This window comes from Giraffa tippelskirchi, chromosome 9, assembly GCF_054371585.1.
Source record: "Giraffa tippelskirchi isolate mGirTip1 chromosome 9, T2T-mGirTip1v1.2.pri, whole genome shotgun sequence".
Taxonomy (NCBI): Eukaryota; Metazoa; Chordata; class Mammalia; order Artiodactyla; family Giraffidae; genus Giraffa; species Giraffa tippelskirchi.
This window is the reverse complement of record NC_137283.1, coordinates 158,908,673-159,197,030: the sequence shown is the minus strand read 5'-3', so window position 1 is coordinate 159,197,030 and position 288,358 is coordinate 158,908,673. Positions and strand designations below refer to the sequence as shown.

The following is a 288,358-nucleotide window of genomic DNA, read 5'->3' as shown; positions in this document are numbered from 1 at the left end:
CTGGGAGGCAGGTGGATCCCTCACTCCATTCACACCATCTCACTCCACATCCGCTCCATGCTCACCCCTGACACTCAGGGTCTCTGTTCACATTCACAGAGCAGGACTCCACTGTGTGCTTTTCCTGTTACATCCCTTTTACTCCTCAGAACCACGCTAACAGGATCCATCATCCTTTACGGATGGGGAAACGGAGACTTGGAAAGGTTAACATCACTCATCCAAACGCCCCGCGAGTTTAAGTGGCTTATGGGAAATTCAGACCGTGTCTGCCCTTCTGGACCATCTGCAGGCAGGAGTCCTTGTCCTCCACAGGGATACTGGCCTTGAATTTTCTTTTGTCCTCTTCCCGTGACTTTTATCTGAGTGCAAGATACATCTCCTTTCTGTGCTAGGGTTTGGTTTTTGTTCTGTCTGTTTTTAATAAAACCATCTTATGCTTTCTATGCCAATCTCTATATAATACTTTTGACATGGGGGTCCTATAGGGGTTTTTTAACTAAAGAAATTTCAGAAGTCATATAGTCTAATTTCCTTATTTTGCAGTCAAGTAATTAAGAACCAAGAAGATCAAGTAACTCATCTAAAATGAGTTCACTCATTTTATAACACCAGTAGGTCCAGGAGCCAGGCTGAAACATGTTGCTAAACACTGACTCAAGCTAATTGTTAAAGTTGTCATTTCATATATTATTCTTTTGGCTACAAGTATTGTATAGCCTAGAAATTTAAAAGAAAATCTTTACCTTTTGATATCAAAATTAAAGGGATTTGTGTAAATATAAAACCTATTCAGTCTTCACTCAAATAACAATATCAGTTAAATATTTTATAGTAAAGAATGGAAGATTTTGTTGCAAAAACTGAGATTTTTTTTTCTTTTACCTTTGTTAGCACTGGAAAAATAAAATGATCTAATAATTGTAAATGATAATTGAAGAATAAAATGATCTAATAATTCTAAATTCATTATGCTTATTTGGGGGTGGGAGATAACTGGTCAAACTCATGTAAGCCCTCTGAGTTAACAGTATCTTGCCAATGTCAGTTTTTGGGTTTGGAAAATATACCATGATTATGTAGGAGATGATTATTAAGGAAACTGGCTGAAGGATAGATAGAATCTGTACTATTTTTCAACTTCTTCTGAGTCTTAAACTGTTTCCAAAAAATTTATTTAAGAAACAAAAGTAATGTTATATTGATTGCTATGACAACCATCTCTGGAAAGCATGTGCCCCAAAGACCATGACCTTGAGCTCCTCCCTTCAAGGGCAAGATAGTCCCTGCAGTCCAAGTCCAGCCCCACCCCCTGGCCCAGCTCCATCTTCAGCCTCGCAGTTGCACGGAGGCGGCTCTTGGAACCAGCTTCAGAACTCAGGGGCTTCGGGAAAGCTTTACGGCTGGGCTGAGAGTCGATGAGGACACACTCCTGGGATCCAGGAAACCAACTTACAAGGGTCCTCTCAGAGCCTCCCCCCACCTATAAACCGGAGATTGTGTGCCTGCCGTTTGAGTGTGTCCTTGGGGTTAGTACTGAGGACAAGTGAAACTGACGCCACAAGCTGTGGAATTCATCTGCCTCAAAATAAGCATTTCTCTTTAGATGGGCCAAAAAAAAAAAGTTTTTGCTAATACAGTGATCGATCCTATTTCGCCAAAATCTGATGAGAAGGCTATGACCTTCTTCACAGTAGGATTTGTGTTTCTTCTGCTCTTTGATACTTTGGTCACTGGTGTTAGTGATCTTTCTTCAAAATACTTGCTGTCTTTGCTTAAGACATACCCATGGCCCATGGGGTTTTGTGTGCACACTCCATAACACACCTAAAGACATGCCATAACACACCTAAGGACACTCCATAGCACACCTAAAAAGACTCCATAACACACCTAAGGACACTCTATAACACACCTAAAGACTCACCGGGACAATTTATAAGAACTGACTCACTGCACGTCACCAGCCTGTGCTTGCAAAGGCGGCCGCTTCAAGACCCCCGTGTGCGTCTATCCACAACTCCAGCCTCGCTCTGCGCCCTGTCGCTCAAGGCTTCTCCCACTCGAGCCTTTCTGGGAATGCGCAGGACTGCCTATTAGGGGTGCTCACATGCCATTTGGATAGTTGTCAGCCTTTCTCCTTATACCTTCCAAGAATCTCTAGGATGATGGTTGGGGGCCAGGGAGGAGGCGGGGGGCGGGCAGGTCTTACATGCACTGTGGAATTGCATCTTATTCAAGGGCTAAGTTCTCAATCAGCCCACAGAGAAAAGAGGATATGGCCCCAAATGTCACTTGCAAGTCTCAGTGGTCCAGAACCAGAATGGATCGTGGTTTCTCTGGGCAGAGACTGGATGAAGTGATGGGCGTGCTCTAGAGGAGCATCTTGTTGGAAACTGTTTGATGAGAATGGTGCTGTGTACTCAGGGAGGCTTGCTGATGGTGGTGAAGAGCAAGTCACCCTCCTGGGGGGCCTGTGTCAGCTGAGTGGAGGGGCAAGGGGGCTGGACGCAGCTTCCCATCACCCTCAGTCCTCAAGATTCCATTCCTCCGCACCTTCGGGTCTGCGTGTGTCTGACCTCCAAATACAGCCAGGGTTCAAGCTCTTTCCCACAGGGTTCTCGGGCTACAGTCACATTAGAAGACATGCCCGGGCATTTGCCTCTAAATAATTTTTCTCTGTGTCCAAAGCACAGAGGCAAAGTGCGGTGGTCAGTCGGTCCTCACCTGAATCTCAGCTCCAGACCAGCCAGCCTGCCTGGCACATGCTAACCCCGAACCACCCTTGGGATCTTCCATGACCCATCCCCCTGTCTCCTACCCCCTCCCAAGTTACGCTCCTCTTTCCAGTTATCTTCATCGACCCCCTCAAATCCATGCCAGTTCCTACTTTTATACTTAACTGTCTTCTCACACTGAAATGCTGTCTCATACGACTATCTTCTGCTTCCACCACATCTAATACCTACGTGTACGTTTATATTCAGATTCCTATCTATCTGCATGTCTTTTATGACAACAGAGCTAGCTCTGTAGCAAGGTGGTAAGTGGCCTGCAAGCTGCTCTGTATTTCCACCTCTGTCATTGATTTGCTGTGTGGCTTAGACACATCACTTACCCCTGCTGAGTCTCAGTGTCCTCATTAGGAAAATGAGGATAAATAGCAGTATTAAACCCACAGGATTGTATGGGAAAATAAATGAGACACTGTAAGTTGATTGCCTAGTACAGCACTGGACGAGAAGAATTCCATCGATGTTGGTGGTGGTGGTTTAGTTACCAAGTCGTGTCCAGTGCTTTGCGACCCCATGGACTCTAGCCCGCCAGGCTCCTCTGTCCATGAGATTCTCCAGGCAAGAATACTGGAGTGGGTTGCCGTTTCCTCCTCCAGGGGATCTTCCTGACCCAGGGATCAAACCCACGTCTCCTGCATTAACAGGCAGATTCTTTACTGCTGAGCCACCAGGGAAGCCCCGACAGTGTTAACTATTTTCAGAATTCTTTCCAAGGGGCACTCCATGCCTGTTCCTGCCTCTTTCCCAAACTCTCCTTGTTCCCCTTCACTCCTAAGTACTGATGCCCATGTCAAATCACTTTGCGCTCAATAACACCCCACTTAGCAGGAGATACTCTTTTCCAGTTGCGTCATACAAGTTATTACCATCTTCTTAGCCTTCTTATTGCCACCCAGGACTGCGCCGTTTATTTCTCTCATGTGTATTTCTCAGTGTAATTTTTCTAAGTCGTCTGCAATATCCTTCGGCTCTCTGAGTCATTTTAGGGAAGCTCAGTGACTCATCTGGTGATCAGTGTCGAATATTCATATCTTCTGAGCCTCTTTTTTCTTAATGCTTTGGTTTAAAGATACCTTCCCCCACATACAAGTGGAAAAATGATTTAGGTGCTCTGTGGCTTCCAGAAACTATTCTTTCCTGCTCATCCAAGAGCAAGAAAGCCATGAGCTCACCTTATCAAAATGGGCCCAGGCGCCTGACGCAGTTGCTAATTATTGCTCCACTGACGTTTTCTGATGTGCTTCTGATGTACTTGTCATGAGCTGGTGATGCCAGCACAACAAGTTTACAAAGGAAACTTGGCAGGGAAATGGGTAACTTACGCCTTCTTGCCCTTGCGGGTATTATATAGACACAATCTAAAAGATCCTCGGGTCGTGTTGTTGGCAAACACTTATTCCATTTTATTTACCAGATACAGTTCTTTCCACTCGGCTATCTCAGGACTGTGAAATCTCCATTAGGAACATCAAACAATGTTTTGCAGTTGTGATGTCCGAAGTTATTAGCACAATCCTCACCCAGACACGAAATGATGCAAATACCCGAGAATCATCATTTCTAGGCATTATTTTTCAGTTTTCAGATGGCAAGTCCCTTCTTCAAAGTACTAATTAATCCAGATATTTAGAGAATTTGGCTTGGAAAAAAAAATGTGAAATTGAGCTTGTAAATACCAGCTCTGCAATAGGATTTGAGATCACTATTATCCTTTTGGGAAAAGCAGCTTACTGAATGTGAGTAGCAGCACCAGTTTCAGATGTCGCGTGAATGAACTGCGGGCTGGTGCTCTGTGCTTACACTGCAGCAGTCCCTTAAACTAGCCAAAGTGCTATCAGAGAAAGAAATATCATTTCCTTCTGTACAAGCCCAGACATAGAAGTCAACTAGGCGGATGGGTTTCTTTTCATGAAGTATCTTTTCACTTTTAAACAAAAAGTTTGCACTTCAGTTTAAGATGTAGGTAGAGATACACCCTAAGTTTCTGTGAAAATCATAAAATCTTCAGGTTGGAAGCTCACCATCCAGATCATGTTGAAAATTAGTATTGCTTTTTCCCTTAAGGAGCCTGGAGTGAAGCCTGAAAGGAAGCAAGACCCAACTCTAACTCACTTACATTTCAATTAAGAAATCAAAATAGTAACTTTTGTATGTCTATATTCTGGTTAGGAAGAACAAAAATATTTCTTAGAAAAAACACGAAATCTCATAAGATAGACGGAATCTTTCAGATAGTCAGAGATTTTCTTAATTAAGAGAAAATCATTAATTTCTAAAACATGTCATCAACTCAAAATAACTGCTTACTTGGAAAACAGATGTTGCAAAAACTACCATATGCCACTTTGTCTGCAAAAGATGGCCCCAAAAGTCACTTCACATGCTTAGTTGCTCAGTGATGTGCAACTGTTCGCGACCTCATATGCTGTAGCCTGCCTTTGTGGGCTCCTTTATCCATGGGATTCTCCAGGCAACAATACTGGAGTGGGTTGCCATGCCCTCCTCCAGGGGATCTTCCCAACCCAGGGATCAAACCCAGGTATCCCTCATTGCAGGCAGCTTCTTTACCATCTGGGTCACCAGGGAAGCCCCCCAAAAGTCACTGACTGCCTAGGAATCAAATAGGATTCCAGTGTCATTCATTACTAAAATAACCTCACTGTGGGTAAATTGAAAGACTGCACAGGCCAACTTTAAGAAATGTTAAAGCTTCCAAGTGTCACATGAGGAGAGAAAGGGTTCAAATAAGTTTGGGAAGTCTTGACAACCAAATTAAATGTTTTTCTGTTAAACTTCTCAAAGTCCTTAAGCTGCATGATATATCCACCAAAGGAGAATGGTTTGCACTGCATCCAGAACTGACTGTGACCTTGAAATCCTTTTCTGCCAGAACATCTTGAAATACTGGCATTTCTTGGTGCTGTATTCTGGGAAACAGGCAACTCAGCAAAGCACTGTATGAGTCTACGACAGTATCCTGTGGGTAAATGAGAGGAGTGGGGTGGCCTGGACACGGATAATGTGATTTGGTGGTTTGTTATGAGCTGGAGGACTGAACCGAAAAAGTGTAATGAGGAAGCAGTTCCAGGAAGTTGCATTGAGCCCTGTCTTCTTCATTGTCATTCAAGCATGCATTCATTCATTCAGTTCCTGCAATGGCACCAGTTCCAGAAGTGCAGAGATCAATAAAACACTGTCCCTGCCTTTAAGGAGCTTACTGTCTAGGGAGAGACTATGAAAACACGTCAGAGGGGTCAGGCTGGAACACTGGAGACACAAGTTCTGTCTGAGAGTCAGACAGAACCAAAGGGCATTCCAGAGTGAAGAGGATGAGTGTACGCAGGTCAAGGAAGCCACATGTCACGGTTCAAAAGCTGCAAGACTTCTACAGAATTAAAAGAATTCCTCTGAAGGTGAGGGTGCGTAATGGAGGAAAGATGCTTCAAAGATAGGAGACTAGAAGCAAGGTAGCCGTTCGGGAGGTGTTTTCTCTGCCTTTTCTCACAGGAGAGAAAGGGAGCAGCTCCATAAGGTGGGACAGTGGGGACGGAAGGGCCTGATGGATAGGAGGGATGTGGAGGAGGCAGCAGGTCCACACTGGGGGCGAGGAGGAGGCACAGAGCAGAAGTGGAATCCACGGTGCCCCCGGGTCCTTGCTTACACGTTTGTCATGCAAACAGCCTTCCTAATTAATCTATTACAGGAGGCACTGCCAAAAATCTTGAACCAGTATGGTCAAGGTCATAAAAAATGGAATTTCCACCCCAGAAGTGTTGGATGATGGATTACCCCCTTGAATATCTGAGCACGGGCTTCTCCAGTACCTAGTGAAAAGGCTCACTGATTTCCGTCTGTGATAAGCACAGCCTCAAAGTCCTGAAATAATTAAAATTATTTCCAAAATCCACCTTGGAAATGAATTCTAAATGGAGGTGGGAGAGAGGAAGAGAAAACTGGATGGAACTAGGTGGAACCAACTCCATTACTCTGACCCTTTGCTAAATAAGTGTAAAAGCACCCCCCAGCTTCAAGATGACCCAGAATTTTCCGTGAGTGCTGGTGACATGCGCTGCTACTTGCCACAGATATTAAAGTTCATGGTACCTTCCATGTGACATCGGGGCAGTGATACATCACCAACATAGCGGTTCCTGGAGAAGAAGCATTGCTCTCTTCCATCTTTTAATTACCCTGCTCTTCCCTGTCTCCACGGATTTATGACCCCAGCCCAGGCATGGCACAGAGGCACCCTGGTGCTCCCAAAGGTGACTTTATGAAATGAGGGCCCTCGTGTCTAAGTACATAAAACCAGGGTGTCTGACACTGCACCCTTCCGAGAACTCTGGAGCTCATGATAAGTGGTGCTTTCTCAGGCACCTGATACCCTGGGCTGGAGAAAGGACCACAAGGACTTGCCTAGCTGTCCTACCCTCTCTGTCATCCCTCTTCATTGGCCCCAAATTCTACCTCAAAATACACCTCCTTGTTGGATTATTTTATTTAAAAAAATTAATTAAAAATAAAAAAAAGATTCAGAAGGGAATGTGGGAAAACAACAATCTTCCTATGAACCTCCCATGTCCCTGGGGCCACTTCCCAGAGCTAGTAGATTTTTAATGATTTCCATCCTCAGGACTTCCCGGAGCTGACTGTTGTTTAATGATTTCCATTTTCAGTCTTATGGGCTATTACTTCCATTCCTTTCTTTCTTTTTTTTTTTCAACTGCCTTTTTTCATTTTGGCCATGCTGCGCACCTTAGGGTATCTCAGTTGTCTGAGTAGAGGTTGAACCTGGGCTGTGACAGTGAAAGCATGCAGTCTCAACTGCCGGACCACCAAGGAAATCCCTCCACTTCTCATTTAGCAGTTCTTGATAGGATCTACTGACTCTTCTACAAAAATAAGCACTCCTATCCCTTTTTGTTGTTGTTCAGTCGCTAAGTCATGTCAGACTCTTGTGACCCCATGGACAGCAGTACACCAGGCTTCTCGGTCCTACACTATCTTCCAGAGTTTGCTCAAACTCATGTCCATTGAGTTGGTGATGCCATCCAATCATCTCATCCTCTGTCATCCCCTTCTCCTACCATCAATCTTCCCCAGCATCAGGGTCTTTTCCAATGAGTCGGCTCTTCGCATCAGGTGGCCAAAGAGCTTCCCATAATCCTCTACATATTTTATGATAATAGAACAAATTTTAGTTCTTATTTTTAAAAATGAAGCTATTAATCCTTTGTTTCTTATTCTAAAACCTTAGAAAGTATCTCCTGACGCAAGCATATAAGAATCCTGGCATCCTTTATCCTTCATTTTCCACCCTTCTTACTTCCCTTTGTCAAAGTTGATAAGACCTCCAGGATGCTGACATTGAAAAGGATCTTTCCTAAGTCGTGTAATAAATTCCTCAGAAACCTGGCATCTCCCCTCACAGTTCATTGTTAATCAAGTCTTCCTAGTGTTGGCTGCTAGCATTCAAAATATTGAGAATGCTCACATTATACCACATACCTTCAGTTATTGTTATTTCAATGTTCAACTTTCGTATTGATTCGTTTTGAGGCACAGTCATGAATAAAACATCAGAAAGTTCTTAGCTGCCTCCTGACTAGAACTGAAAGTGACATAAAAGGAACATGTCAGGACAAAGAATTAATCTCAAAAACATACAAGCAACTCCTGCAGCTCAATTCCAGAAAAATAAACGACCCAATCAAAAAAATGGGCTAAAGAACTAAACAGACACTTCTCCAAAGAAGACATACAGATGGCTAACAAACACATGAAAAGATGCTCAACATCACTCATTATCAGTTCAGTTCAGTTCAGTTCAGTCGCTCAGTCGTGTCCGATTCTTTGCGACCCCATGAATCGCAGCACGCCAGGCCTCCCCGTCCATCACCAACTCCCAGAGTTTACCCGAACCCATGTCCATCGAGTCGGTGATGCCATCCAACCATCTCATCCTCTGTCATCCCCTTCTCCTCCTGCCCCCAATCCTACCCAGCATTAAGGTCTTTTCCAATGAGTCAACTCTTCACATGAGGTGGCCAAAGTATTGGAGTTGCAGCTTCAACATCAGTCCTTCCAATGAACACCTAGGACTGATCTCCTTTAGGATGGACTGGTTGGATCTCCTTGCAGTCCAAGGGACTCTCAAGAGTCTTCTCCAACACCACAGTTCAAAAGCATCAACTCTTCAGCGCTCAGCTTTCTTCACCGTCCAACTCTCACATCCATACATGACCACTGGAAAAACCATAGCCTTGACTAGACAGACCTTTGTTGGCAAAGTAATGTCTCTGCTTTTCAATATGCTATCTAGGTTGGTCATAACCTTCCTTCCAAGAAGCAAGCATCTTTTAATTTCATGGCTGCAATCACTCATTATCAGAGAAATGCAAATCAAAACCACAATGAGGTACCATTTCACACCAGTCAGAATGGCTGCTATCCAAAAGTCTACAAGCAATAAATGCTGGAGAGGGTGCAGAGAAAAGGGAACCCTCTTACACTGTTGGTGGGAATGCAAACTAGTACAGCCACTATGGAGAACAGTGTGGAGATTCCTTAAAAAACTGGAAATAGAACTGCCATATGACCCAGCAATCCCACTGCTGGGCATATACACTGAGGAAACCAGAATTGAAAGAGACGCGTGTACCCCAATGTTCATCGCAGCACTGTTTACAATAGCCAGGACATGGAAGCAACCTAGATGCCCATCAGCAGATGAATGGATAAGGAAGCTGTGGTACATATACACAATGGAATATTACTCAGCCATTAAAAAGAATACATTTGAATCAGTTCTAATGAAGTGGATGAAACTGTAGCCCATTATACAGAGTGAAGTAAGCCAGAAAGAAAAACACCAATACAGTATGCTGCTGCTGCTGCTGCTAAGTCACTTCAGTTGTGTCCGACTCTGTGCGACCCCATGGAGGCAGCCCACCAGGCTCCCCCATCCCTGGGATTCTCCAGGCAAGGACATTGGAGTGGGTTGCCATTTCCTTCTCCAATGCATGAAAGGGAAAAGTGAAAGTGAAGTCGCTCAGTCGTGTCCGACTTTTTGCGACCCCATGGACTGTAGCCTACCAGGCTCCTCCATCCATGGGATTTTCCAGGCAAGAGTACTGGAGTGGGGTGCCATTGCCTTCTCCGCCAATACAGTATACTAATGCATATATATGGAATTTGAAAGATGGTAACGATAACCCTATATGCAAGACAGAAAAAGAGACACAGATGCATAGAACAGTTTTTTGGACTCTGTGGGAGAAGGTGAGGGTGGGACAATCTGGGAGAATAGCATTGAAACATGTATATTATCATATGTGAAACAGAATGCCAGTCCAGGTTTGATGCATGAGACAAGTGCTCAGGGCTGGTGCAATGGGATGACCCAGAGGAATGGGATGGGGAGGGATGTTGGGAGGGGGGTTCAGGGTGGAGAACACATGTAAGCCCATGGCTGACTCATGTCAATGTATGGCAAAAACCACTACAATATTGTAAAGTAATTAGCCTCCAACTAAAATAAATAAATTAATCAAAAAAAAAAAAAAAAGGAAGATGTCAACTTAAAAAAACTGCGCAACATGAAAGTTGTGAGTCAAATTTTATTTGGAGCAAAATGAGGACTATAGCCTGGGAGACAGCATTTCAGATAGTTCTGAGAAACAGCTCCAAAGAACTAAGTGGGGTGGGGTTGGGTCGGTGGTCAGTATAAATGTGATTTTGATGAAGGGAGACTACATGCAATCAAGCACATATTTTTTGCAGAAGATTGCTGCTAGTCACGAGGAGCAGTCATCACCATGAAGGATTTTCACACTTTTCTAGATATAAGGAGATACACGGATCAGGCTCATGAAATCAACTCCCGAAAATATCTATCTGAAGACCTCTCCTGCCAGTTTCCCAGAGCACGGAGTGCCTCATTTCTGCTCTCCACCCTGAACTCCTTTCAGGAAGGTATTGGAAACCAGCAGGTGCTGCAGCACATGATTTAATCCTCATAGAAGATGGCAAGGGCCAATTGGTAGTTGGCAAAGAAGTGGAGAGTGTAGGCTAAACTGTACAGACCCAGTTCCTGTAACCGTGTGTATCCATTTCCTGCGGCTATAGTGACATGCATGCATGCTAAGTCACTTCAGTAGTGTCTGACTCTTTGCGACCCTCTGACTATAACCCGCCAGGCTCCTCTGTTCATGGGATTCCCTAGGCAAGAACACTGGAGTGGGTTGCCATGCCCTCCTCCAGGAGATCTTCCTGAGCCAGGGATGGAACCTGATGGAACCTGCGTCTCTTATGTCTCCTGCATTGGCAGGCATGTTCTTTACTACTAGTGCTGCCTGGGAAGCCCAGCTACTGTGACAAATTACCACAAATTGAGTGGCCCCAAACAATACGAATTTATTCTCCAGTGGTTCTGGGGACCAGAAGTCCAAAATCCGGTTGTGGGCAGGGCTGTGCTCTCTCCTGAGGCTCTAGGGGAGAATGTGTTCCTTACCTCTTCCATCTTCTGTCTTTCATCCTCAGGCATCCCTTGGCTTGTGGCAGCATCACTCTGACCTCTGCTTCTGTCTCCTCTGCTCTCTTTCTGTCTTCCATGTGTCTCTTGTAAGGAGACTTGTCATCCATCAGATTTAGGGACCATCCAGATAAACCAGGATGATCACATCTCAAGATTCTTTCCTTAATTACTTCTATAAAGACCTTTCTTCCGAATAAGGTCACATTCACAACTTCCAGGGCCTAGGACACATCTTTTGGGGACAGGAGGGTGATTCAACCTACTACACTGTACCTAGAAAAACAAGTTTTGATATAACAATGAAGGAAGCATCCTTTCCCCTCTTTTGTTCTCTAAAAATAGGCCAGAGAACTTAACCTTCTCATGACAAACTCGGGGTTTCTTGCCCAAACCAGGGCTCAGCTGAGCCATTGTTCTTGATTTTCTGTGTTTAGAAATTTTTTTGAGGTTGAGGCTTGCAAAGAGGCTGTGTGCATGGAGAATGGCCTCATGGAATTCTACTTTCTTGGACCTGGGGGAGATTCTTGAAGGATTTGCAGGGGCTAGAGGGAGGGTTGATTAAAAGAAACTCTGACACTACACTTTGACACAGGTTTCATTTGAGGTCTATTTTTTTTTTTTTTTAATTTTTACTGTGCTGGGTCTTTGTTGCTATGCAGGCTTTTCTCTAGTTGTGGTGAGCAGGGGCTACTTTCCAGCTGCGGTGCGCAGGCTCCGCACTGTGGTGGCTTCTCTTGTTGTAGAGCATGGGCTCTGGGGCCTGCAGGCTCAGTAGTTGCAGCCCCCAGGTTCTAGAACACAGGCTGAGTCGTTGTGGCTCGTGGGCTCAGTTGCTCTGTGGCATGTGAGATCGTCCTGGGTCAGGGATCAAACCTACGTCTCCTGCATTGGCAGGAGGATTCTTTACCACTGAGCCACCAGGGAAGTCTGTTGAGATATATTCTGTTTCTAATGTTACTTTTTTTTTAATGAAAATTGATGTCTTCCATCTTGGCAGAGTCTCTTAAATGAGCCCACATGCTGTTTTTGGCATGAGGGTACAGACTGAAGGCCTCACCAAACTTTGGAAGCGAATGACATCATTTGGCATTTCCAGCTAAACTGAGGGCTCTCAGGCCATGTAGCCTACCTGCTAAGTCAGGCCCCCAGTGCTGCCTTGCCCACCCCAAAGGCTTCCCCCAAGCCCAGGGGCTTCCCCCCACCCGAGGCTCACCCTCACCCTGGGAACCTAGCCTGCAGACTGGTGCCGCTCTGGCTCAGCGGGCGTTTCCCCATCACCTTTGCTGGCACCCTCGTGAGCAGGGGCCTCTGTTCATCCTCCTGCTGCCCACTCTGCACTAGGAGCAGACGGCTGGCCCTGGGCTCTAGGGTGGAGGGAGGGCGAGGGTGGCCTCTGTGTCGCTGTGGGTAGTCTGGATCACAAGGTTTCTGCTCAGAGTTTCTGAGTCTTTCCAAGTGGGGGTCCTTTAGCCTTTGGTCGGCCCCTGTCTTCCTGGGGCTCCAAATCTCAGGGCTCCATCTATAACCCTGGTGTTGGTCACTTCTTCCTGCCCCTTTGGTGGTGGTTTAGTCCCTAAGTCGTGTCTGGCTCTTGCGACCTGGTGGACTGTAGCCCACCAGGTTCCTCTGTCCATGGGATTCTCCAGGTAAAAGCACTGAAGTGGGTTGCCATTTCCTTCTCCAGGGGATCTTCTCAACCTGGGAATCGAACCCGGGTCTCCTGAATTGTAGGCAGATTCATTACCAACTGACCTCCTGCCCCTTTAGAAGTCACTGAAACACTCTCTCACAATCCATCTGCCGCGGCCCCATAAACTCCACAAGTAGGAATCCCTTCAGGGCTCTGCTGGGCCCTCCTGCCCGATTGAGGATTGGGAGGTCCATGCCCTGCCTCCCGGCCACACCTGGGAGCCTGAGTCAAGGTCCCAAACCAGTCCTTCTCCCTGTTTTTAAAAATGTTAAGCCTGAGATCGTTTCCTCTTTTTCCCTTTCCAGCTCCAGGAAGATTAGCAGGTTGTTTTCTCCCGATAGCCTTTCCGCTTCCATGTGGGCCTGCATTTCTCATTTCTCACTGGGAATATAACTCCCAAAATACCCTGAGAAAGATTGTTTTTGCAGTATTACCAACCTGCATGGGAAGAGGGTTAATTATAAATTCCACAATTGGAGATTCCTAGGCCCATGTGGTGAAGCAGGATGATCTTGACCTTCAGTTAAGGATATCAGTTACTTTATCATTTATTGTGATTTTTAAAAACCTCATTAAAAACTTCCCTGGTGGTCCAGTGGGAAGATGCTGTACTTCTAATGCAGGGGGGCTGGGTTCCATCCCTGGTCAGGAGACTAGATCCCACATGCCACAACTGAAAAATCTCCCATGCCACAACAAAGATAGAGGATTCCTAATGCTTCAACTAAAGCTCAGCAAAGTCAAATAAATAAATTTTTAGATAAAAAGAAATTTAAAAAATTAAAAATGCATTAAAAATTAATATGCATAGATAGTCTATACATACATAAAGAGTTCCCAAGGAGATACTGGAATGCTTGACCTAAAGTTCTGTTTTTCCTTTTCTTTTTCTCATTTCCTATACAAGCAACAGACATGAAGCTGATGGTAGAAAGGGTGGGCTCAGGCCTTGGAGCGGATTGGATTCCCGAGGTGGTACAGATGTACCCTAGACAACAGTCATATTAGTTTTCTATTGCTTCAGTAATATATACCACAAACAGAATGACTAAAGACCCACCTATTAGGTCACAGTGTCTGTGGGCCAGAAATCTGGGCACAGTGTGATTCAATCGACTTCTCTGCTTAGGGTATCATCGGTGAATGTCAAGGAGTTGGCTGACCTGGGACCTTATCTGGAGAATTCAATTCTGGGCTCATCTGGGTTGTTGGCCAAATTCAGTCCCCTGGGGTTGTAGGACTGAGGTCCCTGTTTCCTTGCTGACTGTCAGCTGAGAGTCGTTCTCAGCTTCCTGAGGCTGCCCACGTTTCTGGGCTCAGGGCCTTCCATCTTCAAAGCCAGAAATGGTGCCTCGACTCCTTCTTTCGCTTGGAATCTCTCTTCCTTCCCCTTCTGCCTTCTTCTGCTGCTTCTAAAGGACTCATGTGGTTATACTGGGCCCAACTGGTAATGCAGGATAATCTTATCTAAAAGTCAAGTGATTTCTTAACTTCATTGCACCAGCAAAGTCCTTTCAAAGTCCTTATCTAGATTAATGTCAGATCAAACATCCAGGGGATAGAAAGCTTGGGGTATCTTTACCATAGCAACACTGAACCTGAAGACTTCCTGGATTTCTGGCACAGCAACCTTACAGCTCTGTCTTAATCACACCACCTGGGTCCATTGTTTTGTTTGCTGGTTTTGATGGGTTACAAGGAATTAAAATTAAATTTTAATTAATTAAATTTAAATTAAATTGAATTGAAGTAACTAAATCAAAACCTTTTTTCTATTTGGAAAAGGCAGAGGAACTAGAGATCAAATTGCCAATATCTGTTGGATCATAGAAGAAGCAAGAGAATTCCAGAAAAACATCTGCTTCATTGACTATGCTAAAGCCTTTGACTGTGTGGCTCATAAGAAACTGTGGGAAATTCTTGAAGAGATGGGGATACCTTACCTACCTCCTGAGAAATCTGTATGCAATTCAAGAAGCAACAGTTAGAATTGGACATGAAACAATGGACTAGTTTCAAATTGGGAAAGGAGTATATCAAGGCTGTATTTTGTCACTCAGCTTATTTAACTTTTATGCAGAGTACATCACAAGAAATGCTTGGATGAAACACAAGCAGGAATCAAGTTTGCTGGGAGAAACGTCAATAACCTCAGATATGCAGATGATACCACCCTTCTGGCAGAAAGTGAAGGGGAACTAGAGAGCCTCTTCATGAAAGTGAAAGAGGAGAGTAAAAAAGCTAGCTTAAAACTCAGCATTCAGAAAACTAAGATCATGGCATCTGGTCACATCACTTCATGGCAAATAGATGGGGAAACAGTGGAAACAGTGACAGACTTTATTTTTGGGGGCTCCAAAATCACTGCAGATGGTGACTGTAGTCATGAAATTAAAAGATGCTTGCTCCTTGGAAGAAAAGCTATGACCAACCTAGACAGCATATTAAAAAGCAGAGACATTACTTTGCCAACAAAGATCCATATAGTCAAAGCTATGCTTTTTCCAGTAGTCATGTGTGGTTGTGAGAATTGGACCACAAGGAAGGCTGAGCGCCGAAGAATTGATGCTATTGAACTGTGGTGTTGGAGAAGACTCTTGAGAGTCGCTTGGACTGCAAGGAGATCAAACCAGTCAATCCTAAAGGAAATCAGTCCTGAATATTCATTGGAAGAACTGATGCTGAAGCTGAAGCTCCAACACTTTGGCCACCTGATGCAAAGAGCTGACTCGTTAGAAAAGATCCTGATGCTTTGAAAGAGGGCATCACGGACTCAACGGACTTGAGTTTGAGCAAGCTCCAGGAGATGGTGAAGGACAGGGAAGCCTGGCAAGCTGCACGGGGTTGCAAAGAGTCGGACACAACTGAGCGACTGAAAAACAACAACACATCATAAAATTGTTGGCTACAAATCCCAGATTATTATTGGTGTAAAATAATGGAAACCAACTCAGAGATTATTGGTTCTACGTAATAGATTATTTTGTTTATAAAAACAGAAAGTCACTGAAATTAGCTGGAGCTGAAAGGAGACTTTAACAGAAAAAAGAGGAGCAGCTCATAGAAGTGGAGGCCAAAGGCAGGTAAAATAGGGGCCAAATACAAGATTAGAACTGAACACTGTAAAGCCTGGAACTGGACGTTGTAAGCTATCAGCCACCAGAGCATCTACTCATCCTGTCTCTCCTCCTCGAAGATGCAGAGCTCCTGCTAATCGTTGTCTGTCTGCCCAACCTTCTCTCACTTTTCACAGACCTGCTTTGTTTACTTCTTGATCTGCAGAGCAAATGTGTCTGCCTAATCTCTAAGGCCTAGTAAACCAAGAAATCAAAGAAAGCTTGCTATCTCCGAGTTCTAATTTTGAATTCACAGAAAAGAGAATCTGAGTCGTCAGTCGGGTATCCATACCTGGTTCAGTTATCTGTGGTCAAGTGGACAGGGCAGCAAGAGGATGTATGTGACCCGTAAGCGGGGAAGGAAGGTGGCGGGGTCACTAATAAAAGCATGCTCCTGGTTGGCTGCACTCTTTAATCCCCGTCATCCTCTGCAAGAAGGTCAAAGTGTGTGCAGCTGCCTGAGGCCAAGGCCTGTTTGTGGGACAGGGCAAGGCCTCTCATGTTGGCTCAGAGGCAATTATGGAAATTTGGGACTGCTTCCTCTACACAACACACCATTCTCTGCACTTTCCCTGAGCGCGCAGACAACCCGTGGAGGGAGAGATGTCTTAATTCTGGATCTGCGAGGACCTTCCCTCTTCCACCTTTCCCCAGCCCCCTTGGATCTTTAAGTCACTTCTTTCTTTCCTAGCCCCCAAGGCCTCCCCTTTTTTTGTGTGGCCTCCTGTGTGGGTGGACACTTTTTCTCTCTCCATTCCGCTCTGCTGCTAGAAAGGGATGTGAGGTGTAGACTGCTGAGGCTGAGACAGAGGAGAAAACACCCCCCCCCCCACAGCTCCACCTCCAGGAGTGGTGGTGGTTTAGTGGGTCAGTCGTGTTCGACTCTTGTGACTCCATGGGCTGTAGCCACCAGTCTCCTCTGTCCATGGGATTTCCCAGGCAGGAATGCTAGAGTGGGTGGCCATTTCCTTCTTCAAGGGATCTTCCCAACCCAGGGATCAAACCTCCGTCTCCTGCATTGCAGGTGGATTCTTTACTGACTAAAGCATCTGCAAACAAGTCGGATCCCCAGAGCTGTGGAGATCAGCTTGCCATCAGCACATCTCCTCTACTTTACCAGGTTCAAAGATTGTCCATCTCCTTTCTGACTTGGAGTTGCAAAAAGGCCCCTCTCTTATAAAAAAAAATGTATTTACTTGGCTGCACTGGGTCTTCGTTGCAGCACATGGGAACTTCAGTCTTCATTGTGGCTTGTGGGATCTTTAGATGAGGCACGTGAACTCTTAGTTGCAGCATGTGGGATCCAGTTTCCTGGCCAGGTATCAAACCTGGGGCCCCTGCATTGGAAGAGGGGCATCTTAGCCACTGAACCACCAAGGAAGTCCCACTCTTCTCTTATTTTAAAGTGTACAAGGTGCCAGGCTCCGAAAAGACTAGAGAGAGGAAGGCAAACTCATCTCTTCACTGGTATAATAATGAAACCCTGCCTAAGTAGACAGGGCAGGAAAGAACTCAAAAGAAAATGCCCCGGGAGCTGAGAGGTCAGGGGCAGGATGAGCAGTTGGGGAGAGGACAAGGGTGTTTCCTGGGGAGGGAAGCTGGGTGATGAATCTCCCACCAGGGCACACAGGCTCGTAGGAGTTGGAAGGAGTCGGTGAGGCTGGACTCTGGAGTAGAAGGGGAGCTTTCTTTCAGGAGGAGACCATGGAGGCAGTGGGACTGTAGGGACCACCCCAGGCTTTGGAGCCAGGTTCAGGATTTTGGCCTTTGCCTTAAGGACAATGGGGAACCATCCAATGCTTTTAATTGGGGGAGTAAGAAGATCCTCCAGTTTTCATTTGGAAAAGATCATAGCAGCTACTATTACTGCATGGACAGGAGAGGGCCAATCATGGAAGAAGGGAAAACAATTAGGAGGTTGTTTCAGGAGTCCTGGTGAGACAGGTTCTAGCTGGAGAGACTTAGAGATGGATATGGACACGATAGATGACCCCAGGGATACTGCAACAAACAGTAGCCGGTGCTGGTAGGTGAGTTGGGGAAAGAGAGGAAGGCATAAAGATGGCTCCTGGTCTTCTGGTTTGTGGAACTAGGTGCAGGGTGATGCTAATAACTGAGACAGCAGATTTGTAGGGAAAGACAATAAATTTGGTGTTAGACATTGTTGTGGGGTAGACTGTGTCTCCTAATTCATATGTTGGAGCCTTAACTCCCAGCACCTCAGATTGTGATTGTGTCTGGAGACAGGGCCTTTAAAGAGGTAAATAAGATAAAATGAAACCATATAAGTGGACCCTAACCCAGCATGACTAGTGTCCTTATAAGAGGAGGAGATTAGGACACAGACACACACAGAGGAAGGACCATGGGAGGACACAGAGAGAAGGCGCCCATCTACATACCAAGGAGAGAGGTCTCAAAAGAAACCATTCATGTCAATGTATGGCAAAAACTATTACAATATTGTAAAGTAATTAGCCCCCAACTAAAATAAATAAATTTATAAAAAAAAAAAAAAGAAACCATTCCTGCCAACACCTTGATCTCAGATGTCTTGTTGTTGTTCAGTTGCTCAGTTGTGTCTGACTCTTTGTGACCCCATGGACAGCAGCACACCAGGCTTCCCTATCCTTCACCATCTCCCAGAGTTTGCTCAAACTCATGTCCATTGAATCAGTGGTGCCATCCAACCATCTCATCCTCTGTCATCCCCTTCTCCTCCTGCCTTCAATCTTTCCCAGCATCAGGGTCTTTGCCAATGAGTCAACTCTTCACATCAGGTGGCCTAAGTATTGGAGCTTCAGCTTTAGCATCAGTCCTTCCAATGAATATTCAGGGTTGATTTCCTTTAAGATTGACTCCTTTGATCTCCTTGCAGTCCAAGGAACTCTTGAAAGTCTTTTCCAACACCACAGTTCAAAAGCATCAATTCTTTGGCCCTCAGCCTTCTTTATGGTCCAACTAAGGGAAAATAAATTTGTTTAAACCATGCAGTCTGTGGTAGTTTGTTGTAGCAGGTGTAGCTGACTGATACAGACATGTTGTGTTTAGGTGCCTTTGAGACATCCTACTGGAGATGTAAAATAGGCAGTCAAGATGGTCTGGAGCTCTAAGTCAAAGGCTAGGCTGGGGAAGTTTGAGGCATTTACTTACAGACGCTAATTGAAGTCACAGACAATGATGAGATTACAAGGAACAAAGTGTTAGGTGCAAAAAGAAAGAGCCTAGAATTGAGGAACTCTCACGTATAATGTCTCGGAGAAGGCACTGGCAACCCACTCCAGTACTCTTGCCTGGAAAATCCCGTGGACAGCGGAGCCTGGTAGGCTACAGTCCATGGGGTCGCTAAGAGTCAGACACGACTGAGCGACTTCACTTTCACTTCTCACTTTCATGCACTGGAGAAGGAAATGGCAACCCACTCCAGTGTTCTTGCCTGGAGAATCCCAGGGGCGGGGGAGCCTGTTGGGCTGACGTCTATGGGGTCACACAGAGTCGGACACGACTGACACGACTTAGCAGCAGCACGTATAATGTCTGGGTGGAGAGGAAAGAGCCTCAAAAGAAACCCGTAAATGAAGGATGAAACCCAGGAGTCGTAGTGTCTGAGAATCCAAAATAAGACAGTGTTTTCAGAAGAAAAACGTGCTCAAGAGTGCTCAAAAGTGCTGAAAGGTCATATAAGACAAGGTCTGGAAACTGTCCATTAGAGTGGGTGACATGGATGTCATCATAGCTATTGATAGAGAGAGAGAAAGAAGTAAAACTGAATGGCAGAGGATTTTATTTTAAGATGAAACACTCGAACATGTTTAATGTTAAGAGAAAAGATACAGTTCAAGGAAAAGACTGAACATAAACCAAACCTGGAAAAGAAGGAAGGTGGATTGACAGTTCCTAAGAGGACTAGAGAGGTTGGAATCTACAACACAGAAGGACTCAGGGTTGGGAGATCTTCACTCTTGATTTTATGGGATTATTAGGAAAATCTCCTTTTTCTGCCTTAGCCTACCAGCTTCTCTATTTGGGGACCAATCTTTGATTTCCAAGTGCTTCATTAATCAAGGGAGGCCCTGTAGAGCTAGGAAGTCTTCCTACAAAGTAAATCCTCCAAGCACAGAAACAGTGGTCATTGTGTTCATAATAAATCTACTGAGTGTTGGGTACTTTGGTAAGTGCCAGGCAAGCTTAAAAGTTGTGTCACACATTGATAACCCCGCGAAGGAGCGCAAAGGTTGGAAGAGGAAGTAAGGAATGTGTACAAATAACCATTGTATGAAAGTGAAATTGTTAAGTTCTGTGTGACACATTTGGCCACAGCCCTAGAAGGAAGACAAACAAAAGAACTAATATAGAGTAAAGGAGACCAGAAATGCAATAACTAAGGACAGGGCATAGTCCTGGGCTGAAAAAATAGCTGTGAAGGACATCATCGCAGCAATTGATGACACTGGAATAAAGACTTTGGGCTAGATAGTAGTATAGCATCAGTGTTGAATGTTCTGACTTTGATAATTGCACCATGGTTATATATAAGAAAATGTCCTTGTTCATAGGAAATACATGCAGAAGTATTTAAGGGACAGGAGGCAGCATGTCTCCAACTTCTTTCCAAATGGTTCATAAACAGTGTGTGGGGCAGAGGAGGAGAGAAAATAAGGCAAAATATAAATAATTGGTAAATCTGAGAAATGATACACCGGACTTTTTGTTATTCTTACAACTTTTCTGTACGTGTAAGATTATATGAAAATAAAACATACACAAAATTACTGTAAGTATCGAGTGAAAGAAGTCTAATCTTCGAATTGAAGACAATAGAAATAGTGCGGTTTTGCTGGGTGACATTTGGGTTCCCTGAGAAGAAGAAAATTGGGGGAAAAAGCATCAGTGAAATTTTGGAGGCTGGGAATCTCCAGGATGAATTTGGAGAATGGAGAGTATTCTAATGGACATAGAGAAAACAGAGGTGAAAAGAAATAATCGGTTTCAGAGCAAGAAGTTCTTGGGATGCCAGGGTCATGGTGGAAGACTGCTCCTGAGGGCCAGCAGCACGTGAGGAGCACAGTGGAGGCAGGACGGAGGAGGGCTGGGTAGGTCGGGGCAGGGCAACAGCTCAGACGAGATAATGAAGACCCTGGCAAAGGGGGCTGTGGGCAGAGGGGAGGGCATGAGTATGGCTGATGTTAGGAGTTTAACGGGGCAGTTTAACAGGAAGCAGAGAGACTGCATCTCCAAGGAAGGAGAAAATTCCACCCCAGCGTCTGTCATTCTGTCCCCCTTTTCACCAGCTCTATTTTTCTTCATTAATCTAACCAAAGTTTTGAACACTTTGCTTCCCTGATGGCTCAGACGGTAAAGAATCTGCCTGCAATGCAGGACACCTGGGTTCGATCCCTGGGTCAAGAAGATCCCCTGGAGAAGGGAACAGCAACCCACTTCAGTACTCTGGCCTGGAGAATTCCATGGACAGAGGAGTTGATGGGCTACAGTCCATGGGGTCGCAAAGAGTTAGACACAACTGAGCAACTAATACTTATTAGAGTCTTCAAAGAATTTGTTTTAGCGAGGTTGATCATCTCTATTACATACATGTTTTATATTTAATTAATATGTTGCTTTTAAGTTTATTGAAGAATTATAAATTTATGTGAATCTATCAATGGCTTCTAATAAATGCAGTAAATGAATGAAAAATTAAAATTTTCAGTGAGTTCTAACAACTGGAGTAATGACCACATCCCCAGTCTCTTCTGCAGAAATGTACAGCCATGGACCCAGTTCTGTCCAAGGAGATGCTAGTTGATTGGGTAGGACCTCAGGAAGTCTCCTTGAAAGAGAGTTGATGTGCCTTTCTTCCTTCTTTTCTTCTTCTTGCTGTCTGGAGTGCAGACACGGGTGATAGCAACTGGGAAGATGAAATGATCATCTATGGATAATGGATTTTTGTCAAGGGTGCCAAGAGCTTTCAGTGGAGAAAAGACTAGCCTTTCAGCAAATGATGCTGGAACAACTGAATGGTCACATGCAAAAGCATAACTTTGGATCTTATTTCATATCATATACAAAATTTAACTCAAAATGAATCAAAGACCTAAACATGAGAGCTAGGCTATAACTTTCTCAGAAGAAACATAGGTGTAAGTCTTAGTGACCTGACACTGGATGACCTGACAGGGATGAACCTGTAAAACTTTATGCTAAGTGACAGAAGCCAGATACAGAAAGCCACATTTTGTAAAATTCCAAATATATGAAATGTTCAGAACAGGCACATTTGTAGAGACAGAAAGTAAATTAGTGGCTTCCAGGGAATGGGAGGATGAGGGAATTGAGAGGTATATGGTTTCTTTAGGGGATGACGGCAATATTCTGGAATTGGACAGTGGGTGATTGTTGCACAACATTTTGAATACACTAAAAGCCACTGAATTGCAGACTTGAACGTCATTATGATGGTGAGTTTATCTCAAACAAATTAAAAATATATTTGGAGGATCATTGAACCTGTTGACCCCATTCCACGAGACCTGGTCATATTCTTTCCCGTAAGGGAAACAAGAGTGCAGCCTTGGGGCAGGGTCCTAGTTCCACCTCAACGGATACACATGGCAATGTCTTTAAGCTCTTCAAGATGTCAGAATTCTTCATACAAGAGAAAGACCACTTGAGGCAACATTCAAGGAACTAGAGAAGCTCATCAAAGTTACCTGGGACCAGATTAGAGGTAGCTCAGCTAGTAAAGAATCTGCCTGCAGTGCAGAAGACCCCGGTTGATTCCTGGATCAGGAAGATCTTCTGGAGAAGGGATGGGCTACCCACTCCAATATTCATGAGCTTCCCTGGTGACTCAGATGGTAAAGAATCCACCTGCAATGCAGGAGACCTGGGTTCCATTCCTGGGTTGGGAAGATCCGCTGGAGGAGGGCATGGCAACCCTCACCAGAATTCTGGCCGGGCAAATCCCCATGGGCAAAGGAGCCTGGTGGGTGACAACCCAGCAGTTGCAAGGAGTGAGACACAACAAAGTCTGCAAAGTCAACTAAGTCTGTATGAGCAACTAAGCACATACCCACAGGCCCTGCACACACACTAATCTTATCAGCAATCCCACCCTTGAACCATCGCTATAAAGCTCCTCATCAAATCCTCCTGGGTTGGGACACATCATTTTTAAAGAGCAAGATCCCTCTGTGTCCCCCACTGCCTGGCAAACCTATAAGGCTATTCTTTTGTACTTCACCGAAAACTACCCAAAACCGTGTCTCTGAGATTTGATTAGGCACTGCACTTGTGCACAGAGGTCAAGCTTTCAGCATCAAAGCCAAGACACAACCAAGCTGAAGAGCAGAAGGAAGGATTCATTGCCTGTAGCAAGTGAGGAGAACAATAAGATCTTTCCCAAAGCAGTGTCTCTCTGAACAGCAAAATTGGGAAAGTTTTAAGCTAAGGGTACGTGCATATCCATAAATTGTCTTAGGCAGTTGACAAAGCTTCAGTTAACGGAAGTCATGAGCATCAGAAAAGGTCAGTATCATCATCCACAAGGACCCAGTTGACCTGGTGGCTGAGCACTTCAGGTTACCCTTCATCATTGAAATAGAACTGGGACACTTTACAACTGATATATTATCTTTGCTATTGTTACTTCTCCTGCCTGATGACGATTGTATTTTTTTACATTGGTTTGTTCCCTGAAGATCATTAATCGCTGAGACCTGTTCAAAGACATGCATTATGGCCATGCTTAGACCCCAAAATGGCTTGGGTCAAAAATGACTTCTCTTATGTCAAGAAAGCCATGCTTGGTTCTCTTTCTCCACAGATCCCCTACCATCTCTGCTTACACACACATCTTTTTTTATTTTCAGAGATCTTGCCAATGTGATCTGTTAACTGAAGAACCCATGGAAATTAACATATGCTGTGATTAGTCCTAGAGTTCAGCTTCTCTGTCTGTTAAGTGGGTCAGTTAAATCACAGTACTGGTCCATGACAGCTTTTGCTGATTTGTGTCAAAATGGGGAAGGGATGTGAGAAAAATGCCATTCAACTTTAGAAAAGCTACCTTTGTTCGATGTCTAAATCCTGAGATGATTCCAACAATTTCTGGTAGCTACCTCTTCCTTTTACGAGTCAGACTAATAGAAGATTATTTTATTCTTGTTTCTTTGGTTCATTTTTTTTTTTGAGTATCTTGCTGGCTACACTATGCCAGTCTTCATAGTTCTGAATTTTATTTTCCTGTTTTGTGATGTACAATCAACTGGAACCAACAGACCAGCAGATTTCTTGCTCAAGTCCACCATTCTTATTTTCAAAATGTCTGTGTGTATCTAGCTTAGCAAGAGAAGCATTTTTACCATGACCGTAGCTTCTCAGTCTTTCTCTTGTCCCCCAAACCCCAGGCCCACTCTTCCTCACACTCACTGCTCCTCCAAGGCACCAGATGAGCTAATCCCTGCCTGGAAAACCTCTCCCATTTCAGGTCAGGCTCCTCCCTTCCCTCTAAATTCAGGACTTGCCTATTTCACAAACCTTTCCTGAATCACTCCACTCTGTTCCAGTCACCGTAATCTAAGTGATTACAGTCTGATACCATGAATGCAGAGAAATAATTCCAATGCATGTTAGAAAGTCTAGACTGTTGAATGTGTGTTTTCATTTTTCTCATCAGAAAAATCTCTCCTACCTAATACTTGTAACTTCCTTCCCAAGGTTAATACATCAGAGCATTTAGGACTGGAATGCTCTCTGGAAGAAAAGTTATGACAAAACTAGACAGCATATTAAAAAGCAGAGATATCACTTAGTTCACAAAGGTCCATCTAGTCAAAGCTGTGGATGGGAGAGTTGGACCATAAAGAAGGCTGAGTGCCTTGAAAGAATTGGTACTTTCCAACTGTGGTGCTGGAGAAGACTCTTGAGAGTCCCTCGGACAGCAAGGAGTTCAAATCAGTCCATCCTGAAGGAAATCAATCCTGAATATTCATTGGAAGGAATGATGCTGAAGCTGAAACCCCAACACTTTGGCCACCTCATGAGAAGAAAGGACTCATTGGAAAAGACCCTGATGCTGGGAAAGATTGAAGATGGGAAGAGAAGGGGATGACAGAGAATGAGATGGTTGGACAGCATCACTGACTCAATGGACATGAGTTTGAGCAAACTCCGGGAGATTGGGAAGCATTCTCAGCAGCTAAGGCCTGCGGCAGTCCCTGGGGTCACCAAGAGTCAGACACGACTTAGTGACTAAACAACAGGACTGGAAGAAGTCTTGGAGGTAAGTGACTTGCCCAAGGTCACAAAGCTGGTTCCAGGAAGCACAGCCTCCTTCCTCTTCCTGCCAGGGTTGTTGACATTAGGCATACCACTATCCCATCACACATTCCTGGGAAAACCTCCACTGGCTTTAATACCAACTTAACCCTTCCTGGCTGACTTCAGAATCTAACCAGGAGATGCTTAGCACTCAGGTAAGAGTTCTCTTAGAGACTGTCTACCAAGTATAGCAATTTCTTAGAAATCACTCCACCTAGAATTAATCAACCCTCTCTGAGCCAGCCATTTCTAAGGCAGATTCTTGGCTGGGACCTTGAAATCACCATTCTCCCAATGTTGCAGTAGCTAATGGCCTGCCTTACAGACAGAATAGAACTTTGACAACTAGTAACTTCAGAAACTATATTAATCCATTTGAGCACAGTTACTTTGAACCACAGTGCACATAATTCTCACTGTAAGCATCTTATTCATTAATACACTCTGACTTCCCCACCAAACATGGATTTTATTTTAGTTAGTTCAATTTGAGGTAAAGTGCAACTTTATTTAGACTGTAAAATACTGATCCCCCAAAAAATGGCTTTCAGAGATTACTTTTTTTTTTTGGTGGTTGTCTAACTTCCCCCCCCCCAATAGATATCAGCTTTAATGCTTAATTTAGTAACTCTTTCAAAGGAAAGACCTCAAATATGCCCGAGAGACTCTGTCTCAGCAGGTTGAGTGGGTCTCAGCTCTCCTCATCTATTGCTGGAAGGGTGTGGTCAGCAGCTGGTCAGATGCTGGGAACTCAGCTACCATCCTCACAGCACAGGGAAGGCAGAACCCAGCCAGGAGACTGCTCATGACCCCTTTTCCTCCAGTCACAAGTCCAGATTCTGTGCGTTTCCACCAGCCGTGTTCATCAGGTGCTCCACCCCCACTTGAGAGCTTGCTGAGTCAAACTTTTAAGTTAAATCCTTACGTGAGTGCTCAGTCGCTTCAGTCATGTCCGACTCTTTGCAACCCCATGGACTGTAGCACACCAGGCTGCTCTGTCCATGGGCTTCTCCAGGCAAGAATACTGGAGTGGGTTACCATGCCCTCCTCCAGAGAATCTTCCCAACCTGGGGATCGAACTCGCCTGTGCCTGGGTCTCCTGCATTGCAGTCAGATTCTTTACACACTGAGCCACCTGGGAAGCCCAGCTAAATCCTTATGAGCCCACAGACATGGGGGTTACTCAGCTGGCCAACATTTAGTCACCCTGTGCCTTGACGGGAAGAGAAAACACAAAGGAAACCTCCTCCCCTCTTCCCGAGGGTGCAATATCGCTCACCCCACCCACGTGATGGGAAAGCTTGATTGGATGACTTTGCAAATACCGAAACTAGGAGGAGGATTTTGCTTGAGCTCTCACATTCCCTGAAGAGCCCCAGGATGGTGTGAAGGAGTGCCAGGAGATGAGGCCCTTGTGATGTCCAAAAACAATGGAACAAAGCCGCTCCTCCTCTCCGCGCCCACCAGCCGGGCTCCATCCATGAACACCGTGCTCTGTCCCCTAGGGAGACTCCATCTGATAGGAACAGCAGGAAACCCCAAGCCCTCTCCCCAGCCTGAGATCAGATGCTGAGACGTGTGATAGGTTTCTGGCACTAAGAGCTGCAGGGACTTGACAAACACGAGGTGCCAGGCACCTGGCTGGTTGTTCCGAGGGCAGGAGATAAGTGTGGCTGTAGCGGCCGGGGAAGGCTTCACACCGCAGGCAGAAGCCGGTCCTTGAAAGGTGGCTTTTCTGCAGGAGAAAGGCTTTCGAGGGGTGACAGAGAGAGAGCACAAGGCAGGACAGAGTCTGCTGCGTTTGGGGGGCTGGGAGGAACCTGGCCGGCAGGGTGAGATACAGGAGGAGGTGGGGGCCCTGGATCCCCAGTGGAGAGTGTGTGCTCTGTGCACACTCCTGCTCACCTGTTTCCTCCGTGGGACATGCCCTGCCTCTCCTCTGCCCGGCTGGCACCTGCCTGATCTCGGAAACTAGGGTCACTCCCCTGGGAAGCCCTCACTGCCCTCCCTGACCTCCTCTGTGTCTGAGCAGCCTGTCCTGTGTCACCAGGGCCCTCAGTGCAGGGAGTGATAAGGACTGGCTTTCTGGTCAACCTCCCCAGTGGGCAGTGAGCAGTGCCAGGCTGCACCCCAGTGCCCAGCAGAGAGTCAGCTTTCAAGTCTGCAGAACATGGAGCTGGGTGAGGAGGGAAGGGTGAGGGAAGTCTGACAGCTGGTTCAGTAGACCCTTGATGGGGACCCACAGGATTGAAAGGGAGTTTCTTGGCTGGCATGGCTACTGGAGAACATGACACCATCTCCCAGCTTATGCGACTGCAGTCAGGCTCAGCTGAAACTCACCGGGGCTCAAGGGCTACCTAGGATGTCAGATACCACTTAGCACCTTGGTTTCCCACGGGAAGAAACAAACATTCAGCTTCTCAGCCACAATCAAGTAATTAAATTTAATTATTTAATATATGTAATTATACATATTTATACAAAGATATAATTTAAAATATTAATAAATTTAAAATTATTAGTAAATTTAAAATTATTTAATAAAATTTTATTCTAAATTTATTTATTTAATAAATTTAATAAATTCTGCTTCAATGGTTTTATGTATTAAAATGTTTAAAGAATAGCATATGTCAACTAATAAATGCAAAGTATTTTAAGCAGAAATGGTACATAGCACACTATTACTTTAGTTTCTGGGCACTTAAACTTGTGCTATAAGCAAACAAGGGGAAAAGCTTACCTAAATGAAGTACAGTAAATGTGTATTTAAAAAAAAAACCCTCATTTCCTGTCTCAAGTGACATCCCCTAACATTTTATTCTCTAAGGAACCATAGTACTTTTTTTTCTTGAGTTATTTGAGTATGTTTTTCACTGCTGTCTGAAGATTTTGTAATTGAGTAGCAGTGAATATACACAATGATTTAACTACAGACCGTGAACAGCTGATTGTGTAAAACTGCTTAATAAAACTTGTTTTTCAAATACAAAAAAAAAAAAGTCAGATATAATTAAAACCTTTACCTTTGACCCAGTAATCTCACCCCTGGGAATCTGTCCCACTGAAATAAAAGTAAAACCCAGTGCATATACAAGGATGTTTACTGCAGCTTTGTTTGTGACAGCAAAATATCAAAGAAGGAAATGGCAACCCACTCCAGTATTCTTGCCTGGAAAATCCCGTGGACAGAGGAGCCTGGCTGGCTACAGTTTATGGGTTCACAAAGAGTTGGACACAACTGAGTGACTGAGCAACCCAGCAACCGAGCATATACCCCGAGAAAACCATAATTTGAAAAGACACATGGACCCCTATGTTCATCATGGCACTGTTTACAACTGCCAGAATATGGAAGCAACCTACATGTCCATAGAGAGGTGAATGGATAAAAAAGATGTGATACAAATATACAGTGGAATATTACTTAGCCATAAAGAGGAATGAATCTGAGTCCATTGAATTGAGGTTGATAAACCTAGAGCCTGTAACATAGAGTGAAGTAAGTCACAAAGAGAAAAATACCATATATTAACACATACACATGGAATCTAGATGCGTATATATGGAATCTAGAAAAATGGTACGGACTAATCTATCTGTAGGGCAGGAATAGAGACACAGATGTAGAAAGCAGACTTGTGACACATCGGGGAACAGAGAGGGTGGGGCGAGTTGAGAGAGCAGCGCTGACGTGTACACACGACCGTGTGTGAAACAGATAGCTGGTGGGAAGCTGCTGTTTAGCAAAGGGGGCTCAGCCTGGCGCTCTGTGACAACCTAGAGGGCTGGGATGGTGAGGGGAGGTGAGGAGGCTCAAAAGGGAGGGAATATATGTACACATATGGCTGATTCACGTTGTACGGCAGAAATCAACAGAACGTCGTATTAAAAAAAATAAAATTAAAAATTAAATTATTAAAATTGAAAACAGATAAAGATTTTTGCTGTATGGCTCAGGAAACTCAAACAGGGACTCCAATTAAAAATAAATAAAGGTATTTGCTGTATGGCTCAGGAAACTCAAACAGGGACTCTGTATCAACCTAGAGGGGTGGGATGGGGCAGGAGGTGGGAGGGAGGTTCAAAAGGGAGGGGATAGATGTATACCTATGCCTGATTCATGTTGAGGTTTGACAGAAAACAACAAAATCCTTTAAAGCAATTATCCTTCAACAAAAATAAATAAATAAAGAATCAAAAATAAATAAAGGTAAATTTTAAAAAGTTGAAACAAACGGACGCCAGTGAGGGGCCCGTGGACTGATATAACACACTCATGGTGCAAGGCAGAATGCCCACCTTCACAAAGAGACGTGGAGTGATTTGCCAGGGGTCCTGCCCATGAGGGTAGCAGAGGTGGTCCTCCCTTCCCTCACCCCTTCTCTTCTTTTCCAGAACAACTCAGCTACTTCATGCGCAGGGCAGGCAGCCATACCCAGGCTGCCGGGGCTGGTTAGGGTGAGGAGGGGGCCTTGCTGGCCAAGTCAGGTTCCGAGCAGAGTGTGGACGGTGAGGTGTACGATGAGGCCCAGGGGCGGGACAGGGCCTGGGGAGTGAGGGGGGTGGTGGCTTACGGGGGCTGCCCAACAAGGGGTGTTGGAGGCCCCGTGTGGAAAGGAGGGTCCATAGAGGGGGCCTGGCTTGGGGCTCAGAGCCCCAAAGGGTGAGGCAAGAAGTCCAGGACTGAGGGGACCTCTGCCCAGGGAACAGCCCAGGCAGCTCACTGTCAGAGATGGGAGGTTCTGATAAGGACAATTCGAACTTGAGTAAACCCTGTGGCGTTAAATGGAAGTGTGTGAATTCACGGTTGTCAGTAAACCTAAGTATAATTCGGATGTGTGATGTATAGATGCATGCGTACATGTGTGTGAATATGTGTGTGTGTGTGTGTGTTCAGTCACTCAGTTGTATTCCACTCTTTGCAACCCCGTGGCCTGTAACCCACCAGCCTCCTCTCTCCATGGAATTTTCCAGGCAAGAATACTAGAGTGGGTTGCCATTTCCTATGCCAGGGGATCTTCCTGACCCAGGGAATTGTCTCTTGCATCTCTGCATTTACCACTGCACCACCTACACAGGTGTATATAAATATATATGTGTGTGCATATGTGAGTACATAGACAGATATATGTTTATATCTATATGGACGTCTCTGGTGGTTCAGTTGACATAGAATATGCCTGCAATGCCGGAGACCTGGGTTCCATCCCTGGGTTGGGAAGATCTCCTGCAGAAGGGAATGGCTACCCACTCCAGTCCTCTTGCCTGGAGAATTCCATGGATAAAGGAGCCTGGTGGGCTATAGTCCATGCGGTCCAAAGAGTTGGATACAACTGAGTGACTAACACATTCATTTTTCATATGTCTATATAATCTCTAACTCTGTTAACTGGGAGCCAGGCCCCCCATAGTGATGAGTTCTTCACTTCTGGGGGTCCAATTTAGAAGGCCAAGATCAAGGCGTGGACAGGGTCGGTTTCACTCTGATGGAAATGTGGTGTTGGAGAAGACTCTTGAGAGTCCCTTGGACTAGAAAGAGAAGAAACCAGTCAATCCTAAAGGGAATCAGCCCTGAATATTCACTGGAAGGACTGATGCTATAGCTGAAGCTCCAATACTTTGGCCACCTCATGCGAAGAGCTGACTCATTGGAAAAGACCCTGATGCTGGGAAAGATTGAAGGCAGGAGGAGAAGCGGGTAACAGAGAATGAGATGGTTGGATGGCATCACCGACTCAATGGACATGAGTTAGAGCAAGCTCTGGGAGTTGGTGAAGGACAGGGAAGCCTGGTGTGCTGCGGTCCATGAGGTCTCAAAGAGTCAGACATGACTGAGTGACTGAACTGCCCTGAACTGAACCTCCCCTGGGTCCTCCCTCAGTGGTCTTCCCTCAGTGCACATGTGTGCGTATCCCTGGAGCCTTTGTCCAAATTTCCTCTTCTCTGGTCACACTGGATTAGGGACCACCCAAACAGCCTCATTTTAGCTTAATTCCTTCTCTACAGGCTCCATCTCTAAACAGTCACATTCTGAGGGACTAAGGGTTAAGAACTGGGAGGGACATGATCCAGCCTGTATCAGTGTAAATATATGTGTGTACACATATGTATGTGTATGTATGTGTGTGCATATATGTTTATGGATGTATATGTAAAAGCCTTGACTGATCACCCCGTGTCGTCCCAGTTGTAGCAAACATCCGCTATGACTCGTTCTGGACTTCTTGTTGAAGGACTTTTGGTGACTTTTGCTCTTTAAAAAAATATTTTTATAGGATTGTGTTTCCTGAGTTCTCTTAACTCCCTAAGCAACAGCAATTCTGTTGCTTCATTTTAGGTTAACCCAGTTTAGGGAAATGACGTGGGTTCGGATAATCCTCTTTGATGACAGGATGTTGATGAAACGTCATATACAGTCCTCTTCCACTGGGGTCAAATGATCAGAGATCAAACTGGCTTCTCATGACAGTGCCACTTCTCAGAAAGTGTCTACATTTGTCCCTATGGTTTATCTTATATGGCTCTCTGTGGCCTCGTCAAGACATTTCATTCCCCTCTCCTCAGCTTAATTTTCTTTCCCCTATGCTGTTTGGTTTCAGCTAATTCAGTCTGTGCATTTGGAATTGTCTTCTCCCATAAAAGAAAGTCCCAGATACCCATATTGAATGGACAGTCCAACACGACCTCAAGAAAGAGAAGACACACCATCTCCAATGCCTGATTTAGAAAAAGAAGAGTGTGTGTGCTCTTTGGAACACTCGTTGCACATTTGCTGCTGTGGTTTCTCAATTTCTGTGTGGTCAGGCCCACAGAGATGTGGGAAGTGTTTTGCTTGCTCTTGAAATGCCTCGAATAAACCTTCAGATCTCTTCTTTTTCTAATCGCTCTAAATAAGCTGCCAAACCATGAAGTAGCCCTGCATGGTCTGCTAGATGGAGCAAGCTGTCCAGTTACATATTGTTGTGGTTGTTATTTAGTCACTAAGTCATGTCTGACTCTTTGAGACCCCCAAGGACTGTAGCCCACCGGGCTCCTCTGTCCATGGGATTTCCCAGGCAAGAATACTGGAGTGGGTTGCCATTTCCTTCTCCAGGGGATCTTCCTGAACCAGGGGTCAAACTCGCGTCACATGTCTTCTGCACTGGCAGGCAAGTTCTTTACCACTAGCACCACCTGGGAAGCCCCAGTTACATGCTTATATCAGTCCTCAAATCGAACACTGAGGTTACAAGACATTGAACAGCAAGGATGATGGATTCTGAGAGTTTAGCCTCTGTCGGGGGTGCAGAGCTCACTGCCTTGGGTTTGTCCCACTCCACTGGTCACTCGCTGGGTGACCTCACTCGTCTGCCTTCCCACTGTCTGCCTTCCCATGGACGAGGGCACTCCTCATCTGTCCTCACTGGATGGCCAGCTAGGTTCCAGGTCACATTTGAGTGTGCCCCATAAGTGGTAGAGCTCCGTGTATATGGAAGCTACGAGGCAGCATGGGTGTAGCAGAGATGCGAGGTTAGCTGGGAGGTGGGAGACCTGGGTAAGATGTCTCCCTCGAAAGTTCCCTCGGATCACCCACTGGGAAAACAGAGGTCCAAGAGCCAAGCCCACAGCTGGCTAGTCACAGCTGGACCACTCCGGGGCATTTTCCCAGAACACTTTATGACCATGTTTCAGGGAGTAAGATGGCTGTCTCCCTGGGGATGCTGCTCTCTGGGGTGGGATCAGGGGAGCAGAGCCCACCTACCCTGGGAGTTTGGGAGCCCACAGATGCTTCCAGAGTCACCCAGCCCCCAGCCTCTCCCTGGGAGTCTTCCTCCTCACAAGATCCAAACCTGAGTGGCCAGCCATGGGTGCTGGCTTCTCCTGGCTTCGATCAGGTAGGTGAGGTCTCTGCAGACACCACCAGGTGGAGTCCACGACTCAGTCTCCCTCAGGGAGAGGCTTGCTCCAGAGCTCTGCCCCCGAGCTGAGTGCCATCTCCCTGCCAAGTGTGATTCTCTCACTCAAGCACGCTCCAGAAAGCAGGGGCAGGGAGCCCTGTCCCACTGGCCCATCAGCACCAATCCAAGTGTGCAAAGCTACGGTAGCCAGCAGGGCACTGTCCTCACCAGCTTCCAGGGGACAGGGCAGGAGCCGTGAATTTCGTCAATGTCCTTCTCATGCTGGGGATTTGCTCAATCCATCATTCAGGCTTTGACTGAGACCTGTCCTCTTCCCAGAGCAGTGCTGGGGACTGAGCTACAGATAAGACACCGGTTTCGCCCTCAGGCTATACACAGTCTAGTGAGAGATGAGCACGCAGAGGCAGGGCACTGAATACATACTTGATTTTTATGCAAATATAAGATCATACTTTGCATACCCCTCCCTCTTAGTATGAAATAGTGACCTACTCACTAAAAAAAAAAATTAGAGGTTACAAACTGTAGCTATAGAATAATCCATTCTAACGGACCTAAATGAAGATTTGATCCTTGACCTTGATCCTTTGAGGCCAAGGTCTTTGATCATCCATGAGACAAATTAATAAAGTTTTAAAACTTGTAGGTAGAAGGGCTGAATACTGGTTGTGACTAAAAAATCACACTTCGAGTTCTTTTTTCTCATTGGAAAGCATTCCCTTCTCCCCCGCTCTACAGTTGAAGCCAGTGATGGCACAGGAGACCATACATCTGTGTAACTTTACAGGGCATTTGTATGTTTGATGCTTATGTAGGAAATCCATCACCAGGACACTAACTCCACCTTGGAGGGCTGAGGGCTTGCTCTGCTACCCAAAAAAGAAACAGAAAGTCTCCTGGTAAGAGTCTATGCCTCAGGGTTCCTACTGTCTCTGTCCCCTTTTGGCTATCCCAGCAACCACTTCTTCCAGGAAGTCTTCCTGGGTCATCGTACTTATATAACCCTTCAGGGCCTTGTGACATGCATGCACCTGGTTTATATGTGCCATGGGTGTTCAAAATCATATGAGTGATAAGAGCAGAGATTCTAGGTGTTCTGGAATATCCCATTCTTGGTGTTTTGATATATCCCATTATTTTTTGCCTCTTTATAACTTCACGATACATACAAAGGCTACTATACGCATTATAATATACTCCTCTCAAACTACTCTGTGTAATTCATATCCAGCACAGTTCTTGATGCTTGTGGGTGAAAACAGCAAAGGCTGTCATTGAAGTGAGTCTCTCCCAACCTGCCCTCCACACTTAGATGATGAACCCCCTACCCCGATGCTGAGACCTTCTGCATCCTTTGTAACTCGAAGTCTTGGACACACAACTAACTCACTCTGCATTTGTTGAATAAGTTCATGAGTGTTTTTTATGAAGCTGAAGATATGGTCCCCATCCCCTTTTATGTGAGCTTTGGAGATGATGCTGCAAAAAATGGGTTGTCCTCAGCCGTCTGGGGAACTTGGCTGCACTTGACCTTAGTATTAGGCTCGTTTCTTCCCCACCCAGGAATTGCTCTCAGGGGGCTTTCGAGCCATGACAAAAGCAAAGATGGGGAGGAAGAGCGGCAGGATTATTCCAGGCTGGTGGCAAATGATGAGAAAGGTCTGTATCATCTGCCTCTGATCTCAGGGTTTGCTTCAGCCACTTTGCAAGGCTGGCTCCTCCAGGAGATTTGGATAAGGGCCCATCTTCCAAGGCAAATAAATGGGATGTGCTTACAGAGTTCTTTAAAGCATTTTTTGGTGGCTTTAAGCATACAAGTTCCCACCAGGGTCCATCTGCATGGAGCTGCTCTGAGTTCCAGGCACCCCCTGAGTCCCCCTACACACACTGGACTCTAGAGCAGCAGGTCACCTCTGGGAGGTTCATGGTTTGTTTGCATTGTCCATTCAGACCCCCTGCAATGCGGCCAGTACAAGGGCTCCCCCACCACTTGCTGTGTGCTTAGAAACCAGCTTCGAAAAACAGCCCAGAGGAGCAGGCGGAACCTTCTTTTCTGCCTCTGCTCTGATACAAAATGTGCCATTTTATACAAAAGGGGGCAATGCTGATAGCCTTAATGGGGAAAATTACAGGTAATGAAAGTGCCATGTTACCAGAATACTGAAATTGATGATTGCTCCTTATAATATGATCACTAATGTTTCTTTCCCCTCTCTGCCAGCCTTTAACATCACAGCACTGACAGAGCAGACATTGTTTTATTCTCTGTAAGTGAAAGAATTAGATTGATTATACCTAAAGATTTGCTCATCTCTAAGGATTTTCTAGAATTTTATAACAAAAGACATCACATAGTGAGGATATTCTAGAAGTCTAGGGTTAGTATTCTCTCCACCTCAGCATTTCATAGAGCTTCCTGGTATTCATTAAACAGAATTATAATCAAGAGAATATTAGAGTTTCAAGTAACCTATTGATTCAAAAAAATGCAAAACCCACTGAAAACTACAAGATATATTTAAAGGAGACTGATGGAAAATGTAGAGACAGCAATATCTTTTCTACCAACCAGCAAAAATCAGTTATAAAGTCCAGTGTTCCCACCCACAATAGTAATAATAACAAAAGGAAATAACGAGGGAAATCTTATTTAAAATACACAGGGAATATACGTCTATCTTACTAAATATTTACATATTTACCAAATGACATAATTAGGTCATATAAATTGACAGAGAAAATATTTCTGATTGGTAAGATTGAGGAGATTGAAATATTATAAAAACAGCAGTTCTTCTCCCAAAGAATTGAGATGTTCTATTTGATCTCAAAGAAAATTTTAATGGTTCTTCTGTAAACCATTAAAGAAGTATAAACAGAAAAATAAGCATAAGAGAACTAAGAATCCATCAATAAATCTTAGTACCTATAAGAAACTATATATTTTATACAAGTGGCCTCACAAATAAATGGTGATGGGTATTTTTTAAAGTAATAGCGCTGGCAAAATTTTTTGACATTTTGGAAAAAAATGTTTGGCTTCTTATCTCACATCCCTAATAAATTTCATAGGAATTAAATAATGATACAGGGAAAATAACCCCATAAAACTACATGTTAAAACTTTATGCCCTCTCATAATGCAAGTAAAGGTATAAAAGTAATGGGAGAAGTAAAAGAAAACAAAATCTAAAATTTGAACACCTTTGTAAGTTAAAACTCTTTAAGATAAAAAGGCCAAAAATAAGCTGGGAAAGAATTGTTGGCACAAATGTCCAGCTTCCTAAAATGTACTGGCTTAACCTTGGCTCTCCCTTCCAAGGGAGAACAGGCTATTTCTGTGTTGGTGTGGGTTGTCCTGTCCTTATTCCTGCTTTGAAGACTCCCATCCATCCATCAGAGACATGCTAGCACCTCGTGTGGAAATTCCACCATTTACTTTCTGAACATCTATGGAAAACATCTAAATATTTCCATGCTTAAGAAACTCATCATGGGAGGTATATTCTTAGAAGGGCTTTACTTCAGATTTCGATTTTAAAGCTGGAAGAGTGACAGCCGCATTAAGAGAAATCTGTTCGTAAAATCCTCAGAAAGACAAAAACTGCAATTTGAAGGAGTGAACTTCTCCAAATTTCCAGCGGATACTTGACGGGAGCAAAGAGCTTCACTGGGAAGGGATATGACTCCCTTGATAGAATAAGAAGTCCTTGAATGCACATTAGTGATAGGAAGATAAGTGAGGGCAGGATTCTCTCACTTCGTCAGTACCTGGCAGGTATGGCTTACCTAGCAAACAAAATCTATCGATTATTCATCTGTTCAGCTCCAATATAAAACTAGGATCAATTTTCCTTACAGCAAATATTTACTAGATGTGCACAATATATTAATAAAATCATAGCCACAGGCATACATACTTGTTAGGAGGAAATAAATCTAGTTAATTTGCAACCTCTGCTTCTGATCAAGATGGAGTAACAGAAACCAGACTTACCTTCCTGCCTGACACAATCGTACAAACCCACTGAAATGTATCAAACAGCTGTTTTCAAGGCACTGGACATCAGGCAATGAAGAACAGTACTCCTAAAGGCTGGGGAATAGACAAAGTGAGCTCTCTGATGACCCCAGCTTACTGCCATGAGAGAGTTTCCAGGCCACAGTTCGGGGACTATGAACCCAGGTGGTGCCCAGTGGACCTCCATAGTCAACAGAGCTCTATTGAATTAACAGAGCTGAGAGTGCAGGCAAATGGGGTGCCTAGAGTTTGCAGAATTAAAGACCAGGGAGGAAAGTTGCAAGGAGAGAGAATTCCTTAGATCTATGGAAGGGCTCCCTCAAGAACTGAGCAGAGTACTGCTAGGCAGGGCCTCCCCTGATGGTTCAGTGGGTATAGAATCTGCCTGCCAAGCAGGAGAGGAGGGTTCGATCCCTGGGTTGGGAAGATCCCCTGGAGAAGGAGATGGCAACCTACTTTAGTATTCTTGCCCAGGAAATCCCATAGACAGAGGTGCCTGGTGTGCTGCAGTCCGTGGGGTCCCAAAGAGTTGAACACGACTTAGAGACCAAACAGCATCAATGGCAGGCAGATGACATGAGGAACCTGCAAGGCTGGGCAAAGACCTGTCTGAGAGGATGAGCTACTCACACAGGGCCAGGAAAAGTGGCCTGTCCCCACAGCAAGACAGGAAAGCATTACAATGTGTGGGTTGTTGGGTGGGGCACTCAAAGTCATGTTTTGTCCGTAAGGTGGAATAATTCACCTGAGACTAAATGCTGCTCTGTTTCAACTAAATTCTTAAAAGCAAGACCCAAAATGATCAAACTTTTTCCAAATAACTTAACTGCATCTCCAAAACAAAGCTCAAGAATATGTAGATGTAGAAAAATATTCAGCACCAAAGTAAAATTCATCAAGCATAGGAAGAAACAAGAAAATAATTACAAGGAGAAAAATCAACCAACCAAAACCAACACAGAACTGATTAAATGTTAGAATTAGCAAACAAGGACATAAAACAGTTACAATTGTAGAACTGTATTCTGGATGTTCAAGAAGTATCATAACTGTATAACTGTGTGCTAGGTGTCCAAATCAAACATCTAGAGATGAAAACTACAAACTTCAGATAAAAATTTTTAACTGCAGATAAAAATGTTATTTTTAACTACAAATAGTTTCTATAAGGAGAAGGCAATGACACCCCACTCCAGTACTCTTGCCTGGAAAATACCATGGACAGAGAAGCCTGGTAGGCTACAGTCCATGGGGTCGCTAAGAGTCGGACACGACTGAGCGACTTCACATTCACTTTTCTGCTGAGAGGCAGCCCACGAGATCCCACCTGTGACAGAGTCATGAGGAAGAGGACTGATTTGAGCACAGCTTCTCAGCACTCAGGGATTCTCGGAAGGCTGCCTCAGCACTCACCTTGAAGATGATATCTGTCTTTCTGATGTTTGCTATAATAAACCTCTTCTTATTTTCTGTGACTTAGGCAAAAGGCTTTTCCTGATTCTCTTCTAAAATAGATCATTTCTAAAACCTTAATCAACAAGGCCCCTAAACGGTAGCACCCTAATAAAATTATCTAAGATATAGGGTATACTAATCTAAATTCCTCTTGCTAGCATATTGGTTTGTTTAATAAATGTACCTGTGCCTTTGGAGCTAATGTGCATGGCTGCTCCTTTACAACAAAACAGCATTGAGAGCTTCCACACAAAAAGCCCCAATGGGCACAGAACCCTTTGTAGGAAAGAAAGGCTTATTAGGAAATATAAGAGATATTGCTTTATGAAACTGTTACTTAGTCTATATTTACTCACTATGTTTTTGCTCTTAACGTATTTAGCCTATATAATGAAAGCATAATAGTTAGAGATTTTTATAAATAGAAGTTTAGCTTTAATACAAATAATAAGACGATTGTTAATTCAGCTGGTGATTTTGCTAAGCACTGACCTTGGCGCTTTCAGCTTGCTGTGCCATGACTTTATGGGACCACATTTTTCTCTGTTAGGCTCAAGGCATAAGATAGAGTACAAAAAACAGGTTTTACCTTGAAACTCTTGAGTTTATGAATTCTTTCTTTGTCATAATCTGCTGTGCCTGTATTCTTTAAAAAAATGTAACCCTGTGGTGGGAATGCAAACTAGTACAGCCACTATGGAGAACAGTGTGGAGATTCCTTAAAAAACTGGGAATAGAACTGCCATATGATCCAGCAATCCCACTGCTGGGCATACACACCAAAGAAACCAGAATTGAAAGAGACGAGTGTACCCCAATGTTCATCGCAGCACTGTTTACAATAGCCAGGACATGGAAGCAACCTAGATGTCCATCAGCAGACGAATGGATAAGGAAGCTGTGGTACATATACACAATGGAATATTACTCAGCCATTAAAAAAAATACATTTGAATTGGTTCTACTGAGATGGATGAAACTGGAGCCCATTATACAGAGTGAAGTAAGCCAGAAAGAAAAACAACAATACAGTATACTAATGCATATATATGGAATTTGAAAGATGGTAACGATAACCCTATATGCGAGACAGAATAAGAGACACAGATGCATAGAACAATTTTACGGACTCTGAGGGAGAAGGTGAGGGTGGGACGTTCTGGGAGAATAGCATTGAAACATGTATATTATCATATGTGAAACAGAACACCATTCCATGTTCGATGCATGAGACAAAGGCTCAGGGCCGGGGCAATGGGATGACCCAGAGGGATGGGATGGGGAGGGAGGTGGGTGGGGGGGTCCAGGAAGGGGAACACATGTAAACTCATGGCTGATTCATGTCAATGTATGGCAAAAACTATTACAATATTGTAAAGTAATTAGCCCCCAACTAAAATAAATAAATTTATTAAAAAAAAAAAAAAAGAAAAAAAAAATGTAACCCTGGTGCTTTCTGTGCCTGATGCCAAAGTGTCCTGGCTGATCAACCCTTATCAATAAAAGAGTCCCCAGATGCTAGCAGTCCTCCAGGCCAGAAGATGATGTAAACAACTTTAAACTTTTGGTAACTAAAAACACAAACAGTGTCCTGGTTCCGATAAGGGTCAAAAACTGCTGACCCATTGATTTGATTTGGCATGACTTTACACTTTACATTTGTCTCTATGTACAACTGAAAATATAAAAGCTGTCCTGAAAACAATAAAGTCAGGAAACACTTGGAGGCGCTCAGACTCGCTGTGTCTTCTCATTCGCATCGCCGACGCCGTCCTTCCTGAGGGAACCCCTGGACCAGCTGGAGCAGGACTCCCGCACTTTTCCCTTTCCTGCATTGGAGAAGGTAATGGCAACCCACTCCAGTATCCTTGCCTGGAGAATCCCAGGGACGGCGGAGCCTGGTGGGCTGCCGTCTGTGGGGTCGCACAGAGTCGGACACGACTGAAGCGACTTAGCAGCAGCAGCAGCAGCAGTTCCTATAAAGAAAGCTGAGTGCCAAAGAATTGATGCTTTTGAACTGTGATGTTGGAGATGACTTTTGAGAGTCCCTGGGACTGCAAGGAGATCCAACCAGTCTATCCTAAAGGAAATCAGTTCTGAATATTCATTGGAAGGACTGATGCTGAAGCTAAAACTCCAATACTTTGGCCACCTGATGTGAAGAACTGACTTATTTGAAAAAACCCTGATGCTGGGAAAGACTGAAGGCAGGAGAAGAAGGGAACGACAGAGGATGAGATGGTTGGATGGCATCACTGGCTCAATGGACATGAGTTTGAGTAAGCTCTGGGAGTTGGTGATGGACTGGGAAGCCTGGTGTGCTGCAGTCCATGGGGTCGCAATGACTGAACGACTGGATTGAACTAAACTACAGATAAAAATATACTGGATATGATTAACAACAAATTAGACATTGCAGAATAAAAGATAGTGACTTGGAAAATAGAGCAATAAAAACTATCCAAAATAAAATATCAAAAAAAAGAACTTAAAAAGATGACAAAATCATCAGCAAACTTTTGGACAACTTCAAATGATCTAATATATTTGTATTTAGAGTCCCTGAAGAAAAGCATAGAGGGATACGCCAGGAAAACTATTTAAAGAAGTAATGGGGGTTGGCCTGGTGGCTCAGTGGTGAAGAATCCACTGCCAATGCAAGGGACACAGTTTCGATCCCTGGTCTGGGAAGATCCCACATGCTGCAGAGCAGCTAAGCCCTTGCTCCACAGCTACTGGAGCCCACGCGCTCTCGAGCCTGTGGGCTTCAACAAGAAAAGCCACCACAATGAGAAGCCCACACACCACTATCAGAGAGTAGCCCTTGCTCACCGCAACTAGAGAAGAGCTTGTGCAGCAACAAAGACCCAGCAGAGCCAAAAATAAATTTAAAAAAATTTATAAAAAAGAAATAAACAATGAAAATGTCCCAAATTTGGTGAAAAATGTAAACTCATGGGGGTGGCAGAGGATGAAACGGTTAGATAACATCACTGAGTCAATGGACATGAGTCTGAGCAAACTCCGGGACATGGTGAACGACAGGGAAGCCTGGCGTGCTGCCGTCCATGGGGTTGCAAAGAGACAGACATGACTTAGCAACTGAATAACAACAGCACCATAAACCCATATATCCAAAATGTTTATCTAACCCCGAGCTCAAAAAGATCACACCAAATTCAGTTCAGTTCAGTCACACTTCGTCATTAAATTTCACAAGTCACTGACGAAGAAAAAAAATCAGAAAAGCAGCTGAGAAAAAGAAGACATAATATATAGAGAGGAACAAAGATAAAGATAACAGATTTTGTTTTGGAAACTGCAAGCGTCATATTGTACATACTTATGCTATATGGAAGTCATATACTACCACTTGAAGTATGTACGCTATAAACTCTAAAGCGATCACTAAAGAGCAAGACAAAAATTTTAGCTAATAAGTCAATAAAAGGGACTAGATGGAATACTAACAAGCAATTAATGGAAAAGAAGGGTGAATGGAGGAAAAGTGGAACAAAAAGCAAATGGGATAAATAGCAAGATGCTAGATAAATATAGTCATATAAATTATCACATTAAATGTAAATTATCTAAAAAGTGAAAGTGGTAGTGGCTTAGTCGTGTCCAACTCTTTGCAACCCCATGAACTATAGCCCACCAAGCTCCTCTGTCCATGAAATGCTCAGCTAAAAGAGTTTAAAGTTTCAGCTTGTCAGAGGGCATAAACAAAGCAAAATCCAATTAAATGCTGCTTATTAGAAACACACTTTTTATATAAACAATCAAATAAGTTAAAAGGAAAAAGATTGGTGATTTGCTAACCCTAGTTAAAAAAAAATCTGAAGCGGATATTAATACCAAAGTAAGTTATAGAGCATATATATACTACCAGAGACGAAAGGGTTATTTCAGTAAGATAAAGAGCTAACTTATCAAGACGACAATCCTAAAAGTTTATATATCTAACAACAGAACTTCCAAAAAAAATGAAGCAAAAAATGATACATGCGGAACAAAACATTTAAAAAACCTACAGTAAATGAGATTTAAATACTACTTTCTCAATAACTGATCAAACGAGTAGCAACTAAATTATATCATTTAAGAACTATATCCTTTCATTATGAACAGCAGTAGCAACCAACTGACCTAGTTGTCATTTATTGAAAACTCTATCCACTCTACCCAGAAATAGCAAACTACACATTCCTGTCAAGTGTATACAAAGCATTTATCAAGAGAGTCACATTCTGTACCATAAAATCTATCTTGGTAAATCTACAAGCAAATAACACAAAGTACCTTCTCTGACCACAATGAAATTAAGTTACAAATCAATAACAGAAAGAGCATTGGAAAATCCCCAAAATATTTAGAAACTAAATAACACATTTCTAAATAATCCATGAATCAATGAAAAAGAAACTGAAAGGAAGATTAGGAATTATTTTGAACTGAATGAAAATGAAAGCACAATAGTTCAAATTCATGCGGCGACACCAAAGTTGTATTTCTGGGAAAATTTATAGCATTAAAATGCCTGTATTTAAAAGGACATAAGGTCTCGAATCAATAACCTCAGATTTGGGGACTTCCCTGGTGGTCCAGTGGCTAAGAATCTGCCTTCCAATGCAGGAGATGTGGGTTCAGTCCCTGGTCTAGGAACTAAGATCCCGCATACTGTTCAGTGTGGCCAAAAGATCAAAATAAATAAATGAAATGAATACAAGGGAGAAGGCTTTTAAAAAAAAGAGTTGTTCAGTCGCTAAGTCATGGGAAGAGTATTCCCTTCACCCCCCCAAAAAAAGATTACATCGTACACTTCAGTTGGTTTTCCAGCCAAGGCAAGGTCCTGCAAGAGGTGCCAGAGAGCAGGAGGTAGGTGAAACTGTGTGTGAGTGTAGGGTACAGGGACAGGGGAGACCCCGAGGATCTTATCTCAGAGCAAGAAAGAGCACCATGCTGATTTATGTTGACGTATTGCAGAAACCAGCACAATACTGTAAAGCAATTATCCTCTGATTGTGTGTGCTCAGTAGCTCAGTCGTGTCTGACTCTGCAGCCCCATGAGCTGCAGCCACCGGGCTCTTCTGCCCATGGAATTTTCCAAGTAAAAATACTGGAACAGGTTGCCATTTCCTGCTCCAGGGGATCTTCCTGACCCAGGAATTGAACCCGTGTCTCTTGTACCCCCTGCATTGGCAGCCAGATTCTTTACCACTAGCACCACCTGGGAAGGCCTTATCTTTTGATTAAAAATAAATAAATGCTTAAAAAATAATTGAAAAAAGAGAAAGAGCCATGGAGGAGGAATGGGACCCCTTTGTTTGCCACATTGGAAACAGTAGATTGTAAAGGGCCTGGGGAAGTAGGGAAACCAGGTAGAGGTAGGTACCTTTCCACAATTAGGCCAGGATAGCGGCAGGGAAGATGCTGAGAAGAGTCCACCTCTGTGTATTTTACAAGCAAGAGATGATGGGTTACCTGTGTGTGCAAGAGAAATAGGGGTCAGGACTGACATTAAGTTTTGGGCCTGAACAACAGGAAAAATGGACTTGCATTAACCCACAGTTCAGGGGTCTTAACTTGCACGTGTTTAGTCGCTCAGTCGTGTCCCATTCTTTGCGACCCCATACACTGTAGCCCACCAGGCTCTTCTGTCCAAGGGATTTTCCAGGCAAGAATGCTGCAGTGGGTTGCCATGCCCTTCTGCAGGGGATCTACACCAAAAAAGATGTCCTTTTCATCATAGGGGACTGGAATGCAAAAGTAGGAAGTCAAGAGATAACTGGAGTAACAGGCAAGTTTGGCCTTGGAGTACAGAATGAAGCAGGGCAAAGGCTAACAGAGTTTTGCCAAGAGAATGCACTGGCCATAGCAAACACCCTCTTCCAGCAACACAAGAGATGACTCTACACATGAACATCACCAGATGGTCAATACCAAAACCAGATTGATTATATTCTTTGCAGACAAATATAGCGAAGCTTTATACAGTCAGCAAAACAAGACCAGGAGCTGACTGTGACTCAGATCATCAGCTTCTAATTGTAAAAGAAAGTAGGGAAAACCACTAGGCCATCCAGGTATGACCTCAATCAAATTCCTTATGATTATACAGTGGAGGTGACAAATAAATTCAAGGGACTAGATCTGGGAGAAAGAGTGCCTGAAGAACTACGGATGGAGGTTCATGACATTGCACAGGAGGTGGTGATTAAAACCATCCCCAAGAAAAAGAAATGCAAGAAGGCAAAGTGGTTGTCTGAGGAGACCTTACAAATAATTGAGAAAAGAAGAGGGGAAAGGCAAAGGAGAAAGATATACCCAACTGAATGCAGAGTTTCAGAGAATAGCAAGGAAAGATAAGAAAGCCTTCTTAAGTGAACAATGCAAAGAAATAGAGGAAAACAACAGAATGGGAAAGACTAGAGACCTCTTCAAGAAAATCAGAGATAACAAGGGAACATTCCATGCAAAGATGGGCACAATATAGGACAGAAATGGCAAGGGCCTAACAAAAGAAGAAGAGACTAAGAAGAGGTGGCAAGAATACACAGAACTGTACAAAAAAAAGGTCTTACACCTGGATAACCACGATAGTGTGTTCACTCACCTAGAGCCAGACATCCTGGAATGTGAAGTTAAGTGGGCCTTAGGAAGCATCACTGCAAATAAAGCTAGTGGAGGTGATGGAATTTCAGCTGAGCTATTTCTAATCCTAAAAGATGACACTGTGAAAGTGCTACACTCTATATGCCAGCAAATTTGGAAAACCCAGCAGTGGCCACAGGACTGGAAAAGGTCAATTTTCATTCCAATTCCAAAGAAGGGCAATGCCAAAGAATGTTTAAACTACCGCACAATTGCACTCATTTCACATGCTAGCAAAGTAATGCTCAAAATCTTTCAAACTAGGCTTCAACAATATGTGAACCTAGAAATTCCAGATGTACAAGTTGGATTTAGAGAAAGCAGAGGAACCAGAGATCAAATTGCCAACAAATTGCCAACATTAAAACAAGGGAATTAAAAAAAAAAAATCTATGTCTGCTTCATTGACTACACTAAAGCCTTTGACTGTGTGGATCACAATAAACTTGAAAATTCTTAAAGAGATGGGAATACCAGACCACCTTAACTGTCTCCTGAGAAACCTGTATGCAGGTCAAGAAGCAACAGTTACAACTGGACATGGAACACTGGACTGGTTCAAAATTAGGAAAGGAGTACGTCAAGGCAGTATATTGTCACCCTGCTTATTTAATTTATATGTAGAGTACATCATGTGAAATGCCAGGCTGGCTGAAGCACCAGCTAGAATCAAGATTGGAGAAATATCAACAATCTCAGATATGCAGATGATATCACACTAATGGCAGAAAGTGAAGAGGAGCTAAACAGCCTCTTGATGAGGGTGGAAAAGGAGAGGGAAAAAGCTGGCTTAAAACTCAACATTCAAGAGCTAAGATCATGATATCCAGTCCCATCACTTCATGGCAAATAGACAGGGAAAAAGTGGAAATGGTGACAGATTTCATTTTCTTGGGGTCCAGAATCACTTGAGATGTTAAATGCCCCCATGAAATTAAAAGATGCTTGCTCCTTGGAAGAAAAGCCATGACAAACCTAGACAGCGTATTAAAAAGCAGAGACATCACTTTGCCAACAAAGATCTGTATGTCAAAGCTATAGGTTTTCCAGTAGTCATGTATGGATGTGAGAGTTGGACCATAAATAAGGCTGAGCACTGAAGAATTGATGCTTTCAAACTGTGGAGAAAACTCTTGAGAGTCCCTTGGACAGCAAAGAGATCAAACCAGTCAATCCTAAGGGAAATCAACCCTGAATATTCATTGGAAGAACTGACGGTGAAGCTGAAGCTCCAATACTTTGGCCACCTGACGCAACTCATTGGAAAAGACCCTCATGCTGGGAAAGACTGAGGACAAGAGGAGAAGGGAGCGACAGAAGATGAGATGGTTGGATGGCATCACTGACGCAATGGGCATGAGATAGAACAAACTCAGGGAGATGATGAAGGACAGGGAAGCCTGGCCTGCTGCAGTCCATGAGGTCACAGAGAGTCAGACACTTAGTGACTAAGCAACAACAAGGAAATCAAAGAAAAAGAATTTGCTAGAGAAAAAATTTGAAAACAAGCACCTCTTTTCTGATTAATAACAGAGAGAGTCTGGCCTTAGCTACAGCTAAAATGGATCCAGTTTGGGCAAAGACACTGCTTTCCGGGGAATATACTTGGAGAAGATCTGCATTTGTATAATTTCATGTTCATTCATTCATGGCTGCTGCTACCCATGTAAAACTGATAAGCAGAGCTATAGGGAAAAGTAAGCTGGACCATCTCTGGGTCCTGAAAAGAGCAGCTAAGAGAGGCAGCGTCAGGGTGGGCGAGCAGCCTTCGCGGGAGAAACTGTCTGAGCGGCAAAGAGCTTGGTCAGGGGCTACAGAGCAGCTGATCACCATGTAGGCAGAGCTGGAGGCAGCTCTCTGTAAGGTGCGGAAGGAAAAGAGGTGCAGGAGCAAACTCCGTGCCTGTCAAGAATGAGTAAGAGATGATGAGTTTTGCTGTCCACCTGCTCCTCCCCCAGCTCCCGAGCTACTTGCTGCTATTGTTGTTTAGTGGCTAAGTCCTGTCCAACTCTTTGTGACCCCAGGAATTGTAGCCCCCCAGGCTCCTCTGTCCATGGGATTTCCCAGACAAGAATACTGGAGTGGGTTGCCATTTCCTTCTCCAAGGGATCTTCCTGATCCTGGGATGGAACCCTGGTATCTTGCATTGGCAGGCAGATTCTTTACCACTGAGCCATCAAGGAAGCCCATGAGCTACTTACCCAAACTTATCAAACTGTCGGAGGATGAATGGACTCCAGATCTTTAGACCCACCTTGGTCAGTGCTCTTTTGGCTATGTTGTACTGCCACATCCGACGCTGTGCTCTGTTTAAATAGGGACCAGGAAAGAGTTCTTGCCCACTTGGACTTAATCACTGCATGACTTGAGTTCACAATGCAGAAGATGTATCAATGGTAATTCAGGGGAAAGAGACCAGTGGTCTGCGGGGCCTCCAGACATCCTGACCCTGCGGCACCGACCTGATTTTTTTCCCACCCCCAGTTTCCAATCTGACTGGATATTTCTAGGTTCTGCACAAAGCCAGGTTAAAATTTGTCATCTGGTCCCATGATGTCATCTGGTCCCAATCGGGAAACATAGCTGCCCGCCCTGACTGGCAGGGTGGTAGCGTAAGTAGGTAGGGGTGCTGAGTGCTTGGGTGGCGTCAGCAGCATTCCTGAGCCATCTCGCAGAGCTGCGGGCATTTCAACAACGAGCACGAAGCAGCACCTGCTGTGGCCGCTGGCACCGGCTGTCAGCAAGGATCTGCCCCATCAGATGGCCAGCAGTGAATTTCGTCACCGGCACACTGACATAAATTGGAGTTGGGCTTGCATGTCACTGGCGATTTGCTGGCTCGGGTGGTCTTTTCCAACCGCGGGCTGCTAGACTTCAAAGACAATGGCTCTGCAGTGTCAGAATCTAAGTCAGGCCTATGTCACTAGATGCCCAGTGACCCCAAGCAACCTGTGAGCAAGGGAGCGTCTCACTAACCAGGAAGTGTTGGGTCACGGTGGTACAGCCCCCAGGGAAGGGCACTCTGCGGCCTGGTTGCTCTCACCTTCCACCGTCTCTCTTACTTAAATGTCAACGTGGTGAATAAAAGGCCAACAATAGGACTGCAGGGTTTCAAAGTGTGAATAATTGTTTTTTTTTTTTTTCTCCAGGTGTCAGAATATACTGACCAGAAAGAAAGATCCCAGATAAAATCGGATGTTTTCATGAGTGAACTTTAACTTTGCATACATCACATCCAGTTATCATACGAACAAAAGCTGTGGACGGATTTATTTACCTTTTGGCAAGCGTTCCGTCACCCAATAACCGACACTGTGGAAAACAACCAAGGGCACGGTCCTCTGGGCCTGGCTGGAGGCATTTATTTTTTTCACAAGTGAAGGAGATGGAGAGAGAATCCGATACTTTCTCAAAAAAAAGAAAATGTGAGCTTGGAAAGAACTCTTCGGTCACTTAGAGTGAACTCAATGAGTATCATTGAAATTTCACAAAAATCCTGGTTGTGTAGTATGTTGGAGACAACTCAAACAGTACAAGCTTGCCAAGCCCGAGTTTGTCAATAGAAGCTACATTATGTTGAGGGTCTGAGCCCGGGCCTCTGCTGCAAATCGGACTGAGCAGTTAACTAATACCAGCCTGGAGGCCGCATTGCAGCTTCTGGGAAAAGTACCTGAGAAGAGGTGGCAGGAGACCAGGGATGCTCTTGCAGGAACTGCCTCTAATTACCTGTGTTGGGTGACATCGTTCACTCTCTGGGCCTCCACTTCTCATCTCTGAGAGAAAGGATGTGGACCACGAGGTCTCACCCAGGACATTTAGCAACATCTGGGTCATTTGGTCATGACTCGGAGTGGGGGGCGTGTTGCTGGCATCCAAGTGAGTAGAGACCAGGGATGCTGCTGAGTGAGGAAGATGGTCTCAGCTGGATCAGACTAGGGTTCCAACAAGGTAATATACAGGTCAGGGCTTCCCTGGTGGCTCAGTGGTAAAGAATCTGCCTGGCATTGCAGGAGACTCGGATACAATCCCTGGGTCAGGAAGACCCCTAGAGGAGGGCATGGCAACCCACTCCAGTACTCTTGCCTGGAGAATCCCGTGAACAGAGGAGCCTAGTGAGCTACAGTCCATGGGGTCGCAAAGACTCATCAGACATGACTTAGTGACTAAACAACAACAATATACAGTTCAAGCATCCTATGGGTCTATAGACAGTTTGCTTTTTTCCCTCTATTTCAGATCCCTTATTTTCAAATTGCCCCAGATTATTTACCTTCAATATAAGTAATAATTTTCAAATATTACAAATAATATGTGGATTAATAGCACTTTTTAATATTTAAAAAAAAAACAAAAGAATAAAGCCACCTAAATCATTGGAAACAGCCTCCTAACAAATATTTATGATGGCAGTTGGCAGTGATTCCAAGTCTTCTGGGGTATAATCTACATCCCAGTAGTAAAATTAATCTTTTGAGAAACTGCCTTAGTAGCTGTTTGGATGATGTTTGCTGAATAAATGATTCATCAAATAATATCTTTGGTGTTGAAAGAAAAATGAAGCTTGTGAAAGTCCTAGACTGTGGGAACTGGCGAGGCATGGACTTCCATGTGTGATTGTGATTGTTGGGCCCAGGAGCAGCTTTTTAAAATAAAATTAAGCCAGAAACCTTTTTCCCAGAAAGTGCTCTATCACATCCATCTTTTCCAATTGAGTCTTTGTTTAGAAGAACATGCATTTTCTTCACTGACCCTCACCCTCCCCTTAAAGCTGGAGTCAGATGCCCCCCACTTGGTGCTTCTATAGAATCCTATGCAACATTGAACTTCTTGTCTTTTAATATAAATGTTTTGTTTGTCTGTCTGGCCCTCTGGACTCTAAGTTCCCTGAACTAAAAGCCTGTGTCTTGTTCATTTCTCATCCTCAGCCCCTAGCCGTGTAGGTATACAGTAGGCACAACATAAATATTAGTTGACGCTGGTCAATATGGCAGACTTACAGATCTCATCTGCTGTGCTCTTCACATGGGAAAATGCTGGAGAGAACTGTTGTTGGATGGAGAGCCAAGCTCCAGAGGAACAGAAGGATCTCCCTAGAGGCTAGAGTCATAGAAGGAACTCAAAATCAGAGAGGTGGTTCTTGAGTTTCGACATGAGTTGCAAAGAGAGTGCCATAAATCCCTTGGCCCTGCGGTCTAACACTAAAGAAGAACAGAAGTCATGGATTCCAGCCCTGTAGGTGATGAGCAGCTGAAACTGAGTTCCCCAAACCAAGCTAAGGGTTAGAAAACTGACTTCCAGAAACACATACACAAAAAAGAAGTCCAAAACATATTTTTGTTTATTTACTTTTACACTTTTTTTTAAATTGAAGTATAGTTGCATTACAATGTTGAGTTAATTTCAGGTTTATAGCAAAGTGTGTTAGTTATACATATATATGCATATATACATATATCCATTTAAAAGATATTTTTAAATGAGTAGGTTTTAAAAGTTTGAAGTATGGCAAGGAAGTAGTTGAATGTGTAGTGTTAGAATACAAAATTACATTGAGGAAAAAATAAATAAATGAGATTGAAAAAGCACCAAATAGAAATTTAGCCATTAAAGTAAAATGCTATAGACAAATTACTGTCACTTGCTAGAGGCCATAGATTATAAGATACATGCTGATACCAGAGGTTAAAATAGAGGAAAAATATGTATATTAGAACCTATGAAAAAATTACTTGTTTGAATGAGTGAAGTAGGAAGGAGTCATCTCCCATGACTTCAGAGTTTCTAACTTGATTAAAAGAAAGATGGTATCTATTATAAATACAAAATACAAGAGAAAGAATAAGATTGATAGAGGAAAGGATTCCTCCTCACATTTGTGTAACTTGTGTGGCAGAAGCAAGAAGAATCTTGCAAGAAGGGGGAAGGACCCAGCTATCTAGTCTGAGACCTGGAGTCTATTCTTGAAGCCATCCACATTTTAACACTCTTATTACTAGGCCACTTTTTCTCTGAGGGTAAACACATCTCCAGGTTTCTCAATTACTGTATGATCCTTGAATTAATCCTTGAATTGCGTGTATTTCTTACTACTGTGCACATACTAGATGATTCAGAACAGTTTGATTTTAGGATAATCTTCACTTGATCCAATCATTGAGATGAACATTTTCATTTCCTCAAGTTTTTTTCTGTGTTATTGGATTGTCTCATTTGGAGATATTTAACATATTATCTGGGCTTCCCTGATGACTCAGATAGTAAAGAATCCACCTCCAATGTAGGCAATCTGAGTTCGATCCTTGGGTTGAGAAGGTCCCCTGGAGGAGGGCATAGCAACCCACTCCACTTTTCTTGCCTGGAGAATCCCTATGGACAGAAAAGCCTGGCAGGCTACAGTCCATGGGCTCACAAAGAGTCAGACACGACTGAGTGATTCTGCACAGCGCAGCACATAGACAAATTAAACTGCAGGGTAAGTGAAAAGTGAAAGTGAAGTCATGTCCGACTCTTTGCGACCCCATGGATTGTAGCCTACCAGGCTTCTCTGTCCATGGGATTTTCCAGGCAAGAGTACTGGAGTGGGTTACCAATTCCTTCTCCAGGGGATCTTCCCAATCCAGGGATCGAACCCAGGTCTCTCGCATTGTAGGCAGACGCTTTTACCATCTGAGGCCCCAGGGAAGTCAGCAGAGGATCAATGCATATGGGAATATAACACAAGCCTCAACATAGAGAAAGTGAGAGATGGAAAACAGGCAGAAATTAAAAGAAATGGAGGAAGGAATGAAAAACCTCAACTTTTTTTTTGAGAATTCCACTTGAGAGAGAGTCAAGAGAATGGAGTAGAAATATATTTGAAGGGAAAATAGAGAATTTTCTAGAAGAATTCCTACCAGACATCTCCCCTCACATTGGCAGAACTGTTGCTCTCTGATCCGCTAGGTAAGCCTGATTGCTGATGTCACTGTTACTCCTATCTCAAAGACCCAGTCTAGGAGATTCCAGAAGAGAGTGGCCCACAGGCAAATTCTCTCTGCTCTTGAGGCCACACCCCCAAACATGATATCATGTCTTATCATCCCATCACATTGCTATGTCTCCAATCATACCTGGTTTGGTTTCTTTTCAGAGAGTAGTTAAAGCTTCTTCTGACAAATCACTAGCTTGTGAGAGATGGAACTTACAAACAGTAATGACCAGGTTGGGTGTAAAGATAGAACTTCTGCAGCCATCAGTCTAGAAAGCCAAACAATAGCCTTCAGCAATTGCTTTGCCAACAAAGGTCCATATATTCAAAGCTATGGTTTTTCCAGTAGTCACATATGGATGTGAGAGTTGGACCATAAAGAAGGCTGAGGGCCAAAGAATTCACGCTTTCAAATTGTGAAGCTGAGGAAGACTCTTGAGAGTCCCTTGGACAGCAAGGAGATCAAACCAGTCAATCCTAAAGGAAATCAACCCTGAATATTCATTAGAAGGACTGATGCTGAAGCTGGAGCTCCAATACTTTGGCTACCTGGTGTGAAGAGTTGACTCACTTGAAGAGACCCTGATGCTGGCAAAGAGTGAAGGCAGAAGGAGAAGGGGGTGACAGAGGATGAGATGGCTCGATGGCATCATCAACTCAATGGACATGAGTTTGAGCAAACTCTGGGAGATGGTGAAGGACAGGGAAGTCTGGCGTGCTGTAGCCCATGGGGTCACAAAGAGTTGGACATGACTGAGCGACTGAACAACAATTGAACCAAAATGGCCAGGACTTGATTAATAAGTGACAGCATCTCTAATTTTTGCCCTGGCTTCCAATTTAAGATCCACCATAGAAAACAAGGGGCTTCCCTTGTGGCTCAGCTGGTAAAGAATCCACCGGCAACATGGGAAACCTGGGTTCAACCCCTGGGTTGGGAAGATCCCCTGGAGAAGAGAAAGGCTACCCACTCCAGTATTCTGGCCTGGAGAATTCCATGGACTATAGTCCAGGGGGTTGCAAAGAGTCAGACACAACTGAGCGACTTTCACTTCTATAGAAAACAAAATATGCACCTGTAACCAGTCACAGGGATGCTCTGCTTCCGGTCATCCGCCTCCAGCTTTCCCATGCCCCCAGCCTCTGTCAGGACACACCTGGAGCCATGCCTTTCTCCACTAAGAAGCCCCCACCACTCCTCTGCATACCCTGGAGTCTCTGCCAGAATGCAAGTGGTGGGGGCCGACTCCATTGCTACAGAAGCTCTGAATAGAGAGCCTTTGCTTGTCCTCACTTGGGCTTCCCAGAGGGTGCAGTGGTAAAGAATCCACCTGCCAATGCAGGAGATGTGGGTTTGATCCCTGGGTTGGCAAGATTCCCTGAAGGAGGAAATGGCAACCCACTCCAGCATTCTTGCCTGGGAAATCCCATGGACCGAGAAGCCTGGCAGGCTACAGTCCATAGGGTTGCAAAGATTTGGACAGGACTGAGCTACTGAGTATGCACACACACTTGTCCTTAATTGCATGGTTTTTGTTCATTTCCACACTTGCTTATTTTAGCTTTTACACATATGAATTTTTTCCCTCTAAAATTGAATTATTTCACCCTCTCAAATTAATATGAAGAAAATATGTAAATTTTTCAATATAATTCTTGGTTATAGACAATTTTCTTCACACTGCATTCTTTTCTTGCTTGCCCTGGGTACATGAATTTGGCTTGTAGGTCCACCAACTTACTTCTAGTCCTATGAAAACCATGACCTGCCTGTTATTTCTATTCCTAAACCGGAGAAACCTAAATTCTGAGACTCTATCTTGAGGAAATCTCAGCTATAAACAAGACATCTTGATCACTTGCCATCATCTCTCGTTTCAACCAGAAGTCGACAGGCCTTTCCTTCAACTTCTAAATGAAGTTGTCTTTCTGGGAAGGTGAAGAATTTCTAAGGAATTAATTCTGTTGCTCATATACTTGACATTTTTTCTGTTTATTAAATGAGAGTGGTAATACAAAGAAATGAAAAGCTAGTAGGTGACCCGGGAACCACACACCTCACACAGCCCAGCTTGGATCTACCTGTATTAAAGTGGGAGAATAAGAGAAAGACAGGAGAGTTTGTATGTATTTTTGCTGTGACTCATTGGAAAAGACCCTGATGCTAGGAAAGACTGAAGGCAAAAGGAGTAGGGGGCAGCAGAGGATGAGATGGTTAGATAGTATCACTGACTCAATGGACATGAACTTGAGCAAACTCTGGGAGATAGTGAAGGACAGAGGAGCCTGGGGTCCTACAGTCCATGGAGTCACAAAGAGTTGGATACGACTCAGCGACTGAACAGAAACAACACGCTGTGATGATACAGCTGTATTGATAGCACACTAAGCATTGTGAGGGTCTTTCTCTGTGCGTGGCACAGAAGATTTTGGATTTACCACTAGCAAATCATCGAGTCCTTTAACTATGACGTTAAAGGCTCCCTAAAAGTTTAGTCTGCTCCCCATAGATGGGGACGTCTAGGTGGTGTCAGCCTGACCTCCCCTCCCTGCCGCCGCACCAGTGTGAAACTCCTATCATCATTCCACCTAGTGAATTTGGTGTCTGTTGAAGACTGATGCCCAGATTCAAAAAAATCATTACAAAGTAATTGATTTTTTAAGATACTCGCATTTCAATCCATTTCCGTTGTTATTCTCTTTGGTGGCCAAATTGTCCTGTGTTAGGCCAGTATGGGAGCAGCTTCAGGGGCCTCGTTGCCCTTTCAGCATGACCAGCGGTCTGTATTTCCTGACCTGGCAGGACGTCCCAATGCCTCATCTGAATTTACTCCCCCTAATCTGGAATCAGTGGTTTTTCTCCCAAGGAGATGCTCCTCCCTTTCATCTGCTGCACCCTGGCCCTGAGCCGAAGTCCCAGAAAAGTTAAGATGTCCTGGCCCTTTCTCTTTAACCAGAACTCTTTGAACCTCGGGCATGACACTTCCAGCGGCAAAGTTCAGCTTTGCTGTGAAATACAAGCTCTGTTTCTGACACCTTTTTTTTTAATTGGCTTAGGATTAATTGATATTAGCATGATTTATTCCCTCTGAGCCTGGCACACACATCTGGGTAGAAATCCCTGCCTAAGAAGCAGATGAAGAGGATTAACAGGCAGCATTGCCCTCAGTGCTCTGGATAAACAGGCTGGAGAAATAATAACTTGGTGGGGTGAGGAGGAAATTGATCACTAATCCAACCCTTAAGAACAAAAAATAAAAGCTGAGAATAATGGAAATGAAAAGCTTAAAGATTCTTCTCTTCTCATTCTCCAGGGGCATCCAAGTAAAAATAAAGGATGTCCCTTCCGGCCAGCCCAGATTCATGCCCTCTTTGAAGAGAGCAGTCCATTCTTAGCTGACTCAGTCCGGGAGTTTAGTTAAGAGCCCACGAAAGTTCGATCATATCTGGACATTAGTAAGGCATGTGTTTTGGCAAACAATACCACGTGAAGGCTGAGCTGCCTGATCAGAGAGCCTCAGGCCTGTCTGAGCCTCAGGTTCAACGTGTCACAGAAGCCAAAGGCCAAAACCGGATTCTCTGCACTGTTAACAAATAACACAGCTTTGAAAACAACTGGTGTCCATGAGAAAGACTGTCTGTGAGATTAACTATTGGGGTGTTTTAAAAATTACTTTTCCCTACAGCTCTTTAAAGGAAGCCCGAGAAGTCAGCCAGGCTGCCTTGTGGTTTGGTGTCAGGCAGCTGTCTTGTGGTTTAACACTCAGGGTCCAGGCTTTGTGTAGCCCCCAGAGCTGCACCCCCACCCTAGGTGCGGAAGCTGAACTAAGAGGAAAGCGAAGGTGCTGCAGGCAGTAGGGACCCCCGAAACCTCAGTCACCTCCTCGCTCTTGCCTCTCCTAAGAAGGCACCCTGATCTGATGGCCAGTCTGAGCCCACCTTCCTGGAATTGAAGGGAATAAGCACAGGGCATCATTTTTTGGGGGTAAACATACCCAAAAAAGATAAACAAAATCAGAGATTTCCTCAACGCAGGAAGCCCAAGGAGAGTACCCGTCAGCCCTCCCTTGGCAGGAGGGTTGATGGAGGAGTTGCCCATCTGCTGGGGTAGGCCACCCCTGCTTGAGCAGGCAGCAGCACCCAGCTCTCCAGCACCCCAGGGACCCCACCCAGAGTGGTGTGCAGGCCTCGGACTCCACAAGTTAAGGGAAGAGAGAAACCAGAGTTCACGTTAGGGCTGTTCCCAGGAGTAAGGAGAATAGAATCCCTGCTACCAGGGACCCGGGATGTTTACTCTGGAAAAGAGAATATTCTGAGGTCAAAGAAAGCCTTCTTCCAATACGGGAAGTTCTGCGTAAGAAAGTTTTAACCTAACCTTTCCCCAAAGGAAAGAACAATGTCCAAGCATGTGGAAGGTTCTGGAAGATGACTCCTGATGCTGGATGAGGAAGATCTTTCCAGCAGTTGGTAACACCCAACCACGTGGTGGGCTCACCTGTAGATGAGGGGAACCAAGCAGGACAAAGAAACATTTCTGAGGAACTGATGTGTCAGACGGCGCTGTTCCGATGTCCTCTCAGGTCCTGATTTCCAGAGGGCCTGAAAGTGAAAGTGTTAGTCGCTCCGTCATGTCCAGTTCTTGGTGACCCCATGGACTGTAGCCCACCAGGCTCCTCTGTCTGTGGGATTCTCCAGGCAAGAATACGGGAGTGGGTAGCCGTTCCCTTCTCCAGGGGATTTTTGAGACCCAGGGATCGAACCCGGGTCTCCTGAATTGCAGGTGGATTCTGTATCGGCTGAGCCACCAGGGAAGCCCCCTGGATCAGGGTTGGTCTCCTATCATGTCTGCAGGTGGGCAGCCGGGCAGTGAGGAGGGGCGAGGCGCATGCAGGATGGGGTGGGGACAGTGGGGAGGGGGAAGGCGGGAGGGAGGGGTGAAGCACGTCTTGTGGGTGAGGCTGATGGCAGAGGCCATGGCGCTGGGGGGTCCCGAGTGGTCCCGCTCATGAGCTCTCTGACTCAGGCATAGTGACCAGCTTACAGGTTAGGAACCAGCCCAGAGACACGGGTGCTTGAGGGCAAGGGTGGGCATGGTCTGGAAGCGTGGACTCCCCTTCCGGGTCCTGCCTGGTCTGGTGCCATTACCCCTGCTCTTCACCTGGAGAATGCACAGCCCTCATCACCTTGAGACGACCTGCTTCCCATCTTCCTGGTCTCGGCTGGGCTCCAACTTACCTAGGGGGCACCACTGGCAGGAGGCCGCATGGCCCTTTTTCTCTCTATCAGGGGTCTACTGCCCACACGCTGGCTTGTCCCTGGGTAGGGCTCACACTCCTAAGTGCCCACGGCGCTCTGGTGGGGAGAGCTCAGAAGTCAGCCTGGGCGCACTTGGCCTTCCTGGGAGCTGTCAGAAAACAGCATCTGGGGACGTTGTTTATTTACATTACGAAGGAACTTCATAAAAGATCGAGAAATACTTTTGACACTCATGACAACGAATCATCTGATTATACGGATTAAGTGATCGTTCAGCATGGGATCGTATTAGCCTCGTGCCCCACTCCTGGGTGTGTAGGCACCCCCACAAAGGAATCGGTGGGTGCACAAGAGACTCAGGCGGTGAGTGGGGAGTTGCCCCATACCCTGTTCCCTCCCTCACCGTGTGTCTCCTGCTCAGGGCCTGTGTGGCTTTGCCATAGGGTCTGTCTGTCACCCCAGAGGATGGGTTTTATGGTGGCCGTGCTGTGGGCTTTGCTCCTGTGCCAGTCCTTCGATGGAAAAGTGTCAAATGACCAAGCTGTAAGTGATCTGAGGTCTTGCCTTCTCCTTATCTGGTCATTTACTGTAGGTAATTCACAACGAGTTTCAACATCTTTTCTCCGTGGCAAACAACGGTCTTTGGGCCTCTCACCTGGTGCCCTCTGGCTCATGGCATGAAGATCTGGTCTCTTGAAGTGGACTGTGTCAAACAGTCAAGTCCAGGGTGCAGGGGTTTGTACAGTTTCCTAGTCAGAGGCAGTCAGGACCACCTCTGGGTCTCTGGGAGTGGAGTCGAGTTTCAGGACCCTGGTCACTTTTGAATTCACCCATTCTCATGTTACTGGGCTTCCCTTGTTGTTCAGCTGGTAAAGAATCCGCCTGCAATGTGGGAGACCTAGGTTTGATCCCTGGGTTGGAAAGATCCCCTGGAGAAGGGAAAGGCTACACACTCCAGAATTGTGGCCTGGAGAATCCCATGGACAGTATAGTCCATAGGGTCGCAAAGAGTTGGATACGACTGAGTGACTTTCACTTCACTTCATGTCACTTCCAGCCAATGACAGAAGGCAGGGGAGATGTGGGGACAACCTTGCCTTGGGTCTGACTCATCCTTAATTGACTGGTTGACACTTAGGAAGTCTGTAAACTGCTCTGATCCTCAGTGTCTTCTTCTGTAAATCAGGGGGACTCACGTCCCCCCTGTGGAAACGATCTCCTTATTGCAGGAAAGACTTGGCTCCTCAGAGGCTGCCTGGAGCAGAGCACACACTCAGCACACTCGAGTGTCCTTCTTTCCTCCCCTCCTCCCCATCACGCTCTCTGCCACCTTCCAGTCCTCCTCTGGTTTCCGCCATCAGCACCTGGGGTGAGAAAAGAAGCTGGACGTGGAGGAGTAAGACCAAAGCCCCAGCTGGGCATGCTGGGCTCCTGGGAGAAACCATAGGCCTCTCTGGTCTCCCTGAGTCACCCTCGGCAATGCACAAACCTCGACTGTAGGATGGAGGGGTCCCCTCGGGGAAGTGGAGTCTTGTTCTGGTGGTTCTGGAGGCGAGAACCAGGCTAGCAGGGAGAGAACGTGTGGACAGGCATAGCGAAGATGGATCTGCTCATCAGTAGCGAGTGTCGGGCAGTGAGGTGGCAGCCTCCAAGGTCCACTGGCTGTGTGCTGAGGATCCTGTCAAGAGAGTCACAAGTTTAACAGCGGCGAGACGAAGCGACCGCCGGTCCCCGCTAGCTGTTCTCAGCTGGGGAACCACGTCCAGGGTGCTCAGCACCCTTGTTCAGAGGACAAGGTCACACTGCAGAACCGCAGACAGCAACTCTTAAAGCAGTACTTCATCTCATGGAGTTCTGCGATTATTTAACAGACCATGAGATCTGGGGCTAGCAGAAGACTACTTAAAAGAAAAGAGGAAGATGTCCATCGCGGCCATGATGAAGCTCCAAGTTCTCCCAGGGATTTAGAGAGAGCAGGCTTGCGTCGGGGCTTTGCATGGCGCTGGGCTGGGACCACTGGTATTTCTGGCCTGTTGCTTCTCCAGCACCCAGTCTGGGCCCATGTCACTCTCTGGGCCCAGAGGTGCCCGCCGGGTCTGCCTTCTCTCCAGCGTGCAGTGTGTCCTGGTGATTTTTTTATACGGATTGTTCAGGGTTTTTTTGTTGTGCTCAGTGGGAAGAAGAAGGCCATCTACTGCATTTTCCTGGAAATGGAAGTTCAAGGCATGTTTTTCTTGCTCAATACCACCTTATCTTTCTGCTGGTCGGCATCATTTTTCTGCCTTTTATGTTATTCATGGTTTTTTCATCTTTATTTGAAAAATCTCTCCGCCTCTGGAGATCTCCCGAGCAAAGAACTGGAACTCGTCTCCAGATTCAGGCAACTGACTGTGGCCTCATCTCCCTGGAAATCCTTCCCGTCATCTATTATCCAAGACAGATGCAGGATGAGCCATGGCCTCGCGGGGCTGGCGCTTTCAGTTCATGACAGTTTATTACCTCCGAAGCTGAGATCACGCACCACAGTCCACTCTTGCCCTTGGCCAGTTCGGGTACAGCCAGCAACTCAATCCAAGTCTCACTTGTTCTGTTTTCTTTTCTCCTTTGAATGGGCTTCCCTGGTGGCTCAGTGATAAAGAATCCACCTGCCAATGCAGGAGACATGGGTTCCATTCCTGGATCAGGAAAATCCCCTGGAGGAGGAAATGGCAACCCACTCCAGTACTCTTGCCTGGAAAAGTCCATGGACAGAGGAGGCCGGCAGGCTACCGTCCATGGGGTCCCAAAAGAGTCGGACAAGATTGAGTGACTGAGCATATCAATAGTCAGCGGGTAGAACTGCGTGCATCAGCTTTGTACTACAACTTTGTGCCAGAAATACTCCACCAGTTCTTGGTTCTATAGAGTCTGAATCCACTCACTTAAACAGGGGTCAGTGATGGCAGGAGCCCCACTCCCAGCCTGTCACCATCAAACAGAGCCCCTCCAGGAGCCCAACAGGACCCAGAGGAGGTAGACAGGGACCCCACAGTCACCCTAGTTCTTGCTTTGTTTTTACAAAAAAAAAATTAATTTTTGCAGTTGCTTTGAGGAGAAGGATTTCTATGAGTCACTGCTTTTAGACCCATGCTGTTCTAGCCACAGGAAAACAGACCCTAACAGAAGAAAAAGAAGAAAGTAAACAAGATTAGATTTCTGGTGTTGTAATAGGCAGATATATCAAGAAGCCACCTTCCTAAAGTGGCAGCTGCCCACCTCGGTGAGGATCCTTCCACCCTCACCCAGGAAAGATGTTTGCGTGCTTCCCTTGCCATTGGATGCAGCCAATGCCATCCTTAAGAGTACCCCCACACCAGTCACAGGCAGAAATAACAAATAAGACAAAAAGGCAGCAGAACAAGACCACCCCTGCCTGTGTCTCCACTTGACCTACACGTGGAGAGGACATATTATTCTTTCCTCACAATCGGGTCAAGCAGTTGCAGGGTTCAAAGGCAAGAATGTCAAATTGTCCTTCTTGAAAGAGCAGAGTGGGGAAATCCGGGAAAATCAAGACAAGCTGCCCCAGCAGGTGCGAGTATACGGGGTGTGGCTGGTTGCGGGAGTCCAGCGATCGAGTTCACCGACCCCCCGAACCCAGACAAGAACTCTGGCCGAGACTGTGATTCACACCGCACCCGAGGAGCACGGCCAAAATCCAGTTCTTTTCCCTGCAACACATTAGCGAAAAGGTCGGCTGTGTGGGTGAGATATGCATCTATTAATTTCCTGGACGCTCGGTTTACTAAGAGAAAGATTAACAGGGCTGTGATACGTGGAAGCGCTCGGATTTCTCCCTGTGGGGGACATAAGAAGGATCATTTGTGGGGCCGGGTGAGGGAGCGACCCACATACACGGGAGGGATGCGATAGTAAACACAGCATCTCGCCCTGGGATTCTTCGGGGGAGCAGCAGGGTTCAGGGGCCAGGGAAGCACCTGGCTGGGAGTTGGTCCCACCAGCAGAGGTCTGGACCAGAGGCTGGTCCCCTTTCTAAAGGACACTCACCCTTTGACTTTTGGTCAGGGTTTTGCTGAGCTGGCTGCAGCCTCGCTCAGTGCCGACGGAGCAGCGCAGGAAAGAACGTCGGGATCTCTCTGCCCGGAATCATGCCGACAGTGGACGACATCCTAGAGCACATAGGGGAATTCAACTTTTTCCAGAAACAAACGTTTTTCCTCTTCTGTCTGCTCTCGGCCGCCTTCACCCCCATCTACGTGGGCATCGTCTTCCTGGGCTTCACCCCGGACCACCGCTGCCGGAGCCCCGGGGTGGCGGAGCTGAGCCAGCGATGCGGCTGGAGCCTGGCCGAGGAGCTCAACTACACGGTGCCAGGCCTGGGGCCCGAGGGCCAGTGCCTCCGCTACGAGGTGGACTGGAACCAGAGCGCCCTCGGCTGCCTGGACCCGCTGGCCGGCCTGGCCACCAACGGCAGCCCCCTGCCCCTGGGCCCCTGCGAGCAGGGCTGGGTGTACGACACGCCCGGCTCCTCCATCGTGACCGAGGTAGGTGACCGTGGGACTTAAACGAGATGGAGAAAACAAACAGTGCTGCTTTCCTTAAGGAAGAACCTGGGGAAGCCCAGACGTGGAGTCAAAGATCTCATAAAATCCTCCTTTCCAACAAAAACATACAGCCTCTTACTTGTCTAGAGTGTGAGTTAGTTGAAACTTGAAATTATGACCATAATGATTTTAGTGTATGCAAGTCTCAGTATAAGAAATAAGCAAGAAAATATCAGAATTCCTGGAAATAATGCCAGGAAAGGGGAAATTTCCAAGCCTCAGGCTGAATTTCTGGAAGCCGTACCCACCATCTGCTCTCATACAGATGGACAGACAGCTGACAGCTCATAGAACTCACCTGATTAGTGCCTCACTGTGATACAATGTAGTTTTCTCTGAATGCTTACTTTTCTTCTCTTTAGTTTGTTCAAAGTGTATATGTCAAACCATTTGGGATTGGAGCTTTTGCTGTGGTACTATTAGTTTATTAAAAACCACACTTGACATTCCTACACTTGTCCTTCCCTGGTGGCTCAGAGGGTAGAGAATCTGCCTGCAGTGCAGGAGACCCGGGTTCGATTCCTAGTTTGGGAAGATCCCTTGGAGAAGGAAATGGCAACCCATGCCAGTATTCTTGCTTAGAGGATTCCATGAACAGAGGAGACTGGCAGGTTACAGTCCATGGAGTCGCAAAAAGTTGGACACAACTGACCAACTAACACTAACACACACACAGTTGACATACATCTGATCGTGAGGCCTCTTTTCCATAAAAAAGTAAAAAAACGGAGGCTTGCTGTTTAAAAAAAAATTTCTTTGGAGTAGAGCCAATTTACAATATTGTGTTAGTTTCAAGTGTGCAGCGAAGTAAATCACCTATATATACACATACATTCACTCTTCAGATTCTTTTCGCACGTAGACTATTACATAATATTGAGTAGAGTTCCCTGTGCTCTATAGTAGGTCCCTATTAGTTATCTGTTTTATATACAATAGTGAGACTTGATTTTATTGGAGGCAAAGTAAAATAGGGGGACAAGATTATTCTACAAAGAAAGCCAGGTGCTTGGCTTAACTTTAAAGGACCACTTGGACGACGTGAAGATACTCTGTCTGAACAGACATTTAAGTAGAAGAGCCTTTTCTAAGGATCTGAAGTGGTCTGACAGTTACATGAAATGTGAAGGATTGAAGATTTAACACCGTACAATTTTAAGAGGCCTTACAACTTGGCTCATCTCACTCATTCATACAGAGATGACGAAACTGAGGCCCAGGGCAGAGAAAAATTTTACCCTGGACACAGAGAAGGCCTTCCCAGGTGGCTCAGTGGTAAAGACTCTGCCTCCCAATGCAGGAGACACAGGGTATATGGGTTCAATCCCTGGGTCAGGAAGATCCTCTGGAGGAGGGAATGGCAACCCACTCCAGTATTCTTGCCTGGGAAATCCCACGGACAGAAGAGCCTGGTGGGCTACAGTGCATAGGGTTGCAAAGAGCTGGACACGGCTGAGCACGCAATGCATGCACAGAGAGAGAAAGTTAGTTTTAAGCCCTAGAAGCTGGATTTCCCAAGCTCCAGGCCAGCACCGGCGACTCCTACAACACTGCCTCTTGTTCCAAATGAGAGCAAAGGCCACAGTCATGAGCAAGTTGCTAATTCCCCTAATTTGAAGAGACACCAAACTGCCCGACTTCCTTGAGGCAACACTTATATCGTGTCCGCACACCTATCTGCTTCTGTGCGTTAAAATTAGGAAGAGGAATGGTTCGTGCATAAGTAATTACCTAATTTCAGCTGATTTCGCCAAAACAGAGTTTAACCTGATAACATACCACCAGGTAGAATGCTAAGCAGGCTGCGGGGCAAATCTTCAGGTTGTGTAAAGAAAATTAACACAAGCAAGAAAAGAGTTGGGTTATTGTCATCCAGCTACTCAGTGCAATACAAGGAGTGCCTCCCGCATCCCCTGGGCTGAGCTGTGTCTAACAGGACTTTGTTTTCCTTCCCTTCCAACTCGGAACCCCTGCGGCCCCTTGCAGTTTAACCTAGTGTGTGCCGACTCCTGGATGCTGGACCTGTTTCAGTCAGCGGTGAATGTAGGATTTTTTATCGGTTCTGTGAGTATCGGCTACATAGCAGACAGGTAGGTGTGCCACAGAAGTGGTGGAATTGAAACCGTCCAAGAAGAGCACCCGGCCCTGCTTGAATGCCCTCCTACCCCACAGCACACTGGCCACACTTCCCTGGATGGTCACAACAGTCTTAGATTTCTCCTGCCGCTCGGATAGCATTACTGCCGTCTGTATTTTCTCATTCTCAGGGGTCATCGAGGGAGGTTTCAGCATGCGGTAGCAGTGAGACAGAAGAGATGACAGATAAAAGATGACTGGATCCCTTTCGTAATCCCGATTCTTCTTTTGGCTTCATGCCATCCCCCTGGCCATCCACCTTCGGGGCCTCTTCCCTCTTCCCTCTCAAGTCCCCGAGCCAGGTAGAATTGTTCTTATCTGAGCCCGAGGGGGTGCAGGATTCCTGAATCCGGGCCGCAGAGCCAGATGTAATTGTTGGGTTGACCAAAAAGTTCCTTCGTGTTTTCCCTTACGCTCTTACAGAAAACTCTAAATGAACCTTTTGGTTAACCCAGTATATGTGTGGAAGGTACGATATAACGGTGAAAGGGAAGCAGCGTCTCCACGCTGACAGAGGTAAACATTCGATTCCATAATGTCGCGTCCCAAGAGATAGATGAAGGGAGACTTCTCCAGGTGGGACACATGGCCAGTGGTCCTCCCACCTGGGTCTGAATCTTCAGGAGCTTGTTTTCAGTGGCTCGTACCAATCCAGCTCTTCCTAGGTCTCTTATTTATCCATCGTTTTGTAATCCCACATTCATTGTGCTGCAAGTTCCTCATAACGTGCATCTTTACTCATTGATCTAATTGATCAGTGATCAATTAGACATTATTAGGAGTCCCCTAAAGGGAAAGGGAAAGGAGGGCTTCCCTAGTGGCTCAGGTGGTAGAGAATCTACCTGCAACGTAGGAGACCCAGGTTCAATCCCCGGGTCAGGAAACTCCCCTGGAGAAGGGCATGGCAACCCATTCCAGTATTCTTGCCTAGAGAATCCCATGGACAGAGGGGCCTGGCGGGCTACAGTCTATGGGATCACAAAGAGTTGGACATTACTGAGTGACTAACAAAGGGAAAGGAACAGAAAAGTAGGCTCTATACTTGATAAGCACCTTGGCTAATTTGGCCATCAGAGCTACAATATCAGCTGCTTACTGGGTGTGTTTTGTATGCCAGACAGTGTGTGCAACATTTTAAACAGTATCATCCTCTTAAATTGTTAGTCACCTAGTGAGATAGTGCTGCATAACTGAGCAATAAATATGTAGTCTCATAATTTATTATAAACTACACATGTTTAATTCTGAAATAAGTGGTAAATATGCTTGCTGCCTTCTCCAACTCTATCTTTGGTACAGATAAACCCAAACCTGTGAGCTTAATATGAAACGTAGGTAGAACATTTTGTCTGATGACACTGCGTTGTCTGTCTGGATTAAAACCAGCAAATGCATCAAAGATGAATAAGGCTGGCTGAATCAGTCACACCTCAGGGGCATCTGAACGTTCACGCCCAGGACTCCCTGTGGCAGCAGGCGGGAGGGGAGTGACAGAGGAGGCACTAAGTCTGAGGCAGCCCCGGGCCTGACACCACTTCTGTAACTGCCTGCACACCTCCTTTCAGAGGCTCTTCTTGGGACTCTGTGTGGCGAAGAGGCTGGTGAGGTGCAAGGGGAGGGCATTTGCTTTCACTAGTATTGCCACTGAACTGAGGGGGGTGGTTTGGAGATGAGACTTTAAGAAAGAAGAAGTACCCTAATGAGGGCGGTCCAGAGTCCACCCTGCTCCAGCGTGGGGCTGTCCGGGTCCCTGGCTCCTGGCTCCCTCCTCACCCCCACCTTCACTGGAAAGAGCAGACTCTAACCCTCAACTTGCCAGCAAGGAAATGAGCAAATAGGTGACTGAGCTTCACAGCTGGTTAAATAAATGAGTTAATTATTCGCATCCCACTCAGAGAGTAGGGAACGGGTTATAATTCTCTCCTGATGGTGCATTCCTGACTTACAAACCCCAGGCAATTATTCACCTTCTGAGATGATCTCATCGTTTTGTTCCCTTTGTTGAAATCTCCTCTGTAAAGCTAATTAGTCACCATTCTTCCCCCCACAAGCTGTGCACATCCCTCTATTTCTTTTCCTTAAACTGTCGGAAGTCTGGTTGGTTACTACCCCTTTCTCTTCTGCTGCGTGTGCAGGTAAGGGTATGTAATGAGATGACCGCCAGAGGGGTCCAGTGAGGACGCTTTATCTTTTGCTCACTCAACACCTATTTCTGAACAACTGTCAGGTTTTATACAATGGTGTAAGAATCTCATGGGAACCCATTGGATGCTACAGATTAAACAAAATAGATTGCTATAAGGAATTTTAAAAACATGACCTAACAGCTGAAGGGGTGAAGAGTCTTTTAAGAGCTGAAGTGTCTTTTAGGAGAAAGCCAGGAACACCAAGCAGACTTCCTGAGAGTCAGTTTTGCAAACAGAACGTGGGAGGGAGGGGGGATATATGCTAGAGAATTTGGAAATAAGCCTTTTGTAAGATGTCTCATTTGTTTCATCATTCAGACCTCCTAAAGAATGATTGTGAGAATCACCTGACACAAAAAAGCAATCAATCAGCAATTCCAGTTTTTTCACTCCAATGATCAGTAATTTAGTGTCAGGCTTGTAAGTGTTTTATTTTATTTTTTTATTTTTGACCATGAGATCTTAGTCCCCTAACCAGGGATCAAACCCATGCCCCTTGCTTTGGAAGGCAGAGTCTTAACCACTAGATTATCAGAGAAATCCCATCACAGTTATGAATGTTTAACAACTGACTCTCTGAAGGAGAAAGCCACAATTTGTAGGGTTTGCTGGTCTCCATGCTGTCAGTGCTCCCACGGTGGTCCATTTCAAGCTACCAAAGTGAGATCATGGAACACAGAGTTGGAGAAATATGCACCATCCGATGGCATTTCCACCATACAAATATAATAAAAATATGTAAAAGTAAAATAATTAGAAAGAGATGTTTTGCATATTTATTACACTAGTTTTTAACATAATTTATTTTAGAGTAAGTGTATACTTTCATTTTTCATAATGGTGCATTTAACACTCAGGTCACAAATTTTCTGAAAGTCTATCAGTCAGTTCTCGAGAGTCAGCACTACGTTGTTCAGATTTCATAATGGAACCAGATCCAAAGAGAATCAAAGTCCCAGTGGGTTGCAGTCAAGCTTATCCAACTCTGTGGAGTCTTCCAAAACAAGCTGTCCCCTACCTACTATGTGCCAGTCATTGTACTGGACGTCATGGTGTTATATCTCACTTAGGATCCTAACAGCCTTGAAGAGGAGAGTTATTATCCACAGTTTGCACAGGAGGAGACTGAGGCTCAGTGAAATGAAAGCAGTGCTTCCCAAATGTTAACATGCATGTCAACCACCTGAGGGGTTTGTTAGAATTACGATTCTGATCCAGTGGGTATGGTGTGGGCCTGAGAATCTGCCTTTCAAACCACCCGCTGGTGATACTCGTATCCCCAGGCCACAGTTGGAGTGGCAAGTAGCTAAAGGATTTATGAAGCCAGCGGTACTGGAGTCCACCCACTCTTTGATTTTCTCTCTTTCTTTCATTTAACCACTTAAGTGGTTCTGTTGTAGGAGGGCAGGAAGGTGGGGATGTCTCAAACCAGTCTCCTGAATCTCCAGAATTTCTTCCAGCCCTGCCTTACTGTTTTAATCACCTTGTGACCGTCTGTGAAATTGTTCCCTAGTGAACTGCATTCGTAGATTAGAGTTTCTGAAGGTTCCCACGCTCAAATGGTGAATGCCCCCTCTCATCAGCCATGGGATTTTGTTACCTCGGGGAGCACGATTGCGGTACTTTGTGGTCACCCAAGTCAACTTTGGAAGTTGAAGAAATCTCATTTGAACACGTTCTTATAAATTCTTTGAGGCTAAGTGAAGGGGGTTGGGTAGGAGAATGTGAAAAGAAAGGCTAAAACGTTGTGTTGAGTTGTGACTTTGGAAGGCTGTGGATAAAATGCTGAGGGGGTATAATTTTACAGTGGGGAACGGTAGACTGAGTATTCAAAAATGACGTAGTCAATGCAGAGTTTTAAGAAGTTTAGCAATTTACATTAATTCCCAATGAGACTGCTTGAGCTTTCAGTTTCAGATTTAAAGCATTAATAATATCCATAAGACAGCTCACAGGATAAGGCTCGGAATTTTATCTATAGCCCTTGAGAAAGAACTAAAGGTCTTGACTATGCTTAAGGATGACATGATTATTATTTAGTCTCCTTTGACTGCTTTCCTTTGTTTCTGCATTTCTCACTTCTCTGATTAAACTCACTCTTTGACTAAAGTTTTCTGTAGACAGGAGGCAGGCAGAGGACATGGTGGTGTGGGGTGGGGGCAAGAAGCATATGGTCCTGTTCTGTCTCAGTAAAGACAAGGCTGAGCCCAGGTTCCCACATTTTCCTCTACTCTGTGTACTGAGACACTCGCAGGTCCCCATAATAAAATGTATAGGAGCTCTCCTGCTAGGGGACTCCACGACAAAGGCCTATGGGACGGGAACACATGAGGTGCAGGCACAAACAACCGTTTCCATGGAGACACACAAACATCATGAAGTCCAAAGGCAGTGTCGAAAATGGACAGGGAAATCCACCGAACACTGAGTCTTGTTTTTTCCAAAGCAAAAGCTCCTGGGTGGGCAGTTGAGTCTGTTCGTGGAGAGGCCCAGCTCATGTGATGATGGAAGGCTTAGACAGGCCCTTGGGGCATTCAGGACCGGGGGCTTGAAGAATCTCCCCTCCCTGAGTACCCTCTGCAGTGTGGGGCTGAGAGATTCTGCAGCCCAGAAAGGGTCTCTCTGTTTATACACGGTGCCAACGGAACAGACCCGAAGTCAGAGATTCTCTTGGAAGGAGTTAGTCTGTACCTCTTGAATTTCCATGCTTCAGAGTTGACCTACTTTAGTTAGAGTTCCATAGCTTGCGTGAATTTTCTACAACCTTCATGAATCTAACCTGATGCCATTCTCTCTCTTCGTTTTCTCTTCACAGGTTTGGCCGTAAGCCCTGCTTCTTGATTACAATCCTCATAAACGCTTCATCTGGAGTGCTCATGGCCATCTCCCCAAACTACACATGGATGCTAATTTTTCGCTTGATCCAAGGACTGGTCAGCAAGGCAGGCTGGTTAATAGGCTACATCCTGAGTAAGAACACTTGTGATTGTAGCTGTGGAAACAAAGGTTTGGTGGCAAAATACAGTCAGTCTGGTGGGGGAAGCTACACAGAAAAGTAGACTCAGCTTCAAGACAATATTGAAAGATTTTTCTTTCTGTATCAAAAGAATTTCTAAAATCTTTTCAGTAAACTCATTCTACATTCCTCCTCGAAAGAAAACAATGAAACAGGAATGAGAGTAAATCGTGTGCCATCCAAATTCTTATACAATCCTTTAGGAGCTTTTGTTTTCTGTACCCTAGGGTGTTCCATAGAGAGAAAAATCTAGCATACCAGGCTCTTCTGATTGTTCTTCAGTCCCTAAGTCGTGTCTGACTCTTTGCGACCCCATTGACTGCAGCACACCAGGCTTCCCTGTCCTTCACCATCTCGCAGAGTTTGCTCAAACTTATGTCCATTGAGTTGGTGATGCCATCCAACCATCTCATCCTCTGTCGTCCCCTTCTCCTCTTGTTCTCAATCTTCCCCAGCATCAGGGTCTTTTCCATCAAGTTGGTTCTTCAAATCAGATGGCCAAAGAAATAGAGCTTCTGCTTCAGTCCTTCTGATGGATATTCAGAGTTGGTTTCCTTTAGGATTGACTGGTTTGAACCCCATGAACTTTAGTATCAGGCTCTACAGAGAGAACATTCAATGAGAAACACGCTCGATTTATAAGAGACTTTATTAGTTTGAGTACATCCACTCTAGCAAACCACAGTTTTCCTCAGATTGTATGCAAGGAAACTGAGGATACAAGCTCTGTGGTCAATCTCGGGTCCTCAGCAAGCTGCTTGTAGGACCAGGAATATCATTTACATCCTACTCATTAGGAGCCAGAGCTATGCTTAAGCTCCATGGATTATAGGAGAATATTTGCACTGTAACATCTTTAAAGTAATATTTAGAAGCATTACCACCACACTTAGATCTTGGGAATTCACTTCATCATTGCTTTTCTTTCGGATACATTCAAGTAGCATCCACACAAAGAGAAATGGACTCTGAAATTTAAATAATAATAATAAATCTCTTTGGAAGGAAGGTTATGGCCAAACTAGATAGCATATTTAAAAGCAGAGACATTACTTTGCCAACAAAAGTCCGTCTAGTCAAGGCTATGGTTTTTCCAGTGGTCATGTATGGATGTGAGAGTTGGATGGTGAAGAAAGCTGAGCGCCGAAGAATTGATGCTTTTGAACTGTGGTGTTGGAGAAGACTCTTGAGAGTCCCTTGGACTGCAAGGAGATCCAATCAATCCATCCTAAAAGAGATCAATCCTGGGTGTTCATTGGAAGGTCTGATGTTGAAGTTGAAACTCCAATACTTTGGCCACCTCATGCGAAGGGTTGATTCATTGGAAAAGACCCTAATGCTGGGTAGGATTGGGGGCGGGAGGAGAAGGGGACGACAGAGGATGAGATGGTTGGATGGCATCACCGACTCGATGGACATGGGTTTGGTTGGACTCCGGGAGCTGGTGATGGACAGAGAGGCCTGGCGTGCTGCAATTCATGGGGTCGCAGAGAGTCGGACACGACTGAGCGACTGAACTGAACTGAATAAATCTCTTATTTCACAAAAGAGAACTAGAATATCTGTGCTTAAAAATTGGCCCAGTAAAGGTAATTTGGAGGATTCTATGAGATGAAGAGGAGATGGTGCCTAATACTTTTAGGTGCCTGTCATGGTAGTCACCTGATCTATGTGAGGACAACAAAGAGATTAATGAATGTGGTTATTTGATGAGAAACTTGGTTTCTGAAGACATGACGTAGAAATACGTAGCATTTGAATTTAAATTTCAGCCTCCTCTCAGTAATTTCTCCTCCAGTCCCTCCGGTGTCCTTAGGGTGCCCTTGCCATGCACCCTTTTCTGCTTTTCTACTTGCTACCCCAAGACCTCATTCATGACCGCAATCACTTTGAAAGACAGATGTTTCCACTTATTAAGTATGTACACTATTTCATCTCTCTTTGTAAGTACTTTTGGATAGTTCACAGTACTTCATAGAAACAATTTCAGAGAACATTTCTATTTGGTTTACAAATAGCTGAAATCTTTAACATGATAACCAAACATTTAAAGCAAAACTCTGTGGCTCATGGGATAGCTGGCATGTCAATTCTAGAATGTCTGTGATATAAAAATGACTTTTTCCTAAATCCATGTACCATGGACTTCATACATCTGTCATGATGTATGGCATGGGATAAGGCAATAATTATACCACGTGCAGTGTTATGCCTTTAAACCAGCTCTTGGAGAATAAAAAACCTGATTCATAGTGTTTTCCAATTTCTAAGTTGTGAATACTCACACCATGACTGATTTTAAGGTACCAATGGGTTAAAAATCAGCTTTCAAAATTCCTAAAAATTTAAAAATTAGTTCCTGGCAGCCAGTACTAGCTGACTTCAGTCAACTTGGAAACCCACTCCTTAGGTTTTCAAGCCATTTGCACACATTAACAGGATGGCCAAGAAAATGTTTAACTCATGTAAGAGGACATGAGCTGTTATACTGAGCTATTCATTGACGTGAAAATCATCTATGCTCTAAATTCAATGCTTACTCCACATAATGTGGGATTATGAGATTTTACATTAATTACCACAACAGCAATAATCATAACAGAATAGGTCCCAAAGGACATTTAAAAGTTTTCTAAGAGCTGTATAGAAAATTCTAGAGCTTGGACTATGTTTTCGAGGTTGGCATTCTAGTTGTCCTATCATTGGATTTCCAGGTCACGGTCGTGCTGACCGGTGCTGACCCTTTGGGCTCTCTCCGCAGTTACAGAATTCGTCGGGCTGAACTACCGGAGGACAGTGGGGATTTTCTACCAAATGGCCTTCACGGTTGGACTCCTCGTGCTTGCTGGGGTGGCCTATGCGCTTCCGCACTGGAGGTGGCTTCAGTTCACCGTGACTCTGCCCAACTTCTGCTTCTTGCTCTATTACTGGTAAGCCCACGTGGAACAAAAAGGAAATAAACTGAAATATTACATTTAGCTAAAAAGGCTGTCTTCCCCAGTGCACATCGTTCCAACCTAAGATTTCCTTCACTCTTCTGTTTCTCGGGAAACCCAGGTCCGTGTTTCAGGGCTGAAAATGACAAGGTTCCACCTGTCTCCCCCTCTGGAAATCAAATGTTCTTTCACTTTGAACAGCGAGCTTTATGACTTGGATCTCACATTTTCACATTATTTATGTGGTTTTTAAAACTAGCTTCTAGTGGCTGTAATACCCTTTGAAGAGACTGACAATATTATTGTTCTTATTCTTTGTCTCCTCAGAAGAAACTTCAAGGTAGAGAAGGTGAAGGGTGACGCTGTTGTCACCACTTGCCCTATCAGGTCCGAAGCAGACATCCCCAATCAATCACAGCAGTTTTTATCCCAGATTAGGCCAACGTGCCACCCCAGTCAGACCATATCAATCAATCAGAGTTACCAGAGCAAGTGAAATGTCAGTCATTCCTGCCTAAGGGAACCATGAAAATAGCAGAAACTCTCAAAAAGTCCTAATGTGAGGTTACCTGGGATAAAGCAAGAAGAGAGCTGGATTATCAACCAAATCTCCTCCTACGCAAAAACCCACTTATTTAGTTCCTGGACTTATCTACCTGTTCTTCCCATGGGTGCCTTGTCTAAGGATTTAACATCTATACCCTTCCCAGGAAGCCTGTTTCTCCTCCAAAAGCCAGTAAAATTCTGAGGGTGATTCTTAGCTCCTTCCCTATATCCTTTCTACTCCCTTTATATCTCTGAATCCACCCTCCCCCCTTTTTTTTTCCTGTTCTCATTATTTATTGCCTGGATTTCTGGACAGATTCATAACTAGTCTCTTTGGCATCAGCTTTCCATCCTCTAGTCCATACTTCACATTGCATCGAAAAAATCCAGGTCCACCTCATTACTGTTCGGCTTAAATATTTTTCAATAGTCTTATTCTCCTCAGAATAAAGACCTAATGCTTTAGCATGACAGGAAAGGCCCACCTATTATCCAAGTTCTGACCATCTCTGAAGTACTTCTTGCCACTTCTACGCAATAGAGTCAAATTTAGTTTTCTTACAATTCCACAAGCCCCACAATAGAACTGTGTTTTCAAAAGATCACTCAAGATGAAGAGTAGAAAACAGGTGTTTGGGCTGTTTTGTTTTCTTCAGATAAATATTCAGAAGCAGAATTTCTGGATACTAGAGTAGTTCTATTTCTCACTTTTTTAAAGGACTCTCCATACCGTTCTCCATGGTGGCTGCACCAGTGTACATCCCCACCAGTAGTTCACCAGGACTCCCTTTTCCCCATATCCTTGCCAGTACTTGCTATTTCTTGTCTTTTGGATAGCAGCCACTCTGACAGGTTGAGGTGATATCTCAACTGTGGTTCTGATTTGCTTTTCCCTGGTGCTTAGTGATGTTGAGCATCTTTTCATGTCCTTAGTGGCCATCTTGTATATCTTCTTTGGAAAAATGTCTATTCCGATGCTCTGTTCATTTTTATTTATTTTTAAAACTAAGCAAAGATTTGGCTGTATTGCACCTTGGAGGCCGTGAGTGGACTTTCTCTAGGCGCAGTGAGTGGAAGCTGCTCTCTAGCTGTTGTACGCGGGCTTCTCACTGCGGTGGTGGTGTCTCTTGTTGTGGAGCACGGGCTCGAGGGCGCAGCCTCAGCCGTTGTGGCGCATGAGCTTAGTTGCTCCAAGGCATGTGGAATCTTCCCAGACCAGCGATTGAACCCGCGTCCCCTGCATTGGCAGGCGGATTCTTAGCCACTGGGGCAATCAGGGAAGTCCCACTCTGCTCATTTTTAAATCAAATTGTTTGGATTTTTGCTATCAGGTCGAATGAGCTCTTTATATATTTTGGATATCAATCCCTTATTCGATATATAGCTAGCAAGTATTCTCTCCCGTTCAGTAGGGTGTCTGTTCATTTTGTTGATGGTTTCCTTTATTGTGCAGTCTCCACACATTTTTACTTCCTCTGTAGATACAACCAAACCTTTCTATGTAAAGTCCTTCCCAGAAATTGACTTGTGACCACTGAGCAGGTGGGGGACCAAGTAGGATCTTCCCCTGTACTTACCAGCACTGATGACACTTTTTCTGTGCCCCAGGTGTATACCTGAGTCTCCTCGATGGCTGATCTCCCAGAACAAAAATGCTAAAGCCATGAAGATCATTAAGCATATTGCAAAGAAGAATGGAAAACCCTTGCCTGGATCTCTTCAGGTGAGCCAGTGGCTGAAGTAGCAAAGCAGAGAACTGTGAAAAGGAGGAAAACCATGCACTGTCTCCGCGGGGAGCCGAAGAAGGGGCCCACCTCCCATACACAGCAGGATGTTTCTGTTGTACTAAGATTCGTGGTTTCTGGTAGAATATTTTAAGCAGATGGAAAACATCAAAGGAAGCCAAAAGTCATTTGAAAGTCAAATGAGGAGCTTCTATCTTATTCATCTCTTGACTGTGTTGGCCCTCAGCCCCAGTACAGAAGGAAGAATCTTCAAACACAAATAATTTCTTAGAATTTTTAAAATTTTGATAGAAAATGATCCCAAAATATTTTAAGCACCCCCCTGCCTTCTTGAATAGAACAAATCAAAATGTCCATTTTCAGTGAACTTAGCGTTTCACCTTTAGTAGACCTCATCACCTTTATTTTATTTTTTTTTAATTTTTTTTTTTTAGTAGACCTCATCACCTTTAATTTAAAACTTTTCACCTGACAGGACCTGGTAAAGAGAAAATCAAGCTTACTAGGAATTTATATTGACATAATAGCAAGTCATTTCGGATGAGGCTCTAAGATGGGTGACCTGTACAAATCTGAGATTGACCTGACATTCACAGTGAGGGACTCAGAGGCCTTTTTCCTTCACTTCCTCTCTGGGTGCTTAGAGTACCTATTTTTTTTCTGCATGAACAACTGGCATAGCACTGATTCTTAGAATTCAGATCCTCTTGGAAACTGGCCAGGGAATAAAGCACCCGTGGGTCACTGTCTCCCCCATGGTCAGAGCTCATGTGAGGACGCTAAGTCCGGTCATTGCTGGTTCCCTGGAGGCTTCTTCCAACACCACCTTGTCTGGTCCAGCATCGACTGTGTCCTTCTAGAGTGGGCTTCTCAATTCTGTGCACAGGGTCACCGGGGGAACCTGTGAACATGCATTTCCCTTTGGCTGGGCTGGGGCCAGAGATCTTTCACTCTTTATTATTTTAATGTTTTATTTATTTCTTTGACTGCACCAGGTCTTAGTTGAGACATGCAGGATGTTCGATCTTCATTGCAGCATATGAGATTTGGCATGCGGGACCTGGTTCCCTGACCAGGGATCGAACCCAGGCCCCCTGCACTGAAGTCTTAGTCACTGGACCACCAGAGAAGTCCCCAGAGACCTTTCATTCTAACAAGCCCCAGGTGATGCCAATGCTGGTCTGAGTGCCAAGGTCCCAGAGCAGGCTTCTATTGGGCCGCACTCGGGTCTGGGTGTGCAGAGAAGGTGTGTCAATGCCCTCAGCCCTCAGAGTCGCTGGAGGACCTCAGTTTTACCCCATCACACTTGACCAACAGCATCCCTTAATCTATGTGCATGAGTTACCTCGCTTCTCTGTAGCCCAGTTTCCTCTTCTGTGAAATGTAATGAAAAACATAGAATCTAACTTGTAGGGTGGTTATATTGACTAAACAAGTTAATGTGTGTGAAGGGCTTAGCTAGCTCTGGACACATTAAAAGCATTCAGCAAGTCTAAGGTATTATGTTCCCTGGGTGACCCTGGGACACCATCATGAAATATACAAAACTGTTGCTATTGTTTCTATTCTCAGAGCCTCAGACCCAACGAGGAAGTTGGCGAGAAGTTGAATCCTTCTTTTCTTGACTTGGTCAGAACCCCTCAGATAAGGAAACACACTTTGATCTTGATGTACAACTGGTAAGGATTATTTTCCACTTTAAAATCTCTCCAAATTCTTTTAATCTCCATCAACCACATAGAGGGAGGGACCAAGAGTACCTTCAAAACATAGCTTAGGTCCAGTCAGCATCAATGGTGGATTGCAAGTGGGCTCATTTATAGTAGGTTGTCAAGAAATCATTTTTGTCATGCAGATGTTGAAACCAGCTTACAGACCCAACACATAGCCAACTACATTTCCAACCTTGGCTTTACCTTAAGAATCACCTGCGAGTTTATAAAATATCAAGGCCAGACTCCTCTCCCACAAAGACATGGATTTAATTGGTCAAGGCCAGGAACTAGGAACCAGTACTTTTAAAATCCTCCAGGTGATTCTAATATATAGCAAAACTGTGACTATTGGTATAGATTTTTTTTTAATTGGAGTATAGTTGATTTACAATATGTAGTTTCAGGTATACAGCACAATGATTGAGTCATATATATACATATATGTATATATGCTTCAAATTCTCTTCCCTTATAGAAGTTGTAGAAGTAGAAGTGTTAGTCGCTCAGTTGTGTCCGACTCTTTGTGATCCCATGGACTGTAGCCTGCCAGGCTCCTCTGTCCATGGAATCCTCCAGGCAAGAATACTGAAGTGGGCCGCCATTCCCTTCTCCAGGGGATCTTCCTGACCCAGGGATTGAACTTGAGTCTCCTGCATCGGCAGATACATCAGATTCTTTACCATCTGAGTCACCAGGGAAGCCCTTACAGGTTGTTACTAAATATTGATCGAGTCCCCTTTGCTATACAGTAGGTCCTTGTTGCATAGATTAATTGATATGAGTGTAAATCTCTATTGCAAGGCCTTTTCTTTTCCACCTGGAGAAAAGTAAATAAATAAACTTCTCAAACAAGACTACCCAACAGGTATAACCCCTGACTCCACATCCAGTAGCAAGTCTGACCATCCTCACTGCCTGCAGGCTGCTCCAGAGCCCTGGGCCTTGGGCTCCACACCAGCCTCTGTGCCGGGCAGCACGCTTTCCCTTCACTGAGCACCATCACTGGGATGACACAGCCAAATGATGCTTCACAGTCGCTGACAGAAGGGGACATCCCTGGTGGTCCACGCTCCCACTGCACAGAGCATGGGATCGATCCCTGGTCGGGGAACTAAGATCTTGAATGTCTTGCATGCCACATGGGACAGCTAAAAAATGAAAGAATATCCACAGTCACTGACAAAAGCTAAGCTCACCAGGGGTTAATTTAGCAACCTTCACAATATTGCATGAAAAATGCATTGGGGAAACTGGCCTCATTTTCCTCATATTTTCTATTGAACACTTGCAGTCAACAAAACCAGAAACATCATCTAAGTCTTGTTTGTGAATGGATAAACAACAGGGACCTACCATATAGCACAGGAAACTAGATTCAGTATCCTATTATCAACCATAATGGAAAAGAACATGAAAAAAAAAAGCATATGTGTATATAATTGAGCCACTTTGCTGTACAGCAGAGAACGGCATGACATTGTAAATCAACTATACTTCAGTTGTAAAAATTAATTAATTTTTAAAATGTTGTCTGTATCATGTCAGAAGATAAATCATCAAAAGTGGGGCTGCATCCATTTGGGAATTTGGTTCCCATTTGGTCTCCTGTGTTCCTAATGTTTGGATTAAGTAGTCATTAGAAGACCAGAAAGAGAAAAGATTAACAACCACTAATAACCTGAAACAATTCTGCTAAATAAACCCCTCCAGTAAGACATTTCTTCTCATCTTTCAATTTGGCCAGGGAATGTTAGCCTAATTCTTTCCCTTTCCAGATTCTGAGGTTACAGCCAGTCACCACAATGGGTCAGATGGTGTAAAAGCAATGGAATGGAGGAAAAAGCAGTAACAAGATGGCAAAGAAAGGTGTCCTACAGTCAACCTTTTGGTGACATCCTCCCAGTGCTTGTCTTGATCTGAGCTTTCCTCTTTGCTCAGGTTCACGAGCTCTGTTCTCTACCAGGGCCTCATCATGCACATGGGCCTTGCCGGGAGCAACATCTACCTGGACTTCTTCTACTCTGCCCTGGTTGAGTTCCCAGCTGCCTTCATCATCATCCTCACCATTGACCGCATAGGTCGCCGTTATCCATGGGCCATATCAAATATGGTGGCGGGGGCAGCCTGTCTAGCTTCGGCTTTTATCCCTGAGGGTAAGTGCCCGGCCAAGCTGGGGTCTTGTCTGCCAAGGCCCTGAGAAGAGGGAGAGGGAAGCACAGCCCTTTGATAGGAAGACCATTATTCAGCAATCAGTCAGTTTAGAAAGAATGAATGAAATATCTGGGACTTTCCTGAGTGAACGCATATGGCAACTCCAGCTGTAAGAGCCATGGCATCCTGTGATGGCCTGATGTGATATAATCACATCCTCTGGCTCTCTGAGTTGGGCTTCCCTGGTAGCTCAGATGGTAAAGCGTCTGCCTGTGATACAGGAGACCCGGGTTCAATCCCTGGGTCAGGAAGATCCCCTGGAGAAGGAGATGGCAACCCACTCCAGTACTCTTGCCTGGAAAATCCTACAGACAGAGGAGCCTGATAGGGCTACAGTCCATGGGGTCGCAAAGAGTCGGTGCTCTGATGTAATACAACAAGAGAGGCTAGGAGGACCCACGCCTCAGGCCATCCAGCTGGCCCAGCACAGAGAGCAGGCTGTTTCTTCTGGGTGACCTCTGTAGACCAAAGTTGGTGGAACTTTGGAAGCACGTGTCATTAACGACTGAGGTCTAAAGTGAAGAGCATGTTAGAACTGTGAGGCTAACACAAGCAGACGCAGGGGATTTTGCAGAACTGTCCTGAGTCTGCAGAAGCACCGACAGTGCACTCTCGGCCCATTCTGGGGGATGCCCTTTCTCCTCGCCCCTGCCCTGCGCCCCCGAGCTCCGTTTGGCGACCAGGGAGCCTGCGCAGCTCGTGTCAGCCATGTGCTTTGCCCTCAGATCTACACTGGCTGAGAGTCACGGCTGCTTGCCTGGGTAGAATGGGGATCACAGTGGCCTATGAGATGGTTTGCCTGGTCAACGCGGAACTGTACCCCACGTTCATCAGGTGAGTACATCTCCCTCAGCATGAGGAGGGCGGCTGGGACATCTGTTTACTAGTGAGAACGACCCCAGGTGCCAACAGAGGGCAACTCACCTTTTTAAAAAAATTTATTGATGTACAGTTGATTTACAGTGGCATGTCAATTTCTACCGTACAGCAAAATGATTCGGTTATACATATGTACATTCTTTTGCATATTCTTCTCCATTACTATTTATCACAAGGTAAATCTCGTTCCCTGTGCTATGCAGTAGGACCTTGTGGTTTATCCATCCTGTACAGAATAGTTTGCCTCTGCTAACCCTGAACTCCCAGTCCAGCTCTCTCACGCCTTCCCATGCTCCTTGGCAACCACAAGTCTATTATCTGTGTCTGCGAGTCTGTTTCTGTTTTGTAGATAAGTTCGTCTGTGTCATACTTTAGATTCCACATATCTGTGAGGTCATATGGCATTTGTCTTTCTCTTTCTGACTTCCCGCACTTCGTATCTCTAGGGAAGTCACCTTCCTTTTCGAGAGGATGAGACCATTTCAAGGCAGTAGGCAGGTCACATCTCACACTCCCAGGCTGGGGTGAAACACAGAACCCTTGTGGGCAGAACAGGAGCCATTGCATCGAGAGGGATGACCGAGTGGCCACAGGAAGAACAGCCCACCCAGGATGGCAGGGCAGAGCAAGGGGAGACGGTGATGAAAGTAAAAATCGAAAATTTGTCCCGCCCCCTATTAAACATCTTCGAGAAAGTTAATATAGAACAAGTACAACAGAACATGAATGGAATTATGTATCATTTCTGTGCATTGACAGTACCGTGAAGACTTTCAGCTCGCACACATTTTAATGACTGGGGGAGGTATTTAAGGCAGGGGTGGGAGATAACTACGGTCCTGTGCTAAGAAGAAGGAAACGTCTGTGCCCTGCGTTTCAGGAACCTGGGGGTCCTCGTCTGCTCCTCCATGTGTGACATTGGGGGCATCCTCACGCCCTTCCTGGTCTACAGGCTCACCGACATCTGGCACGAGCTCCCCCTGGTGGTTTTCGGTAAGAAATCCTCGGAGATGTCCCAAGGAAAACCTATCTTTTAGGGGTCTCCGTGTTTTTACCTCCAAACAAGTGCTCTCCTTGCAAGTAACTACTAAATATGACTAGTAATTGGTGCTACTATTAGTGTGGCAACACTAGTGTTACTAACAGTATTAGCAGCCGCTAACACTCCAGTCTGGGAACCCATGAGGACTCACGACCGTAGAGATGCAAAGTCAAGGGCGAGTGAGGTGGGGGTTTCCTTGAAGAAGACCCTCTCCCCTCACTGATATCTGCCTCTTTGTCCAGGAACTCATTCTTTCTATCTCCTCTATGCCTAGATATTGGAAAACACAAACTCTTCTCACTTCGCCAATTCAAAAGAGGCAGGTAAAATTTTGCAAAGGGCAGTTTCAACACCCAGGGGAAATAGACCAAGACTGAGAAAATGTAGGCTTCCCTGGCGGTCCAGTGATTAAGACTTGGTGCTCCGAATACAGGGGGCCCAGGTTCAATTCCTGATCAAGGAACTAGATCTCACATGCTGCAACTATAAGATCCTGCATGCTGCAATGAAGGCCCAGTGCAGCCAAATAAATAAATTTTTTAAAAAAGAAAGAAAATGCATTGGCATGACAGGAACACCTGTGGGGGTGCTGGCACCCCGTCCTCAGGTTCCTCAGTGATTCGATTGAAGGAGCAGAGGCACAATCCTGCCCGCCGACCCTGAAGGATGTATGGGTGCTGAGTCCACCCGTCCCAGACCAGCCTCAGGAGAGAAGGGGAGGGATTAACCTAATCATCACCACGTTCTGAACCCAAAGTCTGCAGACTGAGAGAGGAGCTGGGATCCTGGGAGGTTCCATTCACTCCTTATCCACTGCCTCTTCCCCCAGCGGCAGACAGAGGGACAGGTGCCCTCCTTCTGGGCATCCAGGCAGACACGGCTCCAGATCCACACATGTAACTTCACCCTCTCAGTAGGTCAGCCCCAGGGTCTCCACGCACCCACTCCTGTCTTCTTTAAGACTCATTAAAGAGTCTGAGTCTTTGTTTTAATTTGACAGAAATGGAACGCTTTCCCCAAGGGCACACAAGACTCAGTCTGGGGGAGGAAGGGAAAGACCCTCTCAGATGACAGCAAAGTGAAGTCTCTCAGTCGTGTCTGATTCTTTGCGACCCCATGGACTGTAGTCTACCAAGCTCCTCTGTCCATGGGATTTTCCAGGCAAGAATACTGGAGTGGGTTGTCATTTCCTTCATGAGCTCTTCCCGACCCAGGGATTGAACCTGGGCCTCCTGCATTGTAGGCAGACGCTTTACAGTCTGAGTCACCAGGGGGAGAGCAAATGGCTTTCCCCTAATCCTGCATGTTGTCACACACAAGTGTCTCTGCCCATTCCTTCTGCTCGAGGGATTTGTGAGGGCGGAAGTTTCCACTGCTGTAGATCTATCAGCAAAAACTCCAAAGCATTGATAGAACTCAACCTCAAAAGAGACCTGACGAATGTTTCCATGTTCCAACTTATTAACAACAAGATGGCCAAGTTGATAGAACATGAGGTCTTTATCCCGAGGTAGCCGTAGTGGCTGGCTTGGCTGGGAGCCACGGGCCCAGACTCCTTCCTGCCCTAGCATTGGCCAAGGGGCCTGACCCCAGGACCCCCTTTCCATCTTGGGAAGTGCCATCACACCTTCCGGTCTCTCCCTTATACTCCAACCTCGGCCACTCCCCTAGGCTGGCAGTGAGCAGTCCACGGGTCTGCGGGATATTTCTGGGTAGAAAATAGAATACTTCTTAGTGTCTATTTTATTTCTCTTAGTACCTTTTAACAACGACAACAACAAAATGTGAAGTCCAGACCCAGAGGAATTCCCCAGACCTAGACCTTCCTTTGGGCCCTGCCTGTCAATCAAAAAATAAAGGATTTTAACTGCATTTCAAATTTGAAGTAAGCAGAGTGTTAGTGGCTCAGTCATGTCCAACTCTTTGTGACCCCATGAACTGTAGCCCGACAGGCTGCTCTGCCCATGGGATTCTCCAGGCGAGAATACTGGAGTGGGTAGCCATTACTTTCTCCAGGGCATCTTCCTGACCCAGGGATCGAACCCGCGTCTCTTGTGTCTCCTGCACTGGCAGGCAGGTTCTTTACCACTAGCGCCACCTGGGAAGAAGACAATTCCCGATCTTATATTGCTGGTAGTTTCGTTCTCTCACCAGTCTTTAATAGCTAGCAGGAAGCAAAACTAACAGTTTTACACTTTTTCTTTCTCTTTTCACACATTAATGGCGTGCAAATTGTGCTCTAGAAATAATCAGAAATGGTCATCTAGAAGCCTGAAAACCAACACATGAATACATTGGAAAAGTTCATGCCATGGGTCAGGCACTTTTCTAAGCACCTAACAAATATGAACTCATTTCAGCCTCATAACAAGCATGTGAGGTGGAGACATCACTCCACATTCTGCAGGCGTGTCTGGAGTATCAGGAGACCATAGAACTCGGGGCTCTAAGATCAGTGCTCAAGGTGTCAGCACTTGGGGTGTCAGCACTCAGGGTGTCAGTACCCAGGTGCCCAGAGCCACAGCCAGTGCCCTGACCACTGCACACCGGAGACCTGTATTTTTACTTCAGTTTTAGGGGTGCAAAAAATAGAGTCCAGCAGGCATTTTTTTGAAACCCCAAACTAGTAAAGAACCCACATCCTACTTCTTGCATTCTATGATAGAAAATATATAAAGATGTACCCTGGTTCAATTCCTGGGTCGGGAAGAACCTCTGGAGAAGGGATAGGCTACCCACTCCAGTATTCATGGGCTTCCCTGGGGGCTCAGATGGTAAAGAATCTGCCTGCAATGCTGGAGACCTGGGTTCAACTCCTGGTTTGGGAAGATCCCCTGGAGGAGGGCACGGCAACCCACTCTGGGATTCTTGCCTGGAGAATCCCGTGGACAGAAGAGCCTGGTGGGCTATAGTCCCATGGGATCACAGAGAGTTGGACACAACTGAGTGACTAAGCACAGCACGGCACGTGTGTGTGTGTGTGTGTGTGTGTGTGTGTGTGTGTGTGTGTGTGTATTTTATGTATATATACGTATTTGTGTGTGTATATATAGTCTTTTTATGTATATTTAACTATATATATGTATAGATATATATAGTCTTTTTATGTATATACACACACATATATACATCTATATACATTAAAAGTCTCTATATAGATATATATACATAAAAATACATACATATATACATAAAATACAATAAACATACATAAAAAGACTATATATAAATGTATACATTTAAAAAGCTATATATATATTAAAAAGAATATATATATCTGAATCACTTTGTTGTATGCCTGAAATTAACACAACATTGTAGCTTAACTATACTTCAGTGAAATAAAAAATAAAAAGCAACAATAAATAAAAATAAAATAAAAGGCCTGGCTATACCATTTAATGCTATTATAAAGTAATATGTGATTCATTACTTTTATTTGCTGGTAATGATCCAAGTTTCTAATTCATTTTCATTATTGGCAGGGCTATATTCTTTCTTTTCTTAGCATTGTTTTTTTTCAGAGTTATTTTCTAACTCTAAAGTATCTTAATATCATGGCAATGTCCTCTAGCCTAGAATAACTTTGACTCAAAATGCGAAGTATTTCATTTCCCTATAAGGAATTGTAATTCAGCGGAGTTTGGAACCGGCAAAATATTTACGATGGGGAACAGGGCAGTCTGAGATGGCAAAGGAATCTGTAAGTATAGGAAATAATCAAAAAAAAATTTTTTTAAGAAACAAGGGGAGCTCTAATTACAGAAGCGGCATGCATCAACCCTGAATGCGATCTTTGTCTGTTTGGTTTTCAGCTGTGGTTGGCCTGGTTGCTGGAGGGCTAGTGTTGTTTCTCCCAGAAACCAAAGGGAAGACTTTGCCTGAGACCATTGAAGAAGTTGAGAACATGCAGAGGTAGGGAGCTGAGATTTCTTCATGAACTGTTCCATACATGTTTGGGGGAAACTCTGTAGCTGGCTGGAAAGAAAGATAAAATTGAATCTACTCCTCACACTGTACACTGAGCTCAATTCAAATGAAATCAAAGATTAAAATGTACCAACAAACAAACAGTAAAAGAGAATGAAGATATTATAGGAGAAGACCTTTACCCTTTCACAGTGAGGGGGACTTTTAAAATTTGACCAAAAATATCCAGGACCCATTAGGAAAAAAAGTTCGCCTTCATAAAAATTTAAAACTGTGTTGAAAAACTTCCATAAGCTAAAAAAGGACAAGCAAACTTATAGAAAATGTTTACTCCTCCATAAAGGGCTAATTTTCCCAATATATAAAGAGTACTAACAAATTCATAAGAAAAATCACTCACTAGAAAAAAACGGACAAAGGACTTCAACACATGATTTAGTGAAAAGAAGAAAAAAACAGCTCCAAAATATATTAATATGCCCAATCTCCTTCATAGTAAGAGAATTGTAAAGTAACACTGCACTATTATCCACTGGGATTGTCAAAGATCAAACTGCTTGAAAACACCCAGTGGACCCTTGAATAGCACAGCAGTGAGGGGTGTCAACCCCCTATGCAATCAAAATCCACTTACAACTTCCAATTCCCCCAAAACGTAACCACTAATAATCAGAAGCTTATGAATAACATAGGGCAGTTCAGACATATTTTGTATGTTGTATGTATCATACACTGTATTCTTACAGTAAAATAATCTATAGAAAAGAAAATGTTATTAAGAAAGTCATAAGGAAAATAAAATACATTTATAGTACTATACTGTGTTTTTCGGGCTTTTCAGGTGGCACTAGTGGTAAAGAACCTGCCTGCCAAAGCAGGAGACGTAAGAGATGCAGGTTCGATCCCCAGGTCTGGAAGATCCCCTGGAGGAGGGCATAGCAACCCACTCTGATATTCTTGCCTGGAGAATCCCATGGACAGATGAGCCTGGCAGGCTACAGTCCATAGCGTCACACAGAGTCAGATACGACTTGAAGCAACTTAGCACGCACACACCTTGTTTATCAATACTGTAAATTTACAAATTTACATCATCTGTTTATAAGACAGATCATCTATCAGCACCTACATTAACATTTTCTTATATGATGCAAAACACTGTAGGACTTCTCTGATGGCTCAGTGGTAAAGAACTGGCCTGCCAATGCAGGAAACATGTAAGATAATGTAATGCTTTGAAAGCAAAACTATAAAACAATAAGAAAAGGAATACATTATTCATTTTATATTAAATATCACTCACCTTATGCCTACGTAGGGATAGACTAAAGTCTGTGCGTGCATGCTCAGTCGCCTCAGTCATGTGTGACTCCACACATCCTATGGACTGTATCTCTCCAGATTTCTCTGTCCATGGGATTCTCCGGGCAGGAATACTGGAGTGGGTTGCCACGCCCTCCTCCAGGGCATCTTCCCGACCTAGGGATCAAACCAGCGTCTCCTGCATCTCCTGCCCCTGCAGGTGGATTCTTTACCACTGAGCCACCAGGGAAGCCCAGACTAATGCCTACATATTCTTTATGCATTCATGATGTACTTAACTTTTTCTTAGATTTTCCAAAATTTCTAGGCCACATGTTTCATCTGAGAGTTTTTCAAATTGCCACAAACTTCCAAAAATTTTTCAAATTTTTTGTTGAAAAAAATCCACATGTAAGTGGACACTTGTAGTTCAAACTTACGTTGTTCAAGGGTCAACTGTACTGTGTTGGTAAAAGGTGTGGAGAGACAGACAGTATCCTTAAAACCTTTCTGATGGGCAATATGACAATAGTATCAAAATTGTAAATGTGTGTACCTTTGTATACAGCAATTCCATACTTGTAGAAATTTATGTGTGTAAAATGGCATACATACAGGATTATTCACTAAAGCAATTTTTATGTATCAAAAGAGTGAGAACAACATAAATGTCGATCGATTGGGAGACCAGTTAGGTAAGTTATGGTATGTCATTCAGTGAAATACTCCATGGTCATTAAAAAGAATGAGGCATCTTGATATACACTGATAAGGAAATTCTCCCAGATGTATTATTAATGGGGAAAAAACACAAAACATAGAAAGGTATATAATCATTTGTGTACAAAGAGCAAAATACATGTATGTGAAACTTAAATATATATTAAACATATATATAAATTATATACACAATTTACTTTATCTCTGGAAGAACATGCATAACATTGATCGTCTATGGAATTAGATGGCTATGGGATATAAGTGAGAGGGAGACTCTTCAGTGCATACTTTTTGCAGTTTCTGAACACATACAATTCTATTTTAAAAGTAACCTTAAAAAATAAAAAATAGGGACTCCCCTCTTGGTCAGTACAGTGGATAAGAATCCGCCTGCCAGTGTAGGGGACACAGGTTCGATCCCTGGTCCAGGAGAATTCCACGTGCCACAGAGCAACTAAGCCTGTGGGCCGCAACTACTGAAGATGCACACTCTAGTGCCAATGAGCCACAACTACTGAGCCCCCACGCCCGAGAGCCAGGACACCGCACCCACCGAAGCCTGCATGGAGCAACTGCTGAAGCCCATGGGCCTGGAGCCTGTGCTCCACAAGGAAGCCATCTCAGTGAGAAGCCCCATGCACCACAACCAGAGAGTTGCCGTCGCTGGCCGCAAGTAGAGAAAGCCCAAGCACAGCAACAAAGACCCAGTGCAATCAAAAATAAATAAATAAGATAATTTTTAAAATCTCTACATACCATACAGAGAAACATATATGATACACTCCCCCATGGATCTGTTTATGTGATATGCTTAGCTATAACTGTTTGTTTTATCCATCGTCCATTTTTGGCCCACTGAAGCCGTGAACTGAGCTGAATTGTACCCAGGCTACAAACCCTTCACATTTCACATATTCAGTACTTGGCCAAAGGTCACAGCAGAATCACAGGGGTAGGAGGCTTTTCCTAGAATTTAGAAGAGGCTTTGAATTCAGCCAGAGGTCATACACCAGCAGTTCATGAGACACCGGGGTCTCAAGAGCTTTGCCTGGCCCACATAATTTTTTAAGTGGGACATTCCACATAAACTGAATTTCCAGAATCTGTTTTTTTTTATATCAGAGAATTGGGTAACAGTGAGCAGGCAATTTTTTCCTGTTGACAGTTTGGACGAGCTGAGTGGTGATAGCTCAGCTCCTTGAAGGGCATGCCTGCTGGAGCCAGCCACAGGCCCTCCTTCCCTACACTTGGTGCCTAGGACACTCCTGTTTTCCATCTGGTGGGTGTGGACCTTTGAATTTGAGATCCTTGATCTTGATCAACCAGCCCCCATAGACCTTGTCCAGTGCATCTTCCCATGCACATGAGTGCCTCTCCTGGAGGACAGAAATTCTACATCGTTTATGCTCGTATCCCTAGAGCTAAGCATAGTCCCTGCACACAAAGAACAGGTGCTCGCCAAATATTTGTGGAATATATGCAGAGCTCCTTCTACAGCATCCCTATGTGAGGTACCCCTAGGTTTTCCCCTGCCAGTTCCAGTGTCAGCAAGGCAATAACATGTGATGGTGAGGAACAGGCCAGGTCTGATGCCAAAACCCAGCCTCTGTGCACTGACTCTGAATTGAATCTCAGAGACAGAGTTTCGGAGTAAAGTAGAAAAGAATAGCTTTTTTGCAGGTGCCAAGCGAAGAGTCCAGGGCAGCTAGTGCTTACAAGACCCAACCTTCCTGAAGATTTTCAAGGAAAGGTTTATAAGACAAGGTGAGGGAACGGCATTATGGGGCGTATGACCATCTCATGGACATTCTTCTGACTGGTTGGTGGTGAGGTACTTGGGAGTCAGCATCATCAACCTTCTGGTTCCAACAAGTCTGGGGTCTAGTGTTTATGATCAGTATAGGTAGTTTCTTCCATCTGGTGGGGTTTCAGAATCTGGAAAACAGCTCAAAGGACACGGCCCAGAATATTATTTGTAGCCTTTGAAGAGGAACTAAAGGTCCTTGACTTTATTTAATGGTTAAAGTATTATTTTGTCTTGCTTAGCTGTTTTTCTTTTTTTCTACATTTTCTCACTTCTCTGATTAAATTTATTCTTTTTCTAAAGTTCTTCTACAGACAAAGGCAGGTGGAGGTCATGGGTGGGTGTTTATTCTGGAAAAGCTTCATCAGGTCCTGCTGGGTTATGGGTCCTCATATTTCCTATCATGTTATCTTCACTCCACTAGGGCTCAGTTTTTCATCTGTCAATGGAACAAGAGTTCTTATTCATTGAATTTTTGTAATGATTAAATGGGACTTCCCTGATGGCTCAGCAGGTAAAAAATCCACGTGCAACACAGGAGATGTGGGTTTGATCTCTGGGTCGGGAAGACCGCCTGGAGAAGGAAATGGCAACCCACTCCAGTATTCTTGCCTAAATCACGTGGGCAGAGGATCCTCGTGGGTGGATAATGCCTGTAAAGTGCCTGGCTCTTAGTAAACGTTCAATAACCACCAAGACTATTCATAGAAGTTTTCACAGCTGTTTTACAAAACAATAAAAGAGGTACCCAGATAGTTTATTGGAAATCAGATTTTTAAATATTCGCTGAATGGTTTTGAGACAGGGAAATGCAGCTCAGTGATACAGCCATATGCCTGTGCTTGAAAGAATTTTCCATTTTTATCAGACTGGTTCAAAGTAGGCTAAAGAGATATTTTGCAATATTATTTCTATTGTTATTTTATATTCTTGCTAACTATGCCATCTGCAAATACATCTATGAAGATTTGCACTTCTCTATCCTCTGTATTGTGTAACCCAGTTCACCTTTCAAAGACAGAAGAGAGATCAGTAAGGTTCAGAGCATGACAGGAGGAGCATGTGAGAAGACGGGGACTGAAGCCGACTTGGGTGGAGGCTCCCGTGCAGAGAAAGATGAGGAGGGGCCAGCTGGTGGGAGGCAGAGGCACCCAGGAGAGGGGGCAGCTGTAGTTGGCACCTGGGGTCAGGCAGGCTTCTCGCTAGGACTGGAGAGCCGACCCAGACAGAGTGTCCCAGGCACTGAGTGAGCGCCAGCAAGACCAGGGAGGACAGGAGTCCCACCAGCACTCACGTTATTCAGTCCCTGAGCCCATCCTAGGTGCAGAGAGCCTTCTGACTTACTAACGTACGCCTATTTCACCCCTTCAGCCTGTTTCCTTTCCTGTAAAACTGAGCCACAATAGCTTACATGTCCTGAGAGCTTTCATCTAATGCTTTTCAAGACCTTCTCCTGTATCACCTCATTTAATCCTTGCAACAACCCTAGGCAGTAGGTAGTATCATTAACCCCATTTGATGACAGAATAAAAAAAGAGATTTGCCCAAAGTCAGTAAGGAACAAAGCCAAGGTTTTAATCCTAGCAGCCCAAGACCAGGGTTCATGGACACACCTCACTCCAGAGGGCTGAGTTCACAAGAGGGATGAGGCATGCAAGGTGCCCTGTGCAGGGCTGCCTTCAGCTACCAGCAACCTGGCTGTTCCTGCTGCTGTTGCTACTGCTGTTGTTGTTGCTGCTTTTGCTGCTATTGTTGTTGCAGCAATAGTAGTTTTTGCTGCTGCTGTTGTTGCTGCTGTTGCTGCTGTTATTTCTGTTGTTGCTGTTGTTACTGCTATTGCTGTTATTGTTGCTGTTCCTGCTGCTGCCGCTGTAGTTGTTGCTTCTGTTTCTGTTGCTGCTGCTGTTGTTGCTGCAGCTATTTTTGCTGCTATTGCTGTTGCTGCTATTGCTGTTGTTGCTGTTGTTTCTGTTACTGTTGCTGTTCTTGCTGCTGCTGTTTTTGTCGCTGCTGTTGCTGTTCTTGCTGTTGCTGCTGCTGCTGCTGTTGTTGCTACTGCTACCATTGCTGTTCTTCTGTTGGTGGTGTTGCTGCTGCTGTTGTTGCTGCTATTGTTGTTACTGCTGTTGCTGTTGTTCCTGCTGTTGTTGCTGTTGCTCCTATTGTTGCTGTTGCTGCTATTGTTGTTACTGCTGTTGCTGTTGTTGTTGCTTCTGTTGCTGTTGTTGCTGCTGCTGCTGTTGTTGCTGCTGCTGCTGCTGTTGTTGTTATTGCGATTGCTGTTGCTATTTTTGCTGCTATTGTTTCTGTTACTGCTGCTGTTGCTGCTACTGTTGTTGTTGCTGCTTCTGTTGTTACTGCTTTTGTTGCTGCTGTTGCTATTGTTGTTGCTGTTACTGCTGTTGCTGTTGTTGCTGCTATTGTTGCTGTTACTGCTGTTGTTGTTGCTGTTGCTGTTGTTACTGCTGTTGTTGCTGCTGCTGTTGCTGTTCCTATTGTTGCTGCTATTGCTGTTGTTGCTGTTACTGCTGTTGCTGTTACTGCTATTACTGTTGCTGTTGTTGCTGCTATTGTTGTTGCTACTGTTGCTGTTGTTTCTGTTGTTGCTGCTATTGCTGCTGTTATTGTTGTTGCTGCCGTCATTGCTACTGCTGTTACTGTTGCTGTTGTTGCTGCTGTTATTGCTGTTACTGCTGTTGTTGCTGCTGTTTCTGTTGCTACTGCTGTTGCTGTTGCTGCTATTGATGATGTTGTTGCTGTTACTGCTGTTGTTGCTGCTGTTGCTTCTGTTGCTGTTGCAACTATCATTTTTGTTGTTGCCACTGTTGACAGGGATGCCTTTGGAGCTTGGTTGTTGAGCTTGGGCCCCTGTGTCTGGAGTCTGAGAGGACTCCAGAACACCTAGATTCAGGAGAGCTTCTGCTCCTCTCTATATCTCAGATGGATCCAGAGACAGAGGCAAGACTAAGCCCCACCAGGTGGGGGGCATTCTATGAGAAGTTGGGGTCCCCAGGAGCAGCCCCAACCTGGATTTCAGTATTATAAACACAAACATGCCAAGAGGGTGTGGCTGGGAACAGCAAAGTGAAGAAAGCAGCATTTTTACATGAATATCAGCAGGATCCTCGTATTCATAAAGACAAGATGACTAAGAAAAGTTGCAATTTGAAAAATTTTTGAATTAATTTTTATTTGCTCCTTACTTTTACTGAAAAGTCAATAATCTTTGGTAAAAATTGTTTTTCAAGTCCTATTTGTAGAACAGATGATAACAGTGTCTATATTTTGCATTCATCACTTATAAGTGATAGAAAATTAAATTTAGACGTTTACCATGTTCTCTATTACAGAGAGAAGTGAAACACCTTAAATAAAGAATGTGGGCCAGTCCCACTCCTAGGAGAGCATTTTAGGAATGACTCCATCCACATTAGCTACTCACGATGCTCTGTCCATTTTCCTTCTGAGCACCACCACAAGGAACGCTTGGCAAGACTGATCCTAGACAAAGCTTATACTCATTTGTTGCTCCATTTTTCTATTATCCACTTTATCTTGGTTTTCAGCTCCTCGTGATCTCTTTCTCCTCTCTCCTTTTTTTTTTTTCATTGTTGCAGGTCAAGAAAAAACAAAGAAAAGATGATTTACGTTGAAGTCAAGAAGCTAGACACTCCACTGAATTAAGAAGAGAGAGCTGCTCTAGTTTGCTTTGACAAAAGCAAGGCAAGAATCAGAGATTTCTGCTCTCATCACAAAGCCTATACCTGTCAACCTTATTTCTATTTGGACACTATTAACCCTGATCTATAACCAAATGGAGTCTGTTGTACTGCTGTATGAAAACTGCCTCTAGGATGAGGTCTTGCAATCTTCCCTTGCTTGAGCACTTCCAATGACCTCATCTTACATAGGTACCTTAAGAGGGGATGCCAGCACTCCTCTGGACCAGATATTTCCACAGTAGATTCTAGAATATCTCAAGGGAAAAGCAAAAAGTCTGTCTAGGAAAGAAATAGCTTACACATAAAAAGAATGTCAAGATTTTATAATTTAAATCAGCAGAAATCTGGCTACAAGTTTAGGAATGAATCATAAAGATACAAGGCCCAGGAGGATGAAACATAATAATGAGTCAGGTAAGATTTACTGATATGAGTGCTCTGACCCAAGGTTCTAGATTTAATGTGCTGGCTGGAACATCTAGCATCAGCTCCAACAGTCAGCAGAACAACAACATGAGAAAAAATATGAGTATATTTCCATAATTTGAAATAAGGGGGACTTCTTAGGCAAAAGCATAATCCAAGAGACATAAAGTGAGTGAGTGATTGATTAATGGGACTACACAAAACAAGCCTAAATTAAATGAGGCTAGCTGTTTAACACACCCCAAAAGTAAATTTAATGGATGAGTGACAGATTTGGGGAAATATTTGCCACATATAAAATATTAAAGGGCTAATATCCAAAAGAAATAAAAAGCTACTAAAAATCAATAAAGAAATGATAATCCTTTAGATAGACCATAGGGAAAAAATGGTTCAAGAATACAAAGCTATTTAGACAAATAGCTTTAAAAAATGGTTAGGTTTTTTATATATATATCCTCACTGTTAGGGAAATAATAATGAAATATTTTTCACTCTTCAGATTCATTAATAAAATTAATAAAAAAATAAAATTGAAAATATCAAGTATGGATGAGGATATGAAAAAACTTCCATGCATTGCTGGCATGCATGAGTTGATTGATATAGTCTTTAGAAAGCAGCGTGGCAGTGTCCGTGCACATATTAGAAATGTGCACATCTGGACCCAACAATTTCACCACTAGGTATCTATTTTTGAGAAACATCTCAGAGGTATTCATTGTATCATTTGTTGATGAGAGCAAAAATTGGAAATAACCAAAGTCCTTATATGTGAGGAATACTTAAACTATGGTATATCAACTCATCAGTTAAAAAAGAGTGAAAATGATATATAACTACTCCGTATAAAGAACTTCATGATGAAGGGCTAAGGTGAATTTTGGAATAAGGATGTAGAAATAATAGGATGTGTATCTAACTAATGATCTAGGGGGAAGAGGAATGGGACTGGGCAGTGCACAAGGAACGATTAGAAAGATTTTGCTTTTTCTGCAATTCTTGCATTTTTATGTTTTCATGTGCAGATCTGTGGCATGTTCATGCTGTTTTAAAAAATAAATGATTAACTGGGAAATAGTTTGATTGGTTCTTTAAAAACTAAAATGTACTTACAATATCACTCAGCAATTGCCCTCCTGGGTATTTATCCCAGAGAAAGGAAAACATACATCCACACAAAATTGCATACACAATTGCTCATAGCAGTTTTTGTCTCTAATTAAACAAAATCTGGAAATAATCAAAATGCCCCTCATACCAAGGAACACTCCTCAACAAGTAAAAGGAACAAATCAACAAGACACAGACAACTCGAATGGATCTCAAGGGTGGGTGATAGGCTAAGTGATAAAGGCCGATCTCCAAAGGTCACTCATGAAAGGAAAAACTACTGAGATGGAAAACAGATCAGTAGTTAATTATGGTAATGGTTACATAAATCTACACGTGTGATAAAATGACATGGATCTATATTCACGTAGTGCACCAATGTCAGTTTCCTGGTTTTGATATTTTCTATAATTATGTGAAATGGAAGCATTGGGGAACACCAGGTGAAGGGGACCCAGAATCTCTCTGGATTATCTTTGTAAATTCCTGTGAATCTAGTTATTTCAAAATAGAAGATTAAAAGCAGTATTTTAAAAATGAAATGCTTTGGGGACCCAGAAGAGGCCACTTTTCTGTAACAATATTTCTTAAAGTTAATGGTCAAGATGTCTTTGACATCCGAAGGAAACTACGGTTCCTCTGCCAGAAAAGTGCATACCCAAAATTTGCATATGCTTTCACAGGCTGTACCAGTCCCTCACTCAATTAAGAACTCTTGCTGTTGACACAAGTTTCAGTCCACAAACCAAATCCAGCCTGCTGCCTGTTTTTAAATAAAGTTTTATTGACATACAGCCACACTCATTGACTGCTATATTGTCTAAGGCAACTTTGCAGCCACTGCAGCAGAGTGAGTGACTGCTGCAAAGATTCTTTGATGCACAAACCTTAAAATATTTGCTATCTAGCCCTTTATGGGGCTTACCTGATAGCTCAGCTGGTAAAGAATCCACCTGCAATGTAAGAGACCCCAGTTCAATTCCTGGGTCCAGAAGATCCCCTAGAGAAGGGATAGGCTGCCCACACCAGTATTCACGGGCTTCCCTGGTGGCTCAGATGGTAAAGAATCTGCCTGCAATGTGGGAGACCTGGGTTCGATCCCTGGGTTGGGAAGATCCCCTGGAGGAGGGCATGGCAACCCACTCCAGTATTCTTGCCTGGAGAATCCCCGTGGACAGAGGAGCCTGGTGGGCTACAGTTCATGGGGTTGCAAAGAGTCGGACATGACTGAGTGAAGTACAGCACAGCAGACCTTTATGGAAAAAGTTTGCTGACCCCTGGGTAGAATCCCACCTCTGTAAACTGAAAGAAATGTTGGAATAAAAAAAACAATAAAAGCACAGAGAAGGCAATACTATTAACATTCTAAAGTCTGCATTCTTTCTTCTGTGTGCCTGGAACGCAGCATTAGTTGTGTAGGCAAACGGGCAAGAAGTCAGGTAAGAAGGTGGCAGTTTGGAAAGAAGAAGAGCTCACATTACGCCAGCACGTTTGTGCACATGGCCCCCTTGCGGCTTTCTCCCTGTGCCCTGAGGTGGGTTGGGCTGCCCAGCGGCCTCGGGGCGTGTTCTGGGTGTGGTGGTTCCCGAAAGCCCCAGCACTCTTGAGGAAAAGAACTAGGTGGGCCAGGCCGATTCGGGTGGCCATGTAAACTGGGAGGGGCGGCTTGGGAGGGGAAGAGTCAGGGACCACTCTCTCCACGTTGTAAGATGTGCTCAGTAGAAGCCCCATTACCTAAAAAGTCCCATTCATCAAAGACTATTATTTTCATTTAACCTAAAACAAAAAGAATGTATTTCTATTTCTTCAGTGAAGGAAGGAACATCTTTTCTCCAAGTATATGCTTCCTGTTAGGGATTCTTCGGCTTTTTCTGGCATAAACCACGTTCCTAATGCATTGTTCATCATTTGCAATTTGGGTCTCTTTAAAGTAGAACCAGAACTCAAAACACTTTGAAACAACCTGGATCCAAAATTCCAGATTTTTACCATACTTTTTTCTTTAATATTTGACTTGTCCACATTTGCATGACATTTTTAGTGACTCACTCTATTGAATATCAAGAAAGCATTTAATTCAGGGGTCCCCAACCCCCAGGCCGCAGACTGTATCCTGTTAGAAAGTGGGAGGCACAGCAGGAGGTGAGCATTGGGTAGGCAAAACCCAAACCATAACCCCACCCAGGCCAGTGGCAATATCGTCTTCCATGAAACCAGTCCCTGGTGCCTAAATGTAGGGGACTGCTGATTTAATTTACTTTAATTGAATTGTGTATTAAAAATGCATTTTTATCTTTCTATTTCATCAGATTACATGATGTCATCAAATTAGGTAATCATAATATCGAGTTCAAAGAGAAAAAACAGATTTAGGAGCAAATCTAACTGATCCCTGGCCCTCCTGTAACTCAGCTAAGAAACACGGATGGGTGGTCACATTAGAACGTGGCCACCTAGCCGAGCTGAGGGTTCACCAGCTGGTTTTGCTACCCAACGCAAGCCCATGTGCCGGACACACAGCGAGGCCAAACAAACTTAAATGTCACAGTTAGGAGCAGAGAAAGGTTAATTGCAAACCCCAGAATCATTCAAGGAGAATGCATGTCTTGTGCCCCCAAAACCCATCAACTCCCTGAAGGAGTTCAGCAAAGCATTTTTAAAGATGGGCGTGGGAAGGATGGCAGGGTTTGTGATCAGTTCCTGCATAGTTTCTGACTGGCTGATGGGGAGGTAACAGGGCAGTGTCACAGGGATAAACATGATCAGTCCTTAGGCTCCAGTAGATCTGGGGGCTACGGTGCTTGGGATCATCAATAGTTAATTTCTTCCCTTTGATGGTAGTATTTAGCATCTGAAAAACTCAGGAAGTAAGCATGAGATACCTGCTCTGGGCTTCAGGGAGGAGCTACAGCAGAGGATGTGGGGGAGGGGTCTGCCCAAGGAAGGTCCCATGGGGTTCTGCTCTGCTACAAGTTCACAGAGAGGAGATGTGCCCATCAGGGTTCCCCAGAGAAAAGAGAACCAATGCACGATGTACATATACACATACCTGAAAGGAAACTTTGGCTTACATGGTTGTGAAGGCTGAGAAGTCCCACGATCTACTGTCTACAAGCCAGAGACCCAGGGAAGCCAGCTGTAAAGAAGGGGAGCCGATGCTGTAACTCCCAGTCCCACCTAGGGCAGAAGACAGATGCCCCGCTCACAGCAGGCAGGACGGGAGGATGGCAGGCAGGGACAACACTCCCTCCTCTCCTTCTCGTTCTGCTCAGTCCACGGATTGGACGATGCCCACCCAGGTTGTTGGCAGTGGGAGGCATCCACTTTTGCTGAGTCTGCCACTTCCAATGCCGATCTCATCCTGAAACACCCTCACAGACACACTCAGGCATCCTGCTTCATCGGGACACAGAATTCACATTCACGGAGAGGTTGCTCTGTAAACCAGTTGACTGGAGGCTGGTCTCAAGAGCCCCTTCTAAGCCCAATGCCGCTATGTTAAGCAAAACATAGAATTCCCCTTGCTTCTCTCATGCAAGCTTGACAAATAGGACAATATGTCTAAAACACTAGGACCCTGATCAAACCCCAAGAGTAAAGCTGTCTTCCCTTTTCCCCTGTTTGGCAGGTCTTAGCACAATATCCTTGGTTAACCAGAACTCTGAAGCTGTGAACTTGGGTGACCCCCATAGAGGTTCTGAAATCAAAACTGACTTGGCAAAGACTTCTTTCCCAAAACAGTCTGACTGTACATTTGCACCATCAGGCAAGTGGGTCTTGGGCTCAGGTTCACTTTCAGATGTCTCCAGCAACAATTTCTTTGAGGCAGGAAGATGTGGAGTGAGACGGGACCACATCCGTCACTCTCCAGCTGCTGTAATGTGGGGGGTTGTGTGATTTCAATGTGCCCTCACTCTGCATTTCTCTGCCTAGACCCCAGCGCATCTTGCCCCAGGAGTGTTTGCCCTCAAGCATAAAGCACCCAAGGACAACACCTTGATCACGACTGGTCCTGGCAAAACTGAGGCATCTGTGTTCCAGGTTCCCTTGTTCCCGAGCTGCCTCTCCTCCCTCCCCACACCCACCCTCCCTGGCCACACCAGGGCCCTTTGACACCAATGGCTCAGCAGGTAAAGAATCTGCCTGCAATCCAAGAGACACAGGTCCGATCCCCGGATCAGGAAGATCCCCTGGAGGAGGAAACGGCAACCGACTCCAGTATTCTTGCCTGAAAAATTCCATGGACAGAGTGGCCTAGAGGGCTACAATCCATGGGATCACAAAAGAGTCGGACGTGACTTAGCGACTAAGCAAGCAAGCCAATCTCCCCTCTGGCCACTCATCAAAAAAGACCCACTCCATGTTCCCAGAAACTTAGGGCTCAGCTGGGGAGTGACCTGTGGGGCAGAGGGTGTTAATTCTGGAAACCAGTTCTGCTGGGTTGTGGGAACTAGTGGTCTCCATCCCAGCGTTCAGTCATTTCAGTGCTTAGACGCCCAGTAACTCCTAAAAACAATGACTCAGAACACTAGTGCTGGCTTGGATTCCCAGGTCAGAGACTCCAGCCCAGAACAGTCTTCCCAGCTCCAGACATCTCTATTTAGACATGCTGAGGGTTCCTGTGGGCTTCCCAAGTGGCGCTAGTGATAAAGAACTTGCCTGCCAACGCAAGAGACATAAGAGATGCAGGTTTGAACCCTGGGTCAGGAAGATCCCCTGGAAGAGGACATAGCAAACCACTCCAGTGTTCTTGCCTGAAGAATCCCATGGACAGAGGAGCCTGGCGGGCTACAGTCCATAGGTTCACAGAGTCAGACGCAAATGAAGCTGCTTAGCATGAGGGTTCTGGTAACGGGCATTTCTCATTGCGATTTTACTGCCAATGACAAAAATGTTTATCATCTTCAGATTTTGACAAGAGGAAGAACTCTGTAGAGGTCCATATTCATATCTGGCTTGCACATTTTCTAAGCCATCTGTCATCCCCAGGAAATCTTGTGGAATGTTACAGGTATTTTACCCCCAAAACAGATGTTTGGTGATGATTTTCCCATTAGGCAGAAACACTAGGGTCAGAAACCACAGGGGGAGGAGAGCCCACCCTGTGCCTGAGCCCCCAGAGCTCACAACCCCGCAGGGGCCCCATTAAACACAACAATGGGTACTATAACCAGGACCATGTCTGGGGTGTCCCTCATCACAACCTCAGACTACTAACCACAGTACAAAGTGCGAGGGTCTCCTCTACTCGGGAATGCTGTTCACCAGGACAAGATGAACAAGATGGAAGTGGGCTTTGACGCCACAGGTGGATGGGGGAATACCCTAGTGATGATAGCGCAATGTGGTGCTAGCCTGGGGACCAAGAGGGAAGTGCCCCGGTTCCCAAAGTCAAGCTGGTCTTGCTTCTTGAGCAGAGACAAGTCTCCCTGGGGAGCCGACACAGTACAGTTCTAAGAGCCCACAGACAAAGGAGAATACCTGGAGGACAATTTGGGGTTTGGGGCCAATACCCTGAGAGGTTGAGGTTCAGTTTGTGCAGGAGGTGGAGAGGCAGGCAGAGTGGCCAGGGGTGCTCATCCTTGACCTTGTGGGCAGAGAACTGGGCAGGGAGAGCCGGATGGGCAGCAGGAGCCAAGGAGCCAGGAGAAGCAGGCAGATGAGAGAGATTAAGGGAGAAAAGAAAAAGAATGACCATTAGCTATGGAGCCAGAGGCTAAAGGGGCATTTAAGAAGAGCATAGCAATGAGATTTATCCCAAAACAATCACACTAGACACTCACTGCACATGCTCAACAGCCTGGGACGCTTCCGGGAGCAGGTTCAGAGGTCCTGAGGCCATCAGTGTCTAGAGCACCACACAGGAATTTTTGTCCACAAAGCAACCAGAAATCACAGAAACAGGTTCAAGTATTCTCAAGTACTCTTTCAGAAAGAAAGAAAAAATAAAAGACATTTTAGAAACACTTTCATCCAAAATGGTTCAAAGAGAAATAACATTAAGACGGAGAGGAAGGGTAGTTTTACATTTTATTCTTCATAACTTTGGCATTTCCTCAATTTTCTACAATGCATATGTGTTTTAAAAAAACATGTGTTAGACAGGATATGGTGCCTATAAAAATACATGTGATAGATGGGTTACTGATAAAGATTTCCTTTCTGAATTCATTCTTGGTCCAGCCTCCATCACACCAAAGGTAACAACTATTCCAGATTTTGTCTCTCTGATTTCCTTGTTTCTAATGTACAACACACACACACACACAATGTGTGTATACATCCCGTTAAAAAACAAAAATTCCACTGAGTACATTTTAAAGATCCAATTGACTTTATTGAACAATTCAGACATCGGGCAGCATCCCATGCATTGTGTGGAAGGAAGCTTCAAAGGGTGGCAGAAAGGGAAATTTTCTAATGACAGGATGGATGTGACAGGGTGCGTGTGTGCTCATTGGCTAAGTCATGTACAGCTCTTTTGCAACCTCATGGACTGTAGCCTGCCAGGCTCCTGTGTCCATGAGATTCTTCAGGTAACAGTACTGGAGTAGGTTGCATTTCCTTCTCCAGGGGATCTTCCTAACCCGGGGATAGAACCCATGTCTCCTGCATTGGCAGGCTGATTCTTTACCACTGAGCCACCTGGGAAGCCCCAAAGGAAGGACAAGGAAGTCATAAACATGGAAACAAAATTGTTTCAGATTCAGATCATCTTTCTTCGGGGGAAAAGGGGTCTTCTTAGGTGGACCACCTCACCTTCCTTCGGGGAATGGAGAAGGTGCTGAGCAGAAAGTGTCTGACCGACAGGTTAAAGCTGTATTTCTGGGGGATTCTGAAGCTTCAGTTAAGTTAGGTATTAAGTCCTGGTTTGGTAGCCTGATGCAGTACCAGTGACTCCATTTGGGGCCTGTGGTCTTATTTTAACAATGTCATCCTTTTTTTAATATATTTTTTAAGTGTTACTGAAGTACAGTTAATTTCAGTCTCTACTTTCATCTTTGTTTTATATTTTATTACTTTGTGCTTTTACCTTCATCTTCATTTTTCTTACTTTGGGTTTACTCTGTGGTTCCTTTCTTAATTCCTTATCCTGAATGACCATATAGACTCTGAGCCTCAGCCGTCACGGATAACTAGCACATTGGATGATTCAGATCTGAGAGGCTGCTCTGAGAAGCATTCCCCACGTCCCCACGTCCCCAGATCCCTGCATCCCTGCCCCAGGCTTCCTGTCTCCTGGTGGGACTTTCAACAGGGAGGAAGTCCCAAAGCGCCACCCCCTCTCACAGGCTCTGTTTAACACCCTTATTACACAAACAGCACAGCAATGTTTTCCCACAGCCGACAACGTGGGTTGTTTTCTTCTCGGAGACGTGCTGAGTTGGGAGGCCAGGAAAACACCTATTCCTGGGTCTTCAAAGGAGAGCAGCCCCTGATGCAGCCCCTGGTGCTGTCCGGGGACGCCTCCAAAGCCATGTCTGGCTGTCTGTTGGAAGTGACACCGACGAATCACTGTCTCAGCTCAAACACATCTTAAAATCACGGTTTTCTCTCTTCTAAAGGCAAGAGACTGTAAGTGCGGTGGGCATGGTAATTAACTTAATGAGAGGACAAAGGGGAAGTCTAAAGAAGAGATTCCCTCTCCCGTCTTCCAAATGTGGCTCCAGAGAACTTGGCTAAGTTCAACTAGTGAGCCATTCTTTCTAAAGCATCCAGAAAAGGGAGGATTCGTTAAGAGTAAATGTCCCTAATGAAAGGAAGTCCCATGAAACCGGTTAAACAGAGCTCTCCAATAGATCAAACTAGGCAAGTCACTGCACTGGGCTGGATAGACAGCAGAAGACGAAAAGGGAAAAAGCGTGAGAGAGAAGCGAGCAAGGCCTGAGAGAGAGGGGGGTTTGACTTGTCTTTGCTGCTGTTACTTTGCGTCTGCAACTGCTGAGGCAAGAGGCAGAGTGGGTAAGAGCTGACCTGGTGCTGAGACGGATTGCTCCGTTTACCAGCTATGTGATGCACATTTGAAGACTTCTGCTGCAAGTATCAAATTGTCCTTCAGAAGGTGTTACAACTTAATTCCACTGACACACCATAGGAGAGCCTTTTCCACGCCTTCGTCCCCACCCACAGCTTCTCACTCACTTACTCTCTCACACCAGCACACGCACACACCCCTGGCACGCGGTCTTGCCGAGTGGACCCGCAAAAGATCACACCTCGAGGCTGTTTCATCTGGGCTTCTTTGAGCAGTGAGGTTGAACATGTTTTCAAATTGCTTGGCAATTTTCTTTTCACTGTGACGTGATTATTTTTGTCCTTTGCCCATTTTCTGTTTGAAATCTTCTGCTTTTCCTTATTAACAGGTAAGAGCCTTTTGTATATTAGGAATAGTAACACTTTGGCATGGAATCCTCAGTTTGTGTCTTGGAGTTGGCCTCTGGCTTTTTAGGGTTTTGGGGTGGGGGGGAATTTTCACATACAGAATTTTTTTTTTACCAAAAAAAAATGGGCTGCCTCCATACTCAAGAGGTACCTTTGGTGTGATTAAAACGGAAGGTCTCTGTCTTGACCCAATAACTCTGGGCATCGCCACACCTTTGCCGTGAAGGGAGAGCTCCCCGCCCCACTTTCTCTTTCCACACTGCCAGGTGCCCCCACCCCCCACCCCCGTTCCATCCTGAGCAAAGCACTCCTCTGCTGTCTGTGGGACTCAGGGGAAGCCTGAAGCTGTTTCTGGTGAATGGTAAGGTTCTTTCTTCACCGTGAAAGAATTCAGAAAGGAAGCAGGGAGGTTAAGAAAGTTAAGTGAGAGTTTATTTAAGCAAGAATACGCTCTTAGAGGGAGCGCGGAGGTTTCTTTAGCAAGCTGGTTCTGAGGGGCTACAAATGAAGGGGTGCGATATTCGCTGGGAAAGGAACGGTTTGGGGGTCCCCTTCCCTGATTTTCAGGGCTTCCCTGGTGGTTCAGATGGTCAAGATTCTGCCTGCACTGCGGGAGCCCTGGGTTTGATCCCTGAGTTGGGAAGATCCCCTGGAGAAGGGAATGGCCACGCACTCCAGTACTCTAGCCTGGTGTCCATGGATGGAGGAGCCTGGCTGGCCACAGTCCATGGGGTCACAAAGTGTCGGACACGACTGAACGACTAACACTTTCACTTCCAGATGAGTTTAATTCTGGATGACCAACATGTTTCAATTTAAAACGATCAAACTGGACTTCTCTGGTGATCCAGTGGTTAAGAGTCCACCTGTCAATGGAGGGGACGTGGGTTTGATCCCTGATCTGGGAAGATTCCACATGCTGAGTAGCAACTAAGCCTGAGTGTCACAACTACCGAAGCCCTCGCACCTAGAGCCCATGCTCCGCAACAAGAGAAACCACTGAAATGAGAAGCCCATTTCTCACCACAACTAGAGAAAGCCCAAGAGCAGCAACAAAGACCCAGCGCAGCAAAAATTAATAAAATTAATTTTAAAAAATAAATAATGAAAGAAAAGATATACTATTGAGAGGGTTAACACAGGAAGGTTAGGGATCCCCAAGTGGCAGGAGGAAATGAACTGCAAGTGGCAGGCATTCTTTTTTCTTTTCTCTTCTATTCCTGCGTTGTTATGATGACATCTGGTTCCACCTGAACATAATTTTTCTCAAACCTTGAGCTAACCAGTGCAGTTTTCTTATGGAAATGTTTTTCTTAAGCCATGTTAATTAAACTATGTATTTGCTTTGGAAGAGATCAGTGCAAAGAAATAGAGGAAAACAATAGAATGGGAAAGACTAGAGATCTCTTCAAGAAAATTAGAGATACCAAGGAACATTCATGCAAAGATGAGCACAATAGAGGACAGAAACATTATGGACCTAACAGAAGCAGAAGACATTAAGAAGAAGTGGCAAGAATACACAGAACTATACAAAAAAGATCTTAATGACCCAGATAACCATGATGGTGTGATCACCCACTTAGAGCCAGACATCCTGGAGTGCGAAGTCAAGTGGGCCTTAGGAAGCATCAGCTAATGGAGGTGATGGAATTCCAGTTGAGCTATTTCAAATTCTAAAAGATGATGCTGTGAAAGTGCTGCACTCAATATGCCAGCAAATTTGGAAAACTCAGCAGTGGCCACAGAACTGGAAAAGGTCAATTTTCATTCCAATCCCAAGAAAAGCAATGTCAAAGAATGCTCAAACTATCGCACAATTGCACTCATCTCACATGCTGGCTTCTCCAAGCCAGGCTTCAACAGCTTCAACAGTACATGAACTGAGAACATCCAGATGTTCAAGTTTTATTTAGAAATGGCAGAGGAAACAGAGATCAAATTGCCAATGTCTGGTGGATCATAGAAAAAGCAAGACAGTTCCAGAAAAACATCTACTTCTGCTTCATTGACTACACTAAAGTCTTTGACTGTGTGGATCACAACAAACTGTGGAAAATTCTTAAACAGATGGGAATACCAGATCACCTTACCTGTCTTCTGAGAAACCTGTATGCAGGTCAAGAAGCAACAGTTAGAAAAGGACATGGAACAATGGACTGGTTCCAAATTGGGAAAGGAATACGTCAAGGCTATATATTGTCACCCTGCTTATTTAACTTATATACAGAGTACATCATGCTAAATGTCAGGCTAAATGAAGCACAAGCTGGAATTAAGATTGCAGGGAGAAATATCAATAACCTCAGATAGGCAGAATATACCATCCTTATGGCAGAAAGTGAAGAAGAACTAAAGAGACTCTTGATGAAAGTGAAAGAGGAGAGTGAAAAACAGGCTTAAAACTCAACGTTCAGAAACTAAAATCATGGCACCTGGTCCCGCCACTTCATGGCAAATAGGTGGAGAAACAATGGGAACAGTAACAGACTTTATTTTCTCAGGCTCTAAAATCATTGCAGATGGTGATGACAGCCATGAAATTAAAAGATGCTTGCTCCTTGGAAGAAAAGCTATGACCAACCTAGACAGCATATTAAAAAGCAGAGACATTACTTTGCCAACAAAGATCTGCCTAGTCAAAGCTATGCTTTTTCCAGTAGTCGTGTATGGATGTGAGAGTTGGACTGTAAAGAAAGCTGAGTGCTGAAGAATTGATGCTTTTGAACTATGTGGCTGGAGAAGACTCTTGAGAGCCCCTTGGACTGCAAGAAGATCAAACCAGTCAATCTAAAGGAAATCAGTCCTGAATATTCATTGGAAGGACTGATGATGAAGCTGAAGCCTCAATACTCTGGCTACCTGATGTGAAGAACTGACTCACTGGAAAAGACCCTGATGCTGGGAAAGATTGAAGGCAGGAGGAGTAGGGAATGACGGAGGATGAGATGGTTGTATGGCATCACCAACTTGATGGAAATGAGTTTGAGTAAGCTCCAGGAGTTGGTGATGGACAGGGAAGCCTGGCGTGCTGCAGTCCATGGGGTCACAAAGAGTCGGACACGACTGAGCGACTGAACTGAACTGAGCTGATTTGCTTTGGAATCTGCCTTTCTTCAAGTCAGGTCTGCCTGTAACTAATCTTTTCCCCAAACCTTGAGCTGATCATGGCTCCGCAAACCAGTACATCTTACTCACGGAAATGTTTTCTTAAACTATGTTAATTAAACAGTGTTTGCTTGGAAATCTGCCTTTCTTCAAGATTCATGTCAATTGTTTTATGGCCAGAGATGCCTCCCCTTGTGCCATTCTAGGTCAAAACACACGTTATGGGAAAAGGGCCTGGTGCAACCCTTTCAGTCTCGAGGAGTTTCTTTTATCTGATCAGCAGCTCGCTAACAGGTATGAGACACCTGGGTAAAAACTAGCAACGGGGCACTCTTTCTGTCCCCTTCTGTTGTCTATGTCAGAAGCTTTCTCTATCTCTTTTTATACTTTAATAAAACTCTGCTACCCAAAAGCTCCAAGTAATCAAGCCTCATCTCTGGCTCCAGACGGAGTTCCTCTCCTCTGGAGACCACGAATCCTGCCGTCATTCACGGCTCGCAGCCGCAAACTTTCACTATGATTATGGTTCAGAAGAATTAATATTAAAAAATGAAATAAAATAATCAAATCATCGACATTATATATTTTAAGCATGCTTTCTTTCCTTCTACGTCTGTTTCTTATTTATGGTTGTTAACCTTGGTGTTAATCTAACCTTGAGTAGCAAGCTCATATTATTTGTGTTGAACAATTAGCAGAATGCCTCATAAACTTTATTAGGAAAGGATGCACACTTTTTCACCGGCACAGTTCCTGTGTGTTCCTTTTAACCATTATCATGGACTTGCGACTCTTTTTATAGTCTCAGCTTGTTCCAACAGACTATAATTACTATAATTTTATGATGTTGAAATTGTCCCTTCTGGGCCATGAAGAGCCCTTCATACTGTAGGCATCTTTGTCTTTTGAACACGACGTTAATCGTCTCTGACAGTCTTTGTTGTTTGGCAAAAACGTTTTCTCCCACTTTTGAACTGTGGCTTTTCCTTGTCTCTAGGTCTAGCCACAGCAGCTCTTCCTGGGATCTTAGTTTCTTTTAGACAAACTGTGTACGGGAAACTAAGATCTGGGTGCCTCTAGTGCACATGTGATGGGTCGACGGGTTTTGACAGCAGGCAGAGTGGCCTCAGAGGGAGCCTCAGCTCTGAGAGAAATTACAAATATTTTGAAGACAACTAGTCAAAAGTTTAAATTTGGACTGAGACTAAGATTAGGCCACAAAAGCTTGCCATTCACAGATCAACTAGCAAATGTTTGAAGAACACTTTTTTTTTTTTTTTGCCTTTCTAATGTTATATGGTTTTTTTTTTTAGAGATTTCATTTTTGGTGCAATGAATTATCCTGATTTTTCCTTGTGATTCTTTGAGTTTTTTTTTCTTTTTTAAGTTATTTATTTTTAATTGAAGGATACTTGCTTTACAATATTGCTTTGGTTTTTAATGACAAGCAATTCTAGATTTTATCACTAATATTAATGTCTGGGACTATGATAACTGAGCAGACAAAAACCAAACATTCCCTGAACAGATAGAGAGAGGTCAGGAGTTTAGGGCTGGACAGTAAGTTGCAAAGGGTGGATCACGGGCACTGGTGTCTGGAATCAGAGGGGACGTCAGCACTTGGAGGAGAAGTCGCAGAGATGGAGGCTGAAGGGCCTGAAATCCTCCCAGGAAGGGGAGGAACATTTTAATACAACGAGAGGGTCCTCGAAGCATAGATGTGCTATCTGGAAGGAGGACTCCTTCCCAGGCTTGAGAGGGGGCTCTTGTCTAACATTCAGAAACGAATTGTCTGAGGAGACGCACATGCTGACAAAACAAAAGACTTTACAGGAAAGAGGTGCCTGAGCAGAGAGCAGGAGGCAAGGGAGCCCAGGAGGACTGCTCTACCATGTGGATCACAGCCGGGTTTTATGCTGATGGGATCAGCTTCCAGGTTGTCTCTGGCCAATCGTTCTGACTCAGGGTCCTTCCTGGTGGCACCAAGATGGATTCCAGAGAGGTGGATTCTGGGAGATTTGGACTGGTGTCTCCTTTTGACCCTTCCCGAATTCTTCCCATTGGTGATCGCTTGCTAGTTCCACGTTCCTCACCAGGACCTCCTGTTTAAGATAACTCATCTAAGTGGTTTACTATGGTGCCTAACCAGGGTGGGCAGTTTCAGTTAGTGGTTTCCCTTACAGATGGACACTGAGGTTTCTTTAAACGAGACTAACTGAATGACCAGGTGTGATCCTCTCAAAGTCCAGACCCTCCTTCCAGGACTACCCGGAAACAAAACTAGAATCAGACTTAAAGAAAGGCCCACGTAACACCAAGTTCTCATCTCAGCTGCTCGTTAGCTCTTGAAATACCCCATGATGCCCCCCTGGAGCCAGGACAGACTCCACCCGACATCACCAGCCAGCCTGTGTGAAAAGCAGGCAGTATGTATCTTCCAGGCCACTTGGCAACTGTGATCCTTTCTGTTCTCAGGCTGTTGGGGGAAAATGGTAGAGGGTGTTGCGGTTGGGATGAGAGGAGGCATATGACAGACCTCACCCTGTCATTGTCGCAACTGAGAATGAGCTGAAGGACATATGGCCGTCTTTTTTATCCTTGCTTCTCTCTTGGCGAGTTAAGGAGGTGGTGGGCGGGGTGTGGGAACTGCCTGACCTCTGCAGGGCTCATGTGCTCAGATGTGCCTTATACTCCACATCTTTGTTCTAACTTTCTTCCCTTCCTCTAAAGATGCCCTTTGTCCCTCCATTTTTAACCTAGAAGGTAGCTTTGAGCTTCCAGCTTACAAGTTACAAGAGATTAGCCATCTCTTTGTTTTCTTATCACCTTTCATTCCCAAAGAACCTAGGAAGGCATATTTGCTAAAGAAAAGGCCACGTGGTTCCTGGGATCTACAAGGTCACTTCCCAGGGGCACAGCAGCCTCCCTCCCCATCCCTTGAAGGGCAGAAGGTCAGAACACATTTGCTTGCATTTGAGAGGTAAGTATAATACCTAGTGGGCTTCCCAGGTGGCTCAGGGGTAGAGAATCTGCCTGCCAATGCAGGAGTCACAGGTTCAATCCCTGGGTCAGAAAGATCCCCTGGAGGAGGAAATGGCAACCCACTTCAGTATTCTTGCCTGGAAAATCTCGTGGACAGAGGAGCCTGGTGGGCTATGGTCCTTGGGGTCACAAAAGAGTCAGGTAAGACTTAGGAACTAAACAAGAACAACAATATAGTACCTAGTGGGAGGGGAGTTATTTAACTAAGACAGAGCAAAATTTCTAACTGAGATGTTTGGAAAATGTCAGTTCAGGTTAGTTCAGTTGGTCAGTCATGTCCGACTCTTTGCCACCCCGTGGACTGCAGCACACCAGGCCTTCCTATCCATCAACAACTCCTGGATCCTGCTCAAACTCATGTCCATTGAGTTGGTGATGCCATCCAACTATCTTATCCTCTGTCGTCCCCTTCTCCTGCCTTCAATCTTTCCCAGCATCAGGGTCTTTTCCAGTGAGTCAGTTCTTGGCATAGGTGGCCAAAGTATAGGAGCTTCAGCTTCATCATCAGTCCTTCCAATGAATATTCAGGACTGATTTCCTTTAAGAGTGATTGGTTTGATCGCCTTGCAGTCCAAGGAACTCTCAAGACTCTTCCAACACCACAGTTGAAAAGCATCAATTCCTCAGTGCTCAGCTTTCTTTATGGTCCAACTCTCACACCCATTCATGACTACTGGAAAAACCATAGCTTTGACTAGACAGACTTTGTTGGCAAAGTAATATCTCTGCTTTTTAATGTGCTGTCTATATTTGTCATTGCTTTTCTTCCAAGAAGCAAGCATCTTTTAATTTCATGGCTGTCATCACCATCTGCAGTGATTTTAGAGCCTGAGAAAATAAAGTCTGTTACTGTTCCCATTGTTTCTCCATCTATTTGCCATGAAGTGATGGGATCGGGTGCCATGATTTTAGGTTTCTGAATGTTGAGTTTTAAGCCTGTTTTTCACTCTACTCTTTCACTTTCATCAAGAGTCTCTTTAGTTCTTCTTCGCTTTCTGCCATAAGGGTGGTGTCATCTGCGTATATGAGGTTATTGATATTTCTCCTGGCAATCTTGATTCCAGCTTGTGCTTCATCTAGCCTGGAATTTAGCATGATGTACTCTGCACATACGTTAAATAAGCAGGATGACAATATATAGCCTTGACGTACTCCTTTCCCAATTTGGAACCAGTCCATTGTTCCATGTCCCGTTTTAACTGTTGGTTCTTGACCTGCATACAGATTTCTCAGGAGGCAGGTAAGATGGTCTGGTATTCCCATCTCTTGAAGAATTTTCCACAGCTTGTTGTGATCCACATAGTCAAAGGCTTTGGCATAGTCAATGAAGCAGAAGTAGATGTTTTTCTGGAACTGTCTTGCTTTTTCTATGATCCAACCGATGTTGGCAATTTGATCTCTGGTTCCTGTGCATTTTCTAAATCCAGCCTGAACATCTGGAAGTTCTTGGTTCACGTAATGTTGAAGCCTGGCTTGGAGAATTTTGGAAAATGTACCTGCTAAGAAATTTTGCATGCAGTCTTGTATGTTTGGGGTGATTTTTATATGTAACATAATATGCCATGTGAAATGTGTGAGAAAGAGAGACAGAACAAAACGAATTGGTAAGATAAGACAAACAGAATTTGGATCAGCAAGAAAAATGTGTTTAGCTCACAAAATGCTTGAAAGGGCAGGACTAGATCGTGGACTGTCCAGGAGGGAAAGCCTGGCCAGGAAGTGGTGCCGGGCTGCAGTCCTGATGGCCCCCTGGCCACTCCAAGGACAGTCAGGCCACGCAGAGAGAATGTGGCAAAGCAGGATGGGGCAGGAGAGCCAACAACAACAACAAAAAAAGCACTATCGTTTGATTTCCAGTGAAGGGGACCAAATTTTAGGAACAGAAATGGTTGAATAAATTCTCTTGCCTAATGTATTACTGTACAGTTATTAAAAAGAATCAGACCCATGTGGCCTGTAATGGAAGAATGTTAACTTGCAGACCAATGTGCGTCACTTCACGAGTTCTCAGGCCATGAAATTCAAATGTGTGAGAAATGCAATCTTGTGTTTCTTGGACTTAGTTTTTATCTGAAGTCCTCATTCTTCCAGGAAGTGTCCTCCCCACTGTGCCCTGTTCCCTGCAGTGGGTGTGGGTGCAATGGGTGTGCCCCAGCAGCCACCTGGGGCCTGGGAAGCCCTGTCCAGCAGAGCAATGACATGGTGGCACCAGAACCAGTCCCCAAGCCATTAGCTAGTGCCGGACAGATAGCCTCAAACTTCTTCAATTTGAGAAAGAACTTTTATCTTGTTTAAGCTTCAGATACTTGGGAGACTTCAGTTACAGGCAAATTTAAACCAGTGCATTAGACTAACACACCCCCAGGGAGCTCCACTGACATCTTGAAATATCAGATTTTGAACCTTCACCTGCAGGGAGGAGACATAGTGGGGTGGACAATCGGACACGTTGCCCTTAGCAACCGGTGCAGGGACTGCGGAGTCGGATGGCTCAGCGGTTTCTCCAGCTGGAGCTCGGAGGGTCCCCTGGGCCATGAAAATGTGGGGACCAGGTGGCCTGGAGCTGGGGCAAGGCCATAAAATCAGCAGATGGTGGAGGAGGCGTGGGAGTCACATTCGGCTCGTTCCAGGGTTGAGTCTCCTTCTGTGACATAACATTGCTGCTTTAGGGCCAGGCTGTGTCCCAGGGAGCACGCTTCCTGTCCTGCAGTCACCCGCCCTCTGTAGGCACTGTCCCCGCCCGCCTGTCCCCACTGGGTCTGACCAGGCAGGCAGCCCCGCCCCCATCGCTTCCTCCGTCTCATCAGTGGTTAGCTCTCAACCATCAGTGGTTAGCTCTCAACCATCAGTGGTTAGCTTTCAAGACCTGTGGGGAGAAATCTTTAAACGTGGGGTTCTAGACACTGCAGGAAACATCAGGGCAGGAGTGGGGAGCTGACGTTGAGACCTCACATTCCTCCACTTCCTTTGAGGTTGGCTGTGCTGCTCCTCCACATCCAACAGGATGACTGCAATGGCCTCACAAAGACTTTCTACTGTGAGTCCTCGTACGGGCATTGGTCCCAGCACATCTATAGCTGCCTTCCGGTTCTCTAAGAGGCGAAGATGACAGAGGCATGCATACAGCAGGTGCTCAGTAGATGCATGCTGAAGGAACAGGCCTTCTTCCGGGGAGGAGGCCGGGGGAGCCTTGGCTGCTACGCCCTTACCAGAAGCTGCCTGCATCCTGAGGCCTGAGTCACACCTCCCAGGTGCTCCAAGTGTTGACGTGCCTTCTGTGCACCCCCTTCCACCCCCTGACCCTGGCAGGACTGACTCTGACTCTGTTGTAGCCACAGCAAGGAGTCAGGGGCCCAATGTCCCCTCCTGACACTTGGCTTTCCTCCTGTGCCCTGGAGCAGCTGCTCCCGGGTCGGCAAAGAAGCACTCCTTCACGGTTCAGACAGGCTTCACTCTGATCCAAACTCTTGTGATGTTTAAGAATGGCGTGCTTCTCTCCCAGAACCACGTGTCTACTTTGTCCAGACAAGTCTTCTGAGCAGAAAGAAAATCAGAGGTTTTACTGTTGTTTTTAACAATGACCCAGCTCCAATACTTTGGCCACCTGATGCAAAAAGCCAACTCGTTGGAAAAGACCCTGATGCTGGGAAAGATTGAAGGCAGGAGGAGAAGGGGACGACAGAGGTTGAGAGGGTAGGATGGCATTATCGACTCGAAGGACATGAGTTTGAGCAAGTTCCGGGAGATAGTGGAAGGCAGGGAAGCCTGGTGTGCTGCAGTCCATGAGGTTGCAGGGAGTCAGACACAAAACTTAGCAACTGAAAAACAACAGCAACCTCTCTGTCTAAAGTTTTCTTCAGAAGTTTTGCCCAAGATTCTAAGAAAAATGAGAGAGGGTATTTTAAATACACATTTGAAAAACTAATTCAAAGCCTGCAATTTATGTATTTGCTACCAGTAAAGAATATAACTGTGACAGTCAGAAAGAGAGGACTCAGAATCAGGGCTTTTCTTGGGAGAAGCTGAAACGGAGCACTAGGTCCCCTCCATAGGCCCAGATGTGGTTTTGTTTTGGTTATTTAGTTATAATTTTAAAAATTCAAATCTAGTGGATTTTTTGTTTTTGTTGTTTTACCAACGGCAGAGTTTCAGGGTTCCAATTAGCCTATGTCCACTCTCAAAGAAAGATTAGATGCTGCCCAGGACGAAATCCCGGCATCTCAAGTCCCGGAGGCCGTCCCTTGGCTTAGCCAATCTAGCCAGAAGTGTTCATAACACAATACCACATGTCTTTGATCACGCCTCCAATTTGCATTAGAATCTTTTCTCCCGCAGTGTGTTCTGAAGGGTCCTCATTTGTGGTTTGTCTCACGAGTAAAGAACTTTTAAAATAAATAAAGTTTCTGTGTTCTCCAGGAACGAAATCACTTCTTGAACGAGAATTTGAACCAGTTACTACTAACTCAGAGTAAATTGAACTTGGGACTTCCTCAGTGGTCCAGTGGGTTAACTCCACGCTTCTGATGCAGGGGACATGGATTCAATCTGTGGTCAGGGAACTAAGATCCCACATGCCATGCAGTGAAGTCAAAAGATTTCTTTAAAAAATTATAAAAAGAAGTAAGCTGAACTCTTCATTTTGATATGTTCACTGTGATATTCCATTGTTGGCATATGATTTCACCTTCTAGAATCACCAATAAGAACTAAAAGTAAGAGTGAAATAGAGTAAAGCATTCCTAAAATGCAGGTTGCAGAAACTCTTCCCCCAAAAAATATTATAGACCTTCTGGTCTTGGAATAAGGAGCCTGTTTTGTGCCGTCACAGGTGTATAAGCATGACTGGGGTAGAGTTGGCTGGAAGAGTCACCATATTCATAAACCAATAGTCCTCCAAGGAGCCTACATGCTAAAATACTTTTGCAACATGATACCTACAAAGATGTTTTCTTTCAGAGAGTGAATAAAACAATACTTATTCTAGGAAACCAATGACAGAGGCCTCTTGTCTAACAGTATTTAAATGCTACTGGGCTTTCAAAATATTTTGGATAAGTAAATACCTGCCAACCACCAATAGCTCTCACTGGAGAAGATAAGTAGGTAAAAGATAGCCAGAACTTTGAGAGACTTCAAGAAAACAGAATGGAACAAAGCACAGTTAGCATTCTTCAGAACTGATATTGATTTGAGGGCAGGCAGGTGGGAGGAAGCGTTCAGGGCTTCTGAACATCTCTTCAAGTGAGAACTCGGTCCTCATTTCTGCCACGCAGTCAGCTGCGAAGCGTCTCTCTCGGCTGCCTGTGCATTGGGTTCTGATGTTTGAACCTGAACGTAAATCTTGTTTTCTTTGGGTTTTGCTTTCCTGCAGCAACCAAAAACAAAAATTTAAGTTAAAATAGAGACTTTCCTTGTGGTCCAGTGGCTAAGATTCCGCACTCCCAAAGCAGGTGGCCCCAGGTTCGATCTCTGGTCAGGGAACTAGATCCTGCCTGCCACAGCTAAGACCCGACGCAGCCAGAGAAATAAATACCTCTTTTCAGTTTTTAAGTTAAAATCAATAATGGCTTTCTAAGAATCTGTTGCAAAGTTTCACCTGGGAATAAGTCTCAAAAGAGAAAGTGAGAACGTACATAGCATGTGATGAAGAACAGGGTCAGCAGAGGCCTCAGGGGGCCAGTTTCTGGTTCTCTGCCTGTTTTGTTACGGCCTGTGCACTAAGAACAGTTTCTTACATTTTAAAATAGTTTTGAAAGTCAAATGTTAAATATTATTTCTTGACACTTGAAAATTGGATGAAATCTCAACGTCAACTTCCATAAAGTTGTGCTGAAACCCAGCCACGCCCATTCATTTATGAACAGTGACCGCTTTCATTCTGAAAGGGCAGAACCTGGTGACAAAGACGGAACATCCCCAAAGCTGGAAATATTGACTCCTTGGTCCTTCACAGAAAGGGTATGCCGACCCTTCCACAGAGCATCGCTGTGTGGCTGCCTCACATCCCCTGACAGTCAGCATTCTGTTTTGAAGCTGGGACTCAGGGGTATCTACCATGACTTCCTTATCTGTAGAGGAGGTGTGCTAATGACAACAGCTGCCTCACCGTGTTGTGAGAGGATGGGGTGAGACGGTGCCTGAAACTCAGTGAAGCTGACGAACCATGAGCCGTCTATTAGCCAGAGCTCCCATATGGCTCCCATTCCCTGACCTTGTTTCCTGGAAAGTAGGGAAGAAGGTGTCATTTTTTAAACTAATTAATTGATTTGGCTACAAGGGATTTTAGTTGCAGCGCGTGGGATCTTTTAGTTGCAGCATGTGGAATCTAGTTCCCTGACTGGAGATTGAACCTGGGCCCCCTGTTTTGGGAGCATGGTGTCTGAGCCACTGGACCACCTAGAAAGTCCCAAGAAGGTGTCATTGAAATGATCTCTCTGTTTATGAAATTCATATAGCAGAGAAGACAGATAATGAAATAAGTGCTGATTATACATAGTGAAGGGCATTATCAAGAACGGAGGGTGTACACGGCGGCATGGAGTTCCAAGCAGAAGCCCTGGCCTCCCCTGGCAGGGCAGGAATGGCTCTGATGATGGAGTGAAGGGGTAAACACAACATCGTAAAAGATGACCAAGTGCCTATTAACAAGTTATAACGAAACTTTTCAAAATCAGGGAGTCAGCCTTAGCGATATGTGTCTACTCCTTGGGACCAAAGGAAGATATTTGCAGCAATGACAAATGTGTAGCTATATGTGTCTACTACACATATGACAAAATGTGCTTACAGTTCAAATAGAGGGTGTGTCCCTTATCAGTATTGAGAGATGAAGAATTTCTCAAAGTGAGGTGCACTGATGGATATTGATTTTCATTAAAAGATCAGGTTCCTCATTCAATTATGAAGTCAAAAACCTAAAGGGCCTGGGAATCTGCATTTTAGCAAGCTCCATTTGTGACTCCTCTGCAGAGTAAATTTGGGAATCACTGAGGAAATCGCACAATATGCATGAAGAAGGGCAAGAATCTAAGATTTGTTGAACACCTACTATGTGCCATGCAGTGGATAAGTCGTTGTCACCTACTTAACCTCATTGAATGTTCACAGCACGCTTCTCAATTAAGTATTATTGTGGCTATTTTTCAGGCAAGGAAATGAAGGTTAGAGGGTTCAATGACATTCCCAAGGTCACATGGCCAAGTAAGTGGCTGCCCCTGGACTGAACCTAAGCCTTAATGAGTCCCCAGAGTCTCTTCTCTCTACTTGCCAGGGACACGTGGGTCCTTACGTAGAATCCAGAGAACCAAGCCTGTAATGACTACATCATCAGGCACTTTTTCTCCCTTTCCTGTTTGATGGCTTTAAGAGTAGGACCTGAGACTCCACTGAAGCACTTGTCCACTTGTCCCTGTTACAGGAGTGAAAGTTTTAAGTCATTCTTCTTTGTGAAGAACGTCACTAAGGAATTTGAACCAACAGTCACTAAAAAGAAGATTGATTTTAAAAATAGCTCCCAACAACTCTGGGGTAAGCTAGGGGCCATGGTGCTCTGCATGGTCAGCATCACAAACAAAACCTTCTGTCTTGCGGTTTAGAGCAGATGACTGTCAACCAAAAACATACACTCTGCTCTCCCTGCTTTCCTTTTTAGCCAACAGTCACTGCATTGTGTTTCTCTCTGTAGCAGCTCTGGGGGTAATAAAAGGCCGAACAAGACCTGTAAAGCTCTCCCAGGAGACAGGAAATGGAGCATGCTCATAACAGGGAGGGCAGGTCTAACATGGGCCCCTGGGTCCCCCAGTGGCCGGCGCTCACCTCTGCAGGTTCTCAGCGTCCTCAATGGTCTCTGGCAAAGTGACCCCCTTGGTCTCCGGAAGAAGCAGTGTCATTCCCCCGGCAACTAGCCCCACAGCCGCTTCAAACGAGACAGATTCAACACGGAGCCGTTAGAGCACGGCCAACACCGTTTACAGATGAGGACAGCTAACTAAAGAGATGCGTAGGCAATACATGTGTGAGGGCCACTTCAAAAGGTCAGGGATGTCTAGAAAATTAAAAGCAATACGATAACGGGGGAAATGGCAGAGAAAGAAAAGGAAATACTTCCCTCCATGTACATTTGTGCTGTGCTTAGCTGCTCAGTCTGTCCGACTCTTTGTGATCCCTTGGACTATAGTTCACCAAGCTCCTCTGTCTGCGGAATTCTCCAGGCAAGAATACTGGAGTAGTTACTTACCATGCCCTCCTCTAACGCAGGGATCCAACCCAGGTCTCCTACATTGCAGGCAGATTCTTTACCAGCTGAGCTACCCAGGAAGCCTCATTGTACATCTACCTAAGAATACAGTTCTAGAGCAACTGATGTTTAAATATTGGGAGGATTTATTGATTCAGGTAACTTGGAAACAATAGGAAACTCAATTTTGACTAGTAACTATATATATAAAGTATATATGTAGTAACTAAGTCACTTCACTCATGTCTGACGCTTTGAGACTCCATGGACTATAGCCCACAAGGCTCCTCTGTCCATGGGATTCTCCAGGTAAGAATACTGGAATTGGTTGCCACACTCTCCCCCAGGGGATCTTCCCAAACCAGGGATCAAACCCGCGTTTCTTATATCTCCTGCATTGGCAGGCAGGTTCCTTACTGCTAGCACCACCTGGGAAGCCCTTATTATATTTATATATATAATATAATGTAATATGGTATATTATATAATTGCATAATATAAACTATGCACGCATGCTCAGTCACTCAGTCATGTCTGACTCTTTGTGGCCCCATGGACTGCAGCCTTCCAGGCTCCTTTATCCATGGGATTTTCTAGGCAAGAATACTGGAGTGGGTTTTCATTTCCTCCTCCAAGGGATCTTCCCAATCCAGGGATTGAACCCGCATCTCCTGCACTGGCAGGCAGATTCTTTACCACCGCGCCCCCTGGGAAGCCCATTTATAAACTATACAGTGTATATTATAGCTGCTATACATATACGGTATGGAGCCTAGGTGATGTGTATGTGGGCAGTGAGGGCCTCTCTTGATACTCCTCCACTCCCACTCCACCCTACCCTCCTGGGTTCACCTGGCCCAGGCATGGCAGCCCTCCATGGGTAGGCAGTCGATTTGCTCTCGGCAGACGAGTTCCCTCCTCTTCCTCTAATCTAACGTAATCACTAACAAACCAGGCACTAAACTTGGATTCCCACTGGCCCTCTGTGTCTGTTGTCAATTGTTAAGATCTGGAAGCAGAAGTGAAGAGATAACCTAGTATCGTCAAACCCCTAGCGACAGCATGTTAAGGTCACCAAAGTTGGGAGTCAAATTGATAAGAACCCAGGAGGCTACGTCAAAAATTCTCTCCTGTTCTATTCCGTAGAAAGAATTATTAGACTCCAGAGCCACAGGACATAAACCTCTGGCCCATGTTATAAGAACGGCATCTTATCTTTCCCGTGAAGCAAGACAAGGGAGCCAGGAGACAGCGAAAGAGCAGGTACCATCCTTCCTTCTGTACACTCACTGGGGAATATCATTCACTCATCAAGTAGTTACCAACTATTCACGCTGGGCTGTGAATAAGAAATAATAAATGTGTCAGGAAGTCTTACCAAACAAAATGAGCTGCGAACCTTGCCAAACCTCCATCAGCCTGAAGACCAGGAACGGGGTGAGAACCCCACCCAAATCACACAGGGAGGAACACACCATCATGCCAAGGTTCCTGGTAAAATACAGAGACCAAAAAAATGACACTTCTGTGAATCAATTTTCCAAGTGGTAAACTTACGCTAAAGCAATTACAGTGCCCATTCCCCAACCTCCAGGGAGGGGAGAGGGGCTGGAGATGGAGTTAATCTCTGATGACTGGACTTCGCTGGTGGCACAGTGGATAGAAATCTGTCTGCCAATGCAGGGGACATGGGTTTGATCCCTGGTCTGGGAAGATTCCAGATGCTGTGGAGCAACAAAGCTCGTGCATCACAACTACGGAGCCCGTGTGCTGCAACTACTGAAGCCCATGGTCCTGAAGGAAGAGTAGCCCCTGCTCACCGCAACTGGACATAGCCTGAGCACAGCAACGAAGACCCAGCACAGCCAAAAATAAATTAATTAATTAAAAAAAATCACTGACGAATTCATCAATCACGCCTACATAATGTGCTAAGAGAATGGCACATTCCAGCTCCAGGGGGACAGAAGTGCCTGTGCTAGGATCCTGCTAGCTTTACCCTGTGGATCTCTTCCTCTGGTTGCCTGTGTGTAACCTCTATAACCATTGAGTGAGTGTGAGTGCTCCCCTGAGTTCTGGGAGCCTTATAGCAAATTAATGAACTCCAGGAGGGAGGTTGCTAATTCTGCGGAGCTAACGTCAGAATTTCATACAAAATGCCGGGCTGTATAAAGCACAAGCTAAAATCAAGATTGCCGGGAGAAATGTCAATAACCTCAGATATGCAGATGACACCACCCTTATGGGAGAAAGTGAAGAACTAAAGGGCCTCTTGACGAACGTGAAAGAGGAGAGTGAAAAAGCTGGCTTAAAACTCAACATTCAGAAAACTAAGATCATGGCATCCGGTCCCATCACTTCATGGCAAATAGATGGGGAAACAATGGAAACAGTGAGAGACTTTATTTGGGGGGCTCCAAAATCACTGCAGATGGTGACTGCAGCCATGAAATTAAAAGATACTTGCTCTTGAAAGAAAAGCTATGACCAACCTAGACAGCATATTAAAAAACAGAAACATTACTTTGCCAACAAAGATCCATCTAATGAAAGCTATGGCTTTTCCATTAGTCTTGTATAGATGTGAGAGTTGGACTATAAAGAAAGCTGAGCACTGAAGAATTGATGCTTTTGAACTGTGGTGTTGGAGAAGACTCTTGAGAGTCCCTTGGACTGCAAGGAGATCCAACCAGTCAATCCTCAAGTAAATCAGTCCTGAATATTCATTGGAAGGACTGATGCTAAAGCTGAAACTCCAATACTTTGGCCACCTGATGCAAACAACTGACTCATTTGAAAAGACCCTGATGCTGGGAAAGATTGAAGGTGGGAGGAGACGGGGACAATAGAGAATGAGATTCTTGGATGGTATCACTGACTCGATGGACATGAGTTTCAGCAAAATCTTGGAGCTGGTGATGGACAGGGAAGCCTGGCATGCTGCAGTCCATGAGGTCACAAAGAGTCAAACATGACTGAGCAATGGAACTAAACCGGATGTCAGAATTGGATTGTAACAATGGTCTGGAGATTTGGAGAACTGGTTGGTGTGATTAGAGTTTTTGCTTTCACATAGAAGGGACGGGGAAGGATAAAGAGAGGAGATTAAGAAATGAAGAACAAAGAAAGCTAGGGAGGAAACTTGAAATGACCTCTTTATCCCTGACAATAGTTTTTGATCATTCTGTCTTATATGAATATAGCCACCCCAGGGTATTCCTGTAAATAATCTTGAGCTTTGGGCCAAAGACATGGTTAAATCAGGAACAATAAATCAAGAAAAGTTTTATCCTTATAAGTTTCTTCTATTACACCCATTGGCACAATTTCTTACTCCCTAAAATGAGTAATTACATTAGTACTTAGTGTTTGCCATTATAATCTTTAAATATGCTTTGTAATTTACTTGATTCATCAGCTTTTAATAATATCTTTCTTTTTAGCTGGAAAACATACTATATGAAAAATTATCTATCCATGTTTATTGAGAGATTTAAAAAACAAAAATGGATGTTGACTTTTATTGAATGCTTTTTTATCTATGGAGAGAAGAGTACAATTTTCTCTTAGCATGAACTATACTATGATTTTCTAATATTAAGCTATCTTTGTATTCCTGGAATAACTCATCTTAGATGAACGTATTATTATTTTAATGTGCTCCACTATTCTGTTTGATAATACACTGTTTAGGATTTGAATTTATCATTCATAAATAATATTCACAGTTTCCTGTTTCCTTTATTTTTGTTATTTGACACCAATATTATGAGAACTTTATAAACAATTTTTAAAAAAACTTCCTCCTTTTCCTGTACTCTAGAACTGTGGATCACTGAAGTTTTCTATTAACTAAATGTTTTGTAAAACTATCCTATGAAACCACTGTGGATTCCCTCTTAACTACGATTTAGGATCTTCTTTGTCTTAATACATTTTTGCCATAAATTCAACTTTGTCTGATAAAATTGTGGTTCTCGCTATATTTTTGTTTCCATTTACCCAGTATGTGTGTGTTCTGTGCTCAGTCATGTCTGACTCTTTTGCGACCCCATGGACTGTAGCCCGCCAGACTCCTCTGTCCATGGGATTTTCCAGGCAAGAATACTGGCGTGGGTTGCCATTTCCTCCTCCAGGGGATCTTCCTGACCCAGGGATCAAACACATGTCTCCTGAGTCTCCTGCATTGCAGGTGGATTCTTTACCACTAAGCCACTGGGGAAGCCCCTACTTTTGTGCATTCCTTGCTTTTCAACTTTTCTGAGGAAAAGTTGTACTTCAACTATGCAGCAAATTGTTGGATTTTGCTTTATAATGAAATTAGAGTCTTTTTATTTTTGTTTTTCAATAAGAGTTGAGTCTCTTTATATTTATTTAAATATCAGAAATGTTTGTTCTTAATTCTGTCATTAACTGTTTATTAATATTTTATAAATATTTTAACATATGCCATGTTTTTTATTGTTTTCTGTGTCTTTTATTTCTCAATTTGTGTTGGTTATGTGTATTTTTTTTGATAATTTGGAAGGTTTGACAATACACTTAATACTCTATTTCTTTAGATAGTATTGGTTAACTATTATGAACAACTTTAAAATTAATGTATTTTTACTTTCTCCTCAAACCATCCCTCCATGCACTGGCCGTAGTTAATAATATCATTGTTTTTACTGTTTGCCTTCATCTCTTAAAATATGCCTGTAAAACTACTTAATTTATTAGCTTTTAGTGATATATTCTTTCCTGAAGAAAGTATGGAGAAAATCAGTGTATCACACCATCTCCAACTTTCTCTCTTCCCTTTCCAACTTCTTTTAGTTATTGGGCTTCCCTGGTGGCTCAGATGGTAAAGAATTTGCCTGCAATGCAGGAGACCTGGGCTCCATCCCTGGGTCGGGAAGATCCCCTGGAGAAGGGAATGACTTCAGCATCCTTGCCTGGAGAATCCCATGGACAGAGGAGCCTGGCAAGCTACAGTCCATTTTTAGTTATAGCATTTCTGTGTTATCAATTTATATTCTGTAATCAAAACAGAAACGGAGGGTTTTAATCTGAGACTCAGTGATCACCATCAATAATTCTGAAGTATTATTCCACTTACTGTATTTACTGAGAATTTTTTCTCTAATAGCTTTTTTGGAAAAGGTTTATAGTAACCATATTTTTAAGGAACAAAATAATTGGATGTTGTTTTTATTTGGGAATGAGAGTTTGGATAAAATTCGTTGAGTCGCATTTTCTCTCCTTGGGATCATTGCAGGATGTTTCACCATCTTCATCAAATGATATCAGTTTGATTTTCTCCTGATACATGTGACTTACACTTTCAGCCTGGGTACCTCATAAGTCTTTCTTTATCTCTGACGCACAGTAACTTAATTGGAATATTTGTTAATATTACTCAGAATCAAGTTTTCCTGTAACACTCACTGTATGCCACCTTCAAATCATAGATCCAAGCATTCTTTTATTTTCAGAAGTTCTTTTAAGTTCTTTCTTAATTTCTTTAAGTCCTTTGGTTTCATTATTTCAATGATCTTCTTTGGGACATATGTATGTGTATAATCTCTAAGCCTTTTAAACTCTTTGTTTATTTCAATCTTATTTCGCAATTCTTAGTTCTGTCTTGCCTTGCCTTTCCTTTATCAATTCTCCTTGTACTGCTTTCAAAGTGGTTTTCATTTGTGAAATATTTTAATATTTCTTTTTATTTTTTTAGCCTGAGCTGACTTCATCTCTTGTCTTATCACACATTCTCCCAAGAACTTAACATTCTCTGCTTCACACTCTTCTTTCACAGAGACGGCTAATTCATTACTATTTTGCACTTACTCATAGTACACTTGGCTATACTTTTCATTTGCTTTCTGATAATATTTTCCCTGTGCATTTTCTTCATTTGTCACTTGCTTTTCCTCTTCCTTTCTCCTTTTTATCTCATGATATATCTGTATAGCTCTTGGGAAAGTTACTTTTTTATTTGTGATTCAGCATTCAATAGTATTATTCTTCCTGTAGCAGCTAGTTTAGAAGGATTTGTGGAGAGGGACCAGGGCATGTTTTAAGCTATTAGAAGTTCTCTTTCTGGCCAGGGTTGTCTGTGATTAGATGCTTTGACTCTCTTATCCCTACTCATGAAATTAAAAGACGCTTGTTCCTTGGAAGGACTACTATGACAAACCTAGACAGCATATTAAAAAGCAGAGGCGTCACTTTGCCACAAAGTTCCATCTAGTCGAAGCTATGGTTTTTCCAGTAGTCATGTACGGATGTGAGAGTTGGACCATAAAGAAGGCTGAATGCCAAAGAATTGATGCTTTCAAATTGTGGTGCTCAAGAAGACTCTTGAGAATCCCTTGAATTGCAAGGAGATCAAACCAGTCAATCCTAAAGGAAATCAGTCTTCAATATTCATTGGAACAATTGATGTTAAAGCTGAAGCTCCAATATTTTGGCCACCTGAGGAGAAGAACCAACTCATTGGAAAAGACCCTGATGCTGGGAAAGACTGAAGGCAAAAGGAGAAGGGGACAGCAGAGGATGACATGGTGAGATAGCATCACTGACTCAATGGGCATGAGTTTGAGCAAAGTCAGAGAGATAGGGAAGGACAGGGAAGCCTGGTGTGCTGCAGTTCATAGGGTTGCAAAGAGTCAGACACGACTGAGCGACTGAACAACAACGGAGGTAGACAGCGTAGAACCGCTCGCCCTGCAGGGTCTCTCGCCTCCATCCTGCCCCGCAGCGCAGTGCCCGCTCAAGGCTCCTGAGTGCTCTCCCACAGCTTGCCCGCCCCGCCTCCCCTCCAGCCACACAGCAGCCAAAGAAGGAAACATGTGCCTCCAGCCCCCGCACCCACCTTGTTCCTCCAAGAAGGGATTGTCAGTTAGATCCTTCAAGTTCCCTTCCTACTTCGGAAAACCTCTGGCCTTGTCTCAAATTTGCTGCCCCAGTGGACCTCCCTGGAGTCTTCTAAACCCTTTTACATTCACTGTACCAGGCAGCACTTCTTCCTACACATTGTCTTTCAAGGTCATCCTACTTTCAAAGATGGCATTTGCAGTTGTTTTTTTTTTTTTCTTTTCTGCATCTCCTTCTTTTTTGTTGTTATTAAATTATTTTTGTTGAAACTTTCATTGATAAAAATGTAGATTCTCATGCAGTAGTAATAAGTAATAAAGATATGCCCTCATATATTCTTCTCGTTCTTCTAACAGCTTTAGTTTGATTTCCAAGAGGAGGGAAAAAAACACCATTTTTTTTTTATAATTTTAAGAGAATAAGTGTTAAAAAAGAGAAAGATTGTACAAGCACACAGAAGCTACAAGAAGTGAGGAACTAGTTCCCATCTTTAAAATTCATAGGGCTTCCCTGGTGGCCCAGTGGTTCAGAATCCACCGTGCTGTGCAGGGGAGACAGGTGCATCCTAGACCCAGGAAGATCCCCCAGGCCACAGAGCAGCCAAGCCCATGCGCCACAACTACTGAGCCTGTGCTCTTGAGTCCACGCTCTGCAACAAGAGAAGCACCGCAATGAGAAGCCCGAGTGTTGCAACTGGAGAGTAGCCCCCGCTTGCCACAACCAGAGAAAGCCGACGTGCAACAGTGAAGACCCAGTGCAGCCAAAAATAATTTAAAATAATAACTATCTTAAAAAATAAAATTAAGAAAATTCAGGTCTCTGAGATACTTCAGTCATTCATCCTGCAAGCCCCAGGTGCCTGGTTAATTTAGGTACAGAGCAGTTTCAGGAGGTACAGACAAGTATGCTGTGTAGTTTCTGTTTTCAAGGAGCGCATAACGTAGAGAAGAGGTAAAAATGGGTGGCTGATTTTCAATACAAGGCAGAGAGCGCGTGCGTGCGAAGTCGCTTCAGTTGTGTCCGACTCTGTGCAACCTTAAGGACTGTAGCCCACCAGGCTCCTCTGTCCATGGGCTTCTCCAGGCAAGAATACTGGAGTGGGTTGCCATGCCCTCCTCCAGGGGGTCTTCCCAACCCAGGAATCAAACCCACGTCTCTTGTGTCTCCTGTACTGGCAGGCAGGTTCTTTACCACTAGTGACACCTGGGTCTTGACAGTATATGTTGCAGACAGAAAGAGGATGCTGTTCAACTCTAAAGCCTCCTGTGAGTAAGAAGCAGGGTCAAAATTGTCTAAATAGAACTGTGTCAACCTGAAGTGCTTATAAAGTAATACAGTAACAGAAATGATCCTTTTTTTTCCAATTTATATTTGATTCAATTGATTGAAAATACCCAAACTTTCATGACTTACTTTGGCGTGTGATGCATGTGGATCAAGTTTAAAGTTATTTCTGAACATCTGGCTTCCCTTACTGGTTCTTGAGAATCCTCATCAAATGTATGCTCTGCCCCTTGAGGATGGGCCACTTGGCCTTCCTCCGCCTTGGACCAAGCACTCGGGACCTTTGGCAGTTTACACTCTGAGTCAGTCCCCTGGGTCCAGTGGCCATGACAATGGAAATGTTTGACCCTGCTGTTTTAGACTCTGGGCTCAGAACTGCCAAATGTAGACTTTTTTTCTCTTTCATTTGCCTTTTATCTCTTTGTACCCGTTGCAAACAATCTTTTCCAGATGAGACAGGGCCTTTTAATGAGGGATGTGCAGGAAAGAGTGAATCAGAGTCACCTTGTGTCTTCTGGCTCACGGAGGGGTTCTGAGGGCTGCCGAGGTATAAGAGAGGGATGGGGAGCTGGAATAGTTCTTAGACATCATTGGTCTGATGATATGGGGAGAAGAAAGAATTTACAAAGTGGGGGGAAAAAAGAGTTCACAGAAACGCGCCAAACTCTAACAAAGGTCAGAATTTAAACTTTAAGGTGGTTAATTGGTTTAGTTGCTCAGTCATGTCTGATTCTTATGACCCCATGGACTATAGCCCACTAGGCTCCTCTGTCCATGGGATTCGCCTGGCAAGAATATTGATGTGGGTTGCCATTTCCTTCTCCGAGGTGGTTAATTACTTTTACAATAAAAATATTCGTCATTTAGACTAAGCCTTCTAAGATACAGGTGGTAATAAGTACACGCAAAGGCGATCAACATTATCTGTAGTTAGGACAACATAAATCAAAGTCACAATAATACCGCCACCTCTAAGAATGGCTCAAACATTTTTTTTAAAGCTGGCGACAGCAAGGACAGGTGAGGATGCAGAGCAGTCACCTGTCTCTCACGTAGCTGGTGGGGTAGAAAATGTTGTGGCCACTTTGGAAAACATTTTGATAGTTTCTCATGAATTTAAACACACAACTACCATATGACCCACCCCTAAGTTTTTACCTAAGAGAAATGAAGACGTATGTCCACACAAAGACCCATAGTGAAGCGAAAGTTGCTCAGTTGTGTCCGACTCTTTGCAGCCCCATGGACTATATGCAGTCCATGGAATTCTCTAGGCCAGGATACTGGAGTGGATAGCCTTTGCCTTCTCTAGGGGATCTTCCCAACCCAGGGATCAAACCCAGGTCTCCCGCATTACAGATGGATTCTTTATCAGCTGAGCCACAAGGGAAGGACAAGAATACTGGAGTGGGTGGCCTATCCCTTTGCCAGGGGATCTTCCCGAAACAGGAATCGAACCAGGGTCTCCTGCATTGCAGGCAGAGTCTTTACCAGCTGAGCCACAGGGAAGCCCATAAACCCATAAGTGAATACTTATTGGCACCTGTATTGAAATCACTGTCTGGAAAAAGCCCAAACCTCCATGAACTGGACAAACACTCCGTGGTCCATATTCCACGCATGGAAACCACACTCAGCAATAAGAAGGAATGGAGCACTGATTCAAGCCACGGCGTGGATGGGATCCCTGATGTCAAGTGAAAGAAGCCAACACAAAAGCCTACACTCCAAGTTATCTCATGTATGTAATAGTCCAGAAACGGCAAAGCCATAGGGAGAGAAATCAGATCAGGGGTTGCCAGGTGCTGGAGGTGGGAGGGGAGAAAACGGATCACAAAGGGACAGGAGGAAGCATTTGCATATGATGGAAGCGTGTCTGTATCACCTTGATCGTGGTGCTGGTGAAATGAATGGAATCAAGATTCATCAAACTGCGTCTTTCAGGGTGAATCTTGCTCTAAGAAAATTCTATCTCAATAAACCTGACTTGAAACAATGAATGATCCGGGCCCATTGCTACGTTGACAAAGTATTTCGTCATTGTAGGAAAATACCAGCTTCAAGGGCAGAAAGAAGTGTGTTCTTGGTCCCAAGGGGGAGGGGGAGCGGAGGGATGGAGTAGGAGGTTGGACCTAGCAGATGCAAACAAGTATAAACAGGACGGACAAACAACCAGATCCTACTGCAGAACACAGCAAACTGTACTCAATACCCTGTGACAAACCATAATGGAAAAGAGTATGAGAAAGAATGGATTAATATGTATACGTGTAACTGAATCACTTGGTTGTGCAGCAGAAATTCACACACACCATCGTAAATCAACCATAGTTTAATTAAACAAAGAAATAGGAGGGGCGAAGAAGTGTGTTCTTACCTGGACCCTGCCACTTTCTAGCTGTGTGACTCTGGGAAGGTCTCCTTCCCTTTGTAAACCTCGGCCTGCTCACGTGTGAAAGGCGGGTAACAACAATTTTACAGGATGACCTGCACCCCACGTGTGGCAACGCTCTGTATGTCACTGTCCAAATAGGAACTGCCCTGAACCAGATGTCTTTTCTCTTGCGCTGGCCCTCGGTACGGGGCACGGCACGACCCCAAGTCCACTCTAACCTGTCCATCTCACCTTCTCTACCTCATCAGGCGTGGGCTCTGTCTTTGATGCCCAACCCCCATCTCAGTGTCAAACCATCCACCCTGGGGGGCATCTTCACGAGTGGTCCTCAGTGAGCCCGGCTGGCCCATAGCCCTGTCAGCAGCTAGCCGCCCCCTCGCCCCAGATACACTCACCGGATGAATGTAGGGAACAGCTCGGCGTTGACCAGGCACACCATCTGGAACACGATGGTGATCCCCATTCGGCCGACACAAGCTACCGTGATATTCAGCCAGGACAGATCTGGGAGGAAACAGACAGAGGATGTGCGAGCGAGAGGGCTGCACCCATGGATTTGCCAGGAGATGCTGCGACTGGGAGCCTGGACTTAAGAGCTGGCAGGGCCTGAAAGGCTGTCTTATCCGACTCTTCCATAATTGGGTCAGTAAACTGAGCCTCGTGGCTCGGACGGTAAAGAATCTGCCTGCAGGGCGGGAGACCTGGCTTTGATCCCCAGGTGGGGAAGATCCCCTGGAGGAGGAAACGGCTACCCACTCCAGTATTCTTGCCTGGAGAATCCCGTGGACAGAGGAGCCTAGCGGGCTACAGTCCATAGGGTCCCAAAGAGTCAGACACGACTCAGCAACCACTACTGACACTAACTAAACTGAGTCCTGAGGGATTTGGGGACTTGACGGCATGTGAGGGAAGACTTCACCTTGCAGAGGAAAGAATGTGCTTTTTTGAATCTCAGCTGTGCCTCCTGTCAGCAGAGTGACAAGGCAAATGGTTTGCTTCTGCCTGCCTCAGTCTCCTCAGCTATGAAATGGGAATAATCTTACCCAACATACAGGTTGTGGTGAGATTTAGAGATAACACATGTCAAATGTGTATCATGACCACTCCACCAGCCCTGGTTTTTTATTATCCTGCAACAGTGTCCTTGCTGACACAGTTCCTGAAACACAGTAGGTCCTCAACAACGTAGTTCCCTTGGGCAGAAGTCCTAGAGCTGGTGGGCCAGATTTCTCATCCTCAGCACTCATTTCCCAACACATTTTTATAATGCTTTATTTATTTGTTTTTGACGGCACTGAGTCTTCGCTTCTGTGCTAGGGCTTTCTCTAGCTGTGCGAGCAGGGGCTACTCTCCAGTTCTGGGATTGAGGGCTTCAGTGGTAGCAGCCTGTGGGCTCTAGGACTTGGGCTTAGTAGTTCTGACACCTGGGCTTAGTTGCCCCATGGCATATGGAATCTTGCCAGCGCAGGGATCGAACCCATGTCCCCTGCAATGGCAGCTGGATTCTTAATCCCTGGACCACCAGGGAAGTCCTCACAGCACATTTCTTAACCCAAGCATCTTTCACTGGTCTGAGAGGATGACAGATGCAAACCCTCATCTCCTCCTAGCAGACAGCTCTGAGTCTTAATTAGTGGCAGGTCCGAAAGCCTTCTCCTCCCTGGGGAGTCCAGTCTCCCCAGGTCTCCACTGCCCTCTGCCTGGAGGAGAGCTCAAGCAGAGCCTTTAATTAAGGCTTCTACGACATACAAGACAAGGGAGTTCGCTTGGACACCTGGAGGAGGGCATTGGTCACAAATTCTGCAGCTTTGATGGATTTGGCAAGATGCTCTACTGGACATGCACGGCATCCTTGCCCTCAGAGAACCGCCCTGCCTCCTCTGGGCCCAGGTCACTCTCCCCAGCAGTCGGAGGGACCAATTACAACTGCAGTCCTCCCACATGGCTTCCTGCCACGCTTGGGATAAAACCCATGCTGGCATCTCTCCCTGTATCCTGCTCACAAGGGTCCGGCTGCTCCTCCAACACCCAGCTCTCCCCATCCTCAGGGTCCTCGCTCTTGCTGTTCCCTTTCCTGGAAACCTCCTTGCCCGGATGTTTAAATGGCTCATCCCCTCTTCACTTAGGTCTCCTAAGGTCACCCTGGACCACCATAGGAAGAATTAATGCCCCATCCCTCTTCCTCCTTCTCTTTTCCCTCTAGAACTTAAACTCCAAGAAAGGGAATCTTTCTCTGCTTTGCTCACGGCTGAGATCCTGGGGCAGAGACGCCACTCTGTCAAGTACATAGAGGAGCTTCCCAGGTGATGCTAGTGATAAAGAACCCAACTGTCAACGCAAGAGACATAGGAGATGCAGATTCAACCCCTGAGTTGAGAAGATCCCCTAGAGGAGAGCACGGCAACCCACTCCAGTATTCTTGCCTGGAGAATCCCATGGAGAGAGGAGCCTGGCGGGCTACAGTCCAGAGGGGCGCAGAGAGTCAGACACAGCTGAAGTGACTTAGCATGCACACACGCAAGTACATAGAAGGTACTTGAAATAGTTTCTGGAGCAGGAAATGAAGTCTCGCCATCTAATGTGATAAGGACCAGTAAAGGCAAATGGCAAGAGTGGGAGCTGGGAGAGGGTCCTAGGAGGATGTGGGACTGAGGAGGTGGTACCTAAGCTTCTTCTAGGTGATAGTCAAATGGTCTCAGTACTTTGTACTGAGGTTCCCTCTCAGTATTTTGTACTGTTACTTAAAAAACAACAGCAACAACAAAAATCTCTACTCATTCATTCAGTTTTACCGGGATTCTAGAAACAGGGAGATGGGGAAATGGGGGGAACCGATTTCAGGTCCTTGGCGCCTTTTCCTATCTTCTTTGTCCCTGGTGGCTCAGACAGTATAGCAACTGCCTGCATTGTGGGAGACCTGGGTTCAATCCCTGGGTCAGGAAGATCCCCTGGAGAAGGGAGTGGTTACTCACTCCAGTATTCTTGCCTGGAAAATTCCATGGATGGAGGAGCTGGTTGGTGGGCTACAGTCCATGGGGTCGCAAAGAGTCAGACACGACTGAGGGACTTCACTCACTCACTCATGAAAGGAGGGAGAAAAAAACCTGAGCTACCTCCTGCTACCTCTTTAAATCTCCAGCCTGCTCTGTATAGCCTAATTCTTGAGAACAGAGATTTCATGGGATGTTTCTCATAATATCCTGCCCCCAAAGCCTGCCAAAATGACTCATTAAACCAACAAGTGCAGAGCTTGTTGAGAAAAGAGCAAATCTGCTCTCCTATTTTTTTTTAACATTTCTAAAAGTAACAAATGAGAAAGGCAACGTATGTACTCAAATTGAAACTGCCCAGATGATTCTTCTTTGGCTTATCTTGGATTGCTAAGAATTATGGACTCAAGCAAACAGGCACCAAAATGGCTGGTGTTGGAAAGACTAATGATGCCAAGTGCTGGTGAGTCTGTGGAACCACTGGAAAGCTGATGCATCACCGCGGGAGCATGAACTGGAAAGGTGTCTGGCTGTATCTACTAAAACTAACCTGTGCCCTGCCACCTGACCCAGCAAGGGAAGTGAGTGTCCACGAAAAGATGTGTTGGAATGTTCGCTGCAGCCTTAATCCCAATAGGCAGACACTGGATGACTTTAGATCTTCCCAGCCCAGGGATTGAACCTGCATCTCTTATGTCTCTTGCACTGACAGTCAGACTCTAGCACCACCTGGAAAGCTCCTCTGTGAACTTGACAGAGTGGTGTCTCTGCCCCAGGAGCTCAGCCGTGAGCAAGGCAGAGCAAGTTTCTGCTTCTTGGAGCTTGTGTTCTAGAGGGAAAAGAGAAGGCGGAAGAGGGATGGGGCTTTAATTCTTTGTACGGTGGTCCAGGGTGACCTTAGGAGACCTGAAGTCAACAGAGGCCTGGATACATGGTGAGGGGTTCCTACAACGCGAGGCTGCCCAACAGTGAAAAGGTAAAAACTACACCCTCGTGGGACAATGTGGGTGAACATTGCAGACGCCACGACAAGTGAATGAAGGTGATACAAAGCATAGGTGCGGTATGGTTCAATTGTATGACGTTCAAGAACAGCCGACATTAATCTGCGGTGGCAGAGACCAGAGCTGCGGTGACCTGGGCAGCGGTGGTGAGCGTTGGTGGTCAAGGAGGGTGAGGGACTTTCCGAGGTGCTGGAAATGTTCTTTATCTTGGCGTAGGTTGAGGTGCCCAGGCTTAAAATTTTTTAAAAAGTAATACTAGACTCAGGTAAACACCTTGTCTTTGTTTCTGTTTCAGAGTTAACCCTCTTCCCACAGTTCAACAACCCACAAGATGATGGACATGGACCACTCACCGTGTGGGATAAAGACCATGAGGAAGCAGGCCATCCCCGCCGCCAGGTTGCACATGGCCAGTGGGTAGCGGCGGCCAAAGCGGTCGATGGTAATGAGGATGATGAAGGACGCGGGGAACTCGACCAGAGCGGAGTAGAGGAAGTCCAGGTAGAGGTTCCCGCCGGTGGCGCCCACGTGCATGATGAGGCCCTGGTAGACCACAGAGCTGGTGAACCTGGGCGGACAGGAGAGGCAGGTCAAAGGGAAGCTCCTCAGAAGAGGGGAGATTCCGGAGACTGGCTGGGAAGATAAAGGCCCCTGCAAGCTGGAAGGAAGCAATCCATCTCTGGATGTAGAATGTTCTAGAGCAATATGAGAAGTAAGTAAGTGAGGTCGCTCAGTCGCATCTGACTCTTTGTGACCCCATGGACTGTAGCCCGCCAGGCTCCTTTGTCCATAGGATTTTCCAGCTAAGAGTACTGGAGTGGGTTGCCATTTCCTTCTCCAGGTGGATCTTCCCAACCCAGGGGATTGAACCCGGGTCTCTCTCATTGCAGGCAGACAATTTACCATCTGAGCCACCAGGGAAGTCCCAATATGAGAAGAGGGGGGGTCAAAATCCAGGAGGGGCCCTCCTGGTTGAGAAGCCCCTTCCATGATTTTTGTGAGCCTGTGACCTACAGGACAGACCAGTGTTTCCGAGAGACGGCAAACGATGGCGGCTACGGCTGACTGTGCACCTGCGGGCAGCCCTGCTCTGAACACTGCACGGGCCCTATCTCATCGGATGCTCCAAGCCTCCAAGGGGAAGGAGGGCAGGGGAGACAGCAGTGGGGACTGAGCAGTTTCAGGATTCAGACTGCTGTCTGAGCTGTGTGGTCTTAAGTAAGTTAACCAGCCTCTCGGTGCCTCAGTTCCTTCAGCTGTGAATCTGGGTTGTCTTGAGAAGTCACTGAGGTCGTGGACCAGAAGGGCTCAGTGTAGTTGGGCGCTCAGTGAGGAGCAGATTTCATTGCTGTCATGGTTGTCTTTCCCAGGGCAAGGGTCCAGAGCACCACGGGGTGGAGGAGTCGGCCAAGTCTTCCCAGCTCCACAGTGGGGGCCCCCTGCACACCATCTGTAACCAGCAGTGTTCCCTTCCTCTCTTTCACATCATACCCCGCGGCACATGACCCCTTCATCCATGTTTGAAGAAAGAACAACCGGATTACAGAATGTGGCACAGAGAAGGATGGGGACCGGCTCAGTCCCTCCGACTCAGGGGAAAACGGAGAGGCCCGTGGGTCACTTTGGGGCAAGCTACACAATTTTGGAACATTGAATGACCCTGTGGGTACAGTCATTCCTCACCACCACGGGGGACTGGTTCCAGGACCCCCCAGGATACCAGAATCCGAGGATGCTTGAGTCCCTCGTGTAAATCGTATGAATCAGTGTAGGATGTGCACACTCCCGTAAGATTGAAACCATCGCTAGATTACTTGTAATACCTAACATAATACAAATGCTGTGTAAGCAGTTGCCAACATGCAACAGATTCAAGTTCTGCTTTTGGGGACTGTCTGGAATTTTTTTGAATATTGTTTATCTGCAGTTGATTGAATCCCCAGATGCAGAACCTGCAGATATGAAGTATTGACTGTGGGAAGAGATTTTGGTGGATAAGAAATTACTTTCTTATAGAAATGCAAATTGCCCATCAGCTCCAAAACTGAGATCATAGGGGATGTTTCTCATTACTACACCCCCTTGGTTTTATAAGGTCCAACTCTTTTGGCTCAGATGGTTAAGAATCTGTCTGCAATGCAGGAGACCCCAATTCGATCCCTGTGTCAGGAAGATCCCATGGACAGAGGAGCCTGGTAGGCTGTAGTCCATAGGGTGGCAAAGAGTCAGACACGACTGAGCAACTTTCACTCACTTCACTCACTCACCCCCTGATATTATAAAGCTGCACCCAGGGGAGCCTGGGATGCTTTTGTTTCTAGTTCTAAATTATTCATGTTTGAACCATGTGTCAAGAGAATAAGAATGCACTGACTGCAACTTGGTGAGTTTAGATGGGCCTGGCAGGGTGAGGGGGGCTTCTCTATGCCGGGTTAAACGGTTAAATGGAAACAGTCACCTTCCACCCATAAAGCGACTGACTCAAGAGAAAGGAATGTAGAACCCTGATTTTCCTGAACAAACAAATAAACAAAAACCACAAATCACAACAAACTCTGGGAGATGGTGAAGAACAGGGAAGCCTGGAGTGCTGCCATCCATGGGGTCCCATAGGGTCCCAAAGAGTTAGACAGGACTTAGCCACGGACCAACCAAACCAGAAACAGTCAACAACATGCAATGCTGCCATCTTTTGGCAGAACCCACAAACTGCATGTACACACTACTATGGGTAGAGGTGATGGTTTTTTCACCAAGGGTCTGACTCTTTGTGATCCCATGGACTGTAAACCTGCCAGGGTCCTCTGTCCATGGGATTTCCCAGGAAGGAATACTGGAGTGGGTTGCCATTTCCTTCTCATGCTACTGTAAAAATAGCAATCTGTCGTTGTTGGGCATTTCCTAAGTGCTAAGCTTTTCACACGCATTATCACATTAATTCTTCCAACATGCCCATGAGTAGATCCTATCATTCCCTCCATTGGCTGATGAGGAAACTGAGTCACAGAGATCACGAAGCTTCCTGAAGGTCACACAGCCAGGAAGTGATGGGCACCCCCCGCCCCGAGTTGCTGTAATGAATGGAGTTGACGGGGGCGGGGGGAATGTACAGTAAAAGAAGGCGTCCGGGGCCAGATGGCATGAAGCCTTGCAGGCCGTGGAAGGAAGCTAGGTTTCCTCTCAGTGGATTAGGAAGACTATGAGCATGTGGACAAGGAGGTGATGCGATCCGTGACCTTCGCCTGCTTTGTGAGCAGCGTCTGGGGAGGACAGGAGTGGGAGCAGACCACCAGCAAGGAGGCCATCGTGATGATCTAGACGGGAGGTTGCGACAGTCACACCTAGGAGCACAGGTGATGAGAAAATGGTAGATTCAGGATAGATTTGCAAGACAGAGTGGAATTTACGAAAAGCTTGCGTGGAGGGGTGTGAGAGAGCTGAGGAGACAGAATCGCCGCCTCAGCAGGAGTGCTTGGGGTGGAGATGGGACCCGGGCTGGTACAGGAGGGGAGCAAGCCTTCTTGTCTGCGAGGTTCCTGGGCCCCGCACACGGCGGGCGCAGGGCTCCAGGCCAGCCCGCAGACACGGGGCCTGGGGGCCAGGAGAGAACCCGGCGTCTAGAGAACTCGGGATGGACTCTGTGGAACGCTGGTTACTCATTCAAGCTTCCGCAAATATTTATGGAGCGGCTGCTATGTGCCAGGTGCTGCCTTCGTAGTTGGAAACCTTATTTCACGGAAGGGCAGAGAAGGGCAGGGCGGCAGAGTGACCCCAGTGGAAGGGGAGCCCGGCTCCTCAGCCCAGGGGTTTCCAGGAGTAACTGAAGGGCCGCCGGGGTGCGGAGGAGCAAGTGCTGAGGTCGGGAGCTGACCCAGCACCCCCTGAGGGAAGAGGGAGGAGACCCCATCTCGAGGTAGCCACCAGGGAGGGTGACCTTGCCCCAAGGTCTGCAAGGGGTGCTGGGCATGGACAGGTGTTTCCTATTTGGTGTGAAAAAAGCACGCATGTGCTTTCTGCAGGCTCTGTCAAGTCCTCAGACGTGAGGAAGGCTTCTTCCTCCTTGATAGCCCGGAAAATGAAGTTGCTCAGTCGTGTCCAACTCTTTGTGACCCCATGGACTGTATAGCCTACCAGGCTCCTCCATCCATGGGATTTTCCAGGCAAGAGTACTGGAGTGGGTTGCCATTTCCTTCTCCAGGGATCTTCCCGACCCAGGGATTGAACCCGGGTCTCCCACATTGTAGGCAGATGCTTTACCGTCTGAGCCACCAGGGAAGCCCTTACATCCTGGGAAACCCCTGAAATCTCATCTTCCTGCCGGGGCTAAGTCAGCATTGGCTCCTGATGCATGGGGTTTCTGGCAACCCTAGCACCTCCCTCCAGCTCACTGCTGACTTTTCTACGTGGGGATTTCTTCTTACTAAAACGAGGCCTTTCCTCTACTGGGCAGTCCTCAAGGGAGAAATTCGGGTGCCTTTTTAAGAGCTCTTTGACTGGAAAGCCTTCTGGAAATGCCTTTTCACGCCTCTCTTTTTCCCCCCTAGGTCTGCCCACCATCTCTGACGTGTACCCGGGAGTGCAGAGAAGTGCACGGGGCCTCAGAAAGACCCCTTACCACAGGTACATCAGGATGAAGGTGTACTTCCTCAGATTGGGCGTGCGGAACAGGTCTGCGAACGAGGGGCTCAGCTTCTCAGTGACGTCCTCCTCAAGAGACAGCATCTGGGAGAGAGTCAGGGTGTCAGCCGCATCCAGGCTGCCACCGTGAGCGGGGAACGCCATCAGAGACCTTCCGCACCCCCACCCCCACCCCCCACCAGCCCCCAGCCCGAGGTTGGTCATCACACGGCTGCCCACTGCACTCATCACCCCGAATAGTGCCAGCACCCCTCCGCTTCCCCAGGCAAGTCCCACAAGCAAGCGCTAAGTCATAAACCCAACCCAGCGTTCAGTGAGAGGAGAAAGCCCTTGGGAGTGTGTCACCTTCAGGTTGGCAGGAGGCAGCTTCCCGTTCTTTTGGGCGATGTGGTCCATGATCTTTATCGCCTGAGTGTTTCTCTTTTGCGATAACAGCCATCGGGGGGACTCGGGCACAAACCTGTGGACGCAGATCATCCCCACTTGGTGTCTCCCCCAGAGCCCGTCTGAGGTTAAGATCAAAAGAGAACCTCGCTGGAACTGACTCGAATGCGTTCTTTTTTATAGCTGAGTAATATTCCCTTGTATATATGTACCACAGCTTCCTCATCCATTCGTCTGCCGATGGACATCTAGGTTGCTTCCATGTCCCAGCTACTACTGTAAACTGTGCTGCAGTGAACACTGGGATACATGTGTCTCTCTTAATTCTGGTTTCCTCGGTGTGTATGCCTCCAAACCACCACGATTTTGTAAAATAATTAGCCTCCGATTAAAATAAATGAATACATCAAAGAGAATCTCCCTTCCGGTGTAGCCTCCATCCAGTGGGACAGAGATCCCATTCTCTCCCAGAAGCCAGCCGCCCTTCTGGTCCCTGGGAAATTCCTCACACACAATAGAGGCTCCACGTGCCCACCCCACAATAGAGCAGACGCCTCCATGCAAGACAGGGGCTGTTGAACAAGTCTCAAAGTGTGTCCAAAGCAAACTAAACCACATTCGTTTGCCTTCAACACGAGGTAGACACCACAGTGTCTATTTCAGATGGGACCGACTGCTCAGTCGCTTCAGCCGTGTCCGACTCTGTGCAACCCCATGGACTGTAGCCCGCCAGGCTCCTCTGTCCGTGGGATTCTCCAGGCAAGAACACTGGAGTGGGTTGCCCTGCCCTATCTCCAGGAGATCTTCCCAACCCAGGAATCGAGCCCACATGTCCTGCTTTGCAGGCAGAGTCTTTATCATCTGAGCCACCAGGGAAGCCCCCTCAGAGGAGACTAGGATGTTGTAAACTCAAAGACTGGGAATCTCTGGAAGAAGGTCACCTGAAAACACACAGGGAGGGTCTCACCCCACCAGCCACTGGGACTCAGCCGGGGGAGGCCCATCACCGGAGGGCCCCTTGCTTCATGCTGACGGAGAGAAAGCAGGCTTTTCCTGAGCCTGAGTGTACTTAGAAGCCAGCTCTGGTTCTGAGAGGTTGGGGCGGACTCGGGGCCTCCCACATGTGAGATGTGTCCTCAGCTAAACAGCAACAGAAGCTGCGTGGATGAGATATTTTGCTCTGTGAACCTCTCTGCTACCCACCCTTCCCTCTCCCACGATGAACGCTCATCTGTCTGGTTGCTTACCCCCTCAGACCTTGCCAAGGGCTGACAGCTAACAAGATGAACAACCCACTTGAACTGCTTTGTTCCTGTCTGATGGGCACACTCCCCACAGATGGTTGCATTCCTTCATCTTCTCCTTCATTGGCTCATCAAAGAGTAAATGCCTACTTTGTGGCTAGGTGGACTTTTGTCTGACTTTTAGCATCTCAGGCCTCTCTGTGGGTGATGTGAATTTAAAGAAAATCTGTAAGTTTCTTTAAAGGGTGGCTGAGAGTGACTCCCCACGGAATGAGGGACACCCTGTGACAGAGGACCCCAAATAGCGTGGGTGGCTGGAAGCCCCAGGCCTGCGGGTAGGGCCACCCTGGCCGTTGGGAAGACAGGTCCCCACGGGGACACAGTACCAGAAGCAGAAGAGGAGGAGGAAGTTGGGCAGGGAGACGGCCAGCTGCAGCCAGCGCCAGTGTGGGAGGACGTAGGCCAGTCCGGAGAGCAGCACGAGGCCCACAGTGAAGGCCATCTGGTAGAGGATCGCCACTGTCCGTCTGTAGCCCAGGCCCACGAACTCTGTGACTGAGACCGGAGAAACGTCACCCACAGGTTCCCATCCAATTTAAAATCCCCCGTTTGCTATCTGCAGCTCCCCACCGTCCCCCGTCTTTGCACACTGCAAGATTCCGTCTACGGGGCCCTCCTGCCCAGAACCTTCCTCCCATCGGCTCCAGGATGACCTGGACTATTTCCCACGACCCCCCAGGGAGTGCTCCTTAACACCACCAACACGGGGACCTGGCCCCGTCGCAGGTGTTTGGACGCATCACAAGCTCTGTGGACACAGTCCCGCCCTCCTAACCTCACAGCCTCGTGAGAGGTGGTGGACCAGACACACACACTGAGGTCATCACACCCAGGTCTTGACATGATGTGGGCTCTTCAAGAAGAAAACGTAAACGGCCAGGAGGGTGGGGGAGTCTCCGGGGGTCGCAGATTTTCAGAGAGCAGTGGAGCAGAGCTCCTGGAGGAAATTTGAGCCATCAGGAGGAGCAGTAGTTAACTGAACCCAGAATGGGAAAGCGAGTTCCAGGCAGAGGGACAGCAGCCCAGGTGACCGCTGGGTGAGGTCATGTCATGGGGGCCATGCGCCCTCCTGGGGGGTCTCATAGGCTTGCTGAGAACACTGGCTTCAAGTGCGGGAAGCACAGAGGTGCTGCAGCACAGGGGTGACCCGATGTTACGTCTGCTAAAGGCACCCCCACCGCGCTGCTGCCTGTGGGCGCCCCAGGGGTGGACAAGCGTGAAGCGGAGTGATGGTGTTGGTGGGACCCGGCAGGGGCAGCAGAGGAGCGAGAGGGCTGCGGTGCCATAGGCGTTCTGGGAGGAAAGCAGATGGGGGGCTGGGGAGAGGGTCACAGGAGGAGCAGTCTTGGGGGTGGGGAGGCAGACGTCCTGGGCTGGGAAGAGAGGAGGAGTTGATCACGCAGACTGAAGGGGAGCCCCTGGTGCAGGACCAGGGAGTAGGGGACCTCCAAGTGAGGCAGGGAGCCGTGGGAAGGATGGAAGCCAGGGTAGCACGCACTCCGCCACAGACGCGTAGCGTTCCGAGTCTGTCTTCCTGTCTCTCTAGCCTGGGAGCTCCTTGACGGAGGTTGTTATTCAGCTGCTAAGCTGTTTCCGACCCTTTACCCTTGCTTGTAGCCCATAGACAGTAGCCCACCAGGCTCCTCTGTCCTCCACTCTCTCCCAGAGTTTGCTCAAATTCATGTCCATTGAGTCAGTGATGCCATCCAACCATCTCATTCTCTGTCACCTCCTTCTCCTCCTGCCTTCAATCTTTCCCAGCATCAGGGTCTTTTCCAATGAATCAGCTCTTTGCATCAGGTGGCCAAAGTATTGGAGCTTCCGCTTCAGCAACAGTCCTTCCAATGAATATTCAGGGTTGATTTCCTTTGGGATTGACTGGTGTCTTGAGAGTAAAGCAGACAGCAGGACAGAGGACGGGAGGCCTTGTCTATCTCAGCATCTCTGGCCCTTCCCCCTGTGCCTGCCACAGGGCAACAGCCACACCACAAGGAGGGGAAGGGGCAAGCATGGCTCTGGGCTACTCCTGGGGCCCTTCATCGACCTCATGGCAATGTGGTCCCCACATGGAGGATCCTGAGGCAGAGAGAGATTATGGAATGTGCCCAGGACCACACAGCTGGTGAGAGTTGGGTATAGATTTGACCTTAAATTAATCTTTGTCACCATGTGCCAAATACTGCATGTTCAGCCTCTAGATGGCTGGGCTGTTGCAGCTAACATGTGTTGAACTCACTAAACTTAACTAGCATGTTCACAATTTCTCGGGGAAGGAACATGATTTTTCTTGGCCCTAGTGAACTATTTCTTAGAATGTCAAGCCATAAGACATCGTTTTCAAAGATGGCAAGACCTGGCAAAAACCTGGACCATCCTCACTGCTGTCTGATGCATCCCCATCCATGCATGGGCTGAGGGATACACAGCTATTACATTACTTTCTTCTACAGAAGTATTTTTCATTTTCTATTCTTACTCTTCATAGAAAACTTGAAAGAAAAAATAGTATATAGAATTGCATTGCTTTACACTTCAGCTTTTTCATCATTGTGTCTATCTCTTCTATTTTGATTTGTTTGTTCAGTCACCAAGTCATGTTCTACTCTTTGCAACCCCATGGACAATAGCACACCAGGCTTCCCTGTCCCTTGCCATTACCCAAAGTTTGCCCAGGTTCATGTCCATTGAGTGGGTGATGCTATCTAGCCATCTCCTGCTGTCTTCTATCTTTCCCAGCATCAGGGTCTTTTCCAGTGAGTCAGCCAAAGTATAAGAACTTCTTTTATTTTCTCTTGTATCTTCTCTCTTAACTCTTGACTGTCCTTCAAACCAGTGGAGTTTGTTGCATTTCTTTTGGAAGAGGCTGGCTCGTTCATATTTGAAATGTTAAAATACTCTCCCACCTGTCTCCCCTTCCTACACACCCCCATCACTGTGAACACATCACATGTGATCTCCTTTTTCCAAACAGATCAGTTGATATGGAAACAAGGATCCATATAAGCAGTTATATAAGTGTCTCTCAAACAAAGAGAGACAGAGAGAGGCCATTCTGACAGCACACCCAGCCCCAATCACACAGACACAAATACAGCTAGAGAGGCCACACTTTGTCTAGACTTCCTCCCCAAAAAACCCGCCTCCACATTCGGCTTCGTCCCATTCTACCCCACTGTCTGACCTCCCGGGCTTCTCAAAGTGCCTGGAAACCTCTGGCCAGCAGATGCTTACTCAGGGTGTAGCCAGCCGCCCAGCTGCCCTTGCTGACCAGCCCCTGCAGCAGGCGGAAGAGCAGCAGGAATGTGTAGTCTGGAGCCACGGCCATCAGGACGCCCAAGATGGCACTGGTGAGGGTGGTGGCCAAGAGGCACACTTTGCGGCCAAACCTTCGGAGGCAAGCAGACAGCGGTGAGTGCTGAGTGTTCACAGGGACGAAGGGACAGCAGGCTCTCTACTGGGAGACGAGACAGTTTCTCTGAGGCATCGTGCAGCCCATCACACATCGCAGCCCCTTCTCAAAGCCTGACCTGGCCCCCCTCAGTGAACAGCGACCGGCAGCTCTTGCGGGTTTAACGAAGTCACTCTGAAGAGGAATCCTGACCACTCTCACTCAAGGACCAGGGGCCTCCCTCAGTGACCTGCCCATTTCTCAGACTCATCCCCTCTTGTTTTCTTGTATTTAACAGATTGCATTACTATTCACAGACTTAACAGGGTGCACCAGAAATCAGGTTTCTCCCCCCACATGGTTAATCTTATCAACGCTCATAAGGTTTTTCTGGGGAAATATTCAATTCTAATAGTATAACTATTGAAAAGTGTTTTTTCTTTCTTTTTTCGTGAGCAAAGTGGGCCAACAAACACATGAAGAGAGATGCTCAACATCACTAGTCTTCAGGGAAATGCAAATCAAAGCTACATGGGAAGTTGCCATAAAACACAGGGAGCTCGCTGCAGCCATGAAATTAAAAGACGTTTACTGCTTGGAAAGAAAGTTATGACCAACCTAGACAGCATATTAAAAAGCAGAGACATTACTTTGCCAACAAAGGTCCATCTAGTCAAGGCTATGTTTTTCCAGTGGTCGTGTGTGGATGTGAGAGTTGGATGGTGAAGAAAGCTGATCGCTGAAGAATTGATACTTTTGAACTGTGGTGCTGGAGAAGACTCTTGAGAGTCCCTGGGACACCAAGGAGATCAAACCAGTCCATCCAAAGGGAGATCAGTCCTGGGTGTTCATTGGAAGGACTGATGTTGAAGCTGAAACTCCAATACTTTGACCACCTGATGCGAAGAGCTGACTCATTGGAAAAGACCCTGATGCTGGGAAAGATTGAAGGCAGGAGGAGAAGGGGACGACAGAGGATGAGATGGCTGGATGGCATCATCAACTCGATGGACATGGGTTTGGGTGGACTCAGGGAGTTAGTGATGGACAGGGAGGCCTCTCATGCTGCGGTTCATGGGGTCACAAAGAGTCGGACACGACCGAGCGACTGAACTGAACTGAACTGAACTGAACTGACACGGAGCTGAACCCAGCGCTCTGTGACAACCTAGAGGGGTGGGGTGAGGTGGGGGGTGGAGGGGAGGTTCAAGGGGGAGTGGACATGTGTATGCTTATGGTTCATTCACAGTGTTGTATGGCAGAAGCCTGCACAATATTCTAAAGCAATTATCCTCCAATTAAAAATGTTTTTAAAAAACCATTAAAATAAACTACAATGAGATATCGCCTCACGCTTATCAGAATGGCCATTATCAGAAAGACAATAAACAATAAGTGTTGGCAAGGATGTGGAAAAAAGGGCGCTTAGTACACTGTTGATGGGAATATAACCTGATGCAACCATTATGGAAAACAGAAGAAACAGGACGGAGCTTCTTCAAAAAATTAAAAACGGAACCACCATACAATCCAGCAACTTCACTTCTGAATATTCTCCAAAGGAAACAAAAACACTAATTCAAAAAGATATCTGTACCCCTATGTTTATTGCAGTACTAGCTAAATTGCCAATATTTGGAATTCCAATATAACCAATGTATGGAATATATTCCAATATAAGCAGTATATGGAAGGACTGGTGCTGAAGCTGAAACTCCAATCCTTTGGCCACCTGATGCAAAGAATTGACTCATTTGAAAAGACCCCGATGCTGGGAACGATTGATGACAGGACGAGAAGGGGATAACAGAGGATGAGATGGTTGGATGGCATCACTGACTCACCGGACATGAGTTTGAGTAAACTCTGGGAGTTGGTGATGGACAGGGAGGCCAGGCTCACCAACTTCTGCACGTTGAATTTCTCTCTGCATACCCTCTTCTAGCTTATCTCAAACCTGGTTTATCGCTTTAAATACCAATTACTAGTGGCAAATCCCAAATATTTAACTCCAGCCCGAACCTCATGTATCTGACTGATTACTTGGCAACTCTTCTGTCTCACAGGCTGCTCTGAACACATCTCCAAAAAGCTTCAGAGGATATTCTTAACCCTCTCTGTCTCAAAAAATAGCCCTGCCCCCCTCCACCCCTCTGCCAGGAGCATAATCCTCAGCTTTGTTCCCCCTTCCTCTGAGCCCTGCATCCCAGCTACACAACCCGCCTGCGGTTTCAACCTCTGAAATCCCCCCTTAATTCCCACCTTCCTCCATCCTCTTGCCCCACATCGTCCAAGGCACTCACTACCGTGTTGGGTCTCAACTTCTGCGAAGATTCCCTCTGGCCACTTCTCCCACCACTGGCCGCTAAAGTCCCTTCTCCCCACGGTGTTGAAGTTGTGTTTGGTCGGATCTACCTGTACATACCTGTCTGCGATGTAGCCGACTCCCAGAGAGCCCAGGAAGAAGCCCAAGTTCACACAGGACTGAAAGAGGTCCACCTTCCAAGATTCATCACACACCAGGTTAAACTGCGGGTCGGAGGGGCGAAAACACACAAGACCGTTTGTAAGTTATACTACGCCTACCACTTTCCCCGCAGAAAATGTCAACGCACAACACAAAATGTGGGATCCTGGGGTCCCTCACATCCTTTCCTTTCACCACATCGTCATAAGACAAATGCTAGGTTTCTGGGGAGTCTCAGGCAGTGTCATTATCTGCCTAGTATCTTTACCTTGGGTTTACCCTCAATATACACTAATTAAAGAGACAGTTGTCAGGTATCCCTGATTGTTGTCAAAGGACAGGGTGGCCAAAAGGTAAGGTTTCTAAAGGAAATACAGCAAAGTAATTATTCCAAAATGAAAATGAAGTAAAATAAATATGACGTGTTTCCCAGAATTGGTAAAAACCCTTAATTAAGAAAGCTGAGCACCAAAGAATTGAAGCTTTGAACTGTGGTGTTGCAGAAGACTCCTGAGAGTCCCTTGGGCACCAAGGAGATTCAACCAGTCCATCTTAAAGGAAATCAGTCCTGAATATTCCTTGGAAGGACTGATGCTGAAGCTGAAACTCCAATACTTTGGGCACCTGATAGGAAGATCTGACTCACTGGAAAAGACTCTGATGCTGGGAAAGATTGAGGGCATGAGGAGAAGGGACAATGGAGGATGAGATGGTAGGATGGCATCACCGACTCGATGGACATGAGTTTGAGCAAAATCTGGGAGTTGGTGATGGACAGGGAAGCCTGGCGTGCTGCAGTCCATGGGGTCACAAAGAGCTGGACATGATTGAGCAACTGAACTGAACTGAATCACATGTTTTATTCCATAAATTCTACCCAATAATTGTGTAAATTTGTCATGACTGATGGAGCTGTGAGTATCAACATGAGAATTTCTGAGCAAAGACACAGAGGCCAGCTGGTGGGAGCATCTGGGGAGCAGCCCTGTGCAGCCCTGCATGTGGGGGATGGGGGAACCCAGAGGCGGCAGGAGACGCAGAGGGTCCCGTGTGCCTGGGAGGAACTGAAGCAGAAGGACGAGGCAAAGACAGGAGCTGATCTGCCTGGGGGTTGTTGGGAGTGAGGTTCAGGGGTCGCCCCTCCATGCCTGGCACATGCAAGTTGATGCCAACACGCCTGGGCGCTCTGGGAGGCCCGAGTACAGGAGCATCCCCACTTGGAGCGCAGAGGGACAGAAAGCAGGGGGGGACCTCGGTCTCCTCTCTGGAAGGTGTGTGTGGAGCCGGTCCTGGCACCATTGTGAAGCCACTGTGGGCACTGCAGGGAGAAACCGTGTGCCAATGGTTTAGTAAATAATGAACCATTTAACTTTTTAAATGGAGGCTTTACTTTTCATTGTTCAGCCACTCAGTCATGTCCGACTCTGCGACCCCATGGACTGCAGCATGCCAGACTTCCCTGTCCTTTACTATCTCCTAGGATTTGCTCAGATTTATATCCATCAAGTCAGTGATGCCATCCAACTATCTCATCCTCTGTCATCCCCTTCCCCTCCTGCCTTCAATCTTTCCCATCATCAGGGTCTTTTCCTACGAGTCGGCTCTTCTCATCAGGTGGCCAAAGGATTGGAGTTTCAGCTTCAGCATCAGTCCTTCCAATGAATATTCAGGGTTGATGTCCTTTAGGATGGACTGGTTGAATCTCCTTGCTTCCCAAGGGACTCTCAAGAGTCTTCTCCAACACCACAGTTCAAAAACATCAGTTTTTCAGTGCTCAGCCTCTTTATAGTCCAACTCTTACATTCGTACATGACTACTGGAAAAATCTTAGCTTTGAGTAAACAAACATTTTTCAGCGAAGTGATGTCTCTGCTTTTGAATATGCTGTCTAGGTGTGTTTTTATTACCTAGGAGGCTTTGTTACCCATCTTCTGTAAAAACTTAGAGTTGCGTGTATGAGCCATGCCCTTGTCCTGGCCCCAGGGGTCAATCACGAGCACTTTTAAAAATAAAAAAAAGATAAAACTCCTTGCTACCGCCTGACTTTCAGAAACTAATAATCAGCTCATGCTACCACCTGCTTTATGCCCAGATCCTCGTCTGCTCCCATGAATAGCTCAGCTCTTGGAGGCAGTCAGCATCTCCCCCATTTTTGGCTGATCCAGATGTTTCAGTTTAGTTCAGTTGCTCAGTCGTTTCCGACTCTTTGTGACCCCATGGACTGCAGGACAGGCTTCCCTGTCCATCACCAACTCCTGGAGTTTACTCATACTCATGTCCATTGAGTCAGTGATACCATCCAACAATCTCATCCTCCGTCATCCCCTTCTCCTCCCACCTTCAATCTTTCCCAGCATCGGAGTCTTTTCCAATGAGCTAGATCTTCGCATCAGGTGGCCAAAGTATTGGAGTTTCAGCTTCAACATCAGTCCTTCCAATGAATATTCAGGACTGATCTCCTTTAGGATGGACTGCTTGGATCTCCTTGCAGTCCAAGGGACTCTCAAGAGTTTCTCCAACACCACAGTTCAAAAGCATCAATTCTTCGGCGCTCAGCTTTCTTTATGGTCCAACTCTCACTCCAGGTGTTTATTCCCTTTAAAATTCAGCTGAAAGCACACAGTCCTGGGGAGTTTCTCCTGCTGCTGTTTTGTTTCTCTGTGGCCCTGGGACCTGTCAGCGGAACTCGGGGGAGGCCGCTCCTGGGAGCTGTTATCTCGCTGTCCCAGGTCAGCCTCTCCAGCGGCCTCTCTGGAGCCCCCGCCCACGTCACCCAGGACGATGTTCTGTGCATACTAGATGCCCCCAAAGCCACAGGGCATGGTTTTGGGGTGTTTGTTCTACTCTTTGCAATCAGCATCTTTATAAGATGTCTCTGCCCCCCTCCCTGAAATGCCCTGCGTGCCATCCTGCTCTGGGGGTGTGCCGAAGCCAGGGAGCTCATGGAACTGGAGGAAGAGGGGCCTGGCCTTCCCAACTGACGCCACCTCCCTTAAGTACTCTGCCCCCAGCTACGCCAAGAGGCTCTGTCTGCAGGCACCTGCTTGCCCCCTGTGATCCCAGACCCAGCCACTGTCCCCGGGGCCCCTCTGTGCCCCCAGGAAGACAGAAAGCCTGGGGTTTGCACAGGGGGTGCACGGTATGGGGTAGGGTCTCCTAGGCCAGGTCCCTCTCCCTGCTGGGACTTCACTGGGGATTTCTCCGGGGCCAGGCTGTGTGGTGGTCATGGCCCGTAGAGCAGCAGGCTGGCTAAGCTCACGGGGCACAGAGTCACCCAGCGTCCTCGTTAGAATCCAGGTTCCCATGGGTTCTGTCTCAAGAGATCACGGGTCGGAATCCAGGTGATCCCATGGGTCGGGTGAGTTGGGAAACCAGCACATTCCTGACCTAAATGTACCCTGACCTCTGTCCTCAGGGTGGGGAGGGACAGGGAGGTCAGTGTTCAAACAGGTCAGCTCATCATCTACCCTTCAACCAATTCCAACGTCCAAGGCAAGGCCATGTTAAAGATTATTTCTGCAGAAATGAATAACTAGGGAGAATTCTCCCCCCAAATAAGCTTCAGCTTAGGCTAAGGGGAGGAGGCAAAAGTGGTTGTGAAGCAGTGGGAAGGGTGACTCAGAGGAGGCACGTTCCGTCCAGAGGTGGTCCTCCACTCCCGAGGCTCCACGTCTCATCGCCTCCATCACCTCCCCCCGGATCCCACCTCCCACACACTAGTGTGTCCCCGGGTGGGCCTTACCCCACAACCCTTCCCCTGTCTCCCCCAGTCCTCCCCAGAACTGGGCCCCTGAATACCTGGAAGCCCGCTCCCCATTACCACTGTCAACCAGTCGGGGCTGTGTCCCCTCCCCAGGCCCCCCGGCCAGGCCAGGCCCCCCACATGCATGAGCTGCTACTTCCCTGTGTTCCAGGCTCACTGTTCAGGGTCTCAGCCGCCCTGCCTTCCCGGCCAGGACCCTCTGGCAAATCGGACCCCTTCTCCCCAACCTCTACCAGGTCTGCGTCTCTTAAATCAACACTTCTTTTTGATCCTATGACAGCCACGTTGGCTGACAGTCCTGCCGGGGCCTGTGCCGGCCTCCTCAAGCTCTCCCAACCTCTGGGGAGCATGACTCCCACTCCCCACCAGAGCCTGGACCATTCCCAAGGTCCAGTGAGGACCGTCTTCTTCCTCTGCCTGAACTGCCACTTGGCACAAAGGCAGGGTTGCCAGTTTTAGAGAAAAAAAATACGGGGTGCCCCTCCAAACTGGAACTTCAGATAAACAACACTTTTTTTTTCAGTGCAATCATGTCCTCAGACCGCTGTATTGACAGCCTCAGCTGTCAGTATCAAATGTTGTGCAATATCTGGTACCTAATTATCCTAAACAAAGGTTTGTTGTTTACCCGAAATTCGAATTTAATGGGTGTCCTGCATTTTATCTGATGACCTGATGTAAGATCTCAGTGCTCTGGCCCAACGGGAAGCCACCACCACTCTGTCCGTGACTCCTCCACTGGATTCCAGTCAGTTTAACAACTCAGCTGCTCCCTGAGTGTGGCCCTGTCACCTCTCCCCTGAGCTTTGGTTCACACTCCCCAACGCACCCTGTTTCCTTCCCTAGCAGCTCAAAATACCACCCTACGTCTCATTCAAATACTCCATCCTCAGGACCTACTGTGTAGCACAGGGAATTATACTTGATCTTTTGTAATAACCTAGAAGGGAAAAGAATCTGAAAATGATAGATACCTGTGTATATACAACTGAGTCAAGGAGGTGGCACAGCAACCCACTCCAGTGTTCCCGCCTGGAGAATCCCACGGACAGAGAGGAGCCTGGCGGGCTACAGTCCATGGGGCTGCAAAGAGTCGGACACGACTGAAGCGACTTAGCCTGGGACAGCATAGCTGAATCACCTTGCCATACACCTGAAACTAACCCAACGCTGTAAATCAACTATACTCCAATTTAGAAAGCGTGCCACCTCCCGCTGGAAGACCCCAGCAACCAGCTGAATAGCAAGGTCCCCCTCCTTGTCTGGGACACTGATCTTATTCTCAGGGTCACCACCCCTCCCTTGCTCCCTGGAGACTGCAAACACCCTGAACCTCACGGGCTTCTTCTGTCCCCTGCCTGGCATCATACCCAGCGCCAGAACAGAGGAAAAGCTCAGAACACGGTTACTGAGGGAACAGATGGAGGGGTGAATGGATGAATCCTTGCATCTAGCTGATCCTTTCCAAGCAGAGTGTGCTCAGCCACAGAGAACAATAAGTCCCTGTTTGGGTCTGTTTCTAGATTCCCAGCAAGAAGAGTGGCCGGTTCAGCGTCCCTGGGTAGCGGGTCCTCTAACTGGATGTCTGTGGTTGGAGGAGGACGCCTCGCAGATTGGATGTTTGTGCAAGGGCACCCACACCTGCTCCCTGCCCCCCGAGACAGCAGGCCGTGGGCCCAGAGGAGTGGACACAGTGCTTTTCTCCAGCTAGACGTGTGGTGCTCAGGGCACTCAGTCTCCTTGTCTCAGGTGAGCAGTTTGCTAACAGACTCTGCGTAGTTCCGGTCTGTGGCTTCACCAAATGGCTTCCCTGGTGGCTCAGATGGTAAAGAATCTGCCTGCGATGCAGGAGATCCCTGGGCTGGGAAGATCCCCTGGAGAAGGGAATGGCAACGCACTCCGGTATTCTGGCCTGGAGAATCTCATGGACAGAGGAGCCTCGCAGGCTACAGTCCACAGGGTTGCAAAGAGTCGGACACCACTGAGCGACTAATGTGTCTAAACTTCTCCTGTGACTTCACCAAGAGACCTTGAGGTCAGTTTCCAAGTGCCTGTGCTTGTCACAGTATGACACTTTCCAAAGGGTCCGTGAAGAAAAGAAATCTGTTGGCTTTTCAGTGAGATATTCTCAAAGCACACGTTCAGATAACCCACTAACCTATCCAGGCAAGCGCTCTGCCTCCATCCTGCTCTCCTGTGGGCCATGGAGGGGACACTCAGCGCAGCTGGGTGCTGAACACCCAGGGGTGCTGAACCGGTCACTCTTCTGGCTTGTCTGATCAGCACCTTCCCAGTCCTCGGCCGACCCCTGGGAAGCAGGTCATTGTCATCGCTGGTTTACTGATGAGGGAACTGAGGCTCAGAGAGGCTGAGTAACCTACACAGCAACACTCAGCCAACTCGGAGCATGGCTGGGACTCAGTCAGACTCCAGGGCAGCTTCCACACTGCCTCAGAGAGCAACGTTGAGCTATCACGTGTCCACAGCTCGTGAATGGAGGGAGGCGGCCTTGCATCTCTGATGGTGGGGCCGCTGGCCCCCAGGTGGATTCTGCAGGCCCGTGGAGAAGCCAGTGCGGCAGAAAGATGAGGAAGCCAGTCTCCCCGGGGATTTCCCGTCCAAGCAGTCCAGCTCGGCCTGGCAGGCAATGGTCTCTCTGAGCTCCAGTTCCCTCTTCTAACACCCCGTGTGCAGAGGATTGAACAAGGGAGGAATGGCAGTGCCCGGGACGGAGTCTGATGCGCCGTGGTTCAGAGAGCACAGCCCTGCTCCCTCTTTGTTGATGTGGGATCGAAGCCTGTAGGATTCGTCATGTTTCCTCTCTGCCCCGAAACCCACATCATTATCCCCCTGGCAAAGGCTGGCTCTTACCTCGGTCACAATGGAGGAGCCGGGCGTGTCGTACACCCAGCCCTGCTCGCAGGGGCCCAGGGGCAGGGGGCTGCCGTTGGTGGCCAGGCCGGCCAGTGGGTCCAGGCAGCCGAGGGCGCTCTGGTTCCAGTCCACCTCGTAGCGGAGGCACTGGCCCTCGGGCCCTGGGCCTGGCACCGTGTAGTTGAGCTCCTCGGCCAGGCTCCAGCCGCATCGCCGGCTCAGCTCCGCCACCCCGGGACTCCGGCAGCGGTGGTCCGGGGTGAAGGCCAGGAAGACGATGCCCACGTAGATGGGGGCAAAGGCAGCCGAGAGCAGGCACAAGATCAGGAAAGTTTGCTTCTGGAACCAGCCGAACTCCCCCACCTGCTCCAGAACATCGTCCACGGTGAGCATGACTGAGCCTCCACGCTCATCACTCTGAGTGGACCACGGCGGCCGCAGTGCCTGGGGTCAGGGTCTTATGTGGGTTTCTCTGCAATGGGCTGGTCTGAAGTTGAATTGCTGTCTAAGCATCTTGGCTTCTACCCTTGGAAGCCAACCAGCTGGAAACAATCTTTCACCCGCAGGGCGGGTTTCAGGCAGGGATAGGAGGAGGATGATTGGTCAGACTGCTGGGCTGGGGGAAGTCACCTGGGCTGAGGGCCTGATTCTGTAGTACTGGGGTTCCCAGAGTCAAGGGAGAGAGCAAGGGTGGCCGTGAACCTCCCAGCAGTCTCTTTCAGGCTCTTCCTGAGGGATCCTCTACTTTAAAGCTTTTTTATTATCCAAATAAACAAGGACAGCACACTGGCTGCCAGGCTATCGGACACGCTACTCATGATGGGGCGTCTCAAGCAGCGTGCATCAAGGGTCTGGCCATGGGCAATGGGAGAGCCAAGCTCCCCAGACTGACTCACTTCCCTACCTCCTTGTCCTAGTGTAGAAAGACCGCCTTCTTTGGGACCCACAAAGGACTTCTCCTGGCATCACTATGTCCCCAGGAAGGCTCCTGGCTGCTGGACTGTGACACACGCTGAATGCCCAGGAAAGCGGGCCACAGGGGCCCTCTGGGCACAGATCCTGAAGGATTCCCTGGGCAGAGATGCTGGTAGAAAAGATCAAAGGGCCGCAGGCAGAGAACATCTCCCTCTCCCCCACTTCAGCCCAGGAGGACACAGAACATTAAGGCTGGGTCCCCCCTCCATGCACACAAGAGGGACAGATAACAGGTGACCAGGTGCCCGGGTTCCCTCTCGTTCCTGGGACCCTCATCTCTCTGCTCCATGGACACGGGGAGCTGGCCCCAAGCCCAGTGGAGTACCAGCTGCTCTGTGAAACAGGAGGAGGCTGCAGCTCTGCAAACCACTTCCCTAATTGGGCTGAGCACTGACTAGGGGTGCGGTGGGAGGGGAGAGGGCGGGGGTGGGGAACAAACCTCCCCAAGGCATCAGCTCACCCAGGCCAGGCGCTGCCCTTCCTGCCTGAGTGAGATAATGGAAACTGTGTCTTCATCGCCCCTCCCTGTTCTTGGCACAGGGCCCCTGAAACCCTTGACACTCCTAGGAGTGTATTCTGTTCAACGAAGTGACTCTGGGTGGACTTGTGGGTGGCTCCTGGACATGGGTAAGACCAAGCTATGATTGTGTTAGGGGCTTCCCAGGTGGCGCTAGTGATAAAGAACCTGCCTGCCAGTGCAGAAGACACAGGAGATGCAGGTTTGATCCCTGGGTGGGGAAGATTACCCTGTAGAAGGAAATGGCAACCCACTCCAGCATTCTTGCCTGGAGCATCCCATGGACAGAGGAGTCTGGTGGGCTATAGTCCATGGGATCGCAAAGAGACTCTGGGTGGGCGCCTGACTTCAGGTAAGACCGAGCTGTGACTAGAGACTTGGAGCTTTCAGCCCCATCTCCCCATTCTCTTGAGCAAGAAGGGCTGAAATGGTTGGTCATGGGTCATGCCGACAGGGTGAAGCCTGCATAAGAGGCCCACTATTCGGGGTTCAGAGCTATCATATCCACACCCCAGGTCCGTGGGGACAGCAGCTCCTGCACTGGGACCCCCACCCCCTACCCTGCCCTGTGCATCTCCTCTCCTGGCTCCTGCGATGCTTCATCATATTCTCTAATAATCTGGTGGACAAGTCAACATTTCCCTGACTTCTGTGAGCCGCTCTAGCAAATCAGGGGCTTTCCCTGTGGCTCAGTCAGTCTCTTGCAATGCAAGAGACCCAGGTTTGATCCTTGGGTAGGGAAGATCCCCTGGAGAAGGAATGGCAACCCACTCCAGTATTCTTGCCTGGAGAATCCCATGGACAGAGGAGCCTGGGGGGCTACAGTCCACGGGGTCGCAGAGAGTCGGACATGACTGAGCAGGTAACACTTTCTAGCAAATTAGTTGACTCCAAAGAGGGAAGAGGTCAGAGGACCCTGATCTGTAGCCAAGTCTGATAGAATTGTGGGTCACCTGGGGCCCTAATAGTGACTGGCATCTGAGGGGGGACGGTCTCGTGGGACCGAGCCCTTAACCTGTGGGGTCTGAGGCTCTCTCCAGGTTGAGGGTGTCAGAAGTGGGTTAAATTGTGGGACACTTGGCTGGCATCGCAGGGAAGTGCCTGGTGTGGGCAAAACTCCCGCATTCGGTGATCCAAAGTGAAGTGTCCTGGGAGAGGAGTGAGGAGGACTCACGGGTGAAAGGAGACCGAGGTTTTTCTACACACGAGGAAGTCACTGCGTTTGTCCACCACAAGCGGCCCTGAACACACGGGCTCCCCTGACTCGAATCTTTGGCTTGGGAAATGGCCAGGGTGCTAAGGCCTTGCTCTCAGCTCATCGTGGGGAGGAAGCAAGCAGGGCCCCCCCTCACCCACCCCCCCGGCCGGGCTGGACCCACCGTGCACGCCACCCAGGTCTGGGCAGGGCCGCCCTCCCGTGCTCAGTGTCCTGAGAGGTCTTTTCCCTCTCGGACCCAAGAGCAGGGAGACCCGCGTGGCTCTGCACTGCCCCCTCCTCACCCCGTCTCCAAACACCTCGGCCAGGGGCACATGGGGGTGGCTGGTCATCCTGCGGTCCAGACTGCAGAAGCAACCCAGGCCGGTGGGTAAGTGCCACCTGGGAAAGGCCAGTGTCACCATCCTCACTGGCATTAGGGGTGATGGGCCAGACTCCTCACTGAGCTTGATACCCACTATGTAATCCTGCGAGAACCCTCGAGGCTAGAGGCATATTAGAGACAAGAAACCAAGGCCCTTGTCTGCTATCATGCCACTGGCTCTTGGCCAGTTCTTAAGAAATCAATTCACTGAAAGCCCCAGGGCTAGTGACCAGCGACTGTGTGTCCAGGACTCTTGTGCTGCAGCTCAACTCTCCCAGCAGCCCATCAAACACAGATTTCGTGCAAGACATGCCCTTTGTTCCAGGACAGTTCACCCCAGGCCTTGGGACCTCCTGAGCCTCCGAAGTTAAGGACACAGGCCAGGCTCTCCTCTGGGAAAACAGAAAAGGAACGGGCATTTGGGGCAAAGCCCAGAGCTTCAGATGAAAGCCCAGCCACCAGGGATTCTCTAGGTCCGGGTGACCTCCCAGTGGACTGACTTCAACATGACTGGGCTGGTTTTCCAGGAGGGCTTTGGGGAGATGGGCTGGCCTGCCTCCCACCCTGTGGCCCTGAAGCTCTTGCCATCATGGGGCTCCCCTCCCGTTGGGCTGTGCTGGGGGCACGGTGGTTGGGGGTCCATGGCTGTTCCGGGCCTGGCCCCAGGGCTGCTGTTTCCCTCTCTGTGCTGTCCGGAGGGACCCCCCAGTGCCCGGTGACCCTGGCACCTTCTTCCAAGGCAGCATGGTTCCATGAGGCCATCAGGGGACAGGCATTAGCTCCACCGGGGAGCATGGAAACCTCCAAGGCGTGGGAACAGCACGGAAGCCTGGAGTGAGGCTCCAGCCAGGCCCTCGGGGGCGCTGCCTCTCTTAGGGGCACAGTCGTTCCCCTCCCCGAAGTCAGGCCAGCTCTGCTGGGCCTGTGTTTCTTGCCCCAAAGTCCTGACACTGAAGGCTGCTGGGCAGAGTGCTTCCTCCTCCCAGGCCTTGATCAGATTTTTTTTTTTTTTTTTTTGATGGTTGAGGATGGTTTATTAAGCGGTGCCTTAGTATAGATGCCAGAGTTTGCCCACATTGCTCTTACTGTACAAAGCCCTGACGTTCTGCCAATTTTTCTTGGCAGGAGTCTTCTACCTCTACCTCCTCCAGGGACTAGGACGGTCCTCCCAATGGTCTGTGTCTGCCTCACCTGCTGTGACGGTCCTCTTTGTCCCCGCCTGTCCCAGGACCTGGGCACGGAAGCATCGCTACATCCTGACTTACCTGCCCCGCCTCCAGAGCTCCAGGGTCCAGTACCCACAGATGCCACCCCTGGGGCTGGGGGTCCCTGAGGGCAGAGGCCAGGGAGGACATGGGCGTCAGCTGGGACTTCAGCTCTTTTCCGGATGAGGCGAGAACAGTCCAGGGCCAGCTTCCAGACACTGTTCTGAAACCTTGTCCAAGAGATCCTGGCTTGGCCCTCAGCTACCCACCATCCTGTCCCACTAAGGAACCCACCCACCACTCCCTCCCTGCAAAGTAGAGTGCCTGCGGTCTGCCAGGCCCTGCTCTTGGCAGGGAGAACAGAGCCGTGAACAGAGGGACCAGAGTCTCAGGGTAGAGATCTGTGATCAGCGAGGGAAGTACGGAGACGGTATGTTCACAGGTGGGGAGCGTTACGGAGATCTCAAGCAGGAAGGGGTGGGGGGCTGTAGCCTAAGAACCAGCGGTCAGGGGTGGCCTCTGGGATGCTGAGCCTCGAGGGAGGCAGGATGGTGAGCCCTCGGGGAGGCGGGAACTGGAGGATGAATGTTCCAGAGGCAGGAAAAAGCAGAGACTGGGCAGGCTGAGCGAGGAGGCCTGTGGGGCGGCCGCAGAGCCAAGCCAAGGGAGCAGGACTGAGGCCAGAGGGGCCTCGGACCTGGATACAGGGCCCCGCAGGACCAGGGCTTCACCTGGTGGTGAGGGCAGCCCCCGAAGCCGTCTGAGCCAAGCATGGGGAAGCTGCCACTGCCCAGCTGGGCCCGGAGGGCTGGGCCAGGTGGTACCAGCAGGGCCGGAGAGAAACGCACTCAGGGTCTGATTGCAGGTGGGGGTGGGAGGATGTGCTGATGGGCTGGATGCAGGGTGTGAGAGCCAGCAAGGGGTCCAGAGGTGCCAGGCGTTTGGCCCCAGCCTCTGGAAGGACAGCCTTCCCTTGACTGAGGGGACGGGAGACGTCCACAGAGTGTGCAGACAGCACACGGGTGGGGAGGGGCTTTGGAGTGGTTCAGATCCCACCTCCATCAGTACACTACACATCTGCTGAGCCTTAACACTTATGCCTGTAAAATGGGCCAACACTCCCCTTCCCTCCCGCCCAGGGTGCAGCCAAGTGGTTCAGGAAAGCCTGGGCAGTGGGTGAGCTTTTCCGCAGAGGGCCCGGTGGTAGGTGCCTGGGCGGAGAGGCCCTTCTGGGCCGTCTAGTCTCTGCAGCAGCTTCCCCTTCAGTCCAAGTGCTAACACCGCCCTGGATGAGATCTAAATGAGGGCATGTGCTTTCTGGCTCCCCGGAGTGCTTCATTTAGGGACACGGAAATTTTTAGTTTCATCTCATCCTCCTGCGTCGTGTGACATCCTTACTTTTTTTCAACCATTTTTTCAGTACTGTGGTATTTACTGAGAAAAATCTGAGTCTAGGTGGATCTGTGCGGTTCAAACCTGTGCTGCTCAAGGGTCAACTGCGTTTCAGCATCAGGGCTGAAGGTTGGTTTCTTGGCGACTTTGACTCCAAGGAGAGTGGTTGCTGTGGGGACACAAATGGTGGGGGCAGGGAGAGAAGCCTTCCTCTGGGGAGGGCAGGTGAGAGGCAGACGGTGCCCAGTTGGCCACTGTCACTGTTAACCATCTGTGTGCCCTCACGGAGTCCACCACGACCCTGCTCCACGGGACCGTCCAGGGAACAGAGCCCCGCCCACCGTGACAGCACCCCCGGTGGACGGTCCACACGCCCCCAGGTCCCAGGGACCACCGTGCGCTGCTCCTCTGCTAGGAGACCCACCACCCACGCTCCCTACTCTCACTTCACACGCATTCAGCCATCTCTCTTTCGAAAGACCTTCTGAGAGGCCTCGTACCAAGAAAGGCCATTTCCCTTTAAATTCAGCCTTTTCCAAACTTTTTTGAACCTATGTCCTCTCCAATTTTTGCAGAATCTCTGTCAAAAACCACACAGAATGTGTTCCGTGCAGGGGGCACTTTGGGGAATGCAGCTGTACGAGACAGTTCACCAACAAAACATGCTCTTCAAGTGTGACTTCTTTCACCCTAAGCCCCTTCCCCTGTGCTTGCAGCAGGAGTCCGAAAGCCACGAGGTGGGCAGGGGAGGTCAGTGGTGGGGTGGGCAAGGGCGGCCCCGAGGGGAGGGCGACCGTCAGGGGTGTCAGAGGGTGATCGTGGACGAGGAGGGAGACCCCACATCAAGGTCACAAAAGTCAAAGACCAGCTTCCCCAACGGAGGGAAACTCAAGAGACAGGGCAACTGAAAGGGGGAGGATTCTGAGTAGGGTCCTCTTGGTGAAAACAGCATTGCCATGACAACCAGCAGACCAGAGGCACCACAGCTTGAGGGTCCATGTGTGTTGTTTGGGGGGTGGGGGTCAGTGACATCCCAAGGCACCACGGAAGCAGCTCACTCTCACATGATTCGGGGAATAAAGTTCTTTGCCCTGTATGTTTCATCAATTTCATTTCTTTAATCTGAAGCCAAGGGTCACAGGGCCTGTCTGGGACCCGTCCCTGATGGCGCCCGCCCCCCGTGACTCAGCTCTGCTCTGGGGGATTGAGACCCGCTCCCAGGATGCTTCCTCCAGGGGGGTGCCCAGAGCCACCGCCAGGTGACCCCCTACACTCTCACCCTGTCCAGGGGTGACAGGATCATTTGTTCAATTCTGTCTTCCTCTAACTCTGTATCAGAATAACAGTATAAGTAAACTTCATTGAACTTGATTCACCAACTGCTCAAAACACAAAACAGCATAAGAAATAAAGAAAGGGAGTGAAAGTCACTCAGTCGTGTCTGACTCTTTGTGACCCCATGAACTACACAGTCCATGGAATTCTCCAGGCCAGAATACTGGAGTGGGTAGCCTTTTCCCTCTCCAGGGGATCTTCCCGACCCGGGAATCGAACTGGGGTCTCCTGCATTGCAGGAGGATTCTTTACCAACTGAGCTAGGAGGGAAGCCCGTAAGAAATGTGAATAATAACTCACAGCCTGACTTTGGCCTTCCCCAGGATCTTTAGGGAAAACAGTTCACTTCCCCCAGGATGGGAATGACAGCAGCTGTCACAGGGCTCTTCAAGCTCCGTGACAACGTTCCAGCCTTACCTCTCCAGCACCTCGGGCCACTCTGTCCCCAAACACCCGGCTCCCTGCCTCGGGGTCCGCGCAGCCCGGAAAGGAGCTGCAGGACCGCCCTGCCCGGGATTCGTGCAGTGACCCATCCCCCCGGGAGGCACAGCTCTCAGCCATCCTTGAGCCGCCAATTCCGTCAGCCAAGTTCATCTGGAGAAGTAAGAAGTCATGTCCCACCGGGTGGTGGGGCTTCTCCAAAGCTGGTGAAGAGGTTTCTAACCAATGTAACCTGGCCCCCACCCCCCACCCACCCCAAGGCACACTACCCGCTGGTGACCTGACCCCTGGAAGAAAGGTAAGACCTCCATGCCCACTGCTTGAACTGGTGCAAAGGGATGGAAGAATTCCTTCTAGATGCCCCCCTGTGGTGGCCGTCGACCTCCCTGAAGGTGGTTGTGGTCAGCGTGTGTCAACAGGTTGGTGGAGAGCAGGCAGCTGCATCTAGAAAGCTCTTGGTGGGAGCCAGGTCTCCACTCTCCTGTGGATTTTCTGGGCACGGGGTTTGCCTGCACTGTCCTGACCCTCCATTTAACCCATCCCTCCAGCATTCAATACAGTCTCAACAAAGGTGGGGGTTAAAATTTTGGTTAAAAGGAAACTAAATTAGACTCGTGAAAGGTTGTAACTCTTACTTGCTGTCAGGGAGCGTTTTCCTGAACTTCCTATGACCACAGCTGGCACAAACTGTTAGTCTATTTGCAGGGGCTTAGTGGAAGAGATCATCTAGGTTCTCAAGAAAAGAGCTGAGTGAACACCTCCCACACGTGGTCACTTCCCCGTTGCCCTGTGGCCAGATGGCCCGAGGTGCCAATGAAGGGTCATCAAGTTCACCCACAGGGCCCACGAGTGCCCCTCCGGGCAGAGAGGGCTCCTGTGTCTCAGTGAAAAGGGAGTGGCTTGGACAACAGTTCCCTGGACACAGCGTCTGAGAACCAGCAACTGTGGGCTCACAACGTAAACCTTTGTGTAAGACCCCAGAGTGTCCATCTCGGGAGAGATTCTGTAAAGTCCTCAAGAGGAAAACAGTCACTCCAATTGGAAATAATCAGAAAATGAGCAGAAAGGAAGGATGCTGACTCCGATTAAGTCTATAGTTGGACATCTACTCCCTGCTCGGTCTGTCTTCACAGCAACATCCGGGAAGCTCTGGTTACTTGTCGGTCATTACAGGTGTAAACCAGATTCATGCAAGAGAAGCCCCCCTCCCCACTCCATGTAAGCCTGAACTGTATACCAGGATTGTGGGATCTGTACTTATGGTGGCTGTTTTGGTAAAAAATAAATAAACATCCCGGGGTCTGCTTTCTCGGAAGGAGGAAGAGCCAGGTGTGGGTGAAGCTGACAGAGGCCCCCATGGGCCTCAAGAGAGCGTCTACACTCGGGAAGACTTGGGGAGACTCATGAAGGGTCAGCCGACACCCGGACACAACTGTCTCTGGAACGCGACAGGAGGTGCAGAGAGGGTTATCAGACGCAGCAGCGAACTCAGGAGCTTTTCACTCAAGAAAGCAGGACCACCCGGTTAATAATTTATCTTTTATTCAAATTGTTGAATACTTTATATTACAGTAAATTTGATTGGAAAAAAAATGAGGAAAGAAATCAATTTTTAAAAATACACTCATGTTGAAATCAAATCAAATAAGCTAGCCAAACGAGAGTACAAACCCAGGAACCCTGCGGGTTGGTTGGCTTTCCAGGATATGAATACCACTGAGTCTATATACAGCTCTATAAATGCCAGAAAAGTCATTCGTTAAACACTTCAGAGAAAGGCGCCAACAGCCGGGGAAGGACAGTGGTCCCCCCCTCCTGTCCTGCAGACCGGGCGGCCGGTTTTGGCCATGCCCGGGGCGGGAATCCAAGTGCAAGGCTGGGGCGAGAGCCTGGCCCACTGGCTTTCATGCAACTTCCATGAGTCACGCACTGTGCAAATTAAGGCTTTTTATAGGTCGAATGGTCGATAGACACTTTTTTTTTTCTTAAAAAAATAAGCACAGTAAAGGTGGTATCATGAGAACCTGAAGAGGTGAGACCTACACCCCAAGTCTGGAAAAAAGTCTGACGACGTCTCAACTCCATTCTCTCAGACACACATGCGCGCACATAGGCACACGCGTGTGCGCGCGCACACGCATACACACACACACACATCAATCTTTGGGTGGGTTGTTTGACTTCACCAGCTGGCGAGAGAAATACTGATAAGTGTGCTCTGTGCACCTGGGATCGAAGACATCATGCAAAAAAAAAAGCTGCAGCTGTTACTGACTCGAGAGGCAGAGAGCAGGCAGCCCCCTCCACAGCCCAGGCAACTCAGGACACATGCGTGTGTGCACGCACGCGTGTGCCCTGACGCCACAGAAGCAAAAGGGAAAAGAGCAGAGTGGTGGAGTCTAACTGAGAGGATACATCGTGGACCAGTTCAAAGTCTGAGAGGAAAGGGTCTGAGCGTGCCCACAGCCTCCCCCCGCTTAAAGGATGGACAGGTAAGGTTACCCCCTGCCGGCAGGAAAAAACTGTTGGTGGTGTTTTTTTGTTTTTTTTTTTTTTCCTTTTTCGCAAACCTGAGTAATTGTCAAAAGTCAATAAATAGGAGGAGAGAATTAAATGCTAAAATATAATGATCAAATACCCTACAGGGCCTAAAGCAGCAAGGGTCTTCCTTAAAAGCAGCCCTCGGTCCCCAGACGCGTCTGGCCCCAGCGCCTTAGAAAGCGCACGGTGGCCACGCTCAAGGCGAGGACTGAGTACAAACCCAGGGCGGGCACTGCCATCAGCGGCCGCACCTCCTCCCCGCGCCCACGGAGAGGGGCGCCCCTCCTCCCCCACCACCAACACTCTTCCCTTTTTTGAACAGTTTCGTTAAAGGCCAAGGACAGAAGCATCACAGAGTCCCGTCGGATTTGGTCGGAGGCGGCGCGGGCGAGCCTAGACGTGCAGGAGGTCCTCGTCGCTGTCATCGTGGAAGGTGCTGATGGGCGCGGCCGCAGCCCGGGGCCGCCCCCGCCGCGCCGGCTCCCCCCGCACCAGCCCCACCCGGTCGTCTGCCCGCAGCGGTGGCAGCGCCTTCCGTGGCAGGGGCCGCAGCGGGGGGCCGCCTTCGGCCCCAGACACCCTGCCCGGGGCGTGCACCTTCACTTCGGGGAGGGTCAGGACCTCGTCCTCGCTGTCCTGCTCGTCGGCGTGCAGGGCAGTGAGCGCATCGGCGGCTTTCACCGACTTGGTGGTGACGTGGCCGTTCTCCTGGCCCTCCTTCCCGGGCCGTGGTGCCGGCGGCTGGATCTCCTCCATCAGCCACTCGGTCTCGTTCTCGTCCGCCTCCTCCTCCTTGTTCACCTGCCGGGACACCGCAGGGACCGTGGGCCCACCCGAGACCTCATCTGGCCACCGCCCTAAACCCACAGGTCCCGGGAACCAGGGCAGGGAGAGGAAGGGGAAGGCTGGCAACCGCCAGCTCCTGCTGAGATCCGACAGAGGCAGACAGGGTCGGGGTCGGGCCCCTGTTCTCCGGAGCCCTCTGGGTGTAGAGAGAGAGAGAGACGTGCAGCAGCTGAGAGGAGCCACGTGGAGGACACCACGTGGGTGCATGTGGTTGAGGGAGACCTTCTAGAAAGCAGCTGGCAGGACAATCAAGAGCCACGAGTGCATTTACGCCACCTGGGCTCAATTTCCAGAAACTCAACCAAAGGAAATCATCCAAATGCCAGAGGCACAACAATGTTCATTGCCGTGCTTTCTGCAGAAGAGCCAAAAAGGTAGAAATGATCTGAATATTAAATGCTGTGAAGAAATGAGCTTCCATCCCAATGAGAAAACCTTGAAGAAGAACAGACAAAGAATGTGTTCAGGTTGAGAGCTACGCGAGACGGTTTCCCCTTTATGGGTTTCGAACGGCCCGCGATGACGGTTTCCTTGTGTTCACTGGCCGACATCGCGACAACAGGTGGACCATGTGTTGTGTCTGCGGGGTCGGGGAGGGGGCAGGGAGCCGCCGGAGGCCTTGGCAGGCCTTACCTTTGAGTACTTGTACGACACGTTTGCGCTCCGGCGGCAGCAGTTGGTGAGCCTGCTCATTACCATCTCCCTGGAAAGGGGGTTCCAGTTACTCCAGGCTGGAGCCACCCCGCCCTGGACCCCCCCATGTCCCCCGACAGGAGGCTGTGACCACTCAAGAACACGTTCCCTCAACCCCCAACAGCAGGGCTGGGAGCCAAGTCGGAGGAAGGAAAGCTAGGGAATCAGGAGAGGCATTCAACCCTGCATTCAAACCCTGTATGCAGCCTCACCCCACATTTGCGGTATTAACAGGGGCCACAGTGAGTTACCCTGCACTTCTGCACCTGCTTTTCCCCACGCGGATGGAACGCACCCACACCTCCCTGCCACCCCAGGGCTGTGCTGAGATTACTGGGCCGAGTGGCGAACCCAGGGCCAGCTCACACCCAGACCTCCTGCCCCACTCCTGCATCCCACTGACGGCCTCTGGGGCTGGGGTGGGGGCGGTAAGCACTTCCCAACCCTCTCATTTGCCTCTGGATTGTTGGGCAGGTGAGGGGAGAGACAGGGAGCCCCAGAGCTGACTCATCCCTGCCCTTGGGACAGGGCTGGCCACACGCAGAGCCCTGGGCCTCGTTCATGGGTGACGTGAAACCCGCTGGACAGTCACACTGGCCTGCCCGTGAGTGACAAGACCTTTCATCCCCCAAAGGGGAGACTGTGGGTAGGGGTGAGGTCACAGCTGGCACCTCGTAAATGCTCCCCTCTAAAGGGCAGGGGTCAGTCGATCAGAAGGTGGTCAGCTCACGTGGGGACATGTGCAGCGAGCCACGTCCTGGGAGCAGGGCGTGGTTGGGCTGAGGCCCACGGGGCGTCTGGCCACGTGACCTGACAGGTCACACGCAGGGACAGTCATCAAAGGAAGCTTTACACGACACAGCGTCCAGAGTCTTAAGAGCTCTAGCTGCTGTTGCTCAAGAAGAGAAAGCCAGGGCTCGACTCCGGGCCTCCGGCCTGGCCCCCCGCCCGGACCCTCGCCTCTCCTCACCGTCGCTCCTTCTTGTAGAGCAGCAGGGTGAGCAGGCAGCCAGTGAGCGCCACGAGCAGCAGGCTGAGCACCGCCCCGACCGCCTGGCTGCGCTCCGAGAGACCCTTGTGCTCCTGGGCGTCGTCCTCCGCACTCTCCCCGTCGAAGCCCACCCTGCAGGGAGACCGCAGCGCTCAGCTCCCTGCCCGGCAAGGCCGGGCCCGGGCGCGGGCCCTGACTGTGCACACCCACACCCAGGAAGACAAGAGCCACCACGGCAAACCCCTCTGATGACGAGACTGAGGCGGGGGACCGGGAAAGGCAGGAAGACACGGTCTCGACCACACGAGCCTCCATCGCTAAGGGGACGAGGAGAGCTGCTTTGGGGAACATGCCTCGCTGACCCTGCTGCGGGGCCCCGAGGGCACAGAGGCGCTTCTGGAGCAGAGACTTAGGGGGACACACCATCTGCCCTTGTCTTCCAGGACCACGACTCTCTGCTCTGGGAAGACACGGGGTCACAAGCCAGGTAACAACTTCTCCCTCGTAACAACTCATCCCGAGACTCAGCCTTGGTGCTCTGGGGTTGGGGGACACTGTGGGCCAGTCCCCCACTTACCCCAGTGGACACACAGCAGAGGTGTACCAGGAGAAGAGGTACTGGCAGTCGGCGGTCTCATGGCTGAACTCGGGGATCCCGTCCTTCACCAGGGGGTCACAGTGGAAGAAGATGGTGGAGGACACAGACTTTGTCTTGTCTTTCCCACACTTGGAGGACGAGGTGAACACCACATCCAGGTCGCCATCTGTCAAAAAGGCAGGCACACACACAGGCACAGCACCGTTACCACGGGCGCCTCAGCAGCGGGCTAAGTTTACCTCCTCATCATCTGTAAAAGGTCTGCAGAGAAATCAAAATCAGACGAAAGGGTCCTTCATCTCGTGTCCCAGATGAGCTCTTCACAGACTGCTCACACACATTATGGAACCCCTGCCCTAGGTCAGGAAGCAGGAGAGACTTGAACCTTGACCTAAGACAGGTCTGGCCTTTGTCCTCAGCAAACAACATGATGTGGAGTGGGGGCTGGGCACACCGGGGTTGACCATGTAGGCAACCAATCAACGAGCAAATCAGTCAGTCAACCAACCAGCCAGTCAACCAACCAACAAACCAAACAGTCAACCAACCACTAATCAACGAACCAGTCAACCAGCCAACCAATTAACCAGTCAACCAACCAACCAACCAGCCAGTCAACCAACCACTAACCAACCAACCAGTCAACTAACCAACAAGCCAGTCAACCAACCAACAAACCAGTCAACCAACCAACCAACCAGTCAACCAACCACTAACCAACCAACCAGTCAACTAACCAACAAGCCAGTCAACCAACCAACAAACCAAATAGTCAACCAACCAACCAACCAGTCAGCAAACCAACTAAAAAACTGACTAATTAGTCAAGCATACACAATGAAGACTCAATAAACCCGTGGACACGGAGGCACAGGTGGGCCTCCCTGGTCAGCTCCTGAGCTCCCATGTGTTGCCACACATTCACACTGTCACACATTTATACGTAACACCTCCTGACTCCACGGGGAGAAGACACCAGAAGCGTCTGGCTCCCTCCTGGACTTCACCCTATGGTGCTTCTCCCACTGGGTGGTTTTAATTTATATCCTTTTACGGCCAACCTTGATAGCATATTTAAAAGAAGAGCCATTACTTTGCCAACAAAGGTCCGTCTAGTCAAGTCTATGGTTTCTCCAGTGGTCATGTATGGATATGAGAGTTGGACGGTGAAGAAAGCTGAGCGCCAAAGAATTGATGCTTTTGAACTGTGGTGTTGGAGAAGACTCTTGAGAGTCCCTTGGACTGCAAGGAGATCCAACCAGTCCATCCTAAAGGAGATCAGTCCTGGGTGTTCATTGGAAGGACTGATGTTGAAGCTGAAACTCCAATACTTTGGCCACCTCATGTGAAGGGTTGACTCATTGGAAAAGACCCTAATGCTGGGAAGGACTGGGGGCAGGAGGAGAAGGGGACGACAGAGGATGAGATGGTTGGATGGCATCACCAACTCGATGGACATGGGTTTGGGTGGACTCCGGGAGTTGGTGACGGACGGAGAGGCCTGGCGTGCTGCAATTCATGGGGTCGCAGAGAGTCGGACACGACTGAGCGACTGAACTGAACTGAACTGTAATAAACTGTAAGCGTGATTAAGACAGCTTTTCGTAGTGAGTATCTTTCTAACAAATTATCACACCTGAAGAGCGCCCCCTGAACGTGCAGCTGGTGTGAGACATGAGGGGACCTCTGTGTGGACCCTGCCTCATGAGGACAACTTGGCAGCCAGTTCACAGTCGGCCCCCCTTGAGGCCCAGGGTGTGCGATGTGTGTGGTGGACGGAGCGGAGGCCAGCCCTGAGGCCGGCCGTGTGGGCTGGGCTCAGGGGACCCCTGGGGATCCTCACTCATACATACCCGGCCGAGCCGTGACCCGAGAGGGCTGCCCCACAGGCTGGAGTGTGGACACAAACCCGTGAGGCTGGTGAGGAGCCAAGGTGGCAACACTGAACCTCAGCCAGAGATGGGCCTGGAGGCTCCCCGCCCGCACCCTCTAGAGTGAATGCAGACGCGTGGGAGGATGGGGTTAAACTGCATTTCTTCCTGATACATGGACAAAGGTCTTGAAACCTATTTCCTACTGCTGGTGAGTGGATGGAGTGAAAAGGTATAAAAGGAATTTAATTAACCAAGAATAAATAAATGCACACACATAGATGTATGCATGTACACACAAACACACACACACACACACACGCTCTCTAAGCCTGGTGACTGCAGGAAGCCAACTAGACTAGACACAGGCCTTACAGACATAAGGTTCTCAGCCTGGTAACTGGGCCCCTGACCAGGGCTGCGGCGTGGAGCCAGACCACTGCTGCAGACATGCCAGCGGCAGTGCCCCTGGGTGACAGAAGGGAGCCCCAAGCTGGGTGCGGCAGTGGGGAAGTGCAGGTGGGGTGGGCAGGCTGAGCTGTGCCGCAGGAAGGCCCGAAGAAAGGTGGCATGGTGCCTGCAGGTGCCCCTGATGGGGAGGCGTGGACGCGAGCCAGGCTGACCCGGCAGGTCTCCGCCCAGCTCCAGAGGGCACTACCAAGCACAGAGACCAGCTTACTTAGCACCTGTGCACGGAAACTTCTCCAAGACTCCACCTACCCTGGGAGCAGCTACCCACCCCCCTCCTCTCGGGGAATCGCTCAGCAGCCCTTTGAGGTCTAAAGTCGGCTGGTTTTGTAAACACATTTAACTGTTTTTAAAAAAGCAAGTTCATTTACCTGGTTCAAAAAGCAAACCATGAAATGGTTTACAGAGGAAGACTAGTTGTTTAAAACAAAAACACACAAGCTGCCTCCTTGAAGTATTCTTTCCAGGTCAAGAAGGAATTAGGAAAGAAATGGGTGAGGGGGATACGAGGGTACAAACCTCCAGTTGCACAATAAAGGAGTGTACATACGAAGTGCAGACTGTGGGAATACGGTCAATAATTATGTCGCTTCTTTGCGTGGTGTCAGATGACAGCCAGACCTAGCGTGGTGGTGAGTTTGAAATGTACGGAAATGTTGAAAACACTGAGTCGTGTAACTGGAACTAACACAGCATGGCAGGTCAATTATGTTTCAGAAACAAACCAACGAACTCACAGAGAAAGAAATAAGATTTGCGGTTACCAGGGGTGTAATACTCAGGATGCCACTTACCACATGCTAAATATAACCAACACTGCTGTATGTTAAAAGAATAAATCCTAAGAGTTCTCACTACAAGAAAAAAAAATTTTTTTTTCTGTTTCTTTAATTTTGCACCTATAGGACATGATGGACATTCATTAAGTTTACTGTGACAATCATTTCATGATGTACCTAAGTCAGATCATTCTTCTGTACACCTTAAATGTATCCAGTGTCAGTCGTTCAGTCGTGTCTGACTCTTTGAGACCCCATGGACTGTAGCCCCCCAGGCTCCTCTGTCCATGGAATTCTCCAGGCAAGAATACTGGAGTGAGTTGCCATTTCCTTCTCCAGGGGATCTTCCCAACCCTGGGAGTGAACCCAGGTCTCCTGCATTACAGGCAGATTCTTTACCATCTGAGCTGTGGCTCTACGTCAACTTTATCTCAATAAAAAGAAAGGAAAAAAAGAAACACAGGACAAAGCTCCATCCGTGTAGGAGAAGGCCTTCCTCCACACCCACCCTGAACACTTGGGCCAGGTCTCTCTCTTTTCATCCTTTTGACAAATGCACAATCTCTTACCCTTTCCTAGTAACATCTGAAGTTTCAAAATAAAGCTTCACCATGATGAAAACCAAACCAAAGGTCACTCCAGCCACGGTCCTCCACGCACACCTCAGCACCTCTGGTCTAGACCAGGCCTTGCACATCTGTTTAGAATATAAATCTTCCCAACAGTGAACCGCTGGACTCTGACATATGCTGCTCAGGACACAGGATCGGACCCGGGGCTATCATGTTAAAACCCATCTGACGTTTTAACCGAAGGGAGTGTGTGCTCATGAAAAGGTTAATGTTCCTCCGAGGAAGTGAAACGTGGCACGCGGGTGGAGAGAATTACCTTGAACGTAGTATCTGGTTCGGTCGGAGGTTCCGACTTTGCGACTGAAGTGCTGGTCGTTGGCCTTCCTCTGACAGATGTTGGCCCCGGAGCAGGCGGGGTTGCTGGAGCTCGTGATGGACGAGAGCTGGATCTCGTACACGTACTTGTCCCCATTGGTCCTCATGTCCCCAGAGGCGCTGAATCGTCTGAGGAGACAGAAAAGGGCTTAGGGACAGCCCTGGATCCCAGGACCCACCTAGTGACGCTGCTAGGAAACTTAAAAAAAAAAAACTAGTAAAGCCAAAAGGTTCCTCATCAAAAATCGTTCCAGAAGGTTCCAGCTCCGACCCCTGGGCTTATCACAAATGGCGAGAGGAGGAGCAACATTATTTTTACACTCAAGAGACCTCACCATCTCTGGGGTTCGACTCAACAGCTAAGTAACGCCTGCCCTCTGTTTGAGTGAGACGTGACAACAGTAACTGGAACCGGTAACTAACACACACACACACACACATACGGACCTCTTCATCTCGCAGCCCTCAGCCGGGCAGAGCCTGGGTGATTATGGGGCGGCGCTCCCGCAAAACGGCCCCACTTACTTGAAGTAAATATCCCCGAGGCTGAAGCTCCTGCCGTTGGCGGGGTTGATGATGGTCCCGTTCACCATCTGCACCTCCTGAGGCTTCACGGCACAGGCTGCTCGCGAGTCCCAGCTGAAGTGGTAGGTGCAGCTGTCGACGTCGAACCTGCAGGGGCACATGGACCGCGGTCACGGCCACCCTTCTGCCCCGGGAGGCGCTGCCCCCCCACCTGCCAGGGCCCCGGCAGCCCCCCACCGCCCAGCCCTCCTCGCCCCCAGCCATGGACCAGCCACCCCTGGGCCAGGAGGGTGACTTCATCTTCTTTCCCCAACACCATCCAGCTCAACCACCACGTGAAAAAAAGCAGGCAAGCACTTCAACACGTTAATTTTTTTTACATTTAGAAACTAGGCAACATCTAACAGCTGGGAAGATCTGCTCCCAGATTTCTGAAAGTCTGCTTTATAAGCACTGATTTGACCCTTTGACAGTGCCTGGGTCTCCCCTTTTCCCAAGCCCCGCTTCTAGAAGGAATCGGGTCTGTTCACCAACCACAGCTCACATGCTCCCTCTGCTGGCCAAAAGCCCTCCCAGCACCAGACGGGGAGATTTCCAGCAAAATAAAAGGGCATTCCAGGTGGTGCCACCCCACCTGCCGGGGATCCCAGACCGGCTGCCTGAACAGCTGGCCGTGGGCATCACGGATCAGTGAAGCCTCTTTTGGTTACACTGCGACCTTGAAGACGGAGCCCGGTGAAATCCCACTTTATGCAACTGCTTGTCTCATGCATGGGTCCCAGCCTCCATCCAGGACTCCTCCCTTGTGGGGGCGGCCCTGGCCCCACGAGGCCAGGGGTCTCGGGGGCTGGTCCCCCACTTGCTACTGTGACAACCCCAGTATCCTCTCTGCGGCACGCACACTAAGCCGCCAAGCAGAAACCGCGGGGAGGAGCTCTGATGGGGGCCCAGCCTGCCCAGCGCCCAGCTCCCCATCCACGGTAGGGGGGACCCCACCCTCACCTCGTGAATGAAGGCCGCCCCACTGTCTTGGCACAGGTCAGCTCGATGACAGCAGACGCCGTCTTATTGTCCCCACACCGGTGGCCTTTAGAGTAAGTTACGATGACTCTGTCATCTGAAACACAGACGGTTGAACTGACGTTATCTCTAGAACTTCCTAGGAGCCTCCAGGTCAGAAGTCACTCTGGAGACTGATTGCCCCGGCGGTCAGCACTGCCAAGCTGGGTGACTCGTGCCCAGCCCGTGTCACTACCTGCATGGCCGGAGGAGACCGGGGGTCACACCTCAGCCCTACCTGTGTGATAGAGAGACCCCCAGGGCGTGCAGCTCAGGGCTGAGTGGGGAGCCCCCCGCACGGCGTGCACGCAGGGCTGAACCGCAAGTGATGGCGGCAGCCCCAGCTCCCTGCAACCTCTGTGCCAGCCCAGTGCGTCCCCCACATGCCCCACCCGAGCCGCCTGGGATGAACAGGGCAGGGGCGAGACCTCCACCCAGCAGGGGGATGGCTGGGACGGAACTGCTCTGGTCTCCTCAGTCTCCCGGCTCCACACGGAGCGCCTCCTGCTTCTGAAGGGGACGTGGTCGAGGAACCAGCAGAGCCCTAGTCCGCAGAGACCAAGGAAAGCGGGGACACGCTTTCAGCGGCCCGGCTCCCAGGGGCCAGAGGTTCTGAGAGCTGCCCTGGGTACACCCGAGCCCAGCCCTGCCCAGCGGACAGACAGTGGCTCCAGGGGCCGGGACACGGCAGTCTCAGGCCCGGCTCTCAGCACAGGGTGGGCTCACACACCCAACCCACATTCTTAGGGGCAGTGGGCCCAGAACAGGCAGTACCAGCTGCCAGGTCTTCTCCAGGCATGGTCGAGGCACAGGGGCTACTCAAGGGGAGCTGAGCGGTGAGACTCAGGCTCCCGGCACCAGCCACGGTCAAAGCCACTCCGGGTGAATTTGTTATAAATAATTGGGCTTCTCTGGAAAATTCTGGAAGTTTCACAGTTTCAAAGAGAAATCCTTAAACTTCTAGAATGTGGGAACAACAGGTGGAGGTCTCAACGAACTGCTCCCCCCGCAGAGCAGACGGGCAGCACTCTTGACCTTCCAGGCCTCAGGCCCTCAGCCTGAGAAGCGGACGAAGACACTGGCCCGGAGAACTGTCGCAGGTTACACGTGCACACCCACATATATCACACACACACGTATGAAGCACGGTTCTCGAGCACTGTTGGTTCCTGTGAGAAGAGTCTGTCTCTTCACCCCCTAAGGTGATGTCCCCTAAGCAAACGTGGGGTCACAGTGACGGGCCTTAGATGGCTGTCCTGCTGGGGCCTGAGAGAGGTAAGATCCCACCTGGTGAGTCAGAGAACAGGAGGTCTCACTATTCTTTTCAGGAGGCTTCAACCTCCTAGTCTTTGCACTCGGCTGTGGGAAACCACGGGAAGACCCGGGTCAGATGTCCACACGACGACGAGGCACAGGCAGAGAACCACCCTTAGCCCCCAGCGCCCTTCATGGCAGCAACAACCGAGGTCTCCAAGGTCACGGGCTGGGAGGTCTGGCCCCTTCTGCCGGGGCCTGGGCGGGGGGTGACTTCACCCCCACCTCCAACCTGCAGAGTCGGGCTTTCTCTCCAGTGTGACAGGGGTCCTCCGGAATTTCCTTTCTCCATTTCAACAGCTCGAGTGGACTAAGTCTCCCTGCGCTTTCATCAAGACAGCCTGGGGAGCCCCCGCCCCCGCAGCTGAACAGGCACAGTGACGGCTTGCTTTCTTGTCTCTCCCACCACCCGACTGTCCCTAAACTAAGAAAATCCGACCTTCTCCCTTTGCATGACACAAGAGTCTTTCACTCAACAACCAACTGCAAGAGGAATTTTCCATCAGTACTATTAACAAAGCGCTTCGTTTCGTGATTCCAAACTATTATAAGACATTTATGAGGATATATCCGGATGGTCCCGACCAGGTTTTTGTGTTTGTCGTGCGGCTTCTCCCAAATAAACCCGTAAACGTGCACAGGGAGACTCAGAGGCAATCCGGACATCCTGCCCCCTTCCCAACCACAAGAACCTTCCCAAGAGCACCCCACCCTCCAGACACAGACCGGGACCTGCCGTCTGAAAGAACACAAGACGGTGCTTATTCTAACGCTTCAGGAGGCGCCAGGCTGCCCAAGAAACGGTTACTGAGAATAACACACCTGCAGGTTCCGACGGAAGCCAGTGCTGACCCTCCAGTCACAGGACGACACCCTCACCTACCCAACTCAGACGCGGCACGCGCAACCCCAGGCCAGGGCCCGGGCCTTACCCACAACATCCAGCTTCTGCGTATGAACGAGCCCGAGGGCCTGAACCTCGCCAGAGGCGCTCTTTTTGCACACGCTGGCTCTCTCCGAGCAGTCCTGGGGTCCCTTGTATATTTTCTGACACAGGTTGATGTAGTACCTGCAAAACGACACAGCGTGAGGCAAGGTTGGCGTCTGTCCCGACACGCTTGGGGGCAGCTCTTCCCACCCTTTCAGAAAAGGCCACCATCCGAGCGTCTCCCAGCACCTCTGGATGCAGCCCTGACCCGGGTCTCTGGGTAAAAAAGGCCAGAGAGCGCGTGGAAGCTGAAAACGTGAGCGTGCCCACCGGGCACACGGGGCGAGTCCCGAGACTCGGGCGGCTTAGAGTCAAGACAGGCAACGGCTCAAACCCTGGTGAGGCACCCCCTGTCCTCAGGTTACCGAGGCCTCCAGCTCCACGCTCCCCACTGCGGGGAGGACGGACATGCGCCTGGCTCTAAGCGTGGAGCGGTCAGGCCAGCATGGCTGAGGTACTCGGGGCGGCAAAGCGGGGCGAGTTAACACCCCCATCAATCCAACGCAGTGAGGTGGTTTACTCGCTAAGTCATGTCCAACTCTTGCGACCCCATGGACTGTAGCCTGCCAGGCTTCTCTGTCCTCCGTCCATGGGATTCTCCAGGCAAGAATACCGGAGTGGGTTACCATTCCCTTCTCCAGGGGACCTTCCTGACCCAGGGATGGTACCTGAGTCGCCTGCACTGCAGGCAGATTCTTTACCGACTGAGCCACCAGGGAAGCCCAACACGGACGGCGTCCCAGACAAGAACAAAACCGCGACTGATTCCATCAGGCCCGCAGCTGGTCACCAGCCGCCTTGGGATCTCAAGGCTGGCTTTAGCTGCCTGCTTCCAAACCACCCGGCATGCACCAGGCCTCCCCGAGCAGAGGCCTGAGGCCGTCCCACCTTCAGAATCGGAGCCTGAAGCGCTGCGCGCTCGCCCCGTCGGGACGCCAGGCCTGAGAAGGACGCAGCCGGCGGGGGAGGTACTCACGAGGCTCCGTCGTGCACGAAGGACCAGGAGCCGGTGAGGGACGAGAGCAGCCGCAGGTCGTAGGTCTTGTGCTTCTGGACGAACTTGCACTCCATCTTCTTTGGGGGACAGACCACCTTCGTCTTCCACTCGAAGGTCACCTCGCACCCGCGCACCTCGCTGAAGACCTGGGGCCGCCCCACGTCGGCGTCCTCGTCGCACTTGAAGATGATGGCGGACGTCCGGTGGCTGGTGGCTGGGGCGGCCCAGGAGACAAGCGTCAGGCCCCCGGCCCGGCCCGCGCTCATCCGGGGTCCCCACCTCCGCGGCGCTGGCACTGAGGGGTGCTGTCCGACCCCAGCTACTCCCCACTTCTTGTCGTGTTTCATTCCCATTTCAACCCTAAAACTAGGACCAAGTTCCCCTTCCACACTTAACCACCCCACAGCAACAGTACAATTCCTTGCAAACAGGTATTACTTGATTAAAGTACGAATGATAACAATAAAAATAGTAACAATAAGCATCCTGTAACAACCTAAAAACGTGTCATCTAACCTACCAGGAGAAAAATCCTGTCCTAATAAGCCTCCAAAGAAGGCTACAGTATTCCCTTGCAGACTTACTGTTTCTAATTCCTCGTGTGTGTGTTAAGTCGCTCAGTTGTGTCCAACTCTTTGTGACCCCACAGACTGTAGCCTGCCGGGCTCCTCTGTCCATGGGATTCTCCAGGCAAGAACACTGGAGTGGGTTGCTGTTCCCTTCTCCAAGGGCTCTTTCCGACCAAGGGATTGCACCCAGGTCTCCCCCATTGCAGGTGGACTCTTTCCTGTCTGAGCCACCAGGGAAGCCCTAATTCCTTAACATGTATCATTTTGTTCCATGGCTAGGTACAAGAGCTAAACAACTTCTCGTACACTCATCCCATCACTTTCCTTGAGAACTCACATCTGTCTGTGCCCCCCGTGTTACTAGGACTCTCGTGTGTCCATTCTCTCCACTGCAGCAAGGGTGCTGAGACCCACCCCCACCCCCCCGCCCGACCCAGTCCACCGCAGAGCTGACGGTCAGCAGACAAGGCCCTGATGACCCCTCACCACCCTGCAGACCTGGGACAGCAACAGTTCTAACGAGTGTGAACGTGAGCCACTGGTGCTGAAAACTGGCATGTGGACACGAGCCCCTGGAGCTGGGGAGGGGGCCAAGCTTACCGCCCCACATCTGTCACCTGGCCCCACAGAGCAATTAAAAACAACTTTATGGAAAATAGCCCTGGCAAGAAAACACCACATGCGACAGACATGCTGCCATTAACGTGGACGGTCCAGGAAGATCTGAGCGTGAACCCAGGCCTCCAGCGGGGGCCCAGGCGTGTCCACTTACAGTGCTTGCAGAAGCCCCACTCGTGGTCCCTGTCGTAGTTGGCGGTGGTCGCGCACCAGAGCCTGGCCCTGCTCTCCACAACACATTCCTCGTAGCTCTTCCCGTTGAACACGAAGGGGAACACACACAGGTCGCCGTCTTCAGTTTCTGGGAAGGAGAAATCGGAGTGACCCCGATTATCCGCACCACATCAGCTGAGCCCGGCCAGGGGCGGTCCCCTCGAACGACGACTCCCCATGGGAAGCCCCCCCTAAACCGGTGGACGGTTCGTGGGCCGAAGCGCTCACACCCAGAGCTGGTAGGATGCACCATCCCGTGCGCTGGTGCTCACGGCATCTGGAGCGTCATTCCTCAGTTCCCTCCTACTGCCGGGTCTAATTCTACGTCTGCTGGGAATGGACACTTCACCCGCCCACAAAGACTTACCCGGAGGGCAAGTGTCTCCATTGGCATAACTCAGAATGACAGCTTCGTCCTGGTGCCTGTAGTCCAGCTTCATGGACGCCAGCCGCCCGAAAGATGCCCCCTTGCTCCCGGACAGCAGGCAGACAGCGCCGTCCTTGCAGCCTCCTTCATCCAGGCCCGCTGCTGCGGTGCACACCCCCACGCTGTAGGTGTGTGGGCCTCGGGTCACCTGCAGAGACACCGCCCCACGCTGTGACTGGGCCTCCGGGGGGGCAGGGCCAGCGCTGGTAGGGGGGACACGTGAGCAGGAAAGTGGGGCTCTGTCCACAGGCCGTGCACGTGCCTGGGAGCTCACCCTCCTTGTCCCCCCCTGCAGAGTGCAATGCCCTGGCCACTCCCAGGCATGTCCCTCCTCACCGAGGCTATGATTCCTGGTGCAGTACTGCTGACCACGCTCCCATAGGCCTCTGGCTGCCTGCCCCCTACCCTAAGCCACGTCTCCTGCCAGTAACCCCAGAGTGCCGAGAACTTGGGACTGAGCACAGGGCAGCCACGACCTAACTAAACACAGTTCTCCTCCCTGGCTGCCCCGCCTCTGCAGGCTCTAAGCTGCCGCACACCCGTCTGGAGGACCTGCACCCAGGCAAGGTCTCTTGTTCTGGGAGCCAGACGGCTGGCACCTGGGCATACTACTCAGAGCTCACCGCTCACCAGCTGCCATACGCCAGGAGGCGCTGGGATCTTGCGGGCTTGGTCCACAGCCCTGTGACTCAGTAACACCCACATCACAGGGATGGCTTGGTCCACAGCCGTGTGCCTCTGTAACGTCTACATCACAAGGACATGGGCCCCAGCCTCTAAAGCGTAACGCACAGCCCCTCAACATTCAGGCTGGCACGAAACCAGCCCCTGACACCCAAATGTGTCTCAGGTTGGGGCTGGAGGGGGTCTCTGGGCTGCAGGCGGAGGCGGAGCCATGTGGGCTCTACCAGCCCCGCCCCCTGAGCGGCCTCCTGCTCTCCATCTGTGATGTGGAAGAACACCTGTGACCCTCCTCACTGAATGACTGAATCCTTGCCAAGCGCACGAGAAAGACTCACTCTGAATTGTGGGGCACAGCTCGGGCACGAGCCGTGACTGGTTGGCACGCTGTCCAGCGCCCCCAGCAGGCCAAGCCCGCGCCCGGGACAGAGTGAGGACCACCCCCATCCGTCCCCTCGGCCCCACAGTGCCTGAGGGACCTCAGGTTCTCCAGCGCCCACGGAGGCTGCATCATAACACACAGAGGAGCGTGAGAGCAAAGCCAGCCCCGAGGTCGCGGGCTCTGGGGTGTGGCGTTACCTTGAAGGTGCTCTTGGAGAGGCTGGACAGGTTGAAGCTGTAGTACAGCTGCTCATCCGTGAGAGAGCAGCCCTCCGTCCTCACTTCGTCGGGACAGACCAGCGGGGTCTCCCACTCAAACACGAAGTCGCAGTCACTGGTCCTCAGCAGTTTTGGCGTCCCCTGTTTGGGGGGGGGGGGGGCGGGGTGCGAGCCCAGGTGTGAAATCCATGTGGATTAACAAGCACAGTAACCTCCCTGTTCCCCCAACAGGGCCAGGGACCCCTGCCCCGGGCGCTGTGGGCTCGGAGATGCTCCCAAACCACCAGGGGCCCTGGGTGACCCACGGCAGGCTCTCAGAGTGGGCAGCCACTGTCCTCACGAGGAGCAAGCAAGCAGCAGCCTCACCAGGCAGGCCTGCCTGCACCCAACTCCCCGCCGCCCCCAGGCCCCTGTGTCCCTGCACTTAGCATGCCAACACTCCAGACTACCACCAGCTCAGAGCAAAGGGTGGGGGGGGTCTTTAAACTTTGGGACAGGGAAGCCTGAGACACCAAGAGTCTCTGACTGCAGAGGAGGGAGCAAGTGTTTCCTGTACATTCGAGGGGGCGTCCCCACCCACGTCTCTGGAGACTGAGGGGATGTTTATACTAAGGGCGAGACACGATCCAGCCGGACATTCCACAGGCCGAGTATCTAAATAAATATCCATCAACGTCCTTACTGCCTCCCCTCCCTCGTTCAGCGGCAGCCATAAAAACAGATGCGGAATTTCATTAATTGTTGCTGAGAATGCATTTTTCTATTAATGTACGTGGAGGAAGTATTTCCACTGAAGATAAAAAATGCAGGGGAAGGAAACTTCATTAAAAGTCTCTTCCGAACCTGACCGCACATGCAGCGTGAGATGCCTTGCTTCTGAGCCCCCCGAAACACCCATCGCTCTCAGCACTCCACTGCTCTGAGACCCAGCGTGAGTCCAGGGGGGCCTGAGGACATGCATCCACACCCCCCCAGACACGTGGACGCACGTGCAGAGACAGAGGGGCCGGTGGATCACGGCTGCCTGTACCTCGGTCATTCGGGACTCCCCTCACGTCCGGCAACGTGTGAACAGGGAGGATGTGTTGGTCCAGGAGCTGTGCGGTTTCCACGCAGAGGCCCAAGAAGGCAACCCTTTGTATCTCCCCTTCTCTCAATTACTGGACCATCCCTCCTGGGAAGGCTGCCGCGAGCCACTTCCTGCCACCGTCCACTCACCCACGTCGCCCATTCCCATCAAGGGACTGTAAGCTTTCCAGAGTTTAGGAATTTCAGAAGCACAAGTATGGGGGAAGGGAGAGTTAGGGAGTTTCCAATGGACACGTACGCAATGTTATATTTAAAATGGATAACCAAAAAAAGACCTGCTATATAGCACAGAGAACTCGGCTCAATGTTAAGTGGCAGCCTAGATGGGAGGGGAGTTTGGGGGAGAACGGATGCATGTCTGTGTCTGGCTGAGCCCCTTCCTGTTCACCTGCAACTATCACAACACCGTTAGTGGCTATGCCGTTGTGTTATTTGGTCACTAAGTTGTGTCGGACTCTGCGACTCAACGGACCGCAGCGCGTCAGCCCTCCCTGTCTCCCGGAGTTGGCCCCAACTCATGTCCATTGGGTCAGTGATGCCACCCAACCATCTCATCCTCAACTATACGCCAATACAAAATAAACAGGCAGCACAGGGGGCTGAGACCCAGGCTGCCAGCACAGAGGTCTCCAGTGGAGCAGCGGTGGGGACGCCTGTCCCTGCAGGGCCACGCGACGTCGGGCAGCCCTCCTAGGTCATCACAAAATGAGGGCTGCGAACTACTGGTTTATCTCCTGTTCCCAGAGGGAGGGCAAGAGAAAACTTACGCAAAACTCCTTACAACAAAACAGTGCTCTTTTTTAATGGAAGCTGTTTTTTAACTGCACGTAAAAGAAAAACCAACGGCCTCCTTAAAGGTAAATGGTACACTATCATAGCTACTGATACTTTTATCCCAAAGGTCTTCTTTCATTTGCTAATTTGCGAAATATGAATTATGCCTTGAACGATTACAGCTGCCAAAATGTCTGACTTCCCAACAAGAATAAAATTGGTAACGTTATAATTTAAAAGAAGAAAATCAAAGTTGACACTGGAGTATGTTGGTAGGCAGGCAGCTCGGACGGTAAAGAATCTGCCTGCAATGCAAAAGACTCGGGTTTGATTCCTGGGTCAGGAAGATCCCCTGGAGAAGAGAATGGCTACCTACTCCAGTATTCTTGTCTGGAGAACCCCATGGACGGAGGAGCCTGGTGGGCTACAGTCCATGGGGTCGCAAAGAGTGGGACACAACTGAGTGACTAACGCTTTCTTTCACTTCCAGGCAAAGGTGAAGGCTACTTCTTTGCTCGAGCATGTCATGTTTTTAAATTACAACAAGCCTCCTTGTGCAAAACCTGCCCTGGTAACTCAGAGAGGGCTTACTTATTGCTAAACTTAGGATCTCAAATGATTCCACACACCACTGACACACCACACGGTGCAAGGCAGGCGCTGCGAACACGGGCAGCCTTCATCCAAAACAGGCTTCGTGGGTCTCCAGCTCTGGCTGGCTGACCCACACACCAACTCCTACCTTGTACACCAGGGCTCACTTACCATGCTCACGCCCCGCTTACAGTGAAATGCGATCAGCGAGGTGTAGTTGAAATGCTGGTCCGCCAAGCAAGGAGTGCTGCTTTCAAAGTTCAAGTAAACTTCGTTGGCTATGGGATTGAGGATCGGAGGTCCAGCCACACGGCCAATATCCTGAACAAAGAGAAAGCAGGTGATGTTTCAGGAACGTAATCGTTCCCCAGGTTAGAGGAAGAAGGGCTGACAGAGAAGTTGACAAAAATTGCACGTCCTCAGTTTTGAAGACAAGTAGCACCTAAAGAAACTGTGTTACCAACAGCTCACCTGAAAAGCCCTGACAGTGAGTGCAAAATAGACACCCTGCTTCGCCAGTGGGCATCAGTGACATGAGCAACAGTGGGGGCACCTCTACTCAGGGGTGGGCTTCCCTGGGGGCTCAGATGGCAAAGAACCTGCCTGCAATGCAGAAGACCCGGGTTCGATCCCTGAGTGGGGAAGATCCCCTGGAGAAGGGCATGGCTACCCATTCCCGTATTCCTGCCTGGAGACTCCCATGGACAGAGGAGCCTGGTGGATTACAGTCCACAGGGTGGCCGAGTCAGACACCACTGAGTGAGTAACACTTAACTGTGGGACAAATTTATCACCAAGGCATCTACTCAGGGTCAATTTTCGAAGATTCGAGGCAACAGGAGTCTCTCTTGGGTCACACCCAGAAGGCTGCTCAGTCCCTTCACGTGCTGGCGGGAGGCAGGAACCCACATGGCTGCCCCGTCTCTTCAGTGACGCCTGAGGCGTGTCCTCGGGGGGGCACAGAGCACACACACTCACACACTCCCACCACCTTCTACGGCTTCGCTCGGTCCCTGGCACACACTAGCTGCTCAGGCAGTGTTTTTGAGCAAATAGACACACAAATGAAAAAAATGTGATTGGCCAGGAATGGTGTGTATGTATATGTGTGAGCGTGTGTGTGAGAGATAAGTGTGAGTGTGAGATGAGTATGTGGTGTGTGTGAAATGAGTACAATGTGTGAGACGAGTGTGTGTGTGATGAGTGTGTGTACGTGTTAAGTGTGTGAGATGAGCGTGTATGTGAGATGAGTGCGTATGTGAGACGAATGTGTGTGTGAGATGTACATGTGTGATGAGTGTATGTATGTGGTAAGTGTGTGAGAGGTGAGATGTGTATGTGGTAAGATTGTGAGAGATGAGTGTGTGAGAGATGAGTGTGTGTGTGGTGTATGATTGATGAATGTGTGTGTGAGATGAGTGTGTGTGAGATGAGCATGTGGTGTGAGAGATGAGTGTGTGCATGTGGTGTGAGTGAGATGTGTGTGGTGTGCGAGATGTGTGTGGTGTGCGAGAGATGAGTGGGTGAGTGAATGTGTGAATGAAGCCACACAACGCGCTCTGTTGACCACGCTGGGGCCACGATGACACAACACCCTCTCTAGTTAGAGAACTTCCTCTATTATTTTTAAATCTGGAAGAAGGTAGCCAGATGGGAGAAGACGGCTCCCGGCCGCACCGTCGGGAAGGCTGATCGCAAGCACTTCCTGCTGACACCAATGGTCCAGGCCCCGCGCTTGTCAAGCAGCCACGCTCTAGTCAAGCTCACATCACGGCCAACTTTCCCAACCACTGCCCACGTCTCTCCCCACCCGCACCACGGGTAACGTCCATCCGTGACAAGGACATCTAGGTACCTCGGGACGGGACTCACTGTTAAAAGAAGTGAGAAACAGAGCACTCCTGGGGTGCATTTCATTTCAAATAACACACGCTGAGAACTGGACAAAACGTGAACATAGCTCGTGAAGACAATGTTGGGAGAGACCCAAACCTATGCTGGGAAATGCTGACATGCACCAAAGCTTTCAAGGCAGAACGCTTAGTTATTAGCCAACTGGCTTACGCCCTCAATTATAAACTCATTTACCAAAGGACGTGCTTGTATTTCATAAGCTTTTAACGATAGAAGACCCGCACTTAAGCCAAGACACCGAGCTCCGTCAACATCTTGGAGACTTCTGACCTGATACAAACAACCCGTATCTCCACACATGTTCACATTTTCTTCTGTAACTTCTATCGCAACAAGCGACAGCTCAATGCACAAACCCTTACGTTCCTCTTCCCCTGGCGGACCCAGAATCAGAGAGCCCCGGCTCACTTCCCCGTTCATTCTGCCTGAAGACTCTCCACCGACAGCAAGACACGCGCCATGCGGGGGGGCTGCTGAAACACCCTGCGGGACGGCCTCTGCCCTCGGGCCCCATACTCACTATCGGGGGGCCGTCCACGGGAACCTTGCACACGGCAGCCCCAGCGGGGCAGGCCACCCCGTGCATGGGGTTGAGCGGCCGGCAGATGTTGACGTAGAAGTCGGGGCCGGTGTCGGAGCCGTCGTCCTCGCTCTCGTCATACGCTTCGTAACCCCCGGTGCGGTGGATGAGCGGGGACAGGTCGATGAGCGAGCTGCCGTTCCTCACGGAGCACTCCGTCTATCACGGGAAACACGCCTCTACGTTGGCATCTACGACTGTGCTCCTGACCACCAACCACACGGTCTGACCACCGACCACACAGTCACCGCGAGGGTTTAGGCTGTACGGGAAACGTGCTACAGGTGGATCAACAACCCCCCCCACGTGCTTTGCTTTATCTAGTGCTGGGCACTCCGAACCAAGCGTTATCAGGGCCTCGGGAGTGGATGAGAAGCGGGCGGGGGCACCAAGGAACCCATGGGAGAAGCGGAGGGCCCCTGGGCTGGGCAGGCTGGGCCGCCCTGGACTCACCGTCTGCTCGCAGGCCAGGGGCGTGTGCCAGGAAAAGAAGAGCGTGCACGTGCGCTTGTCCAGGGAGATCAGCATGGGCCTGTTGGTGGGCCCAGCCTCAGGCCTGCATACGAAGCTGATGACACTCTTGTAGCTCAGGCCGGTCTTGGAGGGGCAGGGGGAGCCGCCCTCGTACACCAGCTGCAAGACCTGGTCCACATAGGTCAGCCGCTTGCTCGCCTTGCCCACGCTGATCCTGGTCTGCCCGAAGCAGGCCCCTGTCCCCAGCACAGAGCCGGTGGGAAGGACACACAGTTAGGGACTCAAAGCACTCGCTTCCTGATAACGAACTTCCTGCAGAGCCACAGCTACAATCCACAGCTGGCACTCCTGAGGGTGCTACATGATTTCAGCACATGCTACACGTCTAATACTTCACTCCGTGGTTACAAATCACCCCCTCACTGTCCCCCCCCTCACCCCCAAGAGAGTTGCTGCCGATGAAGGCATCTGATCTCTTCGCCGGAGGGGCATGGAGGGCAGGCCGCACTTACCCACGCCAGGGGCACAGTTCTCGTTGTCCCCACACACACTGAGGTAGACCAGTCCCTTCTCACTGTAGGCGGCGGTGAAGCCGGCCCGGCCGCTCAGAGAGCTCAGGTCAAACAGGTGTCCTGCACGGGGTGGGCAGGGGGACACAGTGACCCCTCTCTGCATGCAAAGATACGGATCCCACTGGCCGTGCGGCCCCTGACTCCTCATGATGAATCTGCCCCCTTCACCAGCTCGGCCCTGAGAACCTTCCTGACCAGCTAGAGAGTATGGGGTGGGGGTGGGGGTGGGGGTGCGTCCTCCTGAGGCTGGGCCTCAGCAGCCTGTGATTCGGGGTGGGGGGAGGTTGGGGAGGCCCTGACAGCACCTCGGCTGCCAGAGAAGCGCCCTGCAGCCTCCCGAGTCCCCAGCGCTGAGACTCAGCAGTTCCCTGGGTGTCCCCCTCCCCCTGCCCATGTTAACCCTGAAAGAGGAGAGGAGACCAACTCCAGCTCTGCAAGCCAAGAGCTAGGGACCCATGGCCCCAGAAACAAGGGCAGTGGGAGCACAGGTCTCAGGGGGATGGGCCGTCTCCTCCACTGAAGGAGACTTCCGAGTCAACAGCCGCTCGCAGAGCTGGCAGAAAAGGCCAACGTGCATCCTCCGGACAAGACACTGCCTGCTCCCCAACCTCACCGGGGGTCTCTCACCATGCTGGGGTGGGGGGGAGGGTCCCTCACTGTAGGGGTAGGGCGGGGGGCAGGCCAGCAGCGTCCCTCACTGCAGAGGCAGGGCGGGGGAGGTCAGTGGAGTCCCTCACTGCAGGGGTGGGGTGGGGGGGAGGCCAGCAGGGTCCCTCACTGCAGAGGCGGAACGGGGAAGGTCAGTGGGGTCCCTCACTGCAGGGGCGGGAGGCCAGCAGGGTCCCTCACTGCAGAGGTGGGGCAGGGGAGGTCAGCGGGGTCTCTCACTGCAGGGGCGGGGCTGGGGAAGGTCAGTGGGGTCCCTCACTGCAGGGGCGGGGCAGGGGGGAGGCCAGCAGGGCCCCTCACTCACCTGTGGCAGGGCGGGGGAGGCCAGCAGGGCCCCTCACTGCAGGGGCGGGGCGGGGCAGGCCAGCGGGGCCCCTCACTCACCTGTGGCGGGGTTGCTGACCTGGCAGTCATCGTGCACATTGCTCTTCACCGGGCAGGCAGCGGCCGTGGGCCAGGAGAAGGTGTACTCACAGTCCTCCACTGCGCTGATGAACATGGGCCTGGAGTTCTAGAAACGAGCAAAGACAAAGACGGCTGCAGACAGGCCACAGGGCGGACGTGGGAACCGCACCAACAGGAGCTCCCCTGCGCCGCCTGTGACTCGTCCGTCCCAGCGTCTTCGTGGGATGGGGGCAGGTTCAGAAAAGCAAGGGGTCAGTGCCTGCCCCCGAGACGCCCCAGGGGGCCTGACACATACGGGGTGAGACGTAGACTGAGATCCACGCAGGGGCCAGGGGCGTGTTCCTACAGTGAGACGGGGCGGGTGAAGGATGAGCAGAGGGCCACCATGAGTCACGAATGAGGAAACGTGCAGTCACATTCTGAAATTTGTTACAGCGGACAAAAGGGGATGAGCCGCCAGGAGGACTAGTGATAGCTATGAATCGATCAATCCCTGCACCGTTCGGGTGAGGAGACTCCCCGCGGCTCATCCACGCGGCTCAGGCCAGACTGGTGCAACAGGACTCTCCTCCCCAGATAACCCAGCCCCAGGCACCCACGTGCAGAGCCCCTAGGGGCCCCTCCGCTGTCCTGCTTGGCCATGAGCCTCTCCACTCAGTCACACAGCGAGTCTACGGGGGCCCAGGGTGTCTGCACCCCAGCAGCTTGGGGGTCCAGCCTCAGCCTCAGTACAGTATCCCAAGGGGAACCTCAGCGTCCACCCCGTCCAGGGGGGCAGGCCTCAGGCCCCCAAGCGGCTCTCCCGGGGGATCCCCCACTGCCAATGCTGGCCACACGCAGCTGGACAATGACACTCGGTGATACTGAGTAGGCTAGCTCAGCCTGTCCTTATGGCCCGTAGCCACAACCCACATCTCCCACAAAAGCACCTTCCATCTCCCAGGTGGAGATGTCCCCATGGTAAAAACACCAGTCCAGGAAGACCATTAATTCTGTCCCCACCTCCACACTGCACAGACCAACCCTCTGAGGGTGGGACTGCCCAGAGATGAGACAAGACTCCAGTCCCCATGCACCGACCACAAGCCAGCAACGGGGCCCAGAGCCTCAGGTCTCTTCTTTCTAACCTCACGGGAGCTTGTGTTGGTAACGGGTGACCAGCTGAGACGGATTAGGGGACTGGGGTGCACAGTCAGGAAGCGCGAGAGCTAGCTTGCAACCAGGTCTGCCCAACCTGCCACTTTTACCCCCAGGATGATGAGCAGGCTGGCAAACAGCAGTTCTCTCTCCAGCCTCCAGGGGTCTGAGTCAGACTTTGACTAATGATGATGACTTACTAGCTCAGTCGTGTCCGACTCTTTGCAACCCCATGGACTGTAGCCCGCCAGGCTCCTCTGTCCATGGGATTCTCCAGGCAAGAATACTGGAGTGGGTAGCCCTTCCCTTCTCCAGGGGACCTTCCCAGTCCCGGGATTGAACCCGCAGCTCCCAAACTGCAGGCAGATACTCGACCACTAAGCCACCAGGGAAGCCTATAACTCTGGAAGTTGAATTGCCAGGGCAGACACCCGGGACCACAGGCCCGAGGCCACACTGCCTGCGTCCCCTGTTAGGCCGGGTCACCCTGAGTGCTTCACCACGCACCCCAAGGAAGTGAGATGCCAGTCCTGCTGACTCAGGACCCACGCCGGGGTGGGCACAGCTGGATCACTCACCACGTGGCTCTCGCTGCATGAGAAGCGGATGGTGGTTGACTTCTTCCGAATCTGGTCTGGACACAAGTCGCCATCAACATACTTCAGGAGAGTCAAGCCCTGGCTCCACTGAGGACTGTCCCGCACCCTGCCCAGGTTCACGGGCTTGGGGCCTCCCAGCAGACACACGGCCGCCTCCGGAGGGCACGGCTCTGCAGCACAAGCAGAGATGATTAAGAGCAACCGTCAGCTGCTTTCCAGACTAGGACTCACAAGGTATCTAACGTCCGGCACACCACACATTTGACTCTAACAATCACTCCAAAATACCAGTGATTCCCATCATTTAAGTTAGATGCTGATGATGTCACGAGCTCTCATGGCATGAAACATTATTTCACTGCAGATGGACATGGGGGGTAGGCATGGAGGGTCAGGAGAATTCAAGGCAGAATGTCCTCAATTTTTCTGACCCCCAAACAGGATGAAGCTGAGAATACCCAGACTGAGCCCATGGGACATTGTAAATGATCTATGTTCATGTGCTATCTTTATTTCAGAAGTCACCAAGAACTGCGCCAACTTCCCAGTCTTGGAAATGTCCAAGCCACCTGCCCCGGGGAAAGAACGGGAGGGCCCCACTTCATGGACTGAGAGTGTGGGGGTCACCAGGCTGGTCAGCACACAAAGAAAAGGGAAGTGGGCCACAGCCTCACACCATGCAGTGGAGAAAAATCACTAAAAAAAAAAAAAAAAAAAAAAGCGTCCCCTTTGAGTTGAGCCAGACAAGATGTGAGTGGGGCTGCACAGAACTCCCAGGAAGACAGAACGAGCTCCATCTTCAGGATCCCAGCAGGCCGGGGGTGGCTTTGGGGTTTCTCTGGGTTGCTGCTCCTGGTCCCCTAGGTCCAACCAGCTCTCGCCTCATCACTGGCACCAAGGGTCTGCATGCATCATACCAGGACTCCCACGCGCTTTACTCTCAGTAAATCCAGAGGGTGTGCGCCCTCACGGCCATTCCCCGCCTTCCAACCTCCTGCCCTGGTTGAGAACTACCTGCCACCGTGATTATCTCCCCCTACCTCCGTCTCTTGACACTTGAAACAGGTCCTAACGCTCCCAGCATGCCTTCAGCACTGATTTACCCTGGACCACACCAGGGCCTGGTCATCAAGACCCTCAAATAATTCCTCCTTCCACTTCCTGGCTAATGTGTCCCGACCCCTGTGTCGGAGAGTGACGTGACTTCAAAGAATCTGTCCTGACTCCCTCTCTCCCCCAACCAACTCCCTGTGCGCCACGTGCCCCCGAGCCCCCCGCTCACCCGAGCCAGCCTGCGGGGCCAGAGACTTGCACACATTGATGAGATAGTGCTCGGTGGACCCCGTGCCCGTGACGGCCTCCCAGTTGTCGCTGTACCTCGACAGGGATGACAGGTCGTACGTATTCCCAGCCTGGTTTCTGAAGGGAAGAAAAAGCGCCACAGTGAGGTTCAGCCGGATTCTAATTCGGTCTTATGCGCCCTGTCTGGAAAGGCTCGGTGCACAAGTGGAGTGTACTCCTGACACCCCGGGGCACCAGACCCCACCAGAGACTGGACTTGACCCCTGGGGTCTCCCAGCTCCAGGCGGAATCAGCAATGACACAGCCTGAGCTCAGGAAATGCTAAGCCTTGGTGCAACGAGATTACGTATTCAACAACAGCAACAAAAAAGCAAAGCGTAAGTGCTCGCCCTGCTCAGGGCGGTGAGGAGACAGGGGTCCACAGACGGCTGAGACATGCAGTGCCCAGGGCATCCCAGCCAGGCCACCTGCCGTCCAGGCCGGAGGCCCCCCAACGGCCCCCGAAGTAAAATGAGCTGGCGCTGACCTCCTCGGGGGAAGGTTTACTTCCTGCACAAACCCCAGGCAGGGACAGGCATCGAGAGCCAGCCCTCCGTCAGGTGCAGAGTCAAGGCTGAGAAGGACACAAAGTCTGCCCACCAGGTCCAGGTCTGGTGGAGACACAGGATGACCAGAGGCACCACTTCACCCGAGGAGACCAGAATCAGCCATTTGTTCAAACACTACATGCCAAGGGGGGCAGTGGTGTTGTGTTGATGGAAACGGATAAAAGTCACCCATCCTATGAAGTCTGAAGAGGCCACAGGTAATTTTTTTTTTTTTTTTTAATGTACAGTGTAACAGATGGTAATCAGAGTGCAGAGAAAAAATAAGGCCGGGAAGGGAATATGCAGTTTGGGAGAGGAAACAGGAAGTGAGATTTTAGACAGTGGCCATAGAAGGCCATCTCTGAATAAGCTCAGAGACTTATTCAGACTTTGCTTTGATAGACGCCAAGTCCGATGCTGCAAAGAGCAATATTGCATAGGAACCTGGAATGTTAGGTCCATCAATCAAGGCAAATTGGAAGTGGTCAAACAGGAGATGGCCAAGAGTGAACGTCGACATTCTAGGAATCAGCAAACTAAGATGGACTGGAATGGGTGAATTTAACTCAGATGACCGTTATGTCTACTACTGTGGGCAAGAATCCCTTAGAAGAAATGGAGTAGCCATCATGGTCAACAAAAAAGAGTCCGAATGCAGTACTTGGATGCAATCTCAAAAACGACAGAATGATCTCTGTTCGTTTCCAAGGCAAACCATTCAATATCATGGTAATCCAAGTCTATGCCCCGACCAGTAACACTGAAGGAGCTGAAGTTGAACGATTCTATGAAGACCTACAAGACCTTTTAGAACTAACACCCAAAAAAGATGTCCTTTTCATTATAGGGGACTGGAATGCAAAAGTAGGAAGTCAAGAAACACCTGGCCTAACAGGCAAGTTTGGCCTTGGAGTACAGAATGAAGCAGGGCAAAGGCTAATAGAGTTTTGCCACGAGAACACACTGGTAATAGCAAACACCCTGTTCCAACAACACAAGACAAGACTCTACACGTGGACATCACCAGATGGTCAACACTGAAATCAGATTGATTATATTCTTTGCAGCCAAAGATGGAGAAGCTCTATACAGTCAGCAAAAACAAGACCAGGAGCAGACTGTGGCTCGGATCATGAACTGCTTATTGCCAAATTCAGACTTAAATTGAAGAAAGTAGGGAAAACCACTAGACCATTCAGGTATGACCTAGATCAAATCCCTTATGAGTATACAGTGGAAGTGACAAATAGATTTAAGGGACTAGACCTGATAGACAGAGTGCCTGATGAACTATGGACAGAGGTTCATGACATTGTACAAGAGACAGGGATCAAGAAAATCCCCATGGAAAAGAAATGCAAAAAAGCAAAATGGCTGTCTGCGGAGGCCTTACAGATAGCTGGGAAGAGAAGAGAAGCGGAAAGCAAAGGAGAAAAGGAAAGATATTCCCATCTGAATGCAGAGTTCCAAAGAATAGCAAGGAGAGATAAGAAAGCCTTCCTCAGCGATCAGTGCAAGGAAATAGAGGAAAACAACAGATTGGGAAAGACTAGAGATCTCTTCAAGAAAATTAGAGATACCAAAGGAACATTTCATGCAAAGACAGGCTCGATAAAGGACAGAAATGGTATGGACCTAACAGAAGCAGAAGATATTCAGAAGAGGTGGCAAGAATACACAGAAGAACTGTACAAAAAAGATCTTCACGACCCAGATAATCACGATGGTGTGATCACTCACCTAGAGCCAGACATCCTAGAATGTGAAGTCAAGTGGGCCTTAGAAAGCATCACTACGAACAAAGCTAGTGGAGGTGATGGAATTCCAGTTGAGCTATTTCAAATCCTCAAAGGTGATGCTGTGAAAGTGCTGCACTCGATATGCCAGCAAATTTGGAAAACTCAGCAGTGGCCACAGGACTGGAAGAGGTCAGTCTTCGTTCCAATCCCAAAGAAAGGCAATGCCAAAGAATGCTCAAACTACTGCATAATTTCACTCATCTCACATGCTAGTAAAGTAATGCTCAAAATTCTCCAAGCCAGGCTTCAGCAATACGTGAACCATGAACTTCCAGATGTTCAAGCTGGTTTTAGAAAAGGCAGAGGAACCAGAGATCAAATTGCCAATAGCCGCTGGATCATCAAAAAAGCAAGAGAGTTCCAGAAAAACATCTATTTCTGCTTTATTGACTATGCCAAAGCCTTTGACTGTGTGGATCACAATAAACTGTGGAAAATTCTGAAAGAGATGGGAATACCAGACCATCTGACCTGTCTCTTGAGAAACCTGTATGCAGGTCAGGAAGCAACAGTTAGAACTGGACATGGAACAACAGACTGGTTCCAAATAGGAAAAGGAGTCCGTCAAGGCTGTATATTGTCACCCTGCTTATTTAACTTATATGCAGAGTACATCATGAGAAACGCTGGGCTGGAAGAAACACAAGCTGGAATCAAGATTGCTGGGAGAAATATCAATAACCTCAGATATGCGGATGACACCACCCTTATGGCAGAAAGTGAAGAAGAACTGAAGAGCCTCTTGATGAAGGTGAAAGAGGAGAGTGAAAAAGTTGGCCTGAAGCTCAACGTTCAGAAAACTAAGATCATGGCATCTGGTCCCTTCACTTCATGGGAAATAGATGGGGAAACAGTGGAAACAGTGTCAGACTTTATTTTTTGGGGCTCCAAAATCACTGCTGATGGTGATTGCAGCCATGAAATTAAAAGACGCTTACTCCTTGGAAGGAAGGTTATGACCAACCTAGATAGCATATTTAAAAGCAGAGACATTACTTTGCCAACAAAAGTCCGTCTAGTCAAGGCTATGGTTTTTCCAGTGGTCATGTATGGATGTGAGAGTTGGACGGTGAAGAAAGCTGAGCGCCAAAGAATTGATGCTTTTGAACTGTGATGTTGGAGAAGACTCTTGAGAGTCCCTTGGACTGCAAGGAGATCCAATCAATCCATCCTAAAAGAGATCAATCCTGGGTGTTCATTGGAAGGTCTGATGTTGAAGCTGAAACTCCAATACTTTGGCCACCTCATGCGAAGAGCTGACTCATTGGGAAAGACCCTAATGCTGGGTAGGATTGGGGGCGGAAGGAGAAGGGGACGACAGAGGATGAGATGGTTGGATGGCATAACCGACTCGATGGACATGGGTTTGGGTGGACTCCGGGAGTTGGTGATGGACAGAGAGGCCTGGTGTGCTGCAGTTCATGGGGTGGCAGAGAGTTGGACACGACTGAGCGACTGAACTGAACTGAATAAGCTCAGGATGATGCGGAAGAGCCAGCCCCACAGGGAACCGGGCAAGGGGAGCAGTGGGAACTAGCGGCCTGGGGCACAGAACGCCCAGGGTGTCCACAGGACAACACGGGGCCCTGTGTGACGGAGCAGAGCAGACAGCAGCCGTGGCACAGCGAGGGCTGACGCTGGCATCATGGCGGGGGGTGTTCCAGCCCACCAGACGACTTCAGCTGGTAGCTCCAAACAACACGGGGGCTTCATCGCATCGCGGGGTCGCGACAAGATCAGCCTGGGCTGACTTACCATCTCCCAGGACCACTCTGATCTAGGGCCATACCGCTCTGAACACACCTGATCTCGTCTAATACGACCTCTAATCCCTGTGCAGGGCTAGTCCACCGCGGCCAGGGGGTCACTGAGGGACCACTGCAGCCATGCGGGGGGAGACGGGACGGTCTAAACCAGGGTGGGGTGCTGCTTCTGGAAGACAGAATTCTAGCCGTTTTCAAAGTTGAGGGACCATTAATGGGATGAGAGTGAAAAGATGGGCCAGCTTTAATATCGGCAACTGTGGGAGACAGAGACATTTGCAGAAGCTGATCCTCAAGAACTTCATATAACTGACCGTCTGATAGAGATTTACTGTAAATGGTTAAAGACCTAAAAGAAGAAACTGGAACTATAATAAAAGAAGGGGGGTGGAGTGGAGAGAAGAAATGATGAAATGGAGGAAGAAATGAGAAAGAGTACCAAACAGAACTCCGAAGTGGAAACTACAGTCATGAAAATTAAAAAGACAACAAACAGGCAGAAGAGCAAACTGAATCAGCTGATAAGAGATCCAGTGAATTGGAAGTAGATCTAAGGAAACAGAATGCAGTACATAAACAGATAAAACAGACATTTAAAAGATACGGTGCATACATTAGGCAAAGTTTAAGATATGATTAATAAAAGGCCCAGAACAAAAGACACAGAAGAGGTTAGAGGCAACCTTCAAAAATACAGTCACTGAAAATATTCCTAACTGAATAACAGGCATACATCTTCAGTTTTAGAAAGTACCACCTTCCAAGCAACATAAATAACAAAGCTATGCATAAGCAAAACAGACTGAGACCACAGAACAAACACAAGAGAAAATATACAGAAAAGGCAGGTTATCTACCTAGGAATGAAACTAGGACTGAAAGGCCAGATTCTCTAACAGTGACCCTAGATGGATTACCTCCCAAGGGCTGGTGCACACACACAGTAAGTATTCACCTGGACTTCTGTACCAAGCGAGTGGTAGTAAAACTGAGCCTTTTCAGATGAAGGCCAAGATTAACTCCATACACTCCCGGTACAGGACCGCCAGGCAGTGTTACGGTGTGGCTTGTACCCCAGGACCAGCTCCAAGAGCCCTAGGAACCAGTGTCGGAGGACGCACTAGTTCCTTCCTAGTCCCAAGTGGGACATCCTGGCGCAAACTCCTGACCCCAACAGAGACCAGAAGTAAGCAATCTGCAAATGAGTGTGCTGCATAGCATTATACTAAACAGAGTACTTGGAGAAAGAAAATTAAGTCAAAAGGAAAGGGTACAATGCAAAAAGGAAGTGCAAGCCAAAGAAACAGAGATATTTCTTTTCCTTTTCAAAAGAATAAATTTATATAGTCAAACAACCAATGAGTATTTTTTAAAACCACAACTTACAACTTATTTGAGAAGGAAGAAAATAAGTCAGAACTAAAACACTAGACCACAATCCTGTGGAGTTTGGGAGTGTGTGTTTGGTGCTAAAACATTCTATGTTATTTCATGGTTGGAAGGGTGGGTAGAGTTATGGGTCAACTTTAGCTTCCTATTAAATCAAAAATACATGTGTAAGGCAACAGTTAAAAGAAAATAGATTATAATTCAGGGAAAGCATGATGAGATTTTAAAAAAAAACAAACAAAAATTAGAATTTGTATCCTCAGAGATAATTAGAAGGACTTATATGAAATTTAAAATAAAACTTTCCAAAGGATAGTTACTTTAAAGTTCAGAAAATATCCCAGAATGGAGTAAAAACTCACAGAAGACGAGCAACAAACTTTTTCACCAAACACACATGATTCTTGTCAGAAATGGGACAAGGCTTTCAAAATTGAAGGAAAACGAATTTGACTCTGTCGTAATCCTAGTCCCAGCTAATCAGATCTGAGAGCAAGTCAGTGGCATTTTCAGACAATGCATGGGTTCTCTGCTACCCAACCTCTCCGCAGTACAGGAGGATACAATCCAACAAAACAAACAAACAAAAAGAATACAAAACAAAGGACCTAAAACCCAAGGAGCAACAGACCTAAGCCAAGAGTGATCCAAGAGTTTCATATGCAGGAACTAAAACCTAGAGTACTCACCTAATTCCCTGTCCCCACTAGCCACTATTAAAGCAAAATATTACCATGTACACCTGACTGCCCCCCGAGAGTCAACGCCCCATCGACTTACTTGAACGAACACTCAGTCAGGTCGAAGGGCGGGCAGGCGTACTGTGTGCGCCACTCAAACAAGTAGGAGCAGTCGGAAGTCTCCTGGAGAAACACGGGCTGCAAGGGCAGAGGTGAGCACGTGAAACCCTGGGCAGTCGGTGCTTTGCGGACGCAAACAGGAAGGGACAGACCTGCTCGTTAAGCTCGAGACAAAACTGATCGAGGTTTTGAACACCGTGTCTGTAAGCAACACACCTGAACGAGGCTTAACCAGGAGGCTGCATGAGACGGTGAGAACAGGCTCGTTTTATGCAAGACGGAGGCAGCGAAGCCAGGGCGAAGTGCCTGCCCTGAGTACACTCACCGCCTGCGTGCTGCGGTCGCAGTAGAAAAAGATGGTGGTGGAGCGCTGGTACACCTTGTGGCAGGTGTCACCCCCGGTGTAGTTCATCTTCAACACCCCGTTCTCGTAGGTCAGCTTCTGAGTAAAGAGACCTGCCAAAGAAGTGGCCGGGGAAATGAGGATGAGCTCAGGAAGCCCCAGGCTGGTCAGCACAGACACGGCCCATCGCACACCGATAAGACCCAGCACGCCTGGCCCGCGCTCCTTGAACCAGGCCTCCTCTCGCCCCAGGCTGTGACCTTCAGACCAACAGACCCACAGATGGACGACTCGCAGACGCTCCTCGACCCGATGAGCTCAGAGGATGCTGGTTCCTCAGGGAGGCCCACGGACTCACCCTGTCAGCTACTTCACAATTTGTAAAAAATTCATAGATGCATCACCACCTGCCCAGCTGCTGAGAGAGCGTGAGGACCGACAGCCTCCCCTACCAGTTTCACTGCCCAGCCCTGTACAAAACACGTGCCCTTTGTCTCTGTTCTACAAAGTACCACCCCAGAGCACCCACCAGTAGTCCAGTGGGTCCCAAAGTTGGGATAAAAAGGAAAAAACATGAGTTGAGAACCAGTAACTAGTGTTGCTAAGTAAGAATGAAATAAACCCTTAACGACACATGTCGGTGTCTGTCCCGGGTGGCTTCACAAAATCCAAGTGAAATCAGAAACATAGCTAACATGCTGTTTTACCAGGACACAGCAGATGTACTTCTTTTTCAAGAAAGATACCGTCTTTGGATCTTAAAACACAAGATATAATCTATCGTCTTAAATATGGAATTCCATTCTTTTGCAAGAAGAGAAGGAAGAAAACCACAGCACCTGCCACTTTTTTAAATCCCTGAGGTCCCCGCTTTTCCTGGCATGATGAGATGACCTTGGACTTGTCACTGTTCGGGCAGATGCCGGAGGACAGCTCTCCGCAGACCCGGAAATAATAGGTGTATTCGCCAGCCCGCACAACGGTGTCGTTCAGACCGAGAGGGATCAGGTTATACAGGTTGCCGCGCCTCGGGTCTCTCACCTCGCAGTCATCTCCTTCAAGAACATGAGCAGGGGAAGGGCGATGACACACACACCTTCAGGCAAAACTTCTGCAACCTTCAATCAGCTAAGTATCATCTTAAAACAGGCCTTAAATACCATTTCCACCTTCTCTCCTTCTGGCTTGTATGCGTAAGACAAACTGCCCACAGTCTCCTAGAAAAGCTTAGGTCATCAGGTGAATGAAAATCCACTGAAAACCAAACCTCACGTTCATGCTCTCAAGTGTGAGACGCCAACAGCCCACCGACCCAGCAGGGGAGGAGAATGTCGCTGGTGAAGGGCACGATGGAGTGGAGTGGAAAACTCAAGGACAAGAAGCTATCCATCCACTAATAAATACATAGGCGTCTCGAAATCACGCTCAAGGCTTCGCATCTGAGATGCTATCAGAGCACAGCTTACATCACACTTCCACAACCTGGGTGAGCGGGGCCAGGTCTTACCTTCCACGCGCACGACGGGACAGGCTTCCACGGTTCTCCAGAGAAACACAAACTCACAGTCGTTCTGGAGCTGAAAGGTCGGAGAGCCCTGCAACAGAAACCAGGGCTCAGTGCATGCTTGTCCACTTAAGAAGTGAGTCAAATGGTAGCAGAATGGACACCCAACTCTTCGCCTCCACGAGAGAGGTACACGGACAGCCCTTAGGAAACACAGCAGACTAGGACATGCTGGTCCAATCCCATCCACAGCCTAAAACCCCTGAACACTCCGGCAAGTTCAACATCAGACGCAAGACCCGGAGTCTGGGGGAGGCAGAAAGGAGGCCGCACGGACACGCACCGTCGTGTGGGCACACTCGAGGTTTATCCTGGTGGAGAAACGCTGGTTCTTGCACTTGTCCCCGTTGACATAGACGAGGCTCAGGGACCCGTTGGCGCCCACCTGAGGACTGATCTGCACGACGCCCAGGTTCAAGCTCTTCTCTTCCGTCACCAGGCAGGACCCCACCGCGGTGCCTGCAAGGGCCAAGAGACAGCGTTGAAGGTGGCGGGGAGGGAAAGAAGGCAGGGCGAACGCTAGTCCAGGGCTCGGCACGCACCGTGGCAGCCGGGAATGTACGGGAGAGGAGTGCACACGCTCAGGTAGAAGGTCCTCTTCTTCCCCTCGTCAAACGTGTCAACCGCAGTCCATGGCTTCCTGGCTTTGCTCAGGCCGCTCAGATCATACTCGTTCCCGGCGAGGTCTGAAACAACATGGAAGCGCTGCAGAGCCCTGCCCTCCTTGTGGCCCTGGGCATCGCCTTTCAACCCCAACGCCAAGGATGCAGGAACTTAACACTCGTAACAGAAATGAGGAGACCCACAGGAGGCCAACGGGCATCTCCTGCAGAAACACTCACTGGCCCTGACAATCAAACTGCCGTGGCAGCACTTCCCCGGCGGGCCCGTGGTTGAGACTTGGAGCTTCCAATGCAGAGTTCGACCCCTGGTCAGGGAACTAAGATCCCACATGCTATGTGGCACAGTCAAAATTTTTTTAAAAGTCAAAAAATTTTAATTAAAAAAAAGTTTAGTGATTCCTAATTTTAAAAATTTCTTTTAATTCAAAAACAAAAACAAACAAACAAGCTGTAACGACACAGCACCATGGCCGAGGAGGTGGGGGCCGCCACAAAGAGTGAGGACCCAGCTCAGAGTCGGGGACTCATTTCAGAGTTTTAGCGTCTTATTCTCTTCTTCTCTCTCAAGTAAGGAGCTCCAACAGTGTGCTCGATTTTTCCCCCTAGTTTCCTTCTCTGTCCTTAAGCAGCTTCTGATCCCAAACGATAGCTCAAAACCGTGAACCCAGATTCAAGAGAAGCTTTACAACTCTAGACACCATTCAAGGGAAACATGTAACACAAATGTCATGCTGCCTGTAAAATAAAACACGCACATACACGCATACATATGCTCACATGCACGCACACACATTTCTGACCGGCCTCACCTGTGACTTGGCAATCTACCGGAGAAGGTACACAGGCCAGTGCGGTTTCAAACTCGAAGAAAGTGTCCCGGATCCCCAGGCTAGAGTCGATGTCCTGGTGCAGGAACTTGGGCTCCCCTGGGTAAACGTCGTCATTGCAGATGAAGCGGATGATGAAGGCATCAGCCCTCCCTGGGAACAGAAGGCCAGACTGTTGAGGAACAGCAGTGACCACAGCGTCGCCGGACACACACGGGTCACCGGGACAGCGTACCCAGACATGAGCCTCCAGGCCATCTGCTAAGACAGTGTCACAGCACCCGATCTGTTCCAGGGACCTGAGCTATGAAGAGGTCACCCTCATTGGGACAGTGACCCTCGTAAGGAAGGTTCACACTATGAACACAGTGTCTTGGCATTCTTCTAGTCCAGGAAGGGTCACAGTGCTATATCCATTTATCCACCCAAACACTAGAAAACCATCCCTCTCCTTCGGGGGCTTATTCAGCAATATTTACTAAGTTCCTACTACACACAGGAGTGAGAGAAACAGAAGAAAACCTGCTCTCCTGGGAGCTGACCCTCAAGGCTGCTCAGCGCCCGGAGAGTGAGCAGAATTCATGCCCCTCAGCAGGGCAGATGGAAACACAGGGGGGCACAGCAGCATGGGGCTGAGAAACCCCAGGGCTGGGGTGGGTGGGAACAAGGCACGACAGCTAGGCTCACTGGAAGGTTCCGTCTGAGCCCAACCCTGAAGAAGGGAAGGGACGAGCCGCCTGGCTGTCTAGAGCAGAGACTGCTGTGAGCAGCAGGAAACACCATGAGGGCTCAGGTGGGGAGGGTGGGCCTTCCTGGTCGAGGAGCAGGAGGTCGGAGGAGACCAGGTGAGGAGCAGCAGGGGTCCTGTGGCCACTGGACAGGCCTGGCTGCTGCTCTGGGCACATGGGGAACCCCGGGTGAGGCGGGGGGTGGTCTGAGCTGGGTGCGATACGACCCAACACTTTGAACATCACTCGACTGGTGGAGCTGAGGACAGATCACTGGGGAGGCGGGCAGGGAGGAAGCGGGGGTGGCACGGCCAACACGGAGGCTCCTGCAGGGAGGGGACCACGGGGACGGAGGCTGCGGGGAGGGGAGAACCCCAGAGTCATCAGCATGTTACTAAGTCCTGCAGTGGTCCCCAGATGCCTGGTTTTCACAGGAGGACGCTGAAGCAGAGGGAGAGGGAGGGACAAGCCTGGAGCAAAACAGCTCTAAGGTCAGACGTGTGCTGCACCCCCGGGGCCTGCTGGCGCCTGGATCCCAACCCAGCAGAGAAATGTCAGCGGCTGTCAGCCACACGACCACACTGATAACCCCGCGAGAGACAGAGGGTCGTTTTCCAAATTAGGGTAAAATATATATATGTATATATACACACACATGCACATAAATGTCTAATCTAGTCATTATTAAACAGTGGGGTCATTTTCCAAATTAGGATAAAAAAAAAAAGGATACATAAATGCCTAATCTATTCCATTTTTAAACAGTACTCTGGAACTGGAAACGAAGAGAATTATAAACAAGACTGAAGGGACTTCTCTGATGGCCCGGTGGTTAAGCGTCTGAGCTTCCACCACAGGGGACGTGGGTTCAATCCCTGATTGGGGAACTAAGACCCCACGTACCACACAGGGTGGCCAAAAACAATTTTTTAAAATAATATATTAATAAAAAACAAGAGTGAAGCACATTTCTTTTTGGATATTGAGGTGAGCGAGCGGCTGACTCTTTAGACCCAGAGTTGAAGAACTTTACATCTGTAAAGCAACGGATTCCCATCACCCTGGGTTCCACGAACCAACTAAAATCAGCTGTCTGTGTCTAAATCCTCCCCAACAAAAGAGGCACAGTGAGAGCAATTCCCTTTCTAGGCCAACCCTTCGCAGACCTGACAGCAACCCACAGACCCACGTCTTCTGTTCTCGAAGTTAAGGAGACCCCTGATTTTTAACCCCCTTCCCAGGAATCCTGAAATCAGCCTTTTAACACCCTAGGAGTCCTCTTCCGGGCGTGTTAATGGATCTGTCAGCTTGAGGCAAGGTGCACAGCACGAGCTGATGACCGCAGACTGGCACAGCCATCCCCACTTCCTTCCAGCTCCCAGCTCCCTCTGACATGGCCTCAGACGGCCCCCGTTATTTTGGGCACCAGACATCACATGACTGCCCCTTCCCGAGCCCACCCCGGTGCGGCGAGAAGTGCGCAGGTCTAGAAGTCAGACCGCGTGGGTTCCGACCTCAGCTGTGCTCATCACCAGCTGCGTGACCCTGGGCTGTGTGTGTGTGGCTGCACCTCTGGGGGCCTCCGATCCTCAACACGGAATAAATGTGTCCGTCGGCAGAACCAGGATTAGAAGCAGGAGACTTGGCTCCCAGTACTGGCTCTCTGTCCAGGGTGCGAGGCCTTCCGGGCCTTCGTCACCTGGGACGCCAGGAGGTGGTTAAGAAGCGCATGAGCCAAGAATGAGTCGCCCGGGGTTGGTGGAAAACCAAGCGGCTCAGCACACACAGCACCTCCACGCGGGACTGGCACGCGGCGGCCAGCATGCGTGCACAGTAGCTGCTACTCCACCACCACCGTCCCCCGGGGCTCTCACACTCGGCCTCACACCTCATGACAACAAAACGGCAAGTTTCTGTTTACAGTCACAGCTGCAGGAAGGAACAGAAATGAGAACCCCATGAAGATGGCAAAACTGTATTATCTTCACCCATCACTTCAGTATCTGAAAAACAGGGGACAAGAGGCCAAGTGAACACTTCCTTATCAGAGGAGCCGCTGGAGGTGCTGGTGGAAGATGTTGAGGGTTGCGGGTGTGGACAGAACCCAGCCATCTGGGACCCTCCGGCTGCAGAATGCACTCAGGGGCTGGGAGAACACCCTGGAGACCAGGTACACGCGGTGCACGTGAGGCCAGAGGGCAGCCGGACCCAGAGCATCTACAGCCACGCGCGCGTTACTCTCGGAAAGGTCAACAGTCACAAAACCACCAGGACACTGGTGAGTCCCAAAACCAACAGGGATTCGAGCTCACCGTTGGGGTGGGAAGGATGCCCTGTGTAGTTCAGGGTTATGAAGCCCTCGATGGACAGCTGCAGGCTCTTCTCCAGGCCCACCAGCCTGCTCGGCGTCAGGGCCTTCGGGTCGTCCATCTGGGTTTCCCCCTCGCAGCCGGAAGCTGGCTTCCCATCCAAGGTGCCGCAGGCGGGCATCGTACCGCACACGTTGAACTGCAGGCCATAGGGTGAGAATCACACACCAGCTCAGGCTGCGCGACTCGCCGCAGACTCAACCCGCAACACAAACCCTGCCCTGCCAAACATCTGTTACTCTTCAATATCATGCAAATGACCAACCTGCCACATCTGGGAAATTAAATCTTAAAGCTAGTACATAAGGCAAACATCAAAGTCCAAACAGCAATGTCCATAAACTGCCTCTAATGGTTTATTTAGACAGCCCTGTATCTTTAAATGTATGAGACACACTGCATGCAACAATATATGCCAATATATATAGCCAGAATGTTACAGTATTTTCGACTGTAATAGGAAAAGCACATCTGGTTGAAGTCACATAAATTAAAAGTAAATATAATGGGATACCCGTTTTTCTTTTGTTTAAATAAAAGGCTTTTATTGTGTAAAAATCTGTTTTAGGTTCTGAAAAACTGTTTCAAATATTCTGAAATTCTGGAAAAACCTTCCTATGGCTTTATAAAGTCACATATTTGTTGCATTATATAATACACATAATTCCTCTCACCTATACATTTAGAAAAAGTATAGGTAAGATTTGCCAACATGATCAATTCCCACACATTCCTAACCTGCTTAACACTAATCTAACAATGTTCCTGAAAATTCTTGCTTTAAGTTCACATCAGTAAGATGTTGCACGTTATTTAATCTTTTATCCAGTTCCCTTTTATGCAATGACTTATCCATTTACACTAGATAAAAACTATTATTCAGTTATACACTAGCAGACATTTTAGAAATGCTTCATCATTGTCAAAAAATTAATTAAAATTTGATTTTTCTCCCCAAACCTGAATTGTTAATCAAGTCTAAATGTGATTAGATGCATCCAAATTTGGAAAAAGTGGATACCCCTGTATTTCTTTTTTAATTGGAGGATAATGGCTTTACAGTACTGTGTTGACACCTCTCGAAGCTACTGACACCGTTCCATTTAAAGCCAGCACTTGACAGAATGAAGCAGAACTCGCTCTTGGGTGTCAGACATGGACAGACTTCTCTATCACCGGTCAGTGTTTATGGACAATGTACACAAAGTTAAGATCTCCGTACACAAAGTGTTTTTTCCTTAAGATCACAGTTTCCTATCTAAGTAATGGCCACGTGAGAACACACCCAGGCCGACGGCCTGCAACCACGTGGGCCGCACGGTCACAGAAGCACGTAGCCCACAGGAGGACACGGGGCAGCCCAGCCCTGCAGGCCCAGGTGCCAAGATGCAATGCCAAGTAGTCGGCCGGTGGGCGGTGCTGTCCGAGGCCCTTCTGGCAGCACAAAGCCCAGCGCCCTGGCTCCCGGGAGCCTGGTCACCCCACCACTGCCATCATCCAGAGCCTGTCCCTATTGTCTGCAACCCTGCACCCACCACCTCCTCCTGTCCCCCGGCCACTGCACAGAAGGAGCCTTTCTGGCCGGTTCTCCACGGGGTCAGCTCTTCCAGCATGGCCCCTACAGAGGTCATCTTTTCTGGCATGTTCTTCCGGGTTCACCTCCTCGGGCATGTCCTCCAAGGGACTCACCTCTTCTGACAAGTCCCCTAAGGGGCTCAACCTTGAAGTTCCTATCTGCCTCTCACACTCACATGGAGAGCCAAAAACACTGCAGTCACCTATTACAACCTGTTACGAGCCAAACTCTAGGGCAGCAACTTCTGGGAAGGGGTGGGGAAGGGAGGGACCACGAGCACCGTGCTGCCGGGTGACAAGCCCACCATGTGTCAATGACTAGCCCCATCGGGGGTCTTGAGGCTCTGGAGCCACCTGCACGCCCTCCCACACGCACTGTGCCTACAAAGCCCCCTCTGCATTACTTTCATGATATTCTCATCCCAGCTTCCTGCTTTCAAAGGTTACTCTCTTCTTCCAACGTGGGTTCTGTGAGAAAAAGTTAAACCGAAATACAGATTTTGAAAGAGCTCTCTCTTCCAGCTGTGCTTAGTTTATAACGGGACATACTAAGTGGAGTTTTCCTTCTTCGCTGCTCCAGACACACGGCCAGGGCCGCCCACGAAGGAAGAAGGGCATTCCGAAGATTCTGGAGCATGCCATCAGCTCGTCTCCCTTTTATAGGCAAGCATGATCACCATTTCCTCTTGACCAGGGACCCGAAACCCCAGTGGGGCATGAGAACCAGCCTGCTGGGCCCCACCCCCGAGACGCTGCCCTGACCACAAGTTTGCAGGCTATGCGCATGCTGCTGGCCCAGGACCACCAGGCCAGACGCAAGGCCAGGACCCAGAGCAGCCAATGATGTTCTGTTCCTAGTTTCCATCTGCACAGAGCAGGAGGAGCAAGGGTTTCACCTCATCTCCCCTTAATTTGGACTTCTTGTCTCCTCCTGGGTGAGGGCTGCCATCCGTGCCCTGGGAAACTCCCAAGGACACCTGCCTCCCGCATCACGAGATGATGCGGTGAGCTCCGCGCCTCCTCCCGTCCTTCCAAGGCAAATCAGAGTGCACCTCGCAAGTCTTACCAGAAACGTCTTCCCGAGGGCCAAGAGCACATATCCTTCGGACTTGTTCAGTGGGTTCAGATCAAACACGTACCCACTGTTGGGGTCCCTGATGGAGCAGGCCTGCGAGAACGAAAGGGGCAAAGAGGCACATTCAAACCTGGTCCCAGAGGACGCAGGGGCAGGGACAGAGCATCGCCTATGCCTGCCTGGCACTGACCCCTTCGGAGAAGCGGCCCCGGGCCAGCTCACGGCATCTTTCGGTGCCGCACCTGAGGCGCCCCAGGTGAGACAGCAGCTCAGACGTGCCGCCCTCACCTGAACCCCCGAGACTGCTGCATTCACCCGAACAAGACCTTGGCTGAGCCCTGAGGAAAAGTGAGGAACCATAAGCGATGTGAAAGCCGCTCAGTCGTGTCTGACTCTTTGCAACCCTGTGGACTGTCCATGGAATTCTCCAAGCCAGAATACTGGAGTGGGGTAGCCTTTCCCTTTTCCAGGGGATCTTCCCAGTCCAGGAATCGAACCCAGGTCTCCCGCTTTGCAGGCGGATTCTTTACCAGCTGAGCCACCAGGGAAGCCCAGGAATACTGGAGTGGGTAGCCTATCCCTTCTCCAGGGGATCTTCTCGACCCAGGAATTGAACCCAGGTCTCCCGCACTGCAGGCAGATTCTTTACCAACTGAGCTATCAGGGAAGCCCAAATCAGAGACAGATCCATGAGAGATCCACAAATAACTCTCCCTGTCTCTCCTCAATTCTAGGAGGTGCAGTAAACCCCCCTCCCTGTCTCTCGTTCCGCCCCACCCACCCTACGCAGAGACCGGAGCAGCGGCTTCAGAAAGCACTGCCATTGTCCTCCCCGAGCCCCACAAGCCTGGGACCCCGTGCTGGGCACATTCCTCTGGGTGAGCTCTGCCACTCGGAGGAGACTTGAAAAGGGAGGTGAGGAAAACCCGTCCCGTCTTGAAGACAAACACCCAGTGCCGCAAACAGAAGATGCCCACGCAAGAAAGCAGAGAACATGTCTCAAGAGCCGCAGGCCACGTCCTGCAGGCGAGGGTTCCCCCAGGCCAGGAGGACGCGCCCGAGCCAGGCCGGGGTCTTCCTGTCCCGCATGCGGCTGGCGCCGCAAGACAGCAGGCAGGGCAGGGAGTCAGAGCGTGAAAACCTCGAGTCACGTGAGCCCATACAGGCCGCATTCGAGGCCGAGGGGGCACTGACGTGTCCCAGGTGTGGCTGTGGCGTTAAATTAAGCCTCCGTCCCAGGTGGCAGAGCGCCCCAGGGTCCCCGCGACGCCGGAGGGACGGTGGGAGGGAGGGAGAGGGCGGGGTCTGGGAAACCGGGAGCAGAAGGGGAGTCCTGGTTCTCATCCCCGGCCGGGAGGTGGGCCAGGGCGGAGGGCGGGGGACACGGGCCCCCTTCCAGACGCCTGCGGTCCAGGCAGGGATTAAGGAGCGGGAGGGAGGGGTGGAGCGGGGACGTTGGGCGGGAGGAGGAGGCCGGGGACCGCACCCGTACCTGGTCTATGTCCGTGGTGATTCGCATAGGACAGGCTGCCTCCGTGTTCCACAGGAAGCTGACCACGCACTCCCAGTTGAGAGAAAATATAGGATGGGTATGCTGAAAGGCCAAATCCAGGATGCAAGTCAACTCGAGGCCATGAAACGCGCTCTAACCACCAGAACACTAGTCGGATAATAAGAAGAGTTCAAGTCGATGGATTCACATGCAGTGGAGCAGGTGAGGCGCTTAACCTGCCTCGTCTGCTGACGATGCCACCCTTCCTACTAAGGAGACTGTTCTAATGCGTGAATGCGAGTGACTCTACCTAGGGTCACACCAAGAGAAAATGGTAGAACAGGGATCCAAATCTGGGTCAGAGTCCGAGACTGCACTTTTGAAAACCATTCTACACCCAGAGTTGGACTATAAAGAAAGCTGAGCACTGAAGAATTGATGCTTTTGAAGTGTGGTGTTGGAGAAGACTCTTGAGAGTCCCTTGAACTGCAAGGAGATCCAACCAGTCCATCCTAAAGGAAATCAACCCTGAATATTCATTGGAAAGACTAATGTTGAAGCTGAAACTCCAAAACTTTGGCCACCTGATGCGAAGAACTGACTCATTTGAAAAGACCTTGATGCTGGGAAAGACTGAAGGCAAGAGAAGAAGGGGACGACAGAGGGTGAGATGGTTGGATGGCATCACTGACTCAATGGATGTGAGTCTGAGCAAGCTCCAGGAGATGGTGATGGACAGGGAGGCCTAGCATGCTGTGGTCTATGGAGTCACAAAGAGTCAGACACGACTGAGCGACTGAACTGAACTACATCCAGACGCAGAACAGCTAGGCCCATGGGCTGGGTGCACACGGGCATGGCCACGCCACTGTGGACGCAGGTGAGGCTAGCCGAAGGGGTGGGATGTGCTCGACCACTGAGCCACAGCAGCTCCCACACGGGCACAGCCTCCACGGCCGGCCAGACACTCAGGGTGAGATGAGTGCTTCCCCACTGAGCCTCGGGGGGGCCTCCGCCCACCCTCCGTGACAGGTGAGGACACGGGGGGTGGGGGGCATGGAGGACCTGAGCCGCCCACCCCGTGCGGGGGAAGGGGACACGGCCGCCAGTCCCCATGCCTCCCCACCCTCTCAGTCACGGCATCACCCACGGTGAACTGCAAACACGCCCGTCCCTGCGGCCCCACCACGTGGCCGTGAAAAGCCCGGGGGGACCGCAGCCCAGCACGCCCGGGGACGTGGCTCTCCATTTGCTCCATGTGGCCTGGGCCCATGAAATGCACCAGGCCGTGGACCAGTGCTGAGGGATATGCTAACAATGTGAAACTGCTGTGAAGACTGAAAAACACCGTCTGAATAGGATGGCACAGGGAAGTTGAAAAAAAAAAGGTCTGAGAGGACTTTCTGGAAGTATCCAGTGTCTCCACAGCAAAGAGATTCCAGAGAGGGGAGTGGAGGAGTCTGGGGACGGGCATGAGGCCCAGGGAGGGGACAGAGGGGCCCAGGGTGGGGTTCAGAGGGGCCCTGGAGGCGGCCAGCGAGGTCCCAGCTGCTCAGCCAGCATTCCTTCCTGGCGCTGAGAGCAGAACTCGGGAAGCCCAGCTCAGGCTTATCAGCGTGTGTTTATGGCTCAGCTATGCGACGCTTTGCTTGTACAAGCCGAGCTCGGCCCGCAAGCCTTTTCCACCCCTTATCAGGGCAACTTTATTAAGCTCTTAAGACGTGATCTCCTGGGAAAAAAATCGTGTGCTGGCAAAAGACAGAGACAACTTGACGTCTGTAAGATGACTAGGATGGAAGTAACCGAGCCCCCGCCTGCTAGGTGGAGTGGACACGCTGGGTCAGTAACACGTCCACCAAGTACAGGATGCTGCAACTGACCCTTACAAAGCGCCGCCAGCCCTCAGAAATAATCTATTTGATGATAAACGTGAACTCTCATCCCCACTGCATGTCTATCGAAGAGCTTGGTGACTGCTCAAAGAACACGATGCAATTATAAATGTAAAACTCCAGGTTAAAAAAAGAAAAGCAATTAGGTTTAGAATAACAACGGACATGGTGGCCATGGACCCAGTGATGGATGCACAGCACTGTAACAGCATTAATGCCACTAAACTCTACACCTAGAAATGGCTAAGACGGTAAATCTTGTGTTATACTCATGTATCTTCTACTACATTGCCTTTTAAAAACCAGCAGGGAGTGTATATAACCAGTGAAGTTAAGTGAGATAGAGAAAAAGAAATATCGAGACACTCCTTATATGCAGACTCTAAAAAGAAACGACATGGTAAATGAACTTATTTACAAAAGAGAAATGGACTCACAGACTTCAGAGAATGAACTCAGGTGTCCCAGGCGGGACGGATGGGGCGAAGGGACAGTTAGGGAGTTTGGGACGACATGCACACACTGCTGTGTTTAATGGATAACCAACAAGGACCCGCTGCATGGCACAGGGGACTCTGCTCAACGCTAAGTGGCCGTGTGGCTGGGAGGGGAGTTCAGAGGAGAATGGAGCGGCTGAGTCGCTCTGCTGTCCACCTGAAACCATCACAACACTGTGAATCAGCTAAACCACAATACAAAATAAAAAGTTAAAAAAAAAAGAGAAAAGTGCAGATTGTATATAATGACCCCGAAGCATTTTTCCATCACGTTTTCTCTTCTGCTCAGCCCTGGCTAAGGAGCTCGGGCCCACCTGCAGTCTCCGTCACCTGCTCCATTTCCCAGCCTGGAGATTTCATTCCTGCTTTCCCAACAGACCGCTCGTTATTATTCCCTCAGTGCCCACCCACGGGGCCTGGCCTCCATCTCATCTGTGAGCCATGGTGTTTGGACCAAACCATCTCTAAGACCTGTTCTGCTATGGGGTGTGACCCTCAGATCACAGGACTCTGGGAGCCTCAGAATTCACAGAAACTCACATGCAGGACGGCATCTGTACGGCTCAGAGAGAAAGCTCACGTCTAAGGGAACACCTCACGGTGCACATCCCAAGCCAGCAAGGAAGGGCTTGAGCGTAAACTGGAGGAGGACAGGTGCAGAAGCACCACTGCCGTGGTCCTGGCCTCCTCGAGTCTGCAGCACACGCGGACCTGAAGCAGAACCAAGCAGAACCCGCATCCCAAGAAGAGATACAGAGGACCCCGACGCGAGCAAGGCCGTGGCGCTGCCACACGCTCCTCACCAGGCTGCCGGTGGAGCAGACGAGGTGGATCCTGGTGGTGTAGGTGGTCCGCCTCTGGTCGCTGGTGGTGCAGGCGGAGCCGTTGACGTACTCCAGGAGCAGGCTGCCGCTGTCCTCCACCACGGGGCCCGTCTTTGCCACCCCCAGGTTGCTGATGGAGACGGTCTCAGAGAACGAGCCCTGCGAACACGCGTGGCCATTAGCTTTCCCTCTGGAGACAGGACAACTGCGTTCTTCGTTACCGACACAGTGGGTGTTTCGTTATGCACGGCAGGTGGGTCCTATAGACTTGCCACAGATGCTGGATTAGTGAATTTGAACCACCGCTCCTCCGCAGAGGGGAAACACAGTCAGCCCTCGATACCCACAGGGTCTGCATCTGCAGATTCAACCAACTTCAGATGGAGAATACTCAGGAGAAAGAAATCCCAGAAAGCTCCAAAAAGCAAAACTTAAATTAGCCACCCGCGTCTACTAACACAGCACTTATACTGTGTTAAATGCTGTATCTAGAGAGAAATTACGGGGTGGATGTGCACCAGGGGACGTGCAAACACTGTAACACTGCACATCAAGGACTTGAGCATCCTCGGGTTCTGGGTACCAGCCAGGATCCTAGAACCGATCCACTCCCCGCACACCGAGGGAGGGGGTACATTTATGTCTATGGACATTTATCTCTCATAGACTGCGATCCTGAAGCCTCAAAACCCTGGTAGATCCTTTTTATTTCACAAAAGTGAAAACGAGGCTCAGACATGTTAAGTGACCTATCCAAGGCCACTCGTCTCCCAGGCATTCAAGGCAGGACCAAGCCCGGGCAACGTGTAGCCAGGAGCCAGGAGCTTCCAGCACCGCACTGCCCGCTCGCTCTCACCTCCGTCGTTTGGACGTCTGGGTAGCAGAACCGAGACAAAAATGCAGAACCACGCCAGGTCACTCTGCACTCGTCCACGACAGACCGTAAGAGCACCCGGGCACTGATTTGGGGTCACAAATGAACAGCGGCAAGCAGACAAGCTTGCAAATACAGAATCCGTGAATAACGAGAGCTGACTGTCCTTGGAGGCCGTTGCTCCGACACAGAGCACACGTGGCCAAGTGCACGCGGACACACCACCACACTCCACTCAACCAGCAGGGTGCGCCCGTCAGCCTCCCTGAAAACACGTCCAAGCTGCCGTGTAACGGACCCCAGGAAAAGTACATCCCCGACATGCTATTTTTAAAGCAGCACACAGACGTCTTTACTTTAAGATGCACCGTGTACAAGGCACCCAGGGGAGCGTTACCGAGGTTCTGGCAGTGACTGCGTTCCATCAAATGACGGAGTGCAGCCTGAACCCGGGCAAGAAGGGCCGGCGCTTGGATCTGCCAAGCAGGCATCTCCCCTCTAATCAGTCCAGAAGCAAGAGCTTTTGGAAGCTTAAACTCTCCTTGACAGACATCTGCTGTTCAGAGTCACTTCCTCTGCTGAGAACCGTGAGCAGAGGCGGTCCCCCACACCCAGGGTTGTTTTTTTTTTTTTTTTTTTTTAAATCTGAGTGACAACTCGAGTGTGATCACATCTCTCGGGGGGCAGGTGAGTTCGCAGCGAGGCCCCCACTTTCCGTCTCAAGGGGCTTCTCGACGCGAGCCGGGCCCACTCAGACCCCCCCTCTACCGCCAAGTCTCAGCTCAGGAGGGAGGGGAGGGCCGCCTCACCTGCTCGCCCTGGTACTTCATCTGACAGGCGGACGCGTAGCGGTCACAGCCGGGCACTGGGTTCAGAGGCCGACACACGTTGATGTAGTACTTGCGCCACGTGCTGCGTGCCCCGCCATTGTCCAGGGCGTACCAGTTTCCCCCCGGACCGCCCTCGGATTTTGCTAGCCTGAAAGGTCAAGGGGGAAACGTACGCTTTTTCCAGCCGACAGCTTTCGGCCCAATGATTCATTTCTAAGCGGTTAGGGAAGTAAGAAGGGAAGGTGCGCTGCCTATCAAAACCCCAGAGGCCGACCCCACCCTGCCTCCTCTTGAGCCTCATGAGATGCAGCCCTCTCTGCACATCTGGGACCGCCCCCACATCTCTGCACCGACAGGCATCGCTCTGAACGACGCAGCTGAAGATGGAGGTTTGTGCTGGGCAAACACTGGCTGATCCTGCGAAGGCTCCCAGACCATCAGAATTCATGCTGCTTGGAGCTCCCCGCCTTGGTCCTGCGCGCTCTCTCACCGGCTCAGGGACATGCCCACCGGCAGGGCCTAAGCGACCTCGGCCCTAAGTGGACGGGGCCAGGCCGAGGGCAGACGGGCCCGCCTCACCTGGAGAGGTCATACTGGTCCATTGTGACGGGGTCGGTCACGATGCACTCCAGCGGCTCCTCTGGGCAGGCGTAACTGGTGTACCAGCGGAAGTTGTACGTAGAGTTATCTTCCTCCTAATCTCGGGACAAGGACAAGCACACATGAGGGGCAGCAGAGAAGGGGACTCGTTACACAAAGCCAGCATTTCGAAAAAGGTGGTGCATTTTTTCCTAAATAAGAATCAGAGGCAAGTTCATCTCCTTTGTCCCTCCCCTCTCGTTCCATTAAAAGGAAGACTGCCCAGCCATGAGTTAAGATGGAACTCTAGCCTCTGTTACGTGGGAATAAGGCAGGGTTGTTGATGCTTTTGTGTGGTTTGTACCCCAAAACAGCAGTGTCAAGGGCTGTGACTGAGGGTGGTACGGCCCACTGTTGCTCAGAAAATACACACTGCCCATATCCCCTGGCAAATGTAAAAGGATTATAAAATCAAAGGAGCTGAGGATGTGCCCAGGAAACCAGACTAATAATGGCTCTGCTTCTAAATAAAGGGCCCCACGACAGGCTCCTGGATAAGTCCCGGGAAGCCAGACAACGTGACGGTTTCTCCCCGGGGACCATCTCAGCTCATGTGTCACCTACATCAGAACCTCCCTCGCTCCGGAAAAGTCACGAGCCCCATCTTCACCCACTTTCTTCTCTTCCCCCGCCTTTACGAGACTGACAACCTCTCCCTCTTTTGCCCCCGTCGCCGCGCAGACGCACGACACACGCCTCCCACCTGATATTCAGGGAAACCCACTCCGGCGTCTCGGTCACAGAGGAAGGTGATGAGTGTGGCCCTCGGTGTGCGCTTCTCGTTATTGTAGGGTGTGCCGTCCCTGTAGGTCAGCTGGATCATCCCATCGTAGTATGAAAGCTTAGCGTTGCTGCGTCCCAAGTTCCAAGACTTCCTATCACTAAATCAAGCCGACCATGTCTCAGAAAAGACAGCAGGACCAGCGCTGGGCAATGCTGGGACGCTGAAGGAGGGGCAGCGGGCAGCGTGGGGGCTGCCAGGACCCGGGCGGGCGGATCTCCCCACGGTGGGCGCGGGAAGGCGACCCCACCCCCACGCTGGACCCGGATCCACCATCAGCACCGCCGCTTTAAGGCCCAGCTCCCTTCATCTAAACTAACGCTGCACTGAACGGAGCAACGTGGCCACAGACCCCCCAGGTGGCCGAGAAGCGCTGACTGCACAGAAGTGAGCACCCCCACCTCCCCGGGGAACCACTTCCTGTCCTGCCCCTCCCCAGAAACGAAACGCCCAGCAGCGCTCCCTCTGGTCTTTAGTCCAGGCCCTCCAGGGGTGTAAAGGCTCATCCGGGAAGGATGTTGGCAGGCGGCAGACCTGTCCTGGAGGACATCTGCACACGCATGGGACACTCAAGGGGACACCGGGGTCGGAGAGCAGTTACTTGCCTTTTGGACACCTGACAGGCCCCCGCGTCCGGCGGGCAGGCACCCACGGACACCGGGCCGCACACGTTGATGTGGAACTCGTACTTGTCCGTCTCGACTCGGTAGGCATCCTTCTTCATGAGAGGTGACAAGTCAAAAGAAAACCCTAAGGGAGAACCAAAAGCACCCCAGGCGAGTCAGAGCGTGGGGCGAAGGAGAGGCCGGAGGACAGCGTGGCGAGCGGCAGCCGTCACCACCCTTCCCTCGGGGACAGGCCGCCTCCACCACCACCACCTCACCCCTTTCTGCCATGTTCACCCAACGCCCGAGTCAGAGCCCACAGTTCCTGGCTGAATGATCAACCTGTGTGTCGGAAGCGGGACCACAGCCACAATACAATGACCTTGAAAAGGCTACGGTGGGTTTCACAGCCAGAAAGGCACTCGGAATGCCTTTTCAGACATGATTTATTTCCCATGTTCCTTGGGTTTCATGATCAGCAAACCCACTTCAACTACGAATATCAAAGAGGTTTTTTCATTATCTCAAATAAGCCTCAAACACCAGATTTTCAGAGTTCTGGTCAAACAGTATTAATACAAATTCTGAAGCAGGTTATCACCTCTGAAACACTCAAGAGAGAATGTTAGAAAACAAACAGGCTTTCTCCGGTGGCTCAGTGGTTAAGGATCTGCCTGCTAATGCAGGAGACATGGGCTCGATCCCTGGTCTGGGAAGATCCCACATGCTGCGTAACAACTAAGCCCGTGCTCTGCAACTACTGAAGCCCGCACTCCTAGATAGAGCCCACACTCCACCACGAGAGAAGCCACTGCAATGAGAAGCCCCCGCACCACAACTCGAGAGTAGCCCCCCACTCCTCGAAACCAGAGAAAAGCCTAAGTAGCAATGAAGATCCAGCGTAGCCAAAAATCAAACAACTAAAAAACAAAGAAAAGCCAGCTGAAGCGGCTGCAGGAGAGGCTGCCCCACAGGGCGCTCAAACACGCACCTGCCTGGGAGTCAAAGACCGTGCAGTTGTCCCCCTCGGTCCTCGAGAGCACGCAGGCCGCGGCCGTGCGCCACTCAAACTCGTAGAAGCAGCCGTCAGCCCTGGAGGTTGTCAGCACTGGCGCACTTTCTAAATCACCTGTTGAGGGGGACGACTGGTCACTGATCTGGTCTCGAGAAGCTTCCATGGTTCTAAAACCAGCTCTATCAATACTGATCTGAGGTCTCTAGAGTGGTCAAACCAACAGGGACAGGACAAGGGTGGGGGTGAACTAGTGTTTAATGGGGACACAGCTTCAGCTTGGGAGGACGAGAAAGTTCTGCAGATGGACGGTGGTGTAACTGTACTTAACGTACCATGTGAACATAAGGTGCTTAATGCCACTGAACTGCGGTTAAAGGGGCGAATTTCATACTTTGTGTATTTTACAATTCCTTTACAATGGTAAACTTTATGTTATGCATATTTTACAATCAAAAAAAAAAATACTGTCCTGGTCCTTGAACTTATCTCACAGCCGGGAATTTATCCAAAGGAAATCTTCCAACAGGAGGCAGCAGGGACATGTCACAGCACAATTAATGCTGGAAACATGTTATTAATCCAACAATAGAAAGAATGAGTAAAAATAGTAAAACTAAGCCAGCAGCAACAAGCAAGTCCCGACAGATGATAAATATGACTCTGAGACACAGAAGAGCATTCACAGAATGCCATGTTCGGAGAAACATAAAAAATGTGCAGATCTATATATAGACCCTGACCCCTGGAAAACAATGTAAACCTAGAAATGACGGCAAATGAAGGGGAGTATTTATGTGTGCCCGCTGAGGTCAGGGACGACGTTTTGATCCGCTCGTGATGTTCCCCCTCTGGAGGAAGTCGGGGGGCCTCACGATCAGCCGGCACCAGGCCTAAGGAAGAGGAAGCCGAGCCGAGAGCATAACTCATCTGGAAAATTGCAACATGACCCCTTCGGACACCATATGGTTTCTCCATCTCTGGGCCGGTTTGCCGGGGGTGGGGGGGAGCTATCGAATCCAGTGGGGCCACCGCGATGCTTCTGGACCTTAGAGCTCTACCGCGTCGTCCCGGTGGTGGCCGGGGAGGAACACGGAAAACAGAGAACGCACGGGTGCCCCTGGCAGGAGCCAGGGAGACCCCCGCCTTTTCTGTTTTTTGTTTTTCATTCGTACCTGGTTTGCACATGAGTGTTATATTTGTGACTACTTTCTGGCCACCACTGCACTCTTCACCGTCTGAGTAAGAGAGCTGAATATTTCCTCTCTCTCTGGTGGGAGAAGAAATAAATCTGCCCAGATTTTTACTTCCGTTCTTATCTAGAAAAGAGAAAAAAAAGGGGGAACAAAACAGAAGACGTGATCAAAAGGGGTTAACAACGCAGGTGAAGAGGTACCGAGAGGGAGCGGAGACCCACAGGCGTGTGTCTGCCCCTTCGCTGGCCCGCTGAGCCTGCTCAGGATGCTCAGGGGGTCTCTAGACGCGAGTGACACGTCTGACCGAGCAGCTGTGGCCTCGCTGAGGACCCCGAGGGCACCTCCAGGAGGAGCAGGAGGAAAGTGCGAGAGTGACTCACAGCATCCTTCAAGGGCAGGGGAGGCAGACAGAGGCAGAAATGCCTGTCACGAGATCCTGGAAAATAACACCGTTGCCCCATTTAGGGGGGCCTCAGCTGCCCTGACGCACGAGGTCATTTGAAACCGAGGGGGCAGCATTTGTCCCGTGACCAGAGCAGAAACTAAATCTGTTCAGTGGGCTGAGCAGGTGACCACTCAATTCTTGGTTCAGTGACTTTTATGATAAAGCACTGAAACTCTGTCTCAAGTCCTTCTTAAATAAAGGCAGGGACACGCCTGCTTTAAAAGACACACCACCAATTCTGAAGCCTGGGATAATTCCTAAAATCCAACCTGGATTTTAAATTTAAATTCACAATCCCTTATCCCCGCTCACTGCTCTGTGGTGACCTAAATGGGAAGGAAATCCAAAAGAGAGGGGATACATGTATACGTATAGCTGATTCCCTGTGATGTTCAGCAGAAACACAACACTAAAGCAACTGTGTCTGTTAGTCATTCAGTCGTGTCTGCCTCTTTGTGACCCCGTGAACTGTAGCCCACCAGGCTCCTCTGTCCATGGGACTCTCCAGGCCAGAATACGGGAGTGGGGGTAGCCTTTCCCTTCTCCAGGGGATCTTCCCGACCCAGGGATTGAACCACGCTGCATTGCAGGTAGATTCTTTACCACCTAAGCTACCAAGGAACTAAAAAGCATCTGTACTCCAATAAAAATTAATTAAAAAGTAACAATTCACAATCATTTATGTAATGCTTGTAACAGATTCCAATTAGTCTGCCTGTCACTTTCCAGGTGAGTCTTAAGCAACATGTTTAAACACTTATATCCAATTGAGAATTGCGGCCAACAGAGTTAATTAACAAAAGGAACTCAAAGGGTCCATCCACTTCTCTCATACAAGATTCCAAGAGTCCCCTTCCCCGGAAGCCGTAATTCTTGAACAATTCCAGGCAGCATGGTCGTTAAAAAATCAAAATGAGTTTTTTATACAGGCACTGGCAGTTCTCTTCCTCGGGTTACAAGGTGAAAAGATAACCAAGTATTTTCCCATATGCTTCTTCCTGTCTCTAGTGAGCCCACATCAGAAGGCTCCCACCCGCTTCAAGATGCCCGAGTGCACCAGGTTCCCTACATCTGAGTCATTAAACTCTCCTTTCCCTGCCATCCTTTATGCGCTGAATCCAGAGAGAGGAGGCTGTGATAAACCACAGGAAGCTCGTCTGCATTCCCTCCAGCCTGGATGCAGCCGGGCTCCACGTGCCTTCCGGGCCACGGCTCACCGCAGGGTACCACTCACCCACGGCACACACAGCCGCGTCTTCGGGGCAGCCCCGTGCCTGGCCCGTCTGCAGGACCCTGTGGCAGATGTTAATGAAGAAATGCTTCTTTTCTGCTTCCCTCTGACTGCCATCCACGGCTTCCCAATTTTGTTCCAGTTCTGTAACCGAAAAAAAAAAAAGCTTTTTCTAGCCCTAGGCAGTGATTGCTTTTCCACGTGAGTCACACCATAGACGGTGATGAAGCGGAAGGTAAAGGCCGGTGGTCACTAAACAATAGGCTCTCACGTTTCTGGGCCCAGGCAGGCTAAAGGCACAGACCCTCGAGGGGAATCTCAGGCTTGTTTTGAATGTTACAGTAACAAACCAGCCCCAAACAGCTCCTCAGAACAGGCGGCTTACCGGGCGGCCTGAGGATTAAACAGCAAAAGTTTTCCCAAATCCCAGAGTCTGAAATCAAAAAACTGAAAAGCAGAGCCAGGCGCCAGCCCTGGGACCTGGCAGACGCAGGCCACGGGTGACGCATCTGCCTCCAGACCACAGATAAGGCAGACCCGGCCTGGGGCTTAGCACTCGGGGCCCCTAGAAGATAAACAAGACACGGGTGGTCCCTGAACTCAAAAACCGTTCACGACCCAGTCATGTCTGAACAGAAAACATCCAGAGGTAGAAGCAGCAGAGGCTGAGACAAGAGAGCAAGTCAAAGGCGGACCATCCCCAGATGGCCCCCGTGGACATCACCAAGGACCAGGAGGGAAGGAGGCCGTACACACGCAGAGGGTGCTGCTGCACAGACCGGAGCCCGGGGTTTACAGTGAAAACCCCTCCTCAGCGGTAGCACAACCCACACACTACGCAGGGCTGTCGGCAACCTGGAAGGACCACGTGCTAAACAAGGACAAATGTGGTTCTCAAAGCTGTGCTGGGAGGGCTGAGGGGCCTTCTGGCAGGAGGACTTCTAACTATCAGGGAAGTCTGATTTTAGCTCTCACTTCACAGCATCCTAATTACCTGGGTGCAAACGCTACACAAAAATACTGGAGTGAGTTGTCATGCCCTTCTCCAGGGGGATCTTCCCGACCCAGGGATCGAACCCACGTCTCTTAGGTCTCCTGCATGGGCAGGTGGGTTCCTTACCACTAGCACTACCTGGGAAGCCACATGCTGGCTGCAGGTATTCAACACAACTCGGATCTATGTATACACTGTGAAATGACCACCTCATTGTAGATAAACATTCATCACAAGAACTAGCAATTTCTATGTGTGTGGTGAGAATTTTTAAGATCTACCTTCTCAGCAACAAGAGTTAAAAAAAAAAAAAAAGTTTCTAATCACAAAGCACAGGGGCCTGGCGCACGGAAGGCACTTGGTTGTTTTTTTACTGAACTATGATAAGAGGACCCCACGGCACTCCAACTGGGAACAGTAACACTGACCTCAAACTCAGATATCGCACCTCCCGAGTCAGTGTCATCTCTGATAATTCACGTTGCTCCGTGAGAAGGGAGAAAAGGCCGGGATACGATCAGTCGACAAAGAGAATAGTAACAGCATTTCCAACCGTGCTGGTGGGCAGGGAGGCGAGAGAGAAGGGTCTCGTGCACCCCCGGCCACCTACCTGAGTGCCGGGCCAGCGCCGACAGGTCGAAGCGCTGTTTCCCATCAGAGACGCCGCACAGCAGGGCCTCCTTCTCGTGCACGCAGGCGTACTTCGTGTCCCACGTGAAGAAGTAGGTGCAGTCCACCTCCCCGGTGAACACAGGAGCCCCTCTGCCATTGTTACCTGTGTCAGGTCCAAAGGGAGACAGTGCCCACGATGTGAGCGACACCAGGACCGCCCGACAGACACAGGACGGGACCCCCGGGGCAGGCGTGCAGACAAACAAGCTCAGGGCTCCAGTCCCAGAGGTCAGAGGGCTCCCAGATCAGAGAGTTTCAATTGGAAACCTCGCGGGGCAGCCCTGTGTCCCTTTCATCTCGGTGGGATGGTCTCAACAGGACAGCAGGGTGTTTTCAATGGGTGTGAGCGCCGGGCAGTGCTAGGCAGCTCACGGCCTGCGGTCAGCCTCCCACAGGCTCATAAACATCCTTGAAATCAGACCAGGGAGTCACTCCGGTTCCAGGACCCTCACGGTCTTAACAATGTGCTTGTAAGCAGGACAAGTTCCCAGGGACTCGTCCCTAAAATGAGTGGAGAAGAAGGATAAGGTCTGATAAGGTCTGGGCCTCCCCCCACTCCCCAGCTGAAGGGTGCTCAGGTCTATTAACCTCGCTCCCAGAGGGGCTAGCATCCCAGATCCTGGGGACTCAGGCACACGTGGGTCTCTCACATTGTACTCCAATCCATCAGCCCTCCCTGCAAGCCAGTGTGCCTGGTCCACGTAGCCTGGGATTCTGCAAACTCTGTTGACTTTTCCCCAACGAGAAATTCTATCCCTTTGCCTTTCTGAGCTAATGCGCCGCTGGCATGACGGTCCGTTTTCCACCCTTGATGGTTTAATAATCCTCCTCTGGACCTCCTGCACAACTTGCCTTTCTTAAGGTTTAGTGCCCTGAAGAGAACAATGTTCTAACGAAAAGGGAGATGATATTTTGCTCCAAGGGTGAACACCGCTTCAACTGCAATTTCTATTAAATCTTTAATAATATAAACATCGCAGTTGTAACACCAGCAACAGCGGCTAGTTGCACACGGAGCTCAAGCCAAGGTGGGCAGGGAGCTAAGCCTGGCATTCTCCGAGGGGCCGGACGGCAAACAACATGCTCTGTGTTAAGTGCTTCGCATCCATTTGAGGATTTCATCCCTGTGGCATGGGGACAGTTTCAGCCCCCGTTCTGTAGATTTAGGAGGGTATTAAGTAGTTTGCCTACGGCTTCACAGCTAGAAAGCAGAGGAGCCAGAAATCAAACCCAGACGGTCTGGCCCCAGAGCCAGACTCAGAACCACAAGGCAGTAGTACTTCCCCGCGCTACTGTGGGTTTTTCCTTTCTTCTGTTTTTTAGATTTTTTCTTTTCTTTTTTTTTTTTTTTGAGTACCATAAGCTGTCCTCCCTAAGAACCGGTGCTCCCAACTTCCTTACAAACAACACAGAGCCCACCCTCTCCAGCTGGGACGACGATGCCCTCCATGTTGGAGCAGTGAAGCTCCTCCAGCTCTCTTCAACACCCCTCCTCCCCATCCACCCACATCGGTATTTCACGAATCAGAAAGATTTGTGTTTCCTGAAAGCTTGAGGCATTCAGAGTGTTTTTCTTTTACCAGGTAACTTTACAGACGATTAAATACCAATAGTACTGTGAATGGTTCTAGGTTCATCCTCCCTTAGGACCTAGGTTTGCATCTGAAACGCCCTAATGATCCACAGGGAGAGTCCATTTTAAGTAAAATTTAAATAACCACTGGCCTGCCTGCCCCTGACCTGCATTCTTATTTAACTCCTCAGAGAACTTTTGGAGAACAGGAAACTAAGACTCCTCACTACCAAGCTACGTTGCTTTTGTTTGGTTGGTTTTAGGTTCAAACACATAAAACTAGGTTCATTCTTACAATTCTTATACAGCTACTACAAACAAGTCGAATAATTTAAAAAACTAAAATAAATGACTCGTTCATTCAGACCACATGGCTTTTTAAATACACAATGGCCTTGCCTCCAGGACCACTATCTTCCTATGGTTTCCATCCACTAGCAGGATCAGGGTGACTTTCTGTAATCTCTCCATCAATTCTCTCCATGCAATTCCGAAAGCTTCCCGGGTGTCCAACCTGCATGGGTTCATTCCCAGCACACCCTTTACGTGGCCTCAGGGTATGTGGACTCCACGACCAGCTGGAGGCAAAGCGACTCTTCCTCTGTAGCCTGGGGCCGCCCCATCCCCCCTCTGCCCCGATGGAGAAGGGGCTGCCCACTGGTCAGACCGGTTCAACCTTCCCTCTGGGCACACAGCTCAACCACATTTCCTGCCTCCCTGCCTTTGAAGTTGGGTCACGTCTCTTAGTTCTGGCCCATTAAAAAAAAAAAAAACTGCAGTTCCCATCCTGTGTGGAGTCCTGAGGCCACGTCCACACACAGCAGCAATACAAGGTGGAAAAGGCACTTGTCTCCAAGTGACCGCACAGGGCAGAGGCCCCCAAGACCTGCGTGGAAACTAGAGAAACTAAGTCTTAAATGTGGTGACCGGTCACTTGGATTCGTGGATGGTGTTTTACTAGCCCAGGCTAACATAACTCCTCCCCGCAAAACAGTCTAATGTCCTTATTTGACAGGATCACCAATAATAAGATCTATTACATCAATCTAGATGTAAGTTATTGAAACAAATGGTGAAGAAAATATGTCATGGATAAAAGAAATAAACTTATGCATCTCTGTGTCTTGAAAAGCAGGAAACCCTAGATTCATAAGCCTAAATAATTCCTGGAAATCCAAGTTGAACTATAAACCACCCTTCACAAGATTCCATGGCCAATTAACAGCCATTCAAACATGCAAACATACGTTATTATGCTTCTCCAATAAACACAGAATCCACTAAGGGCTTCTCTTCTCTAAGCTCTCTAAACTTAAACTCAAATAAAGCAACAATTAAATAATTTTATACTACACACAGTATAGTACATATAGTTAGCTCCAAATTACAGAGCTGGAAGGAACCTTAAATATTTCATAATCCAACTCCAGCCTGAAAGAGGCTCAAAGTCTCCCACAAAAACATCTAAAAGTCCCTGGGTCGGGTCTCTGTGTCACTAGTCGCAACAAAATGAGCCTAGGAAGACACGCGTCTTCAGGATTAGAGCATCGCTGTTCACTTTGTCAGCTCTTCGGCACCAAGGTTACGTGAAGGAATGTCCTCTCTTGGCGTTGGGGTGCAAGGTCACGATCCATCGCTGATGAGATGGAGCACATAAACACGGAGCAAATTTGGTAAAACATTAACGACTGTTTAGCCTGAGGGGTAGGCATGTAAGTTTTCATCGTAATGTTCCTTCTACTTATAGATTCGAAAACTTTCCTAACAAAAAGGAAAAAAAAAAAAAACGAATGACCTCTAATCGTTTTTCCAGTCTCCAGCCCACTTGGGCTCTCTAGCTTCCTGGCACGACTCCCGGGTCTTTCCTGGGAGTCCCTGACCAGGGGCCCTCCTCAACATCCTCCTGCGGTCTTCGGGGGTGACCATTCGATCCTCCCAATGTGCCCAGATGAGATCAGCGCATTCCCGACCACCTCGGCCAAGTCATTAATAAAAAGCTCAGACGGAGCGCGGCCAGAGGAGGCAGTGATGGGGCGGAGGGGGCCTTGGCCCACACAGGGCGCCCGCAGCAGAGCCACCCGCCCGGCTAGCAGGGGGGTTTGGGAGACCAGCCCAGCCGGGGTGGGGGCAGGCCACCCGGGGGTCTGGGTGGGGGACTCGGGGGCGAGGAGGAGGCTGCCTTTCCCAGGGGGCGCCCAGACAGAGAGGAAGGGGTGGACTTCGGAGAGGGCCTCCTGAAGGCCTGGAGGAGCTAGGGATGACGGCAGAGGGATAGAGAATCTGGGGTGGGCCAGGGGGCCTTCCAGCAGGAGGGAGACAGTTCCAGAGGCCGCACCCAAGCCAGATGTGTGTCTCCCCCCCCAGCCCCTGCACAATGGTTTCCGGACAGAGTCCAGACCCCTCCGCAGGACACACGAGATCCCCACAGTACTCCACACTCTCTTTAGCTAGGGTTGGGGCCTTCAGCTCTGACTTGCTCATGGCTACCCCAATGCCCACCTCTGCATGAGCTGCTCCTCCTGCTATGAGCATCAGCCCCTTGGCCCCCATCTTTGGAGCCTGGCTCACCCCCCTGCCACTGTCCCATAGGCCTCCCCCACACAGCACCTCCTAGTCCTCAGGGGTGACCCAGACACCAGCCCACTGACCTTAGTGCCTTCCTCCTAACACAGGCCCCCAGAGACAGACCTTGCCGGGCGCCCTGACGCCACCTCGCGTCACCCCGCACTGTGGTCCCCAACACCCTTCTCTCCCTGTCTCTGGTCTGCACACACCCAGAGAGCTCTCAGCCATCAGGGCGTCCCCAGGCCTCGCAGACAGGAATCAATAAAACGTGTTCGATCAATCAACTGAGAACACGACTCCAATGTGAAGACCAGGATGTGCGTGGGTGGGGGGGGCTGGCGGACCACAGCAGGGCCATGAACCACGGGGACGGTGGTGGATGGCAACGGGAACCGAGGGGCGCCCTGGTGCCCTCCCACCTGCTTCACTCCAGGTGAGTCTGCTTGCGCCCCAGGGGTGAGTCACCCCCTCTCCTGCCCGCGTTCACCTTCAGACACCTGCCTCTAAAGCTCGGCTCCTGCCACGCATGGCTGCCTATCCCAGACCCCCGGTAAATCACGTAGGAACCTGCCCTGGGACCAGAAGGTTAAAGCTCTTCCATGGGAACGTACAAAACAAACACAGGGAGGAACCAGGGGCCCCTTGGGGTGGAGGGATGGGGCGAGCTGGCCGGCTGTGCGGGTAGGGCCGGACTCGGGCGGTTCCCAGACTGGAGCTCTGGGCTGAGGCCCGGCCGGCATGCAGAGAACGGGGGTGGGGTGGGGGTGGAGGTCACAGTTTGGGGGTCCCCGGAGGGGATGGTGCTCTGATGAGGGTGAGACCCCCATCACCTCTCAACAGACCCCAACCGCGTGTAGAATCGCTGGAGTGGGAACAGAAATGCCAGTGCCACGGTGGCCTCAAGGAAGCTCCTCAGTCGCTTAGAAAGACTCAGTGTGTTAGTTGCTCAGTCATGTCCGATTCTTTGCGACCCCGTGGACTGTAGCCCACCAGGCTCCTCTGTCCATGGGATTCTCCCAACCCAGGGATCAAACCTGGGTCTCCTGCATTGCAGGCAGATTCTTTACTATCTGAGCCACCAGGGAAGCCCACCACTCCACTTAAAGCCGCCCTGTGGCCTCTTACAATCCCCAGAATGCAACCTCTATAGCAGGGCAACCAACTGCAGAAAGGTTCACCTAGAAACTCGTTTCCTGGAAAAAGAGCTGTTGAGCAGCCCAGCCCACTGGCTCCATCCACATCTCGGTGAGAGCTGAACATGGGACAGAAAGGCTTCCCCGGCGAGCCCAGTGCTGTGCCCACTCCCAGAACCAACAGAAAATGGAAACAGGATGTGTGTGTCCACCCTTGGTGGGGTAGGTGGGGGGTCCTCCTGCCCGCTACCACAGAGGGGGCCTTGTAGGGCCCCGTCTGCAGGAGAAAGTCTGACTGCCCCCCAGCCCTCTGCTTCCACGAACCCGGCCCAGCGATGCAGAGCCACCCCCGCCCCCGGGGGTGCCCACCTGCCGTCTGATTGCACTCGAAGTTGATGACGCTCATCCGCTGGAAGCCGGAGCTGCACTCTTCGCCCCCGAAATAGATCAAGGTGAGGTCTCCGTCCGAGTACCTGGGTTTTTGTAACATACACACAGACACATGTTTGGTAGAACCAAGAAAGAAACTTGAACGTCTAAGCATTTCTACGTTAAGACTTTCGCACACCGTCCACAGATCAGCACAGACACAAACAGCTGGGGACACGCTCCTGCCATCAGGGGCAGGACTGTCCAGAGGAAAAGAGCTCCAAGTGGACGTGCTTGCCATCCTCTCACTTCAAAGTGATAACTGGCTGGAAGAGAGCGCAGAAGGTTCTGCCAAGACCATGAAGACTCTTCTGCTCTCATTTTGGGGTTCTGTACAAAATAATTTATGCCCAAGAATACACAGCTCTGCCAGCAACTGTCACAGAATGTCTGACGGAGGGATCCTGGATGACAATTTCAGAGAACTAAAGCTTTGATAAAAGCTTTTGTGAAGGTAACTCCTGACTTCAGGGGTCAGGAGAATTGCACTGAATGCATTCTCCTGGTTGTTCAACTCTGGGTATGATGCCAGTGGCATTTCAATTTCTCAAACCGCCGGAGAAAAATCAAAACTCCTAAGATACGTAAGTTGTAAAATGCAAAAGCCCTATCAACTAATTAAGTAACTTTGCTACAGTACGGTTCCCTACAGACAACAGATTATAAAACAAACCGTACTAAAAAAAGCACTTGTGCTGCAAAGCCAGGAAAAACATCCACCTGGGTCAGCGACAAACGGCACTTGCCTGACTCAAGCAGGAAAGAAAATGCCAGCTTAGCTGACGTCCCTGCGCTCAGCTGACGTCCCTGCGCTCAGCTGACGTCCCTGCGCTCAGCTGACGTCCCTGCGCTCAGCTGACTTCCCTTTAGAAAACGGAAGCAGAGGGCGGGCAGAGGAGCATGTTAGGCTTCACAGGGACATGCAAGACGCCCTTGAGAATCACGCGGGGGCCGTACGCACCGGAGGGTCAGGTTCTCGGGTCTCCCGGCCACTTTGACTTGAGTGGAATCTGCCTTTTTCACTTGGCACACCGCAGCATCTTTCTTATTACAGATGGGTGCTTGGCTTCCTCCACAGACACTCAAATAATATGTATACTCGTCTGACTCCGAGGTGTAGAACGAGGAGGCTGAGGAAAGGGGGATACACGAGAAGGGGCTTCGCGACACGCAAAGGCATGGGAGAGCCACAGCCCCCTCCCGTCTGACCTGCAGCGCCTGCCCCGGGGCAGGGGGCACGCGGCCCGGGCCCCCTCCGGCGCCCAGGGCCCTGCTCACCTCCCACCCGGCTCAGCGGCTGGAGGTCGACGGCCACGTCGTGCTGCGCGCTGCTCAGGGCGCAGCTCCGGCTCTCCAGGTAATCTCTGTGGCAGGCATACTCGGTGACCCACTCGACCTCAAAGCGACAGTTGGATTTTGCCGTGAGCTTGGGAATGGTGCCCTGCCGCGAACCCGGTGAAAAAGGAAGAGAGGTTTGTTTTATTCACGCAGCTCAAATGCAGAGTTTCTCTGCTTCTGGAAACGCTCAAGGGTGTGCTGCTGGGTTTTGACGTTGTTCTCATTCTGGTACTGCCATGGCCCTTAACAGCTTGTGACTATTTGACTTGTAATAACTCCGCTTCCTCGCAGCTCTTCCGGTCCCTCTCAGAGTCACACGCCAACTTCAGCCTGGGAGCCTGCCCTGAACACGGTCTCCCCTGCCCCACCATGCCCCTGGCGAGCAGCCACAACGTGCGAAAGGCCTACGGTCTGTTCACTCCTTTCTGTCACAGGTGCTACTGAGCCTGTGCCAGATGGACCCCCCCACAGGGGGTGGGAATCACTGCATCTGTGTGCATCTGGAGAGACGGTCCCTAGCCCCTCCAAGGAATGTCCATGGGAGAGATGGTCCCTCACCCCTTCCTAGGAATGTCCACAGGGTCTTGGGCAGGCTTCACTTGTACTCAAACCAGTTTTGCTCCCGGGTGAGGCCAGGCTGTCACCGACCCCCCAAGCCCACCCTCTGGGAAGGGTGCTGTGCAGTAAGTCACTGTTCACAGGGACGCAGTGCCATCCTTCTAACCGTCCCTGGGGGAGCGGTCCTCTCCCCGGCCCAAGCATCAGGTACAGCCGCGCTGCCTCTGGGCACCTCATGCTGCAAACGTTTACTGAGCACCTGCTACGTGCCAGGCATGGGACCAAGTGCCAATTTCACCATCACGTGGTTAACAAGCTGCAGAGGTCCAAGTCCAGCCCCGACCGCTTACTCAAAAAATCGATGCCCTAACTAACCCCTTGGCTGAGGGCAGCCTGACAAACAAACAGTGATGTGGACCGCGCGCTGAGTGAGAGCAGCCAGACGCCCAAGGCCGTGTGGGGTGTGACGCCATGTACGTGGGAGGTCAGGAAAGGCAGAGGCCAAGGGGCAGAGCGGGGGCTCGTGGCGGCGGCCAAGGCTGGGTGAGCAGGGGGTGATGGTGGCTGGGCACGAGGCTTCTCTGGGTGATGGAAAAGTTCTGAGGCGATAATTGTGCAATTCGGTTAGTGCACTAATAACCATTAAACTGCACTTACGCTGGGTGAATTTTTACAGTATGTAAATTGAGTAAAGCTTTCTAAAAGAGATTTATGTGACAAGGTGAACGTTTTACTAAAGTTCCAGCTCCTAAAAGCATTTAATGAGCCGGTGAAAATACTTCAATAAACCTTCTAAGTATTAAGGGCCCCAGGTCTAAGTCACCCAAGCTCTGCCCAGGCGACAGTCAGGCTGGACACAGAACCTCGTAAGCTCCACTGAGGACACACCAGCCTCGACCGCCTCGCATCCCATGGAGAAGGGAGGGGAACTCCCCGCCGTCTCCTTCGTGAGAGTGCAGAATGAGGCTCAGTGGACGCGGCACACATCAGAGGGGGAAACGCCGAGACCACTGCCGGCTTAGAGCGTCTCACGGGCTCCCTGATTCTGATTCCCACTTGTAGGATGGAAAGAAGAAATACACAAATACATGCAAAACAAGTATAAAGGACACTCCTCGCGATCACGTTCAGGACTAGCGTCGCGTACTGATCCGCCAGGCCTTGGCTGAGGTGACACCACGCAGCCCTGGAAGTTTAGCTGGACCCACACTGTAGTCTCATTCTCCACCCCCCCACCACGCGCCACACACACACACAGACACACAGACACACACACACACACACGCAAAACGACCAGCTGCCAGCCAGAAAGCAGAGCAAATTCCACGTTTGTTTGGGGGAGGACATTCTTTGGCAAAAGAATTCCGTTCCTCCTACTTCATTCTGCAGGGAGGACAGGCAGAAATAAATTGGAGGAAAGCCCTACCCTTCCTCCCTGGGGACGCCTCCCCTCAGCAGCACTGCCATCTGCGAAGACACTTAAGCAGCAGAGGACCTGAGGGACTGCGCTGGCCCGGGGCCCAAGGACACAGCAGACACGGGCCCTACCCTCAAGGAGTTTACTACGGGCACTGGAATTTGAGTAAACAGCCAGAGGACAGAGTCATCAATCTGCCTGTGGGCGGGGGGCAGGCAGGCAGGTGAGGGGGCCAACACTCTCCTCTTCAGGCTGCAGGAATCTCCCTTCGGGTCCTTGTTTTCCCTACACCGGTAGCACCCCCAGAACCCCAGCGCGCTGTCTGCCAGGCCTACACACCATCTGCACAACTCGTTTCTTACTATGCTCCTACAAACCACCTAACCACTTTGACCTCACCTCATCCGAAGCAGTTAGCAGACACATGAGATCCACAGGTTCAGGGTATGTACATTTGGTTTGTTTGTTTTTTTTCTCAAATATTTACTGACATCCGCCTCGCTGTCAAGTGTTTTCTTAAAAAATCTGTCCCTGAACCACTGGATGTCATCTCACACGACCCTTGAACGAAAACACCATCCTGCGGGTGTAGACAGGGGCCCCTCGGGGTGGTTGCGAAACAGCAAACAGCCAGCCAAGCACATGTGGCACACAGCCGGGTCCAGCCTGGGCCCCTCGGCTTCCACGTCCACGGCGGCGCGGCTCCTGCACGGGGCCTCTGGACACGGGTCCGCTGAACACCACTGGGGCGTATGGCTGAAGACAAGCCACTCACCTCTCTGCGCTCTGAGGGGCACACAAACGTGATGGTCACCGCCGGGCTGTGGCCATCACAGAAGTCCAGCTGGACGGCCCCTTCCTTCACGTAACTCAGGACGAGCCTGGAGATGCACACGTCGGGAAGAGAGGGTTAGGGTGACCAACGCAGACATCACAGCCCACTTCAGCCTGCCCTCAGCACCCTCATTCAGGTGAGAGGAGAACAGATGGTAGGTCACAAACATAAAGGAAACCACAGGACAGACTAACTCATGTTTATTTTCATTTGGGGGATATAAAATTTAAGTGACCTTCAATGAGTGCTATACTTTCTTAAAAAACAAACAAAACAAAACAAAAGTCAAATAATCACCATGTAAACTTAAGTTCTTAGAAAAGCTGTTGGGAGGACAAGGAACAAAATCATAAACCATCTAACAAAACAAAACAAACACAGCCCAGCTGGCCAAGTGCATTTCAGCCCACGAGGCTGCACAACCACTTCCTCTCTAAATGACAACTTTTCAGTGCAAACCAAGGACTTTCTTTTTTAAACCTGAAGATGGGCCAGAGCACTGGCCACACGGCCTCCCACCGGCCTCCCACCGGCAGGCAGACAGACCCTGGAAAGGCCCGAGGGGCGCTGGCTTCGCTGCAGGCTGCGGCCACAGAGGCACCAAAAGCAGACAACCTTCCTGGTCTCTGAAGGTGACCTCGGGCCTTCGCTCCATGCCCACGCTCTCCAGAGCCCTCTCCAGCCCTTTTCAGCAGGGAGGAGCGCCTGTTTATCACTTGAAGACAGGGTGAGAGGCTGAACTCCGTCCCCGCAAATTTCACAAGCAGAAGCCCCAACGCCCAGCACCTCCGACGTGACTGTGTTTGGACCCGCGGGCCTTGGAGGAGGGGATGAAGATGAGGTCGCTGGAGTGGACCCGAGACAGGACAGCTGTCCTTATAAGGAGAGGGGCTCGGGACACAGACACACAGAGGGAAGACCATGAGGGGACATGGAGAGAAGGCGGCCGTTCACAAGCTGAGACCAAGAGTCTCAGGAGGAGCCCCCACCATGCCCCCCGCAGACACCTCCGCCTCCAGAGCTGAGAGGGAGCCAGAGGAGCTGCCCAGCCAGCCTGCGGCACTTTGCTGTGGCGGCCCTGGCAGACGCACACACACGCGCATGAGGGGATCTCCCAGCGTGCTTCAATTTAGGTCACACGCCAGTGTTTTCTGGGGACAGAGTGCGGTCTGTAATTGCACACGCACGCATTCCAGACGCGAGCAGGCACAGCAGCACGTCTACCAAAGGGCCCTGGAGCAGAGAGTGGATAAAAATCCTCGCATCAAGTCCAGGACGTGGTCACGTGGGACCCATCAGAGAGAGCAAGCTCTCTGCCAAGCCAGGGGCAAACACAAGTCAGGAGGAGAGCGTGTGTCAACAGCACAGCTCCTTAAGAGAAAATGAACCACCCCCGCCGGAAGCTACGGGGCCCGTGGCGGGGTAGGGGGCCCACCGGACCCCAGTCAGGAAGCAAACTGCACCCAGCAGGACACTGGTAAAGTGGCCCTCCTACCGCTTGCCCCCCAGGACTGTTTTTTTTTAAAGAAGAGATAAAACTACGGACATAAAACCAATGTCAGGGGTGACGAAGCAGGATAAGGCAACCAAACACACCGTAAGGTAGTTACAAGTTCATGAAATGGGACCCACATGGATGTGGGCTGCAGCATGATACACGTGTTCCTGCTCTGAGAGAGAAGAGATTAGAAAGTCACCAAGAATATGCGACTCAAGCAAGGACCAGTAAGTTTACAAGCACGTGTGAAGTAGTAGTCCCTTGGCAAGGCCTTTCTCAAGCCCTGTTGAAAAGGGGTATTCTTGCAACTCCCTTGAAAAGCCAGGCTCTTGCTGAGGACTGCCCCTGCCAACAGCAGACTGACCTGTCATTGCTCACGAGTTTCAGCCCCTCCTGGGGCCGGCCCACGTCGAACGCCCGGTCCCCTCTCACTAGGCAGGCGGCCGCACCGGTGGGACACACACGCAGCCGCGGACTCGAGGCCCGGAGCGCCTCTGTAAGAGGTACACAAGACACTGAATCAGACCACGCATCGGGCACAGCAATCACACTCAAACCTTGGGTCCAGGATCTCTTGTAAAAACCATCAAATTTTCTTAAAGTCTCCAATATAAGGTAATAGACATTTGGAAACAAGAATGAGTAGGATCACATCCCGACACCCTGGGCAAGCCAATGCCCACTCTGAAAGTGGACAACGGGACGAGCTCTCTGCCCGGCCGGGCAGCCAGGAAGTGAGGACGCGGCAGCGTAACGCTGGCTCTGCCCCTGGTCCACAGGAGGGGCTAGGAAGCAGGGACACAGGACATTGCTGGTGGCTAAAGGATGTACCCCTTCCTCCCAGCGCCACGGGAACCCTACAGTGCCAGGGCAAAGGCACTGAATCCTCCGAAGAAATCCTTCCCCCCACTCCCACCCCCAACACCCTCAGACGCAGACCTATGTCCCTGCAAACATTGATGAATAGAGACGTGTCCGGGTCAGAGTCGTCCACCAAGTAAGCACCGCTGGTCTTGATCAGTGGGTTTAAATCGTGTTTCTTGAGCTCTCTGTCGAAAGCATAACAGGGCACCTGGGAGAGAGAAGGGAGAAGGAGGGGCTTCCACACATGCCTTCCTGGGGTGGGGGGGGGCGTCGCCAGCAGCGTGGCGAAGCCTGCAACCTCCGCCCCGTGACACCAGGCTCCATGCCTCAAGGGCTCCAGGCCATGAGGCCCCCGAGGACGATACAGTCAAGGCCTACAGGGCTCCAGCTGCTCCCGGGAGCATCTCCTGCCTGCCCGTTCCCTCCCCACCAGCCACACAGTCCCATCCCCATCTGGGGACTCACAGCTCCCTGTCCCTACCCTCCCTCAGTGACCACCTCACAGCACCCCGGCAGCAAGTCCTCCCCTGCCTGCAATGAGCTCTTTTAAGGGGGCCTCTGGGTTCCAGCTTCCATGTACCCGACTCTGAGCCACCATCTCTACAACCACCAGATCAACCCTTTTACAATTCCACTGAGTCACTAGAGATTGTCATACCGAGTGAAGTCAGAGGAGAAATATCGTATGACATGCCTGATGTGCAGAATCTAAAAAGACATGATGCAGAAGAGTTGACTTACAAAACAGACTTAAGACAATGAACTCACGGTTGCCGGGAAGAAGGATGGAAGAAGGGAGCGTCAGGGAGTTTGAGACTGACAGGTACACCCTGCTGAATTTAAAATGGACCAACAACAAGGACCTGCTGTACAGCACAGGGAACTCGGCTCAATGTCCTGTGGCCGCCTGGATGGGAGGGGAGTTTGGGGGAGAATGGGTACCTGTGTATACATGGCTGAGTCCCTTCACTATTCAACCTGAAACCAACACAGAGTTGTTGATCAGCTATTCCTCAATATAAAATAAAAAGTTTAGAAAGGAAAAACTCAAAAAACAAAAACAAGATTTTTTAAAAAATAAAACAAAACTCCCTCGAGTCACATCACTCCTGCTCAAAATCCACCAGGGGAGGGGAGTTTGGGGGAGAATGGGTACATGTGTATATATGGCTGAGTTCCTTAGTCAGCTATTCCCCAATATAAAAAATTTTAAAAAGAAAAAACTCAAAAAAAAAAAAAAAAAAAAGATTTTTTTTTAAAAATAAAATTCCCTTGAGTCACATCACTCCTGCTCAAAATCCACCAGGGGCCACTTCCCATCACAATGAGGGTGCGATCCCAGCTTCTCCACTGTCCCTGACCCTGGGGACCACTCCACGCAGTCACACTGGCCTCGAGGGGCCCTTCAGCCCAGGGAAGTGACACTGCCTCTGCCTGGAATGGTCCCTGGCATCCCCTCTCACCTTGCTCAGGCCCCAGGGGAAGCGTCACCTGCTTGGCGTGGCCTTTTCAACCTCTCCAGCTCTCTCTGTGCCTCCCCCACTGTCACCAGACACCCCAACCTGCTAACGTGCGAGTAAGCTCCGGAGGATGGGGGTCTTCATCACTGCTGTGGCCCCAAGCAAGGCCTGGAGCCTGACAGGGATCTGCAGACACGGTTTCACTGGCATGAAGAGAAGCTCCTCCTCTGGGCATCTGGCCCACGCTTGTGAGTGTGTGTTAGCTGTTCAGTTGCCTCTGACTCTTTGCCACCCCAGGGACTGTAGCTCACCAGGCTCCTCTGTCCACAGGGATCTCCAGCCAAGAATACTGGAATGGATTGCCATGCCCTTCTCTAAGGGATCTTCCTGACCCAGGGATTGAACCCAGGTCTTCTGCATTGGCAGGTGGGTTCTTTACCATCTGAGTCACCAGGGAAGCCCTACTGGATTCTAACTCACAAGGACTCTCTCTCATCTCCACGAACGAATGGCCTTCTGTTTTTAAAAAATCAAGGACTAAACCAAACCATCGCGTTGTACACTTCAAATATATGCAATTTTATTTGTGAATTACACCTCAATAAAACCGGTGCGGGGAGGAAAAAGGGGTCCAGGGGAATGTCACTCATGAAACCCATTACAGCTGGCAAGACCCTGTGCTTTCCAAGTGCCACCAAACTCTGAAGGTAAAGCAGTCAAGTCCACAGGTGTGCCCCTGAGTAAAAGCCTGGTCACCCAGTTTATGTGAAACAGCCCCCAAATCTCAGCTCCAAAGTAATACACCACATAATTTTAATTGCCTTAGCCAAGAAATAGTCTAAAAACTCATGTTCTCTGCAAATCATTTCAAAGGATCGATAGTCTGTTTCATCATTTCCAGTGGGTAATTTTCCTTAAACTGTTTGTTTGGAAAACTGAAGCTATTCACAGGCAGGTTCATTTACAAAGGTTAACTGCTTCATGTTAATGTTTAGCTTTTAAATGTTTCTCGGAAAGATGCTATCAACCCTGCAGGAATGCTCTGACCCACTAACCCTCTTCCCCTGTTCTGTTTGCAGAGACTTCAGAGAGCGCTACTGGATTAAACCCAACGACTTGCACCCCCTGGGTGGAGGCAGGGGAGGGGGACCCAAACTCATCTCAACCAGACCCTTAGAGCAAAGGCTCCTGCTGCCTGCAATACTGACCAGACAGCCCGATGCCAGCCAAGGAGGGTGGGCACAGGCACAGAGCGGATTGAGGGCAGGAGGCCAGAACCCACGCCTGGCACCATGTCCTGCCGAAAGGCCATCGAAGTGCAAGAGCGGGATGACTGCAGACTGTGACGAAGCTCCGGTGGAAGTAACCCACGTCCCTTATCCTGCAAATTTAAAGCTTGCCAGCCCCTAGCAGAGTACTACAGTCAACAGAAATGTGTAAACTCAGAGGAGGGGGATGGAATTGGGCTGACTGGTGAGACAGGAGACAAGAAGCAACTTTCCAGCTACAAGATGAAGAGCGCAGGCAGGACAGCACCCAGTAGGCAGGCAGGGGGGCCACCTGTCTCAAACTAGCTCCATGTCACCCCAAGGCTAGAGGGATCCCCGTAAGCCAGGCCTGCAGACCCCCCAGCTCAAGGCCACAAGCAACTGCTGGCCGTGTCACGACTCCAGGAAGGAACAGGAGACACGCCCAATGCAGCGCCCCCCAGAACTGGAGCGAGCGTCGGAAAAACAAGCAAGGCTCCTGGGGAGAGTCCTCCCACTTCCTGCTCCACTGAGCCGAGCAATGGAGACATTCATCAGCCCCGGGAATGCGGCGGCCGGCAAAGGGGGTCTCTGCCAGCTCCACACACAGCACACTGAGTCACCCTTGTTAACGGTGTAGGTCTGTACATTAACCATATTTATGCAACTCCGCTAGGACCACACGCTTGCCAGGGCTGCGTTTTCTGTGTTCCCTAGGGTGGAGTGGTAGGGGGTGCATGCCCACGATCTTTTAAAGAAATTACGATCTAAGAGGACTTCACCGGGATCCACTGAGCAAAGCATGACACGGGTGATTTTAAATGGCACTTTCTGGAACACAGCCCCGCCCTGTGCTCTCTGCCCATCACTCCATTCTAAATCTGATGAAGCCAAACCAACAAAAGCAATGAGGAGATACTAATAACGGGTGGAAATCAAGACCACATGGCCACTAAACCAAGTCTACGTTGTTTTTTTTTTTTGAAGAGGAATGATGAGTGTTTCTACATTTAATATAATTTTTGAAGTTATATTATAGCCTACAAGATGCGATCAAATCCTCCTGAAGACAGAGAAAAGGGAATATGCTCTCCTATGACTTGCAGAGGGTGACACCAACACTCCTGCAGCAGCATCAAGCTTTTGTTTGTATCAGTCGCTCGGTCGTGTCTGACTCTCTGCGACCCCATGGGCTGCATGAACTGTACCCCCCAGGCTCCTCTGTCCACGGGATTCTCCAGGCAGGGATACTGGAGTGGGTAGCCATTCCCTTCTCCAGGGGGTCTCCCCACCCAGGGATCGAACCTGGGTCTCCCACATTGCAGGCAGGCTCTTTACCAACTGAGCCACCAGGAAAGCATCAGGCTCTTGTGTTCTTTCTATTCGTCTATACCTAAGGCAGAGCAGATGCCCTCCACACCTTCAGTCTACGGGCTCCCTGAACCAACAGCGTTTTCAAAATGTAATGACAGTCCTGACGCTTAGCCCCTCCAGAGATGAAAACTCAACAGATAAAAGCCCGGCCGCCAACCAGGCCCAAAGAAAAGGTCACTGGGAGCAAATCAACATTCCCCCTGCATCTTTCGATCAGCTTCTAAGGGAAGTTAAACATCACTTTTGAGAAAAACATAGGCTCTAATCTCCCCATTTCCACCCCCAAAACGACTCAGGTCCAGGGTCAGCACCCCTGTTCTGTAAACATGTTAGCTTTTGTGAGTGACGGAGGTCTCTGCTGTGTATTTTTCTCTGCTTTTTTTTTTTTAACAATCCTATAAAAATGTAAAAAAACAATCTTAGGTCTGAGGCTGCACAAACACAGGATGCAGTTTGTGACTTCTTGACCTACAAACACAAAGAAAACCAAAAACAAGTCACCATTTCTTTCTTCGGGAACGCAATTATTCTTTAGGTGGTGGGAGACAACTGTCAGTTCAGCAAAGCAAGGTAGAAAAGAAACGGTTAAAACAGGAAAAATGGGGGCAAGAACTATCGCTTGGAGAATCAGAGTCCAAGAGAACCTCCATGGGGCCTGGGGTCCTCTCAGGAAAGCAGAAAGGACCTCACACTGGTTCAAGGATGCTTTACCTGCTACTAACTAAATACTGGCAAAGAGTCCGACCTAAGTTTTTAAAAGCAAAATTTAAACCTGACACCATCTCCTACTAGTGTTATTTCACTAGATCTTATTTCTTTCCATAGTTTGAACTTCCCATTGAACATACCTTACACACACGGCAGCATTCCGACTATCTGTTCTTTCAGAGACGGCCACATCTGAAGAATCGGTGATAGCTCAGTATTTGTAACTTAACGTGACTTTTTTTTTTTAATAAAAAAATACAAACGTCTCTTTTTGCCCTTCTTAAATGACAACGTATTAGGCCATCAGGTAAAGTGACCGATTACTCCCATAACTGATCACTCCCAGTTCCTAGCTCCTAAGAGGGTCTCTGAACTCAACTCTACAGGACAGAAAACGCATGCAGAAAAAAGAGAACACTCAACCCAGGAGACTACTGCCTGGGTGAACACAGGAAAGCCACCTTGAAATCCTGGGGTGGTGGGATGGAAGAACTGCAGAGGAAAGGGCCCTCTGCCCCCTCCACTGCCAGGGAAAGTCAGAGGCTGTAGGTTAGAGAGGATGGTGCTTCATCGATCACCAGGAACACGTGCCAGATACCAGAGAAAGAGGGGAAGTAGTGACAGTCATCTGTTCTCTGAGGTGAGCTAGCAATGAATGTAAGGGCCAGGAACACTTGACCTGGATCCAAGATGCATTCAGAAGCCACTCCAAGGCCAAGGAGACAGTCTCTGCAGGCAGCATGGTGATCTAAACCCCAAAGTCAACTTGAGACTTAGTTCTTGAGATGCATGGCATCAAAAACCAGGAACTCACTTGCTCTACACGAGTGAGCCATTCCATTTCCAGTCCATCCTGTATGTTTAAAATGCCCTGTCCTACAAGTAAGAACCATCCAGGACAAGTCATCAAGCAAATCATACTGTGTGCCTGTGTATATGTGTTAGCTGCTAAGTTATATCTGACTCTTTGCGACCCCGTGGACTGTAGCCTGCCAGGCTCCTCTGTCCATGGGATTCTCCAGGCAAGAATAACTAAAGTGGGTTGCCGTTTCCTTCTCCAGGAATTCTTCCCAACCCAGGGATCGAACCTGGATCTCCTGCATTGCAGGCAGATTCTTTACCATCTGAGCTATCAGGGAAGCCCAAATCATACAGTCTCTCTGCTCAAACGGAGTTTGAAAACCAAAAGCAGATTTCTACCTCAAAAGGTATGTGTCTGCACTTCAAATGCTGAAGGTTCCAGAATGTACTTCCCAAGCATGTAACCCTGAAGGGCCCTTGTTACCTCTTTATTCGCTTTGAATATATCCTTCTTGCAGGCTGCAGTTGTCCTCCACTCGAAGTAATGCACACAGTCTGTTGCAGTTACAAACTCGGGAGTCCCCTATTTTTAAAAGAAGTAAAAATAAGTTCGCATACTGCATATTGTAAAGTGTTCCTTTTCTAAAGTTAGAAACCATGAAGGCTAATGAAAAATGTTAAACTAGCAGCAAGGGCGGGGGGGTGACACACAACTGTTTTAGTTAACAAGGTCATCGAGTGAGAAGTTCCCAAACTCGAAACTTCTGAGACAAAAGCTTCATAAAATCATGATGGAATTTGGCTCTAACTGATCCAAAACTGTTCTACTGCCCCAGCTATGCAAGTACAGTAAGCTCATGGGAAGTAATCCTTGCAGACTTTCCACTCTCAAAACTCCAAATGTTCTCTGAACCAAATGCCAACAAAACCAAAGCCAGAAAATGTGACCTCATGCTTCCTGGAAGCCGACGGAGGAGGCCCATCTGGACCTGACCGAGCTCAAACACTGGCCTTCCTTAAACGCCCCCACACTGGAGGGGGGCCCCTCCTAACAGACGGGGACCAGCGATGACCATGGTGTGGCTGGTTGATAAGACCCAGCGGGAACTTACCCCCATACTCCCATGAGCAAGTCTAAGAAGTTCTGCAAATTCTGGTTCTTGTAGAGTGAACACAGAATTCCTCAAGAAAAGTTAGTTAAAATTCAAACGACAGCTTACTCTGTAACTCAGACCTCCAGATTTCATACCACTGCAAACAGATTATTTCCCAAAGTTTCAACATGGACAAGAGTGCAACTGACAGTCTGGTCCAAAATTAACAACACTGAGTTATATTTTTCAAGTTCTTCAGACAAGACAGGATGGGCTTAAAAATGCAACAGTCACAGCACCAAATTCTAAAAATGATATTTTAAAGCAATCTGGTAGCCACATGAGTTTCACTCTATCTGATTTTTCTAAACATTTGGATTCTTACTCTGATTATAGAACATTCATAGAACATGTTCACAAGTCGTTTTTCCTAAAAGCTAGCAATCATTTGCTGAGAGTCCCTTTCTAAACCGTAAAGATTAAAACCAAAATATCACATACAATATGCAGAGAGTGAGGACAAACGTCACGCTTTAAACAATTATGTTCCATTTCAACACTAGAAATACCCCGAAAGTTGGGCACCCCATTACCCACTGGCCAAGGTTTCTTCTTGATAGATGTCAGTTTGTCCAATTTAATGTAAATGAGAAAAAAACACTTTAAGAAGCAAACACACTGCCCTAAAAACGATCAAAAGAAAATGCAGAAAGAAAAAAAAAATTATGCCTGCAACATAAACATTAAACAGAGCTCCGAGTTTAAACACACTAATCTGTACATTGTCGTTGTACACAGGATGTGGGTCAAGTTTCACTTAAACAGTGTAACTATAGGCTTAGGATTTGTTTACTTATTGGTTTTTAATGATGATGGTCATTTGGTTGGGGTTTCGGTTTATCTGTTTGCTTGAGTTTTTAACTTTACTCACTCACTTGTCTTAGAATACCAGGACAGCAAGAACGCCCCAGGGACAAATATTTTTAAAAGAAAAATTATGAAGTGACTCTGCATGGACTCACCAAGGTTTTCCCACATAAAAAGGCGATACTACTCTGGATTTTGTGATTTGTGTTCTGCTGTTTACAGCTCACTGTTGTGTTGAATTCCAGAAGAGACCTGCTTGCGCTTTTCAAAAGAGAGTCACCTATTCGGAGAGAAAAGAGCATAAACAAGCTAGTTAAGACATTCATAACCAAAAGCTATTTCCAAGCACGAGCAAACTAAAAACGGCACTATAATTCATCTGATAAGCTTATAAGCTTACAAAGTGCCCCTTCCCCAGAATTCTCTGTCTCAGGAATGCCATCCCCGCCCCACCTCCTGCTGTTCAAGCCCCAAACAAAATGGCACTGAGTCCTATCTTTCTCTCATCTGTCACATGGGCAAGTTTCAGCGTTTCTACCTTCTTCTGAAATCTGCCCACGTCTCTCCATCTCTACCACGACTGCAACCCCTGTCACCGGTGTTCTGGCTACAGCCTCTTAATGGGGCCCCTTGCCTCCAATTCCTGTCTCATCCCTCACCATCCTCCCTTTCCCACCCATCTTGCACCAGTCTGATCTTCAAAAACATAAATCAGATTATATAGTTCGGCTGATGAAGTCCTTCTATAATTTCATACATACACGCTATAAAAAGAAAAATTTTTAGAACAGTCTACAAATAGGGTCATCACCTCTCAGTTTGCCTGGGATATTGCAATAAAAAAATTTATATAGTTATCAGTGATGATAGTTGGCACAAGAATAGACAGACTGGAACAGAGATCAAGATACCAGAACAGAGAGCACAGACACCAGGATTCTTGAGTCAAACTTTGATGTACAATGTATCAAGTCAGTGAGCAAAGAGACTGTTCAGTAGATAAAACTGGAAACAAAACAGCAGTCTGTACAGGCAAAAAGATAAAAACTGAATCCCCACTTACCACTGTATAAAAAAATCAACTCTAAATGGATGAAAAGATGTAAACATGAGAAACCAAATTCTCTTAATAAAAAATATATATAGTTATCTTTTAAATCCTAATGCAGGAAAATATTGAAGACTCAAAAACATTAACTACCAAAAAATTTAAAAACTTGACTTTTTATTAAGTTTAAAAGTTTACATTCATCAAAAAATACCTTAGGGAAAAAAAAAAAAAATACCTTAGGGAAAACAGAAACAAATTATAAACTAGGCGATACATTGAGCTGGCAAAGAACTAGCATCAAGAATATATATACTCATACACAAAAACAAAATCATTATTTATAATTTTAGGAAAGAAAAGGAAACGAATGACCTCTGAGAGAAAACGCTGAGAGGAAAAAGGGAAAAACCCACACCAAGTCATAGTATGGCAATTTTAATATCAAAGGCAAAGAGAAAATTCTAAAGCTTATAGAAGGAAAGAACTGATCACATGCAATAGATAACTTAATATAAAATGGACAAGACATGATCAGACAGAAGAAAAACATCTTCATAATATAAAGAGATACTCAACATCACTAGTGATCAAGACCACGTGGCATACCAACCCCAGCCATTATACCGACAAAAATTAAACACCAAATGTTGGAGGAAAGACAGTCCAGAGCTCTCCTGTGTTGCTAGCGGAAGTATGAACTGGTTTAACCGGTACATAAGTTGGCGTGGCACTGAGTCCCACCACTGAACATTCACATACTCTATGCCTTAGCTATTCAACTCTTAGATAAATACATAAACGAAAGCCACAACTATATATATATATATATATATATATATATATATATAAAACAAGAAACATGTGAAAGAATATCTCATGTTCTTCACACTAGTGAAAATCTGGAAACAACTCAAATGCCCATCAAAAGAAGAGTGGATAAATTAACCCTGCTAGATCTACACAATACTACAACATAGGAGTCAGGGGAATAAATCAGAGAAAGACAAAAATACAGTTGTTTTTTAGCAATATGCTGTTACCACGTATGCTCCCCCAAAACTACACACTGCATGATGTATACTTTTTATTAAGTTAAAAACACCACATACAGCCAGACAGACTCTGACTAGAGTGAGAGAGGAAAGAAAGGAAATATTGGTGTACAGGATGTGGGCGAATGATTACCTCCAGCGAAGAGAGACAGGAGCGTGGAGAGAGAGCGGTTATTGTCAAGGCCCTAGATTTTGTGAGAGAAGGCTTTCACTGCATTATCCAAAGCAACTAATTTAAAAGCAAAACAAAACAAAACAAAAAAAGGTTTAGTTCACAGACTAATGATGAGTGAGTGTCATGACCTCAGGATTACAACGGGTCTAATTCGATACATACATCAGAGATCTTTAAGCAGGAAGAGAAGGAGGGGGAAAAAAAAACGGGGGAAAAAAGAGGGAAAGGGGTAAAAATTTTAAGACGCCAATGGAGAGGAGATAATAATGGCTTTCAGGTCCTATAGCACCAAACTTAACAGTACAGTGGTTCTCTGCCTTGCCTGTCTTAAACGCGGCAAAGGTTTGCCAGAATCGCCCTTCCGCGTCTAAAACTCCAGGTCTCTCTGAAAAATCTTTTTTTTTCCGGGACCCAACAGCCACAGAGGCGTGCGGAGGCGGCTCCGGGACCGCGGACAGCACCCCGTGGCTCCGCCCACCGTGGGCGTGGCCGGGGACCGGGTGACGGGGCGGGGACTGGCGGCGGGGCAGGGCCTCCCGCGTCCCCGCAGCGCTGCGCTCCAGGATATTCGGGGCGCGGGGGGCGGGGGCCGGGCTCGGCCAGCAGGAGGCGGCGCGCGCAGCTGCCAGAAGGGGGCGCTTCCGGGCCACGGAGGGGGGCGGGGGGCGGGGGGCGGGGGGAGGCCCCCCACCTTAAAGACCCTCCCCCCGCGCCTCTGTTCCCCCCCCCCGACGCGGCGGCCCCATCCGGCCCCGTGCCCAGAGCTCCCGGGGGCCCCTCATAACTGCTGGGCTCGCCCTGCGCGCAGACCAGACGGGCCCTGGCCTCGAGCCGAGACGGACCGGCCGAGCTCCGCGGCCGCGGCGCTGGGGACAGCGGCGTCCCTCAGCGTTAGGCCCCGTCGGCACCGTGCCCGCTCGCCCATCCAGCCTGCCTGCCGCCCGCTCCTCCGCCTGCTGGCCAGGACCGACTGCCCACCCCGGCACTCGGCGAGAGGCCGCGGTGCACCGCGGCAGCGCCCCCGCGGCGGACCCCCGCGGCACCCCGGCCAGCCTGGCCATCCTCCCCGGACGAGGGCCGGGCGAGGACTGCGGGGCGGCGGCCAGCACGCCAGGCTCACGGCCAGCTCCCGAGGACGGCGCCAAATGGGCTGGGCCGCGCTCGCCGGGCCCGCCAGATCGCGCCGGGTCCTCCAGACCGCGCGCCGGGCCCGCCAGACCACGCTCTCCAGGCCGGGCGCGCCAGACCAGACCGCACTGGCGGGGCCCCAGCAGACCAGACCGCGCCGGGTCCTCCAGGCCGCGCTCTCCAGGCCGGGTCCTCCAGACCGGGCTGCGCGCGCCGGGCCCATCAGACCGCGGTCTCCCGGCCGGGCCCGCCAGACCAGGCCGCGTCCGCCCAGGCCCGCCAGGCCGCGCCGGGTCCTCCAGACCGCGCTCTCCAGGCCGGGGCCGCCAGACCGCGCTGGGTCCTCCAGACCGCGCGCTCGGCCCGCCGGACCGCGCCAGGCCCGCCAGACCGCGCGCGCCAGGTCCTCCAGACCACGCTCTCCAGGCCGGGTCCACCAGACCAGGCCGCGCGCGCTGGGCCCGCCAGACCAGCTCGCGCTCGCCGGGCCCGCCAGATCGCGCCGGGTCCTCCGGACCGCGCCAGGCCGTGCGCGCCAGGTCCTCCAGACCACGGTCTCCAGGCCGGGTCCTCCAAACCAGGCCACGCGCGCCAGGCCCACCAGACGGCGCTCTCCAGGCAGGGTCCGCCAGACCAGGCCGAGCTCTCCAGGCCAGGCCGCGCCGGGTCCTTCAGACCCTGCGCCCCGGGCCCGCCAGGCCGCGCTCGCCAGGGCCCGCCAGGCCGCGCCGGGTCCTCCAGACCGCGCTCTCCAGGCCGGCTCCGCCACACCAGGCCGAGCTCGCCCGGGCCCACCAGACCAGACCGCACTGGCGAGACCCTACCAGACTAGACCGCGCCGGGTCCTCCAGGCCGCGCTCTCCAGGCCGGGTCCTCCAGACCAGGCCGCGCGTCCCCGGCCTGCCAGACCTGTCCGACCGCAGCCTCCAGGCCGAGCCCCCCAGACCGAGCCGCGCTCGCCTGGGCCCGCCAGACCAAACCGCACTTGCCGAGCCCGCCAGGCAGTGGCGGGTCCACCCGACCGCGGTCTCCAGGCCCAGGCCACCAGACCGCGCCGGGTCCGCCAGACCACGCGCTGGGCCCTCCAGACAGCGCTCTCCAGGCCGGGCCCTCCAGGCCGCGCTCGCCCGGGCCCGCCAGACCAGGCCGCGCTCACCCGGACCCGCCAGACCCGGCCACGCGCTACCGGCCAGGCCCCGCGAGGTCCTGCCGACCCTGCGCGCCAGGGAGCCCACCAGGCCACGCTCGCCCGAGCCCGTCAGACCCAGCCACGCTCTGCAGCCCGGGCCGCGCCGGGTCCTCCCGACCCTGCGCGCCAGGGCGCCCATCCGGCCGCGCTCGCCCGCGCCCGCCAGCCCCGGCCACGCGCCTCCGGCCAGGCCGCGCCGGGTCCTACAGACCCTGCGCGCCCGGCCGCGCTCACCAGAGTCCGCCCGACCAGGCCGCGCACCGGGCCTGCCGGGCCTCGCCTGCCACCCTCGGCGCCTGCGGCCGAGCCCGGCCGAGCTCGCAACCCGACCTCGCTGAGGCTGCCCAGCCTGGCGACCGCGCCTCCGCCGGCGGCCGCAGGGCCCAGCACGCGGCCGCCGGGCCTCCTCAGCACCTCGCTCAGGGCCTGCCAGCCAGGCCGCTAGCCCTCTCCAACGTGCTCCGGCGCTCCCCTCTGTTGTATCTTGTCTTTCGACGTGTACTGTTCACGTGTTACTTCACCAAAAAGAGAACCCCCTGCCCAACTCTCGCCTCCGCCTCCTGCCTAACCTTTCCGCTCCTCTTTCTATGAACACTCCAAAAGAGATTTCTACTCTGGCTCCCGCCCCCTCAGACACTCCCTCCCTCTCGCCTTGACCCCCGCACTGGCCGCCCTCACCCCCTACCCCGGAGCCACGTGATTCGCTGCTTTCAGCTTTCAGTCTTTGCTCAAATGTCACTTTCTCAGCGACACCCACCCCACTGAATATTCCTGAACACACACTCCCGAGACCCCCTACAGCGTCCATCAGTCTTACTATCCCACTTAGCCGCTGTCTGTCTTTCTTGTGTGCCTCCTACTCCACTAGAATGTAAGCTCCGTGAGAAAAGGGGTTTTTGTCTGTTTTGGTGACTGATTCACTCAAATATTTGTTACAAATCAATAAATGAGTATTAAGTGTTAGCTGTTTTTAAAAAAATTAATATATATATGTTATGATTTAACCAAGTAAATCAGAATATACTACCAATGTACTAAAATATCCCATGGTTAGGCTGTTTCGGCATATTTGCCACAATTTTCAATGCTATGAGGAATTTTTTTTTGTACAAAAGTCTATGTACAAAATACGTTACAGGAATCTAAGTTTTTAAATGTAACAGATAATTGTAGACTATCAGGAGAGACTCTAAATGAGATAAAAATATGAGTTATACCTAGAAGGCAACCAGGTATCACCAGGGATCATCTTATATATCTAACAGAATTATATCATTTTTGAAAATGAAAGATACAAGGCACAAGAATAAACGGTATTTTCACATGTTAATAAGACATGAAAGTCAACCTAGTGATCAACCTGGATTGCTATTGTAGATTTCTGTGAATGCACAAAAGGAATCATTAAGTATAACCTTAAGTCAGGGGTCAGTCTGCTTAGAGCAAATGAAGTCACATGACCAGCAACTGCAACTGAATTTCACACTCTGTCCTAGCCCCAGGTCACCTATAAGAAGCCAGTCAGAATCTCAGGCTTTGGTGGTGAGTAACCTCACTTAACAGTGGGTCTGTTACCTTGTTGAAAGGGGCTGGTAATAGTCTTCATGAAGTGGATACATAATGTTCAACCCCCAGAAAGATTAATTAAATGAAAATCATGGTATTAATGCTAAGGATGTTAGGAGGAATGTGAACATATTCAGTACTTTTATATACTTGTGATGTTTAATGTTACAACTAATTCAGAGGTTATAACTAAGCAACTGATTCAGAACTGTGACAATGTTAGAACAGCAAAGAGAATTTCAGGTTTATCATATTTCTACATTTCAACTATTAAATTTATAAGAATTATTGTTAATCCTTAAATTTTATCGTCAGATCAGATTATCTGATGTACTTTAAACAGAAATCAAATGTATAAAACGCATAAATCATTGTAAAATGTGATGAAGATGATTCAACTAGGTTGTAAATGGAACCAAATGGTTGTTCACCGACCCCATAAAAATGATTGCTAAACTCTGCTAGATTTATATATGTAACAGTATCACTGGCCTAAGGAAGAACTAATACAGGATTTTTTTAATCAAAAATAATGTAATATTATTTAGACCAAAGTTGAGGTTTTAATATTTGTTTGTAAGTACAAAAACTGCCCTATGGGCACTATAAAACTCACATCAACAATTATCTTCCCACAAGGGTTACAGACAATCATCTTCCTATAGTAATACGTGAATGTGCCCGTTTCTAGGCTCCCTGCCAGCATTCCATGATTCAACCATTTAAACTTCTGCCAATGTAACTGAAGGAAAACTAGATTTCATTATTGCTTTGATTTGCATTTATGCCTGGCTTACTAATGAAGCTGAATTGACCGTCTGGATTTCTTCTTCTGTGAATTGCCTGTTCTTAGAGACTTTGCCATTTTGCTCCTGCGTTGTTTTTCTTATCATTTATTAAGAGAAATTCCTACCTCCGTTAAGATTATATTTCTATTTTACTAGGTTTTTACCCCCAATGTTCTATTGCCTTTTTACTTTTAATTTTAATTAATCCATAATCTCTGTAACACAATACAAAGGAGATGTCTAACATTGTTTTCTAGGAGATAAAGAGCTTAATTACACCCAAACTTCAGGTTATACATTAAGTTTTCATATGTGTTTGGATCTGTTGCTAAACTAGCTCTTCTTTTCTCTGATCTATTGGGAGCTCCAGTTTTTGCGGTTATTTTCCAAAATTCAAGTTTGTCTTCCTTCCCTTTCTAGCAAATTGATGTCAGTTTCCAGCTGTCCTCTAAGAGCCAGGAGTTCAGGTTACCCACCCTAGTTCCCGTATTAGCGCTACAACTGTCTGATGGGACGCTGTGATCGCACAACAAGAAGCCAAGTAAGTCCCCAGGCTCCGCAGCTGGCCTGTCAGCATTCAAATCCTCAACCACACAACCTCTGGGGAGCTGCTGATCCATGCAGTGCTCTAGCTTCCTCCCTTATAAAATAAGGGAAATGAGATCATCTACTTCAGAATGCTGAATGAATTAAATGAGATACTTTTTACTTAGAACACCTGGCATGTAAGTGCACACCAAGTTTAGTGATTAGCTATAAAACTAAATTTACAAGAACAAATTTAGTTATTTCGACTGTATAACACAAATGAGCAAAATGAGATCTGATTCAAGTCGACCTGTGCTAATGTTAATGTTGCTCTCACGCGCTCACACACGTGCACTTTCCTGAGTTGAAGGACAGGGCAATAACCGCTAGTGTTGAAAGCACACTTCATCTAGCATACCATTCTCTCCCCCAGGGGGTCTGAGGCCCCAGGAAAAGTATGTCATGTGTGTCTGGGAGTAAAATGAGATTAGAAACAGCTGTTGTATATCATTGTCAACTGGTAACAACTCATCTTTTTTAACTCTCCCTTTCAACCAACCTCTCCTAGTCCACCAGGCCCAGCTTTCTAACAACACATTTTATCAGATCACCTCCCCCCCAATACCGTCACAAAGAATCTATAACAGATCCACTATCTACCCCAGAAAATACCAACTCTCCTGCCTGGGCTTTCAAAGCCTATCTAACTTGGTCATTCTCAAATTTTGTGCCAACTTCACAAATCCTCCTCCTAGAGACTTGTGTGCATCTGGTACCCATCTATGTTACACTGGACTGCACTGCACTGCCACAGACTAGAAGCACAGTTTCACTAGCCAAAAATACTATTGCCCATATTACAATAAAATCAAGAGGAAAACTACTTTTCCTCTTCCTGAAAACCTAAGTAACACCAGCCAACAAGCCCACTTGGGGCCTCTTTCCCTGAACTGCCCAAACTAGGAAACTGATGGTCTCATTTGCACTTTTTTTTTTAATTTGGCTGCACTGGGTCTTAACTGTAGCACGCAAACTTGCTTTTCTGCTGAGGCATGCAGGCTCTAGTTCCCTGGCCAGGGATCGAACCCAGGACCCCTGCATTGGGAGTGAGGACTCTTAACCACTGGACCACCAGGGAAGTCCCACAATTTTTTTAAGTATATCACAAAATAGCAAAATTTGGCCCAGGAGTTCAGAACAAGCTGGTGCTTTCTCAGATCTCTATCCTGGGCCCCAAATCCCTCTGACCACCATTCTCGGTCTAGACTGTCTCCATGTCGGGGGAGAGGGAAGCCAAGCAGACGCTGGAGCTCGACCAGCAGACCTCCCAGACCTTGCTCTTCTTTTTCTAAACATTACTTTCTAAAAAGCCCTTTCAAGTGTGCTTAGGAATTTGCGTTCAAGATGACAGATGGAGCTACCAAAGGAACCCGCCCCTCCCAACTCCAAAACCGAGTCCCCTCTTCCTTGGTGCCACGCCGTCACGTCACACGCCGTGTCCACTTCACCCCGACCCGCACTGTCAGACCTCACCCCTGAAAACGCCCGGGTCGCAGGTCACCACAGACACCCACGCCACCACCCCGGAGGATGACACCTCCTGCTTTCACATCCGCCCCATGTCTCTTTACACATCTGCCCCTTTCACGCTCCATGTAACGTGGCAGGGCCATCAACCATTATCCTCCCAAAGGAAAGGGATCACGACCAAAAAAAAAAAAAAACAACAACCAGGGCCGCTGGGCAAATGAAATGAGCCCTAGGAAAGAGGTCTGTGCTTTTTCCTCTGGGAGGATGCCCTTAGGACCATTTAATTTTTAGGGTGAGCCCAAAGCCAGGGACCACCTACAACCCCACATGAATACAGACTGCCTGAGACCAAACCACTACAGAAGAAAGCAGAAAGATACAAAGGGGAAGGGAGTTGGGCGCCAGAGGAAATGGGGGTGAAAGAGGGAGAAAAGGAAAGACAGGGTTTAAGAAAAAACAGGAGAAGGCAAAGCCATATAGGAAACATCCTTCTGTAGCAATAAACACAAAGGCGCATCAATCTCCGTAACGACTGACTGCACAGCATCCGCTGGACGGGAGGAAACGAACCCCGTCTCAGATCGGACATTTACATTGCTACCACTTTGAACTCCTATAAAACATAAAATATATATTATGGATCATAAGCTTATATAATTAAAGAGACAGCTTACATACATAAGAGTCATTTTTGCAAAATCTGGATCCCGCACGTGTACTAAGCTAAAGGCAGTTTTACTTACCCACAGAATGAAAGCTGTTTGTCTTCAAGTCATGCATACAAACAGCACTTGATGGTCCACACTGGGCAATACCCACATTTCCACAGATGTTGATTTTATAAAGCATGTTAGTTTTGGTATCCACCGCTTCCCATGTATAACTAAAAAGGAAGAAAAGCAATTTGTCACTGTCACTGATCTGCCAATAATTAAACTTCTCTCTAGTTTCATATTCAAGCCACATTTGCTTAAGACTACCATAACCTAGAAGATACACTTTCATTAGCCAAAAATACTAAAGTCAAACTATGTTAAGTTGAATAGAAGCCAGGGCAGAAACCACTAAATACCACCTCGTTCTGGTTCAATCCGCCCTGAAGCAGCCTCAAGACTCCATAAGCATTAAAATACTTAAAATTCTACCATTAATTTAAGAATACCAACTCAGATATTTAAGTAATTGCTCAAGAATTATGTTGAGTTTTAAGGCAGTGACCTTTCCAATCACCATGGAATGCTGCAAAGCCAAATGTTTGTTTTTAATTTTATCTTATTTAAACACTCGTCATGGCATGTGAGATAGTTCTGGTTCTGGTTTTACCTTTAACAGTTCAGATCCGAAGTGACAAGATGAAGCTGTGCCATCAGGTGACTGATCCAAAATCAGACAAAATTAACTTTTGGTTGATCCACTACATGAAGTATTTTATATGCATTGAAACTCGCTGTCTGTTCAAACCTCTGGCAAAGTAGATACTGAGTAACTGTCCATGAACCAATTTGCATACTTGGGACAAAATACAGCTGACCCTTGAACAACATGGATTTGAACTGCACGAGTACACTTATACATGAATTTTTTTCATTAAGTACTGTACTGCCATATTCCAAACGACATGAGCCATGGTTGGCTGAACACACAGATGCAAACTGTGGATGCAGAGAGTCAACTGTAAAGATGGATGTGAATTTTCAACAGGGGTGGGGAGGGCGGGGTGGAGTGTCGCACTCCTAATGCCCGCACTGTTCAAGGGTCAACTATAATGCTTTGTCAGTTCTCTCGTAACAAAGATTCTCAATTCTCCACTCTTCCCAGGGAGAATGCTGTGTCAATTTTGTAAAAATTTCCTCAACAAGGGTAGATAGGAAACTAGAGTAAACTAAAAGTTCCTCACAAAATGCAAAAGGTACATTAACGCAACAGAATTGTCGAAAGGACAGAAGATAAATCAGAATTCCTATCCTGGAATTGTGGAGGGACCAGGTGTGAGACCTTGAGGTTGCTAAGCCTGGAAACCACAAGTATGTGTCAGGAGCTTACCGTGGGCAGCACCAGCTTGATGGGAAAATACAGCCCCCAGAGGACTAGTCCACTTGCGGGGCTCCCCTTCCACTGGGTGTCAGAGCACTGACTCGGCACAAACCCCAGGCAACACATTCTTCCTTGCCCAGAGGCAATCTCCCCAAGAGCCCCATCCAGCAATGAGGAACCCCAATAGGAAGGTGACTGGCAGACAAGGAGCCAGGTGTGCTCCTAAACCCAGATCTGGGGACGGATCAACTCCACCTGCCAGGAAACCAAGGACCTGGGCACATGTCAGCACTCAGGCAGGGCTGTGAATGCTCCCCTGGGAGTTCTGACAGCCACTGAACTTCAAGAAACCTGAAAAACAGGCTGGAGTGCTTTGCCAAGTGCCAGCCTTGGGATGACGCTGGACTCAGATGCAGTTACCACTAAACTCAGCCTTCCTACCAGTAACACTTTGCAGTTACCTCCCCAAGTCCAGAGTTCCATGGCCCGAGAAAATGACCCAAGTAATACCAGGCGCCAGCAAGTCATCTATCCATGCCTGTTTCTTTTGACCTTCATAACCTTTCTTCATTTGCTTCACAAATAAGTCTTTAGTGAGGAGTACAGAAATGGTCAAGCAGTGATCAACCCAAAAACGCCCTGCCCTCTTGGAGTGTATATTCCAGGGGAGGACAGAAAATAAACAGGTAAGAAAATACATAGGAGAATTCCACCTTCTAACACAAAACAGTTAACAAAGTAGCAGAAATGTGACAGGAACCAACAAGAGTAGCCGAGATCAAACTCACGCTAAGACTTGAATGACAAAATGAGCAACCCAGGGGAAGATGTGGTGGGAAGGATATTCCAGCAGACTGACGAGTCATCCCGAGGTCCTGAGGCAGGAATAGACTCAGCACATGCATGGAAGGGAAGGAAGGGCCCTGTGGCTGGAGCAAGGTGGACAGAGAGACCAGCAGATGAGATCCAGGAGGTGGGAACACCTGGTCACACAGGTTAAGGGAAGCAGTTTGGGTTCTGAACTTGAAGCAAAGAAAGGCTGCTCAAAGATCCACACTGTGGATCTTTCCTTAAAATTTTAAGCTAGTGTTTTTATGTGCAGAGTATTAGTAGACTTTCTATTAAATACGATTAATTAAGGCAAATTGTGAATCTCTTACTCAAGGCCCTTAAGTTTTTCCAGGCAAGCAGGCACCAAATTTAAAGCACTGGCATCGTTAAAGTGTTCCACAACAGAAGAGGTGTGTGAAGGTATTTTAGAACGAGTAAACTGGTAGGAATCGACTCTAAGGAAATGCACGTGGTGACCAAAAATACTACACTTTTCTTAAAACAGAAAGCCACTGTCATTTCTGCAGAGGTGACAGTTAAATAAGGCAGATGTAAACAGCATGTGTGAGTGGAGCAGAAAAGAGAAAAGAATGAAATGGGGGATGCTGTCCTGACAATCGGGCAATCAGAGTTCCTAGAAAGACACTGCCCGAGTCAATCGTATTTCTTTTCTCTATTTGTATTTCATATTAGCTTTCTGTCAAGATTAATCAAAGTGATAAGTGGTTACGAGAGTAAGGGGGGAGGGTGCTGTGAAAGTACTCAACTGCTGGGTGTCTTCAAGGGTTTGATTTAACCATCAACACAAGGCAGCAACTCACAAACCTAAACTGTAGCTCTTGGGTGAAGAGTCCTTAGTCAGTGCTTGAAAGGGTCCGATTCCGACAGACATGTGTCTGCTTTAAAACAGACACACACGCTCAACGCCTTGTATCGTTAGGAGCTCAGGAATGACTGTTCAGTTGAAATCATCAATCTGAAAACTCACAAGGCGTATTCCAAAACCTATAGTGTCAACTGCCGTGCCCCTTAGTTAGATTAAATTATCATCCTTAATAAACACGTTTTAAAGATGATTTCACTAAATTTGAAAGTCAAATAAATATGCGATAGCACTTAAGAGAACTACGCATTTGGCACTAGATAATTCTAGCCTCCTTGCCAAGACTGAAAGGCAAACTACCAGAATGGCCGAGGCCGAAATCATTCTTTAAATTTATGCTGAAGTTTTAAAGCACTATGATCGTATTTGAGAATGAGAGAGTGGCTTCAGAAACAATAAAAGCACATAGACTAAATAAAATTTAATGATATGTTAGAGGAATAATAATATTTCATCCAAAAGTTTTCCACTAGAAAACTCTCTACATGAGGTGAACACGTACAGCCAAAATGAGGAAACACAACAGTAAGATTTATTTAAGAGCCAAGCAACTGAGACCATTCAGCTGAGATTCCCAGAAAAGTCTATATTCTACACTAAGCTTTTTGGGCTTACATAAATAAAGAGGGAGGAAAAAAAAAAACTAACAGGAAAAAATGAGACTGTGTCAGACCAAAGAGAAAAATGAGCTGTAATATTAAAATTTTAAACTTTTAGCAGGGAACAAACCATGGAAGAAAATATCTCCAAGCTGGGTGGAAATGTAGTCTTTATTCAGACACACACACACACAAATGTTTGAAATATATTTGCTTTACAAGCATCGACCAGCATGCAGATAGTATAAAAGCCCAGTGGGCATCTTCACGAAACTCTTGACTCTCCTATCAGGCCAAGACTTCTATGAGACACCGTGGTTCTAAGCTGTCCCCCCTCTCATCTGTGAGGAACAGGATGGGAGGAGATGGAGCAGAAGAACCCCAGGAAGCGCGTGGTCTTCGGGAACCAGCATCCAGAGGCCCCGCCCAGCACCCAGAGGCCCCGACCACTTTGGGGTCTTTTTTTTTTTTCCTTTGTGAAAACTTAACATGTTTTTTTTTTTAAATAAATTTATTTATTTTAGTTGGGGGCTAATTACTTTACAATATTGTAGTGGTTTTTGCCATACATTGATATGAATCAGCCATCACTTTGGGGTCTTAACAATCAGTTCCAATCCTGCGAGGAGACAGCCCAACCTCAGTTAGCTCTTCTGGACACAAAACCACCTGGACAAGAACCCTGGCTTCGAAAAGTAGCACACGCAAGCAAAATCCTTGCCATGCTACCTCTCTCTCTAGAGTATGAAACATCATTAGCCAATGTCCCCCTCCCACTCTTGAAAACTCCCAAGTTCACTTCAAAGCAAACCTGGCAATTAGACACACAGGTCTGCATGCAATGCCCCCTGGACCGCATGGGCCGGCCCCTGCTGTTATCCTCAGCCCTGACACCAACCCCCCTGGCATTTCCCACCACCCACCACTAGATATTACGTGCTTGGTATCCCCCACTGCCCCGTGACTTGGGACACGAGTGTCCTCCGTTCCAGAATGACACAGTGACATATTCACGGACAGAATCAACATATGCTAGCAGGCTGGGAAGGAAATTAGCCAGTGGACTATGTGTATCACAGCATACTCTCACCCCAGGTCCTGACGTCTATACAGCAGGCTGCCCAAGCACTGTACACAGTTACTCAACTCTCTCAAATTCCTCCTCTTTAGAGTCCGACTCCATGGCTCAGAGACATGAAGCCTCCTGCCCAACGTCACACAGCTATGAAATGATAACGCCAGGCACAAGCCCGGGTCCATCTCAGCCCCAAGGGCAAATGCTCACACTAAGATCAACTGCCTCATTTATTTGCAATTTTTTTAAAGTTTTTTTAACTTTTCAGAAGATATTTAAGTACAACACTGAAGCTAGCAAAGCATTCCGGGAGACTTGAGGAGCTTCAGTCTTGTCACAATAGATGCCCCTGAAATGGCAGACCCCGAGTGTCGATTTCCAGAGTGAGTAAATGTGCCTGAGCGTGGCCCCTGGGGTGGACAATTCATCTCATCAGATAAACTGAGGACAGAGGCCGTGGTCCCTCGGTTCAAGGAAGCTTGAGACCATCTGCCCTTGACTGTGATCCCACGGCCTCTGCCGAAACCACCTAGGAGGACAGCAGTCAGTCTGCGTCTGTTCCGTGGCCCAGAGGTTCCATTTTAGTCTCATTTGATTTACATTTCATAATATCCTGAAAAGTGCTGGCACACAACCAATTAGAAGATCACCAATTAGAAGGAAGCACACAACCAGCAGACCGTCAACCAACCCGGAGATGGGAAGGCGTTCCTACCTTCCCAACACTGTCTCTGGCAAATGCCACTCTGAGAGCCCAACCTGGTCAAAACGGGACCAAATCGGGGGCAGCAAGGAAGAAGCCGATCTAACCGGCCATCACAACTGTGTGGGGATCAGAAAGGTTCACAAAGAGAGACAAAGCCATCTCTACCGAACGTGGTGCCAACGTCCGTCCAAAAGAGAGAAAGCAAAAGAAAAAGCCAGACAGCTACAACTAGACAACTCTTCTCAGCTATCTGACAGTTAACAGGACACCTCTCAAGCTTTTGTACACACCATCACTGAATACCTGCAAAACTGCAACACTCTGCAAAATATAATTTGGGGTTCCTTCTAATTTTTAAAACAGCTAACATCTAAAATGAAGTCTAGGACTTCCCTGATAATGCTGTGGATAAGAATTCGCCTGCCAAGGCAGGGGACATGTGTTCGATCCTAGTCTGGGAAGATTCCGCGTGCTGAGGAGCAGCAACTAAGCCCATGAGCTGCAACTACTGAAGCCCCTGCCTCTACAGCCCGTGCTCCGCCACAAGAGAAACCACCGCAATGAGAAGCCTGCACACAGCAAGGAAGAGCAGCCCCAGCTCACTGCAGCTGGAGAAAACCCGGGCAAAGCAACCAAGACCCAGCAGAGCAGAAAATAGGTTAAAAAATTTTTTAAATAGATAAAACGAGCCACATAAAGTTTAATTATAAAATGTACGGAATGCCCAACACCTTAAAGAAAAAAAAATCTCAGAAAACTGAGTCCCTTCCCCTCCAACACAAAGCAGCTCCACGAACCTTCATTCTGTCCATATTCTTTAGAAATCTTAGTTTCCTCCCTCCCATGAGTCCCGGGGTTATGGTAACAGTGGTCATGTGGCCATGAAACATTTGATGACTGGCCTACAATCATCAGTATATAAAGCAGATTATAGAGGTACAATGGAACCAGCAGTAAAATTAACAAGCATGTGTGAATCTATAATTTGGTTTCCTTAAAAAAAAAAAAAAAGGTGGTATACAAGTAAATTCACATAACATGGTCACTGGCTAGAGGAATGTTTTTCCGAATCTAGAGTGAGCAGCCAATACCAAATCTGGGGGATGAGGGGAATGCAAAGTCTTTCCAACCTGAACAGCAAAAAAAGATTTCTCTGCTTCTGGCCTACATCCAAGGGCTCTAACGAAACACTCAGGAAACATTTGGCTCACCACTGCCTCTTATCATTATCAGAGAGTTTCTCAGCTCATCCCTCCAGACCACCGACCCTCAAAAATCTGGAACGGTCTCCTAAAATAGCAAAGGGGGAGGATTGCAGGGAGAGGGGAGGGGTGGCAGGGGGAAAGGAAGGCAGAATTTCCAAAACGCACATTTGCAGCAGAAATGTCAAGAGCATAATGTAACCCCTGTTGTCAATAACTCTCTGCTTCTGACACGATGAGAGAAGAATCTGATTTGGCAGGAGGAATATGCACCCTGATCTGCAGGCGCAGGGGGGACACATGAGTTTGAAAGCGGATCATGGCCAAAGCTTATATAGGAAGTACTTCACTTCCTATTCTAACAAACCCACAAAGCTGTGGATAAAGATACGAGGCCAGCAAAAAAAGAAAAAAAAAAAAGGCAAGGAAATGCCAGACATTAATCTCTGGTTTTCCCTGTAGTGACACAGGGTGGGAGCAGGAAGCCAGTGGTCTGGAGAGGGATCATGCTGGAGGAGAGACTCCGGTCGGCATGAGCAGTGAAGGTGCCAGGGGGTCGGCAGGCATGGCTCCAACGCCAGCACCATGAGTGTCCAGGAGATGTCCCGAGAAACCAAGGCAAACTGCAAGGTGCCAGGGGGATGGGGAAGGAGCCCACGCCCTTGGGCCTGAATCTCAACCCCCCCAACCAGCCTTGGGGGACACACTTAAGCGCTCAGAGCCTCACCTTCCAGTCACCAAGAGTCATCCACCCCACAGCCACCACCAGGAAAAAGAGACCGGGAAGGTGGAGCTGTTGAGGGACTGTCACCTAAGCTCCCATCTGGATCAGCAGCAGGACTCAAAGACAGGTTAAAAACTGAGTTTGCGGAAAGGGAGAGCTGGCCTGGTTAAGTCCTTTCGAAAGGACTGTCACCTAACGACACTGCCAGGACGGGGGTGGGAGGGAGGCAGCCCTGGTTTGGGGGCCAGCTCTGCAGAGCTGATGAAGCTCAAGACAGAGAGTGGGGGGCTTCAGGACACACACCCAGACACACGCATGCCAGCTGCCTCCTGGGATCTCTCAGAACAGGACAGGCACTTGGGCCCACACAAGCCCGCACCACACAGCCACACCAGCTGCCACCAGAACAAAGGCCTGATGAATCGGAAACTTGTGGAAAAGGACAGACACGCTCTTCCTCAAGGGGTTCGCGGCCCTGCAACGCGGGGCTTCCAGGAACCCAGCAGCCAGGGCCCTCCACACCCGAGATCTGCCTCCAAGGGCCAGCCGGTCCGCCTGCTGCTGCACTGGCTGCGTTTTTGCTCCCAGCAGCTCTACGGCCCCAGGACACAGGCCAGGGTTTCAACCCGAAACCCTGCTCCGTAAGGCCCCTTTTACAATCTGGGTGCTTTCTTACTTTGTTCCTCAAGTGCAGAATGAAGGCTTGAATTACAGGCTGAACCTCCTCCTTAATCATCACATGGATGTCGGAATTCAACTGCCTTTAACGTCAACTCGGCCCATGGCTCAAACCTTAAGGCTCAGTCCCCTCAGAGGCCATCACTAACGTCCCCCAAACCCTCACAGACCCAGCACCTTGCTTCAACACCCCTACGACAAGAGAAGTCTGCTTTCCTTTTTTTTTGGCTGTGTCGGGCTCATTGCTGTGCAGACTTTTCTCTAGTTGCGGCCAGCTGGGGTTCCTCTTCACTGCCCTGCAAAAGCCTCTCCTTGTGGTGGGTTCTCTGCTTGCAGAGCACAGGTTTTAGGGCACTCAGGCTTCAGGAGTTGCAGCTCCCGGGCTCCAGAGAACAGACTCAGTAGTGGTGGGCGCACAGGCTTAGCTCCTCCTCAGCACATAGGATCAGCCTGGATCGGGGCTCGAACCCGTGTCTCCTGCCTTGGCAGGCATATTCTTTACCACGGAGCCACCAGGGACACCCCCAACCTTCCTACTTTCCGGCAGTCAGCTCAGCTGGTTAGTTCGGATGGTGATGGGGCCACTACCAGGGGCGAGTTCTTCACAAAGGCCAGCGAGGCTGCCACAGGAGAACAGTCTCTGCTTTGAAGATGCTGGGGTCACACGACTCAGAAACCCTACCACCCACTGGCAACAGGAAGCACAGGGCCACGTCAGTGTCACCTTCACGTCACCTGAAAGAACTGCGGCTCCATCGGCTCCCCACCCTCACCGCGCACATCCACGGAATGACCTGCCAACACTGTCACAACCTCCACCCAGTCTCTGCAGCTGGCCCCTACTTCCCCACCCCCGCCCCCTCTGAGAACAGCAGCTCCATCCTTTCAGCTCAGTCCCTCCCTCCCCATCACCCACCCCACCCCATCCCACCCCAAATCCAGTTCTAGGCAGAGTCCATCAGCTCCACCTTCAAAGTCCCCAGGATCGGACCACTCTGCACCACGACCCCGGTCCAATCTGTTACAACCTCTTACCTGGTCTGGCAAAAATCTCAGGTTCCCACTCGGGCCATCCCCACTCGAGGTCACTCCTGTGCTCAAAATCCTCCCTGGATCCCGCCTCCCTCAGAATAAAATCCAGAGTCATTCTTTTTTTTTTTTAATATTTTTTATTGAAATGGAGTTGATTTACAACATTGTGCTCATCTCTGCTGCAAGGCAAAGGGAATCAGTTAAACACACCTATTCACCCTCTTCCAGACTCACTCTTGATGGCCTATGGGACGTGGCCCCAACCAATCCTCCCCGGAAATTCCCGTCTCCCACCCTCTCTCTTGCCACTCCACCCACGACGGCCCTGCTGCCACTTCCCAGCCGTGTCAGCCAGCATCCCGGCTGCAACACCTGATAACGTGGTTCCTCTGCCTAGCACACCCTTTCCCCGGGTCAGACGGGCAGGTGGCCCCCTCACTTCCTGAAAAAAGCAAAAGGCCCCCCGCCTACACACCGGCCTGGGGACCGAGCACCCTCCATACAACAGCCCCGCCCCATACCCCTCTCCCCAGGCCCACTCACTCACCCAAGCAGCTAACTCAGCCGGCCTCTGCCAAAGGATGGATGCTCAAAAGGGGGGAGAGCAAGCCACACGGGTTTCTCACTTTGTTTGTGGTGAGTGACACTCCTCCGGCAGGCGGAGGGGCCTCGGAGGACATGGAGGGGTGACTCAGCGGGGACGCATCCTTGTCACTTCTAAGAAGCCACCCTTCAGCACTTCCATGCTCGTGGTTTGGGGTTTCTATTTTCAGGCTGGGGTGCTGGGGAGCGGCTTTCAGTACAAAACAAGTGTTTTGAAGATGTCTAACTGGTTTCTGACTAGAGAGTGTCACCCAGATGGCGACAAATTAATGTTACACACAGTCAACACCCGGTGGTCAGTCGGCTACTGGACAAGCTCTCCGCCTGCGCGCCGTGTGTTTATTCCCGCACACACATACGTGAGAAGAATTGCACACGACCCGACGGACTGTAGCCCACCAGGCTCCTCTGTCCATGGGATTCTGCAGGCAGGAACGCTGGCGTGGGCTGCCATTTCCTTAAAGCACACAGAGGCTCTGATTTAAAAGACCTCCCCAGCCGCCCACCAGCTAAGGCCAGGCTTCACTGTTTCCACATTCCTTCATCTTTCCCTGGTCCCTCCATACCCCAAAACAAAACTCGAATTGATAACTTTCACCACCTCGGATTTCTTACATCTCTGAGCCCCAAAATGAAGGGTGACAAGTGCAAAATTCTACCCACCCCCTCGCCCTGGGGGGAAGCCACCCTCCAGAGATTCACGGAAGGATCTAAAAGCAACAACATAAAAATCCCATCCAAGGCCTCTGGCCCATCTGAAGGGCAAGCTTCGCGCTCACAGAACCCAGAGGGGCTGGGATCTCCCCCCGCAACCCCACCCTAGCCGTGGAAGATACACACAGGCTGGCCCCCCGCACTGGTTACCACGAGGACAGAAATAGGCGTGACGCACCACTTCGGGCACCTCAAAACCCCGGCTGTGGCAGCTGGTTCTTAAGTCGTGCGGCACCGTGAAGCTGGCGAAGGGCTCTCACAACGCTTCCCACTGGCCTGCATTCTTGCGCCCAGTCCCCACCTACAGCAGACGCCCTGGAATACAAGACCCACCCCGCCTCCAGGGAGACCAGGACTGAGCCCCTCCAGAGCATGGACACCCGTGCAGAAGTCCTCAGGGGCTTCAGGACCTTCTACCAAAAAATGAAATCAGGAGGGTCTCTCTTCTCCCCCAGGGTAGTGGACTAATGCGGCCACCACAGGAAGGAGGGCGATGCCAAGAAAAAGGCAGGAGAGGGCCCAGGGCCACCCAACATATAGCACCTGGCACCCGCCCCAACCCCACACCTCCTATCAGCAAGCTCCTCCTTGTGTAAGCAAACTCGAGCTGGGCTTTCTGCTACTCGGGAGCTGGAGGAATCTTGAAGGATGGAGCCTCAGAACCGCAGAAATCTGGATGCAAACTAGACCCTGAGAATCACACAGCCCCGTGGTTTTAAAACTTTAAATAATGGAAACACTTCTTTCTCAAAAGAACTCTCCCATAGAGTGCCAATGGATATAGCATGGATGAGGAAGAAATGCCCTCGTGTTGAGGCAAAAAGCCCCTGGATACTAACGGAGAACCCGGGGGGTGCAGAGAAACAGGCTAAAAATATCACTGACCTGAGGCACAGAGCCCTAACTTGCAGAAAGAAAGCAATCACCACCACCACCACTGTTTATGACCGCTAAGGATGGCCAGGCACTTAGACACATTCTGGTTCTCACACCACCCTAAAAACGTGATTAGCACCCTGATTTGACACGGAAGAAAGTCAAAACCTCAGCAGGTCAGTTAACTGGCCCGTGAGGCTTTACAACTAGTAAAGGGAAAAAGAGTCCACATTCAAAAGCAGGACAGTGACTTCCAAAACTCCACTCCCAGCCCTCCTGAGGAGGAAACCAAGATGCAGAGGAAAGAGGTGATTGGCCACCATCAACTCAGAAATCCAGCTCTGCGGACTCCAGCTGCAGGCAGAACACACTGTTCTCTGCCAGTGGCCGTCAACGAGGGTCCAGCAGCTGTCTCTGAGCAGGAACAGGGCTGGGAGTGATATTTAAGAGGACGGAAAAGCACCTAAGACCAGCCATGGGGACACACCAGCCAGAGGAACGCCCTGCCCAGCCCCCTGCCTCCCCCCAGCAGTTTGCAGCCAAGCTTCAACAACTGCTCCCAGCTCCATCCTGCACAGCTGCATGAAAAGAGGCCACAGGCGTCCCAGTGGAGGCTCAACGCAAAGAGCACAATCAAGAGGCACCAGCCGTCACAAGGGCACCCACACCATGAAAATGAGATGACAGATGCCAACAAAGAAACTGGGCCCAGGGAAAGAGCAATTCACAGAGCAATCCGAGGAGAGCTTTACGTCTTCCAAGGGATGAGGGAAGCCGTGGCAACCATGAACAGGCAGCTGTGAGTATACATCAACTCTAGACCCTGCTGGAATGTCTCTAAGAAACAGAAAAAGTTGAAGAGCTTACACACAACAGGAGAACTGCTAGGCTGGGAAACAGGACAGAAGACATTCTTCTGGAGCCCTGCCCAAAGTGGTAGTCAGATACAAAGTATAAACAACAAACCTAGCTGGACAAAGTATATGTTACCATAAAGAAAGGCTGAACAGCACAATAAGGAAACTTTGACCCAAAGAGAGAACCTTTTTTTTTCCAAACACACAGAACACACAACTCAATGGGGTTCTAGGCCACAATTTCACACTTTTACTGCCCACAATGAGGGGAAAATTCCTTTAACATAGAGAATAAAAGATTTTTAAAAACTGGTGGATCCAAGAAGTTCAAATAGTTAGCATTTTTGGGTACAAGAAGAAAATATTTAGAACTGAAGGGATGAAAAATCTATGTATCAAAACGCATAAGTAGTATAGGACTCAGGACAAAGAAACAGACAGCTTTAAATTCGTAGTTCAGTCACGCAAGCTGGTTTTAAAAATCTAAGCTTTCAATTTAAATTAGAAAAAAAAGAGGATAAACAACAAAATCCTAGTGTACAGCACAGAAAACTATAGTCAATATCCTGTGATAAACCAAATGGAAAAGATGAAAGAGAATATGTATGTATAACTGAATCACTTTGTTGTACAGCAGAAATTAAAACAATATTGTAAATCAACTCTACTTCACTAAATTTTTTTAAGAAAATTTTTAAATTTTTTAAAGAAAAAAAATTTTTTAAGAAAAATTAGAAAAAATTTTTAAAGAAAAATTTTAAAGTTAACAACAGAGAGCATAAATTAATAAAATAAAAAATCACTGGTGACAAAGATGGTAAAATAAATACTAGTTCTTTTGAAAAGACTAAAAAATCTTTAGTAAACATAAATTAAGGGAAAAATACGTAAATAAACATCAGGAAGTTTTAAAATTTACTTACAGATTCAAAAGTTATTTCCAAAAGCATAAGAGTAGATGCTACATTATTTATATGTGAATACATAATTAAAATGGCAATTTCCTAGGAAAATAGAGTTTATCAAAACTTGCTCAAGAAAAAGTTTAGAATCTGAGTAAACAGACAAAACTGAAACAGTAATCAAAACTTCTCTTCCACTACATTCAATCTCCACAAAGGCACGAGGCCCAGACAGTTGTACTGCTCAGTTCTACCAAGTTTTAAGGAACAGAAAATGTCCATCCTACACAAAAACTATTCCATATCATACAATATACTAAAAACTAACTGGCTCTTCCCACAAAGCAAAACATTCTTGCTGCTATCCTCATCCAAGAATAATACAGCAAAGAAAGTTGCAGCCTGAACTCACTTAAAAACTCAGTTGCAAGCTTCCTATATAAAACATCAGGAAATGTGTGTGTGGGTGCTCAGTCATGTCGGACTCCTTGTCGCCCCACAGACTGTAGCCCCCCAGGTTCCACTGTCCGTGGAATTTTCCAGGCAAGAATACCAAAGTGGGTTGCCATTTCCTTCTCCAGGGGATCTTCCCAACCCAGGGATTGAACCCACATCTCCTGCATTGGCAGACAGATTTTCTACCACTGAGCCACCTAGGAAGACAGGGTGTTCTTAACATCCCACAATGCAAAGGACAGACCCCACAACAAATATTTATCCAGGCCAAATGTCAAATGTGCTAAGGCTGAGAAACCTTGGTACAAAGATTTCCTAGGCTACAAAAAGCCCAATTTAAAAAGAAAAAAAAAAAGGTAAGTTGAAGTTCATCAAAATTAAGAAATACATTTTTCAAAGGACATATTAAGGGGAAAAAAAAAGTAATCCAAAGATTGGGGAGAAAACACACACTATACATATCTGAGGAAGGACCTGACTCATAAAACATAAAGAACTCTTAAAACACAAAAAGATGACCCCCAAAAAGTGTGTTCAGGGATGAAGGGCAAGAGATTTTTTTGAGAATCACAACAAAAGATACTCAAATGGTCAACAAGCACATGAAAGACGTTCAACATCATGAGGCATCTGAATAAATACAAGAAAATATGTTCAACGTCATGAGTCAGCAGGGATATGAAAATTAAAACCATACTGAGATACCACTACAAACCCTCTAGGATGGCTAAAATTAAAAAGACTGATAAGACCAAGTGCTAACAAGGATGTAGAAACACCAGAACTCTCACACTGATGATGGAGATGCAACATGGACAACCACTTCAGAAGTCAGTTTGCAGCTCCCATAAAATCAACCCTCACTCCCGGGCCACTGAACAATCTCACTCCTATCCAAAAATAGAGCATACATCCACACAAAATCTTGTACATGAATTATTTACAACAGCTTTGTTCTAACAGCCCAAAAAACTAATAACATCTAGATTAGTCTTGGGTCAAAAAAAAAAATCAAAACTTAGATTACACATTGCTTAAAATTAACAAAAGAAATTCAAAAGTTTAATAAAATAAAATGAGCAAAAGGGGAGCCATGGTGGCCACCAGCTCTCTGGGTCCAGTGCTGTCCAGCTGGTGGTGTCTCCAGCTCTAACCCCTCCCAGCTTTCCCCTCTACTTAAGAAATGTCGATGGATCACTTGGAGAATAAATGAATCCTTTGTCACCTTGCCAGGATTAAAGGTGAGGAGACGCCATTAACAAGAATTCAGGCCTCTGTCCCTCACTGGTCATGAGGCAGCTATGAGGAAAATACAAAGGACCCACAGGTATATCCGATCTCAGCTACCCCTACCTCCATGACTTGGCACTGCCAGGAGGGCTCCTGGCTAGGACAATAAAAAGGGGGGAGAAAAGGAGAAAAAGAACAGTATCTGCAAAGTAATGAGCTACTTTCTACCATCAGTCCCAGTTCTGCGACCGTCGTGAATTCTCTCTTCCCAGCACAGCAGTTATACATGCCAAGATCAAAATAAAGATGAGACATCTAAATGATTTCACTCAACGCCGTCTTTTAAAACTCCCTCTGTGAAACACTGATAAAAGATATGAAGCCCAATCAGGAGTTCATTCCCTGGGACTCTTGTCAGGATGATGCTCTAAGAATTAAAACGTGTGTCTACCCACAGTTAATAATCTTGGGCTACACACACACTTATTGTTGCAAGAAACATATACACACAAGTGGATGTGATCCAGGTTCAACATGTGGCCCAAATTAGGCATATAAGCACTGTTCCTTCGGAAAAATCGCAGGGAAAAAAATGTCTCCTTAGAGACATCAACTAAACCAACCTCAACTCCCAGCTGGCTTCATTACTCTCTTGTCCTCAATATAGTAATAAAAAAAAAAGTTCCAGCGTTTACACAGAAACAATTGGGGGAAAGCTTGTTCTAAATACACTTTAAGGTACTTAACTACTTAAATCAAGACAGCCCAAAGCATTATTTTATAACTCGTATAAACTGTTAAGACTTCACTCATTAAGAATGTTGTTAACACCAAAATAAAGGGTAGAAAGTCACCCACTACCACGCACGTGTAGAATGGCCTTTTACAAAGTGTATCTCCTATGGTAGAGGGTAAAGCTGTGGACAAGCGGAGGGCCTTCTGATCTCTTCGGGTGACTCCGCACAGCCTCTGGCCTCTGCCCCCTGACCTCCTGTCCCCACAGACCCTGCCCCCTGACCTCTGCACATCCCACACAGCTCAGCACTCTGCGCCCCAGCCCCTCCGTGCCTGCCAGACCCACCGGCGGCCACGGTGGCCTCTGGATTCCAGTGCTTTCTTTCCACCACCCACCACCTCCCAAGAAACAGCCAAGGCATTAAAACCTCTGACTTCTTCCACAGCACAGGACTCGCCGGGTGCATCCATCCTCACAAGCTTCAAGAACACACGACTGAGGCTCTCTGAAGGACACGCGCTGAAAAGTGCCGGGAGAGCAGATACACTCGGGGTGACTGGCCGTCGTCATCCCTGCTTTGCAGCACCCAGCTGAGGATGCTAAAGTCGCTGCGGGCACAGTCCTTCCACTGCTGCCTGCATCCCTTCTGATAACGAGCCACTTGGGGACAACCACTGCCCACCACATTCACCCCAAGAGGGGTCGGGGCCACACGGGTGCCCTGCAGGCCTCCCTGAAGTGGGCCCCAACCTCCCTCCTGTTGGTCCTAAGGGGCCATAGGCGAAAGGTACCTTCCCGGGGTCTAGAGAGCTGGACTTGGGAGGAGAGGCCACTGCCCCAGAAATCAACCCCCCTTTCCAGTGCCCGTGAGACCTGCCTGCCAGGGCTCTCGCGGTCGCTGGAAGGTGTCTGGGCACCCCAAACCTGCGAGAGGGGAGCTGGGAACTGCGCCAGGCACCAAACCACCAGGAACTGGGAGAGTCTTCCACAGAAAAACGTGTTCCTCGTTACCAGCAACCAATTCGCAGACGTTTGGAATGTGACCCTGTGTCCGTAGGGACCGCTGCCACCGACAAGCGGCACAAACACGGAGAGCAGAAGTCTGCTCTTCTCACTCACGGCGAGGCCTGGGCAGCTATTTACGGACGGACGCCCAGGGCTGGAGTAAAAGGCCGCCGAAAAGAGCCTGCTTCAGGGCTACTTGGTAGAATTTTTCAAAGTGGACTTAAAGACATGATCAGCCCACATTCCCATTCAAATATGCGCTACATAAAGGAACTTTTAGGCAGTCTGACTTCATTCAAGAAAACAGATTTTTTTTTTTTTTAAACCTCTTTCCCTAGAGGCGGAGGGGAAAATGTCTTCAGTATTTAAACCAAGGTATGCACTTGAAACAGGAAGAAACAAAACAAATTTCAAATTTCAGGGAGTGGGTCTGAAGTAGAGACTGTTAAACGCGGCTCTGGAGAAGTCTGAATGTGAGACCAGAGAGCAGTAATGGGAAACAAACATGCTGAAGCCCATCAAGCTGCAACCTGGTCGGGGCTGCAGTCCTCAGAAGCCTGGCAGAGAGGACCCGGCCTAAGACTACAGACGGTGCATGCTAAAAAAATGCAAGTCCCCTCAGGACATGGTCGAGCACTTGCCAGGTTAGGCCCATGGGTGACTGTGAGGAGAAGCATTTCAAGATACAACGGCCATCTCCTACTGGACCAAGAGGCCAAGTTCCATCTGGAGACGAGTTTGTGAACCAGGGTCCAGGCGCTGGGATGACTACCCTAAAGCAAAAGTGAGAGTCCCCTGCAGCAGCTCCAGAGTAGGGCTCTGCCCGTGAGGCCAACTTTATTAAGAAATCAATTCCAATCTACTAACAACCAAGACTTCAACACCGCTAGGCCAAGCTGAGCTAATTTCTCATGGATGCGTATGGTTACAGCAGCCATTACCCCAAAACTTCCTCCTTTAAAGATCAGTCGCAGCCCGACATTGGGTCAGTGACTGGGGCTTTTCACTGTAACAGGGGGCTTCTATGAGTAACTATGTATCTTAGAGCAGTTAATTGGCCTACAAACTAAAGTGCAGTTAACTCTCCCTCCAGCCCCCCAGCACCTTTCCAAAAAAGGACAAAGAATATGGGCCTTCCTGCTTTCATTGTGCGTTAAGCCTCACTCTCCTCAGAGTAATAATTTCTGCAAGTTCTCAATTCGGGGGTAATAAGACCATCTCTAATGCAAAGGAAGACTAAGAACCCCGTACACCTCACCACAAACTCAAAATTCAGCTCCAAGTGGGCTAAACTTCGCTTCATTCTGAGAGGTAACTTGCTAGCGCCAGGGATAACTGCTGACTTGTTTGTTCACGACTCTTTCAGAACTTTTCACCCTTTTTTCAACAAGGTTTAAAAATTCAATTTTCCATCATCCTAAACAGTCCAGAGAAGGTTGGTTAGAATAATACATGGAATCGGCAGTTCCCCAACCCCGGGACTCCTGGCCACGGCAGGACACTAACAGTCCTCACTGGGACCAATGATTATACAATCATGGTTCCCAAAGCAAAAGACTCCACTAGAATAATCCACCCGGAGACAATGACATCATGTGAACAACGAGACAGGAAGTTCAGCTCGCAGAAGTGAAGGGTGAAGTCTCGAAAGCCAATACTGGATGACCACCCTTCATTCCCCCTATTTAAAAAAAAAAAAAGTCAACTTCTGCAGAAAAAGCTACTTTAAAAATGGAAAACCCACATGGAGGAAATCAATCAGCAAATGAAACCAAACCCCCCCTCCAACTCCACGGCCGTTCCTGCGGGTGAGTCTGTCCACCTTAAGGGGCGCCTCTGAAGCCCCGCGGGTGGAACTTTGGGGGAAACGTGGAGTGGGAACAAAGCGAAGCCGGGGGTTCCTGCGTCCTCCCAACTTTTTCGCAGGCGCACCGCGGGGCGTGAGGGCGCCCGTAGGGTGTCACCCGGCCGCTCGCACGCACGCAAAGCCGCCCCGGGCTTGGTGACAGCCACAAGTGGCCGGACGGCGGACCCCGGGCCAGCGCGGGCCGAGCGGCCCCCAACCCCTGCCCGTGGGCACCGATCCCCCCCGGGTCTCTTATCCTTCGCCGGCACGGCGGCAACTTTCCGTCGGGGACGGGCGGACCCAAGGAGACAACTCGGGGACCCCGGCCCCTCCTCCGGGGGCGCCCCCTGCACCCCCATCCCGCCCGCCGCGCGCTGGGGCACCGCGACCGAAGCCCGTGCCCCGGCGAGCCACCCACCTGCACAGCTCTGGGAACTCGGCGCCCTGGGTGCCCGCGGCCCCGGGAACCCAGCCCGGCGGTGGCAGCAGCAGCAGCAGCAGCAGCAGCTGCAGCAGGAGCGGGCACCGCGGCGGGCGGCCGGCGGGCGCGGGCCCCAGGTGCGAGCTCCGGCCGGCGGCCGCCTCCATCGCGCCGGGCCCGGGCTGTGCGTCCGGAGCCGGGCAAGCGGCGCGCGGCGGCCGGGGTCGGCGTCCGGGACACGGGTGTGCAGCCAGGGCGGCAGGCGGAGGCAGACCGGAGCGCGAGGAGCTGGGGACGAGCAGGGGTAGCGCGAGGGGCGCGCGGCTCTTCTGGGCTCGGCGGCGGCCCCGGGGCCTGTCACGTGACCGCCGGCAGGTCCCGCCCCCACCCCGCCCCGCCCCGCTCACGTGACCGCCTTGTTCAGGTGATCCCCGCCCGCCCGGCTCCGCCTAGGCCCGGTCACGTGGGCGCGGCCCCGCGCGCGGCCGGAAGCGGCGCGGCGCGCGCGCTCTCAGGTGCGGGGACCCCCTTAGACCTGCAGTGCCGGCTGCTACCTCGCGGGACCCCAGCCTCCGTGTCTCCCGGGGGCGTTCTCGGGGGATGGAGGTGCTGCCCAACCTGGACTCCCAGCTTCCCACCCCGACCGACAGGGAGGGGAAAATGAGGTTTAGAACCTAAATGCTGTAAAGGCCGCCGTGCAGCCCTGTTACCATACATTCGATCCCTTAATGAATGGGAACCCACTTTTCTTGCCCTACGGGGGGCCGATCGCTGAGCCCCGCACCGCTGTGTTCCCACCGTTACAACCCAGCAGAGCCTCTCACAAACCTTCTGGGGCAATGTTATTTCCCAAGCGTGGGCTTCCTACAGTAAGGAAGGCAGCCCAGATATAGGAACTTAAAACATAAAGGAGGTAAAGGGTGACTGTCGAGCGAGTGCCGCTCAGCAAAGCTTTTTAATCGTTCTATTCATGCATTTTGTTAAGCCCCTAACTGTGTGAATGGCCGAGTTAGGCACAGTGAGAATAAGAAGGTGAATCTGAAAAGACGTGAACTCAAGAAGTTTACCTGATACAGAATAATCTGATTATTATATAGAATAACCACGATGGTAACGGTTCATCTGTTTTTAAAAAATATTTGTTAATTTTGCTGGGCCACATCTTTGTTGCCTCATGGAGGAGCTAGTTCCCTTATCCGGAATGGAGCCAGGTGCCCTGCATTGTATGTATGTGGTCTTAAGACACTGGACCACCAGGGAGCCCCCTGTTCATCGTTTTTTAATGCTTACTCCATATAAGACACTGTACTAGCAATTAACATGCATGAATCCAGGAACCGTATTCTAAATGAGGAACAGAGGCACAGAGATGTTAAGTAACTTAGGCAAAGCCACTTTGATGCAGCAAACCAGAAATTCAAACACATAGAGTAATAACTAACGTTTATTGAGCAAGTTAATTATGTGCCAAGTATAGTTCTGGTGTTTTGATTTAGCTCATTTAATCTTAACACAATCCTGTAAGAGAGATACCTTTATAGCACCCATCTTATAGATAAGGAAACTGAGGCACAGACAGATTAAAAAGCTTGAAGATCACATGGCTACCAAGTGGAGAAGCCAGAGTTTAAGCCAAGCTAGACAGTCCCAGAGCCTGCAGCTTAGCCATGGTGGTATATTGCCAAAGAGGAATATGGCCCAAGAAAGGAAAGTTGTGGTCCTAAGAGGGTGCTCAGATGTCCTGCTGAGAGCATCCTGAGAGCATTCGTATTTTGCACAAGAACAATGTTATAATTGCTACAGCCAAAGATCTTCAGTGGAAATTGAAACCATCAGGTGAAAAATAATTGCAAGCCAGAAAATTCACTTTGTCTCAAAGGATGTTTCTCTACTAAAGAAAAATATATCTTTACAATGGAAAGATCTAGTGGGACCATCCTGATCAAGTGATTAAAATTCGGGGCACCAATATTTGGAAAAACTAATATTTTCTACTTCATAAAATGACACGATTTCTTCCTAAATTGAAGAAAGTAAGGAAAACCACTAGACCATTCAGGTATGACCTAAATCAAATACGTTAGGATTATTCAGTGGAAGTGACAAATAGATTCAAGGGATTAGATCTGATAGAGTGCCTGAAGAACTACGGACGGAGGTTTGTGACATTGTACAGGAGGCAGAGATCAAGACCATCCCCAAGAAAAAGAAATGCAAAAAGGCAAAATGGTTGTCTGAGGAGCCCTTACAAATAGCTGTGAAAAGAAGAGAAGCAAAAGGCCAAGCAGAAAAGGAAAGATATATACATTTGAATGCAGAGTTCCAAAGAATAGCAAGGAGAGGTAAGAAAGCCTTCCTTAGCAATCAATGCAAAGAAATAGAGGAAAACAATAGAATGGGAAAGACTAGAGATCTCTTCAAGAAAATTAGAGATAGCAAGGGAACATTTCATGCAAAGATGGGCGCAATAAAGGACAGAAATGGTATGGACCTAACAGAAGCAGAAGATATTCAGAAGAGGTGGCAAGTATACACAGAAGAACTACACAAAAAAGATTTTCACAACCCAGATAATCACAATGGTGTGATCACTAGCCTAGAGCCAGACATCCTGGAATGTGAAGTCAAGTGGGCCTTAGGAAGCATCGCTATGAGGAGGTGATGGAATTCCAGTTGAGCTATTTCATATCCTAAAAGATGATGCTGTGAAAGTGCTGCACTCAATATGCCAGCAAATTTGGAAAACTCAGCAGTGGTCAAAGAACTGTAAAAGGTCAGTTTTCATTCCAATGCCAAAGAAAGGCAATACCAAAGAATGCTCAAACTACCGCACAATTGCATTCATCTCACACACTAGCAAAGTAATGCTCAAAATTCTCCAAGCCAGGCTTCAACAGTACGTGAACTGTGAACTTCCAGATGTTTAAGCTGGATTTAGAAAAGCCACAGGAACTAGAGATCAAATTGTCAACATCTGTTGCATCATCGAAAAAGCAAGAGAGTTCCAGAAAAACATTTACTTCTGCTTTATTGACTATGTCAAAGCCTTTGACTGTGTGGATCACAACAAACTGTGGGTGGAAAATTCTTAAAGAGATGAGAATACCAGACCACCTGACCTGCCTCTTGAGAAATCTGTATGCAGGTCAGGAAGCAACAGTTAAAACTGGACATGGAACAACAGACTGGTTCCAATCGTGAAAGGAGTACATCAGGGCAGTATATTGTCACCCTGCTAATTTAACTTACAGGCAGAGTACCTCATGAGAAACACTGGGCTGGATGAAGCACAAGCTGGAATCAAGATTGCCAGGGGAAATATCAGTAACTTCAGATATGCAGATGACACCACCCTTATGGCAGAAAGTGAAGAAGAACTAAAGAGCCTCTTGATGAAAGTGAAAGAGGAGGATGAAAAATTTGGCTTAACACTCAACATTCAGAAAACTAAGATCATGGCATCTAGTCCCATCGCTTCATGGCAAATAGATGGGGAAACAGTGGAAACAGTGAGAAATTTTATTTGGGGGGCTCCAAAATCACTGTATGTGGTGACTGCAGCCATGAAATTAAAAGACGCTTGCTCCTTGGAAGAAAAGTTATGACCAACCTAGATAGCATATTAAAAAGCAGAGACATTACTGTGCCAACAAAGGTCTGCCTAGTCAAAGCTATGGTTTTTCCAGTAGTCATGTATGGATGTGAGAGCTGGACTATAAAGAAAGCTGAGCACCAAAGAATTGATGTTTTTGAACTGTAGTGTTGGGGAAGACTCTTGAGAGTCCCTTGGACTGCAAGGAGATCAAACCTGTCCATCCTAAAGGAAATCAGTCCTGAATATTCATTGGAAGGACAGATGCCGAAGCTGAAACTCCAATACTTTGGCCACCTGATGTGAAGAACTGCCTCATTGGAAAAGACCCTGATGCTGGGAAAGATTGAAGGCAGGAGGAGAAGGGGACGACAGAGGATAAGATGGTTGGATGGCATCAGCGACTCAATGGACATGAGTTTGAGTAGACTCCAGGAGTTGGTGATGGAGGCCTGGCGTGCTGCAGTCCGTGGGGTCACAAAGAGTCGGACACAATTGAGCGACTGAACTGAACCGAAAATGATGCAAACCATTCAACGTCACAGTAATCCAAGTTTATACTCCAACCACTAATGCCGAAGAAGCTGAAGTTGAAAAGTTTTATGAAGACCTACAAGACCGTCTAGAACTAACACCAAAACAAAGATGTCCTTTTCATCATAGGGGATTAGAATGCAAAAGTTGGAAGTCAGGAGATACCTGAAGTAACAGGCAAGTTTGGCCTTGGAGTACAAAATGCAGCAGAGCCAAGTCATTGGAAAATAGCCTGATGCTGGGAAAGGTTGAGGGCAGGAGGAGAAGGGGGCAGCAGAGGATGGGATGGTTGGGTGGCATCATCTACTAATGAACCTGACTCTGAGCAAACTGCAGGAGATAGTGAAGGTCAGGGAAGCCTGACGTGCTGCAGTTCATGGGGTTACAGAGTCGGACACAACTTAGCAACTGAACGACAACAAAATGATGCAATGAAAAATATTGCTAATATTTGATAATATTTAAAAGATAACATAATGGTGACTCAGATGCTGATGTAAAATGAACATGTGTCAAAGATAATACTTAACTCTTTAATGTGAGAACCAGTAACCTGTCCCAACAGGTTCAAAAGAGAATCCAAAGACAACCCAACACATACACATACAGTCAGGAATGCAAGTTATGTTGCCTAATAGATGGAATATTAGTCAAGACCCATAGGTCAAATGGATGTCAAAGGAACACAATTTGCAGTTCTAAAGATAAGAACCCTAGACATTACCTTCAGTATTCCACAATTTAGACAGCTGTAAAACAGCTCAAAGATAATGAAAGCCATAGAACCCTGTAGAATCAGATAACCCACAAAGTTGCATGAGACAGCATCTAGCTTTCCACTCAAGTTACCCAATAATTTTTTTAGTCCATTTCAAAATCTTTCACAATTTCCCCCTGTATTGTACAGTATCACTTATGTGGTATTCTTGCCAAGGTATTTAACCTAAATCAAAAATAAAACGATCAAATCCAGAATGTGAAACATTCTACAGAAAAACTGAACAGGACAATTCAAAACTGTCAGTGCTCTGAAAGACCTCCTCTGCTTCCCCCTCCCCCTCCAAAAAGGCAAGAGTAAACAGCAGACTGAGATATCAGGCAGCTGTTTTGTAAATAAAATTTTACTGGAATGTAACAGCGTCCACTTATGTATTGTCTGTGGCTGCTTTTGCCTACAGTGGCAGAATTGAGTGGTTGCCAGAGAGCCTAAAGTATTTTACCATCTGTCCTCTACAGCCAAAGTTTGCCAACCCTGGTTCTAGATCAGCAGTTCTCAAAATTGTGTGTTTGGACCATCAACTTTGGCATCATTTGACAGCTTGTTAGAAATGCCAATTCATGGGGCTCCCTCTGACCCACTGACTCAAAATCTTTGGAGATGGGCTCCAGAAAATTCTATCACTAGCTTTCCAGGAGATTCTCATACACATGATGATCTGAGAACCACTGGTGCATAAGGGTGAACAAGAGAAGAGTCATGTCCCTGGTGTCCAGTGAGTTCCTGGGTTGGGCCGACAAGTGAAGGTCCTTGACTCTGTGCAGGAAAGAACTCAATAGGAGGCTATGGTAAGGCGTGCAGGCATGCCTGCTAAGTCACTCCAGTCGTGTCCTACTCTTTGCGACCCCATGGACTGTAGCCCACCAGGCTCCTCTGTCCGTGGGGATTCTCCAGGCAAGAATACTAGAGTGTGTTGCCATGCTCTTCTCCAGGGGATCTTCCCAACCCAGGGATCGAACCTGCAGCTCTTATGTCTCCAGCATTTGCAGGCAGGTTCTTTACCACTAACACCACCTGGGAAGCCCATAGTAAGGTGAAAGCTCAGTTTATTTAGAGAGATACGCATTCTATAGACAGAATACAGTCCATCTCAGTAGGCGAGAGAGGCCTGAGATATGGAAGTGATTAGTTTTTATAGGCTGGATAATTTCATAGGCTAATGAGTGGAAGAATTGTTTCAGTTATTTGGTGGAAGCAGTGGGGATTTCCAGGAATTGGGCCACCTCCTACTTTTTGGCCTATTATGGTCAAGCATCTGAACTGTGATGGCACCTGTGGGTGTGTCCTTTAACTAATGTGTTACGATGAGTGCATAATGAGGCCCAAGGTCTACTAGAAGGCAGATCTTCAGCCATCTTGGACATTATTGATTCTATCCAGTTTTTGTTATATCCTCAAGGATGGTGTCATTCTTTTAATGGTTGTGCCCTGCCCTTCCCACTTGTCTCACCACCACCCTGAATTAAAGGAGCCTGAAAAGGCAGATGACACACCCTTACGACAGAAAGTGAAGAAGAACTTGATGAAAGTGAAAGTGAAAGAGGAAAGTGAAAAAGTTAACTTAAAACTCAACATTCAGAAAACTAAGATCATGGCATCCGGTCCCATCACTTCATGGCAAATAGATGGTGGAACAATGGAAACAGTGAGAGACTTTATTTTCTTGGGCTCCAAAATCATTGCACATGGTGACTGCAGCCATGAAATTCAAAGACACTTACTCCTTGGAAGAAAAGTTATGACCAACCTAGACAGCATACTAAAAAGCAGAGACATTACTTTGCCGACAAAGGTCCGTTTAGTCAAAGCTATGGTTTTTCCAGTAGTCACGTGTGGATGTGAGAGTTGGACTATAAAGAAAGCTGAGCGCTGAAGAATTGATGCTTTTGAACTGTGTTGCTAGAGAAGACTCTTGAGAGTCCCTTGGACTGCAAGGAGATCAAACCAGTCAATCCTAAAGGAAATCAGTCCTGAATATTCATTAGAAGGACTTATGCTAAAGCTGAAACTCCAATATTTTGGCCGCCTGATGCGAAGAACTGATTCATTGGAAAAGACCCTGATGTTGGGAAAGATTAAAGGTAGGAGGAGACAGGGGTGACAGAGGATGAGATGGTTGAATGGTATCACCAACTCAGTGGACATGAGTTTGAGCAAGCCCTGGGAGTTGGTGATGGACAGGGAAGCCTTGAGTGCTGCAGTCCATGGGGTTGCAAAGAGTTGGACATGACTGAGCGACTGAACTGAACTGAAAAGACAAGACAAAAAAATGTGACACATGACCCTTAACTAAAGCCCAGATACGAAAAATGGAAGGTGTAAGGGACAGTTGGGGATAACTGGGAAAACTTGAACATAAGTTGTATATTAGAAACTCTAAAGTCAAATAGTAGAGGGCATAACTCTCCTGTAGTTCATTTAAATTTTGCAACAAACCTTTGAAAAAGCATGACTTAAAAATATTAGTTCAAGACCTCATGTTATGGGTCATATTAAATCCCTAAAAATTATGTGGGGCTTCCCTGGTGACTCAGTGGCAAAGGCTCCACATGCCAATGCAAGAGGTGCAAGAGACTCAGGTTCGATCCCTGGGTCAGAAAGATCCCCTGGAGGAGGAAATGTAGTATCTTGCCTGGTGAACTCCATGGACAGAGGAGCCTGATGGGCTACAGTTCATGGGGTCACAAAGAGTTGGACATGACTCAACAACTAAACCAATAAACCACCACCACAAAAAAAGATATACTGAAGTCCTAATCCCTTTGACTTTGGAATGTGACCTTACTTGGAAATACAGTTGCTGCGGAGTGATTTGTTTTCATTAGATCCTGCCACAGGAGGGTGGGCTCAGACCAGTGTATGGGGCGCTGGTAAGAAACTGGGCAGAGACACTGAGACACACAGGGAGAAGTTGGCCTGGTGAGGAAAGAGAATCGATGGATCCACAGGCCAAGGGATGCTTGCATGAAAAGCACATGGCAACACAGAAATGACTCTGGCCAAAGATTGTGCTAAATGCTAGGCTTCTAGAACGTGATCCTGAAACAGAGCAGGATCCGACGATGCTTCCCATCTCCCCATGTCCTCTGCCTGCCTTTTGTCTGTGAAAAACTTTAGTCAAAGAAGTTTGATCAGAGAAATGGGAACATGCGAGAACAAAGGAAAACAGAGGAGACCAAATAATAATAATGTAGTCATTAAGCATAGTCAAGGACCTTGAGTTCTTTCTCAAGGGCTGTAAATAATGTTCTGAACCATATCCTGTGAACTGCCTTATAGACACTGAAATGCCAGGAGGAAGAAGTTAACTGCATGATGACCAGACTCTACCCATGACAGAAGCTGCCACAATTCTAAGAACTGGCTGCAAATACATGGAAATGAATGGACCCTGGAACTGAAGGTTAACCTTACCTAAAACAACCAAGATAATGCTGGTCACACCACCGATGACCAATTTGAAGCTGCATGTAGCATTGTTAGAGCTGCATGTAACATCCGCCTGTCCCCCGTCCCCACCAACTCTGTCTATAAAAGCTCTCACTCTCTGCCTGTCAGGGGTGGGGAGTCGGCCTTTGGACAGATGTCCACCACCCTTCACTCCCTGCAAGTTGCCAGCATTTGAAATAAAGCAAACTTTTTCTTTCCACCAACCTGGCCTGTTTATTGGCTTTTGAGCATTTTGAGCTGCAAGCAGCGGACCCACCACACACCTTTTGGTAACATGATCCTTCCTTCGAGTAGTTAATGGCTTAGTAGGGGAGAGAGTGAATTTTAATGTAAGTTTGAAAAAGTTGTATTGACATCAGCTCCTACAGAATCTTAAGTAGTCACCTAAGAAATGTAATGGTTTCCCAGGTGGCGCTAGTGGTAAAGAACCTGCCTGCCAATGTGGGAGACGTAAGGGATGCAGGTTTGATTCTTGTGTTGGGAAGATTCCCTGGAGGAGGGCATGGCAACCCACTCCAGTATTCTTGCCTGGACAATCCCATGGGCAGAGGAGCCTGGCAGGCTACAGTCCATAGGGTTGCAGAGAGTCAGACACAACTGAAGTGACTTACATGTACACATGCAAGAAATTTAGATTTAATTGGACATAAAAGGCTTCCCTGGTGGCTCAGATGGTAAAAAAAAAAAAATCTACCTGCAATGTGGGAGACCTAGATTCAATACCTGCATTGGGAAAATCCACTGGAGGAAAGCATGGCAACTCACTCCAGTATTCTTGCCTGGAGATCCCCACGGACAAGGAGCCTGGCAACCTACAGTCCACAGGATCACAAAGAGTTGGACACGACTGAGCGACTAAGCACAAAATGAGGAACAATAATAGCTGACAATATACTACCTATTAAAGAGCCACTATGTGTCAAAAAACATTCCTGTATTTTATGATTTACTCTTTATAGCAATGCTCTAAGCATAGTAATCCTATTCACATTTAAAACATGAGAAATTCAGGCACAAAGAAATTAAATACCTTCCCTAAGGTTTTGCAGTGAGTAAGAACTTTGATGTGAATGATATAATCTAGTAAGAAAGTCTGTGATTTTAACTCATAAACTTCCTTCTCATTGGGAGATTTGGAGCGTCAGAGTGTGTGTGTGTGTGTTAGTTCACAGTTACACACCAGGAAAATCCATCTCGCTGCAGGATGTACTGAGAACCACTTTAATAAACGCTCCAGAATTAAGGTGACAAAAGAGACAGTGAAAAGGTGTCGGCCTTTCCCCAGGAATGCCTAGTTCCCACTTAGTTAATACCTCGTCAAGAGTAGAACTCATGTCTTGTGACACCCTTGGGCACTGAGGTGCCCTGTGACTACCTGGAGCAGTGGGGGGTGGGGACAGAGGGGCAGGGGATACGGGCAGATGATGTTGCCTGCCTTCCTATGGGTGTTGACCATGCCTTTCTTTGCTGGCGAATCCCTCCTCCCACTAAAGAGGCTAAAGGTATGAGACCCTTGTAACATATTCCTTTTTACAACCAGAGGGAGGGCATGTGTTCCAATCCTGACCATGGGAATTGATGGGAAGTCTCCTGAGATTTTTTGCAAGATAGTTCTCCCTCCAATAAGAAATGCAAAGAAAATCCTCTCCTCTCCATCCCTCTCTCTCTCTCTTTTTTTTTTTCTGGAAGCAGTATTGTCTGATAAGGTACTTGTAGCTGCTACAGTCCCTTAAAACTCCAAGAGAAGGTATGGTCGACACAGTGGGAGAAAGGTTTTTTGGTGTCATTGCTGACCACATCACCAAAACCCTAGAGCTGGCCAGTATCTGTTCATTCACTTTGTGACATGATAAATAAATTTGCTTAAGCCAAGAGTGTTAGCTGATAATTTATTGCCTGTCACTCAAAGTGCACCCTTTAGTACATGCTATTTTATGAACAAGGGAATTCTTATAAGTAGTTCTTTTTACAATCAGCATGATGTTAAGCTTTCTGAGTTGAAAACACTCTGGAGGGAAATCTTGAGAGTAAAGTCTCCTGCTGTTTCCAGAACAGCTACACCACTGGTTTCTGCCCACCTCCTCCCTGACCTGCATGCTGAAGGGTGACCTACAGACCAGCCTGGCCACACCAGGGAACTTCTCTACTACTCAGTGAGCTGAACCACACCTTATCCAATGAGATCCAACCCCCTTCCAAGTTTGTCCTCCCTTGGTACTAACCCTAGAGTACCATATAGAGTCCCTTTATATCTTATAGCTGCTCTTTCTTCAGAGTTAATAGTTCTCCATATTGAAGCTCCCTGTTTCAATCCTCTGATTGAACCCAGACTGCTATACCATGTTTAGCTGGCTTTCGTATTCCTTGCAGCCCAAAACATACCAGCTGACAACACAGTGCAGCATTTGGCAACTGTTTTGACATAACAGACAGAAGGCATCAGTGAAGATGAGAGTTTCTAGTTTGGAAAGTTGGTGCTGCCAAGAACAGAAGAAGGGAACAGAAGAAGAAAACTGGACTAGAAAAGAAAAATGCTGTGTCTTTCTGTGCAATAGAGTCAGGAATACCCAGGAAGAGGTGTTCTGCAGGCACTGGTAATACAGCACTAAACATGGCCAAGAAGTCAGAGCTGGGAGTAATTGCAGGGGAGACATTTATAAAGATAGGAGCATTGGTGATGGGAGCAGTGACTGGACATCAACAGCGTCCAATGAATAAAGCAGCCCAGGGAGAGAACAAAAGGGATTCTTGGTGTACTTGTGATCTATTTGTGTTGTTGTTCAGTCACTCAGTCATGTCCAACTCTTTGTGACCCCATGGACTGCAGCATGAACGCCAGGCTTCCCTGTCCTTTTCTGTCTCTTGGAATTTGCTCAAACCCAAGTCCGTTGAGTCAATAATGCCATCCAACCATCTCATCCTCTGTCGCCACCTTCTCCTCCTGCCCTCAATCTTTCCCAGCATCAGGATCTATTGGAATATAACAAATTACCTTCAGGAAACAAGCATCATTTATTAATTCTCATGAATTTCTATAGATCAGGAATTCAGACAGGGTCCAGGAGGGTTGTCTCCTTTCTGCTTCATGACGTCTGGCCCTCGGCTAGAAGATTTGGGGGCTCAGGGCTGGAATTATCTGAAGGTTCTTTCGCTCCAGTGTCTGATGGTTGGTGTTGGCTGTCAGCTGAGCCCTCAGCTGGAATGCCCTGGATGTGGCCTCAACTTCAAATGTGGTGGCTGGGCTCCAAGTCAAGCTGAGAGAGAGAGAGAAGGGGTAGACAGGGGGACTCAACTTGGAAATCCCAGATCACCGGTTTGGGGGAGGCAGTTAGTAGGCCCCCGCTGAGTCACGGGGAGGAACCCTGGACCCCAGCTCTCAATGAGCAAGTGTAAAGGGACAGGTATCAAGGTGTGGCCGTGTTTGAAAAATGCAAAGTTCCCCCTTGGGGGGCACCATGTTTATGAGGAAAAAAGGAGCAGAAGCACAGAAAGAAAACTGAGGGAGCCAAGAGGGAAGAGACAGTTTCTCTTGAAACTTTGAGAACTGTGTGGAGCTCGCTCCGACACACGTGTGAGAATGAACAGGGGCAGCTGCACTGTGGCGACTCCAGCAAGAATATCATTTTAGGTTGGTGGTTGGAAAGAAAAGTTCTCGGATTAATCATAGATATTCGTTCAGGTTCTCCTAAAGTAAGTGAGAAGATGGGAAATAACGTTCCTCAACCAAACCGTGATCTGACTCAGGATACGGGCTGTGATTTCCCCACCTGACAGTGTTCTCTACAAGGAGAGTCAGGAGCTTGTGAACAAATACCAGCCCTAGCTCTGCATTAGCGAGACTTGTATGAGTGAGGGCTCTCGCAGAACTGTGATGGAAACGGGGTGACCGTTGGATCACCATCGTTCTCTTCTGCACTCACTCTCCACAAAGCGCATCGTCCCATGAGAAGACAGTAAAGTTAATTCAACAAACACATATTGAGTAATTCATTTTTAATTGACACTGTACTGGCCCTAGGGGTGCCAAGGAGGCACAGTCCCTTCCCGGAGGGACTCAGAGATTGAAGACAAGAAACCAGTGATTTACTACTTAGTATGATAAGGAGACAGGCAATTACCTACAGGGAACTAAGGGAGATGGAATCTCCTCTAGAAATCTGCAGAGAAGATCATCTCGGAGTCGATACAGCCAGAACTCAAGGGAGAGGAAAGGATTGCGGAGGCAGAGGGAAGGCGCTTGTGAGGGAAGCTCAGGCCAGAATTTGAGGAACTCTGTGCTTTGCTGAAGAGAAGGTAAGTCAGAGAGAGAAAGACAAATACCACGGGGCGTCACTTTACATATGGAATCTAAAATATGACACAAGCATTCTTGCCTTGAGAACCCCATGAACAGTATGAAAAGGCGAAAAGATAGGACACTGAAAGTTGAACTCCCCAGGTCAGTAGGTGCCCAACATGCTACTGGAGATCAGTGGAGAAATAACTCCAGAAAGAATGATGGGATGGAGCCAAAGCAAAAACTATACCCAGCTGTGGATGTGACTGGTGATAGAAGCAAAGTCCGATGCTATAAAGAGCAATATTGCATAGGAACCTAGAATGTTAGGTCCATGGATCAGGGCAAATTGGAAGTGGTCAAACAGGAGATGGCAAGAGTGAACGTCGACATTCTAGGAATCAGCAAACTAAGATGGACTGGAATGGGTGAATTTAACTCAGATGACCATTATATGTACTACTGTGGGCAAGAATCCCTTAGAAGAAATGGAGTAGCCATCATGGTCAACAAAAGAGTCCGAAATGCAGTACTTGGATGCAATCTCAAAAACAACAGAATGATCTCTGTTTGTTTCCAAGGCAAACCATTCAGTATCATGGTAATCCAAGTCTATGCCCCAACCAGTAAGGCTGAAGAAGCTGAACTTGAATAGTTTTATGAAGACCTACAAGACCTTTTAGAACTAACACCCAAAAAAGATGTCCTTTTCATTATAGGGGACTGGAATGCAAAAGTAGGAAGTCAGTAAACACCTGGCGTAACAGGCAAATTTGGCCTTGGAGTACAGAATGAAGCAGGGCTAAGGCTAATAGAGTTTTGCCAAGAGAACGCACTGGTCAGAGCAAACACCCTCTTCCAACAACACAAGAGAAGACTCTACACGTGGACATCACCAGATGGTCAACACCGAAATCAGACTGATTATATTCTTTGCAGCCAAAGATGGAGAAGCTCTATACAGTCAGCAAAAACAAGACCGGGAGCAGACTGTGGCTCAGATCATGAACTCCTTATTGCCAAATTCATACTTAAATTGAAGAAAGTAGGGAAAACCACTAGACCATTCAGGTATGACCTAAATCAAATCCCTTATGATTATACAGTGGAAGTCACAAATAGATTTAAGGGACTAGACCTGATAGAGTGCCTGACGAACTATGGACAGAGGTTCGTGACATTGTACAGGAGACAGAGATCAAGACCATCCACATGGAAAAGAAATGCAAAAAAGCAAAATGGCTGTCTGAGGAGGCCTTACAGATAGCTTGGAAGAGAAGAGAAGCGAAAAGCAAAGGAAAAAAGGAAAGATATTCCCATCTGAATGCAGAGTGCCGAAGAATAGCAAGGAGAGATAAGAAAGCCTTCCTTAGTGATCAATGCAAATAAATAGAGGAAAACAACAGATTGGGAAAGACTAGAGATCTCGTCAAGAAAATTAGAGATACCAAGGGAACATTTCATGCAAAGATGGGCTCGATAAAGGACAGAAATAGTATGGACCTAACAGAAGCAGAAGACATTCAGAAGAGGTGGCAAGAATACACAGAAGAACTGTACAAAAAAGATCTTCACGACCCAGATAATCACGATGGTGTGATCACTCACCCAGAGCCAGACATCCTGGAATGTGAAGTCAAGTGGGCCTTAGAAAGCATCACTACGAACAAAGCTAGTGGAGGTGATGGAATTCCAGTTGAGCTATTTCAAATCCTCAAAGATGATGCTGTGAAAGTGCTGCACTCGATATGCCAGCAAATATGGAAAACTCAGCAGTGGCCACAGGACTGGAAAAGGTCAGTTTTCATTCCAATCCCAAAGAAGGCAATGCCAAAGAATGCTCAAACTACCGCACAATTGCACTCAGACTGCAGCCATGAAATTAAAAGACACTTACTCCTTGGAAGGAAGGTTATGACCAACCTAGATAGCATATTTAAAAGCAGAGACATTACTTTGCCAACAAAAGTCTGTCTAGTCAAGACTATGGTTTCTCCAGTGGTCATGTATGGATGTGAGAGTTGGATGGTGAAGAAAGCTGAGCGCCGAAGAATTGATGCTTTTGAACTGTGGTGTTGGAGAAGACTCTTGAGAGTCCCTTGGACTGCAAGGAGATCCAATCAATCCATCCTAAAAGAGATCAATCCTGAGTGTTCATTGGAAGGTCTGATGTTGAAGTTGAAACTCCAATACTTTGGCCACCTCATGCGAAGGGTTGACTCATTGGAAAAGACCCTAATGCTGGGTAGGATTGGGGGCGGGAGGAGAAGGGGACGACAGAGGATGAGATGGTTGGATGGCATCACCGACTCGATGGACATGGGTTTGGGTAAACTCTGGGAGCTGGTGACGGACAGGGAGGCCTGGTGTGCTGCAGTCCATGGGGTCGCCAAGAGTCAGACACGACTGAGCAACTGAAGAACTGAACTGAATAATAATAATAAAGAGCAAGGAAACTCAGAGGATTTTTAGCTGAGTAGCCACATAATCAGATTTTTATTTTAGGCAGATCACACTGGCCACCCTGTGAAGGACAAGTGTGCAGGTCTTATGAGGGTGACCCACTGGAGGCAGGGAGGCTGTGGAAAGACTGTGACATAATGCAGGTGTTAGGTTGAACTGTATCCCTCATGAAGATGTTAAAGTCCCAATCCTCTCCTCTATTCATGGAATTTTCCAGGCAAGAATACTGGAGTGGGTTGCCATTTCCCCCTCCAGGGGATCTTCCAAACCCAGGGATCGAACCCGTGTCTCCTGCTTTGCAGACAGGTTCTTTACCGCTGAGTCACCAGGAAAGCCCAGTAACCCAGAATGTGACCTTATTTGGAAAGAGAGCTGTTGCAGAGGTGCTGGCTTAAGTTGACATCATTCTGTTGTAGGGCAGGCCCTTAATGCGATGTGACAGGTGTCCTTATAGAAAGAACATGGTGTGAAGGGGGCAGATGGGCACACCAGGAGGACGCCAAAGGAAGGCTGGAGTTACGCGACCGTGAGCCAAGGAGCAACTGGAAGTTAGGAGAGACGCCTGGAACAGGCCCTTCCCAGGAGCCTTTGGCCGAGCCTGACCCAGCCAGCAGCTTGATCTCAGACTTCCAGCCTCCAGAACTGGGAGGTGATACATTTCAGTGGCTCTCAGTTACCCGGTGTGTGGTACTTGGTTAGAGCAGCCCCAGGAAATGGACCCATCAGGGCAGGATTTTGATGAACATTCCCACGAAGGCAGCAGGGGGTACAGAGAATAGAGAGAAGTACAAATTCAACCGCGTGCAGGGGACCAGCCATGAAGGCTAGAAGAGGGGCGCTGGGGCTGACTCCCAGGTGTCTGGCAGGATGACAGGGTATTTGGTGATGCTGTCCACTGAAGAAGAGAAAATCCTCCTAAAACGCAAGCTCTGTGACTGTGTTTGGCTTGTGCTGGTTCCCAGGATCAGAACAGTGACAATGCAGGACCTAGATGTTTGTTGAGTGAATAGAAAAACTAAACAAAATAGGGAATATCTACGATAAGCACACGGGGCTTCCCAGGTGATTCAGTGGGTAAGGAATCAGCCTGCAATGCAAGAGACACAGGCAGATGCAAGTTCGATCTCTGGGACGGGTAGGTCCCCTGGAGGAGGGCATAACAACTCATTCCAGTATTCTTGCCTGGAGAATCCCATGGACAGAGGAGCCTAGTGGGTTACAGTCCATGGGGTCACAAAGAGTCAGACATGACTGAAGCAACTGAACTTGCACGCACAATACACACATAGATATTTTCAACATTTTCTCTTATCTCATCAAGTTTCAAAAGTTTCATTGTTGTTGTTGTTCAGTTGCTAAGTCGTGTCCAAGTCTTTGTGATCCTATGGACTGCAGCACGCCAGGCTTCCCTGTCCTTCACTAACTCCCGGATGAAGTTAGGTTCAAACTCACCTCCATCAAGTCAGTGATACCATCCAACCGTCTCATCCTCTGTCGTCCCCTTCTCCTCCTGCCTTCAATCTTTCCCAGCATCAGGGTCTTTTCCAATGAGTCGGCTCTTTGCATCAGGTTGTCAAAGTATTGGAGCTTCAGCATCCGTTCCATATAACTTTTAAATATATAAATAAATGTTTACATATAATATATTATAAATAATATATATTTATATAATAAATATTACCACAAGTCTTTTGACCCAATATGGAAGAAATACATGTCAGTTAAGTCTTGCTGCTTAACAAACCAACCCCAAACTTGATGACTTGAAATAGCAGTAAGCATTTACTATCTCTCACTTTCTGTGGTTTGGCAGAGAAGTTCTGACTCAGCATCTCTCCTGAGGCTGCAGCTGAATGTGAATCAAGATTGCCGTCACTTGAAGCTTTGACAGAGGCTGGATCTGCTTCCATGGTTCTCACTCACATGGCCAGCAAGCCTGTTGGGCCATTGGTGGGAGGCTTTAGTCCCTCTGTGTGGGGGCCTCTCCTCAGAATTGCTGAGTGTCCTCACAGCATGCTGACCAGGTTTCCCTGAGAGCAAGCAATCCAGGAAACCAAGATAGAAGCTGCAATACCCTCTGTGACAAAACCTTCCAGTTTCATCACTTTGGCCATATGCTACAGGTCACACCAACCAATGTTTATATAACGTGGGAGGGAATTACACAAAAGCGTGAATGCCAGAAGCTGAGGGTAACTGAATGTCCTCTTGGAGACTGGATGCTATAGAAAGGCAGAGGAGAAGGTGAATGCATGATCAAGGAAAAACAGTTATCATGGGTAAGACTTCTTCGTGACACTATATTCATTTATTTCACTCTTTTCTCTTTCGTTTCTAAAACTCATTTTCAGCGATAAACTCATGAAGGTAACGCAAATCAGCTTTTCACTTATGTGAAGTTATTTTTTGAAAATCTTTAATTGTATCCCAATAATTATCAATAAATTTTATTCCTATCCCAATTGGTATTTGTGTTTTTTTAAATGGTGCGTCAGGTTTATCATGATGAATTCTAGAATTCAGTGTTCTCATGCCCCAACCTATTCCTCTATTTATAGCAACAGCTGAACTTGTTCCTAAGAATTGAGTTCATCATTATGGACATATTTATTTCAGCAGGCCCATGCCTGTGATGTTGTGTACAAACGGCACACATCACAAAAAATGCAAGCCTATCCGAAGAACTCCCAGTGGAACTGGTAGCAGAGAGAGCCTTGGTTCTGAGTGACAATCTGGTCCTGGACTCCAATGAGCTGTTTGACTTTGGAGGCTGTTTAACCTCAACCACATTTTCTTCATTTAGAACCAGTGTCCAAAACTCTCTGTTAAGACTAGATGGAAAATATTTCAGGCATTGTGGTCTCTGTCATGACTGTTCAGCTCTACTATAGAAGCGTGAGAGAGGCTATAAATCTACATAAGCAAATGAGCATGGCTGTGTTTTAATAAAACCTTATTTACAAGGACCGCCAGTTAGCCAGATTTGGTCCAAGGGCTATATAGTCTGCCATCCCGGAGCTAGAAAATGGACACGTGTTGAGGATGTTGTGGTTGACTACTTAATATCTATTACATCCCAGCTGATGAATCTAAGCCAATCAAAGATGTCTATCTCCTGAACTGTATTAGTTTAGAAATGGACATGCCCAACTCATCCTGAGTCAGTGAGACATGAAGAGTGGATTCCTGGAGGCTTCTGAAAAATTGACATCCTTGCTCTTAAGAAAACACTGCTGCAGAAAGCTACCCTTCTCTCTCTCCCCAAGGCATAAACGGGGAATCTTACAGGTCTAATCACCACCAGCGGCCATCCTATCAGCCTTAGGGAACATTTGACAATGCAAACTTTTCTCTCGACTTCTTTGCATGTGAGCTAAAAAAAAAAAGTCCAACTTCTCTTTATTAACTTTGAAATAGGTCGTCTGTTATTTCAGCTAAAGGCATCCTAAGTGAAAACCCCATTCAAAGAGTAGTTACGAGGTCTAAAGATTTAAATGGTATAGCAGTGAGTGTGACCATGGCATGCCAATTATAGAGCTCAGCCAATATGAGCATTGGTAATATTAAAATAATCACATACGTCCTCCCCTGAATCATCACTGCATCTCAGTCACATTGTCAAAGGCCTTTGACATCTTTATTTCATTAAAAATGAAATCCTCGTCTCTCTTGAAGAACTTTTTTTTAAATTGCAAACCGTCACTTCTCCTAGCTTGAGATCCCCAACCAACATGAGAAAAAAAGCCTGGTGGGACAAACCCAGCAGTAATTATTAGCTTATCAAAATGATGAAGTAGTGGGTGAAGGCTCTTACAAAACTAACTTCCTTTCTTCCTTCCTGCCTTCCTTTTCTGGGAAACAGCAGTGGGAAAGTTGAGTTTGAGGGATGTGAGATTAGAGTCCAAAAATCATTCTTCTTTGGACTTCCCTGGTGGTCCAGCAGTTAAGAATCTGCCTGCTAACGCAGGGGACGTGGGAAGATTCCACAGGCCGCAGGACACCTAAGCCCACGTGCTACAACTGAAACCTACACACCTAGAGTCTGTGCTCTGCAATAAGAGAAGCCACTGTAATGAGAAGCCCGTGCACCGCAACTAAAGAAAGCCCGTGTGAGCCACGAAGACACAGTGTGGCCAAAAATCAATAAACAAATCACTCTTCTTTGACTAGCCAGCCATCTTCTGCCCCTGAGTAAATCACTATGTACTAGGTCTGACTAGCCCTCAGAGAGGATTTACTGGTGGCTCAGAGGATTCCCTGGTGGCTCAGACGGTAAAGAATCTGCCTCCAGTGCAGGAGACCAGGGTTTGATCTCGGGGTCAGAAAGATCCTGAGATCCCAATGGCAACCCACTCCAGTTCTTGCCTGGAGAATTCCATGGACAGAGAAGCCTGGCAGGCTATAGTCCATGGGGTCACAAAGAGTCGGACTTGACTGAGCGACTAAGCACGCCTGTGGTTATTTATGAAGATCAAGAAGTACCCAGCAGCTTATAAAGTCAAAATGCTCACAGTCTCATCCTGCCTCTGTCTTTCCCTGGAGATGTTTTGCTCAAGCAGCAAGTAGTTTTTTTTCTATTTTTTTTTTTTTTTTTATCTTTCCATGATGAACCTAATTCTATGATGATTTGAAATCTGAAACAAAGAAATTAAGTAGTCCAATACAACACCTCATAAACTGTATTGCTGACAAGAGTGTCATAGGTACAGTACCAGGGATGGATCATAAATAGCCGTTCTGGTTTATCAAGAACTTATGATGTGTCAAGTATTAGAGTGGCTGGTTGACAATTGTTCACTTTCAAAACTCTGAAAGACATCACTTTTTAAAATATTTATTTATTTGGCTGCTCCAGGTCTAAGTTGTCATGCTGGATCTTTAGTTGCGGTATGGGGGATCTAATTCCCTGACCAGGGATTGGACCCAGGTCCTCTGCACTGGGAACAGAGGGTCTTAGCCACCGGACCCCTGGGGCTGTTCCAGGCATCACTTTCTTCATTTTACGCAGGAGCAGATTGCGGTTCACAAGAGGTTAGAGAGACTTGCCTAAGCTTGTAGAACACGGGAGCGGAGGGCCTGAAATGCGTGTCTGTGAGATACAGAGGAGCTTTGGGAGAAGCGCTCGGCTGGGAAACTATGAGAAGAATGAGCGGAGCTGATGTTTATGGGGTGCCACTGGCTGAAGACCGGCTCCAGGATGGACAGGCCACACTGGAGTGGCAGGACTTGGGACGTGCCCATCGCATGTGAGCAAGGAAAGGGGCTGACAGCCACCCAGAAATAGTGAGGCCGTGTCAGTGTCTGCATGTCCCAGCTGCGTGGCTTCCGTCTCACCCAGGATGCCTTGATGGGGCTCCAGCTCGTCCATCTGAGTGACGACAGAACTGGGGCTCAGCTGAAGTCTAGCTTCTGATTGCAGTCTTTCTTCCTGCAGACCTTCTCTCTTGCCTTTCAGTTCAGTTCAGTTCAGTCGCTCAGTCGTGTCCGACTCTTTGCAACCCCATGGACTGCAGCACGCCAGGCCTCCCTGTCCATCACCAACTCCCGGAATTTACTCAAACTCATGTCCATTGAGTTGCTGATGCCATCCAACCACCTCATCCTCTGTTGTCCCCTTCTCCTCCCGCCTTCAATCTTTCCCAGCATCAGGGTCTTTTCTAATGAGTCAGCTCTTCACATCAGGTGGTGGAAGTATTGGAACTTCAGCTTCAGCATCTGTCCTTCCAATGAATATTCAGGACTGATTTCCTTTAGGATGGACTGGTTGGATCTCCTTGCAGTCCAAGGGACTCTCAAAAGTCTTCTCCAACACCACACTTCAAAAGCATCAATTCTTCGGCACTCAGCTTTCTTTATGGTCCAACTCTCACAACCATACATCTTGCCTCTCAGCCCAGCACAAATCCTCCTTCTCTATGATGGCATAGTGGGTCCCTCCAGCCCAGTGGCCTCCCAACTCAGATTACCAAGGACACTCCTCTTGTTTGGCATTCGCTGTATACTAACTACAACTTCCCTGGTGGCTCAGATGGTGAAGAATCTGCCTCCAATATGGGAGACCTGGGTTTGATTCCTAGGTTGGGAAGATCCCCTGGAGAAGGGCATGGCAGCCTACCCCAGTATTCTTGCCTGGAGCATTTCATGAGCAGAGGAGCCCGGCGGGCTACAGTCCATGGGGTCACACAGAGTCGGGTACGACTGAAGTGACCATCACTTTCACTTCTCACTTTCATATACTAATACATATGGTTAGTTAACCTCCCACGTAGGGGTTTTTATTTTGGTAAACTCAAAGGCAGGGACTATATTTTATATGATTTTTGTGCCTATGTATTATTTCTTGTGTCCTCCACAGGATTGAACACAACGCTGAAGTGGAGTAGACCAGGCCACCCCAAAACGTGCCACTTTGCCGAGTGGATTGTTTTTAGCCAAAAGCAATCAAGACCCAGCAGATTCAAGAAAATTGACTACTTTTCCCTTAACTACCTGAAAAAAATTAGACAGGGCCAGAAAGGGAGCTATTTCTAGAGATAACATTTTATCTGAATGACCTATCTGGGGCGGGGCAAACATCCAATTACCAAACACCTGCTCTTCTCATGGCCTGTGAACGAACCACCTTCCTCCTCTTGGAAGGCCCAGACTCCTCCATCCCACTCCTTACCTCGGGAACCACACATAAGCCCCGGCTGCCCAACCTGCCCTGAGTCTCACGTCTTTGGGCTTCCATGTAATTAAATTAGGTTTTCTCCTGTTAATCTGTCATATCAATTTAGTTGTTGGAAAGTGAAAGTCACTCAGTCGTGTCCGACTCTTTGCGACCCCATGGAGCATACAGTCCATGGAATTCTCTAGGCCAGAATACCAGAGTAGGTAGCCTTTCCCTTCTCCAGGGGAATCTTCCCAACCCAGGGATCGAACCTAGGTCTCCCGCATCGCAGGCAGATTCTTTACCAGCTGAGCCACCAGGGAAGCCCAATTTAGTTGTTAGACCAGTCAATTTAATTATTAATTATTAGACAAATTTAATCAGGGGAGGAAGGGAAAAGTTTTCCTTCCCCACAACACCAAGCATGTCATGACATTCCCTTAATGGATGCTGACACAAAGAGCTGGACACGCCAGAGCACGCAGGCATGCACGCACACGCTGGGTGTTGAATCCACCTGGCGGGAGAGACCAACGGGTGACGTGGGTCTACTTGTCTGAGCCTTGTTCTCACAGGCCTTTGAAGGCACAGAGGTGTTTTGGGGATGTACCATGTTGTTGCTGTTGTTTTTGGCTGCCCTAGGTCTTTGTTGCCGCGTGCGGGCTTTCTCTAGTTGCGGAGAGCAGGGGCTAACTCTCTGCTTGTGGTGTGCGGGCTTCCCACTGAGGTGGCTTCTCTCACTGCGGAGCACAGGCTCTGGGGAACAGGCTCAGTAGCTGCAGCATGTGGGCTTAGCTGCTCCAAGGCACGTGGGCTCTTCCCGGAACAGGGATCGAACCCGTGTCCCCTGCATTGGCAGGCGGGTTCTCAACCACTGGACCACCAGGAAAGTCCCCGTACAAAGGTTTTGTGGTTCAGCACCTGGGCTTTCAAAAGGCGTCCTGTGATGGAACCCCGTTCTCCTCCTACCTTCTGACTGGGCCACCTGGATGACTGACTTAACCTCTCTCCGCTTTAATTTCTGAATCTGTAAAATACAGATAGCAGTTAGAGGCTGAGACGCACCCAGCTCTGTCTTGATGGAGAACGTCCATGTGTTCCACACCCATGCAGTGTGGTGGCGGGTTTTTAAATATCAGTGACCAAATCGTGTGTTGAATGCACGTGAAAAGGTAAACTAAGAATTTATAGAAAGAAACTTGACATTTGACTCTGCTGCTCTCTAGCTGTATACCTGCTCTGGGAGTATATATTTAATCTCCGTAAAGTGGGGCTCCTCATCCACGCTGTGCTGTGACCCTTTCTTTGGGCTGTAGATGTCACACTAGACAGTACAAAGTGCGTCCCTCTGTGCATAGAATTCATTCTTCCGTGGCATTCAGCAGAGATCCAGGAGCCATTCACATGTCTCTGTACCGGTGGTCCTCAAAGTGTGGTCCATGGACCCCTGAAGGGTCCTGGCATACGGGTTTCATTATTCCTGTGTTTTCAAATTTTCTCAGTTTTAATATAGAATATGGTAAATATAAGTAGATATTTTAAAAAGTGAAAGTGTTAGTTGCTCGGTCATGTTCAACTCTTTGCGACCCCATGAACTGTAGCCCGCCAGTCTCCTCTGTCCTTAGAATTCTCCAGGCAAGAGTACTGGAGTGGGTTGCCATGCCCTCCTCCAGGGGTCTTCCCAACCGGTTGGACTTTTCACCATCTGAGCCACCAGGGAAGCCCATCAGTAGATTTAACCTATATTTAAAAAAAAAAACCCACTTTGAGCCCCTCAATAATTTTTAAGAGTGCAAAGGAATCCTGAGGCCAAAAGGCTCAGGATCCCTAGAATAAGACACGTCTAGTTCCAGGTGCAATGTAGCATCACCTTACCCACCTTCCCACAGCAGTCACCTTAGTCTTCATTATCTCTGTCATAATGCCATGGGAGCAGGGGTAAGGATGCTCTTTGATTTTAAAATACATTTTTCTGGTCTGTTTAAAGAAACCCTGCCAGCACCCCTGTTTACAATTACAGTCTTGAAATGAGCAACGTCCTCCCTGGCTCCAGGCCTATAGATGCTCTCATGGAAGGATCCGTCTTCCTCGTAGCTTAAGAAAAACGTCCAGCGTTACAGGCTGCTACTCCAGAAAATGGTTCCCAGGAACCAGCTGTTCTAAGTGTACCTTTGCTCTGTGTTTGATTTTCCACCTTGAACTTGAAGCAGTTCTATTCGAGGGTCTGTGAAAAGCTCCACTGAGCAGTTCTTATCGTGATTTCTGTTTCCCAAGAGTATGCTAGAGGCATTGTGGTTACAGAAGTTCGAAAAGCCTGGTAGGGCGGGCTGATTATACATAGGGGCTGTTGCTACATGCTTTCCTGTCCTGCAGACTCAAGGCGGATGGTGTGATTGTTCACACAGCACAGACCGCTTTGCCACCAAAGGGACAGGAAGTCTCCGCAGGAGTCACACGAGCCCCAGGGGGTGTGTTGCCCATTGACCTGGGCGACCCACCAGGAAATCTTTCCCTTTTGGAAAATGAGGGAGACCGCTCGTGTGGGCTCTGCCAAGCCTTCCCAAACTCTAATTTGCCCAAATTGGGGACTTGCCGGCTTTAGGCTAAAGAGAGAAACTAGATGCCTTTCAAGAACGAACCGCAAATGCACATTCTCTTTTAATTACACTGTCTAATCGCCTACAAACAGGATCTTTCCTAAATGTATCCCCTCAGGAGATGACTCTTCAGGAGACAAAATACATTCTGAGTGTGTTTACAAAAGACAGCTGCTTTCTTTGGCTAGTTGTTGCCATTAATCAAAATTTATATGGAATGGCTAGTCTTTGCCAGAACAAGAATATCATCAAGATGACCCTGAAAGGCTGAAGAACAGACTGAAATGGAATTCATAAATTCCACTCATATGCAGAACTCGTCTGCATTATTTCAAGCATCCTTGAAATAATGAAGCGAGGTCCCTGACTTAGAGGCACACACAGTAGAACACTGGAGTGGTTGCCATTTCCTTCTCCAGGGGATCTTCCTGACCCAGGGATCAAACCCGATCTCCTGCACTGCAGGCAGATTCGTTACCATCTGAGCCACCGGGGAAGCCCGATAGTAGGTCTACAAAACCCAGAACAAATCAGTACAGTTCTGTGTGACCCCACTGCCAGGGCCACCCCCAGGCCCAGCCCATCATCCACTCTAGCTTCCCAACTGGCCTTCCTCCATTCTCTGCTGCTATGCAACAGCCACTGGGAAGTTTTAGATGTTCAAAATGTTCTAGAATCAAGTTTCAATGCACTCGCCAGTGAATTTCCCTCCCAGTGATCCAAGCCCACTCCACCTGAAAGCTGTCCTCTGGTAACCCCAGCCCTCCTCCCTACCCATGGGCCTGAGTCACCCACTCGACCCAGATGGGAAGAATGATTCCAAGGACTTGTCAGCCGGGCTCAATAGCTGTAGCCTGGGGGCCCTGAGGATGTGAAAACTCAGATGGCGAAGTTCCTGACCCAGGTTAGGTTCCCAGAGCAGGGATAAGAATGTGCCAAGATGGGACTTCCCTGGTGGTCCAGTGGCTAAGTCTTCGAGCTCCCAACGCAGCAGGCTCGGGTTCAGTCCCCGGTCAGGAAACTTGATCCCGCGTGAGCCAACTAAGAGCTTGCACACCACAACTAAAGGCGCCACGTGCCGCAACGGAGATCAAAGATCCCAAGTGCCACCGCTAAGACCCAGCGCAGCCAAACAAATGAAAAATTCCAGGAGCTGAGGAAGCAGCAAGGAAGGTAGGGGGTACCCCTCCCAGAACGCCAGGTGTGGCCTCTGGCAGCCTTGAGGCTGAAAGAGGCAGAGAGAACAGCCCTAGATGCCCTTTGTTGAC

At 48.4% G+C, this 288,358-nt stretch overlaps 3 protein-coding genes and 1 long non-coding RNA gene across 5 annotated transcripts; 1 reads left to right on the top strand and 3 right to left on the bottom strand.

Annotated features, from left to right (window-relative positions):
* The first annotated feature begins 61,860 nt into the window (after positions 1-61,860).
* LOC145519773 (solute carrier family 22 member 2) lies at positions 61,861-93,710 on the top strand. The gene is made up of 11 exons (XM_081524472.1): positions 61,861-62,256; positions 64,303-64,406; positions 69,454-69,608; positions 72,416-72,584; positions 74,745-74,859; positions 76,454-76,560; positions 78,535-78,749; positions 79,533-79,641; positions 80,567-80,679; positions 84,544-84,643; positions 92,102-93,710. The coding sequence occupies exons 1-11, from the start codon at positions 61,861-61,863 to the stop codon at positions 92,166-92,168; spliced, it is 1,650 nt and encodes a 549-aa protein (XP_081380598.1). The 3' UTR covers positions 92,169-93,710.
* Positions 93,711-113,441: 19,731 nt separating this feature from the next.
* On the bottom strand, positions 113,442-150,258 carry SLC22A1 (solute carrier family 22 member 1). Of its 2 annotated transcripts, XM_081524470.1 has the most exons (11): positions 149,863-150,258; positions 143,187-143,290; positions 140,605-140,759; positions 137,700-137,868; positions 136,031-136,145; positions 135,663-135,769; positions 131,401-131,615; positions 127,449-127,557; positions 117,892-118,004; positions 116,093-116,192; positions 113,442-113,642 (listed from the first exon to the last, which is right to left on the bottom strand). In XM_081524470.1, the coding sequence occupies exons 1-11, from the start codon at positions 150,256-150,258 to the stop codon at positions 113,534-113,536; spliced, it is 1,692 nt and encodes a 563-aa protein (XP_081380596.1). In that variant the 3' UTR covers positions 113,442-113,533. The 2 variants fall into 2 exon arrangements, with proteins under 2 accessions (XP_081380596.1, XP_081380597.1); XM_081524471.1 differs by lacking the exons at positions 113,442-113,642; positions 117,892-118,004 and having other exon boundaries at positions 116,114-116,192.
* An 8,577-nt stretch (positions 150,259-158,835) lies between these two features.
* On the bottom strand, positions 158,836-263,109 carry IGF2R (insulin like growth factor 2 receptor). Its single transcript, XM_081530205.1, has 48 exons — positions 262,746-263,109; positions 244,082-244,221; positions 234,487-234,611; positions 232,855-232,953; positions 226,856-226,988; positions 226,281-226,410; positions 224,359-224,464; positions 221,549-221,711; positions 221,232-221,400; positions 220,211-220,314; positions 214,509-214,673; positions 212,908-213,048; positions 211,208-211,351; positions 210,012-210,149; positions 209,021-209,165; positions 208,338-208,515; positions 207,575-207,690; positions 206,975-207,143; positions 205,271-205,450; positions 202,079-202,180; positions 200,578-200,679; positions 197,880-198,075; positions 194,822-194,992; positions 193,932-194,075; positions 193,673-193,848; positions 193,333-193,420; positions 192,665-192,880; positions 191,808-191,938; positions 191,463-191,560; positions 185,125-185,261; positions 183,822-184,012; positions 182,086-182,212; positions 180,973-181,092; positions 180,440-180,696; positions 179,927-180,145; positions 177,664-177,813; positions 175,015-175,176; positions 173,695-173,902; positions 173,269-173,415; positions 171,907-172,141; positions 170,875-171,011; positions 168,572-168,686; positions 167,570-167,716; positions 166,986-167,173; positions 162,959-163,145; positions 162,361-162,513; positions 161,331-161,400; positions 158,836-160,652 (listed from the first exon to the last, which is right to left on the bottom strand). The coding sequence occupies exons 1-48, from the start codon at positions 262,913-262,915 to the stop codon at positions 160,245-160,247; spliced, it is 7,497 nt and encodes a 2,498-aa protein (XP_081386331.1). The 5' UTR covers positions 262,916-263,109; the 3' UTR covers positions 158,836-160,244.
* Positions 263,110-274,099: 10,990 nt separating this feature from the next.
* Positions 274,100-279,343, bottom strand: LOC145521540 (uncharacterized). The gene is made up of 2 exons (XR_014065454.1): positions 279,294-279,343; positions 274,100-274,356 (listed from the first exon to the last, which is right to left on the bottom strand). It is a non-coding gene; the product is annotated as an uncharacterized LOC145521540 (long non-coding RNA).
* Between the last annotated feature and the right edge of the window lie 9,015 nt (positions 279,344-288,358).

Excerpts from the sequence above, each read along its gene's own strand:
- IGF2R (XM_081530205.1), bottom strand. The coding sequence starts at position 262,915 with ATGGAGGCGGCCGCCGGCCGGAGCTCGCACCTGGGGCCCGCGCCCGCC. Across the intron at positions 214,674-220,210 it reads CGAGTGCAATCAGACGGCAG|GTAACAATGGCAGAGGGGCT; the intron begins GTGGGCACCCCC and ends GACCTGACACAG. Across the intron at positions 198,076-200,577 it reads CCCTCGGGAAGACGTTTCTG|TTCAACGTGTGCGGTACGAT; the intron begins GTAAGACTTGCG and ends TATGGCCTGCAG.
- LOC145519773 (XM_081524472.1), top strand. The coding sequence starts at position 61,861 with ATGCCGACAGTGGACGACATCCTAGAGCACATAGGGGAATTCAACTTT. Across the intron at positions 64,407-69,453 it reads ATCGGCTACATAGCAGACAG|GTTTGGCCGTAAGCCCTGCT; the intron begins GTAGGTGTGCCA and ends TTCTCTTCACAG. Across the intron at positions 80,680-84,543 it reads GCTCCCCCTGGTGGTTTTCG|CTGTGGTTGGCCTGGTTGCT; the intron begins GTAAGAAATCCT and ends TTTGGTTTTCAG.
- SLC22A1 (XM_081524470.1), bottom strand. The coding sequence starts at position 150,258 with ATGCTCACCGTGGACGATGTTCTGGAGCAGGTGGGGGAGTTCGGCTGG. Across the intron at positions 136,146-137,699 it reads CTCCTCCTCTTCTGCTTCTG|GTTTGTGCCCGAGTCCCCCC; the intron begins GTACTGTGTCCC and ends CTGCGTCCACAG. Across the intron at positions 118,005-127,448 it reads CTGTTCCCTACATTCATCCG|GAACCTTGGCATGATGGTGT; the intron begins GTGAGTGTATCT and ends GTATTTTACCAG.